Raw genomic sequence first — 243793 nt, 5'->3', positions numbered from 1 at the left:
TTTGCCCATTTAAAAATTTTGGTTGTTTGTTTTCTTAATATTTAGGCTTGAGAGTTCTTTATGTATTCTGGACACAAGCCCTTTATTAGATATGTGATTGGAAAATATTTTTCTCCCATTTTGTAGCTTGTCTTTTCATTTTCTTAACAATGTCTTCGGCAAAGTAAACATTCCTAATTGTAGTGAAATCCAGCTTATCATTTTTTTCTTGTATCAACTCTGTGTTTGGTGTTGTATCAAAAACAGTCTGTCTGTCTGATCCAAACGTCCCAAGATTTTCTCCTACGTTTTCTTCTAGAAATTTTTGTTTTGTTTCAGATTTTATGTTTAGATTTATGATTACTTTGAGTTAATTTTTGTATATGGTATGAGATATGGATCCAAGTTCTTTTTTTGTTTGTTTTTTGCATGTGGCTAGCCAATTATTTCATCACCATGTGCTGAACATTAGTTTTTTTTTTTTTTTTAAGTTAAACCAGTCTTGCTTCTCTCTTAAGAATAAACTTAGTGTGGTATGATGTATTTTAAAATAAGTCTTTGAATTCTATTTGCTTATAATTTGTTCAGGATTTTCAAATTCATGTTCATCATGAGTGAGATCGGCATGTAACTTTCTTTTCTCATAATGCTTTTGTGAAATAATCAAAACTATCATAGTCTCACAAATAAAATTGGGACATGGTTCCTCTTTTTCTATTTTCTGTAAAAGTATATATTGACTGGCATTATTTATCATTTAAATATTTGGCAGAATTCACTAATGAAACCATTGGATCTGCAGTGAGCCTTATGGGGTAGTTTAATGTTTACAGTTATGGGATTATTTCATGCAGACCTCAATCCTGATCCTGACTAATAGAGTGTAATCTCTGATCACAGTGCAATTCAGCTAGAAATTGACAATAAAAATAGTACTAGAAAATATACAGGTATTTATTTTTTTTAAAGATTTTCTTTATTTATTCATGAGAGACACACAGAAAGAAAGAGAGAGAGAGGCAGAGACACAGGCAGAGGGAGAAGCAGGCTCCATATAGGGAGCCCGACGTGGGACTCAGTTCCAGGACCCGGGATCACACCTTGAGCTGAAGGCAGACTCAATATACAGGTCCCAATATACAGGTATTTATAAGTTAAGAGATACACTTCTTTTTTTTAAGTGATACACTTACAAATAACCTATGGGTCAAATTGCAGTCGTAATGGAAATTTTAAAATATTTTTAAAAATGGGATGCCTGGGTGGCTCAGCGGTGGAGAATCTGCCTCTGGCTCAGGGCGTGATCCTGGAGTCCTGGGACCCAGTCCCATATTGGGCTCCCTGCATGGAGCCTGCTTCTCCTCCCATGGCCTATGTCTCTCTGTCTCTCTCTGTGTCTCTCATGAATAAATAAAATCTTTAAAAAAATTTTTTAAATCTTTTTCTTGGAAATTTTCAAAATATTTTAAATTAAATGACAATGAAATGACTACATATTAAAATTTCTCTGATTTAACTAAAGCCACACCTAGTGGGAGACTTTGTGATAAAACAGAAGAAGGGCTGAAAAATGTATAAATACTCTTATCAAAAAGTTTTCTAACTTTCAGTCTACAACCCAAACAACAAGAGGGTATTATAAAGATAATAGTAGAAATTAATGAAATAGAATCAAATATATAGTAAAGATGATCAAGAAAGCCATCTTTCAAAGGACTAGCAGCATCAATAAACCCTTGCAAGACTGTTTTTAAAAAAGACAAACAACAAATGTTAAATTATTTATCAAGTTATCAGAAGAAATATTGCTACACTCCTACAGATTTCAAAAGAATCCTAAAATGAGAGTAAGAACTGTTCATGCAAATAAATTTGAAATTTTAATAGACTAAATGGACAAATTACCAGTAAAATAATAATTAGCAATTAATTACACCTAAAAATTACACCTAAAAATGAGTTTTATAATTATTAAAGAAATGGAACCCATTACTTAAAACTTTCTTAAAACAATAGGCCAAGCCTGGGTGACTTTACCAAAGGATTTCAACAAACATCTAAGAAAGGTTCAATGACAATCTTCCTCGCATTCTTCTGGAATAGAAAGAGATAATATCCTAATTTGTTAAGGAAATTATAACTTAAGAATAATGGTTCGTGACCATAATGAGGATTTTAGCTCTGTGTATATGTCTTCTTTGCTTGCTCTGTGTGTGTGTGTACCAATTTGTATCTCTTCTTTTCTAGTTGCATCTTGTTACACAGAAGTATGACATGATTATTGCTGTACGGAATTCTAAATGTGTCAGGGCCTGTGTGAGTGCTGAGTTGTCATAGACTGTGCTAATTATTTATTACCTCTCAGCTCCAAATCCCTCTTCTAAACTCTGCTCTGTGGTGCTGATGCTGGTTCTCTACAAACTGCATGTCCCAGACCTCCTTGCCAATTGGCTTCTTGTTAGGTTTGCTGGCAGGAACAGTTAGGAAGGCACTCATTGGAACTAGTTAACTAATTAACTGGTATGCAGGGAGACGGGAGAAGGGAGGTCTTTCCTACTTTCCAGCTTCCATTGGCAGCAGCTGATAGCCTGGCCCTAACGCTCAGAACCAGCTTCAACTGAATCCCTCAGAAATGCCAGCAAGAACCAGCTGGTGCTCCTTTGAGAAACACAGCACCAGCCCTCTGCCTCTTTTACCTCTTTAAACCCTTGGACTGGGGGCACCTGGTGGCTTAGGGTTGAGTGTCTGCCTTTGGCTCAGGTCATGATCCTGGCTTCCCAGGATCAGGATCCAGTCCCACATCAGTCTCCCCGTGGGGAGCCTGCTTCTCCCTCTGCTTATGTCTCCACCTCACTCTCTTTGTGTCTCATGAATAAGTGAATAAAACCTTAAAAAAAAAGAAGGAAAAAGAAGAAAAGAAGAAGGAGAAGGAGAAGGAGAAAGAAGGAGAAGGAGAAGGAGAAGGAGAAGGAGAAGGAGAAGGAGAAGGAGAAGGAGAAGGAGAAGGAGAAGGAGAAGGAGAAGGAGAACCCTTGGGCTGACCCATTGTGCCTCAATAAATATGCTTTAATCACATCAACACAAAGAGCATCCTGCCTGGAGATGAGTCAAGCTGCAGATTTAAATCTAAATTCTGCCATTTATAAGATGGGCGACTTTGGCCTATATTTTGGAAACAAAGCTAGGACTCTTTCTGTGCCGAGTGCTTCAAAATAGATCTTATTAATCCTGACAACATACCTCAGAGGAAGGCCTTATCCTTACAACTAAGACAGTGGTGGCTCAGAGGGATGAAGAAGTTTCCCCAGGCTGCACATCTCATAGGTGGTGTGCTATGACTTCAACATGGGGCCACTGGACCCCAGAAACCATGCTCTGTGCAGTTCATCTTGCTCCCCACAAGCCCCTGTCCCCTTGTCCACACACTGATGAAATGGAATTCATCATTTGGATGAAATTATATGAAACAGCACAGATGAAATTAGGTAATTTTGAATCTTCTTTTTTTTTTTTTCCTTTTTTAAATAAACAATCTGCGGCTCCATACTTAGTGGTAAATCCCAAGCCCCCTGATTGGGGGTCTGGCCTTCCCATGCTTTTACTCGTTGGCCACTCTGCACGATCCACTGAGTTGCCCTGTCCCATGTGCCATCTAACCTGTTACCCTCCAATCTCCTGCCGGAACCTAGGGTGGCTGTCCTTCAATGCCTAAGGGCTCAGATTCTTCTGCTTCTGAAAACCAATGACTTGGTTGGGCCCAGGTCAAAGGCTCCTAGTCCAGACTGTGTTGGATATGAAGCCCAACAGCATCCAGACCCTTCCTTACATGGTATTTACAGCCTTCAGTGAGAAGCATTGATTTCTGTCTTCTAAGATGAAGTTCACATCCTAGGATCTCAGTGTAAATGTTATAAAGCCCTTTGTTTTCCCCTCCCTTGGAACAGCGGCATCAGAAAGCCTGGGGCAAAGAGACTTGGAGCCACAACCCAGCAGCCTGTGTGAGGGGCAGGGTGTGCATTAGTCTGTGCCACATTTGGCACACGAGGTCTCCACCATATCTGCTTCAACCCATGGGGCAAGTGCAGAAGAAGTCTGGGGGTGCAGCCCAGGGGGTCCAGCCCAGGGGGTCCTGTCTACGTATGGCTAGGTTTGTTTGCTGATGTCATTGTTAGAAAAAGAAAAAGGTGCCCATGGATGACCTAGTATTCTACATGGTAAAGCAGACCTGTTAGTAGAGTTCCAGGGAACCTTCCCACCACCTACGGAAACCAACAAGAATGGTACGTGTGAGGTGATGCCCAGCGCCCAAGAATGGCTGGCCAAGGATCTCAAGTGCTTTTGTCCCAAATCCCAGATGAACTGCTTGGGCACCCACAGCATCTGCCCAGGGACAGATGGCTTCCCAGAACAGCCCTGGTAGGGGCTCTTTCATCTCTTTCTCTCTGTGGCCTACTCTCTCTCGGAAAGCCTATGGATTTTGGTCCCTCCTCTGCCCACCCCCCTCCCCAACACCCCCCCCCCCCCACACACACACACCTTCTCTTTGATAGGAGCTTGAGGGCCACCTGGTGGAAAGTTTTATTTGCAAGGACAAATGAGAGTGACAGCTTGGCAAGGGTTTATTTAAAGCAACAGGTTGTAAGTGGGGAAGCTGCCAGACAGCCGCCCTGGGTGTATAGGCAGCTCTCTGCTTCCCTCGGACAGAGGATAGATTTTCAGCAATTGCTTGACATTCTGTGCACCAGTAGCCTTTGTTTCCTGCCTGAGACAGGCTGGGTTACTGCCTTGCTGTAACACCCACAGATACTGGGGCTGAATGGTGGCTGTTCACAGGGACCCAGGGACACCAGCAGGTAAGTCTCTGAGGATATACGGCTATCACTGGGGTAGAGCCGAGGAAACTGCCAGAGGAAGCAAGCAGCTTGCAGAGCAGAAGCCTTGAGGGGAAGGTGTGGGGTTTCCTGTTCAGATTTCAAGTGGGAAGGCTTCAGCCACTTTGTATGGATCCTGAGTTCTGCCGGCCTCTCTGCTATGGCAAGGTACCTGAGTCCTTTCACTTGGTATGACCCAGTCACACGGGCAAGTCCCTTCTCCTAGATGGACTTAGGTTTTCTTGTTTAAAAATTGACCTCCCTAGTAATCCTAAGTAGTGACCTGCTGCTTTTCTAACACCCAGGGCAGAAAGTAAAGCTCAACAAAATCATCTTATTAAAGGAGTTAACTGGAAAATGGAAGATAAAGCATTGTCCTCCCCCAGAGTCAGCAGACAGTGGGTAGAACCACCTCTCTGTAGAGTTGACGGGAATCCCCAGACCTCCCCACAGATTTATTTGATTCCCCTACTGCAATTCCAGAGTATGGGGGTTTCCAAGAGAAGATCAAAACTAGTTGCACAAAATATTCCTAAGTGGTTGTAGATTGAGTAAAATGTCAGAAAAATGCTCAACTTATCCTACTTATAATGTATATAGGTTGGCCCCAATTATCCTCTTTTTCCAAACAAGCACATCCACAATCAGGTAAGACACCAAGGGTTCCTTCCATTTTATTTTTTTTATTTTTTCAAATTTTTTATTTATTTATGATAGTCACAGAGAGAGAGAGAGAGGCAGAGGCACAGGCGGAGGGAGAAGCAGGCTCCATGCACCGGGAGCCTGATGTGGGATTCGATCCTGGGTCTCCAGGATCGCGCCCTGGGCCAAAGGCAGGCGCCAAACCGCTGCGCCACCCAGGGATCCCTTCCTTCCATTTTAGAAACTTGAGCCAGATTCTCCTTCTCTCTCAAGATATTTCAGATGGAAAAAGGAGGGACTAATCTAATCCTGAAAGAGCCAAATGTTATTTGGTCTGGGTCCCCGAGACAGGAAGGCTCCCCCCAGTTTCCTGGGGTTATGCATCTGCCTTCAGCTCAGGTCATGATCTCAGAGTCCTGGGATGGAGTCCCACATTGGGCTGCTGGTTTAGCCAGGAGCCTGCTTCTTCCTCTCCCACTCCCCCTGCTTGTGTGCTCTCTCTCTCTGTCAAATAAATACATAAATAAAATATTTTAAAAAAAAATACTGGAAGCTCAGAGACTCCATTTGCTATCTGAAATTTTAACCTCCTACATAACATATATAAAGATAATCTTTCAGAAATCTAACATGACTGCAAAGCTTCCAGGTTAGTAGAAGGAAAACATGTCTGCACAGGAAATGCAAAATAATCCCTATAGAAAATATAGAAATGAGGGGAGAATTAAACTCTGAAAATAAGAGAGAACTTAGAACAAATAAAAGTGTTAAATCACAATAAATATGAATGGAAAAACTTACTTATTATGAGAGAAGACTTCCAGATAAGATGGAGTCAATGCACTTCTCCCCATTCTGTCCACTAAGTACAGTTTAAAACCCCAGATATTGTACCTCAGGCAAGCATGAGAAGACACCAAAAGGTGGAGAAAAGAAGGCAGACTGGCTAAGGACCTCAGAATCCAAGGAACAACACAGTGGTGACTTTGTTGGGTATTCCTTCTGCCTCATAAATCCAGGGCTGGAGAAGCTGGCAAACCATAAATGTCAATAGGCACAGACAGCCTCCAAGAACCCTGTTCTCTCAGCCAAGAACTAGGAAAGAAAGCTCAGCAAGACAGAACATTGACAGTAACTCCTCTACCCTAACACTGTGGGGAAGACAATGGCTTCACCCCTACTGCCATCAGCAAAGATTGGTGAAGTCGAAACTTCTGTACCAAGGCATACTGGCCCCCTCCCTTGCACTGGGCTGGTGTCAGAGAAGGCAGAGTGAAGAGCTGGGACTTTCACCACCTTCCAATGATAATGAGAACACACCCAGCTCTGCAGCATCAGTGGAAGCCACTTGGGGAAGCCAGGAGGTGTCCTACTAGCCAAGATAGTGCGAATGAATCAGCCTCTGTCTGGTGGGGAGCCTGAGAAAATAGAGTGAAATAACAAAAACAAAACAAAACAAAACAAAAACCAAAAAAGATGAATGTAGACTCAGGGACCTGTGGAGTTATAATAAAAGAGCAAACGTGTGTTATTGGATTCCCAGATGAAAAGGAAAAAAGAAAGGGGCTAGAAAAGTATTCAAATAAATAATATGGAAATTTTTCTTAATTCAGTTAAAGACAAAAGCCTGTAGATTTAAGATGCTGAGCAAACACAATATAGGAGAAACCCAAAGAAATTCATATCAACATGATTTGTAACCCAACTGTTAAAAACCTGAGACAAAACTTAAAGACTCAAGAGACAAATGACACCTACCAATAGGGGATAGGCGATTCAAATAATGGCAGATTTCTTATCAGAGACCATAAAAACCAAAAGGAAGCGATGCAACATTTTTCAAATGCTGAAAGAAAATAGCTATAATTATATAACTTATTTAGTATATAGTTATTTATTCTACAATTCTATATCTGGCAAAAATATCCTGGAATAAAGGGAAAGTCAGAACATCTTTAGCTGAGGGAAACAAGAAAATATGAGTATCTACCCTAAAAAATGTCTGAAGAGAATTTTCTTTTTTTTTAAATTTATTTATGATAGTCACAGAGAGAGAGAGAGAGAGAGAGGCAGAGACACAGGCGGAGGGAGAAGCAGGCTCCATGCACCGGGAGCCTGATGTGGGATTCGATCCCGAGTCTCCAGGATCGCGCCCTGAGCCAAAGGCAGGCGCCAAACCGCTGCACCACCCAGGGATCCCCTGAAGAGAATTTTCGAGGCAGAAAGACATGATCAAAGAATTAGGCTTAGAATACTGAGAAGGAAGAGAAAACAACTGGATTGAGTAACAATATGGGGGAATATGACAGGGTCCTCCTCTATTCAACTTTTCTAAATTCTAATTTGGAGCCTAAATTCTCACATTACCTGGTATGGTTCTCAAAGCACATAGAGAGAATCATGAAGGCAATTAATATTATAAGTGGGGTGGTAAAGGGACGTGGAGGCAAGTAAGATTTTCACGCTTCACTGGAATTTGGAAAATGTCAACACTAGTGATAAATTATGCATATATAATGTCATACCCAGAGCAAATAAAATACACAATAAGTGAAACAGTAAAATTAAAAAAAACCACAAGAATAAAATCCTCCAAATTTTTCTTTACAAATTCAGCACAATATTTATATTTAAAAAAACATTAAGGAGAACACAAAATGGAAAACTGCATAATAGCATTTTTATGAAAATATCCATTAAAATCTTAAAGTACTGACAAAAAAAAGTCAGTAAATTTAAAAATGACACAGCATGACCAGAAGGAATTGACCCCCTCAATGCCAGGCTAGTCTAATGGTTAGAAACTAGCAGTATTACGTTAACAAACAAAAAGCAATGACTAGATCAGCACTCCAAGAAATGAATTTCAACAACACTGATTCCTGATTTTTAAAAATTGAAGGAAAAAAAACCATAGGAGGAGCCGAAAACCTATCAGATAGGATGCCTGGCTGGCTCAACTGGTATCAAATGCCACTCTTGTTCTTGGGGTTGTGAGCTTGAACCTGACGTTGCATGTGTAGCCACCCATAAATAAAGGGGCACCAGGGTGGCTCAATCAGTTAAGTGTCTGCTTTCAGACCCAGTCATGATCCCAAGGTCTTGGGATGGAGCCCTGCATTCAGCTCCCTGCTCAGTGGGGAGCCTGCTTCTCCCTCTCCCTCTGCCCTCTCCCCTTCCCCATGCTTGTGCTCTCTCTCAAAATAAATGAATAAAAATTTTTTAATGCTATTTAAAAATAAATAAATAAAATATTAAAAAAAGAAAAGAAAACATCAGAAATATGATTGGAGTGTCAGACTACACAACTAGCATTTAAAGGTCAGTAGCTTTTCTCAATGTTAACAAAATAGAAAATAAAAAAAAATTTTTTTACAATAGTAATCAAAAAGATACATCATTCAGTATAAACTTTAAAGAAAATGTTCAGAGTCTATATGAATAAAGTCTCCCAATTCTACTGAGAGACACGAAAGAGGATTTAACTGAATAAGCACACACATATTACTCTTGCATAGGAAAACTCAAAATGATAATTTGTCAACTCCTCTAGGGACACCTGGGTGGCTCAGTGGTTTGGCCCCTGCCTTCGGCCCAGGGCGTGATCCTGGAGACCTGGATCAAGTCCCACGTCAGGTTCCCTGCATGGAACCTGCTTCTCTCTCTCTGCCTGTGTCTCTGCCTCTCTCTCTGTATCTCTCATTAACAAATAAATAAAATCTTAAAAAAAAAATCCCTGTCAACTCCTCTAAATGAGCTATAAATTCAAAGAAATCTCAAAATAGCATACCATCAGGATTGGGGGTGTGGGGGGGTGGACCTACCAAAAAAAACCTGTTGAATTCATCTAGTTTATAATGAAATAAATGTTGGAAGTAAAATTAAATAAAACTGTGAGATGAGCCAATGAAATTTGGAAATACGAGAGTAAAGATGGGTCACTGACCCAAACATTTTATTTATTTATTTTCTTTTTTTAAAGGCTTTACTTATTTGAGACAGAAAGAGACCACAAGCAGGGTGGAGGGGAGAGAGACAAGCAGATTCCCGCTGAACCAGGAGACAGATCCCAGGACCCTGAGATCAGGACCTGAGCCAAAGGCAGAGGCTTAATTGAGCCACCCAGGAGCCCCTGACCCAACCATTTTAAAACCAATTATAAAGTTTTACTAATTAAAGCAATTTGGTATAGGATGAGTACTTTGGTGAAATAGAATGGAAAGTCCAGATGGGAATCTAAGGGTGGTGTCTCAAACACAAGAAAAAAAAAAAAAAAGAAATAGTATTTAGCAAATGTCTTGAGGAACAAACAGCAAATTACTTAAAAAGAGAAAAGAATCCTTCCCTACCTTACCTCTTATACCAAAATAAATGCCAAAGAATCAATGAATCCCTGTAAGTTATAAAAAGAAGCATGAATGATTTGATGTATAAATTTGTTTAGAGAAGACTTTTTATTATAATATTTTCTTTCTTTTTTTTTTTTTTTAAGATTTATTTATTTGAAAGAGAGAGCAAGGGGGAGAAAGAGAGAGCACAAGTTGGAGGAGGAGCAGACTCCCAGAGAAGCAGGCTCCCTGCTGATCAGAGACTTGGGGCTTGACTGGGGGCTTGATCCTAGGACCCTGGGATCATTTATTGAGTGATTATATATACCAAGGTAGGTTACAAAATACATTATGTGGATCAACTAATTTATTTCTTAAAACGACGCAATGAGGGGCACCTGGGTGGCTCAGTTGGTTAAGCATCTCCCTTTGGCAGCGGTCATGATCCAAGGCTCCTGGGATGGAGTCCCACACCCAGCTCCCCGAAGGGAGACTGCTTCTTCCTCTCGCTCTGCCTCTCCCCCTCTTCATGCTCTCTCTTTCTCTCTCAAATAAATAATAAATAAAATCTTTAAAAATATAAAAATAAAATGACACAATGAAGAAAGTTCTGTGCCCATCTTACAGATCAGTAAACTGAAGGCTAAGAGATCAAAGAGACTCGCCCAAGGTAACACAGTAAATAACGGAGTAGGGATTTTAACCCTGGCAGCTTGGGTTAAATACTTCCTCCCAAGAATGTTCATGGAAATATTACAAGAGCTAAAAACTAGACACAATGCAAGTGTTTGGCAACTAAGATAACTTGAACACTTGATGATAAATTCCTGAGGATTACCTGGCAGCTCTTACAGAAATGAAGCGGATCTACGCATGCTGATATGGAAAGATCTCTATAGTGCATCACTGAGGACAAAGCAAGGAACAGAACAATCTGTAGACTTAGTCTGCCCATCTTTTGTGTTTAAAAAGTGATTGTATAATGCTGCCAATAGCCTGTATGGAACCTTAGTGCAAATTGGTTGAAGGCATCTTGTCTGGGTGTTCACAGTCCCAAGGGGGATACACAGAAGATGCCTCTGTGCCTTTATTTTCCCTTCACTTGGGCACATTAGTTTATATGGATAAAGGTAATGGAGGTATACACACGGATAATAACGTAAGTATATACTGAGAACCCAAACACCTGCCTCCACTCATCTCACCATCTCCATTAACGTGACTATTCCACTGTCTTCGTTAGCATGACTTTACTGTTCCCAAAGACTTCTGCTAGGCGCATACTGTACTGTTCATTTCAGGACCTTCTCGCAAGACCCATCAACTCTTCAGTAGGAAGCATCAACAGATAGCTTACTGCATAAGAAACTTACAACTTTTTGAAAGCTTCACCTCCAAATCTTGACCTTGTTGCTTTCAACAGTCCTCAGCTGTTATATCCTGATCCTTAACTTATCCTTAACTAGATCCTAATTAAGTCTTGGCGCTTGAAATTACCATAAACCATATTTCAAATTCTCAATGCAATCTGACTTTGCCCTTCCTCCTTGAGTGTGGCCAAGCCTCTTTGGGTGCTCTGTCTTAGCAACAGGTGTGTGAGGATGTTTGGGGATCTAGCGTTCCACAAAAGAATCATGCTAAAATGGGCATATGGATGTTTCTGGAAAGAATCACAAGGAACTTCATGAGTGCTTCCTTTTTGGAGAGAGATTGTATAGTTTTTCACTTTTCAGTTCGACATTATTTTTGTATTGTATGAATGCTGTAACTGAGTACATGTATTACTTTTATTACTATTATTTTCAATGACAATTGGGATTATCTGGTAGTGAGATTATGGACTTTTATGTATAAGATACTTTCGGTATCAAAAGTTTTTTTAAAAAAGATTTTATTTATTTGAGAGAATGAGAGAATGAGTAGGGATAGGGGCAGAGGGAGAAGCAGACTCCCTGCTGAGCAGGGAGCCCAACTCCTAGCTCCATCCCAGGACCCCAGGATCAGGACTTGAGCCAAAGGCAGATGCTTAACCAACTGAGCCATCCAGGTGCCTGGTATCAAAAGTTCTTATAAAAACGAAATGGCTGTGGTCAGCAACATCAGCTGTCTCATAAAGGTAAGAACTTAAATGTAGCTAGCTTTTTCATTTTAACAACTTATAAAAAATTATAATATACCTACAGAAAAGCATATAAATCATAAGTGTATAGTTAGGTGATTTATCACAAATTGAACACACTCATGTAAGCATTATCCAGGTCAAGAGGCAGAAAGCTACTGGCACCCTAAAGCCCACTCTGGCCCAGTGTAGGCATGGGGTCTTCCTTCTCCCCAAAGATAACCAGCAGCCTGACTTTTATTATCACATATTGGTTTTGTGTTCTTTGAATTGTATAAAAAACAGAAACACAAATTATATACTCATTTTCCACTAGATTTCTTCTGCAAAACAATAAGATGGTAAGCAGAAGCTATATTGTTGCAAATACCAGTTCACTTTCACTGCTGTATACTATCCCATGACATAAATATGCTGTAATTTATTTAACCATTCTACCCTTGAGGAGTATTTGGGAAATGCCCTGTGTGGGCTATTATGAATATTGCTGATAGGAATGCTCATGTGTATTCTTCTGAGCCATGTGCTCATGTGGACTGGATTCTCACCTAGAAGTAAAATTGCTGGATTATAATATGTGCAGGTATCCAATGGTAGGAAATGATGCCAAACAATTTCAAAGTTGCTCTAACTGCACTCCTCCAGCAGCCTGTGAGTTCTCTTTGTTCCACATGATCACCACTTAGTACTAGCCATCTTCCTAATGATTAATGAATTGGGCACCTTTTCATATGTTTATTGGACCTTGAAGCATTGTGTAAAGCAGCTGGTCAAGTGCCTTGCTGATTTTTTTTTTTAATTGGGATGTCAGATTTTTTTTTTTTTTTGGTAGTTCTTTATATATTTTGGATACGAGCCCTCTGTCAGTTTCAAGTGTTGCAGATATATTATTTTTATGGCTTGCCTTTTCCCTCTCTTCATGGAGTCTGTTGGGAAATAGAACTTCTTCATTATCATTTAATCTGATTCGTTAAAATTTCATTATGCATAATGCTTTACATTTTAAGAAATCTTTGCCTATCTTAAGGGCATGAATATAGATGTTCTCTTTTATTTTCTTCTGGGAATTTTATTATTTTACCTTTCACATTTAGATCTACAAAAAAAAAAAAAAAAAACCTGAAATTTATTTTGTGTATGATATTAAGTAGAGATCAAGTTTAATTTTAATCCCTTACAACCAATTGCCCATATAAGCATAAGGTTGTTCCTGGACTTTATATAATTTTATTTTTCTGTTTGTCTATCTTTGTACCAATTTCACAGTATTTTACTATCTTTTTGTAATAAGTCCTGGTTTTAGTAAAATGAGTTCTGGTTTGTTCTTTTAAAGATTGTCTTGGCCAGTCTCATTCCTTGGTATTTGTGTATGAATTCACACATTCACACACACACACACACACACAACCACACAATGTGTGGGGATTTTTGCATTTGTGATAAGAGTTTTTATTTCTTTTATTCAAGTCTTGTAATTTTTATTTCTTGAAATATTACATTGGGCAGGAAGAAAACAACGTTGAATATATTCAGGGTGATGGGCATCATTAAAAATAATGGCCATCTCTGTCTCAGTGATAGTCCCTGTGGAAGAGATTTCAGCATTTAGCCATTATAGCGTTATATGATACTGGCTTTATGCTTCCTGAAGATGCTATTTGTCAGATTAAAGAAGTTCCTTCCTACTTGTCTGTGTTTTGTTTTGTTTTGTTTGGGTTTTGGGGTTTGTTGTTTTCAGGTTTTTTGATTAACAGATGTTGAACTTTATCTAAAGCTTTTAAAGAGATGGCTTTTTCCTTTATTCTTTTTAAGTGATGAATGCCATTGATGTTTAAATAGTAAATCAATTGCAAGTTCCTGAAATAAACCTAACTTGTTTGTCATACACTTTTCTTTACATATTGCTGAGTTCAGTTTGCTCATGTTGAGGAATTTTGAGCCTATGTTCACAAATGACTTAGCCAATAATTGTTGGGTTTTTGCCTCCTAATATTCCTGTCAGATTTTAGTATCGAGATTATACAGACCTTCTAAAACAAGTGTGGAAGTGTTCCTTTTGCCTCTACAAAAGTTTTTGTCATACTTGTGTTTATTCTTCCTAAAGTATTGGGAGAATTCACTGGATGAGACACGTGGGCCTAAAGATATTTTGTGTGTGTAAGGTGGTGGTGGAAAACATTTTTAAAATTTCAGATTTTTTAGTCTTTTATATAGAAGACTATTTAAATTCTACTCTCTTTTTGTGTCTGTTGTGAGAAGTTGCATTTTCCTAAGAACTTACACATTTTATCCACACCTTTAAACTTATTGATGTAAAGTTGATCATAATATTCTCTTCTCTCTTGAATGTCTACTCACAGTGAAAATGGGGTGAAGAAAGAACGTTTAGAATAAATCCCCTTTATTAGCACTTCCACACACTGCCTGCTGCCATAGGACTCAGACGCCATGACCCCGGCTAGACCCCAGCCCACAGCGGTCTGTCTGTCCACACTGGGCAGAGCCAAGAGGCTCCCCCAGGTCAGGCCTGACAGCAGCCTTAATGTGCTAACTTGGCTCTGTCCCTCTCACTTACTTTTCCCTCCAATTCCCAGCAGGGTATTTCTAGAGGCCTGGAAAATCTTTTCTTCCACTTCCTAGTGAGACCAGTAATGAACTCTGAGAAGCCAAGCAATGTGTGTGCCAAATCCACCCTGCCACCATGCACACTGGATTCTGTCCTTGTTTTATTGTTAAGTCATTATCATTACAATAACATTGATGGCACAGTGGACTGCATTTTTATAAAGTCATCTGAAATAGTAGGAGCCCTTGCTTCTGGTAAGAAGAAAGGTTACCTTTAAAATTGACTGCAGAGGCCCTAAAAGTTGTTACAAAAATGTGTATGTACCTTTTTAGAGATAGTTGAGTGCTTCCAATTATATCAGTGAGCTGAAGTTGGCATAGCAATTTACCTTCCACATTTAAATACGAAAAGAGAACTGGAGGAGAGAGCAGCCAATATGCATTTTTTTTTAACCTTAAGTGAGAAGATATTTGGTACAGAGACAAGTCCAAAATAAATCATGGGAAAAACAGTCTGTTAACTGGAAACATAAAAAATAATGCCTCAATGGGATTTTCTTCCACCAAAAATAATTATAATAATATAATAATAATAATAATAGCTATGTCCTAAAGTGAGTGGAGGCATTTTAGATTTAAACATTATACATATAATGCATATGTTATTGTACTCATAAAAGCAAATAACCTGCAGAGAAAACTTGACATATGTTTTTCTGTTGCTCTAGTGATTCCTCAAAAAGAGATTTTGACGAGGAAAGAATTCAGAAGGGTTTTTGGTTTTTGATTTTCTTTACCCTGAAGGTTTTAAAAACATCTTTTTTGTTAAAAAAAAGACAACACCCCCCACCCCCCACAGACACCTTTGCTGTGCAGTGGCCTCAGGCTCCAGCAGCTGTAGCCCCCCTTCAAGTGGAGTCCATGTGGATGCTTTTACTGGTCTCCACAGCCCTGGCTCCCACTGGGCTTTATAATATGGCCCGGCCCAGAGCAAAACAGGATAAAGGTACAAAATGTGGCCCACGAATATGAAAGACTGGGCAGGGGGGGTGTGTGTGAAGGTGGGGGTGGGTGGGTAGGGGTGTGGGGGGGTGTTTGCATATTCTGCTCAGGCTCTTCCCTTACAAGGCTCTGCCTCTTCTCAGTCAGCAGGACCAGAAGTCTCTGAGATCTGCCCTGCACTCTGGGCTCAGATGTGCCCCCTCTGAGGCACCCCTTGAGGCTGGTGGCCCCTCTATCTGAATCTGTCTTCCCAGAGAGTCAGTAGCCCCAGTAGCTGTCATGACTAACATTTGTTCTTGGAAGCTTCTCAGGGTTGTTTTCCAGTCTTTTGTTTAGTTCTGTTTTACAAGGTCTGATTGGGTTGGGTAGCAGAGATGAAATAGTGTAGCATCCTCTTTCTGTTTACAAGATTTCCCTTTGGTCAGGAGCTCACATGCATGTTGTACCCCAAAGATTCAGGCTTTCTGGGAAATAATGGCTTGGTGAATGAACAGGCCTTGGGTTTGACTCCCAGATGGGCCCCAGGTGGATTGTACACCAGAGCTGAGCAGCTCTGGTGGCCCTAGGAGTGGCTCAGGACAGTGGCAGAAAAGCTTCCATCTTAGGGAGCCAGGGAGAGGCCAGCAAAAGACCAGAAGGAATGGGGCCCAGGCTCCCTCCCCTTGGCCAAAGGGTCTAGGGGTGGAGAATTTGGGGGAAATTTGAGCATCACCCTTGGGGGGCTAACAAACAAACAAAGTTACCAAATAAAATGGAACCAGCCTTCTGGATATCTGCATTTCTGGATAACTTCAGATATACTTAAGATGAATTTTTAAAGATTGTGCCTTTTGTTCAGGCCCTTTCAGTGCCAAGTTTAACCAGGGTTCTCCCAAACAGAGCTGGAATCACAGTGAGAAGAGGGTCAGGTCCCTGTCACATCACAGTGGACAGTATACACTTGCACTTCTAATATCTCATTTGATCCTTACTCCAACTCTGGGAGGTAGGCAAGGCGAATATTATCATTCCTGTTGGAGAGATGAAGCACCAAGGCTTGAAAGGTTTAAAGAACTACCCATGGCAGAAAGTGGCCAATGAGCCCCGGAAGCCTGGTGCCCTGTGTTGGTCCTTCCATCACTGCTGCATTGCCTCCTCAAACTCATTTTTTTGGGGAGGGAGGAGGGGAAATAAGCTGCTCTCTGTGACTGAACACACTTGAAAAAGTGGGTTACTTAGCACTTCTCAAGCCATCCTGAGGGTAAGTTGGCAAGGTCAAAAGGCCTACAACCAAGGGAGCTCCTGGGAAAGCCACATGTCTCACATATATGAATGAACACAATTGAACTAAAACGGTTCTCTAGAGAAATATTTGAAATCTTCGACCAGTCTGAGTCCTAACTGCAGTAAAATCCATAGAGATGCTATATTTAACATTTCAACACAAGTTAACAACATTTTGTTAAATACATCTTAGATGGGGAGAAGGTAGTAGTTAAAAAGAGGGAAGGGCAGAATCTGGGGTCTCTGTGGCTCCTGTAGGCCACAGTCATGGAGGGGGAAGCAACTCTGGCTTCTGGTAGCCCTCATAGCACACTGTGCCCTGGGAGCTGCATGGGATTCAAGCTAATGGCCCTGTTGACCATTGGGAATGAGGTGCCTGTTGGCCCCGAGGCCATTCTTCAAACAGTCTCTCTCTTTGCCTTTGATGACTTCTTCCTTCTCCTCCTCCTCCTCTTCCTCTTCCTCTTCCTCTTCATCCTCATCATCACTCCTCACATCCTGGATGTTCTAGAGAAAGGAAAGAATGGACTGTAAGTGACAACCTTCCAGAAAGAGTCTTGAGTGAATACAAAAACTCAAATCCCAAACACAGAAAGAAAACCCAATAATCAAAAGCCAAATATTCTAAAAATAAATAAATAAATAATAAAAAATAAAAAAAATAAAAAAATAAAAAAATAATAATTAAAAAAATAATAATAAAAAAACAAATATTCACCAAGGTAGACTATATCACAGGTCACAAAAGAAATCTCAACAAACTTAAAGAATTGAAATTATGCAAAGTATATTTCAAATCATAATGGAATTAATCTAGAAAAATATAAAAAATAGAAAAATCTCAAAACAGTTGGAAATTAAACAACACACATTTGAAAATGGATCAAAGTGTAAGTCACATGGGATATTGGAAATATTTTTTGCTAAAATGAAAATATAGTATATCAAAATTTGTCAAATGTAGCTAAAATGGTGCTTATAAGGAAGTTTATAGCATCATATGCTTATATTAGAAAAGAAGAAAAGTCTCAAATAATTTGAGCTTCTATGTTAAGAAACTAGAAAAAAGAAAAGCAAAGTAAACCCAAAGCAAGTAAAAGGGTAGAAGGAAATAGTAAAGAAATCAATGACATTGAAACAGGAAAAACAACAGAGAAAAGTAATAAAACCAAAAGCTGATTCTTTGACAGATCCGTAAAATTGATAAATCACTAGTAAAATTGACAAAGAAAAGGAGAGAGAAGGCACAACTTTCCAGGAAATAAAGAGGAGATTTGACTATCGATACTATAGATATTACAAAAATAATAAAATACATGAACAATATTATGCACAATATTATGAACAATATTGATTGTTATGAATATTATGAACAATAATATGAACATATTATGAACAATATTATTATACATGTATTTGAAGACTTAGATAAAATGTATCAATTCCTCAAAAACTACAGCCTACAAAATTCACCCAAGATGGCATAGATAACCCAAATAGTCATATAACCATGAAAGAAATTAAACTAGTTAAAAATCTGGAAAAACATCATCAGGCTCAGAACTTTTCACTGGCAAATTCTATGAAACATATAAAGAAGAGATAAGACCAAATTTCCACAATTTCTTCCATTAGATAGGAAGCAGAATATGTCCCAGTTTATTTTATGAGGCCAGAATTATCTTGATACCAAGATCAGAAAAAGACAATAGAAGAAAAAAAAACAACTACTACAGGCCAATATTTCTAATAAATATACACATAAAAATACCTCAACAAAATAGCCCCAAATGGCCCAAATCAAAACCATTAATAAAAATAATAATATATCACAATGAAGTGGGATTAGTCCCAATAATGCCAGGCTGGTTCAATATTTAAAATTCAATGAAATATAATCCATCCTCTCAATAACCTAAAGAAAGGAAAAATATACAATTATATTAGTTGAGGCTGAAAAATCATGAAAAATTCTACATCCACTCATGATTAAAAGAAAATCAGCAAAGAAGAAATAGAAGCTAACATCATACTTACTGATGAATGACTGAATGCTATTCCCCTAAGATTAGGAACAAAGCAATAATATCTACTTTTACCACTCCTATGCAACATTGCATTGGAAGTTCTAGTCAAGGTAATAAGATGAGAAAAAGAAATAGAAGCCATACAGATTGGAATGAAAGAAATAAAAGTATCCCTATTTGAAGATGACATGATTATCTATGTAGAAAACCCCAAAGAATCTCCTGAAAGCATAAATAAATAAATAATAAAGAATCTCCTGAAAGCTCCTAACATTCATAAGTGAGGTCACTACAAAGTTGCAAGATACAGGGTCAATACACAAAATCACACACACACACACACACACACACACACACACATACACACAATCTTGATTTCTAAACACTAATGTAGTTGGCTGAAAAAATGTCCTCAAGGATACTAGGTCCTAATCCCTAAAACTTGTGAATGTTATCAGATATGGTAAAGTTTTTGCAGGTAGCATTAAGTTAAGGATCTTGAGAAGATTATCCTGGGTAATACAAGTATGCCCTATGGCCATCCCAAGCATCTTTATAAGAGATACAATGGGAAATTCAACACAGAGAAGAGGCAATGTGAAGATGGATGTAGAGTGGTTATGAGTAAGGAATGCTGGCAGCCACCCAAAGTTGGAAAAGGCAAAGAACATATTTCCCCTACAGCTTCTGGAGGGAGCACAGACTTGCCATATCTTGGCTTCAGCTCAAATCTGATTATAGACTTCTGACCTCCAGAACTGTAAGAGAATAAATTTGTTGTTCTAAACTACCAAGTTTGTGGTATTTTGTTACAGTAGCCACAGGAAACTAACATGACTAGAAATGCATAACTAAAAACTGAAATTAAGAAATCTGTAATATTTACAATAGTTTTAAAAAATAAAATACTTAGGTATAAATCTAACAAAGCATGTATAAGATCTGTATGTTAAACTTACAAAACTGATGAAAGAAAGCAAAGATCTAAATAATTAGGGTGACATACTATGTTCATGGATTAGAAGGTTAAACACAGTAAAAAATGTTAATTATCCCCAAATTGATCTACAGATTCCACATAATACCAGTTAAAATATCAGCAAGATTTCTTGTACATAGAGACAAGTTGATTCCAAAAATTATTTGGAAAGGCAAAAACAAAAACAAAAACAAAACAACACAAACCAAATCAACCAACCAAACAAAAAAACCCAACCAAACAAACCAGAATAGCTAAATCAATCTTGACAAGAATAAAATTGGAGGACTCCAACTACCCCAATTTAAAACTTACTATAAAGTTATAGTAATCAAAACTGGGTGATATTAGCAAAAGGATAAGAACATAGATCAATGGAACTGCATAGGGAATCTAGAAATAGACCCACATAAATAAAGCCAATTGAGTTTTGACAAAGATGCAAAAGTGATTCAATGGAGAGAGAATACTGTTTTCAACAAATGGTGTTGGAACAGTTAGAAATCCAGAGGCAAAAAAATAAACTTCAAACTAAATGTCATACCTTATACAAAAGCCAACTCAAAATGGGTTATAGATCTAACATACAATATGAGAACTATAAAACTTTGAGAAAAACCCATAACTTGGGTTGGGTGAGAAGTACCTAGATGTGGCACAAAAAACAAACTCCATTAAAAGAAAATGAATAAACTGGATTTCACCTAAATAACCTTAATATTATAAAAGATACTATTCAGCAGCACCTGGGTGGCTCTGTGGTTGAGCATCTGCCTTTGGCTCAGGTCATGATCCTGGGGTCATGGGATCAAATTCTGCATTGGGCTCCCTGCAGAAAGCCTGCTTCTCCCTCTGCCTATGTCTCTGCCTCTCTCTCTGTGTCTCTCATAAATAAATAAATAAATAAATAAATAAATAAATAAATAAATAAAATCTTTTTTTTTTAAAAGATACTATTCAGAGAATAAAAGGACAAGGTGTAAACAAGGGGATAGTATTTGGCAACTGCATAGCTGACATGTATGCATAATAAAGAACTCTCAAAACTCAACAATAAGAAATAAGCCAATTGAAAAATGGGCAAAATATATAAAAATAAGCATTTCCTCAAAGAGGACACAGGATATCAAATAAGCATATGAAAAGACGTTCAACACCATCAGCTATTAGGAAAATGCAAATTAAAGCCATCATGAAATACATCTATAAACCCATTAGAATAGCTGAAATGAAAAAATACTGACAATAGGGATCCCTGGGTGGCGCAGCAGTTTGGCGCCTGCCTTTGGCCCAGGGCTCCATCCTGGAGACCCGGGATCGAATCCCACATTGGGCTCCTGGTGCATGGAGCCTGCTTCTCCCTCTGCCTGTGTCTCTGCCTCTCTCTCTCTGTGACTATCATAAATAAATAAAAATTAAAAAAAAAATACTGACAATAGCAAGTGCCGACAAGGATGTGGAGTGGCTGAAAGGAAATCTTACATGTTGCTGATGGAAATGCAAAATGGGGATCCCTGGGTGGCGCAGCAGTTTGGCGCCTGCCTTCAGCCCAGGGCGCGATCCTGGAGACTCGGGATCGAATCCCACGTCGGGCTCTCAGTGCATGGAGCCTGCTTCTCCCTCTGCCTATGTCTCTGCCTCTCTCTCTCTCTGTGTGACTATCATAAATAAATAAAAATTAAAAAAAAAAAAAAAAGAAATGCAAAATGGTACAGACAACTCTGGAAAATAGTTTGATAGTTGCTTATAAAGTAAAACATACATTTACGCATATGTCAACAATCCCGCTTCTGACTATCTATCCTAGAAAAATGAACACTATGTTCATTTTACATTGTGTTCATTTAAACATAAAACAAATGTTTATAATGTCTCTATTCATAATTGTCAAATCTGGAAGCAACCCAAATGTTTTTCAATCAGCAAATGGATAAACGGTGGTACATGTGGACAATAAGATACTACTATCTACCAGTAAAAAAGAACAAAATGTTGACATTTACAAGCTGGGAAAATCTCAAAGGCATCATGCTGAGTGAAAAAAAAAATTGGTTTCCAGAGGATACCTACTATATGACATGCTAATGTCATTTACATGCTCTTCTTGAAAAGACAGCCTACAGGGATGGAGAGGGATCCCAGGAACAAGGGTGGAGGAAGGAGTGGTTTGGGGTGCAGGACTCATCCCGTATACTAATTATGGTGATGGCTACATAAATCTATCCCTGTGTTAAATTTCATAGAACTTTATGCCAATGGAAAAAAAGTCAATTTTACTGATGATGTTTAAAAATCAAACTTAGAAAGAAAGCAAATAGTGTGGTTTTTCTCAATGAACATTTGCTAAGTAAAGTACCATTCATGTAGGCCTTTTGGCTGTCCAGAAGTCTCTACTGTTGGTAATTAGGATGTTTCCTGTTTTCTTTATGCAGGAACTCCTTCCAGGACAGTTCATGAAGAGGTATGGGTTCCTCTTCTTCCCTCATGGTATTCTCAAAGAAATTCTGTGAGGGGAAACTCCCAGAAGAATGACATGGCCCCTGAGGAAGGGAGGTGAAATTGCTACAGATCAAGCTTCATTAAAAAAGATAAAAGGTGATGTGGATTACTAGAACAATACTGAGTACTCAGGCTCTGGGCAAGGCCAGTGTCAGACATGACCCCACACCCTTAAAACTGGCTCACAAACACCTTTATCAAACCCAGACAAGAAAAGAAAATTCTGATTATAGACTTCTGACCTCCAGAACTGTAAGAGAATAAATTTGTTGTTCTAAACTACCTAGTTTGTGGTATTTTGTTACAGTAGCCACAGGAAACTAACATGACTAGTAATGCCTGACTAAAAACTGAAATTTAGAAATCTGTAATATTTACAATAGTTTTAAAAAATAAAATGCTTAGGTATAAATCTAACAAAGCATGTATAAGATCTGTATACATGGAGGATGGAGACTGGTTCTTGACAACCCATCTTTTAAGATGTCAGCCAAAGCCAGATGAGTTACTTTCTCCTTCTGTGACCTACAGACCAAACCTGACCACCTCCGGGTATATGTAACCAAACACCTCCTCTGTGTACAATCTTGATGCCAAACATGGCTCTTGAAAAACCCAACATACACACGCACTGCTGCCTTAACCCCAGAAATGTAATGTCACAGGCTTGTCTCTGTACGATTTGCTCTTCTCCACAACAACACAGAAAGGGTCTCAAAATCAACAAAGCTCACTGTAAACGTTGAGGAATCAACTTGGTGTCTCAACAGCTAACATGTAATGGAGAAAGTCAGATGGGGTCCTTCAGGGAGCGGCCATGGTTGGCTGACTACTGCTTTCATGGACCATGCCCTTTGGGTCTCTTTTTTCTTCTTCCAAAGATTTTTGTTAGGGAACAAGGGGGTAATTTGAGTCAGAACAAAGAAAGTAATTCATCTCCAGAAAAACAGACTAGTATCTATTGGCCTGTCTCTCCAGAACTTAAGGAACTTCTTCAACTGAGACATAAACTGGCCCTCAAGGATGCTCCCCATCATGCCAAGCCACATCTCCACACCTTCACCTCTAGGAAAGGGTCCTGGACCATATGCAGCCTTCCAGTAATTAATGGCATCTAATGGTCATAAAAGTTGGGGAGCATTACTAACTTTCAGGAATCAGTGGCTAGGGATATTGGCCATGCCATAGCATGCATGACATCCCAGTGTCCTGCTGGACCTCTGTGTAAGTGAAACCCTGTTTATGACTATCCAAGCCTGGAACCTAATGCTATTTTACATTCAAGCACAGTAATTCTTGCCTGGTTTTAATATAGTCTCAATTTTCCAGGAATGCAGCTACGTAAACAATTCAAAGGAAGGCTACCCCTTGTTTTGTTCGGAGCTTCACAATTTCAGGAAATCATCACAGATGACAGACAATAATACCAGTGGCAATTGCATCCCCAGTACAAAATAGCTGTGTCGGTCTGTGCTTACAGCTGGCCCGGTTATGTGGAGTCTCCACACAAGCAAGCACAGCATCTGTCAACCTCAGTATGTTCCTGAATGTGATCTTGCACACGTATTAACACGTGAAATGGAGATCTTATCAGAAATGCCTTTCATTATATTCCTTGTCTACTACAATTATGGCATTCTATTGCTTTTTGAAATTGTGATTATAGTTCGGTTATACCACCCAGGAATTTAATTTCAGGCTAGTGAAGGCGGCATGGGTCTGACAGGATTGAGAACCATGGCCCTAGATGATGGATCCAGCTCAGAAAGGATTTTCAGATAGTAAGACTTTGTTAGATGGACATGTAGGTGGTTACACATCACGCAAGCTTACATAATGTAAATTGGAAATTGCGTGGTATTCAAATATTGATAAAACCTCATATTATATTGATAAAACCTCATATTATATTCAATGTGCCATCTATAATAAAACCATAACAGCAATGAAAACTTTAAAGGGATTTTTTTTTTCATTGCTCTAAAAATTCTCAGTGCTCTACCTATTCACCCTTCCCTCTCTCCCAGCCCCTGGTGACCACTGATCTTTTTACTGTCTCATAGCTTTCTCTTCTCCAGAATGTCATATGGTTGCAATTGTAGAGAATCCGAGTATATGGTCTTCTAAGTCTCTCACTTAGTTATATGTATTAAGTTTCCTCCATGTCTTTTCATGGCTTATGAGTTCATTTCTTTTTATTGATAAAGAATATTCCATTGTCTGGAGGCAACACAGTTTATGTGTATATTCACCTACTGGAGGACATCTTGGTTGCTTCCAAGTTTGGGCAATTGTGGATAAAGCTGCTGTAGACACTCATATTATACATATCCACATGTTGGGCGCTAGCCTAAGGAGTTAGTATGAATAATAACATTCCCTCCTCGCAGTAACCCTAGGACACAGGAGCCACTCTCTTTATTTTAAAAGAGAGGAAATGGAAGCTCAGAGCTCAGCCTTACAAGTCCACACAGCTAAGAAAGGCAAACAGGAGGAGAATCCTACTCGAAGCTTAGAAACTGAACCACAGTGCTTTACAGACCCCTACTGGAGTCATTTGCACAAACACTTGAGACAGGGCACCCAGGAAGCAGACACTCAGTTCTGTTTGAGGTCAGTTCTCCATATAAGAAAGCTCCCTCTCCCTTCCTGTTGAGCAGAGCACCAGCACCTCACCCTGTTTTGACTCTGCCCTTGGAAACAGCAGGACTGACTTTGAAGCATACAATCTGAAATAATGAAAATAATCCCTAATTACTTATTTTTACTATGTGAAACAAATACCAACATATTTTATTTTGTTCTGTGTCATTGCAACAATGATGGTTGGAAACTGACTGGTGACCTACTGATCTGCCACCCACAGTTTGAAAAATATTGGCTTTGGGTATGCCAGAAAAAAATGAGGCTTTTTTACATAGCCCAAATCAGACAAGTTTATGATATGAGCCATAATCCACATCCTGCAAAGCACCTTTTCACAACTCCAAGCCTTTCCCAGTAATGACAACACTTAACAGAAATCAAAAACAAGTCAAGCTTGCTCTAGTGGAACAAAGAATTAAATACTTGCTAAAGGTCAAGCCACCATGTTTTCTGGAACACTACCTGTCTGCTTTGATGGAGTGCCAAGACTTTGCTTCCACAGCAGCAGTGAGTCCCTCTCTTGGAATCAGCCAGTTTCTTTTCTTGCAATGCCCTTCCCTCAGACTGTTCTCTGAACACCAGCCCTGCTCCTTCCCCACTTTTAATTGTCAATGGGCTGCTAGAACTTGTCTACCAAATGTTGACCTAAACCCTCCTACAAATTGTTAAAGTCCAAAGAAAATGCAGGCATAAAGAAGGATCCAGAACCTTCTTTGAAGAGTGAATTGGATCTGGGCTTCAGCAGCCAAAGGGCTGTAGCTATTTATTTGGCTCAGTTCTCACACTTGTCAAAGCAAATCAAAGCTCACCTATTTACCATGATCTGCCCAACTGAGCCTCCCCTCAGTGAAGATTTCAGCAGCTGCCATTACAGAGAACACATTACTATTTGACAAGTAATAACATTCTTCTAGATAACGTTCTTCTAGAATTAGCAAAGATATCTAGCGTGCAAGTGAACTTTTCCCAGATATGATCGGGGCCCTCTAGAACATATTATTCATGATATTATTCATTCCACAATTGCAGTGGATGAATATAATGTTTTTGCAAAGTCTTTTAACAGGCCCCTTCTCACCTGGCAACAACCTTTAGTGAAAAGAATGAAGAACAAGTTATTCAGGTAGGAGAGACCTCGTCACAAGTTGTAACCGGGCTTTGGAGCCCCCACATCACTAAAAGCATCAATATTGGCAAATGTTATCTGTCTGGCACTCCAAGAGGGCAGAGAAGATATGTGTTCAGAGGATTGGTTGGAATCACAGTCACTGTGGCAATCAGCCTCCCCTACATGGGGAGAAATAGGAAACCTTGAAATGGGGATCAAAACAGCCTTCTTTAATTAAAGTTATGCTGAAGTCAAAACACCCCTTTGAAGGGCAGGTTCTAGGAGAGAAGGCATACAGCTGAACTGACCCACATTCAAAGACTCAAGCCTCCAAGAACTGGAATACCGCGAAAGCAATGCACACACTTCCAGCTTCTGCTAGTTCTCCTTTTCTTTTGGGGAACTCATAAAAAAATGCTTGAACCTATAATATCACATGACAATTGCTTTCGTTGGTGTCAAATTCTTGGACACAGAAGACCAGGACCAAGACTACAGCCCTTGCTCCTATAATCCTGAGTATAAGTCAAAGGAGTACCTAGTCTTTTAGGTTCTGTGGAGTTTGGATCCAAGGTGCTGAAAACATGACCTAAGATTGGCTTATTCATGATTTCCAATTTTTGTGACTGGGCTGTATACGCAGAAAGTTTCCCTTTGAATTTCAGAGCCAGACTCAAAAGGTGCTTTTGAAACTGCCCCAATTCACCAGTGTAAACTAGAATACAGATGATCCATGAACAACATGGGGCTTAGGGACACTGACCCCTGCACAGTTAAAAATCCACATATAACTTTTGACTCACCAAAAATTTAACTACTAATAGCCTATTGACTGGAAACATTATCAGTAACATGGACATTTGACTAAAATATATTTTATTTGTTATATGTATTATATACCGTATTCTTACAATAAAGTAAGCTTGAGAAAAGAAATATTAAGAAAATTATAAGCAAGATAAAATACACTTACAAAACTGCACTGCTCAAACCCATATTGCATAAGTATCAACTGTATATTCTGTTTTCCACTGATGGCTTTTTTTCATTTTATCAATCTGCTATCAATCTACCTAATTTCCTTAAGAAATGGATTCATTTTGCTAAGGCTTACAGGTTTTTAAAATTGAGCTTCTAAGAGAAAAAGCCAATTTCAGAGCTAGGTGGATTCCAGAGAATTTCTTGTTAAACATGTTCATTTTGCAGGTGAAATAAAAGCTACAGGACTGTGTCCCATCCAGCTGATTGACAGAGCTTAGTGGCAGCAGAGCTCAGATCACCCTGCATGGCTCTTGATAAAAATGCAGTTTTCTTTCATATTCTCTGTATTACCTAAAAATTAATTAAAATGTACCAGACTCTGTGGTAATCATCAAATTGTGATGGATGTAGAAAATGATTGGATTTCATAAATGTAATTTGCTTTGGGGATTAAAACCATTAAAATTAGTGCATTCTCCAAATTGCCACATATTGTGTCCTTTGGAAATGGCTTTAAATACTACATGCTTGGAAATGTTATTAACAACACTAACAAGGCAAAGATGCAAAATGATTTTGAAAAAAAAAAAAAAGAAAGAAACCACTAGGATTTAGGTAAGCAATGCTTAAGAAATAACCAAGGCAAGGCAGAGGATTAAATATATAGCCTAGGGGCACCTGCGTGGTTTAGTCTGTTAAAGGTACAACTCTTGATTTTAGCTCAGGTCATGATCTCAGGGTTGTGAGATCAAGCCCCGTCAGGCTCCTCACTGGACCTGGAGTCTACTTAAGATTCTCTCTCTCCTTCTCCCTCGGCCTTTCCCACTCATCCCCCTACACCCCACCCCCCACTTTCTCTCTCTCTCTCTCAAAAAAAAGTATATAGCCCAGAAAACGTATATTAAAGTTGAAATGTTAAAGTTTGTTTCAATATTAGCATCCAAGAAAGAACTCATATACTCCAGTAAGAAGGGGAAAAGTCCAATGTCACAGAAAAGCAGGCAAGGATATGAAGAGGCAATTCACAGAGGAGGCAACGTTACTGACAAACTATACAAAATGCTCAATCTCAGTAACCAGGAAAGCACAAACTAACATGAGATAAAATCTCACATTCTTCAAATATTGAATTTTGTAAATATTCAAAAATATTTGAATATGAAATATTTCAATATGTAAATATTGAAAAGTCTGATAAAATCAAAAGTTAGTGAGGATGTGGGGAAAGAGGAACTTTCATACACTTGGCTTGAGGAATCATTTGGCAGCATCCAGTAAACTTAACTTGGGAATCCTATCGAGAAACTCTCACATATGTTCCCAAGGAGACAGATATAAGAATGCTTATGGTAGAATTTCCTGAAAATGGGAGGATAAACACAGAGTGTGGAATATCTGATTGGTGGAATACTATACAGGAGTTAAATGAATTGGTCTACAGAGTTACACATATGGGTGTGAATGTTATGAATGAAGAAAACAAGTCACACAATTATATACACTAGATCATAGTATTCATGTAAAGTTTAAAAATAAAGCAATACTCTAATGTTTGTGGTTAAACCCAAGCATAATAAGTATATAAAAGCATGAGTGGAAGGATGTAGCTTCTGTGGTTCTCTTGGCAGATGGAGAGAGGGAGAGAGGGGAATGGGATGGGGTGGGATGTGCCGAGATATATAGCTTTCTTCCTAGTTTCTCTTAGGTGATTTCATCTAGCTCATGGTAGGCACTTGTGTCTATTTGATGAGAGAATGAATGAATGAATCTACCTCCACAACATTAAATCCCACCTAAATGAAAGTGACTCCCACATTTTTTTAGATTTACTTATGAGAGAGAGAGAAAGAGAGAGAGAGAGAGAGAGAAAGAAAGAAAGAAAGAAAGAAAGAAAGAAAGAAAGAAGAAAGAAGAGAGAAAGAAAGAAAGAACGAACTGGGGGAAGGGCAGAGAGAGAGAAGCAGAGAAAGAATCCCAGGCAGACTGTATGCTGAGCAAGGAACCTGATGCAGGGCTTGATCTTACGACCCTGAAGTCATGACCTGAGCTGAAACCAAGAGTTGGATGCTCAATCGATTGAGGCACCCAGGTGCCCTATGACTCCCAAATATATACTCCAGTGTGGACCTCTCCCTGACTTCAAATAATAATAACTAGACAATCTCCTCTCAGCTGCCTAACTGTCCCATCAAATGCTAGTCTCCTCTTCACCACTTTTCTCCAGTCTTCAATATTCCAGCAAATGGCACTTCCATTCATTCAGCTACTCCAGGTGAAAACCTCGAGATAATCTTCAGCTCTGCCCTGTATGGGAGACCTTGCTTCCCAGCCCAACACACTCAGTGGGGCTCCTTGATACAGACTTCTGCTTTTGTCTGCAACAACTTCCAAACTGCATCAAATCTCTGTGGCCAGGATCTAGATTGTGCGCTGGCTTGGCCCACGGGCCAGCCACCACCTATGACGTCAGAGCACTGAAACACAGAAGTCAGCCAGGCTATGCTGCATAGGCTCACCTCCTGAGCCTATGCACACACAACTTCCCACTCAGCGCACAGGTGTGGGTCCCCAGAGCTCCTTGCTGACCTGGAGTGCTCTGTAGCAGGACTCTTCATAGTTCTTGTGGGACAGTGCCATCTTCTTGGCTCAGAGGAACCACATTGCCATTGTTGGCGAGATTTCTGAATAAGGAAAATGCACAAAAAGTTCTCCCCTGCGCTTTTCTAGTGGGAGACAAAATATGATTTGTTCTTAGACAACCTCAGTCCATCAGCCCACATCCAAAAGGGAATACAGAACATTATCACGGCCCCTTGCTGGGCAGCTAGTGTACAGTGGCAACTACCCTACCCTGGAGTTTCCCAACTGGCACGCCAGGGAAAGCTGAAAATATGCAGAGACATTGATTCCTTCAACTCTTGGAGCAGCTACCAGAGCCTTAGGCTCCTCTTTCTTTGGACAGTTGCATCGGTTTCCCCAGCCTGCTGTCCTAGCATCGGTATCTCCATGCCCAGAGGGGAAGAAGGTGTGGAAGGGCTGAAAGGAGCTGAAAGAAATGTTTCAATACCTAGCAACCTGGCAAGATTTCCTCCTCAGTGTGGTGCCTTGAGCCAGAGTTGGGAAGTTGTGTGGCTCAAACTTGGATTCTCTGATTCTAGGGGAGAGGAAGGTGTGTGTGAAGGGTAGAAGGTGAGAATTAGCTGCCTCCAGGACATGAATGGTTCTGTTGCTTAGACCCAACACTCAATGAGGTTTAGAGGTGAAGAAATGATGAAAGAAAAAGGGTCACTAAGTGAATGAGAACAAACCAAGAATGACTGTTTGGCACAGTCAACCCTCCCTCATCCACTGTGCTCTGTACATGACCACAAAGGAATTGGAAAGTCGTGGTGTTCTAAACATTGTCTTCTCCCAGTTTCAACTGAACAACAAGCCACAATCTCATTCTCTCAATTCATCAGAACTTTTCAAATGCAGTTGCCTGATTTCAAAAGGAAATGGCTGGCAACCACTTGCAATCATCACTTGAGTAATTTTAAGCTGCCAATATTTACATCTGAAGAAATGCTACCCAGCTAATTATGCAGAGCTTGGCTTCTCAAGAAATGGTGTGTTTGGCTCTTCCTACATAACCCAACTTCCCTCTGTATAGAATGACACTGGCAAGTGAGAAAGCAAGGAATAATTTGAGAGCAACACCAACCACAAAGTGGAATCAACCAAAAGAGAAAGAAGTTCATTCATTCATTCCAGGGACCTCAGCCTGGGCACTCTTGACATGGTAGACCAGGCAATTTTTGTGTGAGGACTGTTCTACTTACTTAGGAGGGTTAACAGTACATATCCTTAGTCTCATCCACTAGATGCAATTGTGACATCAGAAGCATCTCTGGAGATTGCCAAATGTCCCTGGAGGGCAAAATCACCCCACTGGAGAATCACTGGTTCAAAAAAATATTTCTTGAGTCCCCATGCATTGTGCAAAAGCATGAGGGACATAATAGTGTTTATCTTCATATAGCTTATAGTCTACTGTGAGAGCCAAACCCCAAGAGCTCAAACATATAACAATAAATATATAACTACACATTTATAAATGTTATGAAATAGAGAATACTGCGATGTGTAAATTGGGGATCTCACTTAGATGGGGTGACATTAGAAAGCCATGCTAAGGAAATGGAACTCAAAGGTTGTAACCTGAAGGGGTGGTGAGGGAAGAGTAGAATAAAGAACATTTCAAGAAGAAACAGTATCAAGAAGAAGAAACAGTAGGTGCAAAGGGCCTGAGATGGGGGAAAGTCTTGGCATGCTTAGGGATCAGAAAGGCCAATGCAGGTGAAGCATAGTAAGAAAGATACAGCACGTCCTAAGATGAAGTCAGGGAGTTAGCATGGACCAGATTAGTGATTTCACAGGTCAAGGGAGTTCTGTTTTACCTTAAAGTCCAACCAGAAACCATAGTGCAGCACTGTTTGAGATATGGGGAGCATATCAGTGTCCAAAACAGACAAGGTTTCTATACTCAGAAAACATCTCCTCTCATGGAGGAGCGGGTGTATATATAACAGCATCTGCTATTGCTGTGTGTAAGTGGTGGGAGGGAATTCAGAGTGGCCAGAGGTGGAGCCTCTGGAGGCTGTGGTCATAGCGCAGGGGACAAGTGCCAGTGGCATGGATTGGAGGGGGGAGCATTGGTATTACATAAGAAAGAACAATGCCTTAAGCCCTCCAGGTTTGGAAGGGACATTTAAGCTCCTCTGATCTAGTTTCTTTTGATGCTGATATATATATACCTTTCTTGATAACCCAAGCAAAAGACAAGCACATTCCTGTCTGTACATCTCCAGTAATTATATAATTGTTCAAGAGGAGTCTGTGTACTTCCTTCAAACATTGGTCAGTTTTTTGAACATTTAAAGACAGTTAAATACTCTTCAAGCTAAATATTCCCATTTCCTTCCACTGATCCTCATATGATACAACATCAGAACCCCTCTCTGTGCTGTGTATTTCAGAGAACATCCTTCCAACCATAGCTATCAGCCTGCATTGTACTATGTGTGTAACACAATCAGCACCACCCAATTCATACATGACTTAACTACTTTCATCTCCACCAAAAAGGTGGAGAGTGCTAACAATAAACTTAAGGTCAAACCCTAATACCCTAATATCTACACTTTGGGCTTTATTTTTTTGTGTACTTTTTTTCTTATGTTTTAAGATTCCAGAATATGTAAATCTTTATCAATTAATCATGATTTCCCTGTTAATGAGGGCCAATATATCTGGCCCTGGTCTGTATTCCTAAAAACTGATTGCAAGGATTACCAAACAAAACAAATGTTGACAACGAAGAAAAAGCATAGTAATGCTAATAAGATAAAATGCTCATTTCAAATAAAGGAATAATCCCTGCCACAGCACTTCCGTACACCTCTGGGGAAGACATAAGCAGTTATGGTTTCAAAAAAATTATAGAGCTGTGTTTTTGAAATGCCTTAAAAGGAAATTCCGTGCTTGGGATTCTGTGCTTCTACATTAATGTCAAAAGCCCAGGAGGTCATGAATGACTCATAATGTCCCACTGCTTTCTGAATGGCTCCACATCTAAATCCACAGTTGGCAATGAAACAAAGGACAATATAATAAGCATTTTATGCTGTTTTGAAAGCAAACTTTTAGCTTTCACTGTATGAAAAGAAAAAGAAGTGCATTCAGAGAGTTCAATTTTCTGAACTACTACCAGCATACATTCCTTTTTGTTATATTAGTTCTTATTATCCAAGCTGACAAGGCCACAGAAAAAAACAATTGAGTTTTTCCTCTTTTCTCAAAGAGGTTACATTAAATTTAAATTGAATTCTATCAAACTTGGCTACATATGGACATTTCCCTTTAGTCACCTGGCTCTGAATTTTCTAGACCAGTGCTTCTCAAACTTTAATATGCATATAAATCACTTAGAGTTCTTGATGAAAATACAGACTCTCATTCAGAAGGTCTCTGGTGGAACCTGAGCTGCTACATTTCTAACCAGCTCTAGGTGATGCCTGGGCTGACAGTCCGGGACCACTGTGGTTAGCAAGCTGTTTCTTAGGCTACAGCCCCTCCCTAGATTGCTTCTCTCTATAAAAAGAAGTTGAAGCAAAGGGTTGCCTAAGGATCTTTCCAGTTTTAAAATTCCATGATTTCAACTATTTTTTATTTCTTTAATATCTATATGTCATGAGTCCTTTTAGTCCAGAAAGGGAATAGAAAATTAGCAGCATGTCTCACTTCCTATAACAGATGGTTGTTTAAAAATAATTAGTAAATCATCCTATAAAATGAGTCATGCCTTTACATCTCCAGAGAAATGTACTATTTAAAGAATTCTGGTTTTCTACAAAGGAAATGATCTCTAAGTGTTTGTTTCAACAGTCTGAATTTTCTTTTGTAAGGACTTTTTAGCATTAACACCTATGTCACATGAAAATCTATTGTTCTTGTTAAAATTTGCAAGATGGGAGTATTAGTTGAGGTCAGGTCTACAAACTCCACACATGTGGGAAAGAATGCAGCTAACTCTGCTTTTTAGAAAGCAAACCCAAGAAATGGAGAGCCATCCATGGACACTGGTCCAGTAGTGGAGAACACACACACACACACACACACACACACACACACACGTGGTCTTCTCTATTTCTAGTGGGTCTCAAGCTGAAAGGCAGATCAGAATGACACACTTCAGGGGAAGTATCCTATCAAAAATTCCAATGTCTGGGTCCTGTCTCCATAAATTCTGATTAACTGATCTGAGTTAGGACCTGGCCATGAGTATCTTTCTTTAAGGCTCTACAGGCCATTCTAGTCAGGTGTAATCAACATAGCTAATGCGTAACCAGTTGATTTTAAATAAAAAGTAGGAATCCTGGGAGATCCTCTGGTTGGTGTGAGAGTATAACTCATTCTATATTTGCTTTACATGTGATCACAATCCTTACCTGATGAAAATGTATGTCAGGCAAAATAATAATGACTTTTTTCATGAGCTGGCTTATATAGAATACTTCTGAATTCCGTTTAGACAAAAGGTCCCCAGGAATGTTTATGCATCTTTCATCAAATGTCATGATTTCCCATTGGTAAAGCAAAAGGTTCAAATGATTGGTTGATTAAGTGAAGTTTAACAGGAAGGAATGTAACTTCCAACACAAATCACCACCATCCCCAAATGGAGGAAATGTGTCTTGGATCATGTGAAAAAGACCTAAAAGTTGTTATCAATTTTAAGCTCAGTATGAGTTAAGAGTATAATGTGACTACCAGCCACTCAAAACAAAACTAGGCTGAGTCAACAGAAGTAGAGTTTTCACAAAAAGAGACATCAGACCTGCTTTTGTATTAGACCGTATCTAGAAACTACTGCTTATTTAAAGGAAAATCTGGGTAAAATGAAATGAGAGAGGTAGGTGAAAAGACTCAACAGTATACCTTAGGACAAGGTATGGTTGAAAGAGTTGGAGATGTTTAACCCACAGAGCCATGGGGGTGGTGGCTGGGCATACAGTTGGTATCTAAGGGCTACCATGTGGTGCTGTACTGTTGTATGCAGCTTCCATAGTGAGACATCATCAGGATTACTCATGAGAATTAGGAAGAAGTCTATTCTTTTTAAAAATATTTTATTTATTTATTTGAGAGACAGAGAGACAGAGACAGAGACAGCAGAGTGAGAGAGAGAGCAAGAGCTGGGGGGGGGGAGTGTCAGAGGGAGAGGGAGAAGCAGGCTCCCCACTGGGAAGGGAGCCCAATGTAGGGCTCTATCCTAGCACCCTGATATCATGACCCAAGCCAAAGGCAAATGCCTAATGGACTGAGCCACCCAGGTGCCACGAAGAAATCTACTATTAAAAATATTTTAAACCCTTAAGTTTGCAAATGATTTACTTGAAGACTTCTGGGTTTGAAGAAAAATGGTAGCCTGAATCCACATTCTTCCTTCAGTCTCTAAAAACAAACACAGAATCAAACGCCCTCAATTTTCCTGAGGAACAGAGATCACTGTTCAGATTATCTATAAGAAGAAAATATATATACAGATTCTAATGAGCTCCCACAGCCCTCTATCTTGTGACTGGGAAAGCAAAGAAGGCAATGTTGGAAAAACAAGCAGGATGAGTGTGTTGACTTAGAAGAAGCACAGACAGGGGATCCCTGGGTGGCGCAGCGGTTTGGCGCCTGCCTTTGGCCCAGGGCGCGATCCTGGAGACCCGGGATCGAATCCCACGTCGGGCTCCCGGTGCATGGAGCCTGTTTCTCCCTCTGCCTATGTCTCTGCCTCTCTCTCTCTCTCTGTGTGACTATCATAAATAAATGAAAAATTAAAAAATATATTTAAAAAAAAAAGAAGAAGCACAGACAAAATCACCTCCATAAAGAGAGAAGGAAAACATAAATGCACAGGTTGGGACCTGGTAGTTTTTAGCCTTTGCTAAAGAAAAGAGGCCCCAAAGTGTGCCATATAGGAAGCTGCATCTTTTGGGAAGAGTCAGGTATTTAAAGATGTGGTACTTTGATATAAGCAATGAAGGGAAAGAAGAAAAGTAAGGATGTTGCAGAAGAGAAATAAGACAATAGGTTGGCTATCATCCTCCCTTGTTCAAAAACTGGAAGCCTTTCTTGAGTGGAAAAGGAAGGGTAGTGGGAAGAGCCAGCATGTTACAATTGAGTACAACATCAGGAACTCCATGAAAACAGATCCCATGTGAGAACAGATCCTACCACCTGACCCACATGTGGGGGAAGAGAAGTACACTTGCTATCTAGCATCAGGAGCTACAACATGCAATGTGGTAGGTACTTACCACATGTGGCATTTAGCATTTGAAATGTAGTCAGTCCAAACTGAGATGTGCTGTAAGTGTAAAATCCATACTGGATTTCAAAGACTTAGCATGAAAAAAAGGAATGAATGAATCTCATTAATAACGTTTTGTACTGATTGCTGAATCATCATATTAACCTTAAATAGGATTATAATCCTCCCCTGATTAAAATACATATCGGGCAAAATAGGCAAAATTGAAATGATAATATTTTGCTTCTATTGTGTTAAATATATTACTAAAATTAATGTCACCCATTTCTTACAAGTTTTTAAGTGACATTACTAGATAACCTAAAATTATATATGTGGCTCACATTATATTTTTATTAGGTAGCATTGACCTAGAGGGAAAGATCAGGAAAAAAGAAAGAAAAATCTAACAGTTATACTTGTGTGAAAATTAAACCGGCTCTCTCAGGAAGTGTATAAACTATTGCTATTTAGAAAATAAAATACTGCTTCTGGCAGTGACAACTGCTTCTGGCCAGGATGGAAAAACAGGGATTAGATTATCCTAGCATGTTAAAGAATTAGGAAGTGGGATAAAATATATATATATATATATACCCAACCAAACAATAGTTTTTAGACACTGTTCAATCTCAGGATCGTGATTCCTGAGAAAAGGAAAATGGAGGGGAGCCCTGCAACTGTCCTAGCAAACCATCTCACCATTTCTAAACTGAACCCCAGTGAAGAACCCACACAGAGCCCATGGTTCCCACTGAGTTGAGGGAACAGAAGTTGGAGTTCACCAAAGTGAAGCTGGTATTCGTGGGACAGAATGCTGGAGAGAAGGGAGACCTGCAGAAAGAGAGCTCCAGAGATCTTCATGGAATTCCCTTCAGTCTTTGACTGAGTCCTGACCCGGGCAATTGTGTCAGGAAACTACCAAAGGCCAGGGTAAGAATCACCAGAAAAAGTTGGCAAAACAACCCCAGGAGCTCATACTGTATTGGCAGCTTGCTGTCTTCTCACCAGCCGGAGTGACAGGAGCTCTGAGTATATGGACATCAGGGAGAATGCTAGGAAGGATTTCACTTAATTGCCATTGACCAAAGGCTATTCCGGGCTCACCCTAACAAAGCTTGAAAACAAGCCTTTGAAAGGATCAAACTCATTGCAAGCACCTTGATTGTGTACAAAAATAAAATACACTAGTTGTACCACATTAAAAAAAAAAACACTATTCAAAACAACAACAAACAAAAACCACTATCTAAAAGGACTACAACAAAATCCAGCATGCAATAATATAAAATTCAAAATATCTGGCATCTAATAAAAAATTACCAGATTTGCAAAGAAGTTGGAAAATATGGCATATAGCCAAGACAAAATTCAATGAAGAGATAAACAGACCCAAGATTATGAGAGATGATGGAATTAGCAAACAAAGATGTTAAAATAGCCATTATAAATATCCTCCATATATTCAAGGACGTAGAGAAAAACACAAACATACTAAGAAAAAAGGAAGATACCAAGAAAAGACTAATATGTAATTTATAGAGATAAACAATACAATATCTGAAATTAAAAAAAAAACACACTAACTAGATGGGATTAACTCTGATCAGACATCACAAAAGAAAAAAATCAAAGATTGTGAAGACATAGCAATAGTAATTAATCAAAATGAAACATAGAAAGGGGATGCCTGGGTGGCTCAGTCGGTTATGTTTGACTGTTGACTTCAGCTCAGGTGGTGATCTCAGGGTCTGGAGATTGAGCCCTGTGTTGGGCTCTGTCCTCAGTGGGGAGTCTGCTGGAGATTCTATCCCTCTCCCCTGGTCCTTCCCCTGCTCATGCGTGCACTCTCTCTCTCAAATAAATAAATAAATATTTTAAAAAATGAAGCATAGAAGGGAAATGAAAAGACTGAAAATGAGTAAAATATCATTGACTTGTGGTCCAACGAAATGGTAATTGAGGTCTCAGAAGAAGAAGACAGAAAAGGAATGAGAGAAGAAATTATGAAAAATTTGTTGAAATCTGAATTTTATCTTATCTAGAAACCTACAGGCTCAAGAAGCTCAACAAACTCTAAGCAGAATGGACATAAAAAAAATCTTATCAAGATACATCATGGTCAAATTGCTGAAAACCAGTGCTAATGAGAACAATTTTAAAGGGGCCAAAATACAAAAACATATTCATTTAGAGTAACATAGATAAAACAGACATCTTGCCAGAAAGCCAGAAGAAAATGGATCAGGGAGAAAAACAAACAAAAAACCCAGAAAAACAAACAACCCCCCCCCCCCAATCATCTAAACCCAGTAAAAATATATTTATTAAGTAAAGGAGAAAAAAAGAAAAAAAAAAAAAAAGAAACCCTGAGAGAATTAATCACCAGCATACCTGCACTAAAAGAAATGAGGGTCTTTGTGAAGGGAAAAGAAAAGAGAGAGAGCAAGAGATACCAGACAAATAATATTTATACAGAGGGATATAGAGAGCAAGAAATGATAAAAATAAAGGGAAATATATAAAACACCAACATGTTTTATCACTTTAGAAAATAATTGAATGTTTAAAGCAAAATAGCAATATATATGGCTTTTAGAATACATATAATTAATATTTGTATACAGTTGTATATTTTTATATCTAAATTTATGATATATATTATCGTATTTTATTAAAATGCACGACAACAATAGCACAAAGGACAGGAGTAAATAAATCTTGCAACAAAATGAAGCTTTTGCAAAAAGCAACCTATAAGCAATTCTGTGTCTGTGCTGGACACAAAAAGACACAAATTATCTCTACAGAGAGGGAAATGGAGGTAGGTACTGATAGGTGGTGAGTCTCAACCCGGGGGCCCTGCTTTTCCCGAGAACATCTCCAGATGTTTCCAGTTCTCACCACCAGGGGCGGGATGGCTACTAGCCTCTGGGATTGGGGAGAGCCAGGGACGCTGCCAAACTTCTGCAGCACACAGGACAGCTCCCAAAGCAGTCACTTGGCTCCAAAGGTCACCAGTGCTATTGCCGGAGGACCCTGAGACAGAGCCAGGCCTGCTGGTGGCATAGATGCCTCCAGAATACATGCAGCTCACCCATGGGGAAGGAAGGCAGGTCTGTGGGCTGGGGCCGCCTGGAGACACTGGGAACCAGGGGGGCCACCTTCTCCACGGGTGACTCAGAGCAAGCAGGGAAGGTACCCAGCGCTCCAGATGTGTCACCTCCAGTGCCTGGCCCCCAGTGACTTTCTGAAACCTCTCTGGAAGGCCCGGCCTGACCTGGAACCCCCGGGGCCAGAGTAGAGGCTGGGGGCTCAGGCTACAGCAGCCTCCCCACCTGCCCTCTCCAGGAACCAGAAGGTGGCCGACTTCTCCCCAGACACCTCAGCAACCTGTTTCAGTGCCTCCTGGTAGGGCTGTGGCTCAATGACCCATTTCCTACAGCTCAGAACTTGTGGCATAAGAGAAACCGTGTCTTGGGCGTGAGGGGGGAGCAGGAAATAACTGGAACAGAGACCAACTAGGGAGACTGCGGAATATTGCGGAATATTTAGTTCAATGGTTAGAGAACCATCCTGTTCACATTAGCATGTTATCCTTCCCCCAACACTCTAAGGGAGTAGGGCAGCTATTGACCCCAATGAGAAAACCAAGGGTAAAGAATAAATAAATGATTTCCCCAAGGCCTCATGGCTAAGCACTTGGAGTCTGTGCCCTCTGTTGCCTGGTCTGCTCCCTACACAGGGACACGCAGACTCCTTGTGGGGACAGGTGTCAGGTCCCGGATCAGTCAGGCAGAGATGGGAGGCCCTTCAGGACCACGGCTCAGATCCCCCAGCCCTGGGAGGCCTTCTCTGGTCCTATCCTTGGTTGAAGGGAGCTGCCTCACTCAGAGTTACACCCCCTTCCCAGAGGGCAGCTGCATCCTGTGACATGCTCATGTCAGGGTACAGAGGTCCAGCCCCTTTGCCACAACTGGAAACCCCTGAAGGGCCACCCAGCTCTAGGGCTCTGCTGGGCTGGCTGAGGACTTTGTTATAAACGCACCACAGTTTTACTTCTCCCTCTGCCCCAGCCTCCTTCACCCCCTCACAAATGTGGACCTCTAGGGTACCCCTTAAATCCTCTTGTGCGCATGCACACACACACTCACAATTGATAAGGGGAGGGATGCCTGGGCGGCTCAGTGGTTGAGCATCTGCCTTTGGCTCAGGGCATTATCCCGGGGTCCTGGGATCGAGTTCCACATCAGGCTCCTTGCGGGGAGCCTGCTTCTCCCTCTGCCTGTGTCTCTGCCTCTCTTTGTGTGTCTCTCACAGAGTAAATGAATAAACTCTTTAAAAAAGAGAGACATCTGTGTGTGCTGTGCACATGGGTTAATGTGCCTGTGTGTGCATCTGTTTCACTACTAATAACATGGAGAATATCTGTTCCTTTCAGGAACATATAAAATTCAATTCTATTTTTGTGAAATGATATTTATTTGTTTGTTTGTTTATTTATTTATTTATTTATTTATTTATTTATTTATTTGAGAGAGAGAGAGAGAGCGTGTGCATGTGAGGAGGAGAGGGGCAGAGGGAAGGGGAGAGAGACAATCTTTTTTTTTTTTTTTTTTTTTTTTTTTTTTTTGAGAGAGACAATCTTAAGCAAGCTTCAGGGTGGCCCCGGTGGCGCAGTGGTTTAGTGCTGCTTACAGCCCAGGGTGTGATCCTGGGGACCGGGGATTGAGTTCCACGTCGGGCTCCCTGAGTGGAGCCTGCTTCTCCCTCTGCCTGTGTCTCTGCCTCTCTCTCTCTCTGTGTGTCTCTCATGGATAAATAAATAAAATCTTTTTTTTTTTTTTAAAAAAAAAAGCAAGCTTCACTCCCAGCGAGGAGCCTGATGTGGGGCTCGATCTCACAACCCTGAGATCATGATCTGAGCTGAAATCAAGAGTCTAAGGCTTCGACTGAACCACCCAGGCACCCCCAAGGCTTTTGCGCAATGATTTTAAAAATCAAGTACGAGAGATGTCAGTATGAGAGATCTTTTACCTCTTTTTACTTGGATCTTTGCCCAACCCTCATCTCCTTTTCAACTTCAGCAAGATATAACCAGTGGCTCAAGGCAACATCAGGGTGAACACTTGAGACCGTGGGAAAAAAGGGCAGGATTTGAGTGCTCACTGCTATCCTCAAAGATGCCTTTACTGGACAACTCTCCTTTGAAAAAAATCCCTTCCTTTCACAACAGCTTCAGCTGCCTTCCTGCCCATCAAAAGACCTGACTTAGTCTGATACCTCCAATGAACTAGTATTTTCAAAACCAATGTTAGGAAACACATAAGACAAGAAATTTAGAAGTATCCATAAAAGGAGCTAATACATGATAAAGTAAGTATGGAAAATCATTCAGATAATTAAAAATTCACAGGCAATTGCAGGGAAGTGGGATTTGCCACTTTTGAACAGACACCCAGCAGCTGAAAGCTAGAGATAACAGTCCTCCCTTGGCTGCTGGCATTCAGCCCCTGCCTATGCCTGGTTCCAAAGGATGGAGGATGGATTGAAGAGAACTGAAATAAAACCTTGTTTGACTTATTTAAAAACACAAATATTATTATTATTTTTCAGAGGCCCAAGTGCCTGGAATGAAGAGGTGAAAAGTCATGCTCTTTTTCATCAGCAGCAAGAAGAGGTGTCACAGCACCTGGGCACAGGCAACCTCAGAAACCATCTTAATAGAAAGAAGACACAATTTCGAACAAAATACTAGAAGAATTTCCAAATAGCTTGGAAAAGGCTACTGAACAACCTCATATGTCAAAAAAAAAAAAAAAAAAAAAAAAAGCCTGGATAATGCTATACTATCCTGTTGTAGAGAAACAGATATTCACTAAAAAGCTCACAGCAAAAAAAAAAAAATAAATAAATAAAATAAAATAAAATAAAATAAAATAAAATAAAATAAAAAGCTCACAGCATGGGTTCGGGGCTGGATTCACACAACCGGAGGAAGCTCTTCTGTCCCCACTGAGCTTCTCCCACTTCCCCATTGGGCAGGTGAACCCCTCTTTCCATTCTGAGTTGCTTCCATCTCATGATGTGAGTGTGGGGTTGGGTCTTCTCCCGCTCATTTATCTAGGAGCCCTGGTTGTGCCTGGAGGTCTGTTGCCTGGGGGTCTGTTGCCTGGTCCAGGGCAACAGGAATTCTCCTGGAGGCTGGCAGCTGGAAAGAGGCCAGTTTGCTCACAGGCCTTTTGCTGGATACATTTTCCTTCTGTTATTATCTCAGAGCCATGCAGATGGTTGCTGGTTCTACTTTGACTTCTTGAAATAGTCTCACACCTTCATGTTTATAAAAACTCAGATATATGACTGTTTCAAGCCACAGAATTCCCTAATGGGGATAGCCCTAGGGAGATTTTCTAGAGTGCTTTCTCTGAAGAGCTGGAATTCATGAATGACTGGTAAGGTAACGGTGACAAAGGTAACTGGGCAAAGTCATGATAAGGTTATGAAGTTTATAGTGAAAGAACACACGCTGTGTGATCCCAGGTATATAAGGTTTAAGAAAGTCGAGGTGTGTCTGGGCACAGTCAGTTAAGCATTTGGCTCCGGCAGTGCTCTCAGGGCCGTGAGATCGAACCCCATGTTGGGCTCCCTGCTCAGCGTGGAGTCTACTTAATACTCTCTCCCTCTCCCTCTGCTCCTCCAGCTGCACCCCCTGCCTGCTCTCACTCTCTCACTAAAATAAATAAAGAAATATAAAAAAAAAGAAAGTTGAAATTAATCTATGGGGAGAGTAATAAGAACAGTGATTGCCCATGTGGGAATGGGGGATGATCAGAAGTGGCACAAAGAATTGTATAGGGTCATGGAAATGTTCTATGTTTTATTTAGATTTTATTGATTTATTTGAGAAAGGAAGAGAGCATGAAGGGGAGAGGGGCAGTGGGGCAGCAGGAGAGGGACAAGCAGATTCCCTGCTGAACAGGGAGCCCAACATGGGGCTTGATCCCAGGACCATAAGTTCATGATCTGAGCCAAAGGCAGGCACTTAACCAACTGAGCCATCTAGGCAGTCCTGTTCTATATTTTAATAGAGTAATGGCTGCATGGTTTATACATTTATTAAAATTCACTGAACAGGGAACAAAAGATGGTGTTCATGAAAGCTGAGCCTACATCAGGCTAAAGGCACACACATAGAAACACATATAAACACACATTAAATACGTATCACTCATGTTTGAAGGACATATGTTCACAAACACAGAGCTACTAGGGAGGCAGATGAGCAGAGCATTAGCAACATAGGCTGTGAAGCCTTGGGCTTTGTGCGCATGACTCTGTATGACCTTGAGTAAGTCATTTAACTTCTTTTCTCACCCAGCCTCTCTTCCCCTAGAAAAATAGCACAGTTTTCTGTACAAGTGAGTGGTACACTGTGGTAGGAAGGCCTTGGCGGGGGCATGCTGTCCTGGTGGATATTTAGTGGTCTCTCCCAGTTCTGAAAGTCTGTTTTGTGGCACAGCCAAATGTATAGTATAGAAGAATAGTCAAACCTGAAATTCTTTAAGCCAAGCAACTTTGCACAGTTACTTTCTACAAGTTTATAAACTCCACTGTCCTTTCTTCAATAGATTGTTAAAGCAATTAACCTACATAAACATTCATAAATATGGAAATATAAACTGATAACAATTTTAAAAAAGATTTTATTTATTTTAGAGAGAGAGAAAGTGAGACCAAACATGTGTGTAAGTGAGTGAGGGGGAGGAGTGGAAGGGGAGGGAAAGAGACCATCAGACTCCCTGCTGAGTGCAAGCCCTGCATAGAACTCCATCTCAAGACCCTGAGATCAGACCTGAAGCTGAAACCAAGGGTCATATGCTTAACCGACTGAGCCACCCAAGTGCCCTAAACCAATAGCATTTTTGTAATACTTTATTTTAACCACCAGCCTTTGTGATATCTTTATCTCCTGTTTAGCAAAGGGCAGTTTTTAAATCCACTATTAACTACTGACAAGAGAGGTGGAGATTTGCTGGATGTTACAGATTTTGTATTTTTTCCCTAACATACGGATATCTGAGAGATCGTGTCAAAACGGATCGTCAGCATGTGAGTCACGAAAGTCAACTGCCTGAAGACAACTTAGCAAACGGTCATGGGCGCCCTTTGACTGACACCTGACTCAGCTGCAGCATATGGAAGCAGAAGGGAGGGAGGGCTTGACCAATTGCCAGGCCACTGGGAAATCACAGCCTCTCTGTGACTTGCCACAAAGAACCTGAATCAATAGGAATAATGGTAATGGCAGCTAACCTTCTCATGTGCTTGCTATGTGCTTGCTATGTGCCAGGCATTGTTCTGAGGGCTTTATCCTAGAAGGCAGGTGTTAAGATCATCATCCCCATTTCACAAGTGGAGAAACTGAGGCAATAAATGGAACTAATATGCCTCAGATCACACAGCCAGCAAACAGGAAAGCCCGTACTCAGCTATTCCTGACTTGCTTTACTAGGAAGTGATTTGAAACACACACACACACACACACAAATTACAAAATGTTTTCTTACGTTTTTAGAAAGCTCGGAAACAAGTTTTAGGATTTATGCTGTGTTTTATTCCATTTTCCTGATTATTCAGGTTGTTTATGTACTTTTTCTTACTCTGTGCCAGCTTTTTCAATTAATTTTCTGGTTATTTCAAATCCACAGTAATTAGAAAGGCGAAGTATTAGCAGTAAAGAGACTCATGTTCTAGTCTTGGCTTTGCCACAAACTTACTGTGCAAGTTTGGTTGAGGCCTGAGATTTCTCCTTTTTATGAGAAGGGCCCTTGCTTTAACTAAAAGAGTTCAGCATATGTAAAGTGTCACCTATGAACTTAAGAGACACTGCCTATTGGGAGCAGATGGCTGGGGCAGGTTGCCAGGGGCTAGTTGCTCTGTCCTCGCGTAATAGCTGCAAGCTCAGCTCCGCCCTCTGTGTCTTGGCTGTGCACCAGCCTAAGATGTCAAAGAGACATGCTTGAGTTGGCCGGCACCCAGTGTGATATTTAGAAAGAAGAAAATAAAAGTGTAGGGATGATCAAATTCTCTTGAGTAATATTGAATGAGAGCATGCCACCCTCCTTCTAATTTCTTCTAAAAGCACTTCTCATGTTTGCAAAGAGAATGATAAGACCACTATATAGGCCTGTCATACTTCCCGATGTGATGTGTGGGCTGGTAGTTCCTCAAAAAACCCCCATTTTTACAGGAACCAGCTAAGTTTCAGTGCCAACTCTTGTTCTCCAGCAGCACCATGCTTACTAACCATGGTCTGTATATGTCAGAGTCCTGAAATTACAGTGATATGGTTATGTGTAGGTATTAGACAGCAGAAGCAAGTGGTAGAAGGCCATATGCATGCAGTGCCTGCCTCCACTGTTTAGGGAAAATAAGGTGTGGATATTTCAAAAATCGCTATTTTTAAGATGCATAATCACTTTTGTCTTTTTAAAAAATATTTTATTTATTTATGAGAGACACAGAGAGAGAGAGAGGCAGAGACACAGGCAGAGGGAGAAGTAGGCTCCCTGTGGGGAGTTCGATGCGGGATTGGATCCCAGGACCCGGGGATCACTCCGAACCAAAGGTAGACACTCAACCACTAAGCTACCCAGGTGCCCTTCACTTTTGTCTTTCCAGTCTACCATACAAATCCATGGAGACCAGAAAAAAGATTAATAAACAACTTTGTAACTTTCTACCCCAGTGTGATTTGTTTCCCGGAATTATGTATTCATTTGCATATTCAAAACTACTTAAGTAGTTTTGGGCCTACCAGGCATAAGGAACTTAAGCAAATTCCCAATCTCTTTTATAAGATTTAAAAGACATTTGAAGAGCTTCTGCAATTCCATTTTTTAAATATCCAAGAATTGGGCATCCCGGGTGGCTCACCGGTTTAGCGCTGCCTTCATCCTAGGGTGTGATCCTGGAGACCCAGGATGGAGTTCCCATATCAGGTTCCCTGCAGGGAGCCTGCTTCTCCCTCTGCCTGTGTCTCTGCCTCTCTCTCTCTCTCTCATTCATGAATAAATAAAATCTTTAAAAAATTAATAAATAAATATCCAAGAATTAGTCCCCTTTGTAACAATTGAGGTATATCTATTAAATGTTAAGTAGTCATTAAATATAGTTGAAAATTCACTTGTTAGTTGTTCCTCTAAGAATGTCCACTCCTGCCTTTATCTGTCTCCTCCCCTTTGCAAAGCAACGGTGCCTTCAAATAGCATTCTTTAAAAGGCAGCTTTACGGCTTTGGAGGACTAAGCTGATTTCACAGCCAGTTTTGCCACTGCTATGGAAAACAGAGTGCACATGCAAGCCAGCTGAAGTCATACGAACTGCAGGGATTAGAGCTGTGGGGGCCTCCACTACTGCTGTCAAATTGCAATTGGAAACAGCTTTTCCAAAGCACAGCATGAGAAATCGGGAATTCCTGTCCACGGCTCCCCAACCCACTGGGTTTTTAATCAGGCCTAGTACAACCCATTAGAGATCAGAAATATGAACATCATGATGAAACCAAACAATGAGTATATCTTCTGGTCTCTAAGTTTTGTCTGGCCTGGCTCCCTTCCAGCCTGTAATTATTGTCACTCACCAGTGATTAAGGGAACAGTTTCTGCCTAGGGATGGGCGCTCCAGGAAGGCTTGAGGCACAGGTGAAACAGGCTCAGTTCAGGGCCCTTCCTTCCCTCTAAGCCCTGGCTGTGCAAATGGTCTCACTGTCAACTTTTTCACTTTATCTTGGTCACTTCAACTTTATGAGTCACTCAGAGGTAAAGTAACTTATGCAGAGGTCACAGAAAACTATTTAGAACCTTAATAAACTAGAACCATTTGATGAAAGTTGTTTTTTTTTTTTTTCTTAGCACTCCAACTTTAAGGGAGAGAGTTTGTTCCCAAGAAAACAAGCTTGAGTCAGTCATTTAGTAAAACTAATTTCAGAATTTGATTTGACGTTAATCCAGATGTAGCCTACTACCTATACTTCTATCTCTAGAAGCTAGGAGACAGTAGAAAACCCAGAGGTTGTTATCGCTGTCCATTTCACTTGTCAACTCTTTTTTTTTTTTTATGATAGTCACAGAGAGAGAGAGAGAGGCAGAGACATAGGCAGAGGGAGAAGCAGGCTCCCCACGGGGAACCCCATGTGGGATTCGATCCTGGGACCTCCAGACCACAACCTAAGTCAAAGGCAAACGCTCAACCACTGACCCACCCAGGAGTCCCTCTTGAACAGTCTTTGAGACACATTTACTTACAGGATGAAAATGAATTAATCTAACAGTTGATCAGAACATGAACTTATCAGATAAATTACCAGCGTACCTGTTAAATATAAGTCATTCCCTCTGATGAAGAGCGTGGTGTCAGACAGGGATAGTAGAACTTGAAAATGAGCCCACTGTAACTTCCACCTTGAAAGATCTTTAATTAAAACTCTCCTACAAGTATGATTTTCCGACAAAGAAGGATCTGTGATTTTATTTTTTATCTGAAAGTCTCAAATCAAATTCCATCCATTGTATAATGTTCCCTGGCCCACCCTTGAGTCACCTGGTTTCTGCCTTCCACAGCAAGTTTACAGGATGTCTCTTTAGCACAACATAGGTAGTTGCTATTAGGTGAATATTCCTGCTGCCGCCCACCCCCCAAGATGCTGGGTTATTTGCCCAAAGGCGGTGATTGTGTCTTATTCATTTCTAAAGCCTTCCCCCTTTACTTCTTCTGGAAGTAAAACCCAGAGCTGAACTCAAAACAAACCTACAAAAAACTTCTATTGTCTAAAAAGAATTATCAATTTGTTATTATTTAGAGAAGAAGCAGTTTTCAGGGAAAAAAAAGCATAGCCAAATGATCAAATGATGGACAACATTTCAGATGGTAGAAGGCTTAGGGGGAGAGCATTTAGGGCAAATTGGGTGCTCAGTGAAGGTAAACAGAAGGCTCTGTATACTATGAGACCATTACCGTAAAGCTTGTCCCAAACCAGAGTAGATTTAGAGTCATTAGGACATTCTTTAAAAAGCAACAATCAATTTTTGGATAAAAGTTTTATAAAAATTGTCTTCTAATAAAAGCAATTTCTTAAAAGTACCTTAGAGACCTACCTAAAGAAAACACAGCTATATTTTGGATACATTTTTATCAATCATGATCAAATCAAGGGGAAAAAAAACGAATTCTGGTTAACTCTAAATTAACTAGAGCATTCCATTGTCTGGGCATCACCTTCAATCTGGAAATGAAATCCACTTGTGAAGAGCAGTAAGACTTGGCCAGCTCTTACCTTCATGAATATACATCTTCGGAGCATCTTCAGGATAAAGTAGCACCAATAGAGGTGAAGGACTTGCAGGACCAAGAGCTGGAGGTTGAGGAAGATGTATGAAAAGAAAGGCTCAAGATAGTGCAGAGGCAGAATCAGGGTGCAATATAAAATCCTACAAAAAAACCAAACATTGGAGAGTATTTCATTACCAGGTCCTCATGAATTTTCAGAGGGAAAACAAATACTTTTTCTCCCAAGACATATTACATTTATTTCATTTCTAATCATGCCCAGGAAATTCTCAAGGGAAAACAATATGATAATTTTACCTTTTATATCATTATTGGCCAGCCACAAAAAAATACAGTCTCTGGGGAGAAAAGTTAAAGCAAATGGAATTTTTATTGTCATGCTGCCTACACTCCAGTCTCTGTACCTGGGTTTCCACTTTGCAAACAGAAGAGCATACACAACCCTCGGGGCTTGTTAGAACAAATAGAATAATGCATGTTTACACGGGGTTATAATTGCCCTTATGACACAACCTTGTGTAGTGGGCAGCAAATGGGGAATTTCACAAAAGTAAATTTGCCAATAAAAGTAAGGAAGCAAAAATTCTATTATTACTTCCAATTTCCAAAGTGAACTGCGTGCTTTATTGATTTCATGAATAAACTCATGGACATCATTTGAGCTGCCTTGATTACCCAGAATGCACAGTGCCTTCAGATACTACTGCAGTATGAAGGGTGTACCTGTTGCCCTTCCCAAACTTCATATACTACCATGATCTTGGAGTTCCTGGATTGGTTTGCTTGTAACTATATTATTCTACTTATAAAAAATAATGTATTCACACAAAATAGAAAAAAAAAAGAAAAAGAAATAGCATCGCCCAGAATACCACCAGTCTACACAATTATATTGGGATTTTGTGTATTATCTTCCAGTTTTTTCTATGAGTATTTAATTTTATTTTTTACATGAACATGTAGTAAAACTCTTTTTTGGTGTTCTATGAACTATAATACATGCAGAGATCTGTGTAACCACCACCATAGTTGGGATCCAGAACAGTTCCATCATCTCAAAGAAAACAAAAACAAAAACAAAACTCCTTGCTCTTCCTTTAGAGTTCTACTCTTTCCCCCATGCCTAGAACTTGGCAAACCCTCATCTGCTATTTTATTTTGTGTTTTCAAGAAGGTCATATAAATGGGGTCATACAGTGTGTCAACTTCGGAGACTGCCTTCTTTCATGCAACATAGTGCCTTTAAGAGTCCTCCAAGTTATTGCGGAAACCAATAGACTTGTCCTCTTTATTACTGGGTACTAGCCCACTCTATGGATGTATTCACCCTTCGGAGAGCATTCCCATTGTCTTCCGTTTTTCACAATTACAATTATGAACAGGATTGCTATAAATATTCACATACAGGTTTTCTGTTACCATAATTTTTTATTTCTCAAGGGCAAATACACAGGGGTGGAATGGTTGGGTCTCATACCGTAAAGATACATTTAGCTTTAAGAAACTGACAAGCTGCACTCCAGAGTGGCTGCTTTGTGGTCCCACCAGCAACATGTAAGGATGCTGGCTTTTCCCCATCCTCACCTGTACTTGCAGCTGACCTGCCAAGATGTCTGCCATTGTAGTAAAATAGCACTTGTGGGATTTTTATGTTCAGCTCCACTTAGCTTGGAATCTAAAACATATTACACTGCTTGAACACCTCAGTGTATGTAGTCTTGCCCAACTGGAAGGCTATTTCTTTATTTTTTTTAAACATATTTATTTTATTTTATTTTTTTAAATAAATTTATTTTTTACTGGTGTTCAATTTACCAACATACAGAATAACACCCAGTGCTCATCCCATCAAGTGCCCCCCTCAGTGCCCGTCACCCATTCACCCCCACCCCCCGCCCTCCTCCCCTACCACCACCCCTAGTTCGTTTCCCAGTTAGGAGTCTTCATGTTCTGTCTCCCTTCCTGATATTTCCCACACATTTCTTCTCCCTTCCCTTCTATTCCCTTTCACTATTATTTATATTCCCCAAATGAAAGAGAACATATAATGTTTGTCCTTCTCCAATTGACTTATTTCACTCAGCATAATACCCTCCAGTTCCATCCACGTTGAAGCAAATGGTAGGTATTTGTCGTTTCTAATGGCTGAGTAATATTCCATTGTATACATAGACCACATCTTCTTTATCCATTCATCTTTCGATGGACACCGAGGCTCCTTCCACAGTTTGGCTATTGTGGACATTGCTGCTATAAACATTGGGGTGCAGGTGTCCTGGTATTTCATAGCATCTGTATCTTTGGGGTAAATCCCCAGCAGTGCAATGACTGGGTCGTAGGGCAGGTCTATTTTTAACTCTTTGAGGAACCTCCACACAGTTTTCCAGAGTGGCTGCACCAGTTCACATTCCCACCAACAGTGTAAGAGGGTTCCCTTTTCTCCACATCCTCTCCAACATTTGTGGTTTCCTGCCTTGTTAATTTTCCCCATTCTCACTGGTGTGAGGTGGTATCTCATTGTGGTTTTGATTTGTATTTCCCTGATGGCAAGTGATGCAGAGCATTTTCTCATGTGCGTGTTGGCCATGTCTATGTCTTCCTCTGAGATTTCTCTTCATGTCTTTTGCCCATTTCATGATTAGATTCTTTCTTTCTTTGCTGTTGATTTTAATAAGTTCTTTATAGATCTTGGAAACTAGCCCTTTATCTGATACGTCATTTGCAAATATCTTCTCCCATTCTGTAGGTTGTCTTTTAGTTTTGTTGACTGTATCCTTTGCTGTGCAAAAACTTCTTATCTTGATGAAGTCCCAATAGTTAATTTTTGCTTTTGTTTCTTTTGCCTTCGTGGATATATCTTGCAAGAAGTTACTGTGGCCAAGTTCAAAAAGGGTGTTGCCTGTGTTCTCCTCTAGGATTTTGATGGAATCTTGTCTCACATTTAGATCTTTCATCCATTTTGAGTTTATCTTTGTGTATGGTGAAAGAGAGTGGTCTAGTTTCATTCTTCTGCATTTGGATGTCCAATTTCCCCAGCACCATTTCTTGAAGAGACTGTCTTTCTTCCAATGGATAGTCTTTCCTCCTTTATCGAATATTAGTTGACCATAAAGTTCAGGGTCCACTTCTGGGTTCTCTATTCTGTTCCATTGATCTATGTGTCTGTTTTTGTGCCAGTACCACACTGTCTTGATGATCACTGCTTTGTAGTACAACCTGAAATCTGGCATTGTGATGCCCCCAGATATGGTTTTCTTTTTTAAAATTCCCCTGGCTATTCGGGGTCTTTTCTGATTCCACACAAATCTTAAAATAATTTGTTCTAACTCTCTGAAAAGAGTCCATGGTATTTTGATAGGGATTGCATTAAACGTGTAAATTGCCCTGGGTAACATTGACATTTTCACAATATTAATTCTGCCAATCCATGAGCATGGAATATTTTTCCATCTTTTCGTGTCTTCCTCAATTTCTTTCAGAAGTGTTCTGTAGTTTTTAGAGTATACATCCTTTACCTCTTTGGCTAGGTTTATTCCTAGGTATCTTATGCTTTTGGGTGCAATTGTAAATGGGATTGACTTCTTAATTTCTCTTTCTTCAGTCTCATTGTTAGTGTATAGAAATGCCACTGATTTCTGGGCATTGATTTTGTATCCTGCCACGCTACCAAACTGCTGTATGAGTTCTAGCAATCTTGGGGTGGAGGCTTTTGGGTTTTCTATGTAGAGTATCACGTCATCGGCGAAGAGGGAGAGTTTGACTTCTTTGCCAATTTGAATGCCTTTAATGTCTTTTTGTTGTCTGATTGCTGAGGCTAGGACTTCCAGTACTATGTTGAATAGCAGTGGTGAGAATGGACATCCCTGTCTTGTTCCTGATCTTAGGGGAAAGGCTCCCAGTGCTTCCCCATTGAGAATGATATTTGCTATGGGCTTTTCGTAGATGGCTTGTAAGATGTTGAGGAATGTTCCCTCTATCCCTACACTCTGAAGAGTTTTGATCAGGAATGGATGCTGTATTTTGTCAAATGCTTTCTCTGCATCTAATGAGAGGATCATATGGTTCTTGGTTTTTCTCTTGCTGATATGATGAATCACATTGATTGTTTTACGAGTGTTGAACCAGCCTTGTGTCCCGGGGACAAATCCTACTTGGTCATGGTGAATAATTTTCTTAATGTATTGTTGGATCCTACTGGCTAGTATCTTGTTGAGAATTTTTACATCCATGTTCATCAGGGATATTGGTCTGTAATTCTCCTTTTTGGTGGGGTCTTTGTCTGGTTTTGGAATTAAGGTGATGCTGGCCTCATAGAACGAATTTGGAAGTACTCCATCTCTTTCTATCTTTCCAAACAGCTTTAGTAGAATATGTATGGTTTCTTCTTTAAACATTTGATAGAATTCCCCTGGGAAGCCATCTGGCCCTGGACTTTTGTGTCTTGGGAGGTTTTTGATGACTGCTTCAATTTCCTCCCTGGTTATTGGCCTGTTCAGGTTTTCTATTTCTTCCTGTTCCAGTTTTGGTAGTTTGTGGCTTTCCAGGAATGCGTCCATTTCTTCTAGACTGCCTAATTTATTGGCACATAGCTGTTCATAATATGTTTTTAAAATCGTTTGTATTTCCTTGGTGTTGGTAGTGATCTCTCCTTTCTCATTCATGATTTTATTAATTTGAGTCTTCTCTCTCTTCTTTTTAATAAGGCTGGCTAATGGTTTATCTATCTTATTAATTCTTTCAAAGAACTAACTCCTGGTTCTGTTGATCTGTTCCACATTTCTTCTGGTCTCGATTGCGTTGAGTTCTGCTCGAATCTTTATTAACTCTCTTCTTCTGCTGGGTGTATGATCTATTTGCTGTTTTTTCTCTAGCTCCTTTATGTGTAAGGTTAGCTTTTGTATTTGAGTTTTTCCAGTTTTTGAATGGATGCTTGTATTGCGATGTATTTCCCCCTTAGGACCGCTTTTGCTGCATCCCAAAGATTTTCAACGGTTGTATCTTCATTCTCATTAGTTTCCATGAATCTTTTTAATTCTTCCTTATTTTTCTGGTTGACCCTTTCATCTTTTAGCAGGATGGTCCTTAACCTCCACGTGTTTGAGGTCGTTCCAAACTTCTTGTTGTGATTTAGTTCTAATTTCAAGGCATTATGGTCTGAGAATATGCAGGGGACGATCCCAATCTTTTGGTATCGGTTCAGACACGATTTGTGACCCAGTATGTGGTCTATTCTGGAGAAAGTTCCATGTGCACTTGAGAAGAATGTGTATACAGTTGAGTTTGGATGTAAAGTTCTGTAGATATCTGTGAAATCCATCTGGTCCTGTGTATCATTTAAAGCTCTCGTTTCTTTGGAGATGTTGTGCTTAGAAGACCTATCGGGTATAGAAAGAGCTAGATTGAAGTCACCAAGTATAAGTGTATTATTATCTAAGTATTTCTTCACTTTGGTTATTGATTTAAATATTTGGCAGCTCCCACATTCGGGGCATATATATATTGAGGATTGTTAAGTCCTCTTGTTGGATCTATCCTTTAAGTATGATATAGTGTCCCTCTTCATCTCTCACTACAGTCTTCAGGGTAAATTTTACTTTATCTGATATAAGGATGGCTACCCCTGATTTCTTTTGAGGACCATTTGAATGGTAAATGGTTCTCCAACCTTTTATTTTCAGGTTGTAGGTGTCCTTCTGTCTAAAATGAGTCTCTTGTAGACAGCAAATAGATGGGTCCTGCTTTTTTATCCAGTCTGAAACCCTGCACCTTTTGATGGGGTCATTAAGCCCGTTCACGTTGAGTTACTATTGAAAGGTATGAGTTTAGTGTCATCATGATATCTATTCAGTCCTTGTTTTTGTGGATTGTTCCACTGAACTTCTTCTTAAAGGGGAATTTTAAGAGTCCCCCTTAAAATTTCTTGCAGAGCTGCTTTGGAGGTCACATATTCTTTCAGTTCCTGCCTGTCTTGGAAGCTCTTTATCTCTCCTTCCATTTTGAATGAGAGCCTTGCTGGATAAAGTATTCTTGGTTGCATGTTCTTCTCATTTAGGACCCTGAATATATCCAGCCAGCCCTTTCTGGCCTGCCGGTCTCTGTGGAGAGGTCTGCTGTTACCCTAATACTCCTCCCCATAAAAGTCAGGGATTTCTTGTCTCTTGCTGCTTTAAGGATCTTCTCTTTATCTTTGGAATTTGCAAGCTTCACTATTAAATGTTGAGGTGTTGAATGGTTTTTTATTGATTTTAGGGGGGAATCTCTCTATTTCCTGGATCTGAATGCCTGTTTCCCTTCCCAGATTAGGAAAGTTTTCAGCTATGATTTGTTCAAATACATATTCTGGACCTCTGTGCCTTTCGGCGCCCTCAGGAACCCCAATTAAACGTAGGTTTTTCTTCCTCAGGCTGTCGTTTATTTCCCTTAATCTATCTTCATGGTCTTTTAATTGTCTCTTTTTTCCTCAGTTTCCCTCTTTGCCATCAACTTGTCTTCTATGTCACTCACTGGTTCTTCCACCTCATTAACCCTCGTCGTTAGGACTTCTAGTTTGGATTGCATCTCATTCAATTGATTTTTAATTTCTGCCTGACTGGATCTAAATTCTGCAGTCATGAAGTCTCTTGAGTCCTTTATGCTTCTTTCTAGAGCCACCAGTAGCTGTATAATAGTGCTTCTGAACTGGCTTTCTGACATTGAATTGTAATCCAGATTTTGTAGCTCTGTGGGAGAGAGGACTGTTTCTGATTCTTTCTTTTGAGGTGAGGTTTTCCTTCTAGTCATTTTGCTCAGTGCAGAGTGGCCAAAAACAAGTTGTATTGGGAAAAGGAGAAAAAGAGAGGAGAGAAAGAAGGAAAGAAAAGAGAAAAAGAAAAAGGAAAAAAGGAAGAAAAAAAGAAAAAAGAGAAGAAAAAGAGAAAGGAAAAGAAAGAAAGGGGAAAAAAAGGGGATGTGGGAAGCAAACAAATCAAAAAGAAAAAAAAAGACACGGGCAAGTATCTTCTGATTCTGTATACTTTAAGTCCCTTGACTTCCCTTGGAACTGGTCCGTCTAACTGGTCTTCTGGGGGAGGGGCCTGTTGTGCTGATTTTCAGGTGTTAGCACTTGGGGGAGCTGCTCTGCCCTCTGCCTGGTGCAGGGCTCAGTGGGGGTTGTTTACCCCGTGAGGCCCCAGGAGGAACAACCGCAGTGGCGCCGGCCAGCTCTGGAGCCCTGGAGTCAGCTCCCGCAGTAACTACTGAGCTCTGGGTCTGCAGGGCCTGGAGGCTCTGGGGCAGGGCCGCTGATCTGCTCAGCTCGGGGCAGGAGCGTCCTTGCTGTCCTGGGCCCTCTGGGCCTCTGCCTGTCCTGGGGGGAGGCCGGATCCTGGGCTGTGTCCCGGGTGCCCTGTGCTCCTGGGCCTGCGCTGTTGGATTGGTGCTCCCGGCTGCAGCCCCCTCCGCTGAGCCGCCGCCCGAGCCCCTCCGAGCTGCTCCGGGCCCAGCCGTGCGCGCTGCAGCCCTTAGGGAGCTCGGCGCACTCTCCCGGGGCGCAGGTGCCTGTTAGTGTCCCAGGGAGCCCGAGGGCATCCCCGCCCTCCTGGGTCCTGCTCCAACTCCCTGCGAGCCCCTTTCCGCGGGGAAGGTTGGTGCAGCTCCTGCTCCTCGGGGACGGGGCTCTCCTGTCCTGGGGACACTCGCCCCAGCCTCACAGCCCGGCTCCTCGCGGGACCCCTCCCCCTCGGAGGCCTTTTGTTTCTTTATTTCTTTTTCCCCGTCTTCCTACCTTGATAGAAGCGCGAACTCCTCTCACTGTAGCGTTTCAGCTGTTCTCTCTTTAAATCTCAGGCCGAATTCGTAGATTTTCAGGATGATTTGAAGGTTATCTAGGTAATTTGGTGGGGACAGGTGATTTGGGGACCCTACTCTTCCGCCATCTTGCCCCTCCCCCAGGCTATTTCTTTAGAAATGCAGATTCCAAAATGTGAAAGGACTGTTTCAAAGTGCACTTGAGTATATAAATTCAAGGTGTGTATTAAAAACTGTTAAGACTTTGCCAAACTACTGTCCAAAATTATAAGAATTTATAACATCTTTATAAAACAGAAATAGTAGCCACTTATCCATTTTACTTATGCAAATCACCTTTAGACACTTTGGAGTTATGGAAAAATACAAAGACGTTAAGTAAAAATCACCTAAAGTCTCACAACTCACATGTAACCCAGTATGTTTTGGTAAAAATAACTGAAGTCATCCCTCCTAAAAATACATTCTTTAAGTCTTTAAGATCTTTATCCTTTTTTTTTTTTTTTGCTCATTCCCTGTTATCACATGATTTTATAGAACAGAGACACACTATGCATGTGATTTTCTACCCTGCTTTTATGACTTAATATGATAAAGAGAGCTTTCCATGTCGATGAATGTATCTATGAATCAGGGATCAGCAAACATTTTTGTAAAGGAATGGATAATAAATATTTCAGGCCTCTGGGCCATTTGGTTTCTGTTGCAAATACTCTGCCACCATCTTGTGAAAGCAGCCGTAGAAATACATCAGTTAGTGGATGTGGATGTGTGCCAGTAAAACTTTATAAACAAAAATAGTCAGTGGGCTGGATTTGGCCTGTGAGCCAGAGTTGGCCAACCCCTATATGCCATCCTATGTAATAGGAAATTTGTTTAAGGATATCATAATGTATTTAATCCCTTATTGATAGATATTGGTTTCCAAATTTTCATTATGTTATAGAGAATGCTATAAGAATTGTAAATACATTTGATTTTTGATATTTTCTTAGAATAGCTGAAATCCTTAATCAAAAAGTATATTCACTTTACATTTAGAATGCATTGCTGGGGGATCCCTGGGTGGCGCAGCGGTTTGGCGCCTGCCTTTGGCCCAGGACGCGATCCTGGAGACCCGGGATCGAATCCCACATCAGGCTCCCGGTGCATGAAGCCTGCTTCTCCCTCTGCCTATGTCTCTGCCTCTCTCTCTCTCTGTATGACTATCATAAATAAATAATAAAATTAAAAAAATTAGAATGCATTGCTGGGCTGCTTTTTAGCAAGACCATACCAATTTATTATTTTATTCCTAGTGTATTAGAGTACCAGCTTCCTTAGATTTTGACCAACACTGTACTTTGTCAACTTCTATCTAAAAGAACATCATGCTGTTTATATTTACATTTTTATTTCTTGTGATGTAAATATATATGTTCATATATATATTTTACTTGGTTATTTTGATTTATACTTTTGTGAACTGCTTCTTTATGATATCTATTTTTCTATTGGGATGTTTACTTTTTCTATTGATTCATAAATGCTATTTACATATCAAGCATAACAACATTATTGGTGATATTAAATATCACCATATAGTCTGATTCTTTCAACCTTGTTAATGATTTTTTTTGGCAAACCAATTTCTAAAATATTTTTGTGACCAAATTTATCAGTTTTTGTCTTTCTAGGTAGCCTCTATGTTATGCTTTAAAGGGCCTTTCTCACCTACACCATTATAAAATCGATTTTCCCATATTTTCTTGGCTCTCCCAAGAGAGAGCCAATATATTGGCTCTCCCACTTAAAAGCCTGGTTCTATATAACCTTGATCCATTTCTCTGTGCATTTTCCCAATTGTAAAGTGGGAGCAATGATTATATACCTTATTCATTCAATAAAGGTTCATTGAAGACCTACCAAAGTGCTACCGGGCACTTTATAGGAGCCAGGAATATAGTGATGAATAAAATTGACCCAAATCCCTGAAGTAGTAAGGCTCATATTCTTGTGCCTGCATTCACAGGGATTTAATGTACATAAAAGCCTCTGCCATTCTGATTTGCTGGATTCTCAGGCACTTGTGTGCCTTATTCTGTACTCTCTCAGTCTATAGTACCCTTCTTCTTTTCAGTTAAAATTCTCTTCACTCATCAAAGCATGGGCACCTCTACAACAAAAATCTCCATGCTATTCTGAGCACCTCTGAATGTATAGCATTCCTCTCATGCCCCCTACCCTGCCCCCAATACCAATTCCTTGAGAGCATTTGGCTGGATTCAACCTGCCTGTGGTAATAGTTGCTCCTACAATTTCACTCTTTTTTTAAAAAGATATTATGATGAAAAAAGATTTATTTATCCATGAGAGACACACAGAGAGAGGCAGAGACATAGGCAGAGGGGAAGCAGGCTCCCTGTGAAAAGCTGGATGTGGGACTTGATCCCAGGACCCAGGATTATGCCCTGAGCCCAAGGCAGATGCTCAACCACTGAACCACCCAGGCACTCCCTACAAGTTCACTCTTTACTTGTTGGCAGGCTTTCCCAAGGCAGCAGCCATGACATCTTCATGCCTATGGCCTCCCTTCACCTGTTCCAGAGCCTTACTTCCTACTAGGTCCCCTATTAGGAATTTGTCAATGTCAAAGGTAGCAAGGGAAATATTTGAAAGATTCTCCCTTGCATATTCTACCAGAGAATGTGAATAGTGACCTAAACATGTAATTAACTCATTGTGATTCATGGAAAGATAAAAAACAAAAAACAAAAAACAAGGGGGTGGGTAATGCAGAGTTTTAACTGAACTGAGATTTCCCTATTTTTCCAGTTCAAGGGAATACACAGCAAAGAGGGTTCTGGTTGGAAGAGACCACATGTATGAGGTGGGAGGCATGTGGAAAATCAAGAGCTAAGAGAAGAGCAGTGTAGCTTATGGGAGAGGATTGGCAGGGAGGGGCGGTGTAAGATGTGGGTGCAGAGATGAATGGAGGCATCTCCTGTTGGCTTTGCAAGTCATCGCATTGGGAAGCTTTGCTGGTTTTGGAAAGGGGAGTGATATACCTGACCTAGGTCCCCGTCTGAGGCCACTTTTCTTGCCTCGTAACCTACACACGTCATTAAGCCTCCAGGTCCTTGGACAGGGTGGAAGTCACCCTGCCTCTGTGATTGGGAAGGCTCCAGAAGGACATACCACCAGCTTTGTAAACTGTAGAATCCTAAAAATGGAAAAGATCACCATTAAAATGCAAATGCCTCCAAGGAGAGCCTAGCTACCACAGAGAGAGTAAAGGCATGGGCTCTGGAGCCTGCTAGATTTAGGGTCATGGCTCCCCTGTGGTCTGCAGCAAGTGACATAACCTCTCTGGGCATCTGTTTCTTCTGTAAAATGAAAACACCACCACTCCCCTCATCAAACTGTTGGGATGGTTAAACGAGTTGACAGGTGGGAAGAGCTTCGCATACAGAAAGCACTGGAAAAAAATGGTTGTTGTAATAACAAGAGGTCTGATGACAACTTTTCCACTCACCCCTTCCTACTGCAGAGGGGCTTACATTAACATGACAGCGAGAGCAACACCCAGGGGAGCCTGGGGCTGAGCTACCTGGAGTTTCTGCTTAGGGAAAGGACGGGGAAGTCACGCAGCAGAGGGAGAGGAGCTCTGGAGAAGTGGGGACCCTGTACTGCCCAGAATGTTCTGTGTGGGAGGACAGAGGGGATCATTCTTCTTTGCTAAAAGAATAGGAAGAGGAAAAATGAACACATCTGTCCCTGTCAATTTTGTCCCAAACACATGTGTGTCACGTGTGTAGCTACATGCACAGATGCACACAAACACAGGTTTACTTTCTGGGCAACATGGGGTTCTTCCTTCACAGAGGATGCTCAGAGACTGCTGTGCTTCTGAATTCCTGGAGCCACTCTGCTCCATCCACTGGCCTTTCATCCAAACAGATGCACTAGGACCAGGCCCCTGCATTGCAAACTTCGGCCTCTTCCCTCTTTGGTTTGCTTTCCCATATTCACTCTAGCAATCACTGGACTTTCAGTGGTTTGAAAAATCACACGGTCGGTATAAACAGTAGTTGGTTTTGCTGGGCTTAAGATAAGGCAGCCACCAAAAGTTCTATTTTCCTAATGAAAACTGGAATTCGAAGGTCCTTTTCTCTCGCTAATTGCAGGTATGAGCATTAAGCCTTTTCAGGATTACAAATACTGGCTCTACTGGTGAGTAATTGCCTACTTTATATTTCAGGGATGTCTTATATTTCAAAGTGACTGTGTAGTTGAATAGTTCATAAATTTAGGGAAGGCAAACTATGCCTGCTTTTAGTCGTCTGATTTAGTAATTTAATTTGAAACATATCTGTTCTGTGTTTCAAATGTTTATAGTCTTAGTCTTAGTTTCTAGTCTTAGTTGTTTCTTAACTAGCTGTGTGACCCTGGTTGATCTCAACTTCTTACCTGGAACATAAATAGGGAGTCTAAATGCTTCAACAGTGCTGATGACGTGGGACACAGAAGGGGTAAGGAACTGCCCTAGGTGAATGACAACTGAAGGCAAAATGTGATCCAGTAGGGAAAAAAAGCAATAAAGGTGTTAGCATAACAATGGACAGAACTGAAACACTGGTGGTAGATTACTACATTTCCAGAAATTGACAAAAATACTGTGATTCTGCAAAAGAGTCTCCTTGTTCTTAGGAAATATGCACTGAAGAACTTAGGCTAAAAGGACATGATGGTTGCAACTTTCAAATGATTCAGAAAAAAAATGTAGATACATATCTGCATATGTGTGTGTGCGTGTGTGCATGCGAATGTGTGTGTGTTGAGATAGAGTGAAAGGAATGAGAGAGAAGGGAAGGAGAACAAGAACGAGAAAGCAAACAGGGCACAATACTAACTAGTAAATCTGGGTAAAGGGAAAAATTCAAGTTCTTTGTAACATATGTGAAATTATCCTATACATTTTAAATTATTTCCAAATAAATAAATGAATAAAAGGGTTGGGCTAAAATTTGTGTAAGTTCCCTTATCCTAAAGCATTATGATTTGAAGAAGAGTGATCGTTGGACCTGTCCTTTATACATTTATGAACAGCAGAAGAGCCGAGCAGGTGGGGTCCAGGAAGGTGCTCCTGTGAGAGCACACTGTTGAATGAGACATTGAACAAACACAGGCAATGAAATTCATTGTCTCCTTGGAAAGACGTGTAACTGGAAAGTCTAGTTCTGAGATACACATCTGCAGTGGTGGCTCAAGGGAGTGGTCCCAGCTTCAACAGAGTCACTCTCATGAGTGACTTCCACTCCTCTGGTGGCTGTGCCAAGGGCACTGCACAGTCCCATAAGGGCATGGAAGCCCACCATGGCACCATTGCACCCATGCTCTGCCCTTGACTTATTCAGAACCCAGGCTCCAGGCCTTATGAGGATGAAAGGTCCTTTGTGTCCCTACTCTTGTTCCTCTCTGATGAGTGCCAGCTAAGAGTACTGCTTGTATGCTTCTAGGTTTGTCTTGTCTTTTATTAAAACTGCTCTCTCTTTGATAGCCATTCCAAATAGTTACATGGTCACATCACCCACAGAATTCCTTCTCACCTGAGGCTTCCCAGGGTACTGTTTTTCTATGCCAGTGAGAGTCAAATTATCAAAAGTGAAATCCAATGAACCAGTGGTGGGGAATATAAAGTTACCACCAGCATATATACCCTTGGAGGTAAGGAAGTTCCTTATTTAAATATTATTCACAGTTGGACATTTTTTTGAACCTCCAAAACACAGGTCAGTATTAATAATCTTCAAATACATAGGTAAGGTGGTTGATACAAAGATCTCTTCTACTGCCCTTATGCACTCCTTCTGCAGGGTAGGAACTATGTCTCATTCATCTGGTATATTCCTCACAACATCTGGCTGCAGTGAGTTCAAGAAATGAAACAGTGAACCAGCACCACCACCTGTAAGCTTCAGTTGAGACAGAGTGCTCCTTTCTTTCAGCCGATCAGCCTGCACTAAATTGTTAACTGTCCTTGTTGCTTATGGAGGAAATTGTGAAGGGTCAGGGGAGGTGTCTACCTATCTACCTGAGCTCGGAAGGTCTTTAGCCTAGTGATTTCCTGGAAGTAATATTCAAATAGATACATCCAATAACTCAAAAGAATAGAAGTCATTATTTTAAAAACAACAGTTGGGAATACTGTGTAAAAAAAAAATATATATATATATATAAGCCCTGAGATTTAAATGCTTTTGGATAAAAATGCAAACAAATTAGGTAACTAGGCAAGTAGATGAAAGTAATTTGGACAAGGCCAATTGGAATTCCTGCCTGATGTTGAGAGAAACGGTGTTATAAAAAACAAAACAAAACATGCAATTGCCACTTGCTGACACTGATTGAGAATTGGCTAAATAAGATTCCTGAAAAAAGCAGAAGGAGAGAAGAGGGGACCCAGTTGTATCAACACAAAAGAAACTCATCAGAGAAAAGCAAATATGCTTGAGACTTGGGAAAATGAAGGGAATGCAAAAGAAAGGGAAAGGCCAGAGTAATGTACTGGTTCTGATTCCTTCTCTCAAAGTTTCCAGATAAATTTCAGATGGGTCATTGTTCTCCTTACTCGACCCTTCATCTTACCACAAAATGCTCAACAAAAGCAGTTGCAAGGATGACTAGCTGCCTCCCCTGGCACCTCAAAAATGTCTGAATCTTGAAATAGGTCTATCATCTGCATATTGTTTGGTCCGTAGTAAATTCTCCCCAAAACTGAACTAACAAAATATCCTTGAAAAATGAATCTATGCTTTCACATTTTAGACAGATGGTTGGAGCCAGGCTAACGAGGAACTGACTTTTCCTCTATGACACCACGAGATGACTGTGTAACAGTCAAGCAGATGGGAACACTATTTAAGCCAGGGTAATACACTGCAACGGATTCTTTCAAAAACCATGAAGAATCAATCTCTCAAACTTCCAATAGCTTGGTGAGACTTTCCTCAACCTTCCAAACAATGAAGACTAGTCAACGTCAGCGCAGAAAAATTTTTACCAGCAAAAAAATTTTTTACAGTCAAGTCTGTTAATACTGGTTTATTTGCAATCCAACTCCCCGAGGACAGCAAACAGTGGTATTGGCTGCCCTCTGCAGTGGGCTGGTGAATTCAGTGAAGTATCAAGATCAAGAAAGTGCCAAATGCATGCAACTCATTCTTCTTGAAATCCAGAAATGCTGGCAAGAGAATGCCTTCTTAAATCTAGGATTTTTAGAGCCGAGGGTGTGTGGGAAAGTAACACATCACCCCCACAATCACTCAACCCCAACGATGTTTGGTTGCTTTCTGGGCAAGAGTAAGCTTGCTTGTTGATTTAAGACATCATGGGAATGTCTGAGGTTAACAGCCTCCATTGCTAAATCAAAAGCCAACCACAGCAGCAAAACTGTGAAGCTTCTCAGAGAGCTCCCTGGACTGAGAGTTTCCATGGTGTATGTTTTTAAAATCTGCCCATGAATTCTTTGAAACTACTCCTGTGGAGAAATGGAGTCTAATTTTGCTTGCCTCAACTACGAGCTAGCCTTAGTCACCTGGATCCAATGAAGAAAATGAGGTTGGAAGTGGCATGATGTGACTTCGGCAGGTGAGTTATAAAAGGAGACAGAGCATCTGCCTAGCTCTCTTATGAGCTGCTCACCCTTGCAATCCAGCTGTCATACTCTGGGGAGGTGAGGCCACATGTAGGTATTCCAGCTGACAGGCCCAGCTAAGGACTCAACCAACAATCAGCATCAAGTAGTTGATTTTATATGTGGAGTGAGGAAGTATTCAAGAATATTTCAACTCTGGCCACATCTGACTAACCACATCAGAGACCCTATCATCTTGCTGAGACCAGTCAACTCCCACAACCATAAGCCATAATAATAATAATCAATAAATGTTGTTGTTTTAAGAGAGAGGTCTGCAAAAAGGCCTGGTGATAAAATCTGGCCTGCAATCAGTTTTTCTACAGCCTGGGAACTCAGCTGGGTTTGGTACATTTTTAAAGGGTTGTAAAAGAAACAAAACAAAGAAAAGAATAATAGGTGACAGAGACCATATGCAGCCCTTAAAGCTGAAAATAGCTATCCTATAGCTCTTTATTAAAAAAAAAAAAAACTTTGTTCAACACTATCTTAAGCCATTAAGTTTTCAGATGGTTTATAATGTAGCAACAGATAATCAGAACACACAGTGCTTTTGGAATATAAGAGGCTGTCAATTGGCAAATGCTGGATTCATAGCATCATAAAAGTCACACTGAAAAACCACAACTCAACTATTACCTGAATGTCAATACTTATTCTATCAATAATTACTATTATATTTTCATAAACAAATTTGCTCAAACAAAGCAAAAGTGGGGGTAATGTGATTCATCAATCAAGGAGAGTATTTTAACTGTGTCTCATATTTGATTCTAGATTAAACTTCAAATTCTTGGAGACTTATTAATAACTTTAATAAATGTAGCTGGCATTTGCTGAGTCCTTACTCTGTTCCAGACACTCTTCTGAACTATTTCCTATGTATTGCTTCATTTAAGCCTTGTGACAACAATTATTTTCATTTTACAGATGAGGAAACTGAGACATAGGGCGATGATCCAGCATGTCCAAGATTATACAGGTAGTTAAGTCTAGTGTCAGGATTTGATCTAGGCTTGACTTGCATCCATGAACTTAATCATCACACTCTGCTGCTCCTCTCCAGCAAATGTCTAAAGAAGACATTGGTCTTGGTTGAAAGATGTAGCTGGCTTCCATCGGAAGGGCAGCATCCACTGACTTCTCTGATCAAATTTCCCTGGGGGCATAGTCAAGGGTGCCGTCCACTCACTAGGAGTCAGGTCTGGAAACTGGGTCTTTATCTTTTTCCCCTGAGACTCAGGATCTTTAGCAATACCAACACTACTTTTCTATTGAGAGGATCTGAAACTCTTAGACCAGCCCCAGATAATGGTTCGTTATAAGTTCTTTCTTCCAAAAAACCAAAGACTTCCTCACACTTCATCCAGTTAATCAACACATGGAAAATTATGTTTGCCAAAGGGATGATTGTCAGAGGAGACAAAATATAGGTTCTTCATTGCCAGCCCTTGGCTAAATGAAATCAACAGGCTGATTAAGAGCCAACCAATATTAAAAGGATATCCAGACCATCGTCTAGATGCATGACGATGGAAAATGAAATCAGTATCAGTTTCCTAATCTGTGAAGGAGGAATGATAACACCTATCTTTGTGATTAGTTGTTATAGACTGGAGCCAAGATATAAAAAGATATACAATCCAGTGTCTGGCATTCAATTAATGGTGGCTACAATTACTGTATTTTTAACATAGAACATGCCTTTCTTTCAAAGAGCTGATGACTGGCCAATGACATTTCAATTAATAACTGGAAAAGCTGTTAATCACAAATAAAGATCCACATTCATGAAACAAGACATAGAGTAAGAGTTGTTGCTTACCCACTGGGTTACACATTTTCCATCTCCTTTTATCATAAGCCTTTTCCATATTGGAAGGTTTTATTTAAATTATTCATAAAAATGGCCCTCTCTTGTTATTTTCTCCAACTGAACTTGGCACAAACAACTGCATATCAATGTAAGAAAGAGAGGGCAACTCTCTGATTTCAATGACGTACCAAGGCCACCTCAGCACAGTGACCAAAGGCATGGCACAGCCCCTTGTCTACTCACCAGAAGGGAAAGATAATTAGGCGGCTGATGAAAAATATGGTAGAGAAGATGAAAAACAGGGTGTTACAGGTTTGCTTCCATCCGGCATAAGAAAACATCTTAGCAGACTAAAAACAAAGAAAGCAATCACATTCAGATTCAGTGATATTAGAATAAACTTCTTAAATTAAATATTTATAAATGAAATTATATGATGTCTGAGATTTGGTTCAAAATAGTCTGTGTGTAGGGGGTGGTAGGGAGGGGTGAATGAAGAAATTGATGAAATGAGACTGGCTATCCTGACAATTGTTCAAGCTGGAGGATGGGCCCACTGGGTCTCTTACACACTTCTCTTTGTCATATGTTTGAAATTTTCCGTAATAGAATTTTTTAAAAAGGTATGTTAAAAATGACTATAATGTTACTGCTGTCCTTCACAGCACTGTAAGTTAGCACAAATGAATGTTAGCATGCATTTTATTGGGGCACTTATTTTTTTTCTCCACTTAACTGATTAGAGAGCTGGATTGGAGAAAGGTTGAGATATGAGTGAAGTCCTGGGTTGGGCTGGGCAGGTTGCAATCAAGGCAGTGGCAGAAGGGGCAGAGTGAGGAGGCCACTCATGGGGCCCTGTCCTGGTTGAAATAAAGTTTCAAGCACTCGATTTTTCCCCATTTACTTTATGCTAGTCTACACTGCCCAAATAATCTGTATTGAATAAAAGGAATTAAGAAAGTGTTTAATGTGGTATTAGATGGTTAATTGCTGAGAATTCTCTCTTGCATTATCTAGTGGAGCCCAAGACTGAGTGGGAAAGTGTCTGAACTTAGGGGTGGTGGGAGGTGAGTAGGAGTTGCTGAGTGTAACTCATCCTTCCAGAAGCATGGCTCAGGACTGGGTGGTTTCAGGACCAAAATTGGTCCCGAAGCTCAGAGCCACTCTAAAACAAGAGAGGCAGCATATTTACACTTCAGGAAGGGTTTACATTGCGTCTTCCATACTTTGTCACATTTACCATGGGATAAGAATATGATCAGATTGTGGAGTGGCAGGGGGCCAGAAAGAAACAGCCTCAAATGCTGCCAAGTGGGTGGGAGATGGGTATGGGGAGACAGGCCAGAAGTTCAGCATGACTGGAATGGAGTGGGAGTTGAGAGTCAGAGGCCAGGCAAGTGTGTTTAGCTAGAGATGAGCATAGGCAGGAAGAGAGTGTGCACTCTCTTGTGAGGGAAAAGTAGCATTGCTTGGTGTGAATACACACAGAGCAGATTCTGGGCTGTGCAAGGATGGATATCAGTCACCCTGCTCCTTTGCTAAGCATGAGTCAGGATACTGTTTGAGTGTTGGGTCCTACATCCAAACTTGAACATGTGGAAAACTAGAGGATCAGGAAGATACATGAACAGTGAGAATGGGGAAAATTAACAAGGCAGGAAACCTCAAATGTTGGAGAGGATGAGGAGAAAAGGGAACCCTCTTACACTGTTGGTGGGAATGTGAACTGGTGCAGCCACCCTGGAAAACTGTGTGGAGGTTCCTCAAAGAGTTAAAAATAGACCTGCCCTACGACCCAGCAATTGCACTGCTGGGGATTTACCCCAAAGATACAGATGCAGTGAAACTCCAGGACACCTGCACCCCAATGTTTATAGCAGCAATGTCCACAATAGCCAAACTGTGGAAGGAGCCTCGGTGTCCATCGAAAGATGAATGGATAAAGAAGATGTGGTCTATGTATACAATGGAATATTACTCAGCCATTAGAAACGACAAATACCCACCATTTGCTTCAACGTGGATGGAACTGGAGGGTATTATGCTGAGTGAAGTAAGTCAATCGGAGAAGGACAAACATTATATGGTCTCATTCATTTGGGGAATATAAATAATAGTGAAAGGGAATAGAAGGGAAGGGAGAAGAAATGTGTGGGAAATATCAAAAAGGGAGACAGAACATGAAGACTCCTAACTCTGGGAAACGAACTAGGGGTGGTGGAAGGGGAGGAGGGCGGAGGGTGGGGGTGAATGGGTGACGGGCACTGAGGGGGGCACTTGACGGGATGAGCACTGGGTGTTATTCTATATGTTGGCAAATTGAACACAAATAAAAAATAAATTTATTATTTAAAAAAAAAGGGAAGATGCATGAAGAAGGCAGAGTTTCCTTCCCAGTAAAAGTCGTGGATATTGAGCCTGTTTTTCTTTGCAAATAAAAAGCTAAAAAATGACCCAGCAACTGTCTTGAGGAATATGAAAGATTAATAGTCACCATCTTTAGGAGGGTCTGAACAGAGGCAAAAGTTGTGCCATGTGTGGGTTCAATGAGAACTTGCCCAAGAAGACAATCACTAAAACCAACTACTCGAGGAATCTGTGGAATAGGCACCCCTGGAGGATATCAGACATAGTCCCTGGGCCACCACATAATGTTGCTTTTTCCAAGTTGGTGGAAGGTACTGGCCTTGCTCACTGAACCTCAGGTTAGATCATGGCTTGTGAATCAGGAATGATTCATGATCATTAACAATGCAAGGTTGTTCTTATAGTGTGTCCATGAAGGGACCTCTGAGTCTGGCATTTCATTTCCCTCCTGTTTTTTTTTTTTCCACCTAAAAAGCTCAGAACATTTTCAATCAAACAGTAATGAGCTAAACTTCACAAAATAGCCAAAGGGGTAGATAGGACTTCTCATATTTCAGCTGAGGACAGAAAAGAAAGCATTAAGTGATTTGTCCACATCACCTAGGTAACTGGAGTGTGTCAATGATAGGGTGGGGGAAGAGTGGGGAGGGACAACCCAGTGCTTATCCCAGTCCCCACATCTAACTCCCTTTTAACAACACAACAAAGTTGTTTTTATAGTGGACACACACCGAAGGCTAGAGGGGTTAGAAGCCACAGAGTAGCATAAAATTCTTAAGTCATGGCCAATGCAGTCTTAATTTACAGGCAGGATTACTGAGAAATGATCAGAGGAGGAGGTAATTATAATAGATATGGCTATATTCAGACAGCAACACATGGGAAAACTGGCACAATCCTTCTTTTGCTAAACCATTTGCTGCCTGAATAATCCTAACCTTTAGAATGGGATTTACATGTCTAATTGCAATTACACAGAAGAAACAAAATTCTCTACACATCTGATATTTTAACAGTAGCCAGTTGCTTTGAAATGCCTTCAAATGACTTATGGTTACATCTAGAACAGGGTTTATCAAACTACAGTCCAGTCTATGGGCTAAAGCTAGTTACCCCTTAAGGATGGGTTTCACATTTTTAAAGGGGCATGAGAATAGAAGAAAAACAATCAGAAAAGAATATATGGCAAGAGATCCTATGTTGCTCACAAAGCTAGATTTACTATCTGGCCCTTCACCCAAAAGTTTGGTGAACACTGATCTAGAAGAACAAGAGTCTATCAAAGTTAATTTCTTCCATATCAACTTATATTCAACTATCAGCCCTTCAAGAGGCAATCCTGAACATGAAATGGATTAGCATCATTTTCTTCAACTTCTTTATGAATGGAGGTGTTTAAAGTACAAACTAATGGGTTCTGGGAAATGTGACCCAAAGTACAGCAGGAGAGCTGGCAGATAAGAGGATTGTTGGATCACTGCCTCATGGCAAACAGGAACCAATACCTAACAGAAACACATAGAGAAAACAATCCTAATTTGGCTTTGTTTCTCATATTTTGGGTGGCTTGGGACTAGGAAGACTCTTGTATTAATGTCCCCTGCTCCAAAGCATTTGTTCCTTAGAAAATAAATGTCATCTAACTAAACATCAGCTCTCCTTCCTTAAAGCTGGAGGTGCATCAGTGTGCGGCAGTACAAGCATCCAGTGGGTATTCGGCTTTGGCTTAAGTAAATATATGGTACCATCCAACATTAAGAATCCATAATGCCACAACTCCATGTTTTCCTTTTAATAGATTAGAGTTCATTCTTTCCTCAAATATCTTACTTCCTGAGCTAGTATCTGCATGCAACTTTTGCAGATGGAATCCCATGGGTTAACATCTCTTGAGTACCATGGAGAAGACTGGAAAATAAAAACTAAAAGTTCACTTGACGGGATGAGCACTGGGTGTTTTTCTGTATGTTGGTAAATTGAACACCAATAAAAATTAATTAAAAAAATAAAATAAAATAAAATTTAAAAAGATTTAAAAAAAATAAATAAAAATTAAAAAATAAAAAGCCACAAAGTAAAAATAAAATAAAATAAAATAAAAGTTGTCATTTCTCTAAGTTTGAAAGATCTGAGGGCCTAGAGACATTCTCCGACTGGGTATTTTTGGGGCAGAGAGGTCTTGCTAAATCACTCACTGACAATTCTTTCTGAAAGAAGTCACAGAAACCCAGGACATGGTATTGTTATTACTTTTTTAATAGCAAACGTTTACCTCCAGCCAAATGTCAGCCACATCATGCACAATCATCACGAGGGTCCCACTGCGAATATAATTAGCACACCAAGAGAAGCTCATCAGACTAATAGCAGCCAGGTGATGGATGACATGAGCTAGAAAATCCTACATAACGAGAGGAAAATGGAAGCTATTAAACAAATGCACTTATTTCTTAATCACTGGAAAAGCTAACAATAATAATAATATTTAAAAAAAACTGGTAACTTACATCTGAATGTTTTGAAATTTGTAAAATGCTTTCACTTTAATTCTAAACACAGTCCTTGCGAGGGAACTAACACATATTATCCTCACTGATGAAGTCACTTAACTTCAAGACAGTATTGAATAGTTGTCATCTAAGTCCTAACATCTGCTCTTCTTTCTACTATCCCACACAGGATATATGTACACATGTGTGCACATGGGCATATACCCCATATACATACCCACCCATTCCTATGTATATTTACATTCTTCCTTTATCCTCCAATTCCAAAAAGGAAAAAAGACACATATACACTATAATAAAATTACATAACCATTAAAATAAGAGTTACTGTATATAAAACAAGTAATGAATGAAAGTGGAATAAGTAGATTATCAACTCTAGGCTAAAGAAAGCTACCACAATCGAGTATAAAAACTTAAAGGTGTTCTGCAAAGAAAATATGCAAATGGCCAACAAGTACATGAAAAGACACTCAGCCTCATTAGTCATCAGGAAAATGTAAATCAAAACCATCATGAGATACCATTTCATCCCCACTAGGATAGCTATAATGAAGATGATGAACAATAACAAGTGTTAGTAAGGACATGGAAAAATTGGAATGTTTATATATTACTGGTAGGAATGTAAAATGGTGCAGCTACTTTGGCAGCTGGCCAAAAGGTTAAATATAGAATTATCATATAGCTCAGCAATTAAACGAGAAAAATAAAAATAAGTCCATGTAAAAACTTGTATATGAATGGTCATATAGCATCATTCCTAAGAGAGAAGAAAAAATACTTCCCAAATAGCCATCATATGATAAATAGATAAATAAAATGCAGTATATCCATTGAATGGACAATTACTTAGCAATAAAAAGGAATGAAGTATTGATACATGCTTTCACATGAATGAACCTTGAAAACATTATATTAAGTGAAAATACCAGACAAAAAACCCCGTATAATATGATTCAATTTATATGAAATATACAGAGGAGGGAAATCCATAAAGATGGAAAGTAGATTAGTGGTTACCCAGGGCAGGGAAGTTAGAAAAAATGGGGATTGACTGCAAAAAAGGTACAGGATTTCTTTGGGGGGGGGTGGTAAAAGGTTCCAAAATTGACTGTGGTGATGATTGCACAACTCTGTGGATATACTCAAAACCACTGAATTACACACTTTATTTTTAAAGATTATTTATTTATTTATTCATGAGAGACACACACACAAAGAGTGTGTGAGAGAGAGAGAGAGAGAGAGAGGCGGAGACATAGGCAGAGGGAGAAGCAGGCTCCACGCAGGGAGCCCTATGTGGGACTCATCCTCGGACTCCAGGATCACGTCCTGAGCCAAAGGCAGGCGCTAAACCTGCCTGGGCTGAACTACCCAGGCGTCCCAATTACACACTTTATATGACTAGATTGTACAGTATACACCTCAATAAAGATGTTTAAAAATAACTTAAAGATTTCAGCTTCCTTGCAGCCAAAGTAAGAGCAAACATGATACTACTTAATAGCCTAACTTATTGAGCACTTACTGCATGTCAGGGAGTGCTTTGTATGGGTTAACTTGCTTAATCCTCACAAGAACCAGAGGAGACAGAAACTATTTTTAGCTCCATTTTACAGATGAGGAAATCAAGTTGAGGGAGGTTAGCCAGCTAGCTTGAGATATTAGTGAGTGGTGAAGCCAGGGATTCAAACCCAGGCATTCCGCCTGTGCTTTACCCACCTTCCAATAGTTTTATGTCTCCAAAGATACGTATTTACAAAATATGTGACATATATTTACATTTAATTTTTGCTAGGTTACCCAATGCACCTGTATATAATAAGAGAAACCAACTACTGAAGAATCAGAGGTAGGAGAAAGACAGGATCATTATAGCAGCAACTCACCTTAGTGTATCTATGAAGACCTTCTAAAAAGTGATTATTTTCCATTTTCTCCCTTGCGAAAATGGCTCAAACAATTAAATTTTTATGTATTCTTAGCCCAGACTAAAGTTAATGACAGTTATTACTGAGTTTTATGGAAAAGGATGTTATTTCTACCAGTTTTTTTCATAATGTTCTTATACTTACATTCTATAAGTTTTCTTTTAAAATCTCCCATTGACTGCAATCGATTCAGCCTTTTAGTGATGAATAGGGTGCACCATCATGTACTCAAACATCACTTCATCAAGACAACTTGGTCTTATCTCCTTCATATTGAGCCAGCTTGGTCTTCTCTCCTTAATATCTCCTTAATATTCAACTTAACTTTATTTATCACACAAATTTTGCCACTAACTAACTTTTATAGCATATGAGGTATATGCCAAGTATATTTATCATTTGATCTGTGTTGCTAACATATATGATGAAATCTTGTGATTGCATTGAGAATCCAATATATGGTTTTCTGTATCAGCAAACAGTTTTTAAATGCCTCACTTTAACTCAGAGGATACCCCTCTTAGCATGCCTGTGGCTCAATTTCCCTGCATCTAAAGCAAAGCTAAGTGTGCCTAAAGCAAAGTTTCCTCATAAAGGCCTTGGATGAATTAAGGACAACATGCATTCAAAATCTTTGAATATTTCAAAGAATTACCTAAGGTTTGTAATCAACTAAAAGATGTGGCTGCAGAATTAAAATTACTAGCACCTGTACTGAAGAACATCAAATGTCCCAAGCTAAAGAAAGAAACAGATCATATAAAGGAGATTTTTCTTCTTACTGCATATAAGTAGAGTTTCCAAGTTAAAGTGTCAATAAGGTTTTATTGCAAATACATATCGAGGCACAAAAGCATGAGCAAGATTTGCACCATTCTATGTGCTATAAAATGCAAAAAGGCTATGAACTGAAACTAGCCACACATAAAAATACAATTTAAAGATTAGGATTTGGGGTAGGGAGGTTAAATTTTTTGAAAAAGTAGATAAAGTAGCTTTGTAAATAAGGTACTTTAGGGTGTCTGGGTGGAGCAGTTGGTTAAGCATCTGACTCTTGGTTTCAGACTCTTGGTTTTGGCTCAGGTCATGTTCTCAGGGTCCTGAGACTGAGCCCCACATCTGCCTCTGTGTTCAGTGCAGTCTGCTTAAGATTCTCTCTCCCTCTCCCTCTGCACCCTGCCACACTGCTTGCTCTCTCACAATCTCTCTCTCTCTCTCTCTCTCTCTCAAACAAATAAAATCTTTAAAAAAAAAAAAGATACTTACCTTCCTCTTGACATCAGAGCCAAGGCTAAATATCAGAGACCAATAAAAACTCATCTCCAAAATGTAGTACCAGTACTGGGATGGCAGCAAGGGCTAAGCAAAATAAGAGTATTCATTACTTTAGTATCACCATATAAATGACTCATTTAAAGGTATTAAACTATTTTTTATACCTATTTATGTTCCAAAGAATTCCCCAATATGATGATGATTTAAGATTTCAACTTCTCTGGGGCACCTGGGTGGGACAGTTGGTTAAGTGTCCAATTCTTAGTTTCAGTTCAGGTCATGATTTTAGGGCCCTGATTTCAGGGTCATAAGATTGAGCTCTGTGTCAGGCTCCATGCTTATCACAGAGTACATTTAAGTTCTCCCTCTCCCTCTGCCCCTCCTCTCTCTTTTTCTCTTTCTTCCTCTCTAAAATAAATAAATAAAACTTTAAAAAAAGATTTTAACTTCTGAGAAGGAATCAAAGATAATATTTCAGGGCATTTTATTTTTGAAAGAGTAGACAAGAAGTCTGAAGTCAAGTTAAATATTTTGTTCAAAAGTTAATAAAACTACAATAGGTGTAATTGCCTTGTTTTAGTTGACTGAAAGTTAAATTAGGGAAAACAAATTAAAAAATCATTACTTAAGAATGTTGGCAAGTCTGTTCTATTTTTCCCACAGTTTACCTTGTTTTATGTTTCTTGAATACTACTAAAAATCTGATGTCTTAACTTCTCTACTGGTGACAGTTAATAATCAGAATTGGCCTATTCTCAAATGGGGCAGTGATAAAATATATATGATTATGTAAGACTCTAAAAATATCTTCTGAAAAAAAATTTCTAGATATAGAGTTTTCCTTAATAATTTTATAGTGTGTGCATGGTTGCTTATTTTCCTTAAGAATTTTATAGATGTATGTTGGGGGGTGGGGAGTGATTATTTTAGCTAAGTTGAGATATTATATTACTTGGTGTAATGGATTGTTACATCAAGTGTAATGTTGTTGTTACTTGGTAATTGTTACTTGGTGTAATGGCATGTTACATCATGCCTCCAGTGAATTTCACCTTCTGATTTCCAAGTACTGGTATAGGCTTCTCCTACATGATCATGGGATTTGGTCAAGACAGCATAAGAAAACAGGATGCAAGTAGATACTTCATAAGCACCAGGTAAGAAACCTGAGTTATCTTGCTGATAAGAACAAAGTAGAGAATCAAGGTGCACACTGCCAAGAATATGAATGAGGGCACCAGAGACTTAAGCCATTCCCCTAGCCAGCCTAACAATGGACTAAAAATGCATGCATGAACTCACTTAACATCACATGGGGCAGAAAGAACTACTCAGCTGGGCCCAGTCCAATTTGTTAACCCAAATCATGAGCAAATAAATGGTTATTGTGCTAAGGCATTGCATTAGGGATGATTTGTTATGTATCAACAGATAACTGATATACATGAGTAGTTCAGAGTAAGTTGGAGGTAGAAGAATAAGATTGGAGTTTGGCCTACATAATGCCTAAATACCTTATGGTCTAACCGTCTTTGATTCTTTAATACTGAAGCTAACACATTAAAAGGAATAATTTTCTGGTCAACTGATCATCCTCTATAAGGCCATAAAATAATGAGACAGAGTTTTTGCTTTCTTCTATGTCAAACAACTATGTATGAGACTAACTCTCCTAGTGAGAACATCTAAAAAAGGATCTGAGTAAAATGCATAAAAATATCTCTGTGAAAGCATCAAAGAGCAATTAAGGCATCCAGAACCTGTGAAGCTAAGATTTCAAAGAGAAAAATGCATTAAAAATGAATCCTTTATTTCTAGTGAATCCTTAATCCAAGAAGTTCTACAGACCCTAAGAGGGATAAATCCAAAGAAAACCACACCTGTGTATAGCATTAGTCAGCATTTGCCAATTTATAAACAGTATGGAGTCCAGAGACTAAGAAGTGGAAGAAGTTAAATAGGATTTTTGGCAATCTCATGGTGCTAGGATGCAAACTGGTACTCAGGGCTAGCCAAAGAAAAAGACTCCTGGTAAACACTGTAATCTTTTATTAAAACCACTAGGAAAACACCCTAGGAATATGAGTAAGTTGTAAATATATCTGCCCTAAAAAAGACTAGAATCCACATTGAATCAGCTCAATCACATATAAAATGAAAGTGATCTGTTCCTACTCTAACTAATAGAAGTGAAAGTAAATCTTCTCAAGAGAAAGATAATATTATCCTGAGCAACTATAATTTTTTAAATATAGTATCTATTATTCAATCAAAAGTTATCAAGAATAAGGAGACAAGAATAAGACTAGATGCACAGATGACGAAGACATTGGATTCATCAGAATTGGACTTTAAAATAACTTTAAGTACTTGGTTAAAATGTGGAAAATTTCAGTAGAGAACTGGAATCCATTAAAAAAAAGAGCTAAATGAAAATTTGAGAAGTGACAAACATAGGAACTAAAATTTAGAACACAAAAGATGTATTTAACAGCAATTTAGACACTGCTGATAAAGGCACCAACAAACTAGAAGACATGAAAATAGAATATATCCAGATCTGTAAAGGCTCTGAGATTTTACCCCACTTGCAAGAGAGCTTGCCACAGTTTCATGGGTGCTGACTGAAGATATGAGACTCCTGGGTTAGAGATAAAGGATGCTGTATTATTTGCAGTAATAGTAGTTGTCAGAGTATCAATATTTGGGACAGGTTTTCCATCTTTACTCATACAGGGATAAGCAAAAAGGGTGAGCTGATATCTGCACATTCAATGAGTTGTATTACAAGAGAGGAACTCTGATCTAGGAAACCTGAATCTTTCATAACAGATAGTAATATGCCTACCCTTTGCTACAGAAGGAGACACTTCTATCTTCCAAGGTTGTCTGCTGTACAAATATCCTTTAAAAAGATAGTACAGAACAAAAGGCAGGCAGTGCTTCACTTCAAAAGACATGTAAAAATGCAAGAAATCCATGGAGAATTGGGAGATAATTCTAAAGCTCAGAGAAGCAAGAGAATGGAAGATATTAGAAAAAGCATAAGAGACATATGGGGCCTTAGTGTAAATGTCTAGCATATTAGCACATCTGTAATTGAAATTCCAGGAAGAGAAGAGAAGAAAGAGAGAAAGAAACAAAAGCAATGGCTGAGAATTTTCTAAAACTGACTGAAGATATCACGCCACAGATTTAAGAAGTTCTATGGCCCTTAGGCAGGATAAATTCAAAGAAAACCACATTTATGAATATCATAATAAAACTTAAAAGACAAAGACAAGATACTTAAATCAGTCAGAGAAAAAAATATATTCTGTTCAAGGTAGCAAAAATAAGACTGACAACTGAATTCTTAAAGAAAGCAATAGGATCCAGAAGGCAAGGGAATGCCATTTTCAAAGTGCTAAAGGAAAATCATTGATGATCTAGAATTCTATACTCAACAAAAAATATCCTTTAAAAAATGAAAGCAAAGTGGTAACATTTCAGAAAAGCTAACCCCAAAGGACTTCTTCAGCCAGAAGGATAATCATCCCAGATGGAAGCATGGAAAAGCAAGATACAAGGAAGAAGATGGAGAGGGCAATTTGACTGATTTACAAAACAATAATAGCAATAATTTGTAGGGTTTTAAATATTTGAAGGAGGGGGATGCCTGGGTGACTCAGCAGTTGAGCATCTGCCTTTGGCTCAGGTTATGATCCCAGGGTCCTGGGATCAAGTCCCCCATCAGGCTCTCTATGGGAAGCCTACTTCTCCGTCTGCCTATGTTTCTGACTCTCTCTCTCTCTCTCTCTCTGTCTCTCATGAATAAATAAATAAAATCTTTTAAAAAATAAATATTTGAAGGAGAAACTAAGAGGAGAGTATATGAAGAATTCTATGAAGAATTCTAATGACTTTATAGTAAATGGAAAGAAGTAAGAGCACTAATTTTTATTAGACTCCAATAATTCAAAAATACATATGGTAATCCCTAGGATAATTATTAAAAGAACAAAAGGATGCCTAAATGAGAAGCTAACATAAAGGAAGACACAGAATAATATGTTTTTAAAAACTTGACTGTCCTGCAGAAAAGTAAGAAGAGAGTACAATACAAGGAAATGCATCAGGTATTACAAATAGAAAATAAATAGTAAGATAGTAGGTTTAAACTCAAACATGTAATTGCATTAACTGTAAACAGACTAAAGTGCTAAAGACACAAGTGGTAGGTTAATAGGGAATAAGGATGCATAAGCTCTGGTGGGGAAAGAGCCAAAGGACTGCACAGATATGGACAGAGAGTAGGATTCAGACCCACTCAGGGGACAATTTGAAGGCCCCACAGTGAAGTAAGGGAGGACTGTATCAAAGGGGACTTACCTGCCTGGGGTAGCCATTCCATACCTCCCAGAGGTCATATACCCAAGGTTTCTGAAAAAACAAGGAGCCAAGAGAGAAAAGATGAATTTATTGGAGTCAAAAGCTGGTTTCAAGAGAAAACATAAGCTCTTCCTGATGTCACTGATGTGGCCACACACGCACAATAAGACTGTTGCTCCTGCTATACTGCTCTCTCTCTCTGCGTAGGTATTTATATATGTTCTCATACAACATGCCTGTGATGCTCATGACTTCTAGTGAATCTGGGACCACACATGGTTGAAATTATTCAAACAAGTGAAACTTCTAATGATATGATTCCTGAACCAATCAGACTACTTTTCCTATAGCAATAAAAATATCTTAAGAGAAATCTTGAGAGAGTCTTGAGCAAAATCTCTAAAAGCTGGTTATCGGGATCCCTGGGTGGCGCAGCGGTTTAGCGCCTGCCTTTGGCCCAGGGCGCGATCCTGGAGACCCAGGATCGAATCCCACGTCGGGCTCCCGGTGCATGGAGCCTCTCTCTGCCTATGCCCTGCCTCTGCTTCTCCCTCTGCCTATGTCTCTGCCTCTCTCTCTCTCTCTCTCTCTCTCTCTCTGTGACTATCATAAATAAATAAATTTAAAAAAAAAATAAATAAAAGCTGGTTATCTTTTTTTATTTCTGTGAACAACTTACTATGAAGTTTGTACATCATGTAATGAGGTAATCATTTAGTAATTATTTAAACAGACAATGCAAAGGTAATATCATAAGGAAAGATTACTGATGAATGAGTCTTGATGGGTCTTGATGGAACAGGTGGTATTTCTTGATGGAACAGTTGTCTTGATGGAATCTTGATGGAACAGATGGTATTTCACATGGGACTGGATGGGATCTGGCAGGTGGAGATAGAGGTGGGAAGGGCAGAAAGGAAGACCTTTCTGGCAGGGGGCATAAGGTATGCTAAAATCCAAAAGTGAGGATGTACCAGGTATGTTCAGTGGATTGTCAGTAGTCAGGGTAGTTGGTACATGGGTGTTGTGAGAGGAAATAGGGAGAGACTAGGTTTCAAACCTTTGTTTGCAAATTCAATGCTTAACAAAGTTTTCGAAAGATAGACTGGGGAGTTATGACTTCTTTTAGGCATTAGTGTGATTTTAAAGGCATGAAAGTTGGTTAACTTATTGAGAATATTATTTCATAAGGAATTCACATGCAAAGATTTTTAAAATTAAAGCCAAATTCCAGTCAAAGAATATTAAAGAGACAACTTACATCATAAAGAAATACAATTCCAGCAACAGTAATCATTAAGTAAAATGCAAATCGCCAGCTGCCAAAAGAAAGAAAAATCTTGTAAAGGTGATTGACATCTGAGGAGAAATACATTTGGTATGACAGAGTTTGGAAAGAATGCACAGGAAAATCTAATTTGATATCCTGAGTCTGCCACTTGTTAGATGGCTGTAACTGTAGGGAAGTCACTTAACCTTGGAAAGCCTTAATCTATGAAATGGGAATGACAAAACTTACCTCAAAATGTAAAAAGAATTGAAGCTAGTTTGTGAAAAGTATTGATCATAGTGCCTGGTATGAAGCAAGCAAAATAAGTGGGTGCTATTATTACTACTGTTCATGTTATGCCTAGCACACAATAGACCAAGCTCCTGACACACAATAGACAATGGTTTGACGTTAGTATTAATCAAGTCATTTCTTTTATCCCTATTTAGGTCCCAGTGAAAGGTTTCTAGTGGACAGTTTAGTCTTGTCTCTGAAAAGGAGATTTTTGAAAAAAAAAATCTTTTTCCCATGTATGGAGAAAGATCTATAGACTAAGAGACTTAAAAGACATACCAATCAACTGTACTGCATGGGTTTTATTAAGATCTTGATTCAAACAAACAAACTATAAATAAAATTACAAGTTAATCAAGGAAATCTGAACATTAATTGAATATTTACTATTATTAAAATTTTTTTAAAGATTTCATTTATTTATTTTAGAGAGACAGAGAGAAAGAGAACTTGGGCACAAGTGAGGGAAGGAAGGTGCAAAGGAGGAGGGAGAGGGACAAGCAGACTTCATGCTGAGTGTGAAGCCCAACACCAGGCTTGATCTCACAACCCTGAGACCATGGCCTGAGCAGAAATCAAGAGTTGGCTTGCTTAATTGACTAAGCCACCCAGGTATCTGTTATTAAAATTTTTTTTAAGGTATGATACTGGCCTTGCAATTTTGCTTAAAATAGAGTTCTTATCTCTTAGAGATACATACTAAAATATTTACAATTAAATCATAAAATGTCTGATATTTGTGTCAAAAGTAATCTTCTATAATACTTGGATGAAGGTAGTCAAAAGGAACACACTTTCAGTTATAAGATAAATAAGTACAGGGGATGTGATGGGTACATAACACACAGAGTTCATCATACCAGTTTTTCTACTTTTGCATATGTTTATAACTTTGCAAAGTAAAGTTTCAAAAATTACTGCTATTTTATTTCATGATTGCTGAAGCAACAATAATATTAAACATAATATTTGTTGGGGCACCTGGGTGGCTCAGTTGGTTAAGCATTCTGCCTTCAGCTCAGGTCATGATCTCAGGGTCCTGGAGTTCAACCCCAAGTGTGGCTTTCTGCTCAATGGGGAGTCTGCTTCCCTCTCCCCCCCTGCTTGTACTTTCTCAAACAAAATCTTAAAATAATAATAATGATAAAAATAATAAGACTATTTGTTCCTCATTCTTGTAATTATGCCTTGGAGCGGTTTCCTCAACATGCCTGTAAGCTAAGTAAGAAAAAGGAAGGCAGACACATGCCCATTTTGTAGATGAAAAATCAGGCTCATTAAATGCAAGACCATTTCCCCGGCTCACACAGCTAAGCAGTAACATAGCTGAGGCTGAAGTACAAGTCTCTGGACTTTGAATTGAGTGGTGCTTCCTGAACATTATCACTGTGTATAGGCTTAATGACAGTCTTTCTTCATGGCTTGTTTTGATAGAGAAAAAAAAAATAGGGTTCCAGTATTCAGAAATTTGAATCATAAAAATACTCAAAGAGCATTTTATGAAATGAGCCAGTTGAGACCTGTCCATATTTGTTATTTTTTTGGCCTGTCCAGTGAAGGCCCATTCTTAGTACAGAGAGCATTTCCTTGGCTCCCTGGTTTATTGTGGCCAAACAAGAAACAGAAAAAGTAGGATCAGACCTGCCAGCCACAAAGGAAACCATAAGTCTAGGTGGCACACCTCAAATTGTTTCTCCAACATTTACTGACTTCTGGACTCTGTGCTAGGCACTGTGCTAAGCCCATGTGTGTTATCACATATTTATCTTCACAAGTTTGTGGACAAGGAACTATAATTTGCCCCTCTTTATGGGTGAAAGGTGGATAAGGTGGCTACCAGTAAGGGACACAGAGGTTGGGAGAGATCACATAACTTCCCTGAGGCTGTGCAGAGGCGATCAGATGCAAGTGCAAAACCCACGTGTCACATTTTCCTGGACTGATCCTGTAAGGTTTCATTACACTATCCTAGGGATTCTCAAAGTGTGTGCCAGAGATTCCTGGCATGAAAATATTTTCATAATATGACTACCTTGTTATTGCCATTTTCACTCATCCCCTAACAAGCAAACAGTGATTTCCAGAGGCTCCGTGACAGGTGACACCATCATTGCTCTGAGAGCTGATACAATGTGTGCTTGGGTACTCTTATGTTTTATGAATGTCTCAACCTTCATTTCTAATATTAGTAGGCATAACACACATAAGCAAATGCTCTTTGGGGTCTTCCATAGTTTTTAAGAGGACAAAAGTGTTCTAAAACCAAAAAGTTTTAAGAACTGCTGCACTTCACTAATTATAAGATGAATAATAAAATATTTGCCAATGCTGTTTTACATGTTTCAAATGAAAAAGGTAGTAAAACTCCCCCTTTTTTTCCCAGGAAAAGCTGAAATAAACATCATTGTAAGGGGAAAAAATATCTTGGGAAAAAGAAAAATCCAGAAATTAATTGGTTAGGCCTGGATGGCAAGTGCAATCAGTGGGGGAATGGGCAAAGTAAATTTGGGCCATGGAGGCAGAAGTTTACAAGGCTGGTGATGGGGCTTAAGAGGGGGCAAGGCCCAATGGAGCAGGCAGGGACCGGCCTCAGGGTCAGCTAAGGCAAGATGGCAGGCATCCAGCCAGAGGAGCGCTCTCCCCCTCAGGGCTGGGGGAGCTCCCCAGTGATCTACATTGGGTACTTGGAAATTACCTAGGATTTTCATAATAAACTTCTTGCTGATAAATGGAAATGCTTATTTTAAAAATAAAAGTGGTCAGCTAATATGAAGTTTACTTTAAAAATAAAGGAAGCACTGTGGATTAAAATCCTGAATTCTATGGAACAGGGGTCATCATTTTAAAAAGTAACCAAGTACAACAGCCAAGATTTGGAAGCAACCTAGTGCCCATTGACAAATGAATAAAGAAGCTGCAGTATATATATATATGTGTACACACACACACACACACACACACACACACATACACACAATGGAATACAAGTTGGCTATAAAAAAGAATGAAATCTTGCCATTTGTGACAACATGGATAGAGCTAGAAGGTATTGTGCTAAGTGAAATAAATCAAACAGAGAAAGACAAATACCATATGATTTCACTTACATGTAGGATCTAAAAAAGAAAGCAAATGAAGAAATAAAATAAAATAGAAACAGACTCACAGATACAGAGAACAATCTGGTGCCAGAGAGCAGAAGGTAAGGCAATGGCAAAACAAGGAAAGGAGATTCAAAGGTGCAAACTACCAGTGATTAAGTATATAAAACTTGGGGATGTGGGAAGCCTGGGTGGCTCAGTGGTTGAGCATTTGCCTTCTGCTCAGGTCATGATCCTGGGGTCCTGGGATTGAGTCCCACAATGGATTCCCCGCAGGGAGCCTACTCCCGCTGCCTATGTCTCTGCCTCTCTCTCTGTGTGTGTGTGTTCCTCGTGAATAAATAAATAAAATCTTTAAAAAACAAAACAAAACTTGGGGATGCAGTGTACAGTACAGGGAATATAGTTAATAACATTGTAACAACTTTATATGGTGGCAGATAGTTGTTAGATTTGTTGTTGTGATCACTTTGGAATGTATATAAATGTCAAATCTCTATGTTGTACAGCTGAAACTGAATCTAATATTGTATGTCAACTGTATTTCAATTTTAAAAAAGGAAGTAACCACAAAAAAAAAAATGCAGTAAACTTAAGGTGTTTCTCCTTACACCATAGAGGAGTTTCTGCTTGTTGGAGAGTAATCTGTAGAAGCTCAGTATTGGGAAATAAGTTTGCTGAAATTTCCCAAATGCCTGGGGATAGGTATCTTACTAGGATTCCCAAGGCAAATCTCATTGCTGGAGAAAAAAGTGCAGTCCCTATACAATTAAATAACTTGGCGTTTTGCTTTATTCTATTTAGTCTGTAATAACTTAATGGTGTTCTGACTTTGAGGAAATTTGTGATATCTCTAAAAAAGAAGGTAAAGCTGACATTTTATTTGTTGGCCTCCTCCTATTTCCTGAATACACTGTATGATTTCCTGCTTTGTGTCTTTGCCTTACTTGAAACATGCTACCCTAAAATCCTGATTTATTTTCTCATGGAAATCCCAACCCATTCCCCAAGATCCATGTTCCCACTACCACCTCTAGGTCTGACTTCCTCTAAAAAGCCTTTCTCTAACGTACCCAGTCCTACTGATGCTATCTCCTCTGAATGCTCACAATGCATCAATACATGACTATGGACTACAGATGTGCAGCCTCATGTGTCATTGGGTGGAATCACTGGATGGATGTTGTGGTTTCCAGTCTTGTCTCCCTGATTAGCTGTTTGAGGGTAGTGACCAGGCCTTCCACTTTTACTTCCTTCTTAAAATCTAGAACTCTACCCAATGTAGGATAGTGCCATGTACAGAGAAGATAGTTAACATAACCTCCTGCATTGCTTGACTGATTGATGGTTGGCAACTTGAAGTTCCCTTCCCTGGCCTGAATTATGAAGCTGACTGTCAGTGGACTCACTGATAGCCAGATTCTCAAATGGTAGGCCTTGTTGACCCAAACAGTTAATTGATGTAGGGGATTTCTGCTTGCTAAGAGGTAAGGATTAGGTGTCAAGGGTCAGTACCATGGAGCAGAAAGATAAACAGAAAAAGAGTCAGGGGACATGAATCCAACAGCTCTGCCAACAGCTAGGTGACCTTGAACAAATTCCTTTAAGAAGACTGACCTGTAGTTTCTCGTTTCATTCTTTTCCCTTTAGTTTCACTGAGATTTAATTGACATGTAGCGCTGTGTAAGTTGAATAGTTTTTCATTTCTTACACAGGGCTAGCTCTGCCTTCCTTGACTATCTCACAGCACTGGTAGGAGGATCAAACATTATTTATAAGCTGTAAGGCACTATATTGTATAAGAAATTACCAGAGACTTTCATGGGAGCATGATCCAGCTCAAAAGTAGAGAATTAGTCTCTGCCTGGGGACTTTACTTAAGATAAGAATCATTTGCTAGAAAAAAAAATAAATGAATGATAGAAGGAGAACAGGAGAATGTATTATGAGACCAGTGCCACTTTATAGTGTTTTGTGGTGATGGTTTAAAGAGATTCACTATGCCAAGCTGACATTAGTGACAACAATATTAACCAAACTCTCAAGAGCTAAAACTCAGAAAGAAGCCAATAGAAAACAAATCAAGCCATTCATGCTGAGCTTCCAATGGAAGCCTGTGATGAGAAATGATTGTTTCAAGATACCTTGAAGACTTGGGTCTGTGCCCTAAACATCATGAGCATCACAGGATCCCAGTACTCACGAATGTACAGGTAAACTGAAGGAAGCCATTAAAGCTAAGCCTCATACTCTATTTATTTGAGAGTCTTATATCAGCTCTCTATTCACTTCACCATCAAAACAAAAAATATCTGGTGAAAGTCACCAGGCAATGTGAGGACAATAAGAAACAGGCAGAAAGAAGGGATGCTATTGGTGTGTATGATGTGGCATCAAACACAACCCAATGAGTGGGCACTTGTCTGGATGTAAAGAAGAAAAAAAGTAAGAGTGATACCTAATCCACCTTTTTCACACAAGTGTCAATTTCTGTCACCCAGGAGTGACCCAAAGTACAACAAAATTCTACAGGAGGGGGAAAAAAACCCCACAGAGCTCAAATGAAACCGAAATTAAGTGCAATGCAGCCTCACTGCCCTCAGAGTGTATTCAAAGTAGCCAGCTCTGGCAAAAATCCTGCTTGCTGCCCTAGCAGGTACTGACACCCCTGCTAAGTCAAACCAACCAGGAAACCCAGAGGAACCGGCGGTGTAGTCCACAGGCAAGGGATGGGGAGTGGAAGGGGGACTGAGTCAAGAGGGACAGAACAGACACCTTCTTATTCTCTGCTCTTATAATGTGAGATAATAATTGGAATGTGATTGGAAACAGTTCATCAAGTCTTATGATTTAGGGCCAACGTCTACGCTCAAAAAATAAACACCAGTTAAGACATTTGTATTTTTTTCCTGGACTTCAAGATAAGTACATGAGATCTCCTATTCATCTTAGAGAGTTCATACTTTGCCTCATTTCATATGAAGGAAACTGAAGTAGAGAAAGTAGATGAGTGACTAGCCTAAAAGTGACAAAGCTGGGTTCCAACCCTTCTTTGGCTCCACTTTCAGGGTTCTTTCTGAGATGACCATTCTGCTCCATATAAAACTGCAGCATTTCAAAAGTTCTTACTGTCCTTCTTACCAAGCTTCCTGGAATTTCTTCATCCTGCAAGGCTTCTCTTGATTCCGTCGACTCCGGAACCATCGTTCTACCTGGCGCTCTGTCAAGTTACACTTCTTTGCCAGTCCATAAATATCAGTCTGAAAAGGGATAAAATGAATGAACGGGTGATAAAGAGCAGTCAGGTTGGCAGGTAGTCAAGAAAATGTGATTGGGTTATAAGAGCTTGTGCATTGGAGAGGAGAGACATTCTATGTTAGAGCTTGAGCCAGGGAATTTACCTCTTTTGCTTATGTAATCACACACATAGACATATACACACCAAAAAAAAAATTCCCAGTAACTCTGAGTTACTAAGAAATATCAATACTCCATAATTTGGCAGCAACCCATACACTCAAGCTGTAGATGTGAGCTCACTCATTCAGCGAAGTTTTATCTAGGCTTCCTAGGTGCCAGGTAGAGTAGTACAGTTGAAGATGTTGATCAGATCCAACTTCCTCATTTTTCCTATGAGGAAACTGGAACACCAAGAGTTTTAGTAAGTTGTCCAAGACCTAAAATTAATAAAGTGAAGACAAGAACTTAGGCTAGTGCACTTTCTGTTCTTTCACACAATCTTTGTGATGGCTCCAAAAGATAAGACAGGAAAAACTCAAACAGGTGTTGGCCATCCCTTTCACGTATCATCAGATGTAGAGCTTATTTCAAACTAATCCAAAATAATTCTAATCATAAAAACATAAAGATAATAGAATATACTAATGATGATTGCTTCTCTTTGGGAAGCAGAACTCATTTTTAAATTTGGAAATAATATGGATTAGCTCAAAGGTCATAAATTCTGGAAGTTCTCCTAGGGCCAGACTAAAAAACACACATGATTGAGTGGATCAGGTCTGGTTCACAGTGGGATTTTAAGTCATATTCTTTTGCACTGGCAGGTTTTATATGCTAAACCTGCAGTGTTTTCAACTGACACAAAGAAATAAGCTCTGTAATTTTTTGGAAATACCTGCCCTCTTGGTCTTTCATTTTCCAACACAAGTTCAAGACATACTTTCATTTCCTCTTTACTAGAAAAATACAGTTGCATCAAACTGACCTTCAGTTTCAGTGTTGAGGAGACCAGCAGAAAACAGCAAAGCACCTGCCCTACTCCAAAGGTATAGCAAGCTGTGAGCCAGCTCTGGCTGATGGCTCCCAGACTGAAAGTGTACATCGAGAATTTTGACGTGAAATCACTAGCATTTTTAAATGTTTACTAATGCTTCGAAATAAATTTAAACCAATCATGGACCAACATACCAAGGGCTGAACAAAGCCTGCCTGATGGCTGGACACCCAAAGCCTGGGAGCAGTCATCCAGTTTCTATTGTGTTATTGTGTATAGTTCAGGCACACATAATTGTTCAGGTGCACAAGGTTGACAGTAGATAAAATCCATAAAGAAGATCTCACACTGATGACTGGACAAGGACTAATTGCAGTTTCTATATACCTACTAAATTGCTACCTGTTACTTGATCTGCAAGAAGGAAAGCAAAACAAAACAAAAACAGGATATAGCCAATATTATACTCTGTTTCCCTGTAAACTGCCCTAATACCTATGCTTTTACAGGCCAAGCGTTTTCCTGCTGTTGTTTTGTTTCTGTGCTCTTCTGGAGACTGAACTGGCAATCATTTATTGGTGCCTACTTCTTGCAAGCATTGTGCTAAGTCATTGAGGATCTAAATGAATAACACTGATATGGGCCGCCCCTTCACAGGGTGAAGTGTGTCTGGTGAGGAAGTAAGAAAATAAAACAAAGAATTCTAATAAGACACTATGAATGTTAAGAGAGGGTAAGATTAGGATACCATGGGACCTAATTCTGTGTAGGCACCTCCTGGAAGTAACACATGTGCTGGACCCTGAAAAAAACACCTTGAGAAGGAGGGGATAGAGAAGGGAGGCATCCCGGCAGAGGGACTGGCGCATGAGGTCATCTGGAGATGAGAGCATGGGTGAGCAAGGAACAGCAGAGGAACAGAAGTCTGGCAGGGTAGAAACATATGAAGAGGAGGGGAGGAAAGTTATGGCTAGGCTCACATCAAGGTGGGGGGGGGCTCTGTCTGGGATTTATCTTGGGGGTGACAGGGCATTTGCACTGTTAAAATCCCCTTCCAGCAGTATGCACAGAATGGAGGGGCAGGAGTACGTCTGGAGGTGAACACAGTATTCACTTCGCCCTTGCGTCCAAGCTCTGTGTTCCCACAGCGAGGACCTTGTACTAGACAACTCTGGAGGTCTGGATTCACTAATCCATACAGCTCATCATACTCCCTTGTGGGAAGTAATTCAATTTTATTATTCCATCACTTCTATAGATATCTGCTTAATACTTGTGTCTAGGAATAGCACTCGAACATGATTTGAAGCAATTTATTTTCTGTTTTGGAGCACAGATGAATCTGGTTGAAAGTCAGTCTTGACAACTGGCTACATACACTACAATATCCTTAGGACAGAAATCCTCATGCAAACTCAAGTTTCTGGAAATAATTTCTTCTTGATACATAAAACAAGCATTTATTGAACACCTACAATGCACATAAAATTGTGCAAGATGTTATGTTAGTACTACTTTAACTGTCACATGGCTCTTTTCTCTCTAGAGCAGGGAAACTTGATAAAGAACAAATTTTCTAATTTTAAATTTCCTAAAAAGCTGACCTTTTGCTGAAGCTTTTGCTATAGCAAACATATCAAGTAATTGATAGCATAGCACTATTCTTTATGTTTTATACAAGGAATTATCCATCTGAGTTATTCTCAGAAAGAGAGAAAAATAATAAGGACTCCCTGAAAGAGCCCAAATTTTTCACAAGCATAGCTAAATAGTTGCCCTTTTGAAAAATGTGAAATGATGCTTGGGCATTATTATCACCAGTGGTAGCAGTAGTACTGAAATGAACAACTGCAGTCAGAGCACGTGGAAATAAAGAACATGTGAAAATAGCTTGTCAGGCTGTCCTCATTTCAGGAAAAAAGAAGAAGTCCAGTACAGAAGCTAAGGGTAGAGCAAGTTACAGACAGTGCTGGCTAGCTGCAAACAATTCTGGACATGATCCCTCATACTATGCGGTCAGACTTGCATATGCCTCTTTTGGGCAGGGAGCCCACCAGACAAATAATAGAAACAGTCCTATCGGGTCGCCTGGGTGGCTCAGTGGTTGAGCGTTTGTCTTCGGCTCAGGGAAGGATCCTGGGGTCCTAGGATTGAGTCCCGCTTCAGGCTTCCCACAGGGAGCCTGCTTTTCCCTCTGCCTGTCTCTGCCTCTTTCTCTTTGTGTCTCTCATCAGTCAATAAATAAAATCTTAAAAAAAAAAAAAAAAAGAAACAGTCCTATAAAAAAGGCAACCAAATTCAGCAAATAAAGTTTAGCACCCTTTAAAAAAATCTATCTATCCTAAACTGTGCTAGGATATACTCTTGACTTTTAAAATTATCAGTGATCACAGTCTGTATTCATCATAGGGGGTGTGCCACTTTGGGGTCAGTTTTTATTTCATCTCTCATTTTTAACTGTGGTGGAAATGAAACTGGACCTGCCTCGCTACCTTTTCTACAACTATTAGATTGAGACCTTTTTTGGGTACACTACAACATTTCATGAACTGCATCTTGTATTGTGAAAAAAATTCTGACTTTCCTGGGGAGTGAGCAGGAGCACGGCACATTTCTAAACGTGTGTAGGCTCTGGATTTAAAAAAGTGTCCTACTGGGATCCCTGGGTGGTGCAGCGGTTTGGTGCCTGCCTTTGGCCCAGGGCGTGATCCTGGAGACCCGGGATCGAATCCCACGTCTGGCTCCCGGTGCATGGAGCCTGCTTCTCCCTCTGCCTATGTCTCTGCCTCTCTCTCTCTCTCTGTGTGACTATCATAAACAAATTAAAAAAAAAGTGCCCTACTCATGACAGACACTCCAATGAACACTTTCTTAACGTGTGTAATATATATCGATGGTGTCACAATCATCAAAAGTGTCAGATATGGGCTACTCTGCCTTAACAGTAATCTTTTGTGATTAGGATACTTTGTATATACACTATTATCCAAAAATTTAATTTTGATCTTTATACCCAAATTATGGCATTGATTATTAGTGTTAAACACTCTAGTTAAACACAATAGTTCAACTGTGAATACTGGTTATCTTATAATATTTCTGTGTCATTTTATACTATGCTTGGAATGCTGTCAATAGAGGGAAAAACCTGTCAATAGAGGAAAAAAAATCCAAATGAGTCAAATCATTTGATGCTCAACTAGAACAGATATCTTGCACAGATGAGGTAACGCACTGGTGACTGGAACATTAAGAAAGGAGGTTTTTTTTTTTTTTCTTTTTAAAATCTGAAACCAAAGAACTTGCACTTACGTGAGATGGTTGTCTTGTGGAATGTTTGAAAAAAGTCTCTAAGACAGTATTTGGTGTAATCTTCTTTCGAATTTCCTCTTTAATGCCAAATGTTTTTGCTAGAGGCGTAGCAATAAATCTACAAAATATGAAAGAAAGTCCAAAATCTAAGAATGAACCCACAATGACACCAGAAAACTCAAGCCATAATTTTAGATTCCAAATGAAGAATCAGCCACGGGGTCATATTGTCCTTGGGCGACCTACAGCCAAGTCTGTCTTGCAAAGAAGTTCAAGAAGAGCACATTTTGAGACCCGTTAGGCAAGAAATAACTTAAAAAAAATAAAATAACTTGCACCATTCTAAAATCCACTTTAGGTAAATCCAAATACATTTATATTTGAGATTCAGGAATTGGAATAAACCATTCCAACTAGAGTTTTATTTTAAGTCTCTTACAGATTAAAATGAATAATAACTTTGTTATTGAAAGTTTTACTTTGTGATATTATCTTAAAGAATTACTACTATATTCCTATTTGAAATTCTAACTTATTGAAAAAAATGTCATGACTCTTGGATAAATATCTAGGAGTGGGATTGATGGGTGGTGTGACAAGTACATATTTAACTTTATAAGAAACTGGCAAACTGTTTTCCAGGTGGTAGCAGCACTTTGCACTCCTGTCAGTAATGTGCCAGAGTTCCAGTTGCTTCATATCCCCCAATGACACTTGGTATTACCAGTCCTTTTAATCTCAGCAATTCCCCTGGTTGCATGGGTTTTCATCGATTTTTCACTCTAATCTTTATTCTTTCCGAACTTCTACTTGCTATAAGTTTAGTTTGCTCTTTTTTCTAGTTTCTTCAGGTAGAGATTTATTGATTTGAGGTCCTTCTTTTTTAATATAGGTTTTTGCATCTATAAATTTCCTTCTGAGCACTATTTTGCTGCATCTTATAAGTTTTGATATTGTGCTTTCTTCGTGATTCATCTCAAAGTATTTTCTAATTTATCATGATTCCTCCTCTAACCCATTGGGTATTTAGAAGTATGCGTTCAATTGCCACATATCTGCTAATTTCCCAATTTCCATCTGTTACTGACTTCTAATTTCATTTCATTATGATTGGAAAACACATTTGGTGTGATTTCCATTTCTTTATGCTCATTGAGACTTGTTTTACAGCCTAACATATGGTCTATCCTTAAGAATGTTCCTGTGCATATGGGAAGAATGTGTCTTCTGTTGTTATTCGGTGCCATGTTCTACAGATGTCTGTTACTTGGTTTACAGTGCTGATCAAGTCTTCTATTTCCTTATTAATCTCCCTCCTAACTCTATCCATTATTAAAAGTGAGATATTCACATCTGCAACTATTTGTTGTCTATTTCTCTCTTCAATTCTATTAACTTTTGCTTCATCCATTCTGGAGCTTTGTTGTTAGGTACGTATATGCTTAGAATTATTAAATCATCTCAATATATTTATCCTTTTATTATTATAAAATGTTCTCATCTCCAGTAACAGTTTAAAAGTATATGAAAGTCTAAGTTGTCTGATATTAGTATAGCCACTGCAGGCTCTCTGTTGGTTACTGTTTGCATGGTACATATTTTTCTATACTTTTACTTTCAACGTATTTATGTCCTTGAACCTCAAGTGTATTTCATATAGAAAGCATATAGTTGGAAAAAAAAAAGAAAGGATATAGTTGGATCATGTATTTCTTTTATATATATATATATATATATATATATATATATATATATATATATATAATTTATTTATTTAAGAGAGAGAGAGCATGGGGAGGAGCAGAGGGAGAGGGACAAGAAGACTCTGCTAAGCACGGAGCCTGACATGGGGCTTGATCTCACAACCCTGAGATCTTGATCTGAGCCAAAGTCAAGAGTCAGATGCTTAACTGACTAAGCCACCCTGGCATCCCAGATCATATATTTCTATCCATGTCTCCTGTCTATGCTTTTTAGTTGGAGTATTTAATCTACTTACATTAATGCAAATTAGATTTAATTACTGATAAAACAGGATTTATGTTTGGGATTTTGTTATTTGTTTTCTATATATCTTGTCACTGTTATTTCTCTATTCTTCCTTAAGTTATATTTTTTGTGTTCAATGGGTTTTTTCTAGTGTCCTTTTAAAATTCCCTTTCTTAAAGTATTCTTTTATTTTTTTAAATATTTATTTATTTATTAATTATAGAGAGACAGAGAGTGCAAGTGGGAGGAGGGGCAGATGGAGAGAAAGAAAGAGAATCTCAAGCAGATTTCCCACTGAGTGTGGAGCCTGACTCGAGGCTTGATCTAACGACTCTGAGATCATTACCTGAGCCAAAATCAAGAGTTGGATGCTCAACTGACTGAGCCACTAAGGCACCCCAAAATATTATTTTAAAATTATTTTCTTAGTTGTTAATCTGGGGATTACAATTAACATCTTCATTTATAACATTCTAGTTCAGATTAATACCAAAATAATTTCAGCAATATACAAAAACTTCATTATGTCCCCTTTCTGTGCTGTTATTATCATACAAATCATATATTTATAAATTGCGTTCTCATCAACACAAGATTTATGATAAGTGTTTGATGTAGTTGTCTTTTAAATCAGATAGGAAAAAATGTGTTACAGACAAAAACTACATGTATACTTTCTTTGTATTTCTTTTGTAGGTGACTTCACTGGTAGTGCTTTTTATTTCTTCATACACATTCAAGTTACTGTGTTATGTCCTCTAATTTCAGTCTGAAGGATTTCCTTTGATATATCTTGTAGGGTGGCTCTAGAGGCAAGAAATTCTTTTTTCTTTAAAGATTTTATTTATTTATTCATGAGAGACAGAGAGAGACAGAGGCACAGGTAGAGGGAAAAGTAGACTCCCTATGGGGAGCCCAAGGCAGGACTCGATCCCAGGACTCTGGGATCACAACCTGAGCTGAAGGCAGATGCTCAACCTCTGAGCCACCCAGGCATCCTGGAGGCAACAAATTCTTCCAGTTTTTGTTTATCATGAAATGTCTTAATTTCTCTTTCATTTTGAAAGATAGTTTTACTCAGTTGACAGTTTTTTTTCTTTCAGTACTTTTTTATGTCTTCCCATTGTCTTTGGCCTCTATAGTTGCTGATAAGAAATCAACTCTTGTATGTGATCAGCAACTCTATAGTTGCTGATAAGAAATCACCACCCCTAGTTCACTCTTGATCCTCTTTAGCTTTTAAGATTTATTGTCTCTGTCCTTGGATGGTTTGTTTGTGATGCATCTAGGTATGGATCTCTAAATTTACCCTACTTAGAATTTGTTTAGCTTCTTGCATGTGTAGATTAATGTTCATCATCAAATTTGGGGAGTTTTTTTTTAATAAATTAATTTTTTATTGGTGTTCAATTTACCAACATACAGAATAACACCCAGTGCTCATCCCGTCAAGTGTCCCCCTCAGTGCCCATCACCCATTCACCCCCACCCCCCCGCCCTCCTCCCCTTCCACCACCCCTAGTTCATTTCCCAGAGTTAGGAGTCTTTATGTTCTGTCTCCCTTTCTGATATTTCCCACACATTTCTTCTCCCTTCCCTTCTATTCCCTTTCACTATTATTTATATTCAAATTTGGGGACTTTTTAAGCCATGTATTTCTTCAAATATTTTCTGTCCTATCCATTTTCTCCCCTTCTGGAACTCCCATTATGCACATGTTGTTATGCTTCATGCTATCCCACAGAGATGTCTCAGGCTCTTCATTTTCTTTCATTCTTTTTTCCCCCCTCTTCATCAGATGGCTCTTCATCAGATTTCCCCTCTTTTACTTGCTCAAATATGCTGTTGGGCTCCTCTAGTGAATTTTTCATGAGTTATTACACTTTTCAACTCCAAAATTTCTCTTTGGTTTCTTTTATAATTTCTAATTACTAATAGTCTTTTATAATTATATAAAAAAGACTATAGTCTTTTATAATTTCTAATTTCTAATAGTCTTGATTTGGTGAGATATTGTTCCATTCTTTCCTTTAGTTCTTAAGCATATTTTTCTCTAGTTCTTTGAACACGTTTAAAATAGCTGACTTAAAGTCTTTACCTAGGGGACCCTGGGTGGCTCAGTCAGTTAAGTTTCTGACTCTTGATTTTGGCTTGGGTCATGATCTCAGGCCTGAGAGACAGCGCCCCACATGGATCCTGCTTGTGATTATCTCTTTTCCCTCTCCCTCCGCCTCTCCCCTGTTCACACATACTCTCTCACTAAAATAATAATAATAATAATAAAAAAAATAAAATAATAATAATAATAATTAATTAATTAAAAAATAATAAAGTCTTTGTCTACTAAGTCCAACATCTAGGTTTCGTAAGGGACATTTTCCTTACAGAAAAGGAACTACTTTTTCCTTGTATGGACCATACTTTATTATTTCTTTACCTGCTTTATAATTCTGTTGAAAATTAGACATGTTAAATAATATAATGTAGCAACTCTGGAAGTCAGATTATCCCTCTCAGAGTTTGTTGGTTTTGTAGTTTATCATTGTCCATTTGTTTGTTTCATCCTTTATTTGAACTCATCTATGAGGTCTGTATTCTTTGTTATGTTTGGGCACTGGAGTCTCTATTGGATTAGCTTAAGTGTCACCTAATGACTAGACAGACATTTACTTATTTGCTTGAATAACTTTCAATACTCAGCTTCAACACTCAGCTAGGCAGTTGTCAAGTTTGCCTTAGACTTCACTTCCTCTTTTCACAGATCCTTAAGATCATCCAGAAATGAGAGCTAAGGGTTTCTCAGATCTTTTCTGGGCACATGGAGAGCCCTGGGTATACCCAAAGCTCTGCAAATTCAAGTGTTCTTCTTTTTTTTTTTTTTTTTTTTTTTTTTTTTTTTTAAGTGTTCTTCTTATTTCCAAGAATATGTCAGAGCTTTTCAAAGCCCACTCTGACATCTCATTTTCAGTTTTTCAGTTTAAGTGTTTTGGTTGGTCTATTGCTTGCCCCAATAGTTACCTACAACCTCAGGCAAGTCCAAAGTTAATCAATTGCCTCTACTTGTTTTAGATAAGCATCTTTAGGGAAAATATTTTTCTGACTCAGGTCAAATAAAGACAGTCTTTTAAGTACTGGTTTCCACAAGGGAGGTCAGATAATGACATTTCTCTGATAGTGATATTCTATTCTGCTCCCTTCAGTGGCTGCCAGGATAATAGTTTTCACTGAAACTGTAGGTGGTTGGGTTTTCAAGGCTCTCAGAGAGCTTTATAGAGCAGAATAGGGAGAGGGCAAGTTAAAATGCCACAAAGCTTGCTGCTGTTCTCTTCAGGAGTCAGCTGTTTTTCTTAAATAACAGACCCTGGATTGCTGCTAACCTTTGGTTAATTCTGAAAAGTTGATTTTGACAGGTTTTGCTAGTTTTCTGATTGCTTTTAGGAGAGAGAATTTTTGGAGGCCCTTATTCTGACATTTTTGTCAATTTCCAGGGTGTAGTTATTTTAATTTGCATTTTGCTAATGACTAATGACGTTGGACACCTTTTCACGTGTTTATTTGCCATTTATATATCTTTGGTGAATTATCTACTGAAGTTTTTGCCCATTTTAAGAGTCAAGTTATTTGTTTATTTTTGAATTATAAGAGTTCTTTATATATTCTGAATTTAAGTCCCCAGATATATGTTTTGCATATATTTTCTCCCATTCTGTGGCTTGTCTTTTCATTTTATTTCCATTTAAAAAATAACCACTAAGGCATTTTTGCATATCATATAATTCACCTTTTCCAAGTATACTATTTAGTGATTTTTTAAGTAAAATTACCAAGTTTTACAGTCATCACCACGTATCAGCTTTAGAAGATTTTCATCATCCCAAAATAATCTCCCATGCATATTTATTGTTAATCCTGTTCCCTCTCACCCCTGCCCCAGGCAATCACTAATCTATTTTCTGTCTTTATGGCTTTGTTTTTTTGAATATTTCATATAATGAAATCATACAATAATATGTGATTGCCTGTGTCTGGCTCCTTTCAATGAACTTAATGTTTTTTGAGGTCCATTCATGTTTTTGGATGTATTTGGAGTTCTTTCCTTTTTATTACTGAATAGTAATTCATTGTATGGGAATATATACATTAGCAATGTCTCTTGAAGAGCAGGCACTTTAGCAAGTTATCAAGGGAAATAAAAGCATGTGCCTGTACAAATTTTTATACTCGAATATTCACAGCAGCTTTATTCATAATAGCCAAAAACTGTAAACAATCCAAATTTCCAACAACTAGTTAAAGGATAAATAAATTGTGTATATCAATATGTTGAAAGACTATCCAGCAATGACAAGGAATCAGTGATACATACAACAACATGAAAACAATCTCCACTGCATTGTGTTAAGTAAAAGAAGCCAGACACAAAAGACTATCATCTAAATGACTCCATTTGTAGAAATCGAAAAGGCAAATGATGCTGACAGGAAGCATATCAGTGATTGCAAAGAGCTAGTAGGTGGGGAGAAGATGAAGCAGATAGGGTACAGAAGAGTTTCTCAGCTGATGGAAATCTTCTATATCATAATTGTGGAGATGGTTACATCACAGTATAGCTGTCAAGAGGCATCAAATTTTGGATAAACTTATATGTAAATCAAACCTCAATAAAGCTGTTTTTTAAAAAGATTTATTATTTATTTATTTATTTATTTATTTATTTATTTATTTATTTAAGAGAGAGAGTGTGTATGCAAGCAGGGGCAGGGGAGGCAGTAAGGCAGGCAAAGGGAGAGAGAGAGAGCCTAGGCTTCAAAGCAGACTCCATGCTGAGCACAGAGCTCAATTCAGGGCTTGATCTCATGACCCTAAGATCATAACCTGAGCCAAAACCAAGAGCTGGATACTTAACTTACAGCACCACTCTGGCACCCCTAAAGCTGAGTTAAAAAGTAATGATACGACCCTATTCTTTCTCCGGTTCTAACAAAGACTCTATCTTCTGCCAGGTCAGTCTATTTTAGCACTTAGAGGTTTCTGTGTTTAATTAAATGCCAGAAATTTCAGTTATGAATGATCATTTAGCCCTTCAATTCACTTTTTTATAATCATGGGAGTTGAATAAATTTTTTTTTAAAATAATTTGATAAAATATATAAGCCAATCCAACTTCCAGATGGGCTAAGTTCTCCTGGAAATGGCCCATACATTTCAGAGACATATAAAAACAAACATCTAAGTATGCACCAGATGTACATAGAGCAATGTGGATAGATCATAAAACATAGAGCTGTATTGAAAAAGAGAAGAAACAGAATAAAGTCTTATCACCATACCATTTATGTCAACTAACAATACATGCACTTTATGTTTATGCACATGTTTTACTGGGTCATACAAATAAAAAGCCATCAGCTATATTAGAACCCAGCAGGCAGGAATGTGACTAGGAAATGGGGATAAAAGGTAATTATTGAAAAAGTTAATTCAAATCAATCAAAAAGAGGTCTTACACAGATGGAAGAGAGCATGCTATGATTGAGGATTATGATTAACTAATTCCCCCTTTGCATAAAATGTCCAACTCAAACAAAAACTAAGGTGTCCTTAAAACAAAATCTCAGAAAACATATTTGACAAAGTCTTGGATAAATAATGGAATTATTTCATTTATCCAACCTACTAGTTGAAAATTTTATTGGGGAAACACTCATTGTTCTTACTTATAGAATAACACAAATACAAAATGCTTTAATATGGTAGCATTCTCAGTGATATCCACTCAATGCTCTCTCAAATGTTCAAAATGAAAAAATTAGGAAAAATTTAAAAAGCAAAGCAGAATTGCTTTTATCTTTTAAAAAGATTTATGCAGGAAGGAAATACAACTAACCTTAAAACCAGGGAAAGTATAACATTTCTCTCTTGAGGATCATGTGGGAGATTAGTATAGTATCTAATAGTATATGGCTATTATATATGAGCCACAGTATATGGCTCAGTATACACAATGGATAAATATGCATATCCATAGCGTACTTGCTGAAATGAGGAATACATCCATATTAAAATCATTAATTTAAACAAGAGAAATATTGTCTTGTTTGTTAAGATGCCCAGGCTTCAAAGACAGAAATAACATTTTTGATAAAACACAGGAATATATAGAGTTTTCTATTTTAGCATTATCCTTACTTTTCAAATAAATCTGGGAAATCAATCACTTCATTTAATGTTAGCATAAATAATTATGAATAGATAATTTAAAAATCTGTATTGAATAAGGAGGAAAGAAAGGAGTGTAATAAATATTTGATAAACTGAACTGAAAAGAGAAGGGAAATGACAGGTCTTAACTCTAGAAGGACCTTAGAGATTAACTTGCCTGAACTTTCATTTTATGGAATATGGAATATGAAATAAAATGTCCAAGAAGAAGAAAAAAGAATGTGAACTTCTGCTCCCATGTAAATGGTTCAAAGTTAGGTTAATTACCACGTAATGAGTCTCTGAGGTTTGCTACTATTGCAGAACTGAGCCTTCAGATGGTCCCATTCAGACACCCAGACAACCCCCTCTTCATCTAGCACTTCATCAGTTACTTGTGAGCCAAAAGCCTAGCAATCCCAGACCCCTCCTCCTTTTTTCCAATATTCTTTTATAGAATAAAAGGAAGGCAGCCGAAGGCAGATATTAAGCATGTGAAGTTTAAATACGTCTCCTAACAGAAACAATAGCCTACTGCCATCAGATTGATTCCCAGTTCCTAAGGATTCAAAGGCTCTTTGAACAGAGTTTAAGCTGGGGGTTTTATATGAAAGAACAAAATACCTGGAGCAATGTAAGTCTCAGATAACATTTAAGTCTAATGTGTATATTTTGAGACTATTTCAGTTTAGAACAGTTAGTTGAACAACTCTTTTCAACTCTTGTAAATGGCTATAGATGGGTCATTCCACCTTCCCTTCTTTGCAGAATGAGGACATATTATCCCATTTTACGCTTATGTTGCTCAGAAATGGTAGAAATTTATTACATAATTAAATAAAAGAAAAAAGATTACCTTTGATTTTACCACCTCCATCCCTGCATTGAACCATTCTGAGACCATAATTTATTCTGAGATAATGTGTTTATTTCACAAGTGTCTAAATCTGTGTGGCTTAGATCTCATCCACCATATTTCAGAAACAGAAAAATGCATAGGAGAGTCCAGAAAAACCAGTTAGAAAGTACTATTCAAGGTTCTCTCTACCCACCTGGCCAATAACAACATACATATATGCCACAAAACTTCTAAGGAAAAGTAGTCCTAAATACAAAGCAAATGTCAGTCACTTTCAAATGATCTACTTCTTTGTTCTTTATCAATTCTGTTTCTCTGCTCTTGCGTTTCTAGGAAAGGACATCACTTCCTGGTCTTAAATGGCTCCTGGCTAGGACTAAAGGATAAAAATGAGCCAGCCAAATCACAACTACTGGTCACTTTGTAGAATGAGAAGGTGTAATATATAAACCAGTCTAGGACAAAAGAAGAAAGCTTTCTTGTGATAAATATATCATAGGATATGCTGAAACACAGTGTCAAATTTACATGAATTTTTAAGATAGTTCAGAACATTTCACATTTGCTAGACTTCTTTAAGCTATGTTTTCTATATTCTCAAGAGATTTAATTAACTCTTGTCTACCATCAGGAGTATTTCACTGTTAAAGTCCAAGAAGTACTGATATAAAAGAGATTAAAAAGTAACACCCCTGAACCTGGTGTTATGACATGTTGGTTAAAGTCTCCAAACTATCCCTTGAATACTAACTGATTTTGGCCAGATCACTTACCACTTATTTTCTTGACTGAGATCATATCATATCACTTGTGATTTTATATAGTTCTTAAACTATCAGTTTCTACTCAAATGCAAGGTTTAAGTAATATTTTATTTATGACATATGTGATTTAATCTAATGTAAGTGATATAAAAGTCTTGAAAAAGATATAAATGTATGCTTCAGGAGGCATAGTCTCCCTCTCAAGTTAAATTTTCCTGACTTTTATTGCATCCAAAATGATATGAGGCTAGTGGACCAACACATGGTTTTCTGTAGTGTCATAGAACGGAAAAAGCTAAGGCTGAATTATTGGGAGTTAGAGCTACATAAGGAGATTGGAAAAATGACATAGAGTATACTCAATCCCTTGAGAAGAAGAAAGAATTGTCTGAAGAATTACAAGAGAATTGGATTCCTTCCTGATTGTTGTTGGAGCAGCCTAGGCCAAGACAGAACAAGCAGCTGTGCTGCTCTGGCAACCAAAAGAGTTTCCTAATTCACTGTCCTGATCATAACATAAAAAATGGAGCTGTCCACCAAGAAGTAGGAAATCTGCAGTGCAAATAAGTGGAGGACCTGGGAGCCAAATTTGAAAATCACCACACACCATGCAAGAGAAGCAAGTATTTCAGGATAGTGGAAGGTAATTTGCTAATTTGGAAGTACAGCAGCAAAATTCTATTTTATTTATGCATTCTTTGACAAATCCAAACATAACTAAAAAGTAGAATTAATGGTCAAAAAGGAAGAACATTTCAAATGTTCCCAGCTAGGGTTTAAGTGGTATCCAGGAGCTTCCTCTTCCTCTCAATAGCAATAGCACATTGTTGGCTCAAAAGAAGTTGTTATTTGCACAAAAACCTTTTGGAGAGTCCATGAAACAGAGCTGATCAAACTAACTCTTGAGATAAGGACCCTGCAAATGCTTACAAACATATGATCTGCATTACAGTTAGTCTTGGACAAAATGATCTTTATCAAATTTTGTCTTATGTTTTTCCAACTCTGACATTCAGATATTCTTTTTGCTCCAAAAAGTTAATGTGGTAATAACAGTTTTTTGAAATAGAGACAACTACAGAGATTATAAATGAACATTTATCTCCTGTTATCATAACACGAGTACAGTTTTAATAAAAAGGTTGGAAGTAATATCTATTTCAATTAAGAAAAAGAAAAGAAGTTTACTTTTTCTGAGAAAGCAAATTGATATTTTTTTCTTTTATTTCCTTATACTTTGGAATGAAGGGCTGCTATTAAAACTTTTAATAAACCTTTAAAGTAAACTATGCTGTAAAGCAAATATTAAGTTTGGTCTTTAATGAGGCATTTTTGGTATTTTATAGGCATTCTAAAATGATAATATATCTCCTACACACAGACTCTTCTAGCACCGCCTTTCTGGGAATGTATATACTTTGCCAGATAGCACGATATGTGGAAGATGAAGTGGGTCCTCACACTGTCAATGACACTAACAAGCTCTATGATCCTTAACCTCTCTTGACCTCAATTTTCTTCACCGTGAAACTAACACACTTGAGGAAACGGTGTTCCTAATTTTTATTTGTTCAGCTTCTAGCTAAAGTTTGGTGTACACATGATTTGATGAACTCCCCCAGTAATCTGTAGCCCACTAGTGGCAAACTGAACAACAGATTATTTATATTTCTTACCAAGATTCCAAAATTTCAGAGTTGGGACAAAGAAGAGGAATGGGAAGGAAAGACACACAAATACTACTTACTTTTCAAAGAAATGTCTGATAATCAGCAAGCCAAACGCATATGGAATTGTCATGTACAAATGAGAGGGTTTTACGAAGACAAGTCCATCATGATCTTCAAGATCTGACCACTTTATTGTTGGAGGAAGCCAAAATCTTTCCAACCAAAACCATTCTTTAAATGTCTGAAACATTCTATAGAGATGGAAAAAGAATATGTTAGACTTATAACGCAAATACTTAAACTGAAATAACATTGAGAATCATTTCTTAAAATCTCTAAACCAGAGAGTTTTGAAAACAGAGCAAAATGGGATCCTATTATTCAGTGGGTTTCATGACACTTCATTGCATTCAGCAAGAATTACTGCAAATGCTCTTGGAATAATTTTGGCTGTGGCATGGCCAACTAAAGTTTAACATACCACTGTTCACATTTTTGGCAAAAGTATGTTAATATTATGAGTATGTATCTTCCTTTTCTATGATTCTATGGTATGAAAAATCATTTAACAATAATCTCTATAACTTTAACATGTCCAAGATCAACCTCATGAAAGCTCTAAGTATGTATAAGTCTCTATTAGTATCCTAAGAACTTCTCTAGGAAATAAAGAACAAGCATATTTAATTTCATATTATAGTAAGGAGTTCAAATTTGTCCATGTCAACAAATACTTAGAGATTCTATGATTTCTCAACTGCTGTGCCAAGCACTGAAAATACAAAGAATAAAAAGATGGTATTCTTGCCTTAAGGACCTTTAGAGTCTTGTGAGCAAGGCAGGCCTGAATATCTAGATGATTTTGACATACTCTTTTAAGGTACTTTTAAAAAGGTACAGGTGCTGTGGAAACAAGATGATGGACACTGAGCCCAACCAGGAAGTGTCAGAGAAAGATCATTGGAACAGATGTTCCTTGAGATGTCCTGAACAATAAGGAAAAGGTAGGAAAATGGTGAGGAAGGAATAGAAGTTTGAAGGAGGGAAAATGCCATGGTCAAATAACCAGAAACACAGAAGAAAACAGAGTTAGACGTTGTAATCTCATTGTTTAAGCTATAAACAATTTCTAGTCTTGACATTTTGACCTTGAGGACGTTTTTATTTCATTATTTAACAGTCAATCAGAGAAAGGAACCAAAATGTCCTCAGATTCACAATAGGGAGGCCAAAGCATGAAGGTGGTGGGAGGGGGCTAAGGACTGGAAGAGCAGGAGGCCTGATCAGAGGTGAGGATCAAAGTGTGGGGTCCTGACATTACAGATTTCCAACTTCATATGAGGAAGAATTCCAGAGTGTGGATCCTGATACCCTTCAGAAAAATCTATGCCACAAGCGACAGCTGAAGGCTGGTAGGATAATTCCTTGCTTCATTTTGCCCACATCCACTGTGAAGAGATGTTCTCAGCCAGAGTGGTGCTGAGTCACACCCACACCTCCAATGCTGTGTGCAGAAATAGAAGGGCTGCTTTCTTTTTCATGTGTTAATCATTTCACTATCATCTCAACTCTGGGGGTGGGTAAGTCCCATTAATACAGTTGCAAAATTTTGCAGATATTTTGGAATGAAGATAATCAAGAAATACTTGTTGAATACTTCCTCTATACCAGGCTTTGGAGCTACAGAAAGGAAAGGGGGTGATTCTGGATTCAGAGAGCTTACGACAGATTCAGGACTCATGTGGACCTGGACTTGGAGAGCAGGTGAAAGACTGGTCAGGAAGGGAGAATCACACACTTTGGTGAGGGAACTAGGGATTCGAGCTCAGTTGCCTGGGCTGAGACGAAGAGTTGAAGAGAGGAAATCTGTTTTGAATGCACAGCCAGATACTCCTCAGTACAACAGGGCTAAGCCTTGAGTCAAACTCCGGCTAAAATTCAAACTTCCTACAGATCTCAGAAACCAACTCCAGCCATGAGAGTCTCCCTGTGATGGGCAAATCTTGTGTCAGGCCTTGACCCTCATCACATCAGAATGAGCTACACCTGCAAGGGCAAATATTTTTTTTTTCCTAAGTTTGCCTCAACACATTCATTACTCGGCTCCAAATTAGGGCTCAGGGAACAAACAGCAGTTGATGAGTTAGCTTTACTTTTGATATTGTTATAATTATTATACAAAATAGTTTGCTCACTCCTAAAATGCAACTCCAGGCAGCACGATTATCTTGTCCAGAGTAAAATATAACTAAATAAATAGTTTACAATGGCTATGTAGGAGTCGCCCTTATAAATAATGCCCTTGTACATCATATGCAGGCAATAAATCAAGATCTGTTGAAAGCCATAGTAATGTCGATATCCCACAACCTAAAACATTAAAAGGGAAATAGAAAGAATACAGAAGTTGAGGGTGCCTCCCCTGGAAAATGTAGTTCAGGCTGAGAAAAAAATTAATCTAATTATTTATTCTTTCTTTAGGTGCTGCCAACAAACATCAATTATTGTTGTTAATAAAAAGAGTTAAGAATCCCTTCTTCACACCATATATAAAAGTTAACTCTAAACAAAGCACAAACCTAAAATATAAGGGCTAAAACTGTAATACTCTTAGAAGACTAGATAGAAGTAAACAGTCATAACCTTGGGTTAGGCAAAGACTCCTTACATATGACACCAAAAGTACAAATGACAAAATTAAAAAAAAAGATAAATAGGATTTCATCAAAATTCAAACCTTTTATGTGTCAAAGGATACCATCAAGAAAGTTGAAAAGACAAGCCACAGGATGGGAGAAATACCTTAAAATCACACATCTGATAAGGAGTTTATATTTAGAATAGAATAAGAACTCTTGCAACTCAGAGCACCTGGGTGGCTCAGTGGTTGAGCATCTGCCTTTGGCTCAGGGTGTGATCCCAGGGTCCTGGGAGAGAGTCCCTGCATCAGGCTCGCCACAAGGAGCCTGCTTCTCCCTCTGCCTAGGTCTCTGCCTCTCTCTCTGTGTGTTTCTCATGAATAAATAAATAAAATCTTTAAAAAGATAAATAATTCTTGTAACGCAATAAGAACACATAATCCAACTCAAAAATGGGCAAAGAATTTGAAGTTGACTATTTCACCAAAGAAGATAGACAAATGGCCATGAAGCTTATGAAAAAAGTTCTCAACCTCATTTCTATAAAGGAAATGCAAATCAAAACCACATTCACAGATACCATTCACATCCACTAGGATGGCTATCATCATGAAGATAACAAGTGTTGGCAAGGATGTTGAGAACATGGCTAGTAGGAAAGTAAAAATGGTACAGCTGCTGTGGCAGACAGTCTGGCAGTTTCTCGAAATGTTAAACGTGGAGTTACCATATGACCCAGTAATTCTACATGTAGACATTCAAGAGCGTATTCAAGAGGATTGAAAGGATTCATGCTGCAACATAGATGGCTCTCAAAAACATACTATTAAAAGAAGCCAGACACAAAAGGCCACATAGTGTGTGATTCCATTTATGTGAAATGGAGCAGTAAATCCATAGAGACAGAAAGTAGGTTACTAGTTCCTCAGGGTGTATGGGAAGTGTGGGAAGAGGGAGTGTGGGAAGAAATGGGAAGTGGCTGACTGATGATGTGTACAGGGTTTCTTTTTGGGGTGATGATAATGTTCAAAGATTGAAATATGGTTTGGTTGCACAACCATGAATATACTAAAAAATGTTGAATCACACATTTTAGATGGGTGAATTGGATGGTCTGTGAATTCTATCACAAAAAGAGAAAAAAAATTTAAAAGCCTCCTGTTTCAACCTTTTTAACCCAGAGCTTATCCTGAACTACATGCTAGAGCTTCCCATTATTTCATTTACAGGGCTGAAATTTTGCCTCCCAAATTCACCAGTGTAACACTTGTGTCCACGAACCCAGAAAAGTAATTAAATGAAGGAAAGACTATATCCAGATTCAGATTTCAACATGATTTAAAGTTCATGACTTTCTGGGAGAAAGAAATAGCATACTTTAAAAAGCAAAAACAGACTAACTCCCCTGAAGGAGAAATGGCTCCCCTAAATGATAGCCATCTTGGGTGTAAGGGTATTTGGTAGACACCCACAAGCCAATATTTAAGCTCTAGCAGAGGGCTTTAAAAATCCAGGCTACGCCTCTAGCCAGCCTCTCTACCATCCTGTTATTTCTCTCAGGATGAGATCAGAGGCTAAACACAGGGAAATGAGCTAAAGAGAACTGGGGCCAGCAGTCTCTAATCCTCCAGGCCACTTCAGTCTATTAAGCAGGGAACATGTCACAGTCTCTCAGCCTCATGCCAGCTGCTCCTAAGGCCATAAGCCTGTGCCAGTACCTCTGGCCTCCTCCATAGCCATTTTTAGCTGACCCTAGTATACTGGACGTGCCATTTTGGAGTTAGCCCAGCATCTAGCCCTCAGAGCAGCAAGGGAAATCACCATTGTAAGGGGAGTTTGGTGCACTGTCTTTCCCACTGTGAGATCCACGGTGGACCATCCTCCATCTGCTGACAGTTGGGATGGCTTAGGCTTCGCCAGTTGGATACTTTCCTCAGGACTTTGAGTCTGGAGCAGACAGTGATATCCAGAAGCAGCAGACGGGATCCTGCCTAGGCTGCTGCTGCTGCTGCTGAAAAGATAGTTGTTATCTCTCAGCTTTTTTTGGCCTTCCTGATTGTCCTGGTTTCTTGGCTTCCACTGGTCCAAGTCTGGTCCATCAGCCTTCCTTCAGGGCTATGAGTTGCTTCCAATGAAGTCCTTTGTTTAAGATAGTAAGAGGTGGATTCTGTTGCCTCTAACCAAAAGGGCTTAAGTGGAGAAGCAGGAACTGGGGGTATGTGTCAGTTCCTCCTTCTGACCTCATCTTGCTGATGATGGGCACTCATGTATCTCTTTTCCTCTCTCCTTTTCCCACCCCATTTTTGCCTAGGTTTCAAATCTGACAGTGACATTATTAATAGTCACCACTTAAGTTATTTTTTGGTTCAATGTAAAAGAAGCTACTCACTTTTTTCCTGACACAGCCTTAAAAAGCTGCTTGCTGGATGAAAAAAACATATTACCTACACAGTGAGTGGGGCAATATCTTTATGCCATGTGAACTAAGTATTGCAATATTTCAATAATTGCTAGGTGGAAAGAGAATTAGAAAATACTGACACAGGGAGTACCTGCATTTTTCAAAGCCCACAGGTGACTGCTCTAAGAATAGTCCTGAGTATTTGCAATAATGAATCTGTCATTCAAGGGCCCTTCCCCATGGCCCATTCACTTCTTGGACAGTCAGAGAAGCCCACTGACTCCCACAATCAATTTGCAGCTCACTTCTCATCTTGATTCATTTAGCTCAACTCTAGACCTTTCTGCAATTGAAGTATTGTCAGCTCTGTAGATGACTCTTCCATCTCTGCTTGGTATGCTTTTTAAGCAAAGGTATTTATTTACTCCTTGACACTCTCCATGCTATTTTTTTTCTAATCACCTACTCAAAATCCCCTTTTCCTATCCTATGTCCATTCTCTAAGTACTGTAACTCTTATTTATATAAAAAATATCTGAAGGAACTGTACTATTTACATTAAAAATATCTGAAGCTCTTTTTTAAAGTAAGAAATATGTGCAAGAAAAATACCTGCAGTTATTTCTTTATATTTTGTAGAAGAATCAGTATTGGAGGTGGCACCATAGCCCAGCTGTGTTTTCTCACCTGCCAATACTGTGGAAGTTTTAAACCCTATTTTTGACTCCAGCTGCCAGTAGTTTGCAGGAAGATAATCTCACTAATGTAGACTTTTATGACTCATTATTTTCTGACCTCATGGATTCAGAACCCAACAGGGCGAAGGAAGCCTGTTGAGCCACTTTCTCAGATGAACACCATTAAATTTGACCTTAGGACTGAAGAAATAAAACCATCTGGGCCATAAGTTTATCACTATTTGAAGCAACATTTTTGCAAAGCACTTAAAAATGTGGCACTTGAACCTTGCTGAGATAAGAACTCTGAGTCAGGCTGAAGTTTGGGGCAAATTATGAAATCCTGGTAATTATCCATGCAATATCCACTGTAAATAAACACAACGCCTTAGAATATAACTCTACAGAACATATCTCTTAGATAGAGTGACAAGAGAGTATCTCTACAGAACAGAACACATCTCTCAGAAAAAGGCCAATGACAAGAAATGGGAAATTAGGTAGACAACTGTAATTGAAGTAAAGGTGTATTTCTAATGGTAAAGTGAAATAAAGACGTATTAAAATCAATGTTCACTATCTCAGAGTATTATTATGGCTGGAGGAAGTGAGAATTGGTGAGAACTTTGGAGACTGGATGACCAGCTAGATTATTATGGGACCAGGGTTCTCTGGTGACAGAAGGCAGCTCTAGAAGAGCAAGGACCTTGCCTGGCTTGTTCACTATGTATACCCTAGGCTTGCCACACAGTAAACACTAGATAAGTATTTAGTGAATTCAACAGAAGAGTTACTGAGGCTGGAATGGGCTTTTGAACAATCCAGGAGTGATGCTATAGAGAAAAATGATATCTAATTTAATTATCTACAAACAATCTCATTTTTATTAGTTGCAAAACAATTTTTAAATTTTGGTGTGAGGAATCAAGTAAACATGCTTATCTACATTTAATCTGTTTGTGTTTTCTTTGGAATGAACTTTATCAACTCAGCCCAAAAAACTGGTTATGCCTTCAAGATAAAACACAAAGGAAAACATTAGCAGCTACTTGCTTCCTGTCAAGAGCGTAAGGACTGAGCCAACTGTAAATTCCAGTTCTAAAAGCATTTTAAATTGTGTCATTTCAAATAGGTAAGACAATGCAAATGATAGAATAACTTACCTCTGAGGGATATTTATTATGATTGAGTTAGTGCATTAAAAGCCTATAAAGGCCTGGGCTTATAGTAAGAGAAACAAACAAACAAACAAATAAACCATATACTTTGTGTAGAGAAGTAGTTAACTTACAACAAGATAGTAAGTAATTCTCTGATTTTAAATTTTACCATTATATATGTTTAAAGCCTTGAAGAAATTCAAAACAGACTCATAGATTTAAAAAGAAAAATTCAGAATATTTGCAAACAAAACCAGGGTATCACCTCAAAGATGTCATTGAGGGGTATCAGGATGTCCTGAGTATCCAATCATTCTGCCTTTTATTTATAGTCCTCCTACATTCCCACCTCCAGGTTTTACTTGGGTATGTAGCTGCCATGCCATGTGAGACAACATTTCCCAACATCCCGTGTGGCTAGATGTGGCCACGCGTAACTACTTCTGGGTTAAGGACACAGCAGTGGTATTGATTTGAGTAATCTCCTTAGGTACCAAGCTGTGTGTTCTGGTTTCTCTCTTTCTTCCTTTCTAATAAATGAAGGATGACAGGATAGGAAGAGGCCAATTAGCCCATCTTCCTGGCCTACCACATATCTGGACAATCACATATAAGAGAAATAAACTCTTACCTTCTGTAAGTCATTGAATTTTGAGTCCTTTGTGTCTTAACAGCTTAGACCATAAATCTAATATACAGGGGAAAATATAAAGGAGAATTAAATAAGAACTATATTGCTGTATTGTGTTGTATTGTTTCCAGGTATTTTAAAATCTGGAGACATCTGCTCATCAAATTACCATTTAGAGAATACAATGGAAGCCTACAGACTGGGAGAAAATATTTGCAATATTTGCAATAGGAAGCACTTGTGTCTAGAATATATAAAGAGCTCCTGCAATTCAATAATAAAAAAATCAGAGGACTTCTTCCATAATAAGTCATTTGGGGGCCTGTATTTCCATTAATATTCTGCCTGTTGGGGAGCATCCCAAGTATTTGCTTTGCCTTCAGGGCTTCTTGTATGGAGCCTATGACAATCATCAATTGATTGCCTCAATTCCCAAATTCATTCTTTTTGCCTGCTTTGTTAAATGTCCTGGTCCCTTTCCTATTTTCCCTTTGCCACCTGGCCCTGGAGCTTTCTCTGACAGTAGAGCAGGGTGGAGGGACATTGCAGGATGAAACGGTTTTACTTCCCAACTCTAGTGCATTTCTTTGCATGCTCTAGCTTAGCCCCAGGAGTTATACAGTTTCCTATAACAGTGATCCCTATATTCCACAGAGTTACTCCTACTGGCAAATTCTTCATTTCTCCAATCTTGACTGCGCCCAGATTGCCTTGATGGAAAAGTTCAACCTTCTGTACTTAATCTAATACTAATTAATGAAAGAAAACTATTTGGAACCAGTAAAAAAATTTTCTGAAGTTCAAATTAGAAGGGAGAGTCTTCTCATTTTTCCTTTCTAATACTGTCTGTAGTTTGCTTGTAGAATTAAATGATGATGAGATCTCAGGAAGATGTGCTTTACTCCTATCTCCATACTAAAGCTTTGATTAATGTCCCCATGAGCCAGTTATCACTTTCTACTAGGGCAATAATTCCTCTCTGTTAGTAAACATAATTGGGGTTTTTTTCCCAGCAAAATGAATAAGCCCCTAAAAATGCCAGCTAGGCACTTGGCATCTGGATGGGGTCAAGTTCTCTTTGAAGCCAGGACTATCCCCTAGTGCTATTCTCTTCAGGCCATGTTTCTCTTGGCTCTGTAATAAAATTTCACAAGATCCCTTGATCTAGGTTCTTAACTTAAATAGCCCCTTTCTAACTTAAATACTGAGCCAAAGAAGTTTAATTCCTATAAAATCACAAGTTACTATTTGCTGTTGTGGGCAGAAGAAACCCCACTTGGAGTTGGCTCTGCCAGATGCCTGCAATCCCAAGCAGCCCCAGTCTCCTTTGGAGGGGAATTTTAGGACCTCCTAAATTTTAGGACCTCCTCACGGCCCTCCCCAGTGTTTGCACACTCCTGTACAATAGAAGCTTGTAACATGCCCCCAGGTCATTGGGCCCCTGTCTGGTTTTCCAGGCGTGTCCCTCCCTTTCCCTTCTCTTCAAGATCCCACAGTTCGGATCTGCTTTCTGACTCTTGAGAACAAAAGGAAAAGTTCTTTCCTGCCTTCAGGCATATGCATTGACTATTCTTCCTGCCTTTGACCCTTTACTCATCTTCACCCAACTCTCTCCTCCTTATCCTTCAAGCTTCACCTTAAACCTCCCTAAGATCTCCATTAAGATGCTCCATGACCCCTGCTCCCCCACTGCTCCAAAGCTAAACCAAGTACGGCCATCGCTCCATGGTCTTTTCCTTCATAACCTGTATTAAATCTGTAATTATATGTTTGTATGTTGATTTGATTGAAGTCTGGCTCTTTCCTCAGACTTCAAGATGGAGGATAGTAGGCATGACACCTGTTCTACTCACAACAGCATCCCTACATTGGCATACGGTAAGTGTACAAGCAGTAAGCCCTCAATAGATACTAAGGGAGTCAGTATACAGCACAGTGGTCAAGCACATGGATTTTGGACCCAGACTGCCTGGGTTTAAGGCCTCGTTCTGGCTTCAGTAGCTATGTGCCCTCAGACAACTAACTTAATGTCAGTTTCTCCATCTACAAAACAGAGGTGATAACTGCACCTTACTGATAGGGTTGTTAAAATGATGAAGTTTGTAAATAATTGTAGATCACTTTATCACATGCCTATTTTTTTTTTAAATTTTATTTATTTATGATAGGCACACAGTGAGAGAGAGAGAAGCAGAGACATAGGCAGAGGGAGAAGCAGGCTCCATGCACCGGGAGCCCGACGTGGGATTCGATCCTGGGTCTCCAGGATCGCGCCCCGGGCCAAAGGCAGGCGCCAAACCGCTGCGCCACCCAGGGATCCCTATCACATGCCTATTAAATAATCAATCGGAGTCAAGCTCTTAAATACCATTTTCCCCTCTAAAGAGAGGAGCTAAATGAACTTTGAGGTCCTAAAATTCTATAACTGACACTTGTTAAATGAAAAGAAGTTATTTTAAAATAATACAGTGCTGTGATATAGTTAAAACTAATACATTTTAAAAACAGCATCAATTATACCACCTCTTAGGGTAATACAGTTTAGCAGTCACTAAAATGTTCAAGCCTACCTTGGAATATATGTGAAACTGGACAAAACATGTATTTAGGCTATAGTTAAAATATAACACTTCAGTGTGTATAATAATAATTTTTTAAAAAAATCTGGAATGTGTAAGTACATTTTGAAATGTTAACTCTATGCAATAACATTCAGCTACTACTGAAAATTTTATTTGCCAACATGGGAAGTGTTTAGTCATGTAAAAAAACAAAATTCAAATTATATCTTTAATATTATGATGGAATATGATCTCATTATTATAGTGCTTTATACATATACATCTAAGTGTATGTGTATAAAGGCAAACTTGAAGGAAACGAAAAAATGGTAAAAATCTTGGGGTTGAAAAGTTTTAAATTATAGTTACTGTTGACCCAATATTAGGAAAACTTATAATTGATTTCTTATTAATGACTCAAGTCAACAAAGGTACATTTTGTTCTAAAAATCATGCAATCATACAATCCAGCCCTATAGAGATTAAGAAACTGAGTCCCAGGGAAATACAGGTGACTTGTCCAAGCAAATCCAGGAAAGTCAGTGTTTTCCCAATACACACAATTGCCCCTTACTAAAAAGTGTTACTAAGGTGATTTATTTTGCATTAACATTTTGAGAGAATAATTTTTTCATGTAAATGTTTCATATACAAAAGCTAATAGCTGATTTGAAGTAAAGCAAGTTTGTTACCTATGTAAAACTTCTTTCAGTCTTCTTATTCATGCAAAACCTAAATACCAGAATCTTCTGTACTCTAATAATTTCAGAGAAAATAAAGTGTGCTTCCTAGTCAGTATAAAGACAAGATCTTGAGATCTATCTATAAACTGACTTCAGGGACACCTGGGTGGTTCAGTCAGTTGAGTGTCTGATCATGAGATCATGAGATCAAGCCCCACGTCAGGAGCCACATTCAGTGGAGCAATGGAGCCTGCTTGAGATTCTCTCTTTCCCTCTTTCTGCCCCTCCCCCTCTAAAAAACAAATAAAGAATAGAGTTGAACTGACTTTAGATTCCGAAGATAATAAACATATGACAGAAAATGCAGTTTAAGGAGGCCGCATTCACCAAAATGTCATTCTTCCAGATACTCCTTCACCTTTATCATATCTCTGCTTGATCTTTGGCCCAGTCACTAATTGACAGAGATTGCTAAAGCCCAGATCAAGACCAGGAAAGCAGTAAGTGGCCAAGGAAGTTTACTTAGACTGGTAACATGGATAGAGACTTACAGAAAAACAGGTATGAAATTGGCAAGATGTGAAGCAAAATTCCAGAACAGATAAGTCTTAGAAGAATGTAGATCCTAGAGTCCAAAGGGAATGGATCCAAGCAGATTAGGAGGGAATCTATGAGAAAGTGACATAGGATCAACTGTTCATAATTCTGCCTTCAAAGGCAAAATTCCTTCCCCCCCTTTTGTTTTGTTTTGTTTTTTAGTTAAATTTAGAAGTCTACAATGTAAATTAATAGCAGGGTGACTAGGCAATGCTGTTGCAATGTAAAGAAATTTTAACCCAATTAGCATCATGTCAGCATCTTCTTCCTAATTCCTATTAAATATTCTGCTCCCCTCCACCAAGTCCTTCCTCACAGCTCCCCTCCCTAGCCTGGTGAGTCACACATCTTGCTCCACAAATTACCCTGTCATTAGTCTCAGGCACAAGTGAGTGATGTAGACAAGAGCAAGGGGGCTGGGAACCTTGCTGACAGTGACTCACTCACAGAAAAGCCTGGGGAAAGGCCCTGATTCTGTCTTAATCTTCCCATCTGAGAGACAAGAGGATTGGCCTTAAAGTCTGCAAAGCCCTCCTGAGCACCACTGAAGAGTTCTGCAGGAGCTCTCCCACTAGCTAGTCCCAGGTAGGAAGAGTCAGCAAGACCACCGCACACTGTCTGTAATTAATGAGTAAAATAAAACAAAACAAAACAAAACAAGAAGCAGTGCAGTGTTTCACACACCACCTCAAACAGCCGAAAACCTCGAGAAAGAACTATGAATGTAGAGTCAGAAAGCCCAGGTCTGAGCTCCAACCCTGCCTCTTAAAACTAAGTGAATTTGGGAGGGGGGGCTGGGTAGCTCAGTTAGTTCAGTGTCTGACTCTTGATTTCTACCCAGGTCATAATCTCAGGGTCATGAGATAGATCCCCACACTGGGTTCTGGGCTCTGTGTTCAGCAAGGAGTCTACTTGGGATTCTCTTTCTCCCTCTCCCTCTACCCCTCCTACCCCGTTCCCTTCCCTTTGCCTCTTTTTCTCTAAATTAATAAATAAATAAATCTTTTAAAAAAATATTTTATTTATCTATTCATGAGACACACACACAGAGAGGCAGAGACACAGGCAAAGGGAGAAGCAGGCTCCATGCAGGGAGCCCGACGCGGGACTCGATCATGGGACCCCAGGATCATGCCCTGCCAAAGGCTGACACTCAATCACTGAACCACCCAGGCATCCCTAAATAAATAAATCTTAAAAACAAAACAAAACAAAACCAAAGTGAACTTGGGCAACTCTCTGAATTCTTGGCTAGCTCACTTGCTCTATAGTGCTACTTCTACCTTCCACAAGGACCTATTACAGATTAAGAGTGATTTGGTATGTATAAATATCTGAACAGAGTAAAGTGCTGGATCTATGTTACAGAGTCACATTATCTTATCATCTTCACCTTACTGGGTCTGGGCAAGAAGCTGATGTCAGGCTGGTTTATTTATTTATTTATTTTTTTTTTTAAAGATTTATTTTTATTTATTTATGATAGTCACAGAGAGAGAGGCAGAGACACAGGCAGAGGGAGAAGCAGGCTCCATGCACCGGGAGCCAGACGTGGGATTCGATCCCGGGTCTCCAGGATCGCGCCTTGGGCCAAAGGCAGGCGCTAAACCGCTGCGCCACCCAGGGATCCCAGGCTGGTTTAAACAGTAAGATTAAATGCTAAGTTTAAAAAGACTCCCCAAGGGAGAGTAATGGGACAGACACCCCTCCCAGGTGCACTCTCTCCACCATCTCCACACTTCTCACTGCTGGTAAAGGTAACTTATTTCATATCCTTCTTTCAGTAAGGGAAGCCTTCATAATGGGTACACCCTGGGCTAACCTAAACAGAAAACCTAGGGAAGGTAGAGAGGCTATACCACACAGTGTCATCTAGTTCAGACCTTTCAGATTATCAGACTTACCTGAGGTGATACCCAGACCACCCCCCATGACACCCTGGGGTAGAATTTCTAGGACAGGACATATGGTAATCCAAGGCCTATAGGTTTATCAAGGAAGAGGGGTTTGGGACTCTGAATCCCCATCTTCACCCTTTTCCAGCTACCTGAGCTAGGTGAGTATGTGACTTATTCTAAGCTTTAAATTCCTCATCTGTACAATATGTATATTTGTTATTTCCGTACAGACTAGGTCGGCATTAAACAAAGTCATGTGTCTAAATCACCGTGTAACTTGCGGCATATAGTAAGTGCTGTAGGTGTTAGGATGGTCACTATTTACATTTCCTCATCAATGGCACCATGCACTTGCAGGTGGCCCATCACTCAGCCCTCATTCACTGATTTCCTCTAATACCCTCGTCAGTATGAAGGTTGCCTGGACTGAGTGTCAGTATGGCAGTAGCTTTGCTGAAGCATGAGTGACACTTGGTGGGGTAACTCATTTCCTCAGTGACAGCAGGATTTCTTACATCACTGGAACCTGATGTGGGCAGTGTCACCAAAGGAATCATTTTATGAAAGACAGTATAGCTTACAGAAGGGTGTGGGGCCACATCTTGATCAAGTAGGAATAGTGTACATCCTTTTCACAGGAGAAGGAGGAGGATGCTGAGTTACTTTCAGGGAAGGTCTGGGGTTACCAAGGCACACTGATGAAGCAAGCCCCCAATTTTAATGTTTTAAAAATGTACACTTATGTAATGTTTAAAGGCAGGGTTTCCTGTCACGCTGCCTGCTGCCCCCACAGAATGAAGCACTCTTTGGAAAAGAACAAGATGACAAAGATTCTAGTAATCTTCAGATGAGGGTGAGGTGCAGTGGGTGGGGGAACATATAGTAGAGGGCAAGAAAATGGGGAAGGAGTGCAGGAAAGAAAATCTCAATTGAATGTTCTCAACAGTTTTCTTCTTAACTCTGAAATCACAAAAAAAGTTAGAACAATAAAAGGCAAGATTTCCCTATGGCCAAGAACTGCTGGTATAGGGCTGGGAGATTGGCACCTGCTGGAAGAATCAGTTTCTGCTCCCTTGAGTAAACAGGGATGGGTCATCTCCCTTCCTTGGCCAGGACAGCTGCTTTGTCTGTCAATGGCCACCAGCCCTTGTTATTTATTCATCATAAAAAAATAATTCATAAGATCTCCAAACTGAGCTGAACAAGTCATTCCTATCCAGTCTCTAGCTACTGCAAGAGGCCCCTTAAAGAAAAATACATATGTCTAACACTCAGATTTTAAGTAGATGGGGGAGAGACAGAGACAGAGATCAAGAGAGACAGAGACTTATTCAGGGCATCTGCAAGGTCTAGTACATAGGGCAAATATGTCATTTATTCATTCTTCTGGCTTTGATTAATGATTAAACCTATGGCTTCCAACTGAGAGCTATTTTGCCTGCAAAAGTGTCTGGAAGGAGAAATATCCTGGATATATTGTATGAAAATATAACATATTATTTAAAAAATAAAAATTTCAGAAAAAAATTCAGGGCACCCAGGTGGCTCAGTTGGTTAAGTGTCTGACTTTGGCTTGGGTCACAGGGTCCTTGGATCAAGCCCTATGTCAGGCTCTGTGGTCAGTGAAAAGTCGGCTTCTCCCTCTCCCTCTGCTCCTTGCTCAACTTGTCCTCTCTCTTTCAGATAAATAAATAAAATCTTTTAAAAAAGATCCCTGGGTTTCTAGACTTTTCAAACAAATATTCTTTTCAAGAAGATATCCTTAACTTTCACTCCAATATATTTTTATAAAAATTTCATTCTGGGGGACCCCTGAGTGGCTCAGTGGTTGAATGTATGCCTTTGGCTCAGGGCATGATCCCGGAGCTCCAGGATCAAGTCCTGTGTCTGGCTTCCCGTGAGGAGCCTGCTTTTCCCTCTGCCTGTGTCTCTACCTTTCTCTCTGTGTCTCTCATGAAAAGATAAATAAAATCTTAAAAAAATTTTCATTTCAGTCTCTGATTTCTGTCTATTAATACAAATCAATGCTATGAATAAGAGAAAACACCGTAGACATAGACACCGTAACATATGTAGACACCGTAGACACCGCTAACATATGTAGAGTTTCTTACGTCAAAGCCACACATAGCACAGGGCCAACTCCTTTTTCTCTGGAGGACAGAAGTTGAACATGGGCCAGTGTGATCGTCTGGCTCCTTCTCTATTGATCCTGATTTGGCATTTCCAGTTTCCTAAGTCTCCTTTTTTTTTTTTAAGTTCTTTTTCTTTAAGCTAAGATTTATTGGCTATTTCCTCAAAATTTGTTTTTGTCAAGGAATATAGTTGGCCAAAGTGCTGCTGGGAATGGCGAGTCTGAATTTGGCCCACATGTGAACCCAGAGAAGAATAGAGGTAGGATTGGAATAGACATGACCCACAAGGCAGGTTGCTGACTCCATGTGCCATATGAAGAGATTCAGAGTTCCTCCTCTATGTCATTTGTTTAGTGAAATTTAAATATGGATGTCTGAAGGTCATTGTGAAAGAAAGGAATGCCCTGAAAGAAAGTGAACAGAAGGATCCCATGATATTCAACAGCAAATATCCCAGGTGCAAGTACTGTCTGAAACATACATAAAATAGACTGCTCTAAATTTGTGTCCAGTCTCTTAAAATATACCAAGCGATCTCTAGCAGAGCCTCAGTGAAGTCCTTTTGTTCAAGGGGAAGGAGAGCCCTCGAGGCTTCTCTTCCCTGCCAAGTAAAGCTGTTTATCAGTAAATTTTTCTTCCTGCTCATCTACGAGGTTGGGAATGTTACTCAGCTGCCACCTTAGGAAATCTGAGCAATTTCAACCTTTGCCATACTGTCAGGTGGATGTTTACAGGGTGTGGTGGCAGAAGAGGAGTCACATTTACATATTCCACAGCAATTCTGAAATTGCTCAGCCTCTGTCACTCTGTCATGCATCAATCAGTGATATCATTGAGTACTAACTATGTACAGAGGACGCTGAGCTTCTGGCCCAGGAGCAGCTCCACTTTACACTCTGGCTTTGTTTGAAAAGATCCCACTCCAGACTTCCTCTGGTCATACATCTTTCCCACTGGGTGAGGAGTCCATAGACCCAAGGGCATATGCCCACCCACACACCATACCCCTTTTCTAGACTTGCTAGGGGTAAGTAGGACCTGAGAATTCCCTGCCTAAACACTTCTAAGTCCACTTCCAAGGCCTGCATGGGCCCTTCCTCAGGTCTGTCCTCGGAAAAGTGACAGCACATTATACAACTAGGCCCAAGGATGGCCAAAAGGAGACTGTTGGGGAGGAGACGAAGAGACTCCCACTTGGACACACACACAGGGTTGTCTGCACACATGTGCACTGGGCTTTTAGCTAAGCAGGACAAAAAGAGGGCCAGGCTGAGGGCTGGACAACTCCACATTACTCTTGCCCTGGGCCCCTCCAATGTTAGGTGTGGGCCTGTCCACAGGGCCTCAGGGTAGGTCCACAACTCTAGAGGTCCCAGGAATTCTGGAAGCCAAAGATCCATGCAGGCTGAGCAGCCACCAGAGGAGCTGGTAGCATGACCCAGACAGAAATCCTCATGTAACTTCTGACTGTCCAGCTGAACCACACTCCTCCCCAGAGAAAGCACCTTCCTTGTTAGCAGAAAGTAGTTTATTCACTCTGGCTTCCCCCTGCTTCCCCATCCCCCCACTAACAGGCAATACTGCTTCACTATTTACTCTCACCTCACTAGAAAGCAGGCAGGGGAAATATATTTGTGATCAATGGGGTTAGTGTTTAGCAAAATTTTGATAAGAAGGTATAGAAAAGTATAGGCCCAAGGAGGGTGTGAGATGGGGGCGTGCCTTTGTCCTGAACCCCTTTTGCCTTCTATACTGATCCCTTAGGAATTGGTTAGGTGGGAGGTGGCCCCATGCCAGCAAGGACTGTTGGTGCAGGTGAAGTATGAGGAACGTGAATCAGATGCCCAGCAGCTGTGCTATCTGCCTTCGCAGCTGTAAACTGGGAGTGATAGCACTGTCTCTTCACAGACCATTACAGAAGTTCAAGGAGACGCTCACAATTACAACTCACAACTCTCCTGCATATCACCATTGATGTAATTCTTTCACCAGCATTTGCTCATTGTATCCTCACCACAATGATAATTATTCACACCCCCCAAATTTACAGATGCAAAGAGAAGTTTAGAGGGATCAAGTGACTTGCTCCAGGTAACATGGAGCCAGACCCAAAGTTAGGCGCTGAGGGTACTGGTACTTGACTTTGCCTTTCATCAATATTCGTGAACATGCACTATGAATAACTCTTCTTCATACAGATAATCATTCTCAATTGTCACCTTTGATGACTTTGAAGAAATGTGTTTTTGAAAGCCCTTCTCCCACAGTGGGGAGACTGAAAGCTGGAAACCTGCAGGACAAACAGAGCCAACTTTCTTCCTTCAGACTGGAAAGGAGGCTTGGGGAAATGGGAAGGGGAGGGTGAGGAGGGGGCCAGGCCAGAGCACAGACATGGCAAATGGCAAATACCATCTAAGCTAGTGGAGCTCTTTGCCACCTGGTGCTGTCGAAGGAAACTTTCACTCAACATCTCTCAAGAAGAAAAGAGCATGGATCTACAGTATATCATAGAGAATAACATGATACTTGCCTTGCCCAAAACACCTCTCCCCCCGGAACACACAAAATGATACTATATAGTAAGAAAGCTCTGGGTCACAGACATAGTTTTCCAAGATCACAGTTAAGAAAACACAGTAGAGGTAAAATAAAATAAAATGTAAATAGCAGTAATTACCTTGAGTATATATGATAGCTCTCTGTGAAGGGATTCAAGAACTATATATACGTATATATGTGTGCGTGTGTGTGTGTGTGTATATATATATATATATGTATATATATATATATATATACATATATATATATATATAAGTTTTGCCTTTACTTTCACAACATCCCTGCAGAAGCAGAAAAGGGAAACATAATCAATCTACTACACAGTTTATGCCCATAAGTTTCCTTCTGGTTCTAAAACCCTAAGTTGGGGATCCCTGGGTGGCGCAGCAGTTTAGCGCCTGCCTTTGGCCCAGGGCGTGATCCTGGTGACCCGGGATCGAATCCCACGTCGGGCTCCCGGTGCATGGAGCCTGCTTCTCCCTCTGCCTGTGTCTCTGCCTCTCTCTCTCTCTCTGTAACTATCATAAATAAATAAAAATTAAAAAAAAAAAACCCTAAGTTGGATTTACAAATCGGTGGCAGGGGATCCCTGGGTGGCGCAGCAGTTTGGCGCCTGCCTTTGGCCCAGGGCACGATCCTGGAAACCCGGGATCGAATCCCACGTCGGGCTCCCGGTGCATGGAGCCTGCTTCTCCCTCTGCCTGTGTCTCTGCCTCTCTCTCTCTCTGTGTGTGACTATCATAAATAATAAATAAAATTAAAAAAAAAAAAAAAAAAAAAACAAATCGGTGGCAGAACTTGGTGGAGGCTGACCTGGGAGTACCAGTCAGTTTCTTTTGCCCTGCATGGTGCTTTAAAAGAAGTTGAGCTGAATCTAAACTCTAGGAATTTTCACATAAAAATCCAGATTCACAGCCTCATTTGAAAAACGAAACCAAAACAATAAAATCAGAAGACCTGGCAATTGTCACAGGATCTGCAGGCCTTAAGTGAGGCACAAGCTTTATCATCTGGCCCTATGCTCATGTCAGTTACCTACCAGCCTTCTAAGGCATTAACTTTGTGATTCCTTATGTCTCTAAGATTTATCAATGTGAATTATGCCTTCAAAGTCAGTGCAATTTAAGACAATAAGAGCCTAGCACTGCCTAGTATAGTGATTATAGTTATATCAGCACAGAGTTTTGGAAAGAACCAGTTGTGACTCACTCATTAGTGTCCTGGTTCTCAACACTGGCTCTTTAGGGAGGATTACCTGGAAAATATTTTTAAGTCATTCTCTCCTTATTTCAAATCGCATAAATCAGGATCTCTGAAGGCGCTATCCTGGCATCTGCATTGTTATTGTTGCTTAACAAACATATTTAATAAAGCTTAAGGATGCACATGGTAAAGTAACAAATCACAAAAGTAAACACACCTGGGTTATAACCAGCATCCAGACCAAGAAACACGATATTATCAGCACCCCAGATACTCCATTTGTGTCTCTGCCCAGTTACTACCCCATTTTCTCCAACTATCCTAGCCTAACCTCGAACACCACAGATTAAAGTTGCCTCTCCTTGAGCTTCATATGAACGGGATCACACTGACTACATTCTTTTGTATCTAGATTCTTTCCCTCAACATTCATGATTGAGATACATCTAGGTTGATGTGTGTACAGCAGCTGACTCATTTTCACTGGTGTTTAGTATTCCACGGTATGACTTTACCACAATCTATTTTTTCATTTTCCTGTTGGGGGAAATTTGAGGTTTTTTTTTTTTTTTTAAATTGATGGCTATAACAAATAAGGCTACTCTCTGTGAATATTCTCGAGCATGTCTTTGGTAAACACATGTATTTATTTCTGTAGGAGAGTGGAAATAGTAGACCACAGGTATACATATGCCTCATTTAATAGATCTGTTGACCAGTTTTCTAGGGCTGTTGTGCCAATATATACTCCCACATCTGTGTGTGAGAGTTCCAGCTGAACATTCTCATCAACAAATCTGCTGTTGATCTTTTAAATTTTAGCCTCTTTGCTGGGTGTGTAGCAGTACTTTACTGTAGTTTTAACATGCATTCCCCTAATGGCCAATAGGGTTGAGCACATTTCATGTTTCTTAGCCATTTGAATATGCTTTTTTGTGAAGTACCTGTTCAGATTTTTCCCCAGTTTTCTATTGTGTTGGTCTATCTTTTCTAATGGACTTGTTTTCTTTATTCTGGATATGACTCCTTGTTGTTTATATGCATGGCAATATCTTTTGCAGTTTGTCTTTTACTCTTTTAATGGTAAACTTTGATGAAAGGAAGTTATTAGTTTTAATATGGTCCAACTTATAGATCTTTTCCATTATATTAGTACTCTCTATGTCTTCTTTAAAAAAATCACTGCCTACCCCAAAGTTATTAATATATCCTATTTTGTTATCTAGAATAGTCCTGCCCAATAGAAAAACAGTGAGAGCTAAATATGTAACTTAAAGTTTTCTTGTAGTTGCATTTTAAACACTAAAAAAAGTGAAATTAATTTTAATAATGTATTTTATTTGACCAACATATATATCTAAAATATTATCATTTCAACATATAATCAACATAAAAATTATTAATAAGACATTTTTATTTCTTTCTCTATAGTAAGGTTTTGAAATCTGTTGTGCATTTTGCACTTAGAACCTATCTCTATTGGATCAGCCACATTTCAAGGACTCAGTAGCAACAAGGAGCTAGCAGGTGCCATAGTGAACAATGCAGATCTAGAAATTATCATTTTATCTGCCACTTTTATCTACCACACTTACTTTAACATTCAGATGTGTACAGATTTTTAAAAGATTTTATTCATTTATTTTAGAGAGAGAGAGAGAGAGAGCCTGCACATGAGCAGGGAGAGGGGCAGAGGTGGGGGAGGGAAAGGGAGAAAATCTCAAGCAGACTCCCCGCTGAGCACTGAGCCTCACCATTCCAACATCATGACGTGAGTCAAAGCCATGAGTCAGATACTTAACCAACTGAGTCACCCAGGCACCCCAAGGTGTATAAATTTTAAGGTTAGAATCAAGATTCAGCTTATTTTCCCATCTGTATATTCAAAGGACCTTCCCTTATATAGAGTATCAGTGTTATCACAAATCAAAGGTCCAAATATGTAGAGGCTCATTTCTAGAATCTCCAGTCCATTTCATTGGTCAACTATGAGTTTGGCTTTAGCATTTTTTTAAATGCTAGTTGATTCTTATATTCAGTCAGTATTGAGAACCACTACCAGGAGGTCACAAAATTTATTAGTAGCTATGACCAGAAATTTTTGAGTGAAGTGGAATGGAATAGAAAACATTGCTATGTACCAAGGGTTATTTTATGAAATGTTTATTTCAGTTACTCTGTGAGTGTGTTTCTAAGTTGAGGTCTAAAAGGAATTCTTACCATCAGTGATGGTCCAAAAAAAAAAAAGTTTGAAATCCACTATAATAGTGGATAGTAGTGTTTCATCTGTGAAACAATTACTTGAGAAAATCCAGCTCACATATTATTTTATAATCATCATCTAAAATTGCTCTGAAGTTTTACTCTTACACATTTGGTGATAGACCTCCACACAAAGCAGATCTCCATTTATAACAAGTTAGGGAAGGCCAGTCATGGCTAGTGGAACAAGAGGAGCTCATGATAAAACCCTGTAACTCTGACCCAAAGTGGAATATGATAATGTGTCCGTGACACGAACATTGCAAAAGAAAATTGCTAATCTGCACAATTTGAGATTTGTTCAGCATCAGCAGATTTTGTTTTTCAAGTTTTAATTTTTTTTTTAATTTATTTATGATAGTCACAGAGAGAGAGAGAGAGAGAGGCAGAGACACAGGCTGAGGAAGAAGCAGGCTCCATGCACCCGGAGCCTGATGTGGGATTCGATCCCGGGTCTCCAGGATCGCGCCCTGGGCCAAAGGCAGGCGCCAAACCGTTGCGCCACCCAGGGATCCCGTGTTTTTCAAGTTTTAATTGGATGTCAAGCAAGAAAACAAAATTTGAGGGGAAGAAATTGAAACCAATTTAGTTATTAAGTGATGTTAAGCGACCTTTGTTATTGAAAAAATGCTCTCAATATTTGCTTGTATCTTGCAATGATTGTTTTATTGTTCAATCTGTGTCAAGATCAATCTAATCAACAACTATTTCTTGACTATCCACTAAAATATGTCTGGCAAAGGAATCAAATTTTTTTAAAGAATGGAGTTTGTTCTTTCATATAAGAACTCTATGGAGAAAAAAATGGATTGTGGTATGTGATTTTCCCTCATTGAGTACTTTTTTTAGAACACAGATATAATAAATAAAAATTATTTCAAGCCCCTACATGTAATATTTTCTCTTCAAAACACCTAAGTACGTGCCTTGGCTGTAATTTTTACAGTTTTCCCATTAAGAGAGGAAGGAGAGATATATTTGATGGTCATTTAACAATATATACAAGTGTTGAATTGTTACGTTGTACACCTGAAACTCATATCATGTTCTACATCAATTATACCTCAATTAAAAAAAAATAGCTGGAGATCTGTTTTCATTTCTCCCTTCTCCAGTCCTCACAACCACATGTCACATGTTTCAGGAGGCACAGCTATGAGATGGAAGAAGATAGAGCCATCTATTACAGGAGAAGAAAAAAATATTGGTTGCACACCCACACAGTATACGTGTCTTTTGGTTTTGTTTTAATACTGTGCACCTGCACATGGAAGTGTGTGTGTGTGTGTGTGTATGGGGGTGTATCAATCCTAAACAGATTTGGAAATGTTGATTAGATATCTCCCTTTCTTGCTTTCCAGAAGATATAATTCAGAGATCAATAAAGAGGAAACTTCCCACTGAATTGAAATCTGCATATACCAAACATCAACTATGCATTAGGCCTCTGGTCTGTTCGACTTACTCATGAGCCCTCTCCATAGACTCTCTAGTGGCCAGGTGGGAAACAAAGAAGGAGAAGGAGAAGGGGAATGAGAAAAGGAAGGGGAAGAGGGAAGGGGAAGGGGAAAGGGGAAGAAGAAGAAGCAGAAGAAGAAGAAGTGGTTACTAAAACGAATCAAACCCCTTTAACTTTACATTTTTTACATTTGAGGGGAATGTAGACACTCGCAACTCACCAAGTTTTAAATTCTCATACTTAGGAAAGGTGAAATTTGTTTCAAGGTCACCCAAGCCAAAAGTCTGAGCTTTCTTAGACTTTAAGTTATGATAATAATGAAACTTGGGAATAACTGATTCAAAAACACAATGATTGGGAATCCCTGGGTGGCTCAGCGGTTAAGCGCCTGCCTTCGGCACAGGGCGTGATCCTGAAGACCGGGGATCAAGTCCCACATCAGGCTCCCTGCCTGGAGCCTGCTTCTGCCTCTCTCTCTCTCTCTCTCTCTCTCTGTGTCTCTCATGAATAAATAAATAAAATCTTTAAAACAAAAAACACAGTGATTGCTGAAGTCCATTTACAATCAGACATCTGTCTACCAATAACAGAAAGCCCTATGGAGAATTTTGGCTGTTAAAGTGTTGTACAAGGTCAAAGATTCTTGATACTCCCATTCACTTGCCATTTGAAGGTTTTATATCTAAGCCTTATTTTATTTTAATTAGGTTTTTTAGCTTGGTTCATAATTTTAAAAAATCTGCTGCAAGATGCAATCTTAAGGCAATATATATAGTATGACCCACAAAATGATGAGATTGACTGTTGCATAGAGCTTAGGAAAATAAGACTTGCTACTTTAGACAGGCTTCTTTCATAATGCCAATAGTCTGGTCTAGTCTAGGGCTGCCCCAAAGATATCTTCAATCATTCTGAGTCCTCCAAGTAAATAAAACAACAAACTTGGGCCATGTAGGACCAAAAAGGTTGGCGTACTGGCTGTGCAGGTGTTTCTTTCTTTTTAAGATGTCATTTATTTATTCATGAAAGACACAGAGAGAGAGGCAGAGACATAGGCAGAGGGAGAAGCAGGCTCTCTTCCCTATAGGCAGCCTGATGCGGGACTCAATCCCAGGATCCTGGGATCCTGACCTGAACCAAAGGCAGACGCTCAACCACTGAGCCACCCAGGCGTCTCTATGCAGGTATTTCTAAGAGAAGGGAGACCTGCGTTTGATTCCAAAGGGAGCTTTCCTATATTCCTCTATCTGTCTGCTATAATCTACAATTCATCAGGATCTAAAATTAGGGACAGATTGCCAAAACACCATTCTTGATGCCAACTAGCCCGTCTTATGCACTTGACTATAGGCTTTTAGGCAGTAAATAAGTCAATCGCTTTTGTCCAAATCCACCTTTATAAAGGTATATTATCTCCAGTCCAGCCTTTGGACTACATCCCTAAATTCACATTGGGGAGGCCTTGGAAAGCCCAGGGCTGTTGTACAGATGGCCTGGAGCCCAAGGTAAATGAATGGCTGCCATACTACACTCTATTTTATGCGACCTTGGAGCCAGACCCTCCTCCCATGCACAGCCTGTCAGCGATGCCTTGGGGGCCTAAGAAAACTCAAATGAACTGTGTGTGTGTGTGTGTGTGTGTGTGTGTGTGTGTGTGTGTGAAGGCATGAATAGAAACATATCTTTCCTATAACTCTGCAAGGATTAGCACAATAAACTGTTCCTTGCCAAAGAGGTATCTGATGTTCTTGCTTTTTGCCTGATTTCACTATGCTTTGGGGGACTCCTAACCTAGGATGTTAACTGCTCTGTTTCAGAGGCTGTGTCAAGGCCAGATCAGCTCCACTATGGAGGATCTCAATAATCTTAACCTGATTTTCTTTTCTTTTTTTTTTTTTAATTTCAGGGTTTTTAAATTTAAATTCAATTTGCCAACATATAGTGTAACACCCAGTGCTCATCCCATCAAGTGTCCTCTTCAGTGCCCGTCATCCAGTTACCCCATCCCCCAACCCACCTCCCCTTTTGCAACCCTTTGTTTGTTTCCCAGAGTTAGGAGTCTCTCATGGTTTGTCTCCCTCTCTAATTTTTCCCACTCAGTTCCCCTCCTTTCCCTTATAATCCCTTTTACTATGTCTTATATTCCACATATGAGTAAAACCATATGATGATTGTCTTTTTTCTGATTGACTTATTTCACTCGCATAATACCCTCCAGTTCCTGATTTTCAAAGAAAGTCAGTGACAGCTATGATAGAAACAAATTTGCCCATGTGGGCAGTCTTGTCTCCCTCCTTCACTGATGTTACCTCTGAGCCCATAACAGGATCTAGCACACCAAAAGCATCAGTAAATAATTGGAGGTTTATCTGGAATTATTGGAATACTATTTATCCAAAGCCTACCATTTATCAGTCATGCAGAAGGCATTTTGCATACCCTGTCTTTCTATTACTTCTAACAAATAACCCTGTGTGGTGGACATTATATTAGCTTATAAATAAAGAAACTGAGGTTTGAAAAATTTCACTGACCTACTGAATAACACAAATAGTAGGCAGAAAGCAGGAATTCAAATTTAGATCCGTCTGCCTTTCTAGCCAATATTCTGTCCACCACACCATGTTTTCACCCCAAAAGAAACTTATAGACTGACTTTTGGTCTTTTGCTATACGATACCAAGTTAGCATATTTACATATTATCATGGGTTTAGAAACCCCTTCATGTGACAAGGACTCTGAAGAGCTGATGGGATGGGATGGGAATATAGAAGGCTCCAATCACATATTTCTTTGTGCAGAAAGGCAACGGAGTTTGGACCTTGTCACTTCCCTGCCATGCCACTATACCTTTCACTAAAATGAAATGTTTAATCTGAAAACTGCATAACATAATTCTATCTCACTGAATTAAATGGGCAATGCATTTATGCAGAGCAAGGACTCAATAAATGTAGATTATTACTAACCTAGAATTATGTAGATTATTACCAACCCAGAATTATCTTCAAACTTATGTCAACCAACTCAATTGTTTTTAGAAAAGGCAGAAATATTTTTAAAGGGAAGACTATGCGCATATTACCTATTTTCCCCATAAAGAATTTGCCCCTTTATCCAGCAAATTCACTGATGAAATTTTAAGTGGAAACCCCCTTTTTTTTTAAAAAAAAAAAAAAAGGGTAGGGGAAGAGGCATGAAAAGTTGCTGTTTAGAAAAAAAAAGTTGAAAAAAAAATAAAAATAAATAAAAAAAAAATAAAAAAAAAAAGAAAAAAAAAAGTTGCTGTTTAGTCAGAATCGTCACTCATGGTATAAAAGGCAGTTGAATAATAGGGATTTATGAATAAATTAATATGCATCATCTGGTGAGTCCCAAAAGTTTCCTTTTCTTGCCCTGTGTAAGGCTTTTCAGGAAATAAAATTGCCTAAGAGAACATCCTTGCTGAACACGTACACAACTAGTGTTGTGTTCTTTTCTAACTAAGAAAAGAAAGGTTTTATTACATTTCTCTACCTAAGGCTGGTAGTTGTAGAACTAATCAGCTAATGTCTTCTGGATACAGTGTGGAGACTGTCTTGCTCAAAATAGAGCTACCATAGAAAAGTTTGCCGCTCTGTGAGGAAAGCAAGTCTGCCTTGTTCCAAATTTAAGACATTCTGACATGGTCTGAAATGGCCTTAGCCATGCTACCCTGGAAATTTGTGGTCACCCTTTCCATTTTTCTTTCCTCATAAATCGGGCTGTGCTGACTGAGTGCTCAGCATCAGATTCTGCAGGCTGAACAATCCTTCCTGTCCCTACAATGAATCCACGTAAATTTGCCAAAGAGCAAGTGCTATAGGTCAGAGGAGTTCGACCTCAGCATTGGCTCTCCACGACTGAATACTTCTGAGGTAAAACTCATCAAGCAATGGGCTTTAAATCTCTCTTTTCTGAGTCTCTTTCTGAACAGCAGGCCAAAAATGAGCATTCTGAACGTCTCTCTCTCTCTGTCTCTCTGTCTCTCTGTGTCTCTCTCTCTCTCACACACATACACACACACACACACACACACACACACAGAGTCAGGGCCGACATGGTTTGAGAGTTCTCAAATGGCAACATCAGCGAAATCGTGCTTACCTTCCAGAAACTTCAGTCCACAATAGATGCCCCTTGCCTGTGAAGAGCAGTCAGAGCCAGATTTCCAGCCTTCCAGTCAGCCTTGTTCTTGTCAGAGAGCAGCACATCTCATCTCTGCGTAAGCTCTCAAATTCTTTCAGCGACCCACCCTCTAAAGTTGCAGGTCTAGATTTCTGACTGAGGGCGATCAGTGACGTGAGGCAAAGCTACTGGATGGCACTTTCTGGTTCTTCCTGATGGGATGTGGCTTCCTGTTTCACCACTTGGGAGAGGAGAAAACTGGAATTCAGTCAGACCCAGGATTACAAAGGCATTAGTTGCCTCATCGCTGTTGGTTCTGGTGCACACGGTCATTAGTCAACAACTGAACAAGGTGGTCTTACTGTTTGTACTGAAAGGAAGGGGTTTATGCGGTGGAGAGAAACCTGAAACACTGTTGACAAGCCCACACTATTGCCCAAGGCGAGTGGGTCTGACAGCTATGGCATGTTCTAGAAGCCTGTGAGTGTTGGTGGGGATTTGTGCTAACTGAATCACCACCAGCAGCACCAGCACCACCAGCACCATCAATACGCCCCAAACCACATCCACTAGGGAGCACCAGTCCACAGAAAGGTGACTTCTCTGACTGTTTCCTGGCACCTGGGGTGGGGGTGATTCACTTTTTGGGGAACCATATAATGCCTCCCCAATAAAAATCTGGCCACCTTTTTCTTTTAGAAGAGTCGGAGGTAATTTTCTTTGTTTTTATTTATGTCAACCTCAAAGAACAGTCCTTACAGACAATGGAAGACAAACCTGTTAGTAGCAGGATACTAACAGTCATTCGTCTGTCTGCTTGAGGCACTTCCAACTTCAAAGGCAAGTTTCCCTACATTTACAGTGTTTATTTGAGACAGGAGACCTTTGGGGGCCGTTTTCACTTTCTCTTGCCTGCAGATGAAACAACTCCGGGTGTGGACTCTTTAAAGGTGCCCTGACGAGCAAGGAAGCTTCAGCAAGTTGGTTCTTGTACCCCTCGGAGCCAAAGCTCACCTCCCAGGCGGTTTGGGCAGCGCCGCCCACTCTGAGGGCCTGATTCGAGGCCCTTCCCATCTGTTGACTTCAGCTGCTGAGAGGTATCTTTCTTCTCCTGTCAGCTAATCGATGACAGCAAATTAAAAATTGACCAGAGGCAGAGAAGGGGAAAGGCCAGTCTCAGACTCCAAGGCTTCTCGGGTTTCACTAACTGAATTCAGTTCAAAGAAGGATTGGTAAAGGCCCATTCACCAGACACTCGTTCAACTTTCTTCTTGGCCTGTTTTTTTCTTCCCAGACTTTCTTTTTGCTCTGAAAGGGTTTAGAAGATTTAGAGCTCATCCGGCAGGAGGGCTGAACCCCCAGCAGAGTGGTCGCTAAGTGAGGCAGGTTGTAGTTCAGAGCCTCATTGCATCCTGCCAGGTGACTATGTAGAATTGCCTGGTCTTCCTGACCCCGTGCTACTCCCTTTCTTGGTTCATCCTTCTCCAACTGCCACCTAACTTACCTTCCTCTTTAAAATTGTTTTTCTTGGGGCACCTGGGTGGCTCACTGGTTGAGCGTCTGCCTTCAGCTCAGGTCATTATCCCAATGTCCTGGGATGGAGGCCCACATCAGGCTCCCTACAGGAAGCCTGCTTCTCCCTCTGCCTGTGTCTCTACCTCTCTCTCTCTGTGTGTCTCATGAATAAATAAATAAAATCTTTTTAAAAAGTAATATTGTTTTTCTCTATCGTATCTCTCTTCCCTGATGATAAAGCTGTACCAGTCACCTTTTTTCTGATAAGATTCCTTAGCACAGGAGACACCTGGTTCCTGGTTGCAACCTACATAGCTCAATACCTCCTCCATAATCAAAAGAATCCCATTATCATAAGCTGCACTGAGTCAGTGTCAAGGTGTAGTCCCTTCTTCCTTCAGCTACAGAGGCAAAAATTAACCTGTTGCACAATTGATGCAATAGTGTGCAATAGCCAGGGGGATGGAAGTGAGGAATTCTGATGGCTTGTGAGTTGTGACCTATACATAAGCCCAGTGTATCTGTGCACGACCCCTCTGCAGAAGACACATCAATACAAATACGGTTCTTTCGAAGACTGCTAAAGTCCTGCCTTTTCCCTTTTCTCTTTCTCACTTGTACCTCATGATAAAGTGAACTTTATCAGTTCACTGCTAACAGAAGAGAACCCTGGGAAGCATGATAGAGCAAGAGGCCTGTGTGGGTGTCATTTTGTCTAGGTAATACTTAACTGTCTTATTTTATGAGAAAAGTTTAGAAGCGAGTTAAGGCATTAAATCTGTTGTGTATTTTAAATCATCATTAGTAGAGGTTGTTTATTAAATCTCAATGGTTCATTGCATTTTTAAAAGTGAACATCACCCCTCTGACAATTAAAGGTAAGCAGTTAAACCCGATATTAGGGGACAAGATTTGTGGGAAGCAGAAAGGGCTGCATTACAAAACCCAAGGAATTTTACCCACAATACAGGAGAGAGGAAGAAAAGCAGTGAGAACCCTATACAAAGCCAGTCAAGATTCTGGAGAGCTGGGTGCCTGGGTGGCTCAGTGGTTCAGCATCTGCCTTTGGCTCAGGGCATGATCTTGGGGTCCTGGGATCGAGTTCCACATCGGGCTCCCCACAGGTAGCCTGCTTCTCCCTCTGCCTATGTCTCTGCCTCTCTTCTGGTGTCTCTCATGAATAAACAAAATCTTTAAAAATAAAAATAAAGATTATAAAGAGCCCCTGAAGAACTCACAAGAGAAAAATAGTGGAAGCAGGACACAGGAAAATGGCTTCAGAGCCACAGCAGGAAGCATGGATCTAGAAACTGTGTCCAGAGCTTTGCTAGCCAGAAGCAGAGGGCGCATAAGGTGTAGACACAGAGGAAAGGGGAGTGGGACAGTTTCTGATATTCTAAGTGGCATGTTATGTTGCAAGCCTTAAGCTAACTCTCTAGAGAAGAAAATGTAAGTTTGATGGAATTGATCTGCTTTTACGTCAAAGGAAAGAATCCCTTCCAAGAATCTTAATGAATACATTTTGGGCCATATTGATCTTAGCCTACTGAGTCCAATGGGGGGGGGGGGGCTTATGAACAAAAACTGTGTTTTCTTATAATGTTTCATCTTATCATTTTCACAGACTTTCCAAATACAAAAGTTTTCTCATAGAAATGTTAAGTCAAAATGCTACCAAACTGCATTCTCTAAATAGGTGTGTGGAGAAACTCCCATGGGATATAACAAAACAAGCCAAAGTCTTCACAAATGCCTGGAATGTGAAGACTATATCTTCTTGACATAAATATCTCCCCAGATGATTTGCCTGAATCCCCACAATGGATTATAGATTACAGACACACCTCAGAGTGTGTTCCAGACCACTGCAATAAAGTGAACATCTCAATAAAGCTAGGCAAGGAATTTTTTGGCCTCCCAGTGCATATAAAATTTATCTTTCTACTATACTATAGTATATTAAATGTGCAAAGCATTATATCTTTAAAAATGTGTATATACCTTAACTTAAAAATACTTTATTGCTAAACATATTCTAACCAACAGTGGAGCTTTCAACTAGTCCTAATCTTTTTGCTGGTGGAGGGTCTTATCTTGATGTCAATGACTGCCGACTTATCAGAGTGGTCGCTGTGAAGGTTGGCATGACTGTGTCAATTTCTTAAAATAAGACAACAGTGAAGTTTGCCACATTGATTGACTCTTCCTTTCATGAACCATTTCTCTAGCAGGTGATGCTGCTTGATAGCATTTTTACCCACAGTAGAACTTCTTTCAAAATTGGAGTCAATCCTCTCAAAACCTGCTATTGCTTTATCAACTAAGTTTATTTCACATTCTAAATCCTTGGTCATCATTTCAACAGTCTTCACAGCATCTTCACCAGGAGTAGATTCCACCTAAGGAAACCACTTTCTTTGCTTATCTCTAAAAAAATAATTCTTCATACATTTAAGTTTGATCAAGATGGCAGCAGCTCAGTCTCATCTTCAGCCTCCACTTCTAATTCTAGTTCTCCTGCTCTTTCCACCATATCTCTAGTTATTTCCTCCACTGAGGTCTTGAATCCCTTGAAGCTACCCATGAGAATTGAAATCAACTTGTTCCAAACTCCTGTTCGCGTTGATACTTTGACCTCTTCCTGTGAGTCACAAATGTTCTTAGTGCCACGTAGAATGATGAATCCTTTCCAGTAGGTTTTCAGTTTATTTTGCTTAGATCCAGCAGAGTAATTACTACCTGTGGCAGCCAGAGCCTTATGAAACGTGTTTCTTAAGTAATAAGACTTGAAATCACTCCTTGATCCATTGACCATGGAATGACTGTTGTGATAGCAGGCATGAAAACAACGTTAATCTTATTGTCTATCTCCCCTCAGAGCTCTTGGGTGACCAGGTACATTGTCAACCCACAGGAACATTTTGAAAGGAATCTTCTCTTCTGAGCAGTAAGTCTCAACAGTAGGCTTAAAATAGTCTGTAAGCCATGTTGTAAACAGATGTGGTGTTATCCAGGCTTTGTTGTTCTCTTTATAGAGCATAGGCAGAGTAGATTTAGCATAATTCCTAAGGCCCTTGGATTTTCGAAATAACAAGTGCTCCCCCAAACTTCACCTCAAGTTAAACTCGCCAGGTGCATTAGCCCCTAATAAGAGTTGGCCTGTCTTTTGAAGCTTTGAAAACAGGTATTGACTTTTCCTCTCTACTTTGAAAATCCTAGATGGCATCTTCTTCCAATAACAGGCTGGTTCGCCTACATTGACAATCTACTGTCACCTTCATGAATTATCCTAGCTAGATCTTCTGGTTAATAGGCTGCAGCTTCTACATCAGCACTTATTGCTTCATCTTGCACATTGATGTTACGAGGGCAGCTTCATTCCTTAAATCTCATGAACCCACTTCTGCTGGCTTCAAACTTTCCATTTGCAGCTTCCTCACCTCTCTCAGCCTTCACAGAATAGAAGAGAGTCAGAACCTGGCTCTAGATTAGGTGTGGCTTAAAGGAATGTGTGGCTGGTTTGATTTTCTATCCAGACCACTAAGACTTACTCCACATGAGCAATAAAACTTCCGCTTTTTATCATTCATGTGTTCACTGGAATAGCACTTTTAATTTCCTTTAAGAACTTTTCCTTTGTATTCACAGCTTGGTTAACTGACACCAGAGGCCTAGCTTTCAGCCCATCTTAGCTTTTGACTCACCTTCCTCACTAAGTTTAATCATTTCTAGCTTTTGATTTAAAGTGAGAGACATGTGGCTCTTCCTTTCACGTAAACACTTAGAGGCCATTGTAGAGTTATTGACTGGCCAAAATTCATTATCGTTGTGCCTCAGGAATAGGAAGACCCAAGGAGAGGGATAGAGGTGGGGGAGCAGCCCACTGGGGGAACGCTCAGAACACATACATCTATTGGTCAAATTTGTTGTCTTACGATTACAACAGTAACATCAAAAATCACTGATCACAGATCACCGTAACAGATATAATTTAATTATAATGAAAAAGTATGAAATACTGTGAGAATTACCAAAGCATGACAGAGACACAAAGTAAGCAATGCTGTTAGGAAAATGGTACTGATAGACTTCCTTGATGGCTCGACGCAAGGTTGCCACAAACTTTCAATTCATAAAAAAATTAAAAAAAAAAAAGCATTGTCTGTGAAACACTATAAAGTGAAGTCATACAGGTCTTCCTGCATAGCACCTGAATAGAATCTCCTTTACCTCCCATCCACCAGGTTCCACACTCTCCTTGGCCCAGCATCACAAGGTTTTCTGGGAGATAATTTGAGAGAAAGTGAGGAAATTGAAGAGCAGATCATCAGAACTAAGGGTTTTCATACATTCATACTTGAGTATCCCCCATCCCTCTCTGTTTTGTGTCTGAAAGCTCCTTCCCCTCCTGCTTTATGTCTGCTTATATCTCAATCATCACCCTCTGACATATGTAACCTCTTATTGCCTTTATGACCTATCTCCCGAATTCAATGTCAGCACCATGAGGGCTGGGACTTTTGTCTGCCTTGTTCACTGCTGAATCCTCAGGAGTCAGAATAATTCTTCACACAGAGTCCACGTTCTGTGCTGGGAGGGCACATCTTTGATTTTGTCTTTTCCTATCTACCACACTTTGTTCAAAGGTAATTCATTGGGCTTCCTCAGAACTTAGAAGTGGGTATTGGGTGTCATGAAGATGGCTGGTTCTATTCTGAGTTAGTTAGGAGAAGGGGAGATTTTTCCCTCAAAGATTTAGATCTGTCACATACTGAGTATTTGAAGCAAAGTGTTTTTAGAATCCATCTGGCACGTACTCTGGGAAGGCCATGGAGCTGTATGACAGCCAGATCACACATTGTCGTTTGAGTTGGCTCTCAACAACCTCTTGGTCCACAGCCCTCACTAGGAGATAGCCAGAAGGTCTGTGCATATGGCTCCTGGCCCTGGGTGTGGCTGAGGGTGATGGGGGCAGGCCACATCTCAACTCGCCTCTTCCAGAAAGCTTTTGTTGCTAAACCCTTGTCCCACTTTGTGCTATGTGATCTTATGCTTATTGGCTATGTGACTCCAGGCAAGTCACCTAACTTTTCAGTCCTGTGAGTTTCTCACATGCAAAATGAAGAGAATAACAGCAATACCTCAGAGTTGTAGAAACATTTAATGAGTTAATATACATAAAAGCACTTAGGAGAGTACCTGGCATATCGGAAGAAGCCCTCTGTGACCATCAGCTATGATGATAATTACAATTACTATTACTAATTTATTTTATCTATGAGCTTTACTCCTGTGTTGCTTTGTAATAGACTTTATATCATGCATTTGGTCTTAGTTTCTCCAGTTAAATCTTGGAGTAAAAGTCTCTCAGTAGCACCTATTACTACTTTCTGAACATAGTACTTATTCATTAACTCATTCATCAAGTATTTTATTGGGTTCATACTATGTGCCAGGGACATTGTATCCTTTGAAGGAGCTGAGGATCTCAAGAATAAAAACATAGCATGATTGCCCAAACCAATATAGACACACATTCATATAGATGAGCGTAAGTATTCACAAACCTACTATACAGAGTGCAGAGGGAAATCTACATATGTGTATGCAGTGTGTGTATATTTATATGCTCTGTATAGGTATAAATTGGGACAATAGAGGAGATGGACTCCCAGACAATTCACTATTCCAACATGCAAGCAGGCATAGCCATGGATTTTAAGTGAGGAGCTAAGACTGCATAATATGGCATCAGGAAGCAGGCAGAAGTGGCAGATAAAGTTTTCATCCCCAGAACTAATCCCACAACTGTCTCAGTCTGTGAAGGTAGAATGTGGTAGCTTTAACATCTGTGCTCCCTGTATCCAGCATTGGGTTGGGCATCAGAGTAACTACTCCATGTACTTTGAATATACTAATATGAGCTGCATCAGCTCTCACGTAGGTAGGAAGCTCTGGGAGTTAAGACGGAGATGAATGTCTCAGTAAATGCCTGGGCTGTCAATACCATGTTATGCATGACAAGGTAATGGGAAACAAAATGCCCCTTATCCATCCAGCTGTCATTCATTCAGTACATGTACTTATACAAGGTGCTTGACATACAGGTGTCATACAAGGTGGAGACAGTGTCTCTGATCTCAAGGAGATTGCCATATATCTTTGTCCTTTTACTCTGGTCTCTCTCCTATCCTATACCCTAGATGCCACCTGCCAACAAGGAATCAGGCACCTCTCTTCAGCTTATCAAGTCTTGTGTATGATTTTTTAAAAAGCCAGACTAACTTTCATGAAGTCACCAGCTAAGACTCCTTCCCAAAAACAAGAAACTCCCCCAATCTGCCTGCTTAATAAAAGACTGGTTATTCCATAGGGCACTAGAAACACAGCCAGGCTTGAGGTTGAGTGTTGACCGTCTGTGGGATCGTGGCTATTAAACCGGCTTGGTCACTCTTTGGTCATTTCCAGACTCTCTTTGGTGGAGTTCTAAACCAAATATATTTCCCCTCATCAGTTGCTTTTGTGCCACCAAAGTACCCACAGTGATCAGAACATCCCAGTGGAACTAAGTATGGTATTGAGATCCCAATCTGGTGGGGGAGGGGGGGTGGTTCCTTTTCGTTTCCAATCCCTCCGGTAGAGCTGTCCTCCTGCATGCTATTACCAAGTAATGTCAAAACACAGCCTTTATTAAACTATTTCCTTGCTCTACAATTTATGGCTTCCTTATGCTGGTACATTCAATCTAAACTATAACTGCTTATTTCCTAAGCTCCCCTCCAAAATGTGATCCCCATCTAGCCTGTCCCACTTTTGCACTTCATTGTACCCCAATACAGTAAGCCCCTGGGCTAAGCCCGTGGCTATGTTCACGCTGCTCACTCTGATCTTTGCTCATGCCCACCTATGGTCTGTCCACATCCGAGACCCAACCATTTCCTCTGGGAGATTCTGCCTCTCATCAACTTGAATCACCTTTCTCTTCCTTGAGCCCTTACACTTATCCATACATGCCATCAGCCTCACTTTACGTGCAGTGCATTCTCTACCAGCGTAGCACAAAACACTTCCATAATACAACCTGATCAATGTTTGTGTATGTACACACACATACACAGGCAGGTGTGTGTCTTGTCTCTGATATGAGTTATAAACACCCTATGAATCCAGATAGCCCAGAAACACTACCAGGTTCAGAGGACACTCACAATAAATATTAGTTAAGGCTCTGATAACACTCCTTCCTCTTATATTTTAAGCTTTATGTTAAAAGGCCGCTCTTCCTCCTTCAATGGTATTTTCATTTCTTCAACAACTACTTATTGAGCACCTCCTTTTCAGTGCCTGAAAATAGGGAAATCACAGTGAACAAGGTAGCTATGGTCCCTGCTTCCCTGAATGTCAGCAGCCCTTTGCTCTCCTTCTGTGGGAGACAGTCCCTAGGCCCACTGCGCTATGCAGCGAGTGCTGGGGACTAACACTTTGGAAGACCCTAGAAGGATATGAGCAAAATACCACACACAATGTTGACTATAAAGCATCCTTCCCTGCCTTCTCCTGAGACCTCACATCAGGAAAAAAAAAATCACTTTTTTTTAACCTCTTTTACATTACGCTGGTTTTGAATTTGAAACTCAAATGTCCCATAGCATATTTCACTATTGGGTGTTGTCTGAAAGTGTTCAATAACGTAGGGTGACTTCTGTTCACTTACACAACGGATGTCTCATAACAGAGATACAGCTGATAAATATTAGTGTCTCTTTAAAGAAACCAGGTATAAAAGTTGAGTTTTACTAACAACTAATAATACGTATCACCGAATGTTTACATGAAAAATTTATAATGTTCATCCATTCACATGTTTATGGAGCTCCTATCATAGCAGTTATGACACCAGTAAGCAGGGTCACAACAAAAATAGTTTGCTTGACCATATTAAACTGTCTGCAGGGCCCATTTGCAAAACAGAATACTAGCAATTTATAATTAAATATATGGCATGAACTTTAGAGGATAAATTGTACACAGGGAAATTATCCGCAACAACTCTAGTCCAAACTTTTCATTACTTAAATCCTTAAAATCAAAATCAACCAACCAACCAACCATTCAACAAACAAATGCAAATACAAAATATGAAAATAATTATCCTAATAAGCATGAAGGGCTTCAGATTTCAGTTAAAATACTATGTTTTCAAAGTTGAAAAGAAAACCATCTAACTGTCAGTAGCAATCAATACCCCGGTAGCCTCAGATATGCTCTGTATCAAGGTCCTAAGTTTTCAGAGACAGTAGCAGAGTAAGTAGAACAGACCAGAAAACTCTTGGACTATTGAACTTCATTACTGCGTTTCAGCAGGGACAATGTAAAGCAAAGATCCTCATATGGTCACATGTGTAATAGAAGAATGTATAAATCATGCATAATTTCATAGTAACAATGATGGCTTGTGGCTGCCATAATCGGTGACCACCAGAGGGACTGATCCCATATACTGAAGCAATTTAGCTGTTCCATTCCTTACATATCAGCAATGATCTATACTAATGATCAGATACCCAGGTACATGCCATGCTAATACCATGTAAAGTAAACATAAAACACAGAGCTAATTAGGACAGAAATACCATATGACTCTTCTACAATTCCAATCATTGTTATTAAGATAGGTTATGACTACTGCAGGGGTACTTTCTGTATATGTAACATATTTATCCTGATCTAAACCAGTAACTCAATTTTTAAAATATAATCCACAATACATACCTTTTATATTATGACCTAATATATATATACATACAAATATATATAACTGAAACCAAAGTTTCACAAAACAATACTTATCCATATCATTTGTGATGTACTCTATTGTCTATTCTAGTCTAATCTTGACTCTTCAAAAAATTCCAGTCGGGACCTATTCAACTGGTTTACTGACCCATTAATGGATGATGGAGCACAATTTATAGGGTTCAAATAACCTAATTGGATTGCTTTACCCTTCCTATAATTCAATATACGACTTTTTTTTTCTCATTCCAGTTAAAGACACTTTCTGATGAGATAAAAGAAAAACTGGCATGTGCATCAAATTTCAGAGGTGATTTCAGACTCCAAACTATGACTACATGGAAGAGGGTTCTTTTACAGAGTCTAAGCAAATGCTGGGAATCTTGATAAATTTTCTTGAATTTTAGAGTAAGTAAAAGCATATTTTCAGTATTTTTTAAAAGTAGGGATAATAACTTTTACCCGACAAAAAGAGAGTCTACTCAAAGAGGTTTCCTGGCCAGTGGTACAAAGGCCATAGCAGCTTGTGAATCGAGTCTAGGCTCTCAAATCCATTTCTGGACAGTCTCTGGGACTCCCTGCTGAGCCCCCTACCACAGAGAACTACAGTAATCTGGGCTAGATCTCTCTTCACCTGGGTGGGGTTAATATCCAGAAAAGATGGGGCCTACCCAGCGATTCACAAAGACCCACAAAGGCAAAGATGAGAAACAGCTTGATACTCTAGCTCTGGGATGTGCCTGACTTTGCAAGGCCCAGTACCTGTGGGTTATGGCAAAGGGGAGGCAGCTCAGCCCAGGATACCGCCTCCGTCTGTGCGGGGACAGGAACAGGGCCTCACCCTGTGAGGGGACAGGCACCCAAGTCACGGCTTTGCTGCAGGGTGACAGGGTCAGACCTTCGCCTGATGGGAATAGAGACAAGGCCTTGGTCTAGGTGGGCACCGGGACACAGCTTCAGTCTGCATGGGGATATGGACCTGGGACAAAGCCTGGGTGGACTCAGGGACCCAGGGAACCACCTCAGCCTGCAGGGGTTGGAGGGTGGGACAGGGACAGGGGCAGGGCTTCAGGCTGCACGGGACAGAGACATGGGCCTTAGCCTGCAGGGGAACAGGGACAGAGTCTCTGCCTGCGGGAGTACAGGGACCCAGGGCACAACCTTGGCCTGTGGGGGGATGGGAACAGGGGCAGGGCCTTAGCCTTCATGGGGACAGGGACAGGGCCTCAGCCTGTGGGGGCACGGGGACCCAGGGCATGGCCTCGGCCTGTGTGGGGACAGAGGCCGGGCTAGGCCTGAGCGGAGACAGGGACCGAGATACCCCCTCGGCCTGCGGGGGCACAGGGACCGGGGACGAGGCCGAGGCGGGCCAGGGACGCCGGCACCGGGGGTCTGCGGGTCCCGCGCACACCCCCACCCGCACGGCCTGGCAGCCTCATCCTTCCCCCGCACCTTTCTCCTCTGCTCAGAGGCCGAGACTTGAGTGCGCCCAGCCGGGCCGGGGCAGCGCAGCGGTGCATCCTGGGACGAGGACCCCTGCAGGCCTGGGGGCGGGGCGGGGCGGGGAGCCCCAGCGCAGGCCACCCAAAGAGTGCACGGGAATGACAGCAGCTTCCTTTTTTAGTGTGTATATATATATATATATATATATTTTTTTTTTTTTTTTTTTATTGGAGTTGGATTTGCGAACATACAGTATAACACCCAGGGCTCATCCCGTCAAGCTTCCTGTGCAGGTGCAGGTGCAGGTGCAGGTGCAGGTGCTGGGGTCACGGCAGGCACTATCCCTGACCTTGTAACACAGACTGTAACACGGGCTGAGGAACTGGCCCGAGCTGCCGCGCTAGTACATAGCAGGGCTGGGATTCCAACCTGGCTTTTTTATAATTCCAAACACTACAACCTCCCCAGAGGGTAACATTGTAATTGGTCTATAGACTCCTCACAACTTCCCAGCGCGGGGAGAGGCAGCTGGAAGCAGTTCTAGAATAATTCTTAAGTCTAGGTAGGCAGTGATCTCATTACAAGGATGATTGAACAGAGATAGATCAATACAAAGACTATAGCTAAAAAGGAGCAATGAAAAACTCCAACAAAAGAAGAAGAAGATTATTTCTTTGAATATTTCATTAAAATATAAATGTGTGAAAATCATTTATAGAGGAGATAGTATAGTGTAGTAGTTAGGAAAACAAGCTTTGGAACCAGACAGCCCGGATTCAAATTCTTGACTCTTCAATTTAATGACTTTGGGGTATATGACCTCAGGCTTTTTAATGCTTCTTATAGCTTTTTAAAATGCTAATTTCCTCATAAGTAAAATGAGGATAATAATTCCTCTTTGCAGGTGTCCTAAGGATTGTGTGATATAAAGTCTACAAAATGTTTAGTATAATATCTGGTAAAAATAAGTATTCAGAAAATGATAGCTATTTTTGCTATTTCTCTGCACAAAAAATTAAGTGATGTATGTTCTTAGCAATAAGCAACTTTATTATTAGGTTTTATTAAGTTTTAAGTCTTAATATGTTTTCCATGACATAAAAGTGAAAAAGGCATCAAAGAGAGCTCAGGAAGAGATAAAATTGCAAGCAAGGAGTTGAGATACGAGCAGAGATGGGATGAAAGATTTCAAGGAAATAGAAAAATAATCACAGATTTAACACCTGCTTTGGAGGTGATAATGGGTTGAACTGCCATTGGAGAAAAGCAAATCAGATATAAAGAAGTAAAGAGTTCAGACATTCTCCCAGAGTACACAGAAGAACAAAGATCAAAGTGCTAACAGAGGAAGATAAGCATGAGGGAAAAAGCAGAAACTCCAACTACAAATGATTACTTAAAGAACATCTGAGATGGTATAAACGACTCATGTTCTAGGTAAGAGTACTCAAAAGAGAACCACATCTAGATATAATTTCACGACATTTTTGCATTTCAAGGACAAGAAATTATTTGGGATGCACCATTTGAAAATCACAGTTAACCTAAAAATAACCTTGAGGATGGTCTCACCTGTCTCCTCCAGAACAACAGGAATAGGAAATAATGGATCATTAAATTCTGTCCCTGAAACTAATAATACAGTATGCTAACTAAATTGAATTTAAATAAAAAATTAAAATAAACTCTTTGAAACTAAAATATAAAAAAATAAACAATGGAGCAAAATGGCAACCATTTAAGAAAAAATTGCAACACAAAAACTGTTCCCAAACAAGTTGTCATTTAGTCAACAAAGGAATGGCGACTGAAAGACACATTTTGATATATAAGCTTTCAGAAAATATACCCTTCATCCTAGGAAGGTTGCTGAGAGGCACACTCCCAGTCATGCTTTCTGGAAACTTTACCAGAGAGGAATCAAAATTAAGATTAGCTCATTGGATACACTGTGAATCAAGAGGAAAGAAGAGTTAAGACTAAGTTATCAATATAATAATAGTGATAGATATAATAATAAAATGGAATGGAAAAAGCAAAATTAAAATTTGGAGAAGATACATAATGTACAAATTTATTGGGAATAGTGATGTGGTTTATGAATTCAGATAACATTAGCAACAGCTGGAGAGGTGAAGGGGGCAGGGAAATGAACATTAATGAAATGTTGCATGAATGAAATCTATACTTTTGGCTTCTGTATTGGCATTGATGACTAGAAAAAGGAATTTTCAAACATGTTTTTGGAAAGCATAAAAAGATAATGTTTTGTATAGTTAAAAAAAAGTAGGTATGTTTTCTAAATAACTACAAGACATAAATACAAATTAACAATCCATATGCAACCCAAGAGAAAACAAAGAAAACATCAAGAAAGGATAAACTAAAATGGCAACTATGTAAGTTATGACATGAAAAATCACCTGGAAGGTTAAAACTAAAAAGAAGTATGTATGTTATACTTCAATAAAAAGGAGTAACTTTGATTATTAAAAAGGAAAAACTTTTTGATTATGTTTTTATTATAAAATCTATTATCTGTTGCTTATATAGTTGACTCTTGAAAAATGTGGGGGCTGAGGTGCTGACTTCTATGCCGTGGAAAATCCATGTATAACTTTTGGCGCCCCCAAAACTTAACTACGAGTAGCCTACTGTTAACCAGAAGCCTCACTGATATCATAAACAGCTAGCTAACACATATTTTGTATGTTCTGTGTATTATAGATTGTATTCTTATAATAAAGTAGGCTAGAGAAAGGAAATGTTACTAAGAAAACTGTACAGATGAGAAAATATATTCACAGGACTGTATTTATAAAAAAAATCCAACTATAAGTGGACTTGTGCAGTTCAAACCTGTATTGTTCAAGGGTCAACAGTATGTGATCAGACCAAAGAAATCATTCCAAAAGTTTTTTTTAAAGATTTTATTTATTTATTCATGAGAGACATGGAGAAATAGGTAGATAGAGGGAGAAGTAGGCTTCTGGTTGGGGACTCATGTAGAACTTGATCTTAGGACCCCAGGATCACGAGCTGAGCCAAAGGCAGATGCTCAATCACTGAGCCACCCAGATGCCCCACATTCCAAAAGATTTACTTTAGAAGTCACAAAATAAAGGTGGGAACCTCAGACCTTAGTCTTGAATGGTCCTGATGCACTTTTCTTTAGATACCACAGTGATTTTTCTTACAGCTGGTTCATAGCTCAAGTAGCACAGTCCAGGTAGACAGTGTAGACTGCATCAGAGTTCCAGCATCATCTGTTCCACATATCACTATTCCAAATAGCACACTACTGTATTTGTGAGTCCAGCCTCCCACAGAGGATATGTCACCACTGACCTATAACTGCAGTGACACATCTTCACTGAAGATGGGCCTTTGCCATACCCCACAAGACTATTAAAGAATAAAATAAACAGTGCTATTAATTTGCATTTTACAATGCTATTAAAAGAACTGCTTCTGATGGAATCCCAATGGCTTCTTCTTTCTCCATACCAATCTAGGAAGTACAGAGTACTGTTCAAGATCCATTTCCAGGGGATCCCTGGGTGGCTTAGCAATTTGGCACCTGCCTTTGGCCCAGGGCGCGATCCTGGAGTCCTGGGATCAAGTTCCGCATCGGGCTCCCTGCATGGAACCTGCTTCTCTCTCTGCCTGTGTCTCTGCCTCCGCCTCTGTCTCTCTCTCTGTGTCTATCATAAATAAATAAATCTTTAAAAAAAAAGAGAGATCCATTTCCAAATCTCCATCTGAAGGTGTGCTGACATTCTTTTTTTGCCCATATGGATCTTTGAGAGAATCGGGTTATTTATGATTACTCTCAAATGTTACTTTGATTCTACTCTTAGTTTGTAACAAAACTCACCCATAGGGTAGAAAAGCTGTTGCCAATTAATTTTATTTTCCAGTTACACACTTACCTTCCCATCCATGTCATCATTCAAATCATTCCTATGCATACCAAAAGTGACACACAATTAAGAGGGCATAAGCCATATTCGAGCAAAAGATGCCATATGACATCAAAAGTGGTTTATTTGTCCACAATCTAGTAAGGAAAATATCCTTATTTCACCAAAAAAAAAAAAAAAAAAAAAAAAAAAAAAGAGCAAAATCAGGAAGGATTTTGTAAGACAATTTACAAGAAAACTGACAGTCAAAATTCCAATCGTATTTTACACAAGAAAGCTATACTACTCTTTTGTGTTCAGAAATGAACAAACAGAAACACCCAGCAATTTAGTGATAGAAAACATACTTTTCTCTTCTTAGCAAATAAAAATAGTTTAGCTTCCAGGAAACTGGCCAGACCTTATTACAATTTATTGAACACCTTTTAAAAAAGGCATAGGCAATAATAAATGTGCTGCTGGTGTGTCCATTTTATGGGACTCAAGAGAGAAATGTGTCTGACAGAAGGCCTAAAACATTTAAAAAACACAAGTGCTGACATGATGCCACAGACAATCCTAAGCGCCAGTCCTAGGAGACATCTTCAAAGTAAATGCATGTTTGAAACGATGGCTTTGGGGTGCCTGGGTGGCTCAGTGGTTGAGCATCTGCCTTTGGTTCAGGTCATGATCAGTCCAGGGATCGAGTCCCACAACAGTCTTCCTGTGAGGAGCCTGCTTCTCCTTCTGCCTGTGTCTCTGCCTCTCTCTGTGTGTCTCTCATGAATAAATAAATAAAATCTTAAAAAAAAAAAAAACAACCAAAAACAACTCTATGGCTTTCAGTGATTAGGTAGACTCTTGTCTTAAACCAAACTAAAAATACCTGAACCTTTCTCACCAGGAAGGAAATAATATCCTGGTCACATGCCATTTCTCAGTTCTTTTACATACCAAAAGATTGTATTTTCTTTTAAAACAAAGCAAAAGTTCCCAAAATGAAAAATGCAAGCAATAACTGGCTGTACACAAACATGTCTTTTACCCAGTGTCGGAAGTAACTATAATATAGTTTGGTCAGACTACTTGGTAAAGCTCAATGTCAATAGAAAATTTAGAAAAGGATCACTGCTTTTCCCAAATCTTAAAAAAATATCCTAGGGAATTTTGTAATTAGGAGCAGATACATGGTGTTAGCTGTAAAGGCTGCATTGTTCAGCTCTATCATCCTTATAATAATCAGAAAAACTTAAAATTGGTTTGCTAGTCTGGGTTATGATAATAACCAGGAAAGGCATTTTATCAAACAGTTTTCAAGGAGCCATTACAATAGAGCAATACAACTCTACAGACTGTCATCAGTGACAAGACCAATTAAAGTTCAGTATTTAGGTCAAGTTTCCCAACGCCAGAAGCAGTCGAAGCCCGAGAAGAGGTGGGAGGAGTAGCAGCAGGTCAGACCAGAGCCTGAGGAGGCGCTTGGTGACTAGAACAGGACTTTTGGGGATGGTGTTCAAATTATTGTTGACTTGGGATGGTGTGCTTTTCAGCCTATCACTTCAAAGATGCCATGAAAAAAATCCCACTGTTCAGATGGTATAGAGAACACAAATATGTTGAACCACTGTCCTTGGGGTTTCTCCTCCCTCCTCTCCTGTGCATACTTGGTTCGACCAAGATTGCTCTCTCAGACTTAACCAACAGCCTCCTAAGGAAGAGTCAAAGCACCCAGTGGCTTCTTCTCAGAAATACTCAACTGCATATGCATTGTCCATCTCAAAGCCCTGCCTAACACCACAGGGGTTCCTAAGAGTATTTCTTGCTCTCTTGTCCTTGTCCTTTCACTTTCCTTCTTCTGTCAAGCCTTTTCTTCCTCCTCTCTCTAGTCTCAGGACGATCATGTCTTGCTCCATGACTCCCATCAGACCTCTATGCAACTGCCTCCCGTGTTTGCTAAAGCACCCATGGGCAGCAGCAGCTTTAGCCACATGAATGAAAAAATGGCACCTGTTTCAGGCTGATCCTCTGTTCCCTTTTCAAAATTTATATATATATTTTTCTTTTCAGTTATATATGCATACATTAAGACGCAAAGTCTTTTAGTTCTGAAAATTTTTCTTGTACTTGTCCTGTTGCTGTACTTTCTAGATTGCTTCAACTTAGTCTACATTTCCATTGTTTTTCATTTCTGCTATCATGTTGTTTATTTGTACACTTTTTTATGTAATATGTTTTACAATCATTTATCTCTGGGAATGTTCATGGATTAACTTCCTCCCCTATGTATCTAGTTTGTTTTGGCCTCTCCTTTATGTTAGAAACTTTCCACAAATGCCTGATGATCCTTGGCTATTCACTCATACTTGAGTTGGGCATTTAAATGTCCATCAGGGGATCCCTGGGTGGCCCAGCGGTTTGGCGCCTGCCTTTGGCCCAGGGCGCGATCCTGGAGACCGGGGATCGAATCCCACGTCGGGCTCCCGGTGCATGGAGCCTGCTTCTCCCTCTGCCTATGTCTCTGCCTCTCTCTCTCTCTGTGACTATCATAAAAAAAAAAAAAAAATTGTCCATCAGAAGGTCTATGCACATGGGTGTGGTTTGTGACTGTGGGCTTCAGAGTGGGTGACTCGGTGAGAAATTTCTTTGGGGAAGCTTCCAATGCATCTTTGGATCTTTTTTCTTGAGTTGATCAGATTCCTCAGAAAAGAGATATCTGTTCTCTTGGGGGAGAAGGCTGGGGACAGAGTGGATCTCAATATGCAGTGTCTAATTAATCTCCTTTTCAGTGTGATATGCCTATACTCAGATATGCCTGGTGTTCCCCAAGTCCCAAGGCCCTGTTTTACTCTCTCTGGGAAGTAAGCCTCTCATGTACCTGAGTACCCTTGGTTCACAGTGTAGTATTTGATACTCCTTCAGGGGGATCCACCTGGTAACCAGGATGCTTCTCAACTTTTTTCCATTGCAGCTAAGAATTTAGTTTTCCTAGATCTACTGAGTCAGTCCTTGTATCTTATTGCTCCTGATTTTGGCCCCTTTATTCTTGTCGTAGTGAGTCTCTGTAGGAAGAGAGCTGGATGCAGGTGCTTAGCCAGGACCATACTGCCTCTTCTCCATCTCCACTGCCCTTCACTCAAGTGGGCTTCTGCAGAACTCTTTTCAATCTTGCTGCTTGTCTCCCTAGCCACTATATTGCTACCAAAATCACTTTTTTCCAAACAGAAAACCAGTCATTTACTCAAAAACCTCATTAGCTCTCCATTGTCTATAAAACAGTCAAAACTGCTTAGCAAAGCACCAAGCGTCCTGGATGATCTGACCCCCACATCCCTTTCTGGCATGACTTATCATGAAGAAGAGGATGAAAAGACATTGGAACCAGACTGCCTGGATCCATTCTCTGGGCTCTGCTGCTTTGCCAGGTGAGTGATCTTGGTCAAGTTACTTAATTTCATCTGTGAAATAGGTATTATAATAGTACCTGCCTTCCAACATTATGGTGAGGATTATTAGAGCACTTACCACAGTGGCTGGCACACAGCAAGTATCATGGGAGAGTTAAAGGTAAGCCTCTGCACACCTGTCTCCTCTGGGAGATGATCAAGTCCTTGGAAAGGGCTCTATCCCATTTAGTCAACATCTGTGGGATGCTTATAATGGGACAGACATGATACTATCCACTAGGAATTACATAAAAAGAGCTTGGCCCGTGAAAACTGATTAACGATTAAAATATAAAGTGACAAATGCTACAGTACAGGAAAGAGCACAGTGAAGAGAATACGAAGCATGTAAGACCTAATGGTTCAGAACAGTGTGGGGGAGGCTTCACAGGCCCAACATTTAAGATGGGGTTTGAGGAATGAATATGTAAGACAAGAGGTTGTGATGCTGACAGTGGGTGGGTGGGGGGGGGGGGAGCAAAACGACAGATGAGGCTGGAGAAGCCGGTTGGGGCCAAATTGCACAAGGCCCTGCATAACCCGTTTAAGTCTGTATTTTGTTTCAACCGGTTTGTCAATTTCACCATCCTTGCATGCTGGGAGTGCCAAAGACAAATTGGAGGTGTTAAAAGTATTTTGTTACTAATAATACTTGAAGGCCAGCTATCTGGCAATTATTTAAAAAATAAATTCGAACCCAATCCCTCAAAATAATCAAGAAGCCAGAAATAGAAGAACACATATCCTATGATTCCATCTATATAAAGATAAAACCAGGCAGAATCAGTCTATGGTGTCTATGGTTTGGAATAATTTCCTTTACAGTCGATAGTGGTCAGAAGGGGATCCAGGCAGGACTTCTTGGGTGTCAGTGGTTTCTTGATGTGGTTATTGGTTCCAAAGGTATGTTCTTTATGAAAATCCACCAAACTGTATACTTCTACGCATACTTTGTTTTAATCTATTCTTAGTTAAAACAATAAATTAGATTCACTTGGGATACATGGAGGTGTTTGCCTGAAGAAGAGGTGAAGCTACAGGCTGGGATTTATCCTGCAAGTATCACTAGCTTGGTGTTCCTTTACGGACTAACTCAAAAGAGCTCTTCGATATTCTGAATGGCCAAGGATAGCCATCAGTCACCTTCACCACTAGTAGGGCTTCATGAGTGTGTGACAAATTGACTTATACCCAAGGGTCAGAGACTGAAATGCCAGCACTCATACGTTTACCTATGGCCCTTGCCCTCATTTTCAATATAACAAAGGATTGATGGTTCCTATGAACCTTATGGAGAAACATAGCTCAAAACCACATCTGTATAAGCATGGCTTTTAAGGCATTCAACATGTATGTACCCTTAGGAGCATAAAGAATCATGTTTTTTGTTTTTTGTTTTTTTTCTTAAAAGAACTTATTTTCACTACATTTTAAAAAATGTATGTAACCAGTTAAAAACAAATAAATAAAAGGGTAAAAAACAATATATAAGGTCAAATTTTCTACTTTAGATCTGTTTCCCAAGGCAACCCCTGTTAGGACTCTCTGTATATACCTGTCCTCCTTTTCTTAAACAAATGGGAGCCCGTAATATTCACTTTTGCCTTCTACTGTAGATGTAAACATGGATACAACTCATTCTTTCCATGAGTATATAGTATTCTGAAGTATTCTATTAAGTATATATATTATCTTATTTAACCAGATATTTGTCTTTTGCTTTTACAATGTGCATTGAATATCCCTGAAAATAACCTCTTTAATGTGTTTCTTGAATTATGTAGAAACTGCCCCAATGTATACCAACTCTATTACCAAACTTTTTGAGCTCTGCATTTCTATTTGGTTAATGATAGCATCATTACTTAGTTAGCAATTCTCTATTTAGTTTCATTTCCACCTGAATGAGTACTGACCTGTCCTTTTGTTTTTTATTATTTTAAAGATTATTTATTTATTCATGAGAGACATAGAGAGAGGCAGAGTCACAGGCAGAGGGAGAAGAAGGCTCCCTGCAGGGAGCCTGATGTGGGACTTGATCCCAGGATCTAGGGATCATTCCCTGAGCTTAAGGCAGAGGCTCGACCACTGAACCACACAGGCATCCCAGTACTGACTTGTTCTTATGACCACAGCCTTACTGCCTCCCCTCAAAAAGACAGAATAGAATTATTATATATTAGGCATGGAGCCTACTTATGCAGGGCTTAAACTCACAACCTGAGATCAAGACCTGAGCTCAGATCAAGAGTTAGATGCTTAAGTGACCAAGCCACCCAGGTGCCCATTAAAACAATTTTAAATATGAAAATTACCTGGTGATTAAAATTTTGTTTTAAAGAACAGACGCATGAGGGTAACTGGGTGGCTTGGTCAAGTGTCTGCCTTTGGCTCAGGTCATGATCCCACGGTCCTGGGATGGAGCCCTGCATTGGGCTCCCTGCTCAGCAGGGAGTTTGCTTCTCCCTCTCCCTCTGCCACTCTCCCTAGTTGTGCTCTCAAATAAATAAAATCTTTTTTTTTTTTTTAAAGATTTTATTTATTCATTCATGATAGTCACACAGAGAGAGACAGAGAGGCAGAGACACAGGCAGAGGGAGAAGCAGGCTCCATGCAGGGAGCCTGACATGGGACTCGATCCCAGGCCTCCAGGATCATGCCCCGGGCCAAAGGCAGGCGCCAAACCGCTGCGCCATCCAGGGATCCCTTTTTTTTTTTTTTTTTTTTAAGATTTTATTTATTAAATAAATAAAATCTTAAAAAAAAAAGACTCATGTTCACAGAATAGACCATATACCTACATATATACAGAGAGCTAATCACCTCTCAAAAAAAAAAACCTAAGATTTTACGTTTGTTACATATCCCATCACATGTAAATACCTCAGAGGGAAATAATAAGCATACTGGATTAAATAGTGTCCCTTCCCAAATTCACATCTACCCAAAACTTGTGAATGTGACTTTATTTGGAAGTAGGGTCTAGGCTGATATAATCAAATTAGGATGAGGACACAGTGGATAAGAGTGGACCTTAATCCAACGGCTGGTGTCGCCAGGAGGGAAACCAGATACAGACACACCAAGAAAACCTCATGTGACAACAGAGGAAGAGACTGTCCTGGCACAGCTCCAAGCTACAGGACACTAAGGATGGCCAACAATTGCCAAAGGACAGGAATGGGTGGGGAAGGATTCTTCCCTAGAGCCTTGAGAGAAAGCATGGCCTGGCTGGCACCTTAATTATAGACTTTTAGCCTCCAGAACTACGAGAGAATAGATTTCTGTTGTTTTAAGCTGCCAAATTTTGGTGATTTGTTACAGCAGCTCAAGTGGACTCATATAATATCCCAAATCTGCATTAAGTTTGAAATTTTGAAAGTCTCTAAATTTCAAATGATGTACAACTGTATCAGACAAGGTGTCTTATTCAGTCATTAGGTTACTTTGAAAAGGTAAAAAGATACACTTGATTTAGAGAGTGCATTTATTTATTTATTTATTTATTTAATTTATTTACTAACTATTATCTCATTAAGGCACAATTTATAGCAGGAAAAAACAGTTCCTGGTAACAAAATGCTACTGTTTTACAAAGAGTTCATGCTCTCATTATATATTGACTCAGTATGTTTTAACAACTTCAAAAGTGCTGTGGCATTATAGGGGAAAAGATTTTTTTTCTGCAAACGGTAAATGGCACCCTGTAGCTCCTGAAAGCACTTCAGTGTCCTGTAAGATATTCCTACTTTGGAGATGTCACAGTCAACAGAGAAGGGAATATTAATATTAGATTGTTCTGGAACCAGAGGCCTTGATTGAGGCTCCATGCTAAGTTCTTTTTCATCTGTACCTGTTCTAACTGTGTCCTGAAATTTCTTCTTTGCTTCTTGCTGTAAAGATGTCTGTTTACTGTTTGTTGAGTGCTGGTCTGTGACTTCTACTTCAGAATCATCAGAGCTGTCATAATCTACCAGACTTTGAGAAGCTTGTGGGGGAGACAGACCAGCAGCAGCCTGGAGCGTGATGTGGGGCTCCTTGGACATCACAGGCTGGTTCAGAGGTCCAGAAGCATCGGAAGCCCAGGGGACCGAAGCGTGGGCATTTCTGTGACTACCAAGAGCAGCCCAAAGGCTAAGTTCAGTTTGGTTGCTGCTTCGGTCTTGGACAAGTGAGGAGCTACAACCACAAATATTTATGCTATCTTTAAGTTCGGTTACATCAAAATATTTGCAAATTGTGAAAAAACTAGCCCCATCTTTTTGCAGTAATTTTAAATATCTAACAAAATATTCAAGGAAACAGGTTTCTGATGAAATCAAAAAGTCAAGAAGAACTGAAGAATCAAATCCTATATTTTTCAATAAGAATAAGAAAATACAGTGTGGATTGTAGCCATATTTATGTGTGTGATGGTTCCACATTTCTTTTTCTTGGGTCAAGCCTTCAGTAGTTTTACACTGTCTGAAAATGAAGGTGAGAAGACCCAAGATTAATGACTTTTTACAAAAGTAACAGTTTTAACATATAATTCACATACCACAGATTCCCCTATCAGATTACTTTTAATCCATGCATTCTTTTAAAAGAAAAAAAATGTAAAACAATCTCTTCCTCTACAAACTCTATATAAATCTAGCTCAATAAAATAAATAAAATCCACTGAATTTGGTAGTTCTGGTCATTGTCTGCTGAACAAAAGTCCTCTGTCTTCCTGTGTCTTAACATCCTCATTGCTACAAGTAACTAATTACACAGGGTAACATGGGGCTGGAGACTGACCTCCTTTCTTTCCTTCCATGCTCTCCTCAGTAGGGCTGGGAATGGGACCCAGACTGACCAGTCAGAGTGCCTCATGCACCTGGCTACAATGATTGCTTCCAACATGGATCTGTGACCCAAGCAGGCTAATCAGATCCCCCCACCCTGGGACTTCTGCTGGAGCTATTAGAGATGCTAACTATAAGCTAGGCATTGCTGGAAGCCCTGAGAATGAATTCAGAGTTGCAAGAGAGAGAAAAAGAGCAATGATCAATGATGTGACTGAATCCCATTATACAGTGATGTCTGATGCCAACATGCCCCCTTGGAATGAATTTCCAATTGTGAGCTAATAAATTCCACTTTTTTTGTTTTGTTTTTTGCTTAGACTAGTAGTTTGTGTTCATTTCTATCCTTTTCAATAAAACTATTTTAACTACTATAGTTACATTTAAAAAAAAATGACATATGGCATGAGCACATGCCTCTCTGGCCACACTGAGGTGAAAAAAGTTCTAGATTTAATTCTGAGGCTTTCTCTTTCCTAAGCAGTAAGAAGTCTGTTTTGAGTACAACAGGCTCATAGGCATGTGCTTTTCCAGACTGAATTTTTATCTCACTGTTTAGGAGCCTAATTCAAATCACATGCAGGAGTTTTGTGTTCTTGATTAGAACCTTTTGAAAACTGGCCTCAAACACTTACAATCTGAAAGCAGCCACTGCCAATAGTGCCATAATATAAGAACTGGCAGCAGAGCTTTGCACCATCGGTCATTAGTAAGAAATCCCTTTCTCTGAAGCCAAGAAAGGATGGAAATAAAGCAAATACTTTAGGGTTTTAATAAAGCAGAGGGGAAGTAGTGTAAAAGGTCATCAGTTATGAGCTTCATAACCAATTACAGACATTTGCCATGGGATGACATGACCCTGTGTACAGTGGCTTTCATAAAGCAGAAATAGGGTGAGCATACAGTGTCTTCAGTGACATAGCTTCATAACCAACCTCAGTATCTGCCTCGAGTTGCTATCAGCCCTAGTTCAGCTGTATAATAACATGAAAATTTTGAGTTGTTGCTTTGGTTACTGACAAGTTTATAGTCACCTTTTTAAAAAGATAAAAATGACCACATGGAAGCTCATTTGGAAGAGTGAGTCTTGGGGGTGAAAAGCATTTTTAAACATAAATTAAAGTTCAGACAATGATACTAGCTTATTCCTGATTGCACAGGTAAAATGGAAGCTAAACCAGAATCCATGCTTTCTAGCTTCCTAGTCTAGTTCTACTACCCTAGATCTGCCTACCCAGCCAAGTTTTCATAATGAGAACACAAATGTAATCTCATTTTTATGTAGGGCAGGGGTAACGCAAGGAATTGGAACTTATAAGGAAACCACAAGATTGTTAGGGATTTTTTTCCCCCTTAATGATGGAAAGTAAATAGTATGTCTAGCACATTATTAAAAATGTTTTCTGCTTTGCTGGCATGTACTTAGCAAAATTACTTTAAAATATACTAACCTGGTCAACTTTAGGTAGATGCCCAGTGATGCTTTGGCGGCCTCCAGCATGTCATCATCTTGTTCTATGAAGACCCTGGAGATCCACTCACATGGATTGTGTGACTGAAGAGAGGGCTGAAGATGAGGCTTTAAGAATGTCAATAACTCAGACATGAAACTCTGTAAATCAACTTCAAAAAAAAAAAATGCAAATTTCAAAGAGTGGACAACTGCTGATGAACGCATTAATGTGTTGCCTATATATAAAATTATTGCATTTCAAGTAATCCAACATGCATGATCATTAATTCACTTTCAAAAAGCCTGTGAGTGAGGAATTGTCTCTACTTTGCAAATAAGGAAACAAAGAGGAAAAAAGTAAGTCACTCAAAAGAATACAATCAAAATGTACAACCAGGGGCACCTGGGTTGCTCAGTGGTTGAATGTCTGCCTTCAGCTCAGGTCCTGGGATGAAGTCCCTCATCAGGATCCCTGCAGGGAGCCTGCTTTTCCCTCTGCCTATGTCTCTGCCTGTCTCTGCGTATCTCTCATGAACAAATAAATAAAATCTTAAAAAAAAAAAAAAAAAAGTACAACCAGTTCATCCACTTGCCACAAATGCCAGATAATTATTTAGGAGAAATTAGAGTTACATGAATTCTTGCTAACAGCATATAAATGAATGAGTAGTAGGCAAGACAGCACTTCACTGGATGCTGCAGCTGTTACTAGAGGCAACAACGCAACCAAGCAAAAATCATTTGCCTTCAAAATAAGAGGAAAAAAACATTTTTTTTTTGAAGTATTAAAAGAAAGTACCATTAAGCACAAAAGCCAAAAAGGATTTGAGGAGTTTTAACTGTAACTTAAAACTCTGAATTATAGAACATATGCCACCTAGTGTTGTAAATTATAACCACAGAGAATGAGATCTAACACATAGTAATTACAAGTTCGAGGACATCCAAAGCAGTTTAAGGAAGTCGCTGCTTACAATTCAAACCTTTCACTAAAACTATATACTGCTTGTTTAGAGATATCTACTATTCCTTTTTAGCAGATGAAATGGTGGACATGTGGAGTTAAGATCCTGGAAGTTATATGTAATAATTTCTTAATAGATGTAACCTCTCACATGTTAGTTTCAATTCATTTTCTAGTGTTGATAATCTACATTGGTAGTTACCCAATTTTAGGAAGGAAATACTAATGAAATACTACAAATATCTGAATTGAACTGGCTACTATCACTTGCTTTGAGGTAACTCAATAGCACCTCTGTTTTTAGTCATTAAAAATGCCATACAAATTCAGTTCACCCCACAAAATGTTGATATGTTTCTTAATGTAATCCTAATCCTTTTTTAAAAGAAAATTTGATAAATTATAATTATGATAAAATGTAGATTAAATTAGTGGGGTTATAGTCCTGAGATTTGATAATTATGTACTACTTCATATGAATAAGCAATTCCTCATTACTTTGCATATAAAAGGAGTTCAGAGAATTACCTTTTATTTCATTTGCTGAAGCACAACTTTGAAACTTGATTTCTAAGGATTTAATGATAAGTAGGCTTGCTGCTCTAAGAATCACGTGATCTGGACCATGGACACACTCACATGCAGGTTGAACTTCATCTCCACCAAAGCAGGGAGGTTTTCCACGGACAGACAACGTTTTCAATAAACCCAAATCCACAGCTTGCAAAACAGCATCTGCTAAAGCCAACATGTCTACATCTAAATACTGGTCTGGTGGCATCAGGGCAGGGCCAGATCCCCAACAAAGGTCTTCACCCACTTTCCAGAGAAGGCACTTTTTGATGAATATGATGAACTTCCTTTTGACAAAAGCCTCAACAGGCCAGGTAATGACATCTAGCACACAAGAAGGTTTCAAAAATAAAATCCTCTGGCAAGTGAAATGTAGTTTCAGATGGATTCTGGAAGCTATAAGAAGCTCAAGCAATTCCAGGGAACATATCATGCTGTTTATTATTTTAGAGGTGTCTTGACAGCTCTTGAAATGCAGTGAAAATAAGGAATTGTAAAAAACTTGAAAAATAGTATCAAAAGGAGTCAGGAACTGCTTTAAAATTTCTGTAATGATAAAAACAGTAATTATAAATGAGGAAAAATAAACGCTTCTTAAAACAATTTGCAATTCAGTTTTTATGAATATTATCACTTTATAAGATGAAAAAATGGATTTGGTTTATTTAATGTGAACACAGAATAACAGATAGTAAGATGTGGTATACATACACAATTATTACTCAGCCATAAAAAAGAATGAAATCTTGACATAAAAAATGATGTGGATAGAGCTAGATAGAGTGCATTATGCTACGTAAAATAAATCAGTCAGAGAAAGACAATTACTATATGACTTCACTTATATATGAATTTAAGAAACAAGACAGATGAACATGGAAGAGAAAAAAAAGAGGCAAACCAGAATATATACTCTTAACTACAGAGAACAAACTGAGGGTTGTGGAGGGAAGGTATGGGAAGGGGATGGCTAATTGGGTGATAGGCATTAAGGAGGGCACTTGTGTTGAATACTGGGTGTTATATGTTAAGTGATGAATCACTAAATTCTGCACCTGAAACCAGTATTACAGTATATGTTAACTAATTAGAATTTAAATAAAAACTTGAGGGGCACCTGGGTGACTCAGTTGGTTAAGCATCTGCCTTTGGCTCCGGTCATGATCCCAGGGCCCTAGGATCAAGCCCTGCATTGGGCTCCCTGCTCAGTGGGGAGCCTGCTTCTCCCTCTCCTTCTGCTCTTCCCCCTACTTCTGCTTGCTTGCTGTCGTTTGCTCTAAGAAATAAAATCTTAAAAATAAAAGCTTGAAACAAACAAAAGAATAACAGCTAATAACCATGGTTAATTATCCATTTTACAAATATCAAAAGTGATATAGAAGAATAGCTTTAATTTTTGCCTTATGATGTTTTATTTTTAAAAAGGTATCTTCATGAATTTTTTTTTAAGATTTTATTTATTTATTCAGAGAGAGAGAGAGAGAGAGACAGAGACACAGGCAGAGGGAGAAGCAGGCTTCACGCAGGGAGCCTGATGCGGAACTCGAAACCGGGACTCCAGGATCACGCCCTGAGCCGAAGACAAGCGCTAAAGCGCTGAGCCACCCAGGGATCCCCAAAAAGGTATCTTCAGTCAAAAAATTTGGAATGAGATTCTTTAGTTTTTCATACTTTGGGACAGATCAGATGCTGTAAATTAAGTTTTAATCCTCAATATAAACATAATGCTCCTTGGAAGCAAAAGAATGATATTCATAGGGAATCATAATCTGTACCTGTTTTTTGTGAACATGTATCTTTAAAGATTTCTTTTATTGTAACAGTAAGGGTCCAGAGGCAATATACCACCTTCTCATTTTCAGGGTATTCAGAGAGATTTTTTTGGCAAAAAGCAACCCAGGAATTACTCAATGTTATCTACAAGTGAGAAAACAAAAAGAAGCAAGTTGTAATAGAAAATTTTCTTTATAATTGCAAATTATCTATTATATACAGTACAACTCTATATAACATTGTTTACGCTTGCAAAACAAAACAAAACAAAACAAAAGTACAGTTTTTGGTAAAAACAAATATCCTAATATCCTTTAAGTAAAAAAACTCAGTGTGCCATAGAAATAAAGGCTCAACTGGGAACATAAAAACATTAGTGGTGATTATTTCTAGGTGGTAGAATGATGTGTGCTTTTTATTTTGTTCTTTTTTTTTTTTTTTGTTCTTTATACGTTCTCTCATTTCTCAAAATTTTTACTACAAATACCCCCTTTTTGTATTTTAAAAAAATGTTATTTTGAGAAAGGAACAAGTAATTATAGCTGAAATAAATCAGTAAATGCTTACATTTATTAACTAATGCAGAGATAAGAGAAAAATCTGATGCTCAATTTGGTTTTTTTTCATCATGCTCATTCTTAGAACTTATTGATATTAAACCTTTCAAAATGGCCTTGGTCTCCAGCAGAGGTTCCTAATCTTTTTAAATGTTTTTTTTGAGAAAAGGAAGGAGGCCTACCTGTTCCTTTGAGAAACTGAAAGAAGTTATGGACTGACTTGAAACCCATCCTTTGGGTGAAGAATTTAATTTATAATGATTTATGACATATTTAAGACTAATTTTTGGTACAGGTCACTATTATAGTATTCTTACACTTTTGTCGATTTATATATTATTAAATGAGCAAACATTTTATTGATACAACCACTTGAAGGGTAAGACCAGGTGCTAAAGAACAATTTTAAAGAAACTGTAAAAGAAATAACATAATTTGATTACTTATCTTACCTTTTCCCTCAGTTGGAAATACAGAAGTAGCGCAAGGCACTTTGCAGCCATGTGACATAACAATTTATCCGAGTTTTGGAACATACAGGTCTACAGGAAAACAAATAAATTTACCCACGATTTGCAGAATGTTCTAAAAACTTTTGTTTTAAAAAGATGGATCTAAACAAACAAAAAACCCCCAAAAGACAAATGGCTTACTAATTTAGAATCGATGTCAGATGATTTTAGAAGAATTTTAATTACATCTCTGTATTTCTCCTTTGCATGGGAGTCAGTTTCAGCAGACAATATTCTGGTTATCATCACTTTGATTACTGTTAACTGAAGGAGCGTTATTTCTCGGGCACTGCATATTGGCGAGTGTTTCTTCAAACGCACAGGCACTACAGAAATGGAAGCCAAATTGGCAGAGGATGGCTGATGCCTGCCCTGGACATCATGGTGGTTTGAGCATTCTGAAGAGGTCGTTGTAAAGCAATCTAGATCTAAAGATGCTGGGTTGAGATAAAAGATGTAATCATGGCTCTCATTTTCAAGTGTGGCTCCCAGAAGTACCTTCTTGTATAATTGTTCTAAAATGTCAAAGAAAGCTTTCATTGGGACCATTGGGACTGCCAAAACATATCTCATGAGAAAGCTGACAACTCCAAACTGTAAATATTAATCTCAGAAATGCGACAAATCTGTAAGATGTTTCTTCAGTAACACCTAAAATAGGAACAATAATTTTAAAATTACAAACGTTATATGCATCATATTACAGGGGAAAGGCATCTGTTTCCACTTAATCACTTAGTCTCTCAAGTTAACGCTAACGCTGATTGCTTAATTTCTAAAATGGAAAACTGGTAATAAGATTATTTTAAGACCATAAAAATGAAATGTATGCTTTCCATACAGATTTAAGACTGTAAAATTATTTTTAATTTTATCAGAGCAGAAACTTTGCCTTTCCTTTAACATTTTTCAGTGGCCCATGAGGGCCCCTCAACCTTGGCACTGCTGACATTAGGGACTGGATAGTTTTGTTGTGGGGAGCTGGCCCGTGCAGTGTAGGAAGTTTAGCAGCATTCCTGGCCTCTATCCACTGGATGCCAGTAGTATGTCCCTTGGAAGGGCATAACCACCCAGGCTGACACTCACAGGGCCACCTCCAATTCATTAACTTCCACCTTTAACTTAACAGATTGAAAGCCTAGCTGGAACGCTATACGGTCAAGCTATTGTGGTTATTGAGGATTAATTCCCAACTTAAAATTAAATGATAATAGGAAGATCCTTGTTCAGTACTTTCAACAGTAAAGAGAAAAATGAAAAATGCCATGCCAAGAAAAAGATAAGATGTTAAGCAAAAGTAATCTAAACGTGAACACACTGTCCTTGTAGCTGGATAGAGCTTTTGACACTCCTGTTGTCTCAGACTCTGTCATGATGGAGATCAGTAAGAGTGGAGAAAAGGGAAAGGACACTGATGGTCAGACATGGCTAATAAAGCAAGGAATATGGACAATCATTGATAGATGACCGTTAGAGGAAATACTATGAGCAATAGGAGTATTAATGTAGTTACTTACAGACCAAGCATGGCTGGGAAAAATTTAAGACTTTGGCAGAAGCTAGAGATTCCTGAATATACTTCCAGTGGAATGCTGAGCCTCTGGGAATTATATGATCCTTTGGGGCTCAGTCCTTTCATTACCTTTGAACTATTTCACACCTTTGTAAATTGTAGATTGCTGATGGGAATGCAAATAATTCTTGTCTACAGACATGCAAATAATTGTCTGCTGGAGGGGCAACCTTTCCCTCAGCAAGGGGGTAGGGGGGAGCTAGTTGCACTTCTGTTTGTAAACTCAGTTCAACATTCCTTTACTCCATATAAATTATGGTTCTTTAACTTTTCCTTTAAAATCGTTGTGACATTTGCCCAGTTCTTTCATTAGTTAATGAGTTAAATAAAATTGCTGATACAAGTTGATTTTGTATGGGTCATGACTTTGTCCGCTTCCAATTTATCCTTTAATAAAGTCCAAGGACTTTCCTCATCTACTCCAGCTCATTTATGAATGCCCAGCCCATCTTTACCCCCTGTCCTCCCTGGAAGAGTCCTAGGGGACTGTCACTAACATTGGGTCTTACTTCGACAATGTGACCCACTGACCTGCCCCTGGTCTTGACACCTTCCTCTCCACCGGTTTCTCCCCTTGCTTATTAGCTTCTAAGGAGTTTCATCTCCTGATCACCCCAAGACAAAACTACCTTGTTTTTGTCCTATAGTGTAGAAATAAGTATTAAGAAGCCTATAGATTTTAACTTAAATTATGAATGAGACTTTGGTTTCTTTGAATCCTCTTTTCAAACTGTGGTGAACATGCCACATGACTTGGAAACATAACTAATTATCAGCAACCTTGTTCCATCTGTTAGGGATCAATATTCTCTATTACCAGAATACTGCTCCCAGAAAGCAAAAATGGTTAATGTTCCAAGAAAGGGCTCACCATATTCCTAATAGGTCTCACTTCTACACTTCCTCTTTGACTCATCTCATTTCATAAGTCCCCACATTTTCTTCTTTGAGAGATGTCCCATTTTAATGGACATTCTCCCTGTTGCAAGAGCCTGAATAAAATTATCTTCTTAATCATCTGGTAAGTTTTTTCTGCCACAAATCAGAAACTAGCTTTCATAATCTACTTCAGAGTCTACTTTAATTGTATTTATTTCACCTTATATTTTAGTTATGACAATAACATTTTTTCCCAATAAAACTGCTGGCATCTTTTATTGAAGTTGACATAAACTACTGACATTTTAATATGTCAAACATTCTGTGACAATAAATTATTTTAAGGTTTTAACTAATATCAGATGTGCAAGTCCATTATTGTAATTTTTAGCCACAAATGGAATGCGTTTTATTTCAATGCTATAGCAGTAACAATACTTCCAGTAAGGGGCACCTGGGCGGCTCAGTCAGTTAGATATCTGACTCTTGGTATTGGCTCACGTCAGGATCTTAGGGTTGTGGGATTGAGCTCCACACTAGGCTGTATGCTTGGCGTGAAGTTTGCTTGGGTTTCTCTCCCTCTGCCCCTCCCCCTGCGCTCTCTCTCAAATAAATAAATCAATCTTAAAAAAAAAAAAAAAACACTTTCAATAATATTTCTACAAATCTCAAGTTCTTAAATTTTACCACAAATAAGATTGTAGTTACTCAGTTATTTTTGACGTACATAAAGGGGCCTTGATTTCGAGTGGTTCAAACATTTCAGCATGCAAAACCAGTGAATACCAGTAAATAAATAGATACAGACAAAGTAAGCAACCATTTCAAGGGGAAATGGGCTGTTCTCTATCACTGTGGGACCCAGTTCCTTTGATAAGAGTGGTTGTGAGTAATCAGACTGAAAAGCATGAACTGGGGGCCAACAAATGCCAGGCAGGTGTAGGGGTGCCAAGGACTGCCCCAAATGTGTCACTCCGGCACATTATTTTAAATAAAAGTTGCTTCAGAGACAGCCTGTGCAGGAAAGATACTGAGACCCTATGTTATGCAGGAAATAAATCTCCCATGGGAGATGTGTCCTCTGAGTATCAGAGGAGGTAGAGACATTCTGATGTCCAGAGATAGGACATTTAGAACCAGGAAGGCTAATATAAACAACCCTTTTTACTTTTTTACTATTTTACTAGCACAATCCAAATTCTCTTAAGAATTCCTTACTTAATTAGAGCCCCCAGAGTTAAGTTTTCTCTGTCCTGTCAATTCCTCACAGATTTACTGTCTCTTTGTCTAGAAAGTATAAAAACTGCCTGTCTTGGTCATATCTTTAGATGTCAATGTCATTCCATGGCCTCTTGAGCCCAGGTAATAAAACTCTGTTTTTTTTTCTGTTAATTTGTCTCTTGTAAATTTAATTCTTAGTCCAGCTAGAAGATGTTGAAGGGTAGAGGGTGAATTTTTCCTTCCCTTTACAGGTACAAAGAGGATAGGTGCTAGGCTGGTTCCACTATGACTAAGCATCAATCCTTCTTCATTACAATGTCTTTTAAAATATTGATGCTGGCCAAAGAAATCTGCATTGAAACAAATGTCTGTGTGTAGCCTATTGAGAATTGTAGCTTTTTTTTTTTTTTTAAGGAATTAATAGTATTTTTAATTTTTTTTTTTTTTAATTTTTATTTATTTATGATAGTCACAGAGAGAGAGAGAGGCAGAGACACAGGCGGAGGGAGAAGCAGGCTCCATGCACCGGGAGCCTGACGTGGGATTCGATCCCGGGTCTCCAAGATCGCGCCCTGGGCCAAAGGCAGGCGCCAAACCGCTGCGCCACCCAGGGATCCCAGGAATTAATAGTATTAAAGGAAAGGACAAATCCTGAAAAAATGAACTAGGGTATTTGACCAACCACACTTTTTTTCCTGAAGAGTCTGTTACAAGGGTAGTACATTTCAAGCTCATTTCCATGCTGGTCTGGAGGAAGGTATACCTACCAGACAAGCTTTTAAACCAGCTATACTGGATATATGTGAAAGATCTGTCTAGCCTGAAAAGGAAACAAATATTAGGAAAGGTCTAATTAGGACAAGGAATGGGTAGTGTTTCAAAGAGTTTTTTCAGAAAATACCTCTTGGCAGAGAATGAATACCAGGTGGCCAAAGAGGATAAAAGCATAAAATTTGCCTCAAGTCTTTTACTGTTTAAGTGCTATAAATTATTTGAATTGTGTATTCTATTCCTAACTGAACCATACGTGTCTTAATATAAAAGTAATATATTCCCACTTACCTTCACACAAAATCGATGCTTCAGGAATAAGAATTGCTAAAGTTTAGGGGCACCTGGGTGGCTCAGTTGGTTAAGTGGCTGCCTTCGGCTCAGGTCATGATCTTGGGGTCCTGGAATGGAGCCCCTTGTCAAGGTCCCTGCTCAGCAGGGAGTCTGCTTTTCCCTCTGCCCCTCCCCCAACTTGTGCTCTCTCAAATAAATAAAATCTGAAAAAAGGAAAAGGAAAAGAATTGCTACAATTTATTGACTGCATACTATGTACCAAACACTGTTTTAAATAACAGCTTCACAATAGCTTTATGAGGTGGATAATTATCACATCCATTTTAAAATAAGGAAATTAAGGCAAGGAGAGACTAAGTTACAGGGCTAGTTAAGTGGCAGAGCCAGGCTCTGGACACACAAAGTCTAACTAATATCAAAGCCTGTGGTCTTCCTCAAATTTCCTCTGACGCTCCAACTCTCAGGACAATGGAAAAATAAATGGTCTCTACTAAGCTTCCTAAGTGAAAACGGTAATTCACACAGTCTAATTTTTAACACTTTCTAGATTTTCTCCCGTAATACTATAAATCGGAATACTCCTCCTTAGACATTTGCACATGCTGCAGAATATCTAAGCTCAAGGTGAATTACTATAAAACTTTCGAGTGCAAACCAAGATCAATTTTTTCAAAAGACACTCAGCAACTAAAGGTTAAAACATTAATCAAGCCATCCATTTGATTGAATTTTTATATTAAATTACTTTTAGAAGATACATCAAACCCAGGATAAAAAGCCAAACTATCCACAGATCATATTTTATCAGCCCATCAACAGTTTAAAGGCAGTACAGGGATGCCTGAGTGGCTTAGTGGTTTAGTGTCTATCTTTGACTCGGGGTGTGATCCCGGGGTCCCGGGATTGAGTCCCATGTCCAGTCCCACGTCGGGCTCCCTGCGAGGAGGCTACTTCTCCCTTTGCCTGTGTCTCTGCCTCTCTCTGTCTCTTATGAATAAATAAATAAAATCTTTAAGAAAAAAATAAAGGCAGTATAAATATAGGTGACTAAGACCTTGGTTTTTCCTCATTTAAAATAATTTCAAACTTTTACAAAAATTAACTCAAAACAGATCACAGGCTTAAAACTTAAAAACAAGATTTTAGGATAAAAGAAAAAAGCAGGAGAAAAATCTTTAGGATTCAAGGCTAGGCAAAAAAAGTCTTAAATGTGACCCCAAAGCAGAACTCTATAAAGTAAAAATTGATAAACTGGACCTCAAGAAAATTAAAAACATTTGCTCTGTGAAGGACTCTATTAAGAGCATGAAAAGACAAGCTATAGACTAAGAAAGATATTTGCTACTCACATATCCAACAAAGGGCTAGTACCTACAATATATAAAGAATTCTCAAAATTCAGTATTTCAAAAGATAGTAATAAATAGAAACAGGCAAGAGACATAAACAGACCTTTCTCTGAAGAGAATATACAGATGGCAAAAAAGTGCACAGAAAGATGTTCAACCACATTAGCCACTGGGGAAATGTAAATTAAAATCACAGTAAATACCACTATCACTGTAACTGAAATAAAAATTAATGATGCCAAATTCTGGAGAGGATATGGAGAACCAGACTACTCTTACATTGCTGTTGAGATTATAAAATGATATAGTTAGTCACTCTGGAAAACAGTCTGGTAGTTACTTTAAAAAACTAAACATACTCTAAACCATATGTTCCAGCAATAGCGCTCCTTGGTATTTACTTGAAGGAGTTGGAAATTTATGTCAACACAAAAACCTGCACAGATGTACAGAGCAGCTTTACTCATAATTTCCAAAACTTGGAGGCAGTGAAGATGTCCTTCACTGTGTGAATGGATAAACTGTGGTATATTCAGACAAAGGAATATTATTCAGTGCTAAAAATGAAACGCTATCGAGTTATGAAAGGACATGAAGGAACCGTAAATGTGTAGTACTAAGTAAAAATAAGCCAATCTGAAAAGGCTATATACTCTATGATTCCAACTATACATCATTCTGGAAAAGGTGAAAGTATGGAGACAGTAAAAAGATCAGTGGTTGCCAGGGGCTGGGGTGCTGGAAAGAGATGAACAGGTGAAGCACAGATTTTTAGGGCAGGGAAAAGACTGTATGATCCTATTATGATGGATGTGTACCACTGTATGTTTGTTCAAACTCAGAGAATGTACATCACCAAGAGTGAACCCTAGCACGCACTATGGGCTTTGGGTAATAATGATGTGTCAACGTAGGTTCATCAATTATAACAAACATATCACTCTGGTGGGGGGCGGGGGTGTTGATAATGCAGGGGAGGGGTGAAATTTCGGTACTTTCTGGTCAATTTTGCAATGCAGTAGTTGCATCTAACATATAACCTAGTAATTACATACCTGGGCAGTGTGTAATTACTTAATTATTACTTAATTTATTCCAGCAAAATTAAGACTTATATTCACACAAAAACCTGTACATGAGAGTTCACAGCAGGTTCATAATAGCAAAAAACTGGAGATAACCCAAATGTCCTTCAATGCATGAATGGTTATACTGTGGTACATCCATACCATACTGGAATACTACTCAGCAACAAGGAAAGAACTATTGATGCATGCAATAATTTGGATAGTTTTTAGGGAATTATAACCTAAGAGAAAAAAAGGCAATCACAGAAGGTTGCATATTGTGTGGTTCTATTCTTTTCTTTTTTTAAGATTTTATTTATTCATGAGAGACAGAGACAGAGAGAGAGAGAGAGAGAGAGAGAGAGGCAGAGACATGGGCAAAGGGAGAAGCAAGCTCCCCGCAGGGAGCCTGATGTGGGACTCGATTCCAAGACCCCAGGATCACTACTTGAGCCAAAGGCAGATGCTCAACCACTGGGCCACCCAGGTGCCCCATGTGGTCACATTCTTGAAATGACAAAATTAGAGAGATGGAGATTAGTGGTTGTCAGAGGTTAGGCAGGCCCCCATCCACTTAGTGGGTAGGGTTATAAAGGCCACCACAAGGATCCTTGTAATCATGGAACTGGTGAAGACAACACTAACCGATGTATGTGATTAAAACTGCATAGAACTAAAACAAACAAACAAAAACAAAACAAAACAAAAACTGCAAAGAACTGAATATACACATAGATAAATGATTAGAGGTAAAATAGGAAATCTGAACAGGATTAGTGGATTATACTAATGTCAATATCTTGGTTTTGATATGACAGTTATGAAAGATGCTGCCATTGGAGAAACTCGTCACAGGGTCCACAGGATCTCTCTGTATAATTTCTTACATCTGCACGTGAATCTACAATTTCTCAAATTAACAATTCAATTAGAAATATAATAATTTCAGGGCAGCCCTAGTGGCTCAGCGGTTTAGCGCTGCCTTCAGCCCAGGGCGTGATCCTAGAGTCCCGGAATCGAGTCCCACGTCAGGCTCCCTGCATGGAGCCTGCTTTTCCCTCTGCCTGTGTCTCCGCCTCTTTCTCTCTCTGTCTCTAATGAATAAATAGATAAAATCTTTAAATATATATATATATACACACACACACACATATATAAAATAATTTTCAGAGGTCGATTAAGCATCTGACTCTTGACTTTGGCTCAGGTCATGATCTAAGGATTGTGGGATCGAGCTCCATGGCAGCTCCATGCTTGGCAAGGAAGTCTGCTTGTCCCTCTTGCTCTGTTCCTGCCCCTGCTTGCTCTCTACTTCTAAAATAAATAAGTAAAATCTTAAAAATATATATATAATAATTGCAGCTATGGACATCAGCCTTCTGATCCGAAGCATTAATATGCATAGGATTTCACTAATACCAACTAAATATAAATGTATTCGAACTTTATTTTTAGAACATTAATTTTAAAAATTTCTAAACCAAAAACTGAGCATAATGGTATTTTAAATAATGTTACAAAATATTTTCTTAAAAAATATTCCTACGGAAAACTAGGTAGATTTTAAGGGCATAGTCTATTCATTAAAAGACATTTTGCAAAAAAAAAAAAATAATAAAATAAAAAAAAATAAAAATAAAAGACATTTTGCCATCACTCAATTTCAAAATTATCAAAAAACAAGCTGCTAGTGATTTAATCCTTCTTTGCAGAAAACAATAACAATAAAAATATGTCACTATTTTTTTAGGAGATTTTCTTAGGCAACCTATATTAGATTTGGAAAAGTAATTACTTTCATGGTCAATGTTTCAATAAAAAAATGCTTTTCTTTATATGAAAAACTATTATAGTTTGTCAATCAACTCTGCCCAATTCAAAATTGGGCTTTGGCCTAGTGCAACAATAGGTTCAAATGTAATCACAGCCCAACTGGTCATACTGTATATTGCCCTGTTAATGACGATGCTGTGATTCTAGAGGCAGAAGCTGAGACACTCTGAACAAAGGCTATCTTTTAGGATTCTGGTTCCTGTCTCAAATAAGATAGCAATCATTTTATCCAAATAAATAAATGAGTGGTTAGAATCTACCTAACCTGTTCAGACCACTCGAGGGTAGTGCCAACATTAGGGGAGGCTGATGAGGGTGGCTAAGGCACTGAGAAGGCCTGGAAGACAAAAGGATAGAGGTTTCCATCATCCCTGTCTACCATCAGAGCCATTACAGCTGGTCCACTATAATTACAAGAGGACCTCCCTCTCCTAGAAAGATAGAGGGGGAAGGGATATCTTGCAAGAGCATCTTACATCTCCCTTTGCCCTCCTACTTCTATTCTTCACCTTTCTTCATGCCCTAGCATGCTCCAATATTGGAATTCCTTGGGAGAACAATCAGGCAAGAAAATGAAATAAAGGGTATCAAAATTGGAAAGGAAGAAGTAAAATTGTCTCTATTTGGGGATGACATGATTCCATATAAAGAAAATCCTAAAGACTCAACCAAAAAAATGTTAGATCTAATATCAATAAATTCAGTTGAAGTTTCAGGATACAAAATTAAGTATGAAAATCAGTAGTATTTCCATGCACGAATGACAAATTTTCTGGAAAAAAAAAGAAATTGATCCCATTTATAATAGCATCAAAAATAATAAAACACCTAGGAACAAATGTAATTAAGGAGGGGAAAGATCTCTGAAAAATCACAAGACACCGATGAAAGAATTCTAAGGCACAGGGATCCCTGGGTGGCGCAGCGGTTTGGCACCTGCCTTTGGCCCAGGGCGCGATCCTGGAGACCCGGGATCGAATTCCACGTCAGGCTCCCGGTGCATGGAGCCTGCTTCTCCCTCTGCCTATGTCTCTGCCTCTCTCTCTCTCTCTCTCTCTCTCTATCATAAATAAATAAAAAATTTTAAAAATATATTTTAAAAAAGCATTCTAAGGCACAAATAAATGGAAAAGTAACCTATGTTCTTGGATTGGAAGAATTAATATTGTTAAAATGTCAATACTACCAAAAACCATGTATAGATTCAATGTCATCCCTCCTAAGAGTCCAATAGTATTTTTTACAGAAGTAGAAAAAATACTCCTAATATTTATATGGAGCCACAAAAGACCCAAGTAGCCAAAAAAAAAAAAAAAAAAAAAAATCCTGAGAAAGAACAAAGAACAAAGACATCACAGTTCCTGATTTCAAGCTACACTATAATGCTATAGTCACCAAAACAGTATGGTACTGGCATAAAAACAGACCAACAGACAGATTTGAGAGCCCAGAAATAAATCCCCACATATGGAGCTAATTAATATCTGATGGGAGAGCCAAGAATATTCAATGCAGAAAAGAGTATTTTCAATAAATGGTGCTGAGATAATTGGATATTTGCATGTAAAAGAATTAAATTGGACCCGTATCTACACCCAACAAAAATTAACTCAAAATGGATGAAAGACTTAGATATAAGACCTGAAACTATGAAAATCCTAGAAGAAAACATAGGAATAAAGCTCCTTGACATGGGTGTTGGTAATGAGTTTTTTGGATGACACCTAAAGCACAAGCAACAAAATACATAAGCGAGTAGAACTATATCCAACTAAAAAGCTTCTGCATAGTTGAATAAATCATCAGCAAAATTAAAAGAAAACCTGCGGAATAGAAAAAAAGGTTTGCAAAGTATACATCTAATAAGGGGTTAATACCCAGAATATATAAAGAATTCATACAACTGAGTAACAAAATACCACAAATAATCCAATTTAAAAATGGTCAAAGGAGCTAACTAGACCTTTTTCCGTATAAGATATATAAAAGGCCAACAAGGTACATGAAAAGTTGCTCAATATCACCATTCATTAGGGAAATGCAAATTAAAACTACAATGAGATATCACCTCACTGCTGTTAAGAATGGCCATCATCAAAAGAAGACAACAAATGCTGGCAAGATGTGGAGAAAAGGGAATCTTTGTGCACTGCTGGTGGCAATGTAAATTTGTGCAGCCACTAGGGAAAAGCAGTATGGAGGGAGGGTCCTTAAAAAATTAATAATGAAACTACCATATGATATGGCAATTTCAAATCTGAGACTATATCCAAAAGAATCAAAAACACTAACTTAAAAACATATCTGCACCCCCCATGTTCCTAACAGCATATTTGTAATAGCCAAGATACGGAAGTGAGCTAAGTGGATGAAAAAACTTGATACACACACACACACACACACACACACACAAAATGGGAGTATTATCTAGCCATAAAAAATGAGAAAATAGTTTCATTTGCAATAACACAGATGGACCTTAAAGGCATTATGCTAATTCAAATTAGAGAAAGACAAATACTATACAATCTCACTTGTATGTGGAATCTAAACAAACTCATAGAAAAAGAGATCAAACTTGTTATCAAAAGCAGAGGGTGGGCCAGAGGGGGAACTGGAGGAAGGTGGCCAAAAGGTACATACTTCCAACTATAGGTTAAATAAGTGCTAAGAATGTAAGGTACAATATGATGACTATTGCTTTAAAGCTGCTAAGAGAGCAAATCCTAAGAGTTTTTATCACAGTACAATTTTTTTTCTCTTTTTCTTTCATTTCTCTTTATTGTATCTATAGTAAAGTGGATGCTAACTGAATCTATCGTGGCAATCATTTCACAATATATGTAAATTGAACCATCATGCTGTATGCCTTATTCTGATATAGTTATGTATGTCAATTATTTCAGGGGAGATTATAAAATCAGGGGGAAAAATGTTGGGATCTTTAAGTGTTCAGTCCCCTGTATCCTCTTTCTTCTTAGAGCAATTTCATGGGTGCTCAATGTATTTAATTATTATCTCCATGCTGACAACTCCAGAATCCATAGTTAGGGTCTAGCTATCTTCTGGGCTCCATACTCAAGTAGCTAAATGCCATCAAAGTTCCACTTGGAGGTCCCACAGGTACCTTTGGCACAAGTTCAACTCAACTTCTATGGCCCCTCAAACTTGTTTTCTCCTACCTCTCAGTTTATGGTGTCTGTATCTCCTAGCCATCCAAGCTAGAAATCTGGACCTCTTTCTTTCTGGACCCTTCCTCACTCCACTTCTCTTCACTCTCACTGAGAAATCTGGATCTCTTTCCGAACCCTTCCTCTCCTCCATCCTCTCTCACCCTCCACACCACTTCTACCCCAGACAACCAACAGATTTCTTGCTAAGTGCAAGAGAAATTAGCCCACCCTGCACCCCTTTCTTCTGAAAAACCTCTGCAAAGTCCAAAACCCTGGACACAGTTTGGCAAGTCCTTTAAGATCTGCTTCTTGGAATCCTCTTACCAATCCCACCCCATAAACTAAGCTACAGGCTTCCTCTAAGGCCCTCAAAACCATGCATTTTAAGGGTTCCCAAGTTTTGTTTGGCACATTCTTTCTGACTAAGCCATAGTCAACCTTTTCCCTCACTTCCAACCTTTAATTTGGAAATCCTCGGTCCTGGGAAACTTTTTACATATCCAACTCAGTATTAGGGGGGCCATGCCAAGTGCTCCCTCTGCCTATACTACCTATACTCAGTATTTACCTCGTTGCATTGTTTATAATTATTTTCTAGTTTGCTTTCCCCACACTTGGGACTATGAGCTTCCCTGGGCAGGACTGAGCTTTTTGCTCACATAAGCCAATAGGTAGCTCATGAGGAAAGCACCAAAACGTGTACTCTTGAATGAATGATAGTGTAAAAGAAAACATCAGGGGACAAATTCAAAGTGTTTGCAGTGACTCCTATCTGTCACATAACATCTTAATATACCTCATTACATGAAAGCAATTGTATATTAAATTCCTTCCTTTATATAATTAAGTAGGCCTTTTTAAAAAAAATTTTATTTATTTATGATAGTCACACACACACACACAGAGGCACAAGCAGAGGGAGAAGCAGGCTCCATGCACCGGGAGCCCGACGTGGGATTCGATCCCGGGTCTCCAGGATCGCGCCCTGGGCCAAAGGCAGGCGCCAAACCGCTGCGCCACCCAGGAATCCCCTAAGTAGGCCTTTCTATGTGGACATTGGTGTTAGCCAAATGTCCGGTGTGTTAGGTGACTTAGCTTAAAATAATGTCAACGCTTATTTGGATTACTATGTGGCCTTCCACATTTGCAGTAACCCTGCTCCAGCTAGTCTTTTTCCAGTGAGCAGCCAGCCAGTGATCTTTTCAAAATATAAATACGATACTGTCACTTCCCTACCACGGCTTAGGAGGTCCTGCAAAGATCTGCGGCCTGTCCCACACCCCCAACCTTATTACCAATCATTCTCCCTCTTACTCACTCTGCTTGACTACGCTGATCTTCTTTCTTGCAGTTTCTGTTAAACAGCAAAGGTTAATCCAGCATCAGAGGCTTTGCACTGTTGATTCTACCTGCCTGCAAAATTCTTCCCCACGCCCCCACCTCCTCCCAGATGGTGCCAAGGTTGGCTCCTCCTCATTCAGATCGCTGCTCCAGTGTCACTTCCTCAGAGACCTTTCCTGACTACCTCTCTAACCAGCAGGTCCTAGTCAAACTCGATCCTATTGTTCTCTTCGACTTCCTTTGTATGAGTTATCCCTATCTGATAATTTTGTGTTTATCTGTCTCCCTGGTTAAAGCGAGAGCTCCACGGGGACAAGTGATTCCATCTACCTTGTTCCCTCTTGTCTCCCTAACGGCTGAAACAGCTCCCGGCCAACAAACGCTTGCTAAATGAATCCATGCACTCAATAAACAGGTGCATCTCGCGTATTGTCCGGTCTCCTGTCCCCTCCATTGTCAGAAATCCGTTAGGGTGCCTGTCCTTGCAGGAAGGCTCTTGCAGCGTCACCGCCATCCCAAAGAGAGTCTTCTTTTCCTCGCCGGGCGAGGCAAGCCCAGCCTGGTAGCTACAGAGGCCTCAGGGACCGAAGGACGAGCTGCGGACCCGGCACCCGCGCCTGAAAAGCGCTGCGGGGGGGCGGCGGCACACGGCGTCCCTCTCTCCTCGCTTCCTGGGGACTGCCGCCTCCCCAACCTTAGACTCCTGCACCAGCCTCTCAGTCGGCCGCCGCTCCCAGTTACCTGCCGGGGATCTGGCGTGGGAGACTCAGCCTTCGCACCGCCATTCGAAGGACCAGGGGCACCCTCCGGGCCACCGTAGTTCACGGAAAGCGCAAGCCGACCTCCCCTCCCGCATGCGCAGAGGGCCCGTTCGGCGGACGGCGTCTCTTAGCAACCGCGTCGAGTCCCTCCGCCAGGGGCGGAGCGTCGGAAGCCTCAGGGGGGAAGCCGAGGGGGAAGTGAGCGAGACCAATCCGAAACGAGTCCCAGCCTCGGTCGGCACGCCTCTTCTAACTGTCGCGAATGCGCAGACGGCTTTACGGCAGGCAAGGGGTGGGGGCTGCCGTGGGTAAGGAGGAGAGAAGGAAGCAACCAACCAACCAAGTCGCCCCCACCCCCCACCCCCACCCACCCCAGACCTGGTTTACGGCTCCGGGCTCAGGCTCCTATGCGGCCGCTGATTGGCTGCTGAAGGCTTGGTCCCATCCCAGTGACCCCAAAGTGCTGGAGGGAGGGGGCGGGGGTGGCCCAGTGCAAAGTGCATCCCGAAAGCCCCCTGCCTGGAGCCCCCGCGGCTGGCACTTCGGACCCTGTATGACCTGGGACTTCGCTGCCCGGAGACCTCCCGTGTGCCCCCGTAGCTGGGAGCCTCCGGCCCGGAGCGCGGCAGCCCCTGCTCCGAGCCCTCAGACCGGGGCTGCCCCCCCACCCGAGCCGGGACTTCCTCCCTGCACCCCTGCCCCGAGGCTGCCCGGCGCTCAGGACCGTCGCCTCCGTTCTGCTCGGCTGTCCGGATGCTCGCCGGGCTCTCGGGCCGTGAGGCACCGAGAAGGATCAGGAACACCCGTGTCCGGCCCTGCCTGGAGTGTTTGTTCAATGGAGAAGTTGGTGAGTGTGGAGAAGCCTGAAAGGAGGAAGAGAAGCAGCAGCTGAGGAGACAGGTAAAGTCAGTTACCTCCGCCGAGGGGCCGGGCGCTGGCTGGGGAGGGAGAATCCCTGCTCCTTCCCTCCTGCCCTTACCACTCTTCCTTGGCTAACCCCTTCCTCACAGCCCCTGGGTCCCTGCACCACTCACAGGTCTCTGCGTTCCAGGTTTGAGCTGGCTGGAGGAGACGAGAGAGCACGAAGGGGTCAAGCCGCCCACCGGAGAAGCCGCAGAGAGCCTCTGCTCAGCATCCTCTATAAAGGTAATAAGCCAGACCTCCCCTCCCCCATTGTTTATTCCTGGCCCCTACCTCATTAGGCACTGCTTTCTTTTCAGCCTGGTTACCTGGAAATGCAGCTCTTTCCTGGCACCCAGTTTCCCCAGCAAGAACGAAACACTGCCTGTGCCTGATCCTTAAGATTTTAATTAATAACTTCTCTCTCAGAAGCGTATTTCCCTCTTTTCCTGTGTACCTTGTGTTTCCGTTCTTTGCATTATCCTTTCCGTGCACTGTACCATTTACTCTGCTCTGAGACTTTGAGACCTTTTTGTAGCCCCCCCCCCTTACTCTCTTAGGAATTCCTCAATTCCTTGTTAATTGCTTGTTAATTCTGAATGATTCTGCTTTTTAACTAAACCACAATTTTCTGTGTTCCCCTTATGTCTTCCTATCACCTTTCCTCCACTCCATCAGAAAATCTTTTCAGTTAACTGACAAGGGTTTAGTAGAGGAAGGCATAGTAGTGGCTTGAAATTTATGAGTTTCGAAAGATAATGTGACTTTTTTCTCGTGAAAAGTGAATCTGTGTACCTGGATAGTGTGGATAGTTGAAACCAGTTATTTGCCCCTGAAGCACTTGAGCATAATTAACTCTTGCAGCTTTTATGTGTGTTTCTGTGTGACAGATGTGGATGGGTCTTGAAACCGTTATATTTGTTACACCATAGATTTTCTAGAAGAACTTCCAAAACTTTATACAATATTTTGTTAATCAGTTGACACTCAAGAGTTTGAAAACACGGGAATGGTTTGGTGTTTTTAGAATCTAGGGCTTTGTTTCTGCACTCTTCATAGATAAGATCTCTTCAAAACCCTTACAGATAATTTGTTAGATTGAAATGTAAGCATCTCATTCGTGTGATCACATTTCTGCCGCTGTATTTTGTTGCTGCCTCTGAAAATGCATTAAAGGTAAGTGTAGGACATCCATGTAATTCCTAAGGAGGGAATATGATCAGGGAAATTATGTAAGAGTTAGTTCAGAAATTAGTCAAGTGAAGGACTTCTTTGCCATCCGGTAACAGGGGTATAAAGGGACTTGTTAATCTCAGAGTTATTTTAATATCTAAGATTGTTTAGGGAATACAAAGAAGTACTTAAAATAACAAGTTGTTAGGAAATTTTTGATTTACTCTGTTCCACTGGACTTTCTGCCTTTTACAAAAATAAATTAATGCCTTTCCTGATTATTTTTAATTGTGAAGACGTCACTCAAGATACTTTTAAGTTCTCTGAGGATTTGTGTTCTTGAGACCTGGAACTGGTCACCAAAGGGAGATTGTATGCTACTGAATGAGATTGAAAATAAGTACCTAGCAGTGATTAGATGTTCACCGTGAACATTTAGGATAGCCTTTATGTGTATATGGGATCCACTTCAATTCAGTAAAAGCTAGGCAGAAGTCTGTCAAGTTAAAGGGAATTTTCATTATTTAAATGTGCAAATTACCAGAGAAATGCCTAATGATGGCTTTAGGAATTGTTTTTTTTTTTTAATATGCTAACATACTTGAAGTATGTTTTTAAGGTACAAATGAATTATGTGTTTTCTATTCAGACCTTCTCACATAAATATTTTTTTTTCTACTTTAGATATAGAACTCTAGCATATTTTCACTTACAAGGGGTGTTATCACCTGAGATTTTAAGAGAGTGGGTCTGTGGCAAGTCAAGTATGCAAGGTATAGAGACGACACTCCTTTATCCTGGTTGCTAGGCAGGTCATTCTCATTGCTTAAATAATATTTCATCGATCCTCTCAGCTTTTAACAGTTTTTCTAAGATTAGGGAATATATATGTAAATGTAAATTGTTGACATCTGTTTCTAATATTAGCATGATTGAGAGTGTTTGGTCTAGGTTATGCTGAACATTTGAAATGTTTAATTTGGGTCATTATTTACCAACATGGACAGTTTATTTTTTTCAACCTGGTAGTTAATTTTGTGTTAATTCTCTTGCCAGGTACATGGGTTTTTAAGGGAAAGAAAGGTCCAGAACCTGATTTATTTGATAACCAAGTCTAGATTTATAGTCATATAGGGAAAATAACTGATTTTAATTGAAGATCTCAGTGATGCATCTTGAGGATGCTGTGGCCCTATACTTAATTGTCTTTATACCAGAAGTGATACCGTTCACAATTGCTTAATATTATGCTATACATAATATCTATTTTCTTTGCATGTGACTTTGGTAACATAGAAATTTCATACTATTCCTAAAAAGTCTGAAGTCAGATAAAGTTTATATAAGCATACCTAATATCTGACTTACAGACTTTCACTTCATTCCCAACTGAATACACTCCTTCAGTAGAGACTGATTGTCTCCCTTCTTGCAAACTTCCTTGGCACTGACATGATCATGCAAGACATGAGTTACTAAGATAATATTGACAAGACCTCCTCCGTTACAGTTCTTGTGGTTTAAGTCTTGAGTTGAGCCTGGATAAGTGAGTTATACAAATTCCTCTCTTGCCTCCTCCACATTCCACGAAAATGGTTGGTTTTTCTGCTGGAACGTATAAGAATTGTAGATAAGTTATGCATGATAATACACCCTTGTGTTACACGGAGGCCCAGCACTTTGGAGGAAATATGAATGCCCTTACTTGTTTTAGAACATAAACACCATGCTGACCATGTAGAGTGATACTAAAAAACACTTCTACTTTATTTTGGGTTCCAGGCTCTTGAATTCTACAAATAGTGCTGGTCAGTATAGACCTCAGCCATGTGGCACACTTTGGGCCTTATGATGTTGCTGCAGCCATCTATCTTTCCTCTTAGGACCTGTGAGCCAATGGTGGTTTTTGTTCCTCAGAGCCAATATCTTGGGTTGCTGATTTTGTTTTCATACCAGCCTGATCTCTGTTTGCTCTACAAAGAATTGCTTATTTCCTTTTTTGAGTAGCAAGCTGTTATCTTGTTTCTAGTTTGTGTGAAATCTGAAAGCACAGTTCTAAATTGTATCACTTAATCCAAAAAATGTGTGGACTTTTAGTGAAAATAATATGCAAAAAGCCATTAGTGACTAATCATTTATGCTGAAGGAAACTGGGGACATGTGGCAGATCTGGTAGAAGTTTTATACAATTTTAGACAGGTCTTAAATATATTTTGTTTTGTAGTTATTTTACACTTCACTCTGTTCCATGAATATGAACTTCTTTTAATTATGTGAAGCAAGAAATTTGGTTTCACCTTAATGCAGTTCACTTGGCATCTTTTTGGAATTTACTGGTAACAGCTTAATTCCTAAATTTATAGTTTCTAGAATGGTCAACAGCGTAAAAGCTCAGAGGCCTGGATGATTTTCTTTTGACCTCCACGTAAAGTAGAAAAGATGGACTCGTAAAAGTTAAACACACAATTCAACACACTACCAGGCAATGAAACCTCACATAAAAACGATATACGTGGGGGAAGTGGCTCCTTTTGATAAATAATTCTGAAGTCTTCCTTGTTTGTGTATTTTTTTTTTTCTCTTTTCTGACTGGAACCTGAAATGGCATTCCTAAGATTGCACCCTCAGAATTTTAGTCATTCTGAGTCATTAGTTTAAAGCAACTCACATTTACATATATTTCTTTAGAAAATTGCCTCCTTGGCCATATTATTTTGTTTTATAGGTGACTTGAGGAGCACTCAGATTTTCAACCTTCTCCTTGAAGGGAAATAGACTGTTTTCCTATCTCATCTGTAGACTTCTGTAATTTTTAATAGACACCCTTAGCACTGGATGGTGTATTAACTCTTTCTGTTCAATAGTCTTTTTAAAAAAATTTACTCATAAGTGGATAGTTCTACCCTGTTCAGTGCAAACTCGTACAATACCAAGATCAAATGTATTACTTGTCTGGTGCCTTGGACTATTGTAGTGGATATTTTGGTAATAAGTCATTGCCCTTCATAATTTAAGGGATGCAGCTGACAGGAATTATGTGTGCGTGGTACATGGATGTTTGTTTCTTCTGGCAAAGACTGATGCATGTACAAGAGTGCTTTTTTGGTTTAAACCTATGGTTATTATTTATAGCACTTTGGTGTTGTTAGAAGAGAGAAAATGATCTTAACGTTTCTAGGGGTAATTAAGTATGCAGAACTCTCTATTAAAAGTTCTACCAAGAGGTAACACCAGTGGCCAAGGCCCATCCGTGTGCCAAACACATGTCAGGCACTCAGTGGACTTCCATTTGTGTGACCAAAGAGCCCAGACAGCATTATCACAAGTTGCTGTGGTTTGTGCACCTTTCTTGTGGAGAGAAACAGTCCCTTCATCTTTTATCACAGCCTTTTCTTGATACTACTAATAAATTAATACCATTTCATATTTTCCTCCATCCCCACTCCCACTTTGCTTGTCTTCCTCCCTGTGCACCCCCCATCTTCCTCCATGGGTAGATGGAAGGCAGTAAGAGAACAAGGATTCTTAGAGGCTTGAAACCATGGAGGGCCAGCTCCGCTTCTCTTGGGAGGCAGGGGATACCAAGACACCCTTAGAAACAAGGCACCCAGTGGTATTGATACCTGAAATGTAGAAAACAATCACCTGTTCATTTGTGGAAAATGCTGGAGGCTCATCACTGGATATCTCAGTAGGCTTTCTTTAAACAAATCTTTAGTATAGTTTTAGATTCATAGAAAAAACATGCACAGATAGTACAGGATTCCCGTATACTCCACACCCAGTTTCCGCTAACATCTTGTATTAATAGATGCATTTCTCACAGTTAATGAACCAACAGTGAACATTATTATTAATTAAAATCCATATCCAGATTTTCTTAGCTTTTATCTAATGCCTTTTTCTGTTCCAGGTTACCATCTAGGACACCATATTACATTTAGTCATGTAAGCTCTTTTGGGCCATGACGTTTCTCAGCCTTCCTTGTGTTTTGATGACCTTGATATTTTGAAGAGTACTGGTCAGGTATCTTGTAGATGTCCCTCAATTAGAATTTGTCTGGTATTTTTCTCAAGATTAGACTGAGGTAAAAAAAAAAAAAAAAAAAAGATTAGACTGAGGTTATGGGCTTTGGAGGGAAAGATCACCAAGTTAAAATTGCTGTTCTCTTCATATTGTACTCATAACACAACTTAGCACTGCTGCTGTTAATCATGATCACTGGGCTAGGATGGTGTCTTTCAGGTTTCTCACCATAAAATTGCTCTTTCCGTTCCTTTCCATGCTATCCTCCTTGGAAGGAGGTCACTATGCATGGCCTACACTAAAGGGGAGGGAAGTTATGCCCTACTCTTTGAGTAGGGAGCATCTATACAAATCTTTGGAATTACGCACAGGAGATTTTGGTTCTCCTCCCTTCCTTTATTCAACCAGTTATAGCAATATGGGCATATCGATATTTATTCTGTACTTTGAGTTAGAATCCAACTTGATTATCTTGTTCAAATTGTTCTGTCTTGGCTGATGAGAGCTCTCTTTAGTTGGCTCCTGTGCTCCAGTAACATACCCCCATCACTGCATTTTTCTTTGAGCACTTCCTTTTTGGCACAATGAGATGCCCCAGGCTCACCTTACATGTGTATTTTCTTGCCCCACTCTCCGAATTGGGCATTTCTGTAAGAATGGTTCTGTATTTTTTTTTTTTTTTTTTTTTTTTTTGCTGCTGGCCCTGTGGTAGGAGCTGTTCTGTTATGTCTAATTCAGTTTTTTAGAAACACTAGGCAGTTTGTAAGTCAAATATTATTTCCAAGCGCCTCTTGGCCAACTCTCTGGCCTTCCTTGAAAAGTTTGATGAGGGAAAAAAAAATGTATGGAAAAAGGAAAGAGTCAAAGTGGACTGTACTGATTTGGTTTGGTTGAAAATTCTGGTGTGCACCCAGCAGCCCCTGTGACTGCCACTCTTCGCTAGAGCCTGTCGAGTTGCCAGGTGGTCCGACCTTTCCTGTTTAAGTGACATAGGGCTGATCTTATGATTCTTAATTAATTAATAACTTCTCTCTCAGAAGCGTATTTCCCTCTTTTTCCTGTGTACCTTGTGTTTCCGTTCTTTGCATTATCCTTTCCGTGCACTGTACCATTTACTCTGCTCTGAGACTTTGAGACCTTTTTGTAGCCCCCCCCCCTTACTCTCTTAGGAATTCCTCAATTCCTTGTTAATTGCTTGTTAATTCTGAATGATTCTGCTTTTTAACTAAACCACAATTTTCTGTGTTCCCCTTATGTCTTCCTATCACCTTTCCTCCACTCCATCAGAAAATCTTTTCAGTTAACTGACAAGGGTTTAGTAGAGGAAGGCATAGTAGTGGCTTGAAATTTATGAGTTTCGAAAGATAATGTGACTTTTTTCTCGTGAAAAGTGAATCTGTGTACCTGGATAGTGTGGATAGTTGAAACCAGTTATTTGCCCCTGAAGCACTTGAGCATAATTAACTCTTGCAGCTTTTATGTGTGTTTCTGTGTGACAGATGTGGATGGGTCTTGAAACCGTTATATTTGTTACACCATAGATTTTCTAGAAGAACTTCCAAAACTTTATACAATATTTTGTTAATCAGTTGACACTCAAGAGTTTGAAAACACGGGAATGGTTTGGTGTTTTTAGAATCTAGGGCTTTGTTTCTGCACTCTTCATAGATAAGATCTCTTCAAAACCCTTACAGATAATTTGTTAGATTGAAATGTAAGCATCTCATTCGTGTGATCACATTTCTGCCGCTGTATTTTGTTGCTGCCTCTGAAAATGCATTAAAGGTAAGTGTAGGACATCCATGTAATTCCTAAGGAGGGAATATGATCAGGGAAATTATGTAAGAGTTAGTTCAGAAATTAGTCAAGTGAAGGACTTCTTTGCCATCCGGTAACAGGGGTATAAAGGGACTTGTTAATCTCAGAGTTATTTTAATATCTAAGATTGTTTAGGGAATACAAAGAAGTACTTAAAATAACAAGTTGTTAGGAAATTTTTGATTTACTCTGTTCCACTGGACTTTCTGCCTTTTACAAAAATAAATTAATGCCTTTCCTGATTATTTTTAATTGTGAAGACGTCACTCAAGATACTTTTAAGTTCTCTGAGGATTTGTGTTCTTGAGACCTGGAACTGGTCACCAAAGGGAGATTGTATGCTACTGAATGAGATTGAAAATAAGTACCTAGCAGTGATTAGATGTTCACCGTGAACATTTAGGATAGCCTTTATGTGTATATGGGATCCACTTCAATTCAGTAAAAGCTAGGCAGAAGTCTGTCAAGTTAAAGGGAATTTTCATTATTTAAATGTGCAAATTACCAGAGAAATGCCTAATGATGGCTTTAGGAATTGTTTTTTTTTTTTTAATATGCTAACATACTTGAAGTATGTTTTTAAGGTACAAATGAATTATGTGTTTTCTATTCAGACCTTCTCACATAAATATTTTTTTTTCTACTTTAGATATAGAACTCTAGCATATTTTCACTTACAAGGGGTGTTATCACCTGAGATTTTAAGAGAGTGGGTCTGTGGCAAGTCAAGTATGCAAGGTATAGAGACGACACTCCTTTATCCTGGTTGCTAGGCAGGTCATTCTCATTGCTTAAATAATATTTCATCGATCCTCTCAGCTTTTAACAGTTTTTCTAAGATTAGGGAATATATATGTAAATGTAAATTGTTGACATCTGTTTCTAATATTAGCATGATTGAGAGTGTTTGGTCTAGGTTATGCTGAACATTTGAAATGTTTAATTTGGGTCATTATTTACCAACATGGACAGTTTATTTTTTTCAACCTGGTAGTTAATTTTGTGTTAATTCTCTTGCCAGGTACATGGGTTTTTAAGGGAAAGAAAGGTCCAGAACCTGATTTATTTGATAACCAAGTCTAGATTTATAGTCATATAGGGAAAATAACTGATTTTAATTGAAGATCTCAGTGATGCATCTTGAGGATGCTGTGGCCCTATACTTAATTGTCTTTATACCAGAAGTGATACCGTTCACAATTGCTTAATATTATGCTATACATAATATCTATTTTCTTTGCATGTGACTTTGGTAACATAGAAATTTCATACTATTCCTAAAAAGTCTGAAGTCAGATAAAGTTTATATAAGCATACCTAATATCTGACTTACAGACTTTCACTTCATTCCCAACTGAATACACTCCTTCAGTAGAGACTGATTGTCTCCCTTCTTGCAAACTTCCTTGGCACTGACATGATCATGCAAGACATGAGTTACTAAGATAATATTGACAAGACCTCCTCCGTTACAGTTCTTGTGGTTTAAGTCTTGAGTTGAGCCTGGATAAGTGAGTTATACAAATTCCTCTCTTGCCTCCTCCACATTCCACGAAAATGGTTGGTTTTTCTGCTGGAACGTATAAGAATTGTAGATAAGTTATGCATGATAATACACCCTTGTGTTACACGGAGGCCCAGCACTTTGGAGGAAATATGAATGCCCTTACTTGTTTTAGAACATAAACACCATGCTGACCATGTAGAGTGATACTAAAAAACACTTCTACTTTATTTTGGGTTCCAGGCTCTTGAATTCTACAAATAGTGCTGGTCAGTATAGACCTCAGCCATGTGGCACACTTTGGGCCTTATGATGTTGCTGCAGCCATCTATCTTTCCTCTTAGGACCTGTGAGCCAATGGTGGTTTTTGTTCCTCAGAGCCAATATCTTGGGTTGCTGATTTTGTTTTCATACCAGCCTGATCTCTGTTTGCTCTACAAAGAATTGCTTATTTCCTTTTTTGAGTAGCAAGCTGTTATCTTGTTTCTAGTTTGTGTGAAATCTGAAAGCACAGTTCTAAATTGTATCACTTAATCCAAAAAATGTGTGGACTTTTAGTGAAAATAATATGCAAAAAGCCATTAGTGACTAATCATTTATGCTGAAGGAAACTGGGGACATGTGGCAGATCTGGTAGAAGTTTTATACAATTTTAGACAGGTCTTAAATATATTTTGTTTTGTAGTTATTTTACACTTCACTCTGTTCCATGAATATGAACTTCTTTTAATTATGTGAAGCAAGAAATTTGGTTTCACCTTAATGCAGTTCACTTGGCATCTTTTTGGAATTTACTGGTAACAGCTTAATTCCTAAATTTATAGTTTCTAGAATGGTCAACAGCGTAAAAGCTCAGAGGCCTGGATGATTTTCTTTTGACCTCCACGTAAAGTAGAAAAGATGGACTCGTAAAAGTTAAACACACAATTCAACACACTACCAGGCAATGAAACCTCACATAAAAACGATATACGTGGGGGAAGTGGCTCCTTTTGATAAATAATTCTGAAGTCTTCCTTGTTTGTGTATTTTTTTTTTTCTCTTTTCTGACTGGAACCTGAAATGGCATTCCTAAGATTGCACCCTCAGAATTTTAGTCATTCTGAGTCATTAGTTTAAAGCAACTCACATTTACATATATTTCTTTAGAAAATTGCCTCCTTGGCCATATTATTTTGTTTTATAGGTGACTTGAGGAGCACTCAGATTTTCAACCTTCTCCTTGAAGGGAAATAGACTGTTTTCCTATCTCATCTGTAGACTTCTGTAATTTTTAATAGACACCCTTAGCACTGGATGGTGTATTAACTCTTTCTGTTCAATAGTCTTTTTAAAAAAATTTACTCATAAGTGGATAGTTCTACCCTGTTCAGTGCAAACTCGTACAATACCAAGATCAAATGTATTACTTGTCTGGTGCCTTGGACTATTGTAGTGGATATTTTGGTAATAAGTCATTGCCCTTCATAATTTAAGGGATGCAGCTGACAGGAATTATGTGTGCGTGGTACATGGATGTTTGTTTCTTCTGGCAAAGACTGATGCATGTACAAGAGTGCTTTTTTGGTTTAAACCTATGGTTATTATTTATAGCACTTTGGTGTTGTTAGAAGAGAGAAAATGATCTTAACGTTTCTAGGGGTAATTAAGTATGCAGAACTCTCTATTAAAAGTTCTACCAAGAGGTAACACCAGTGGCCAAGGCCCATCCGTGTGCCAAACACATGTCAGGCACTCAGTGGACTTCCATTTGTGTGACCAAAGAGCCCAGACAGCATTATCACAAGTTGCTGTGGTTTGTGCACCTTTCTTGTGGAGAGAAACAGTCCCTTCATCTTTTATCACAGCCTTTTCTTGATACTACTAATAAATTAATACCATTTCATATTTTCCTCCATCCCCACTCCCACTTTGCTTGTCTTCCTCCCTGTGCACCCCCCATCTTCCTCCATGGGTAGATGGAAGGCAGTAAGAGAACAAGGATTCTTAGAGGCTTGAAACCATGGAGGGCCAGCTCCGCTTCTCTTGGGAGGCAGGGGATACCAAGACACCCTTAGAAACAAGGCACCCAGTGGTATTGATACCTGAAATGTAGAAAACAATCACCTGTTCATTTGTGGAAAATGCTGGAGGCTCATCACTGGATATCTCAGTAGGCTTTCTTTAAACAAATCTTTAGTATAGTTTTAGATTCATAGAAAAAACATGCACAGATAGTACAGGATTCCCGTATACTCCACACCCAGTTTCCGCTAACATCTTGTATTAATAGATGCATTTCTCACAGTTAATGAACCAACAGTGAACATTATTATTAATTAAAATCCATATCCAGATTTTCTTAGCTTTTATCTAATGCCTTTTTCTGTTCCAGGTTACCATCTAGGACACCATATTACATTTAGTCATGTAAGCTCTTTTGGGCCATGACGTTTCTCAGCCTTCCTTGTGTTTTGATGACCTTGATATTTTGAAGAGTACTGGTCAGGTATCTTGTAGATGTCCCTCAATTAGAATTTGTCTGGTATTTTTCTCAAGATTAGACTGAGGTAAAAAAAAAAAAAAAAAAAGATTAGACTGAGGTTATGGGCTTTGGAGGGAAAGATCACCAAGTTAAAATTGCTGTTCTCTTCATATTGTACTCATAACACAACTTAGCACTGCTGCTGTTAATCATGATCACTGGGCTAGGATGGTGTCTTTCAGGTTTCTCACCATAAAATTGCTCTTTCCGTTCCTTTCCATGCTATCCTCCTTGGAAGGAGGTCACTATGCATGGCCTACACTAAAGGGGAGGGAAGTTATGCCCTACTCTTTGAGTAGGGAGCATCTATACAAATCTTTGGAATTACGCACAGGAGATTTTGGTTCTCCTCCCTTCCTTTATTCAACCAGTTATAGCAATATGGGCATATCGATATTTATTCTGTACTTTGAGTTAGAATCCAACTTGATTATCTTGTTCAAATTGTTCTGTCTTGGCTGATGAGAGCTCTCTTTAGTTGGCTCCTGTGCTCCAGTAACATACCCCCATCACTGCATTTTTCTTTGAGCACTTCCTTTTTGGCACAATGAGATGCCCCAGGCTCACCTTACATGTGTATTTTCTTGCCCCACTCTCCGAATTGGGCATTTCTGTAAGAATGGTTCTGTATTTTTTTTTTTTTTTTTTTTTTTTTTTGCTGCTGGCCCTGTGGTAGGAGCTGTTCTGTTATGTCTAATTCAGTTTTTTAGAAACACTAGGCAGTTTGTAAGTCAAATATTATTTCCAAGCGCCTCTTGGCCAACTCTCTGGCCTTCCTTGAAAAGTTTGATGAGGGAAAAAAAAATGTATGGAAAAAGGAAAGAGTCAAAGTGGACTGTACTGATTTGGTTTGGTTGAAAATTCTGGTGTGCACCCAGCAGCCCCTGTGACTGCCACTCTTCGCTAGAGCCTGTCGAGTTGCCAGGTGGTCCGACCTTTCCTGTTTAAGTGACATAGGGTGTAGCACACGCCACCCCATGGGGAAGGCGGTGGCAGTTCTGGTGAGTAATTCTTAGAGTGATTCTAGTGTACTGTGTGCAAGTCACTTAGCATGTGCTCTTAACCTTAGTGGAATTCACAGACTTAAGATTTAATTTACATGGAGAAATTAAACCTTTTCCTTAAACCTGTGGAGAATTTTTTCAAAATTCATGTGGGGAAGTTGACAAGAAATGTTAATCTTTTACCTAGTTTGATGTATATGTAAAGGAATAAAATTTCAAGATGATTGACATAGTGCTTTTTGGGCATACGAAGAACCAGCATTTAAAGACATAATATCCTTTTTAGTTGTCATAGATTCCATTTTGGTGCTGTCCACTTACTGTATTGAATCAACACATGCTTTTGTTTTTTGTCATGTTTAGAAAGATCATGTGCCTAACAGCATCAGTTAAAAAGTAATTCAGATGTGCAAGTCTGAAAATATGCTCTGAATAGAGCAAAAAATAATAGGAACATGTGTTTGCATCCAAGTTCCAAATGTGTTATTTTTTCTTTACCAGTTTGGAGATTAATGTAGGTACCAGGATCCTTTTCTCTAAGAATTGATCTGAGTTTTTGCTCTGTAAGTTTGTTATAAAGTGCTAAAATTTAAATTCATCCAAAGGTAGACTGTGTAGGCAGTTGTAAGATTTTTTACTGTTTTTAGGAGTCTTCCCATAATTGATATTTGTTTTTAGGTTAAGAAAGGTCATTCATGCTGCAATTTGGATACCCTCTGAGCCTCTTCCTCACAATGCTGTATGTGCACAATGGTTATTAGGCAAACCACATATCAGGAGAAGGGACATTCTTCTATAAGGTAAGTGACTGATCATCATTGGTCATTTGGGCAGTTCTGGGTGAAAAATCCACTTAGCCTTTGTTTTTCCTTCAAATCAGCTAACATATACTAAACACAACACTTGCTCAAACAAAATCCAGGTTTGCTCCAAAATTGATTGGATCTTGCATAATAGACCTCATTTAAGTGCAAAGATAATTGTCTCATTTTTAAGGAAACAAAATGTTAAAGTTGATTGGTTTGAGCACATAGTAGTAGTTTTCATTAGTTTGTAATGGTCTTCAACATCTTCTCGTATAATTCTAAAAATAAGCAAAAACGTATTCCAAAAGGATTTTCGGTTTCAAAATTTCTGAAACAAAAGACTTAATTTTATAGTTTTGATTGAAAAAGGAGTTAAGTGAGGAGATAAGGGGGAAATCCTGTTTATTAAGAAAACAAATTGTGAGGAAATTTCTCATTTTAATTTCTGTTACTTAACAGTAATACTCATGAGTTTGAAATAACCATTTTCAATGTACAAAACAACAGGATATTTGATTACACTCTTAAGCTGTGACAGTTTGGCCTAGGTCAGGCTTAAGTTTACCTTTATGCAATCTATAACTAGAAGTTTTACAAGATAAATTATTATTGGTAACAGGATTATCCCAAGATGTCTAACCTACATAGGAGACCAAAATGTCTTTAAAGGACTTTATCACATAATTTTTTATTTTTAGAAATGGAAGCCTGCTAATTAGGAGATGAGTCTAATCTATTCCTTAAAATTAGTCCAGATGGAATGGCTTCTTAGAAGTGTGTTAGTTTAAGTTTCTGTAAGCTGTGTAACTTAAAAATGCACTGGAAAAGTGTTTATGCACACGTGTAAGATGCCGCTTTTTACCAATTCAATTTGGATTTTCTTCACAGGAAGGAGATCTTCTATTACATTGAATCTGAGTGCATACCTCTTTTGTGACCTACTAGAGGGTGTAGAAATTCGATATACTACTTTTTCTTTAAAGTAGTTTTTTCATGTGGTGAATCAACAGGTTGTTTCATGTTGGAAAAAGAAGTAAAAAACTTTAAGTAGGTCTCCTAATATTTCATATGATCTTGGTATTCTGCATGCTTATAGAGTAAAACTTCTGGAAAACTGAAATTAGGAAAGTGGAAAAGATGTGGTAGAAAACAAGGGGTGGCATATCATGTATCAAATAGCAAAGTGGGGAGGACAGAAAGAGACAAAGAAATAAACAAAAGGAGAATATGTGTTATCCGTGTCTTTTACTTTAATTCACCCCATGCATTTCCCCCTCCTCCCCAAACCTTTCACCCTTTGGGGCTAAAAATAAGATATTGTTGAAATACTTTAGGGGACTCACTTAAAGTTTTTTACTTTTTTTTTTTTTTTTACCTGTCTCTCATAGTTAAAGGTCTGTAGTCTTTATAACCTGTGAATTGCCCATTTGATACTCCGTATTTCATTCAGTGATCTGCTATATATCCTGATTGGTTTATAACTCTGCGTTAGGGTAATCAAACTCCTCTGACTCCTCTGTTGTCTTGAATTTTCTAGCTGCCCAGCATCGCCTTCTGTTATACCTGAAATAGGGCTACTGTGTTCCTAGGATATTTGCTTTGAGCTTTCAAAAGACTACAGAAGAAATGTCCTGTTTCAGCAATTTAAAGCTTTATGCCTGGCTTTTTGTTTGGAATCTTGTATAATCTTAATCTTGGAAGTTTTGGTTATAACAGGTACTTGTTAATTAGTTGTAGGGGGATGAACTGTCATTACTAAGATTTACATGATTTGACAATGGAAAATTCTGTACTATTTAACAGACACATCATGAGGAGCCCTGTATTCTAAATTTCATGTATTCTGTTTCCCCTTAAAGCCTATTCCCTGTGACCTAATGAATCCTTTGTAAAAAGTGGACTCAGCTAGGATGTTACACCACCATTGTCGAAGGAACCCTGAACTCCAGGAAGAATTGCAGATTCAGGCTGCAGTTGCTGCTGGGGATGTTCACACAGTACGAAAGATGTTAGAACAAGGCTATTCTCCAAATGGCCGGGATGCTAATGGCTGGACCCTGCTTCATTTCTCTGCAGCAAGAGGGAAGGAAAGATGTGTTCGAGTATTTCTAGAACATGGAGGTGAGTTTACCAGCAGTAAACCTTTTTTGCCAGAGAGAAACTTAAAGTATATTTAGTTTAAAATATATGTGCACATGTATGTAACATTTATGCTTCACTTTGGTTAACACCCAACTTCCTGTTCTTTCCCTTGTGAAGATTTGTTGGAATTATGTGGAGTTTTGTTCAAGAACAGATTGTTTAAAAGAGTAGTTTCATGAATGTGCTTTTTTCCCCTCTGTAACTGTAGTTTATACATAGCCAGGTTTTCCCAGAAGCCCTTCATGTTGTCTGGTTGCTTTTGTTTCAGAAGCAGAAGTGGCTCTGGGACCCACAATTAGAAAGTTACACAAGTTTCCCCTTTGGTAATTGCTCGTGCAAACAAAGACCTAGCACAGGTCCCTTTAAATATCATGGCCTTAATGATGATATCCTGTCTTTTGAATTTACCTCTTTAAAAAAAAAAAAAAAAAAAAAACAACTTTGGATGATTCCTTTTATTGCTGTTTTAGAGCACTTGCCTTTACTAGAATTGTACATAGTTTCTAGGTTAGAAGACAGGTTATCTGAGGTCTCATTTTATATAAATACATACCATTGGAAACTACCCCTGACATTTTATTCTTTTGCTTTGAAAAACTGTCCATTCCCAAAGTTAATAATTTCCATAATTAATAACAACTAATAATTGTCCTAAACTAGTTTACTTTTTTTCCAGTTGAATTTCTGCTTGCTTTATTTTCCAGAGATGGGCTATATGTATTTTATCATTTGTACCCAATTTATCTTTGTAAATGCTGGTGTAAAGCAGCCGTATTGAGACTCAGGTTTCACACATGTGCCTTTTGAGGGCCTGAATTGCTCTTTGCCAGTCAGTTGGTTTTATTTTTAAGGTGTACTATGTTCAAGACTAGTCAAACTTGTAAACCTACTTGAAAGTACAGAAAACTAGAAGTCCTAGGGCTCTTGTGAGGGTCGTGTGAATTATGCAAAGCTAGGACTATGGAGGCTGTGAGCAGGAATTAATTGCGGGACGCTGCTAAGCCTGAGACTGTCTTCACACAACCCAGGGCCCCGTGCTAGGAACTAAATCCCTGGTACCATTGACAGGACCCATTCATTCACCATCCCGGGCCTCCTTTGTAAGCTGTCTGCCATCCCTCCTGCTACTCTTGCTCCTGCCTCATTTTACCTTACTCCTTGGAAAGCTCACTTCTGAACTTAATGAAGGGAAGATGGAAGAGGAACAGGAGAGAGATTGGAAAAAATCTGAAAGGTGGATGTGGATCACAACACTTAAAATTTTGGCAGCGCTTACCAAGATCACAGTTTATGGTTTTAATCCAACCTAATCCTGTTACTTCCTGCTGCTGCCAGCCGTGCTTTTAAAATATTAATAAATAAATAAATAAATAAATGTTCAATTGCTCAGGTAATATTGTCTCCTTAAATAAAACAGTTTTCAGATAAACTATAAGTAAAGTCAAAGACCCCTTTGCCCAACTCCCAATCCTTTCTGCCTGCCCCCTCTCAGAAATAACCATACGTATGAATTTGGGATCATTTCCTGACACTATTACTTGCATTCATAGAAGATATGTCATATTGTCATATTGTGTTGTGTGTGATTTTAGAACATAAGTAATATCCTACTGACTGTATTATCCTGCAGTTGCTGTTTTTCATTCAACTATACAATTTAAGTTTTTTTTAAACTATCAGGGGTTGGCAAACTTTTTCTGTAAAAGGCCAGGTAGAAAATATTGTAGGCTTTGCAAACTCTGATGTCTCTGGCATAATTACCCAACTCTGCCTTTGTAGCATGAAAACAGCTATAGACAGTTTGGAAATGAAGGAATGTGGGTGTGTCCTGATAAAACTTTATAAAAACCAATAGCAGACCAAATTTGGCCTGTGGGCTATAGTTAATTCTGTCTCCTCACTCACCCTCCCTTCCATGTGGCTGTGTGTGTGTGTGTATGTGCTCGCATGTATGTCTATTAATATTCTTTAATAGCTTTTATTGAGGTAGAATTCCTGTGCCTTACAATTCACCCATTTAAAATGTGCATACAGTTCAATGGCTTTTAGTATATTTATAGAGTTGGCCATCCATCACCACAGGTTATTTTAGAACATTTTCATTACCCTCCAAAAAATCTTGTGCCTGTTTTATATTAATACATATAGATTTGTTCTGTTCTTTTTAGCTGCTAAATATAATATTTATTAATATGGACATACTATCATTTGTTTAAACTATTTTTTTTTTTTAGAATGGCTGAAATTTTCTCAGCAGGAGATTTTATTTGTTGAGAATGTAATACATACACATACGTAGTTAAAAGCCAAATGAAACATATTCTGGACTGTTCCACTCTTTAGCACCCGTCCTAATTTCCCTTCACAGAGGCAGTCCTTCTAACCGGTTTCTTCTGTGTCCCTGTGGAGATAATCTGTGCATATCAATGTACATAATCATGCTCCACCTTCTAGCATGTTCCTTTTTGTTGTTGTTGTTGTAAATAGTCTATTCTGCATCTTGATTCTTTCACGTGGAAGTTAAGTGATAGATCCTTGTCATTGTATTGACGCTTCCAGATTCCATTGCATGGATGTAATTTCTTTAAACTGATCCCTCACTGCTGGACATTTTGATTTTTCCATTTTTCTGCTACTAGAAACAGTATTACAGAGAATGTCTTTGACTCTTTTTGTTTTGTTTTGTTTTGTTTTTAACATATGTGAGAGTTTATCTCTTGGATAATTCCTAGAAGTGCAAAGGGATGTTAATCAAACATATGTTAATTTTTTTTTTAATATTTTTTTTTAATTTTTATTTATTTATGATAGTCACAGAGAGATAGAGAGAGGCAGAGACACAGGCAGAGGGAGAAGCAGGCTCCATGCACCGGGAGCCTGATGTGGGATTCGATCCCGGGTCTCCAGGATCGCGCCCCGGGCCAAAGGCAGGCGCCAAACCGCTGCGCCACCCAGGGATCCCTGTTAATTTTTTTAAAATAGATTTTTAACAAATTGTCCTCCAAAGGTTAGGAGGGCTCTCTCCTTACTGACCAGGTGGGATAGTGCCTGTTCTCCCACCTTTGCCAGGAGTCTGTCACCAGATGGTTTGCTCTTCCTCTGTATGATTTGCTGGCCTCTGTCTTTCTCTCTCTTTTTTTTCCCCAGGAGTGACATTTGAATAACAAAACATTGCAGGACAGGGCTGCTTTGCTGGTCCTTTTTGTATTGATTTGTAGAAAATTGTTTGTATATTCTTGTTTTTTAGAGAGAACGTTGCACCAATTTTCTCTCAGTTTTTAGCTTTTTCAAATTCGTGATGTTTGTATGTTGCCAGGCAGAAGTCTGCCTTTTAATGTAGGTGAATTTTATTTTCTTTTTGCGTTACCATTTGTGCTTTTTGTGTCTTGTACATCATACCAAAGGGTCATTATTTGTCTGTATCTTCTTCTGAAAAGTTTTGTGGCACTTAGGTCCTTGATCTATCCAGAATTGGTTGGTGTATAGTAAGAGATGACCAGGTACAATTTCATATTTTTTCCGCATAAAGGGAGCCTAAATCATCCTTTCTATCCTCATTGCTATGTTCTTCCAGTTCAGATATAAAATCTTCATCTCTGTGTGGTTCCATGGAGTCTAGTGCCTGTTGGTATAACCCTGAGTCCCTATAATACTATGTAATTAATAGTACTCTATAATAAGTTTTGATTTCCTGAATGACTGGGGCAGAGGGGAGGCTGTCAAATCTCCTCTCCTTGTTCTTTAAGGATATCTTGGCTAGTCTTAGCCCTTTATGTTTTTGTATAACATTTTAAAACAACAGCATGAAATATTTTGGAGAAGCTCCTCATTTGTTTTTGTATAGCATCTTTTATTTGCTCCTGTTACCCTAGAAGAATTAGGTTTGGGATGTATTTTTTCTCTAGCACATTATGTATCAACTTGGGAACGTAAATAGGAGAAGAAACTTCCTTCTCCATCATCCCTTTGGCCTCATGTAATGCTTTGAGGTGCTCTGTGTTGTTAGCATGCCTTCTGACCTCTAGACCAGTGTGTCCAGCTGCCTATTAATATTAAGCCTCTGTATATTCGTAGCTCACAACACAGCACAGGCTGCTGCTTGGACATGTTCTTTTGCAGTGTGGATGGCACCACAGCCTGTTATGCCAGCCATTTACAAACAAACCACCCTTGACATTCTTCCTCCTAAATCATTGCCATATATTCACATTTCTTTGCATTGGAGGCACTGCCCTACTTTGTTCCTCACTAGAAGTGATGCTCTTCCTCTTCATCCTGTTTCCAGGCTTGCCCCCTCCCAGCCAGTCTCCGAACAGAGTGATTGGTGATAAATCTGAAAATTCAAATATTTACCTTTAAAAATCCATCAACTAAAGTTTTCCATTTCTCTCAGGGTAATAGTCAAAGCCCTTTCTGTGACCTACATGGCCCTGCGATGTCTGGCGCCCCTGCAGTATCTTTCCAGGCTCATCTTTGAGTCACAGTCCCTCTGTGTTCAATCAGATTGACTGAGCTCAGATGCCTTTGCGCCGGACCTGCTGAGCCCCCCTGCTCATTCCACTGCTGCCACCCTCAGCTCATTCACCCCCACTTCTCTGTCAACTCTCACCACACCCCTTTCTCAGGGAAATCTCTTACCATCCAGACTTGTTATGGGATTTTATTCTCTGTACCTTTTTATTATAGCTCCTATCACAAGCCTAATGATTTATTCTTGTAGGATTCTATTTAGCTCCTGTTGGTTGGGAGCTTTCTGAGGGTAGAACCCATATCTGGCTTGTTCTCAGAGAACAAGGAGACAAATGTCAGCTATCTAAAAGAATTGCTCCCCAGCCTTAGAGAGACAAGACTAATCCTGTCTTGGAAAATAGTGATTGAAAATGGGCCAGCCTTGTGGTGGGATCAGAAAGATGCTTGACTTCATCATACCTGCTCTTTTCCTGAAACTACTGTTTCTTCCAGAGCTTGAAAATTTATAGTCAGATTGGCCCCCTTCTCTTAATAAGCTTCTTTTGTGATGGATATTAAGGTGAAATGAAGTCAGATCCTAAAGGGTAAGTGAGCAAAATAACCCACAAGAAACAAAGATTCACTTCCTTTTCCCTTTTGATGCCCTCCCCTACCATGAGGGTAGAGAGAGAGGATTCGTATAAAGTTAAATGAGGTGGCCAGTTGGTCCTCTATAAATCACTTATTCATATATTTATTCAGCAAATATTTATTGAGCACCTACCATATGCCAGGCTCTGGGCCAGGCACTGAGATACAGAAAGCAAACATTGTGCTAGCTGTCTGGCACTTCATAGACTAGTGGGTGGATAGATTTATAGCCAGCATTTATTGAGCACTTAGTACTAGCCTGTTTCTTCACAGCCGTTCTATGAGAGTGAGTAGTAGTTTTTCCATTAAGAAGACTGAGCCACAGGATTGGAAGTAATTTGCCCAAGGCCATGCACCCCATAAATAGTGGAGCTAGAATGCAAACCCATGGTCTTAACCATGATTCTTTGTGACCTGTAAGGAGATAGCGCGGTTCCAACAGTGTGAGCTAAGTGCCACGTATACAAGTTCCCTACTGTTGCAGGGGTGGAGGTGGGGGCAGTGGCACAGGAGGTTTACTAGAGAAAGCATGGTTTGACTTGAGAGCTTGAAAAGCAGGGCAGGGATGGGGCACAGGAAGGATAGAGATGTGGAATTTTTGGAAACACATAGGACACTGATTGTGAAGGGTAGAAGAAGAAAGGGAGCAAGTTTGGTTTTATGAACTGAGAATAGTTCAGGATGGTTAGAGCATATCCAAGTTTATTCAGCGGACTGTGCTGAGCCACCTGCCAGTAGTGGCAGAGACAGATTTGTGTTTTACTAAGCTTACTGGTGATAGTAGGTGATCTTTTGAAAGAGCCTGAGACCTCAGGCAGCAGGTGGGTGCCTGCTGCTGCCTGATCGGGACTGTGGTTGCACTTCCTTGCACCCCACCCTAAACATGTATATATATTGAGCACCTGCTATGTATCAGGCACAGTTCTGAGGCCTGGGAACACAGTGACCCATAGAGTCCCTACTGCCATGGCATTAACTTTTCTAAGAGGAGGAAATTGACAGGGAAATGTACAACTCAGTGTGGTGATGAGCACTGTGAAGAAAGCTGAGGCAGAGAAGGAGTAAGGAGGGACAGGATTTTGTTTTAAATGAGGTATTTAGGGAAGACCTCCAGTATGCCATCGTTGAGCCCTGGAGGAAGCAAAGACCAAACCATGAGGATATCTGGGAGAAGGATGTTATAAAGGTAAAAGGAACAAGCAAGTGCCTACACACAGTCTGGGATGGGAATATGCTTCGCACTTTGAAGAAAAAGCCAGGAGGAAGACAGGAAGAACAGAGCGACGGGAGAGAGGGCCCACCAGGTTAAAGAGACAACTGATGTGATCTGTAGGTTCTTGAAGGCTCAAAAAACTTTGGACTTTGTCCTGACCAAGAATGGAGAACCATTGCAGGCTTCTCAGCTGAAGAATGAGGAGAACTTACTGAAGGGCTCACTCTGGCTTGAGGAAGAAAGGATTATAGAGGAGCAGAGGATAAATGGAAGGTGTGTCAGGTAGCTTTGGAATAGCTCAGGCGAGAGATGCTAGTGGTTCAGTCTAGACAGCAGCAGCCCTATGCTGAGAAGTGGTCAGATTCTGGATAAATTTTGAAAGGGGAGCCAGCAGGCTTTGCTGATTGATTGGGCATGCAGTGGCAGTGAAAAGGAATCAAGGGAACAGACATATGGGACCTTAGGACCTGGTTGCCATTGGTTGAAAGAGCAGGGGAAAGTTAACCAAATGCCATTGAAAAAAAAAAAAAGAGTAGGACATAGATGTTTAGTAAGACCAGTCACTCACTACTGTTAAATCTGTTCATCTGCACAGTAAAACCATCAATAAATGAGTGAGCACACAATGTTAACAAAATTCAGAGCAAACAGGCGGTCTGGTCTTTGACCATGCTGTGGTCTCCTCAATGTGACCACCTTGGTGCCTGGTTAGGGAGCAGCTGTGCAAAGCCACACCGGTTGCCACTATGGCAGGAATCCAGTTTCAGTGAGAAAATGAGTGAGTTTCATTTGGTTAGCTGATACTGTCCATATTTCAAAAGGGGATACGGAAGGTTCTCTTTCTTGTTTAAACCTGGACAGTCTGTAGTAGCTATTTACATTGAAATGAAATGTAAAAATTCAGCTCTGCATTCAAGAGTAGTCATGTTTCAAGTGCTCAGTAGCTGAGTGAGTAGCTACCATGTTAGACCTCACAGATGTCAAACAAGCTTGTGCAGATAAATTACATTTTGCTGGTTTGCAGGCCTACCTTGGGGGATGCAGCAGGTTCTATTCCAGACTACAGCGATAAAGTGAATTTCACAGTAAAGCAAGTGAATGAATTTTTGGTTTCCCAGTACATATAAGAATTATGTTTACCTATATTATAGTCTGTTGAGGGTTCAGTAGCCTTATATTTAAAAGTATACACAGACCTTTCCTTTTAAAAATTTACTTACTTATTTTAGAGAGAGAATGTGTATCAGCAGGGGCAGGGCAGAGAGAGGGAGAGAATCTCCAGCAGACTCCCTGCTGAGCACAGAGCCCAACACAAGCCTGAGATCATGACCTGAGCCAAAATCAAGAGTCAGACACTTAGCCCAACTGAGCTACCCCAGGCACCCCTAAAAATAAATAAATAAATAAATAAATAAATAATAAATAAATAAATAAAAATACATATATACATACATATACATATATGTATACATACATATGTATATATATATGTGTGTGTGTATGTACACACATGTACATATACATATATCCAGACACTTAGCCCAACTGAGCTACCCCAGGCACCCCTAAAAATAAATAAATAAATAAATAATAAATAAATAAATAAAAATACATATATACATACATATACATATATGTATACATACATATGTATATATATATGTGTGTGTGTATGTACACACATGTACATATACATATATCAATTAGAACAGACTTTATTGCTAAATGCTAACCATTATCTGAGCTTTCAACCCCTCCTAATCTTTTTGCTGGTGGAGGGTCTTGCCTTGATGTTGATGACTGCTGACTGATCTGGGTGGTGGTGTTGAAAGCTGTCATGGCTGAGGCTGTTTCTTCAGACAACAATAAAGTTTGCCACATCGATTGCCTCTTCCTTTAACAAACCATTTCTCTGTAGCATGTGATGTTGTTTGATAGCATTTGCCCACAACTTCTTTCAAAATTAATGTCAATCCTCTCAAACCCTGCCACTGCTTTATCAACTAAGTTTATGTCACATTCTAAATCCTTGGTCATCATTTCAACAGTCTTCACAGCATCTTCACTGGGAATAGATTCCATCTTAGGAAACCACTTTATTTGCTCATCCGTAAGAAGCGATTTCTCACCATGTAAGTTTGATGATGAGATGGCAGCAGCTCAGTCCCATCTTCAGGCTCTTACTCTAGTTCTCCTGGTGTTTCCACACCTCTAGTTACTTCCTCCACTGAGGTCTTGAACCCCTTGGAGTCATCCATGACGGTTGGAATCAACTTGTTCCAAACTTCTGTTCATGTTGGTATTTTGACCTTTTCCTGTGAATCATAAGTGTCCTTAATGGCAATTAGAATGGTGAATTGTTTCCAGAAGGTTTCCAATTTTCTTTGCGTAGATCCAGCAGAGGAATCACTGTATGGCAGCTGTAGCCTTACAAAATATATTTCTTAAATAATAAGACTTTAAAATCTTAATTACTTCTTGATCCATCGGCTGCGGAATGGCTGTTATGTTAGCAGGCATGAAAATGACGTTGATCTCATTGCACATCTCCCATTAGAGCTCTTGGTTGGCCAGGTACATTGTCAACCTACAGTAGCATTTTGAAAGGAATCTTTTTTTCTGAGCAGTAAGTAAGTGTCAATAGTAGGCTTAAAATAGTCTGTAAACCATGCTGGAAACAGATGTGCTGGGCAGCCCTGGTGGCTCAGTGGTTTAGTGCTGACTTCAGTCCAGGGCGTGATCCTGGAGACCCGGGATCGAGTCCCACGTCGGGCTCCCTGCATGGAGCCTGCTTCTCCCTCTGCCTGTGTCTCTGCCTCTCTCTCTCTCCCTCTCTCTCAGTCTCTCTCTCTCTCTGTCTCTCTGTGTCTCTCATGAATAAATAAATAAAACCTTTAAAAAAAAAAAAAAACAGATGTGCTGTCATCTAGGCTTTGTTGTTCTCTTTATAGAATATAGGCAGAGTAGATTTAGCATGATTTTTAAGGGCCCTAGGATTTTTGAAGTGGTAAATGAACATTGGCTTCAACTTAAAGTCACTAGCTGTATTGTCCCCTAATGAGAGTTGGCCTGTCTTTTGAAGCCAGGCATTGACTTCCCCTCTCTAGCTATGTAAGTCCTGGATGGCATCTCCTTTCAATAGAAGACAGTTTTGGGATCCCTGGGTGGCGCAGCGGTTTGGCGCCTGCCTTTGGCCCAGGGCACGATCCTGGAGACCCGGGATCGAATCCCACATCAGGCTCCCGGCGCATGGAGCCTGCTTCTCCCTCTGCCTGTGTCTCTGCCTCTCTCTCTTTCTCTCTATATGACTATCATAAATAAATAAAATTAAAAAAAAAATTTAATAGAAGACAGTTTTGTTTACATTGACAATCTAATGCTTTCCTCTTTATTAACTGTCTTAGCTAGATCTTCTGGATGACTGGCTATAGCTCCTATACCAGCACTTGCTGCTTCCCCTTTCACTTTGATATTATGCTGTGACTTCTTTCCTTAAACCTCATGAGCCCTCCTCCGCTGGTTTCAAGCTTTCCACTTCCAGCTTATGCAGCTCCCTCAGTCTCACAGAATAGAAGAGAGTTAGGGCCTGGCTCTGGACTAGGCTTTGGCTTAAGGGAATGTTGTGGTTGGTTTGATCTTCTATCCAGACCTCTGAAATGTTCTCCATATCAGCAATAAGGCTGTTGTGCTTTCTGATCATTCTTGTGTTCACTAGAGTAGCATTTTTAATTTCCTTCAAGAACTTTTCCTTTGTATTCACAGCTTGGCTAACTATTTGGCAGCAGAGACCTAGCTTTCAGCCCATCTTGACTTTCAGCCTTCCTCACTAAGCTTAATCATTTCTAGCTTTTGATTTAAAGTCAGAGTCACATGGTTCTTCCTTTCACGTGAACACTTGCAGGCGATTGTAAGATTATTGATTGGCCTAATTTCAGTATTGTTATGTCTCAAGAAATAAGGAGCTTGAGGAAAAGGGAGAGATGGGATAGTGGTCTGTCATTGTTGATTTAGTTTCACTTCTTATGTAGGTACAGTTCATTGTGCCCCAAAACCATTACGGTAGTAACATCAAAGATCATTGGTAATGATCACCAGAACAAATAGAACAATAATGAAAAGGTTTGAAATTTATGAGAGTTACCCAAATATGGTACAGAGGCATGAAGTGAGCAAACACTGTTGGTGAAATGGTGCCAGTAGACTTGCTTAATGATGCAGGTTACCACACACCTTCCATTTGTAAAGAGTTTGATAAAGCAAAGCACAGTAAAACAAGGTATATCTGTGCTTTCAAACATCTTGCTTCAAAATGAACACTTAGGGTTTTATAATGTCCAAAAATATTAGGTTAGTTTCTAAACACAAATGTGATGTTATATAATAGTACCTTAATATAAATCCTGATAATCTTTCTGACCAGATTAGTGTGCTGTTATGCAGAAGTCTCTATTATAATAGTGGGTATTATAAGAAATCCATTATTATTATCATCTTCATTTTTCCATTTGGAATCTCTCTAAAAATTCTGAGATCATTTGTTGGACATCTTAAGAAAATAGCATAAAGAGACCCTATCTTAGGTGTGTTTATTTAGCTTTAGATTCAGTTTTCATGTAACTGACCTGGAGGGAAGTCAGCTGGAGCTCTAGAAGTTAAGTCCATAGAGCAAATCCTCATAGGAACCTGAGGAAAGCATTTCAGGGCTCCTCTTGATACAGTAGGTAAAATCCTTTTGCCAAATAAGTTAGGGAAATAAGTGATAAATCCATATAGTGTGGTGAAAAATTATTTTTAGGTTTTCAAAAATGAAAGATTTTGCAAATGATTATCCCAAATGTGATAAAAACAGGTTAATGGTAGGAATTTATGAAAGTACTTGTAGAAAGCAGGTTTTTTTTTGTTTTGTTTTGTTTTTAAGATTTTATTTACTTGAGAGAGAGAGCATGCGCCTACAAGAGCATGAGCAGCAGGGAGGCGCAGAGGAAGAGGGAGAAGCAAACTCCCTGCTGCAGGGAGTCTGATATGGGACTTGATCCCTGCCTGGGATCATGACCTGAGCTGAGGACAGATGGTTAACCAACTAAGCCACCCAGGCACCCTAGAAAGCAGTTTAGAAGTATATATTAGATCCTTAGAATTGGGAGATCTTATTGTCCAATAAATTTTCTTCTAATTAATTTATTCCAAGAAATCCATCTTAAATGAAGGGATTTTTTTTCTGTCTGAAAACTTCATCCATCATTTCACATAATTTTTTAAAAGGTACAAAAGAAAAGCTGCAAGTCTACCATCAGTGTTGAGAGGGTTATCAGGGAATACTGGGGTTTTTTTGCACTGTTGCTTTTCTAAATTTACAGTGTTTCATTAATGAAAAAAAAAATGTGTCTGGATGAAATCCTGTTTGGAGACATTATACCATCTGACTTTTGAACTTTTCATTCTGTGGTGAATTATTAGTTAAGTTTTAGGTATTTGTCTAGATTGCTTTCCTCCATTACTGTTGCCTCTCTTTCCTGTGTTAATACTTACGGCACAATGCATAACTGTGTTTCAGACCTCCAAGCAATGTCTCTTCCTCTGTAACTCAGCTAGTTGCATTTAGTGCTTCCCAAAACTTTTTAAAGGGTAATGACATGTGTAATGAACTAGGGTATGGTGCTTATATGTATATTTTCCTGATTTTAGGATTTTGCTTTTAAATACAAAGGGAATGCATATAATATAATAGTACATCTGTACAAATTCTGGTTATGATTTTGACCAGGTTAGTGTATATTTCAGTCCTTAGACAAACAAGTAAAATTTAAAAAACTAATAATTCATAGATGTATAGCTAAAAGGTCAATAGAGACATTAAAACAGAATGCTAAAAAATGGTCTAATAGTGCAAAAAAAGGCAGTAAAGGGAAGAAGGGGAACAACAGGAGAAACAAAGGGAAAACAAATAAATCTAAACTCAACTGTAGCAATAATAATATTAAACATTAATGGACTAAACACTCCAGTTAAAAGCTGGAAATTATCTTAAAGGAGTAGACAAGACTGAAGTCTATGCTGTCTACAAGAGATATTCTTTAAGTATAGAGAGGTTGGGGATCCCTGGGTGGCGCAGCGGTTTGGCGCCTGCCTTTGGCCCAGGGCGCGATCCTGGAGACACGGGATCGAATCCCACGTCGGGCTCCCGGTGCATGGAGCCTGCTTCTCCCTCTGCCTGTGTCTCTGCCTCTCTCTCTCTTTCTCCCTCTCTCTGTGACTATCACAGGTAAATAAAAAAATAAAAAAAAATTAAAAAAAAAAAGTATAGAGAGGTTGAAAGTAGATAAATGGATAAAGATATCCCATGCAAATGGTAATTAAGTGAAAGCCAGAGTGGTTATGTTAATAACACATAAAATCTATTTTAAGATGTAAATGTTACCAGAACTGAAGAAAGACAATGACAGATGGGACAGTTCATCAGGAGGAAAACGAATCATAGGATGTGTACACAGTAAGAGACCCCAGTTTGAGGCAAAAAAATTGATAAAGGGAATAGTGGGCAGTTTCACAATCATTGTTGAAAATTTTAACATCTCTCAGCAATTGATAGAACAACTAAATAAATCAATAACTGAGAAAATCCGAAAAAATATCAGTCTCACTGACTTCATTGATATTTTTGAAAGTTGCATCCAGCACCATCAGAATATACACTTTTTCCTTGTGTACATGATAGGACACCAGGATAAGCTATGTGCTGGCAATAAAGTCTCAGTAAATTTTATGAAGTTATAAGAATATGTTCTCTGACTACAATGGAATTTTATTAGAAATCAACAATAGGATATCTAGGACAGCCTCACATATTTGGAAATTAAGCTGTATTTTGAACTGAACACTAATGAAAATACACTATATCAAAATTTGTGGGATGTATTAGAGGGTGTTCAGAGGGAAACTTACATTGTATGCTTATAGTAGAAAAGAATGATCTTAAATCAGTATCTAAATTTTACCATAAGAAGCTTGAATATGAAGAAATTGAACCCAGAGTGGCTGCCCCCATCTACCCTACCTGTCCCCCAACATCTCTACAGTACATTATCATGAGAGCCAGCAGTCTCCTTGCTGCCAGTGGTCTGACTGTGTGGAGCTCAGTGGAAATGCCCCATGCCTGGAGCATTGTTGAAAATAACAGTGGTCTCAGTTTAGGTGGCAAACAATCTGGGAAGGCCAACAACACAGCTGCCTGAGACTGTGATTCCTGGTTGGGGCAAGCAACACAGTACGTTCACATTAAACAGGAGACCTAAAGAAGGAAACCCCTGTTTGGGCTTTCTTAAGCTTCTGTATATTCCTGGGAATTTGGAAGGCTACGTGCATGCTTATGTAAGACCAGCAAGGACCCCAGTTATCTACTCATTCCTGGCTGGAACTGAAACCAAGAAATGAGAGCTGGGACACACTCATAAATTTCCTGATGATTGAATGTGCGCCTCAACCTGTATACATACAAACTTGGCAGAGTGTGGGAATATTGTTGGTTCAAGATGTTTAAGCACAACCTCTGATCAGCTATTGGTCATAAATAGTTATTTTGGCCAAACAAATCATTCTTAGAAGTGACACCTACAAGCCAGAACTTAATAATATTAACAACTAAGCAGAGATCTAAGTGGCTACATACTGGCGAGGAGACAGATTTTGTGTAGCTAGTCTGGGCATTTCACTAAAAGAACAAGAGCATCCCACCTGGAGGGGGTGAGGTTCACAATCCAGGTTTGCTACAATATCCTCTAAAATCTTCAGTTTTCAGTGAAATTGTGAGACATGACTAAGAAACAGGAATGTATTACTCATGCACAGGAAATAAAATTAGCCAAGAGAAGGTGTCTCTGAAGGGGCCCAGCTGCTATACTTAGTTAACAAAATCTCAGAGCAGGGCAGCCTGGGTGGCTCAGCAGTTTAGCGCCACCTTCAGCCCAGATCGTGATCCTAGAGTCCTGGGATCGAGTCCCATGTCAGGCTCCCTGATGGAGCCTGCTTCTCCCTCTGCCTGTATCTCTGCCTCTCTCTGTCTCTCTCTGTGTGTCTCTCATGAATAAATAAGTAAAATCATAAAAAAAACACCTCAAAGCAGCTATTATGTGTTCAAAGAACTAAAGATAGATACCATGTCCAAAGAATTAAAGGAAAACATGACAACAGTGACTCATTATAGAAATTAACAATAAAGAGAATTTACATACATGTGAATATATGTGTGTGTGTCTCTAAGTAGAAATTCTCCAGTTGAAAGTACAATACCTAAAATGAAGAGTTCATTACAGTAATTAACAGATTTGAACTGACAGAAGAAGGAATTGGTGACCTTGAAAATTGATAAACAGAGCTTAGTCTAAAGAACTATAGAAAAAAGAACTAAAAAAAAAAAAAAAATAGAGCCCATAGACCTGTGGGACATTATCAAGAATACTAACATATGGGATCCCTGGGTGGCACAGCGGTTTGGCACCTGCCTTTGGCCCAGGGCGCGATCCTGGAGACCCGGGATCGAATCCCACATCAGGCTCCCGGGGAATGGAGCCTGCTTCTCCCTCCGCCTGTGTCTCTGCCTCTCTCTCTCTCTCTGTGACTATCATAAATAATTAAAAAATTAAAAAAAAAATTAAAAAAAAAAAAAGAATACTAACATATGCATGAGTCCTAATGGGAGAGCCAGAAAAGAGGAAAGAGGCAGAAAAAAAATATTTGAAGAAATAATGGCCAGAACTTCCCATATTGGTTGAAAAATACTAAACTGCTCATCTGAAAAGTTCAGCGAATTCTGAGTAGGATGAACTCATCTGTACACATTTTAGTCAGACTATGGAAAGCCAAAAACAAAGAGAAAATCTTGAAAGCACCTAGAGAAGTAACTCATTATATGTAAGAACTCCTTGATAAGATTAACAACTAATTTCTCATAAGAAACATCAGTGGCCAGAAGGCAATGGGATGACATATTCTAATTGCTTAAAACAGTCAATCAAGAAATTTATATCTAGCAAAACTATCCTTTGTTTTTCATACAAAAAATTAAGATCATTGGTAAAACTGTGCAGGTACATCTAAAAACAGTGTATTTGTTTATATTGCTGTGTGACAAATTACACAAACAAAATGTGTGGCTTTATACAACACACATTTATTACACTATAGTTTTAAGGTGTTGGCCAGAATGTTCTCATCTGTATGCTAAATTAGAGAAAAATTTGCTTCCAAGGTCACTCAGGTTGAGCTTACCAGGTTATTTTCCTTGCGCTTATAGTACTAAAGGCCTCAGCTTCTTGCAGGCTATTGGCTGGAGGTTCCTGTGGTTTCTAGAGATTATCTGCAGATTCTTTCCTGTGGACTTTCCCACCAGTGTGCCTTACCTCTTCGAGTCAGCAAGGAGAGTTGCTGTAGCAAGTCTGCCAGCAAGGTGGAACCTCAGATAACACAGTCACAGTAGTGACAGTTCATCACCTTTGCCAAATTTTCATGTTAGAAGGAAGTTATAGGTCCTGCTTATGACTCAAGGGGAGAGGTACAAAGAGGCATGGGCATGAAGAGGCGGGGATTATGAGAGGGGCCACCTTAGAATCATTCTGCTGTAGACAGTATAAATATATTTTCCCTGTTTTCAACTCATAAAGACAACAACATAAAACAAGTATAAAACTGTTGTTAGGCTTATATAGAGATGTATGTGACAGTAGTGGCACAAAGAAGGGGAGAGGACAGGGGCTGTATTGGAACAGCTTCAATGTACTGCTGGAAGTAAACCCAAAGTAAGAATAGGAATGAATGATAAAAGAAATCAGTGGGATTGAGAGTGGGCAAATGATGGAGAAAAGTGATGAAATGAAAAAAAATTGGCTCTTTGAAAAGATCAATAAAATTGATAAATCTCCAGCCAGACTGATGAAGAAAATAAGCAAAAAGACACATAACCAGTGCTAAGTAAGAGAAAACTACTTTACATATCCTACAGACATTAAAAGGGTAATAGGAATATAACAAATACCTTTATAACATTTAGGAGAAATTGACCACTTCTTGGAAAGACACAAGTTGCCAAAACTGACCCAAGGAGATATAAAACAATTGAACAGCCCTATATCAAAGAAATGCAGTTCATAATTAAAACTTACAACTAAGAAAAGTTTAGGCCCACCTACCTTCACTGTTGAATTATTTCAAATGTTGAAAGAATAAATAGTGACAGCGCTACCCAAACTCTTTGAGGTAACACTTCCAAACTTCTTGCACAAGGCTTGCAGTGCCCTGATACAAAACCAGATAGACATTGAAAGAAATGAAAATTACATACAAGGATCATTTGTGACGATAGATACAAAAATCCTTGGCAAAATACCAGCAAATCTAATCCATCAATATACAAAAAAAAAAAAAAAAATTACTTCATGGCTGAGTACTGTTTACTGTAGGAATGGAAGGCTTAAGATCTGAAAATGAACATGGTAATTTACACTACTAATGGAATAAAAGTATAACTACCAAGTGATCATTTCAGTAGATGCAGAAAACACATGTGACGGTATAAAATGCCCATTGATCATAAAGACTCGGCAAACCAGAAGGAAAAGATAACTTAAAAAACTAAAGAAAGGCACTGAGGCAAAACTACAACATGCATCATAGTAAATGGTGAACTGCTGAATGCTTTTCCTCTGAGGTCAGGAACAAGGAAAGAATGTGTGTTTTTACCACTTTTATTCAACACTTGTTTAAATAAGAGTCCTATGATTAGAAAGGAAGAAGTGAAGCTGTCACTAATTGCAGAGAATATAATTATGTACATAGACTAGCATAAGAATTCTACAAAAATGTGCTTTAACTAAAATGTGAATTTAGCTAGGTAACAATAGCCCAGTATGCAGTGAACTTTATTTCTCTATATCAGCAGTTAACAAATGGAAATAAAATTTTAAAACAATTCATTATTAGAGCAACAAAACTTAAAATATTTAGTAATGTTCAAGACTATATACATTGAAAAGTACAAAACCTTGCCAAGGGACATTAAAGAAGACCTAAATAAATAGATACTCTTTGTTAATGTTTGGAAGAATCAGTATTATTTTTAAAGACTTTTTTTTTAAAGACCTTATTTATTTATGAGAGACATGAGAGAGGCAGATACATTGGCAGGGGGGAAGCAGGCTCACTGTGGGGACCCCAGGATCATGACCTGAGCCAAAAGCAGACGCTCAACCACTGAGCCACCAGGCATCCCAAGGCTTTATTTAGAGAGAGAGTGAGAGAGAGAGAGAGAGAGAGAGCACATGAGGAAGGAGGGTCATAGGGAGAAGCGCACTCCCTGCAGAGCAGGGAGCCCAACATGGGGCTCAGTCTGGGACTCAGATCATGACCTGAGCCAAAGGCAGATGCTTAACCAACCAAGCCACCCAGGTGCCCAAGAATCAATGTTATTTAAAGTATTGGGGGATAGTTTCCATTTTTAGAGTCGATGGAGTACCATTCAAAATCCTGCAGGCTTGTTTGAAGAAACTGACAAGTTGATTCTAAAATTTATTGACCAAGATAGTTTTTAAAAAGGTTTGAGGATATATATTCTATCTGTATCAAGACTTACTACTGTAAAGCTACAGTAGTCAGGACAATCCAGTATTGATGTATGGATACACTTTTCAGTCAATAGAGCAGAACAGAGTTTGGAAATAGGTTCACACTTGTATAGTAAATTGATTTTTGAGAGCAGAAGGATAAATCATTGGGAAAAAAATAGTCTTTGTAGCAAATTGTACTGGACAACTGGATATCTGTATGAAATAATGACCCTTGATCTGATCTCACCATACACAGAAATCAACTAGCAATAAGTCATTATCCTAAATATGAAAGTTAAAAATCTAAAACTTCTGGAAGAAAACATTGAAATTCTGTGTGACATTATGCTGGGTAAAGATTTCTTAAATGGGATACAAAAAGCACAAGCAATTAAATACAAAAACAGGTTGACTTCATCAAAATTTCAAAATCTTGCTCTTCCAAAAGAAAAAAATAGAGAAAATTTAAAGGCCATCAGGAGACTAGGAGAAAATATTTACAAAACATGTCTGACAAAGACTTGTATCCAGAATATATACACAATTGGATTGTAAACTCAGTAATGAGAAAATAGTCTAGTAAAAATGAGTAAGCAATTTCAACAGAGACTTGACAAAAGAAAAATGTATGAATAAACCCAATATCACTAGTCATCAGGGTAATATAAATTAAAACCTCAATAAGTTACTACTTTATACTTTCTGGAACAAGTAAAATTAAAATTACTAATGATGCCAGGTATTAGTTGAAGATGTAGAACAGCTGGACTCTCATAATGTTGCTGGTGAGAGAATGTAATATTGTATTGCCACTTTAAAAAACAGGGTGGCAGTTTCTTGGGAAGTTAAATGTACACTTAACATGTGGCCTGGCAGTTCATTCCTAGCTATTTACTCAAGTGAAATGAAAAATACAAACTTGTATGTGAATATTCACAGCAGCCGTATATAGCCTCAAATTGGAAGTAATGCAGTTGTCCATCTCCTGGTGAATTGATAAATTAATCTATATTCATATTATGGAATACTATTCAGCAATACAAAGGATTGAACTTTTGATACATGCCAACAACATGGGTGAATTTCAGAAATGCCACGCCAAGTAAAACAAGTCAAACACAAAAGTCTACATACCATATAATTTCAGGTATATGAAATACTAGAAGGGCAAAAACTGTAGTGGTTGCCTGGGACCAACAGTCTGGGCAAGGAATTGACTGTAAAGAGGCAGGAAGGAATTTTTTGAGATGATGGGAATATTTTGATCATGGTGGTTACATGGCTGTCTACATTTTGTCAAAGTTCATCACCCCACTCAAAATGGATGAACTTTATTGTACCTCAATAAAGCTGGATCCCTGGGTGGCGCCGCGGTTTGGCGCCTGCCTTTGGCCCAGGGCGCGATCCTGGAGACCCTGGATCGAATCCCACGTCAGGCTCCTGGTGCGTGGAGCCTGCATCTCCCTCTGCCTATGTCTCTGCCTCTCTCTCTCTCTCTCTGTGACTATCATAAATAAATAAAAATTAAAAAAAAATATTTTAAAAAAAAAATAAAGCTGGAGGTTGGAAAGAAAGAAATCATATTGATAAATATTTCTTTTTATTTATATATAGTTTAACAATTTTTAGTAGATTTAAATGGATTCTCATGAGACTACTATAACTTGTTTAAAATAAGTTGCACCTGCAAGTGGGGGCAGCATGCTAAAGAGACAAAGGAGTGAGGTGGCTGGGGCTGCTGTTAGTGTTCAAGGCAAGCTTTTCTGATGAAGGGACATTTGAGCAGATACACATGAAGTGAATTCAGTTCAATCAGAGACATGTCTTCATGTGTGCCTTGGGAGTCTCTTAGATATATCTAGGAGTTTTGTAGTTTATGGTACTAATTGCAAATGAGATCTTTTTCTTATCAGTTGCATTGGCTAATAATAATCCTTAAATTAATCTTTGCATCTTCATTTGTCTGCTGTCTCCCATTTGTTAATTCCTTGAGGACAGTAAGTATACAGATTTGTATGTGTTGTTAACTTACAGCTCTTCCTTCTGTGCTGTGTTTCCAGCATGTGCTTAGTTAATACATTTTCATGGTTTTTACTGAGACTAAGCAGATCCTTGTTGTATCTGTTAAATCTTTGTTTTTCCCAGCTCAGTATAGCACCAAAATGCAAGTAGCACCTATAAAAGGCCCTAAAGTGGAAAACCAAATTTCAGTCTAATATCAAAAGGAGAGAGTATAGGATGTGTATAAAACTGTTTGCTGGCACCTTTAAAGACACCCCTGATGGCCTCAAAGGTGGGAGAAATGAAAGAAGTTATTCTTAAATCTGACAGATTAAGAAAGAAACAGCTGATTGGTCAGGCATAGATTAGAAATGGAAATCTTGGCAAGATTCATTGTTTCATTTGAATAGAAGGGGTTCTTTTAGATTTCATGCCTGTGTTAGTCTCTGTACATAAGGGAGGTAGGTATCCCAGACTTGAGAGCTCAGCATAAGCTGTCAAAATGAAAACATTTGTCGCTCAAGTTCATGCCTTACCAGTAGATGGCAGCAAATTGCTTTGTTTAAACCTTCCTTTCTTTCTTTCTTTTTTTTTTTTTTTAAGTCACTTAGTAAATAGGTACTATATCTTTTTATTTTAGAGAAGGCCAAGGAAGTTAGAATAGTCTTATTTTCTTTAAATGGTAATATGGCCACTGGGTAGTGTCAGTTTAAATGATTTTAGCAATTCAACTAATACAGCTTCCTTAAAAATAACTTTCTACAGGTTTTGTTAGCAACTACCTCTTACTTGTATTTTTTATTCTCGATAGCACTATTAATATTTTATATGTAGTTTTCTGCCTCATAGATTTTTCTAAAGAATCCAGCTATAGTTTAGAACTAAATAACATTTTAGTAAACAGTACATGAATGTTTTAAATATTTACCTTTGGAAGCTATTTTTGTTTGGAAATTTATTTTCACATGAAATTGCTGCCCCCACCTTGCCCCCAGAAGTGACCTACATAATAGGAGGGAGCACTTCTTGCCTCTTTTCTACCCACTTCCTGGGAAGGCCAGTGGGACAAGAGCCACACAGAACTTCTCTTGGCTTCAGGGAAGATTGGGGGCAGGTGACAAAAGTCTATGTCTTGAAGAGTCACACAGCAGATTATCACTTTTCTTTCTTTTTTTTCTTTCTTTCTCCTTTTCTTCCTTTCCAGAAATCAGTCCATTTAAGGAGAGAGTTTTGGAACTGTTATAGAAAATATTTATACAGTCCTGAGGTTTCTCCCAATTTTTTACATGACATGCTGCTTAATTCTTAGAAACTCCAAAATCTTGTAAAACTAAGAATCCAGAATAGTCTTTTATCTTATGAAAACATGATTTATCAAGATCACTTAACATATATCCTACATGCTTTGGAATTTTTACAGACCACAGAAGATTTTTTTTTTAACCTAATACACTCTAAAACAACACAGTCTGCCAGACCACAGTACATCCGTACTTTAGAGCAGCAGATGTTGCTACACATGCTTCTCTTTAAGACCAAGAAGCACAAGAGAAAATAAAACAAAAAGTTCAAAACAGAAGAGAAACATGAAACAATACAGAGATGAGAGAGTTGAGTAGCCGAAAGCAGTTGGTTAAATTAGCACAGAGAGGGCCTATGGAGATCTGAACTCTCTGTTTTTGCTTATCTATCTTGTAAATACTCTGTAAGTCAGTTTCATTTTGTTAACCCAGGTTTGATAACTTTCTATCAAAATTTATTTTTCATGAAAACTATGCTTCAATTAAACTGAGGAAAGAAGTACTTGATGTTCATTATAATCTTTAATCATTTCACATTTTTTATAGGAATGGGCCATGGTAGAGTTCATTGTTTTGTCTTCGAGTCTGCTAATGTTTTCATTTTGGTTTTAACCCTAGCTGATCCGACAGTTAAGGACTTGATCGGAGGCTTCACTGCTCTTCATTATGCAGCCATGCATGGCCGGGCCCGGATTGCACGCCTGATGCTAGAATCTGAATATAGGAGTGACATTATTAATGCCAAAAGCAATGATGGCTGGACTCCCCTCCATGTGGCTGCTCACTATGGTAGGGACTCCTTTGTCCGACTCCTACTGGAGTTCAAGGCTGAGGTTGACCCACTTAGTGATAAAGGCACAACTCCACTTCAGCTCGCCATCATCCGAGAAAGGTCAAGCTGCGTGAAGATCCTCCTGGACCACAATGCCAACATTGACATCCAGAACGGTTTCCTGTTGCGCTACGCTGTGATCAAAAGCAATCACTCTTATTGCCGAATGTTCCTTCAGAGAGGAGCAGACACAAACTTGGGTCGCTTAGAAGATGGACAGACTCCTTTACATTTGTCTGCCCTTAGGGATGATGTGCTTTGTGCACGGATGTTATATAACTATGGAGCAGACACAAACACAAGGAACTATGAAGGACAGACCCCATTGGCTGTTTCCATAAGTATTTCTGGAAGTAGTCGACCATGTTTGGATTTCTTACAAGAAGTCACAAGTATGTAATTTAATTATTACTATTACTGAATTCTTAAAAATTTTTCATCTTCTGGGGGGCTTCAGATAATTTTACAGCTTAAAATGAGCAGACACTAATGATTCCTATCAACCCTGCTTATTAACAAGTTATTAATAATATGACTTATATCTCATTCACCTGAAATAAAAGGAAAGCTCTGATATATCATAAGATTTCATATAAATTCAGTCCTGTTGGGCTGTGAGAAGAACAGATGGGAGGGACAAAGAGGAGAAATTGTCAGATTCTCAAAGACTTCTGTTAGAACAAGGCAGTTCTTACCGGACATACAAGTAGTCATTCAGGCTTTCATGGACTTCTGATTGAAGAATTATGAGAGCCTTGGACTCTAGGTTTCATCACTGTGGAAGTGTCCTAGAATTTATGCTTTATCGCTAAGCTCTTCCCCGTTTTTTTGTTGATTTTCTGGCTTCCTGTGATGTGAACCCACCTGAGAGGAATAAGTGTTACTGAGTGAGGGAGCCTAGTAATGCAGGTTAAGGATGCCAGGAGTTGTAAGAAAAGACTTGTCATCAGTGGAAAATCTGGTGCCACTGTCCCTGGCCCACCTGTCTTCCACTTCTGACCTATTTGGGTATGGGCACTTCTTACAGCCTGGAAATGTGTGACCACCTTGCGTTGTGTTGGACACGTTTGCATTGTTTTTCTGGCAGGGATATTAGTCTGTGTGAATATAGTTACCCTCTCTTGTCCAGCTTCCTCCACAACTAGTCAAGCGTGTGTCTCAGAGCTCAACATCCAACCCAAAGCTGAAGTTTATAAACAAAATGTTTGATTTTGCCCTCCTCTGTACTCTTTAAATGAATTCCCTTTTTCTCACCTGATTTTTCCCCTTTCAGTCATCATCGTGGAAGGACAAATACACTGTTCTGGGTACTGAGGAATAAGGGGTTTGGATCTTGTGAATAATCTGCTCTCCTGCTTAGAACTGAACGTGGGAGGAGAAATCTTATGAACAGATGAAGTGTAATTTGAATTTTGTGTGTTTATGAAAAGGAAGAAATGACATTATTACCACTGTGTGTCTGCAGACCTAAAAAGAAATCACTCAGGATGTAACTTGTGCTGTCCAGTAGGACTGTCTGTGGTGATGGAAATGGTCTCTGAGTGCTGTCCAGTATGGTAGCCATTAGCTCTACCTCCATGTGGCTATTGTATACAAGTTATGTGGTTAATGCTACTCAGGGACTGAATTTTTAATTTAACTGTATTAATTGAAATTTAGCTGACTATGAGTGCTAGCGGCTCCCGTGTTCTACAGCACAGATCTCTCTGCCTTGGGAGTGGAGTTTTGGGCTGACTGGTAGGTGGTCCCTTGGAGAAAGTTTTTGAGGCACATGGCATACTGAGAGATGGGAGATGTTGTCTGTGGTGATTCCTCACCAGCTTACTCTGACTCTTCAGGTTCTAGCCACATTTTACAAAAAGTTTGCCTTGAAATTTCAAGTGCTGGTTCTCTCAGCAAATTTTCTAGCAGTCTTCATTCACAGACTGGGAGAGATGTTGGTATTATGAGAGAGAATACTACTCTTGAACTGAAAGTTAGGATTCTGTCATGGAAAAAGCTATGAAGTATCTCTTATTCTTTATACATTCTGAATAGTTTTGTTGTTGCTATTGTTTCTGTTTTAACTTCTCACTAGAGACCCGTGGTTAAATTAACATGACTGCCTCAGCACCTTTTGTTAAATATTTTGCTCAGCAGTTAACGGCATCGACTAGAGCTAGGCTGCCAAGCTCAAGCCCTAACTCTGTCACCTGTCATCTGTGACCTTGGGCAGGTTACCTAACTCCTCTGTGCCCCAGTGTCCTCATGTTAGCATTAGGATAATTATATCTACCTTATAAGCTTGTTGTGTGGATTAAATGAGTTAATGTTTATAATCTGCTTAAAACACTGGCACATTTTAAGTACTATATGTGTCTTTTACAATAGAATAATTAAACTACAGTGGATGAACAGCAAAGCCTGGCTTGCTACCAATAGAGTGAATCCCTTAGATTCTTATTCTCCCCCAGCCTCCTGTTTTTCACCTTGGTGGACTTGGTGGTGTAGTCAGCATATGGAGACACAAAGAGGGTTGGTAGGGAGCCACCACTTTATCACCAGCCTCAGAGCAGCTGATTTCTAACACAGAGTACAGCTGGGGAGCAAGACTGTTGAGTTAAAAAAAAAAAAAAAAAAAAAAGACTTGCAGATACCTCTAAAATTAGAGGTGGATGAAAGAGGGACAGGGCTGCCTGTTTGTGTTTGAGCTCTCCCACTGCACATGGAGTGGGGCTGTGTACCTAGTAGGTCCTCAGGAAATGTGGGTCAGCTAGTTGACCACACCAACAGGGTAGATGGTGGCTGAGCATGTGGTAGTTTTTCAGAAGTGAAAGGCCATCAGTCTTATGAAGGCTGCAATATCCTTTATGTTCAGGTGCCTTGGCATAATCCATTCCTTGTTGACTTGCTAGTGGTGTTTCCAGTCAAAAGCAAAGGAAACATTTCTGCTTCACCTGTATATCATTTATTAGATTTTCTTTCCAACGGAATAATTGTCCGCTAGAAGGACCAACTGTAGCCCATGGTTTTGGGAGCTCTCCACTGAGCTCTCTTGAAAACCAGAGTTGAAAGAAGGTTGCATAGTTCCGGGAGCATCAAGTCAAATCCACAAGCTCCTTCCAGCTTCTGCAGTGCCCATTGAGCACCGAGCTGTTGGCTTCTAATCTGAGAAGTCAGACTGAGGATGGCAGAAATGCCACTTGGTGGTTTTTATTCAGGTCCATTCTACTGTTCGTTGCACCATTGTGACCAGAAGCAGTTTATTTAAATTAGAAGAGCTCAAGACAGAATTCTAGTACCTAAAAGGTACTGTGATTTTTTTTTTTAGAAAAATTGCCATAAAAACTCCCATGTACACTGCATACAAACAGAGCTGATCAAGTGGTGTAGGTATGGAGTAGTATCTGCTGGTGCCTTGTTGATCACGGGGTGAGGGAGAAGCCATGGAGAGCTGCTGGTACTGTTCACCTGCAGCCAGACTTCCAGAAAAGTCTGTTTTCTAGAAGGCCTGGAATTCACATCGTCTCCTCCAGAAAGACAGTCAAGTGAAGGCGCAGCTTTTTAAACACAGCTCAGAAGAGCCAAAGATCATACCTGAAGAAGACGGATCACCTTGCCAAAGGGGAGATGTTTACAGCCTGGAGAAGCCAGTTTTTGTCCTTTTACTGTTCTTTTGTTACTTTTACTGTTCTTTTACTTGAAACAATAAATGAAATAAATGGAACAACAGAGAAAATCAGGAAGATGTGACTGATCACGGGCAGAAATGGCTGTGCAGACAGTGTTTGTAGCAGAAGTTCCAGTAGGGGTACATTTGGGCTGAGGCCCCAGATAAGGAGCTAAATACCTTGCACTGGGGCTGAGACTCAGGCAAGTGAGGTGCCTGGAGCACAAAACTTAAGGAAAGCCTCATTCTCAGGGTCATGCAAATGCACAGAGTTAATTCAAATAGGATAATTTGTACATAGCGTTAAACACCCTTATAGAGCTGAAGGATCAGGGAAGCTCTGGTGTATGGGAATGGGCTAAAATTATCTATCTAGGTGAAGGTAAAGAGCAGAATGTTGTAGGAACATCTGCCCAATTCAAAAGAGAAAGTAAACATTTATGTACAAGAAAAAGGCAAGCCCACGAAAATGTTAAACGAAGTATACAATATTAAAATGTCGATAAAGACTGTTTCATCAGTAAAACTTACCCCGAGGACATGGTTAAATGATAACTGAACTCATCCTGAGCAACTGGATTGTAATCTAGTGCTCCTCTTCCCCTGTCTTCTCCCTGTACCGTGATGAAAATTCTCCTACTCACCATAGGGACGAAGGAATTATTCAGAATGTAAAATCCTTTAAGAGAGAAGTAACACAAGAAAACTGAACCTCAGGCATTGACTGGAAAAAACTTCTAAACTTATGGGGTCTAAAGAAAAAAAAAAAAAGAGGGATTTTAATTACCTGCATGCCTGGAATTTTGTTCACAGAAGTAGTGAAGAGCTCAGTTTGGAGGGAAGCCCACTTCTGAACATACAGGCACAAATTATGCATGTGGTAGGTATGGACTTTTTTTTTTTTAAGATTTTCTTTAATTCATGAGAGACAGAGAGGCACAGAGATATAAACAGAGGGAGAAGCAGGCTCCCTGTGGGGAGCCTGATGCAGGACTCGATCCCAGCACCCCGGATCACTACCTGAGCTGAAGGCAGATGCTTAACCACTGAGCCACCCTGGTGCCCCCAGGTACAGACTTCCTTGAGCCAGCCACCTCTGCAGGAAAAGGCCTTGGGCCTGAAAAGATCTGGTACTTGCAGTTTCTTGTGCCCAAGGGTCTGGAAATCAGAGAAAGGTTTTAGAGAACACAGTCATGTCAGAGTAGCAGAGGCAGTAAATGAGATGGTTCCCCGCTGGAGAGTGCCACTTGGAAGTAGGCTGCTTCCACATCTGATTGGCCTGGCAATTAGCAGAACAGGTGCCCTGTTGTGCTGTCTGCCTAGGAGAGCCTTCGATTATAAGCTTACCCTTTCTGCACAAGAAGGAAATGTTCAGAAGGCAAAGTGGAATTCAAGACTTGCGCATGCAGCAAGGTCAAAGGCTGTTGGAGGCGTCAGCTAGTCACCCATTTCTCCCTTTGCCAGGGACCCTATGTCTATACTTACTGTATAGAATCCATCTCTGCAGGGATGCTGTTTCATTAAGGAGCTAGAGGAGCAAGATTTGACTATTACCATTGACGGTTTTTGTTAGTTTTAACAGAGCAATCATAGTTAAATTGCCTGTCTGATAATTCCAACATCTGTGTCATAGCTGAATCTGTTCTGATGCTTGCTTTGTCTCTTCCGATGGTTGTTTTTTCTTGCCTCTCTTAGCCTGTCTTATAATTTTTTATTGAAGCCAGACATGATGGATCAGGTAATAGGAATGGAGGTAAATAGGCCTTTAAATGTCAGGTTCTCTGTGAACCTGGCTGGGAGCTGGGCTATGTGCCATGTCTGCTGTAGCTGTAGGTGCCAGAGGCTTCAGACCCTCCTGCCTCCTCGGTCTTGTCTCCCCTCTTGGCTTTGGCTTCTCTCAGTACTCCTCAGAAGTATCTGCATTTTGGGGCTCTTTCATCTGAAGACCATGGTCATCCCACTGGGGCCCTGTTGCTGTTGTGGTAGGGTATGGGGGAGGCCAGCAGCCTATAAACTTCAGATGAATTCTCAGTCTCTCAGTGGGCCTGTGTGTCCCTGGGCTGTGGCCTTTGTAAGTGTTTCTTAGTTTACCCACTCGTCTGCCCTTCCTGATTTTTCCTCCCCACTCATATACCTTGATAAGACAGGAAGACTATGGGGAATGGGGTCAGAGAACTGTTCTTTGTCCAGGTGGGATAAGACTATGGTAAAGTCTTTCCATTAGAGAATAGGCCTTTGTTATGAAGAAAGTTCTGGGCCTAGGTCACATGGTTATTCTTACCTTCCTCCCTTGCCAGAGCCACACGGGGTTTTTATTAGCTGTTCACTGTGACAGCCTGGTGAGGTTCCTGGAGATAAAACTGAGAGAATGTGGGGACCTCCTAAGACAGTGGCCCCCACTGTCAGGCCAGTCCACAGACAGCCTCAGGTAATTCGTCAAAATTACCATTTAAGTGTTCCTACCAGTTTATGACTCTAGCAGCTTCTGCTCCAGGTATGCAGAACTCAGCAGTGACTCTGGATCTGTTTCTCTCTCTTGACTTTGTGGTGGTTTGACCTGTGACATCTGTTCCACGGGTGGGCTAGTTTAAGAGAAGTCATTGATTTTGGGTTTGTTCAACTTTTTTTTTTCCTGCAAGGGCAGGAGTAATGACTTCCAAACTCCTTACGTGTTCAGGAGCTAAAACTGGAAGTCTGTTGACTGGTTTTATTGTTTTTACATAAAAAGTGAAAAATATCCTATCCCTGGTCATTTGGACTGAGTAGTGTTCCACCCCCCCCACCCCCACCGCCCCAGAATTCAGAGGCATAGCTCTCCCGTGTATCATCCTCAAGATGTGTTAGTTCTGCCTGTGTCAAAGATGCTATTAAATTAGCTCTGTGTAGTGGTGGAGAGAGCAGCTAATGGGCTCTTGACCCCATGTCTGACTTGCCTAAAAACCTTGGGCAAGCCACTTAGCCTCCCAGCTCCCCTCCTCTGAAACATGGGGGAATTAGACTGCAGTCCCTGGGGTCTCTCCATTTTTTAAAATTCTTGCCAGTAACCACTGTTAAATGGGATGATTTCCTGCTGCTTGTGATTATATTTTATGATTTATGTAGGACAGTGGTTTTCTTGGGGGGTTCCTCAAGACCATTTTAGGTACCCATGAGGTCAAAACTGATTTCATAGCAATGCTGAGATGTTATTCACCTCTTTCATTCCACTGTCATTTGACTGATGGTGTAAGAGCAATGGTGGGTCATACTGCCAGCTCCTCAGTATTAATCGAGGCAGTGGCCCCAAAGGGTCCAAGTAGTCCTTATGTTCTTCACCACCAGGCAATCTCTAAAGAAGATTCCAGTTCCATTTAGGGATGTCTTTACAAAGCAGTAAAATTAATCCCATTAAATATGATCCCTCTGAGTATGTGCCTTTTTAATACTCTGTGAAATGGCAGTGTATTCTTATTGCATACCAAAGTGCTGTGATTGAATCGAGAAGAAGCACCTCTTCTGTTTGAGCTGAACCAGCAGCTTTTTTTGTGGAACACCCATTTTTTACCTGGAAGATTGACTGACAGCCAAACAATAGCTGTTTAGTCTGGGAGATTTGACAGACTTTTCTTGTCATGTTAAGAGAAACAATTGAGAGCACCTGGGTGGCTTAGCAGTTGGGCACCAGCCTTCAGCTCAGGTCCTGATCCTGGGATCAAGTCCCACATCAGGCTCCCCACAGGGAGCCTGCTTCTCCTTCTGCCTGTGTCTCTGCCTTTCTCTCTGTGTCTCTCATGATAAATAAAATCTTTAAAAAAAGAGAGAGAGAGAGAGAGAAACAATTGACAATATTTACGACGAGTCATAAAAGTTGAGCTTTCAGGTGAAATTTAGAATTTTGAAAAGCTTACACTTCCTACTATGACATCGACAGTTTCTCAATATGCAAAGGCTTTTTTGAGATCAGTGGCAATACTAACAAAAGGGATTTAAAAAATATTTTCTAATGAAATGGGTCAACATTTGGAAGATCTCCATAACCTGGTGAGCCAATGTTTTCCAAAGGACTAATGCATAATGTGACAAAAAAAAAAAAAAATGTCTGAGTTAAAAATATCCTTTCAAAGAGCAAAGTAGAGCAACAGATTTTATTTTTTTTATTATTTTTTTAAGATTATTTATTTATTTATTCATGAGAGAGAGAGAGAGAGAGAGAGAGAGAGAGAGAGACAGAGACAGAGACATAGGCAGAGGCAGAGGGAGAAGCAGGCTCCATGCAGGGAGCCTGATGTGGGACTTGATCCCGGGTCTCCAGGATCACGCCCTGGGCTAAAGGCAGGCATTAAACCACTGAGCCACCCAGGCATCCCTAGAGCAACAGATTTTAATGTGAAAGAATACAAAAGTTTTTGACTTGGTTTCAGATTTCATATTTCAACTAACCTTTAAAAAAATACCACTCGCCGAGTTTTGGTGAAGCATCAAAGAGGGTAGCAATCATCTATAAAAAAGTGATGAAAATATTCCTTCCTTTTCCAACTATGTGAATGAGGCTGGATTTTCTTCAGGTACTTCAATTAAGACAGCATATTAGAACAGAATGCAGGAGCAGATCTGTGAATCCAGCTATCTTGTAATGAAGCCAGACCTTAGGAGATAATTGCACACATGTAAAACAGTGCCACTCTTCTGGTGAAACCTTTTTTGTTTTATAAAACAGCTGCTTTTTTCCTATAAAAACTTACTTCAACTGATAATGAATTTATATTACTATTATTTTTAGCTTATTTTTAAGGGATTTTATTTTTTAGTAATCTCCACACCCAGTGTGGGTCTTGAGCTCACAACCCCAACATCAAGAGTCACATGCTCTGCTACTAAGCCAACCAGGCACCCCATATTACTGTTATTTTTAAATGAATCAACTAATATGTTTTAAATTTCTCAATGTTCATTTCTAAGTGTGGCAAATACAGATAGAGCCCACATAAACAAAAATTCTAGGAGGTCCGCTGATTTTAAGAATGCGAAGAGGTTATAAAACTAAGAAATTGAGACCCTAGTAATGTACAACTTCCACATTCTAATTTTCAAGGACACATTGTTAGCCTCCTGTTTTCACGTTTGGTGAATTTCTAATATATTTCTGTTTGCAGTTACAGTCTGTATAAAATGAACTACTTTAAATTACTAATTGCCCTCTGCCAGCCTATTTTCAACTTAGGATCTATAGAGATAATGATTCCTGAAGTATGTTTATAAAATTGTGGTTCTATCAGCTGCTGTGAGGATAAACAGATTTGTTATTCAAATTAGTTTGGAAAACTAGTACCCTGGATTTTAGATCCCAGTTTCAGAGAGTAGCATATCCAAGGTGCCAAGAATTTCTTGAGTAAGTTAACCATTAATTCTTGTTCGCTAAACAGCTGACTTTTATTTCTGTGGCAAGCTCTGCTATAGATTATTCTTAAGGCAGAGAATATGCAATTTGGTTTTGTTTACTATCCGAGAGGAGGCCGAGTCATGCAGCCATCTGTGTTTCTAGTAGATGCTGGTTACAGACTTGAAGCAGCCACTCAGTATTCATCAGTGTGTAAAAGGTTGGACTGGGTTGTATTTTGATTTGTATATTTGCAGAAATTAAATGGCTCATATTTCTAAGAGAAAAAGATTAGGTAGATGGGAATTGAATTCAGTAAACAGGGGGAGACTTAATCTGTCAAGTACTTAAGCTTGTTGCTTTCTAGAACAGCATCACAGGTATTTAAAAATATTGTATAAACATTGCTAAAAATATTGTTGTGTAAACTGCCGTAACCTGAAATGTGTTTTTATTTAAATTGTCGACACTGTTTCACTCAGCAGGAGGAGTTAAACTTCAAAAACCATTTCAAACTCTAAAAAGTAAGAATAGAAGTCATGACTTTTTTTTTTTTTTTTTTTTTTTAAGGAGGTAAAATTTAGTCTGTGGCTTTCTCAGCTAAACCTAGTACAGTGACAGGCATGTGAGCAGATGATCACATGAAACACCACCTGTGCATCAGGTTCCCCTCATTCCCTCAAATGCTTCTTTAATTTATTTTTTTTAGGTAGGATGATATCAAAACAGTGTTATTATCTAGAGTAACTCTTTAGAGAAATAATTTGTGCATCTTACAGTGATTTTGATTATTGATTTTTTTTTTCTTTTTCTGATCAGTGGAGGATTTGCCAGACATCTACATTGTTGTCTTAATAGGCCTTTGGGTCCCAATTACTAAAATCACTTTTAGAAATAAATAAATAGTACGTCGTTTTAAGTCACATTATACTACATTTTAAGGTTCTTTGATCTAGAAAGCTTTACCTTATTCTGCACTTTTTTCATGATATTTATATTGCTTTCTGTTTTTAATATAGGCTTCTAGAGATTTGTTATTTGTTAGGAACTAGTATATGGTTCTGTTTAGTTTGAGTGCAAATGAAGAGTATAGGTCAAAGCTCATTAGCCTGTGGAAACAAATGTAACCAATGGACAAATATCAAGGTTGATACTGCATATATTTGGATTCTAAGAGTTAAATTATTTTACAGTGCCATGATATTTCTTTTTAAGATGAGCTAGAAACTGCCATTGTCCTATAAAGATTTGTCAAACACTTTTCTTACTGAGTCTCTGTGAAGGAAATTCAGAGACAAAAGCAAAGGAATAAAATGTGTTTATGGTAGGATTTTAAAATGGGAAGCTGAAATAAAACACAGAGGTATTGGGAGACCATTCCAGATGCTGACCTGCAATGGGGAGGTACTTGAAAGGAATAAGTTGGATTGTATACAGCTTTCAAAGGAGGCTAAACCTTTCTTTGTATCTCTTTACACCCTCTCCTCTACTTGCAGCTTCTTTCCCCTCTCCCCCAAAGAAGACAAGTTTGTTTTGCTTTCATTTTTTCTCTGGTTATACAGAAATGTTTTGCTTTTCTACCTTTGCAAATATCTTACCTAAATAAATAAATTTAGCCTATCATGAATGTGATAATGGTGGTAGTAAAAGGAGGTGGTTTAAGATATTTAATTTTCTAAATTATGCTGCTGCCCTGGTTTTGTAATTTATCCTAGACCAGACCCTTCAAAAGCTGATTTCCTATTTTATACCAGCCCAATTATTACTAATGATGGGCTGCTTTTACCAAATGGAGAGACTAATAGCCTTTTGAACTGTTATGCAATCCCATTGTAGTTTGTTGTTATACCTTGTAGTGTTTCTGCATCCCCCAAAATGTTTATGATGCCTGAAATTATACTCTCGTGTGAGATATCCCCCCAGGTCTCTCCTGTAACAATCCCTTGGACAAGGTGGTTGTTATTTAACAGTGTAGGACTAATTTTCTGTGACACCTAGTAAATGTTGTGCACGTGTGTGTTGTTTTTGGTTTCTCTTTATTTTCTTCCTCTGCCGCCTTTTTCTCTGCCTCCTTCTCTCCTCTCACCCCTTTAATCCTTGGGACATAGTAGGCGCTCAGTAAGACTTTTGAGTGATGTGTTGACTAGAAGGTAGGTACTTCTTTGTCAATCATAATCTTCTGTTCCTAAAAGGATATTCCTAGGGGGAAAAAAAACCAAAAACTTTTTAGTCAGTCTTAGAAATAGTAGTGGTGACAATGAATAGTCCTTCTCGCTCGTTCCTATTTAAGCCTGCTATTTACTCAGTGTTTTGATGTGACAACATGAGTTCATATCTGTATTTGTGGTACAGTAGCACAAATACATCCCTCACCTCATCACCACACAGCTTTTTATACAGTTTAAGTTCTTACATCTCTGCCTGCCCAAAGTCGTGCAGTGATTTCCAGAGTGTCATTTCCATCAGTTTGCCTGGGACAGTTTCCCTGTAACAGATTACCAGTTGCTCCTTTACTATTAAGCTGCCAGCTAGTTGTCTTTCTCTCTTAACACCAGGAAGGTGGAGACTTCAACTTCCAAGAAGCACCCTCTACTTTTCCTGGAAAGGAGAAGCAAATGTTATCCTTAAAATATTTAAAAATCACTATGTTAACACTTATTTACAAACACTTATATAGCCCTTACTATGTACCTGGTGTTGTACCATAAGCACTGTAACAAAATTAACTTTTTTGATGCTTTTAAGGGCTATGATATAGGTGTCGTTATCCTTGGTTCACGGATGAGGACTCTGAGGCAGTAGGTTAAGTAGCTTGCCTAAGATCACACAGACTGTAAGTGGTGGAAGCCAAGAATCAAACCCAAGCTGTCTTGCTCCAGAGTTGATGCTTTTAACCACAAAGATATGCCTCTCCCATTAAAGGTCTTTCTGCAGACAGGGATTATAGATGGTCAAGAAATCTTTAAAAGATCAGAGTCTCCCAAAATAGCAAAAGATTGCCACAACACATCACTTAAGGAGAAGAAAAATCGGTAGCAAATCATTAAAACCCTCTGATGTTTAGACATAGAAAGTACATCTGTCCCTGGGAAAGGCCCCTATGGAGGTTGCTTCTGAGGATGATAGGATTTCTGTAGCTACGTCCCTTGGATTACAGATGCTAGTTTATCTTTGCCTTCTTGCATTTTATCATATACCAGGAGGAAAGCCAGTTACCTCCAATAGTCTGCCTGCAGAATCTTCTTAACTAGACCATTAGGATATCTTTACTACTTTTCTATGTTACAGCAGGGGACAGTGTTGCCAAACTTGCTGCCACTAATAAAAGGCTCCTCTTTCCTCCAGTTTCTAGTAACTTTTTGTTTTGTTTTTTGGTTTCTAGTAACATTTTAAAACTTTCTTTTAAGCCGGGACAAGACTCCTCACAGCCCTTCCCCACCACATGGTCCCAGTGATAAAGCCACATATTTTAGATTTTTTTTTTTTTAATGGCAACACTCTACTTCCGGGTCCCAGAATCTGTTATCTAATTCTGCAGATTTTAGTGGCTTAACACAGTAATAGTGGATTATTTTGCTTCTCTGCTCCATGCAGTGTCATCTGGAATTACTTGACTAGGGCCTCTCCACTTTCAGAGTGGCGTACTCTGAAGGTTGGCAGTTTGGTGCTGGTGGTTGGGATCTCAGCCAGGGCTGCTGAGCAGTGACCTCAGTTCCTTCTTCTAGACTGCTCAAACCTCTTCATGGCATGGTGGTAGCTGTGCTCACAGAGTGAGTGTCCCAGGAGCTGGATGAAAGTGTGTCCCCTTCTATGACTTAGTCGTAACAGTCACATAGCATACTCTTCAACCATAGTAATAACCGCACTCAATTTCAAGGAAAGGGAACTTTGGCTCCATCTCTTAAACGTGGGAGTATAGGTCACACTGTAAAAAAGAGCATGAGGCATAGATGATGTTGTGGTTATTTTTGGAGAACACAGTCTGGCACAAAATAGGACTATCAGAAGATCCCTCTTACGTAACCCTTTGCCTAGATCCCTTCTTCTTTCCCCTTAGCTAAGCAAATTCCAGTAATACAGGTTTTCTACATCGTCGGACGATATGTTTCCATTTAAGTATGTATGTATACTTCTGCACATCAACTTTATCCTCACCTGTTTTTTGCCTGAATATGTTGTGCTTCTTCTTTTTTATTAATATTACATTTGAAAAGAACCTGCCATCTATTAGGAAAATCAGATTCTTTACTTTGAAAAAAAGAAGGTTCATATCTAATTCATATTCTGGTTTACATTTGCAATCAAATACTGTAAGCATTTAATCAAAAAATGACAATGATAATTTATTCCCTTCCTAATGGTAGCCCATGAAGGGTGGTGAAAAATAATTCAAAACAGGCTAGAAAATGATTTGTTGTTGACATGCGTGGGTTTTGCCGTGAGTTGACTGGTTTGTCCCTTACGAACAAGCCTGGTAAGTATTCATACATTCATCTAGTTTTTACTGAGTATTGTGTCAGGCAGTGGGCTATATTGGCAGCCAGATGTGGTCTTGCCCTCATGGAACATGTTAGATAGTGAAGAAGGTGAGCATTAATAGATAATCATCAAATAAATGTAAAATTGCAGTCTTATTAAGTGCTGGAGCTCTGGAGTATCTGATGGGGAACCTGACTTTGTCACCCTTAAGGAAGTGCCTTTTAGCAGACATCTGGAAAATGGAGAAGACACATCTTGGCGAGAGACACATGAGTGTGTGTGTATCACAGCCTCATACAGATTGGTGTGCAGATACCCGTAGCTGCACATGCTCCAGGTTTACAGGCATTTCTAGGAAAGCAGTAGCTCCTACAATTCTGTTAAAAGAAAACCATGTGTTAAGTAACTCTTAGAAAGCACATGTTCACACAGGCCTTCTAAGAGATTTAAGGAGCCTTTTTCATTTATGAAGAATTACTTAATTTTGAATAATGATGATTACTATAAACAAGGACAGTTCAAGTAAAGGGTGAAGTACTAATTTTGGCAGTGGTTCACCATGTATGGCCTAGGACTCCTTTCCCCTCTCTGAGGTCAAAATGATTTTCATAATACAGAGACATTATCTGCCTTTTTCACGTTCTTCTTTCGTGAGTGTAAGTGGACTTGTCCAGAGACGCGATGATTTTATTACAGCAGATTGAATGTAGAAGCATGTATGAGAACTCAGTTGTCATCTGTTAAGCCATCCTTTTTTAGAACTTTGCAAAAATATGAAAGAACATCATTCTTCTTACTATTTTTTAAGATACTATTATTTTTATACCAGTGTTATCAATGGCCACGTGTAATGGGCTTATTTTTATTTTTTAAATGAATAAGTATTTCTAAAATTTGCTTTAACTTCTAATATGGTAATTATTGATAGTTATAACCCACAAAAATGGAAGTTCTTTTGGGTCTGTGATAAATTTTTAAAATGCAAAGAGGATTTGAGACCAAGAAGTTTGAGATCGCTGAAGTATGGCATTCTACTTGACTTTGAGCATGTTACTTAATCTCTCTGAGACACAAGGAGTCTGTAAAATGGGGACGATGATCAAAGTACTTCCCTCATAAAAGGATGAAACGAGTTAGTGTATGTGGAGAGCTTAAGGATACATGGCACAGAGTAAGCATTCAACATGTCAGCTTTTGCCGTTCATTAGCATTTAATCTGAAAGGAGAATTTATGTGAGTCCAGATATGACTGAGGCACTGTTGCTTAGAATTCTTGCCTGTGTTTGGGGTCATTTAAGTCGTTTTGGTAAAATACAGTCTTCAAAAGTGAAAAAACTGAATTTTTGTAATTTTTCTTTTGAGTTGAGTTACAGCAGTGGTTTTTATCGGCACATGCTGAGGGTCCGAGATTTGAAGAGACATAGATTCAGAATAGCTTGGGGTGCTTTTTCTACCTCCCCTGCCCCAGTCTCATGCCCAAAGCCAAGAGTCTCCTATGTCCAGAATCATGGCAACCAGGAGGCAGATGTCACTTGGGAAAGTTCCCTGCAGATCATGCTATATGTCTAGGCTCCAGTGTCCTAGACAGTGAGCTGAAAGGAGAGGCCCCATTAGACAGCATCTCATTTGGTCCCTCCACTTTTCAGATGGAGAAACTTTGGCCCAGAGGGATGATTTGCTTACCTAGGTTCACTCAACATATTAGAGGCATCCCAGGATGAAAACCGCCATTCTCTTTTGTAATAAAAAGAATACCAGGCTTAGACTCAGAAGAACTGGTTTTAGTCTCTGTCTAAAAAAGCTTTAAATTGGTAACCTGACATTGAGCAATTTGCTCAAATCCCTAATCCTTTGAGTCCTTATTTGTAACATGGAGTTAAAAATATCCATCACCCCAGGGTTGTGAAAAGCATCAGATGAGACCTCACGTGAAGTCTCCCCCAAGTCCTCTCAGTAAGAGTCTGTCTGGTCCTTTGCATGGGAAGTCCACAGACGACATGTCCCAGTGAAGCAAACTGTTCTTTTCAGAACCGAAAAAACTGCCTTAAATACTGTGCTGTGTAGCTTTGTAACAGTTTCTTTTTTCTGTCTTTTTAGGACAGCCCAGAAACTTGCAGGACCTGTGCCGAATTAAAATTCGACAGTGTATAGGCCTTCAAAACCTAAAGCTACTTGATGAACTACCAATTGCCAAGGTCATGAAAGACTACTTAAAACACAAATTTGATGATATCTGATGTACACAGAACTGTGAGCAAGATTAGGAGTTATATTCCAGATACTTAAAAGGCTTTTTGCCTTGCACAAAGTATATCCTATGCAATTTCTGATTTGCTGTGAAGTCAGAAAGCAGGTATACACTTTTAGGTTTTTCGTTTGTTTGTTTGGTTGGTTGGTTTTCATGGTAGGGGAGGGACTTTTTTATATATATAAACACACACACACACCACATGCTTGAAGGTCTTAATTTGGTTTCTTGGTCCAGGTTTAAGAGGTCCAAGCTTTCTATACAATATTGCATTTACAAAAATTGTTTTTCCAAAATGACACAAGCAGGGCTGGAGTGGAGAATTTACCCTTTCCAAATTTATGGGTTCATGGGCGTGCACGACATTATAAACCAGCAGAGCACTTGTTAAGGTTTGGAGGCACAGTTTCACCCAGGGGGGTCCTGGGTTCTACTGGAAAATGCCCTAAGAGATTTTTAAAGTAACTCTGTCACCTCATTCATTTTTAATGAGTACAAATTGGCTGTTTCAGACCGTTCCTTTCCTAATTAATGTAGCTCTCGGATGACATAAATCCAGTACCTCTGCTTTCCTGTTGGTGTGCTCTTGTTTTTAACTTATTTTTTTAACAACTGTAGTACACTACCAGAGACATCGGGTCTCAACTTCTGTCTCTCGTTGAATTGTGCTTTTAAAATAATTAATGGGAAAGAAAATAACTTTATAAAGCCAGTGTATTCTGTTTTTAAAACAGTGCCTCCTGTGCAATACTCTTTCTAGTGTATTTTATCCATTATTTCACTCAGTGTTTCTCATTCCACAGCCGGCTTTGACATGCCCATGAGAATAGGAACCGCCACTTTCATTTTACTTGCAGGACCAGAGTATGTCAATTGCAGTTTTCATTGTAAGCTTTGTCTTTTACTTCACTTTAAGCAGAAAATTTCATATCCTGGTGGTAGAGTCTTCCCTAAAAATAGCCCAAAATATTGTTAAACCGTTTGGCTTTACTGGTTAAATAATTTGGGGTGGTTTAATGGTGGTTTTTTTCCCCCCTTTTCTCCCAGTTTAAAAAAATTTTTTTTTCTAAAGGGTACAATTTCTAATGGGTACACACTTGTAAGTCTGGTTAATTCCTGATATGCTAATTCAACATTTCCTATCTGTTTTAAAGTTATGCACAGTGAAGCTCTTCGGGATGGTTATTTTATTTTCTGGGTTGATTTGGCATATGTTTGCAGTGTAAACACAGTTATGATAAAGTGTCAGAAACAATAAGAAAGGTTCCAGAGACATTGGGGACCTGTGCTGATACCCTTGGAAATGTGTTCTGTGCTTTATCTGTCATCATCTTAGTTTCAGAAGAACCTTTTCAAATATCCCAGTATTGTTCTTAGTGCTTTGGGCAATTTCAAAATATTTACACACTAGTAATAAATTTGTTATCAGAAGTTTACAAGATGAAGGGCTTCTCTTGTCTGAATTTTTAGTTTTGAGTCACAAGTATAAAACTATTTCACCTGGAAAGTATAAACTAAGAATTAAGAGTCTACTCTGGCTTTACCTTTTTTAAAGAGCCAGCAGTAAATATTTTCTCAAGCACAAAGTCTGTTCTCTTGGATTCGGAGTAGCTTTGGCATTGGTGTATATGATCTGCTTGTGCCTGGGCAGCACACAGGTTCCTGAAGAACATGCAGCTTCAGAAAAAGAATGACCTGGGGGGAATCGCTGATGGGGTACATTGACTGTTTTTGTAGGGAGCCAACAAGAGTGTGGACAGTTTTGTTACCATTCTAAAACTAACTGAACCCCTGATGGATATGGATAGAAATGGGTGATCTCCATCTCCAGAAAGTTATCTTCTGAGAGAGATTACCTTGTACAGCTGAGCTGTGTTCTCATCCTTTCAACCAGCACCCAAGTCAGAATTGAGACATACCTGCAGTGTCGGGAACATGGCATGGCCAGAAATGAATTGAGTGTTACTTCCCCCTCAAACCCTAGTCCCAGGGAGACAAGGAGCTGGGGAGGGCACCCGGACCCTGCACTCTGAGCAGTGATAGTAATGTTACCTTCACACAGGGCTTATTTCCCCAAACGTGTATTAATTTATTCAGGTAGATGAAAATGATTTTCTTTCCCCAACCATTCAGAGGTCTTCAAACCATGTTAGCCACTGAGTTTGAGTCAGGGAATTCCAAGTAAAAAGATCAGATTAAGGTAAATTCTTCATTCTGCATTGCTGCTGCGACTTCGGGGAAAAAAAAAATTATGAGAGCTCTTCCTGGAATTGAAATTTCTATTTAATGAAGAAGTGTATAATTCCATTATTTATTGTTTGAGGTTTGATTTACCTGGAAACTTAAAAAAAATCTTTTATTTTTATTAGTAAAATCCCAATCACATATCCTCTTTAACCATAACTAAAATTTTAGTCTCAAAGGTGGTAACCGGTAGAAGAATATGGGGATGAACATGCAGGTCCACATTTGAATTTAATTGGCATTCACTGGTCACGGAATGAGTAGAGAGAGCAAGTATTTTCAGAAGATTGACCGATTGTTTTTTCCAGAATCTTCACTGAAATGTTCCAAACATTACTAGATTTGTCACGGACCCTTCTATGTTCTTTTTGAAATTTATTGTTTAAGCCTATTACTAAACCTTTATAAAAAATATATTTGGCAATTACACCAAAGAAACCAGCTTATAAAAGATTATGATCATTAATGAACTGCAAACCTCATCTTTTGAAAACAGAAGTTTTTTTGTGTGTAAATATTTGTGTTTATAAATGTACAGCAGAGTTAAGAGTGTTTTTTTTAGATAATTTAATTCCCATATTTCTAAACTATTTACTACAGAATAATCCACGCTTGTTAGTTTGGAGGACTTGACTGTTTTGTTTTTTTTTAATTCATTATCCGTCATGCTTGGAACAGCATTTCCGCTAGAGAATTCAGTGTTCTGGCAGTAGCAAGAGTACACATCTGGAGCATGAGGAGTCTAGAGTGATTTGTCAGATGCACACCCTAAGAGACAAGAATGTATAGTTTCATTACCAGAGTGGACCATACACAAATGGAGATTCTAACTTTTCCTGCAGAATTGCCATTAGCCCAGAATGTGATTGGGATGAGGCCCTTTGCCCACAAATTTAGCTTTCATGTAACTCCTAGTGTGTTATATCATAATGTATTTTGTTCTTCCTTTGTAATGTAAGTTTTGCTTTGGGTCAATTTGAATTAAAAAAAACTTAAATCTGGTTTAAAACCTATTGTGTTTTATTTCTAGTTTGCCTTAGGTTTTTAATATTTCAGGCTGTTCAGTGAAAAAAAGCGAAGCTCTATCTTTCATTCGTCGGCATTTTAGATCATTTGGGGATTTTGTTGAGAGTATGATACAGAAAGCAGCACCATCTTGGATCAGATAAGGCAAGTCTTGCCCACTCCCCATTCATGGTTGTCGCTGCATTCCGCAGATACCACAACAAAAGACTATGGCATCCTCATCCTCTAGTGTGTTGAGTGAGCACTGAGCGTTTTGGAGCTGATTGCAGCTCTGCCTCATGCCCACCACACCTTGGCCAAGCTCAGAGTTTGGGCCGCAATGTTTCTAAGCACAGAACAGTAGAGCGATGAATTGGAGGTAGTTTATTAGCCTGCAGGAGATAGAACCAAGACAACTCTGATTTCACACTTCCTTTAGGTTAGTGTAAACACAGCTTGATTCAGGAGAGACTTCACACTGCCGTGAATGATGGTATACTAAGGAAAGGGGAGGCCAGACGATTGAGATTGAGCACCCCATGCAGAAATATTCAGTATTTTGCAACTAACTTTGTTACGGACTTATCCAGGGTTTGGCACAACCAAAGGCCAAGAATGGGACGTTTGAAATTATTCTTAACGATCAGCAGGGGAGTTCAGATGTGAAAAATAGCTGTGTTGCTTGGAAATCTTGAGGTTATTCCTTTTCCAATATGATGTAAGTAGTGTATTGTTTTTTCAGCTGACAGATAATTTACAAAAAAAAATGGCTTCCTAGCTATTGATAAAACAGATTATCTTCTTGATTAAAAAAAAACAAAAAACAAACAAAAAAACTTCACATCCTCTGGAGCTGGGTTTCAGGGAAGAAAAAACATGGATTTGTATCATCTGCCTGTATTTATGTCACATAATGTAACTGTGTTCTCTTAATGTCTTACAGATTTTGATACTAGTTTATACAGGCTTCAAGACCAATAAGGATTTTAGATATCCACTGCTAGACTGCTAGACACTGATCTGTAGGCCTGAGTTGCTATAGATTCTTAAGATTTAGAAGTCGTTTGTCTTGGTGTCTTACATCTTAGATAACCAAAACACAGTGTCAGGCTGGCATATGGCACTGCTGGACCTCATGACTTTTCTTGAATGCTGATGGTAAATAGTGTTCCGACATTCGTAATCTATTTCTCACAGATCATATGCCTCTTTATGTTCCAGAAGAACTCTGATTTCTGAGTGACCGTTAACATTCTGAATCCCATTTGAAAGACTGAGGTGATTTGCAGAAGGTCCTATAACAGATTGTCGATGTGGCAATGGAACCCAAGCTCGTGCTCTTGGCCACTATGCTCTGTCTTGTCTTGAGGAACGCCACACTCCATAGTGAGATGTGCTCTTTCATTCATTCACTGATGCCCAGTGTGCCTTGTGCTAGGTCTCCATTGTGTACCCCCAAACTAAGTGATTTAGCAATTCTGAAGCCCCATTAGGAGTAAAGGATCAAATTCCAGGGGATGACTCTCTTCTGTTACAGATAAGACCTTAAAAAAATTCATATAACCATATTTGTGGTTATTATAAACATATTCTGAGTCTCAGTTCTGGCATCTTAAAAATCATACTTAGAACACTTTCTTATGTTTCTTTTTAATTAGGAAATTGTTTTACATTAGCTAAGAGTAACTTCTTTTACATTACACTAAGTAGTGACGAAGTGATTCACTTTTCTGTGAAATGGTTATTTTATGAATCAGAAAAGAGATGGCTTAATTTGGACAATGGGACTTAGTGGAAGTGGAGAGCCTCAGTCACATGATGAGTAGACTGACCCTTTGTGACTGATACAGAGGTAATCCAGCTGCAGATACTTCCTATTTTATCTGGCAAACGGAGTCATATTTTTCTTGCTGCTCAGGCTTGAGCTAATGTTGCTTTTCTTCCTCTGATAGTTTTGGGTCAGGTCACTGCTCAGTTTTTCTTTTTCTTTTTACACACACACACACATACACACACACACACACACACACAAAAGAACAAACATTGGTAGGGCATGGGCTTACTGTCCGTGACCATTATGTATTTCTCTAGAGGTGTTGTAGGTTTTCTGTCTTAGTTCTGGCCACTTAACCCTTTAGTGAAGTACATCCACGTGCACAGAGTATGGTCTTAGCCTCACCGAGTTGCTTTTGTGTGCTGGTTTTAGAGTTCCCAGGTTGCTTGTTTTCCCTGCCTTACCTGGGTGGAACGGTCACTGAATATCATTTAGGAAGAATGCTTAGTAAACTAGTCAGGGCTATATCCATCTACCATCTTGGGTACTGCCAGAGAGGAACAGATTGTATTTCCTCCTGGTTTATTACCGGTACTTTTTTAAAAGATTTTATTTATTTATTCATGAGAAACACACAGAAAGAGGCAGAGACATAGGCAGAGGGAGAAGCAGGCTCCCTCCAGGGAGCCCAATGGAGGACTCAGTCCCAGGACCCCAGGACAATGACCTGAGCCAAAGGCAGATGTTCACTCCCTGAGCCACCCAGGCATCCTTATTACTGATGTTCTTAAGAAATCATTTGCTATGAGTCTACTGTACAACGAGCTGGAGGACTGACCCCAGGTCTGACTTGCCTGAATCTCAGATAGTTCCTGGAAGCTTCTAAAAAGACCAGGGCCAAGGGGATGACAGAATTAGCATTTCTCAGCACCAAATCTCAGGTAAGTGGAGTCCTAATTCCTGCCAGTGTTGCCTTTTGCTGTTCCTTCTTCTTAACATCTGTCCCCATCCCTCTGCCTCCCACACCTGTCAGTACTGGGCAGTGGACTCGTGATCAACCAGACGTGGCACTGTGATGGCAAGTTTCCAAAGAGAGACCTCCAGACTTGGGCTTCAGGGAATTTTGTCAATCAGGAGACAGCCTATGCCTGAGCTGGCACAGCGCATTGAGTTTCTGAAGGATTACAGTTCCTGTTGGGGCAGCAGAGACTCCATGCATGTCCAATTCAGAACAGAACATTTGCACAGGGATCCCCAAGTCACTGTGTGTCTCTTTAGGCCACAGCCATGCTTGAGCAGAGCTCACCTCACTTCTTGGGACAGGTAGGTGGAGAGCAAAGCCGAGCCCCTAGCCCATCACCATGCCCACGCTCTTCTCCACTTTGCCACGTCCAGCACAAATCGGATCACTTTCTATGTAGCAGGAAAACATGGCCCTTATGTTCTTAACCTCTTCTGAGTGCCAACCTGTGGGCACTGTGTGTCACATGGTATTATACAATCAATATTTTTCAAATGGCTTAATCTTGTCCAAACCCTTCCTTTTACAGATAGGAAAGCCAGGCAATTGAGAATGGAAGCAATTTGGGAGCTGTGGCCATGTACCTAGTGACTGGCAGTGAGGCGCAGAAGCCAGGTATTCTCAATCCATGTTCCCTGGCTCTCCCAGGCCTTGCTCTCTCCGCTCTTGCTGGTCCCAATGGTTACCCATGAACAGAAATGGACTCAGAGCAGTAAAGGGATGAGCTACACTTTGGCAAGAGTTGGCAGTGCTTAGGATTTACTACACCTACTTCCTCGATTTAAAGCCAGTGCATCCTTACACTGCCTGCAATTGCCTACAGAACGTTTTCTGAGAGTTCCATTTTAGCCTTCACTGTGACTTTTTGAATAATCTGAACTGAAGAGAAACAGCTAAGGTTCTGGGGACGCCCTTAGGAAGTGCACAGCCACCCTGGTGAGGGTGGCAATAGGAATTCTCGGGCCCACCCTGTTTCTGTTTTGCGCTGTGTTTACAAGACAGTTTCCATAACAGAGCCTGCATGGGGAAGCCCATAGTGGTCATACCCAGCTTTTTCTTTTTCCCCTTTCAAAAGCTTTCATATGGGCAGCTAAGAGAATGCTGTATCAACATCTTTCCGTCACATTCTGTGATCCCTTACCTTCATAATAATACATTTACATTGAGAGTTAAGGAGGCCTGTCAAGGAGTAGAGGGAGGAATGTGGATATATCATCTTAGAAATAAGGTTGAGTTGAAATAAATATCTTTGTATCAGATAGCAGCTAATTGTGTACACTCTAAAATAGATGTTTCTTTAAAAAAAAATAAAATATATGTTTCTTATCTAGAGGCTTCTGAAGTTTTTATGTAAGATGCTGATAAATTTTCTTAGAGCTTTATAGCATTCCCTTTAGCAATTAAAAAGCAAAACTTGCAGATTTAGATCACTGCTAACATGGAAGGTGTCATATTAGTTTACTCTAATTCATCAGCCCTGAGACTTATGCCTTATTCTAAAAAGTACTGACAACTCGAATACCATCCATAGAACATTTGGAGGTCCTGTGGTTAAAATCACAGTGGACATGTCAATTAAGCGGTCATTTCTCTTCCAACTTCCTGTCAATACCTTTTCGGGGTAGACCTGAAAGTCACCACCACCACCTCCCCACCCTTGGAGCCCGTAAAAGAATCAGGGACTGCCTTGCCTGAGCCACAGGAGCTGTGGGCCTGGGAGGCAGCAGGTTTGCCGCACCTGTTCACACTTGTTCAATTCAATCTGTCCTCAAGTGTATCTGTCCTGTAATGTGTAAGTGACAAATGTGTGTTCCCATCCACCGCCAAAGGAGTCTCTGTGTGTGTGTGTGTGTGTGTGTGTGAGTATTAAAGCCTTAGATGACCAGGGATGAGGTTTTGATCAAAGAACTGTGTTGGACAGGGAACTGGGAAGTAGGGCAGGCCTGTGGTGTCTCAGATCACTTGTGATTATGTATTGTGAGCAGGGCTTCCGTGGCAAGGGCCTGAGGATTTATAGTCACAGAGTCTCAGTACCTCTGAAAGGGAATGAGAAACTAAAGCAAGGAGGCAGTGGAGGGGCTGGTGCTCAGGAGTGAGCATTAGCTGGGAATTCTGCAGTTAGGGGCGGGGGACACAGTTAGGTGTCCTGCTGGACACCTGGCCTGAACCCAAGGCCGTAGATGGGGCTGCCTCTTGGGATGGCTTCTCCAATACATTCCTGTTCTAGTCGTGAGGATGCCCTTCCCCACCCCCTCCTCCCCTGCTCCCATCCCTTGGCCGTGTCCATGTCCTTTGGAAAGTCCGAATTGGAAGGATTGTCCTCTAGTTCCTCTTCCTAAGGGGGAAACTAGTTTTTAAGTTTGTCTCTACTTGCCATGTCAGAAGCCTCTGGAAGGCAGGGATCTGGCCTTAGGCCTTGTGGCGCAACAACTACACCAATGCTTGCCTGTGGTCACGAGGCTTGTAGATGGCAAGTGAGGGAGTGGGTATAATAGCCCTTTGAAGGCTCTGGTACCAGGTAAGAACAGGAAGGGAGTTAACATTCAACTTGCGTGCAGTCGATTCTGAGCTACCATCGATTGTCCCTCACTTCTCATCAGAACCCTGTGAGTTAGTACTTTGATCATTTTCACAGATGGAGAAGCTAAGCTTGGGTTTTTCCCCCTCTGGTTTGCCTATCAAGCTCTGCCCGGCCCTGGCCCACCCACCCACCCACCCACCCCCCTGTCCTTTCATGCCTCCTCATTGGGGATGCTTGCAGGCCTCCAAAAGGGGCTTATCCCCCACTTTCCTGGGCTCCCCCACACATCTTTATGCCTCTAATCATATGTATCACCCGCTGTCTTGTTCTTTGTGTGTGCCAGTCTTGTACAACCTATAACATCCCTCTAAGTGTGCAAAATATTGCCTGGGTGCACATGTGACTTTTGCAGGGAAGAGGGTCTGGGGTGCTGTCAAATTGTCTAAACTCCCCTAGAGTCAAGAAGCAACATGTTGACTAACCCCATGGTAGTTCCTGAGCATGCCTCCCTGCCAGCCCAGTACCAAGGGCAGCTCCCCGAGCGCCTCTGGGGTCTGCCCATGTACCCATGTATAATGCTGCCTAAGTCCACATGCGTCCCACTGAGCCAGGTGATAGCACACATCTCCTCCTGCCTCCTGGGCCCGGAGTCCCCACCTGGCCCTGCCTGGGCTGGGGTCTGAGTCAGCTGCCCTGGTCTCCCTTCCCCCCCTTTCTTTTCATTTCCTTACTTAACTATTACCACATGGGTCCTGAAACTCTGTCAATGACAAGGTCTTAGGGAGCAGAGAGTTTTCAAGTGAGGAGGGACCCAGGGTATCCTGCATTGCAGTTTGGGGAGAGGAGAGGACATCCCCACTAGAAGAGGCTGGAGGGCCTGCCCGTGACCTCACAACAGATGATGATGCCAGCCAGGTGCTGGGCCCTTCATGCTGTCCATCTCCTGTGCTTTCTTCCTCCACCCGACATCGGTAGGCTCCTGTTACTCAGAGAGAAACTCAGAGCCACAAGGGGAACATCAGCAGTGCTGACTATCCTGGATGATGAGCCATGATGTTACTGCCCCGAAGAGGCTCCCTTGCCCTGAAAGGCCCCTAGATGGCCACTGTGGCCAGAGCAGGCCCTGCTGTGGCCTATGACGAGCAGGGTGAGGGTGCTGGCCCCTTGGATCACAGCCTTCAGTTGCTTGCCTCATCCTTGAGCCAGACTGGCTCCCCAAGGTATGTAACCCCATGTTGCATCCACTTCTGGGCATCTTTGTGCCTTAAGATAAAAGGGCTAGTATATAGGCTCCAGTGCAGAACATCTAAACCCTATATTATACGAGGATCCTGGCGATCCCTTTGAGAATTCTGTAGAAGCACTTACTCACCAAGCCTATAATTAAGTAACTGTCTAGCTTCATGGAAATGCTTGATGTTTAGGAACTTATTAGAGAGGTTAAAAAAAGAAAAAAGAAAAAGAAAAGAACAACCTGACCTGAGATTAACTGATACTATTATTTCCTTCCCCATTTAATAATTTTTAAAATTAAAAAGTGCTTTAATCAACCTTGTGTTCTAGTGCATAATAATAAAATGCCTGCTTAGTAGCTCATCTTCTCACGATACCTAAGTTGACATATTTCTCCAGCCAGACCGGACCCCTGGAAACAATATGAAACAGCTCCTTCCTGAGAGGAGTCCCTTGGTATTCCTACCAAAGGAACCCAGTTGAGTTCTACATGGGAGATCCCTTATATAGGGTTCACAAACTCCAACCCCATGGTCTTTACTGAGCATGTTCACAAAGTCCTCGGAACGTTTAGAAATGATCCAGTTTAGAGGACTGCTTGCTCATTTAATACATATCTATGGGGAAAAAGAAGCAGGGCTGCTGTGGGGAAGCCAGGAGGTGTGGAAATCAGGTAGAGCCGTGCCTGGCCAAGGACTTCCATGTTCTAAATTCAAACTATACACTGTTTCCGGAGTGTGGAATTATGGTACTCCACTGTATACCTTAGTCCAAGTGGGTCTCAAATTTGAGTGAGAATCAGAATCCTCCAGAGGGCTTATTAAAATATTGCCAAGCCCCACTCCCAGAGTATCTGATGCAGCAGGTCTGGGGTGGAACCCAAGCATCTTCATTTCCAGCAAGTGATGCCAATGCTGCTGGTCGAGGGACACACTGAGACCCCCTTTAGACGGGTATCCAGGCTTCCTGCATGGTGAAAGAGTGAAGAGAAAAATCCAACAGTTACCATGAGATGTTACAGAAACCACTTACCTACTTGTCTAGGAGTTGTGAAGACAGTATTCTAGTGAGTCTCAGAAACCATGTGTGCAAGTCACCTTATTTTATGAGCCAGCCTGAATGGTTCTGTGTGCTGCCCTAACAAAGAATACAGATCCCTCACCCCCACCCCCGCCGCATTATGAGTTGACTCGACGTCTGGGCCTGTATGTCTCCAATTATCTCTTGCAACTACTTAATTTAAGTTGGGCACAGACAAAACCAGTAGCCTGTAGTTCTGTGATCCTCCTGTCACTGTTGTTCAATCTAGTTCAGCAGCCTGTAAATAATATGTCTGCCAAACATTGATAATGTCAGTTCTAGCCTGCTCCGGGGACACAGTGACTCCAGCATGTGCCTTGGCACTATCCACCATATATAAACCTTGGTACTACCCACGAGGTAGCCTGCCAGTGACATGTCCCGAAGATGGAAAGAAGCATTGGCAGGGTTGCCCCAAGTGCTGATGGCAGATGCCAGGTCTGATGGGCTGCAGCTTAAGATCCCCGGCGGGAGCCCAAGCCAACCATAGCACCCACAAATCCTTTCCTAGCCCTGGGAGGCAATATGGGTTTCTTGGGGACTAAGCTGGTGGTACTTGCTTTAAGAAACAAAACAAAACAAAACAAAACAAAAGTCATCAGATTATTAACACAGAGATGAGTGTAGCTTTGTATGGGATACTGCTGGTCAAGGAGCCACCCCGAGAGCCACCAAAATGGAGTCATTTCTGTCTGGCATTTACCTACTAAAACGAAGAATCCGTGTTGATCCTTCCCCACCATGTTTCTGGAACAGTTTAGTTGAATTTATAATATTACACAAAAAACTGCACATATGTAATGTGTACAACCTGATAGATTTGATTGTTCCCATCAGAAGGTAGAAAAACAGACAACTTGTAGGAAAGGCAGTATCCAAAGTTGGTCCTCATGGTACCATAAGCTGCTACACACAACCCAAGACTTGGCAAGTCTTAAGGAACAGATGGCCTTGGGGGTGGTGAGGGCGCAGGTTGGGATACATGTGGCAAGCATAATAGTGGTGTTCTGAGGGAACTTCTGGAGGGAGGCTCAGCCCACCCCTTGCTTCAAAGTCTGGTGACAGTGGGTCCTGGGATAGAGTCTGCAGTCCTCTTGCCCTGTCCATCAGCTACATAGCCCCCTTGTGGCAATGGTACAGCCTGTGTAAATGTAAGGTAGAGGGGGGCTGGAAGTCCTTCGTCAGGCAGAGAACTAAAGAATATTTAATAAAATATTCAGGGTCTTCAAACCCTTGGAAGGATTGCAGCAATATGCTTCTCCAGCCCCTGTATCTCCCAAGTATTTTTCTAAAGGAAAGTGCCACTGAATCTCTTGCCTACTGGTGCAGGAACACAGACAGTCCTGTCCTGCTGTTATATCAGTTTTATGTGTCTGGTTTGGGTTGGAGGACCAAGTGAACAGGACAAAATTTAGACATGCAAAATTCAGAGTTGTGAGTGCATGAGTCTCGAGTCTTTGTGCTAGTATTTCCCCCAAAAAACAAAATAAAAATTATCTTCTTGCCAGCTGGGTCATCAGTCCTTTGTGGGCTGGCTCTTGTTTTTCCTCAGTTCTTGGATTCCGACACGGAGCTTGGCACACTGCAAACATGCACTCACATTTTCATCCATCGAGTTGAGGAAACACTCCTATGGACCATCAGTTAGTGTGATTAACATGGAGAGGTTTCTTTCTTTCACACAGTTGTACCCAGTGCCTCTTCCAGGCGGTGCACGGCAGTCAGCCCTCCAGTAAGAGTCTGAGAGAAATGGGATCGTGGCCCACCTTCCAAAACTTTAGGCCCTTGGAGAGAAGAGGCAGTGAACGAAAATCACTAACACGGTGGAAAACAGGAAGGATCCAGAAGAACGACAGACATATAAAGGGCTGCTGCACAACACCCTTAATTTTGGCTCCCAAGATCCAGCTCCCCATTCTTTCTGATCAGCTTGTTAGAGACAGAATGATCCATGACTTGGGGTTCACGTGCCTGGGTGTATCTGGCTTCGCAGGTAACCAACAGTGTGACTTAGGACAAGTCATTTGCCACGGATTAGAGGAGATGAGCTAAGGACTCCCCGACCTGCCATACTGTATGATCCTAAAGTGACAGAGGAGACAGGAGGGGAAAGCATGGGTACCCAGGGCAGCAGACAAGCTGTAAGCCCCAGCCGGGCTGTTTGTTTAATAGAGTCCCCTCCCCACCCGTCCTATTACCGCAGCTTATTAGAGGGGGTTTATGAAAAGACTGGAATCCATGCTCCGGGGTCCATACTGCTCTGGCAGAGGGTTTAGCACCATAAAACTCACTTTGTAAAAGTGCAGCAGCTGTGATAAATAAGCTTAAGCCTCAGTAATCACTTTTTCACTTTTACCAATTACGCTAGGCTGCTTTGTGACAGAAGTTAATGCCAAGTAAGAATTTTAAAGAAGCCTCATTTTCCTTGTCTAATTAAATTAAGTACTTGAAAGGTGATTCACGTGTTGATTCCCCCCCCCTCCCCACATTAGTCAACTGAAAATTACAGGGTCTTTTAGAAGTCGGGGCCACGTGACCCGCCTGCTCAGCCTCTAAGGGTCAGGGAGCCCTCACCCCTGGACGCTCTCCTGCTGGCCTCCCACCTAACCCATGTTTTGTGTGTGGCTGCCCATGGTGGGGCTCTCGGGCCAACACCACCCAGGAGAATTTAGGGAGGGCATGCTTGTTTGTTCCCTAATCCTTGCACAAAAATCTGCACGACACGCCTTTGTTCCTAAGGTTTGGATATTCCCAACGTGCAGCAGGTCTCTCCAGAGTGAGAAGCAAGGACAACTTCCTGTTTTCCTTGTTCTTTTCCTTGTAAACCAGCGGTGGAATTCACCTGGATTGAGAGCTCACCTGGGGTCAGCATTACTGAACTTCCTCTGAGGTGACATCTTGGATTGTTTAAATGCCAGTAGCTCCTGACTTCCATTTCAGCAATGCCACCACGGGGATGCTGTCCTTTGAAACTCAAGATACTTTTTCTTCTTTATGTTCTGCTCTTACTCATTCTGCCTCTTGTTTCTGCTGTAGCACACAGGTGCTTTAGAAACTGTAACATATTTTATGCCTGTATTTCCTTGGGTACGGAGAGGCCCTGGGAAGCATCAGGGAGCTGGCTGATGGCCATGAGTGTGAGTGAATGAGATTCTTACAAACATTAGAAGGATCATCACCTGTAAAGTGACTGTGTCTGATGTAGGTTTCATGATTGGATCAAATTATTCACCAATGTTCATGCCTCATCCCAGGTCACCCCTCTGATATGCAGAATCATTGTGTGCATTCTTTGAAGAGTCTTTGTTTTTTCAAAATGAGTACATTCTCTTAAATGCAAACAGTAAACCAACATATTAAGTAAAAAGTGAAAGTCCCTTCTCTTTCCCTCTCAGTGTGGATCGTGTAGTGTGGATTCCTCCAGGTTTTTGTGCATCTCTGAGTGCATTTAGTTTTACAAAGTAGCCTCTCTGCAGCTTCCTTCTAAGTAGTGACCCTTTCATGTTGCCATGGGTAGCTATGCCTAATTCTTGTTAATGGCTAAATAAATTCCACATTCTTTTTTTTTTTCTTGCAACCAGTGTATTTCAGGCAACTTCACATACAGAGTAGTTCTCTAGGAGTTGGGGAGATAGCAGGAACTAATTCTTTTATGTTGTCTCTTTCTTACTCATTTCTTTCTTGACTCTGAAGGATCCCACCTGCTTCCCAACCACTATATCCTCAAAGCTTTTATTTTCTCAGGCTGAAATTTGCTTGACATGTATTTGTTTATTGTCTGTCTACATTAAAATATAAACCGTGAGATTGATGACATTGCTTGTCTTGTTCGCTGATAGATCCCAGCACAAAGACAGTATTTGGCATATACCAGTAGTTCAAAAACTACAGATTCTGTGCATAGCTGGATGGACAGATGGATGGATGATTCTTATATTTACCATGGATAAAGGGAAGTAGATCTGTTCATTGATGACCTTGATTGGTTTTCTTTAAGCTTCCAACTCATTGTACCTTTATACAAGTATGTATTTACCCATTCTTCTGTTAAAGTATTGACTACTTCCCTGCAGATGGTAAAAACAGGCATTCTTCTGGCTCTCTAATATCCTCCTTCTCAACCTTGAAGACCTCACCCAGATCCAGCAGCTCCAGGCATGGCCACCTGGCTAGCAGGGCCTCTCCAGCATCTGGCTCTTTTGCCAGGACCAGTGTCCATTCTGATTGGTCAGCAGAGTTATAAATTGCTTGGTATTTTGAATATCACTCCGACTTTCATGGACATTCTACTCTTCTGGTTCACTTGTTCAAGGGAATCACTCAGCTATAACTTTTAAAACACAGATCAGGGATGCATTGGGTGGCTCAGTAGTTGAGCATCAGCCTTCGGCTCAGGTCATGATCCCAGGGTCCTGGGATCAAGTCCCGCATCAGGCTCCCCGCAGGGACCCTGCTTCTCCCTCTGCCTATGTCTCTGCCTCTCTCTCTGTGTCTCTGATGAATAAATAAATAAATCTTTAAAAAATATAAAATAAAATAAAAACACAGATCAGATAGATCACTTCCCTGCTCAAAACCCATTGATTGCTTCCAACACAACTCTGAGGTGTTTACCATGGCTTCCCAACCTTCTCTGATCCATATCACTTCACTGGAGCTGCTCTGATCTCGTGTTCCCTGATACACAGAGCACACTCCTGCCCTAGAACCTTTCTTTGCACTTACTGTTTCTCTGCCAGGAATACACCTCCCCCTAGAACACAGGGCAGTTTGTTCAGTCATTCCAGGCCTGGCTGAAGGACACCTTCTCAGAGAGCTCGCCCCCAGTCCCTTGGCCAAAAGGTCAGGCTCCTTGCTCACAAGCCCCTTTTTATGCCTCACGTTTTTCTTCATAGCACTTGACCTACGAATATGCTTAGAATGTAGCAGACCCTTAAGTAAATATATACCAGATATTTGTATATGTCATATCTGTGCATACTATACTATATACCAAGAATATAGCAAATATATTATCAATAAATTATATATAAACATATAATATGCAATACCATATTTATATATAAGTATATATGTAATTTTATATATGTAAATATAGGATATGTTATACTATATATAAAATATATAATATGTAATACTGTATATACATTTTATGTGGTAAATATATATACACATATATACTTATAAATATGTGAAATGTTTTTATATATACTAAATACACATACTATATACCTGAAATACAGCAGACCCTCAATAAATTATATGTAAAGATAAAATATGTAATACTGTACTTACATATCTAAATACATAATATGTAATACTATATTTGTATATAAATATATAATATGTAATGCTATATTTATATATAAATTATATATGATAAATATATGTACATTTATATATATAAATACATCAAATACATTTTTACAGGTAGTAAATACACACACATGCTATATACCTGGAATATAGCATACTGTCAATGTGTATATACACACACACACACACACACACACACACACACATTATACAGCATACATATTTACACATGCAAAGATATCTATATCTGATGTGGGACTCCTTCCCAGAACTCTGGGATCACTACCTGAGCCAAAGGCAGATGCTCAACCTGAGCCACACAGATGCCCTTATGTATATATTTTTCTATGTATATTTCTTTATTCATTATACACTCCATATAGCTGGACAAATATGTAGATAAATGGAAACATCACTTAATGAATATAATTATTTTGCTTCAGTGACCAGAGGACCAGAGACTCCACGATGAGAGCATTTTCTTACTGTTCCCAGACATTGGAAAATATTTTATATTATTTGATATTTGAACTGTCATCATCAGTCTGTGCATTGCCCACTCCCATTTAATTTATTCATTTATTAATAGTATGTTACAGTCATCAAGCCTCCATGCAACCCAAGAACTGGAGTACCAACATGACCTTGCAGTGGCATCTGTGCTCCTCTGTCCCCGTAAGAAATTGCCATGAGCTTGCACTGGGATTTTGCTCCTGTTTCCTTGCCTTGTTGGTGGGAGTTTTATTGTGCATACATACATGCCTGCAATAGTCTTCCCCCTGTGCTTTTCAGAAGACAAGGAGTGGAATGCATGACTTCCAATTACAGTGAATTTTTCCCCGGCTGGAAAAAAAGTTTTTTTCTAGTTTTTAAAATAGTTCTCATTTCATTTATTTTTATTTTCTCCACCTTCTCTTTATTTTTCTTTTGCTTGCTTTTTTTCTCCCCCCAGTCTTTAAATATGAAATTTTCAAACAGAAAAGTTGAGAAAGTATATAATGAATACCTCCATAGTAGATCCAAAACTTGTGAAGATTAGAGCATCATTGCTTTGTCTCTATGTGGACATACATTCATGTCTTTTCACTCCATTTAAGTTGTAGACATCATGACAACTTTACCCTGTATCCAAAATAAAGACATTCTTCAAGATAAACATGCTGCCAGTATCATTCCTCAGAAAACAACGGTTATTCCATAATCTAATGTAATATCCAGTCCATATTCAGATTTCCCCAAATGCCACAAGAACGTCCATTATAACTC

General features: G+C 39.6%; 3 protein-coding genes and 1 pseudogene across 16 annotated transcripts; 1 reads left to right on the top strand and 3 right to left on the bottom strand.

Annotated features, from left to right (window-relative positions):
• Positions 1-16893: 16893 nt before the first annotated feature.
• CERS3 (ceramide synthase 3) lies at positions 16894-128730 on the bottom strand. 2 transcript variants are annotated; one of them, XM_041753192.1, is made up of 12 exons: positions 128620-128730; positions 109137-109193; positions 101706-101879; positions 90146-90263; positions 85741-85859; positions 79196-79253; positions 77935-77985; positions 73555-73647; positions 70117-70245; positions 65721-65827; positions 48188-48341; positions 16894-17276 (listed from the first exon to the last, which is right to left on the bottom strand). In XM_041753192.1, exons 2-12 carry the CDS (start codon positions 109148-109150, stop codon positions 17112-17114), a joined length of 1182 nt encoding a protein of 393 aa, XP_041609126.1. In that variant the 5' UTR covers positions 109151-109193; positions 128620-128730; the 3' UTR covers positions 16894-17111. The 2 variants fall into 2 exon arrangements, with proteins under 2 accessions (XP_041609126.1, XP_041609127.1); XM_041753193.1 differs by lacking the exon at positions 109137-109193.
• Positions 128731-132190: 3460 nt separating this feature from the next.
• Positions 132191-133947, bottom strand: LOC121488841 (annotated as a pseudogene).
• A 17277-nt stretch (positions 133948-151224) lies between these two features.
• On the bottom strand, positions 151225-172765 carry LINS1 (lines homolog 1). Of its 13 annotated transcripts, XM_041752507.1 has the most exons (9): positions 172643-172730; positions 171879-171914; positions 163136-163245; positions 158542-159051; positions 158341-158430; positions 157334-157475; positions 155514-156104; positions 154020-154191; positions 151225-152203 (listed from the first exon to the last, which is right to left on the bottom strand). In XM_041752507.1, the coding sequence occupies exons 4-9, from the start codon at positions 158971-158973 to the stop codon at positions 151330-151332; spliced, it is 2301 nt and encodes a 766-aa protein (XP_041608441.1). In that variant the 5' UTR covers positions 158974-159051; positions 163136-163245; positions 171879-171914; positions 172643-172730; the 3' UTR covers positions 151225-151329. The 13 variants fall into 13 exon arrangements, with proteins under 13 accessions (XP_041608441.1, XP_041608444.1, XP_041608442.1 ...); XM_041752510.1 differs by lacking the exon at positions 163136-163245 and having other exon boundaries at positions 172643-172726; XM_041752508.1 differs by lacking the exon at positions 171879-171914 and having other exon boundaries at positions 172643-172661.
• A 95-nt stretch (positions 172766-172860) lies between these two features.
• Positions 172861-229580, top strand: ASB7 (ankyrin repeat and SOCS box containing 7). The gene is made up of 6 exons (XM_041752519.1): positions 172861-173562; positions 173714-173808; positions 186291-186412; positions 188278-188539; positions 210388-210993; positions 226183-229580. The coding sequence occupies exons 4-6, from the start codon at positions 188329-188331 to the stop codon at positions 226320-226322; spliced, it is 957 nt and encodes a 318-aa protein (XP_041608453.1). The 5' UTR covers positions 172861-173562; positions 173714-173808; positions 186291-186412; positions 188278-188328; the 3' UTR covers positions 226323-229580.
• Positions 229581-243793: the final 14213 nt, after the last annotated feature.

The sequence above is a fragment of the Vulpes lagopus genome, chromosome 4 (genome assembly GCF_018345385.1).
Source record: "Vulpes lagopus strain Blue_001 chromosome 4, ASM1834538v1, whole genome shotgun sequence".
Classification (NCBI taxonomy): domain Eukaryota; kingdom Metazoa; phylum Chordata; class Mammalia; order Carnivora; family Canidae; genus Vulpes; species Vulpes lagopus.
This window is presented reverse-complemented; position numbering and strand designations above follow the sequence as displayed.

Coding starts and splice junctions, on each gene's coding strand:
- CERS3 (XM_041753192.1), bottom strand. Junction 79,254..85,740: donor AAGAAATTCCAGGAAGCTTG/GTAAGAAGGACA, acceptor TTCTTTTGGCAG/CTGGCGATTTGCATTTTACT. Junction 70,246..73,554: donor GCTCTGATGTCAAGAGGAAG/GTAAGTATCTTT, acceptor CTCGTTATGTAG/GATTTTCTAGCTCATGTCAT.
- LINS1 (XM_041752511.1), bottom strand. CDS start 158,973: ATGAGATATGTTTTGGCAGTCCCAATGGTCCCAATGAAAGCTTTCTTT. Junction 158,431..158,541: donor CTGACATCGATTCTAAATTA/GTAAGCCATTTG, acceptor GTTTTCCTGTAG/ACCTGTATGTTCCAAAACTC. Junction 154,192..155,513: donor TTCAGCAAATGAAATAAAAG/GTAATTCTCTGA, acceptor TTTTTTTTGAAG/TTGATTTACAGAGTTTCATG.
- ASB7 (XM_041752519.1), top strand. CDS start 188,329: ATGTTACACCACCATTGTCGAAGGAACCCTGAACTCCAGGAAGAATTG. Junction 188,540..210,387: donor AGTATTTCTAGAACATGGAG/GTGAGTTTACCA, acceptor TTTTAACCCTAG/CTGATCCGACAGTTAAGGAC. Junction 210,994..226,182: donor TTTCTTACAAGAAGTCACAA/GTATGTAATTTA, acceptor CTGTCTTTTTAG/GACAGCCCAGAAACTTGCAG.